The sequence below is a fragment of the Antedon mediterranea genome, chromosome 10, assembly GCF_964355755.1.
Source record: "Antedon mediterranea chromosome 10, ecAntMedi1.1, whole genome shotgun sequence".
Lineage (NCBI taxonomy): Eukaryota > Metazoa > Echinodermata > Crinoidea > Comatulida > Antedonidae > Antedon > Antedon mediterranea.
Genome location: NC_092679.1, coordinates 22936367 through 23170841, shown reverse-complemented (window position 1 = coordinate 23170841; position 234475 = coordinate 22936367). Strand labels below are relative to the sequence as shown.

At 32.7% G+C, this 234475-nt stretch overlaps 11 protein-coding genes, 3 long non-coding RNA genes and 1 pseudogene across 22 annotated transcripts; 7 read left to right on the top strand and 8 right to left on the bottom strand.

Moving 5' to 3' along the window:
• Window positions 1-9759: 9759 nt before the first annotated feature.
• Window positions 9760-9877, bottom strand: LOC140061393 (5S ribosomal RNA; annotated as a pseudogene).
• A 12280-nt stretch (window positions 9878-22157) lies between these two features.
• Window positions 22158-51924, top strand: LOC140060763 (uncharacterized). 2 transcript variants are annotated; one of them, XR_011847364.1, is made up of 3 exons: window positions 22158-22308; window positions 31518-31648; window positions 51245-51924. It is a non-coding gene; the product is annotated as an uncharacterized lncRNA (long non-coding RNA). The 2 variants fall into 2 exon arrangements; XR_011847365.1 differs by lacking the exon at window positions 22158-22308 and adding an exon at window positions 31229-31288.
• On the bottom strand, window positions 42493-58593 carry LOC140060764 (uncharacterized). The gene is made up of 3 exons (XR_011847366.1): window positions 58390-58593; window positions 55737-55869; window positions 42493-43155 (listed from the first exon to the last, which is right to left on the bottom strand). It is a non-coding gene; the product is annotated as an uncharacterized lncRNA (long non-coding RNA).
• LOC140060761 (thrombospondin-1-like) lies at window positions 56987-94435 on the top strand. 3 transcript variants are annotated; one of them, XM_072107103.1, is made up of 25 exons: window positions 56987-57062; window positions 74423-74493; window positions 75035-75606; window positions 77406-77559; window positions 77869-78242; window positions 78398-78493; window positions 79389-79479; window positions 79871-80041; window positions 80745-80918; window positions 81019-81192; window positions 81373-81500; window positions 83362-83514; window positions 83759-83863; window positions 84261-84374; window positions 84581-84688; window positions 85045-85204; window positions 85419-85537; window positions 85742-85880; window positions 86238-86333; window positions 87542-87769; window positions 88325-88521; window positions 89411-89485; window positions 90210-90307; window positions 91803-91945; window positions 93036-94435. In XM_072107103.1, the coding sequence occupies exons 2-24, from the start codon at window positions 74442-74444 to the stop codon at window positions 91942-91944; spliced, it is 3720 nt and encodes a 1239-aa protein (XP_071963204.1). In that variant the 5' UTR covers window positions 56987-57062; window positions 74423-74441; the 3' UTR covers window position 91945; window positions 93036-94435. The 3 variants fall into 3 exon arrangements, with proteins under 3 accessions (XP_071963204.1, XP_071963205.1, XP_071963203.1); XM_072107104.1 differs by lacking the exons at window positions 56987-57062; window positions 93036-94435 and adding exons at window positions 69984-70314; window positions 92580-92705; XM_072107102.1 differs by lacking the exon at window positions 56987-57062 and adding an exon at window positions 69985-70314.
• Window positions 94436-104322: 9887 nt separating this feature from the next.
• On the bottom strand, window positions 104323-108924 carry LOC140060315 (uncharacterized). 2 transcript variants are annotated; one of them, XM_072106465.1, is made up of 5 exons: window positions 108706-108924; window positions 106597-106690; window positions 106255-106408; window positions 105136-105294; window positions 104323-104819 (listed from the first exon to the last, which is right to left on the bottom strand). In XM_072106465.1, exons 1-5 carry the CDS (start codon window positions 108774-108776, stop codon window positions 104752-104754), a joined length of 546 nt encoding a protein of 181 aa, XP_071962566.1. In that variant the 5' UTR covers window positions 108777-108924; the 3' UTR covers window positions 104323-104751. The 2 variants fall into 2 exon arrangements, with proteins under 2 accessions (XP_071962566.1, XP_071962567.1); XM_072106466.1 differs by having other exon boundaries at window positions 105136-105267.
• A 586-nt stretch (window positions 108925-109510) lies between these two features.
• On the bottom strand, window positions 109511-117692 carry LOC140059811 (proteasome subunit alpha type-6-like). Its single transcript, XM_072105740.1, has 7 exons — window positions 117529-117692; window positions 114854-114948; window positions 114494-114575; window positions 114071-114226; window positions 110969-111147; window positions 110481-110575; window positions 109511-109958 (listed from the first exon to the last, which is right to left on the bottom strand). The coding sequence occupies exons 1-7, from the start codon at window positions 117602-117604 to the stop codon at window positions 109901-109903; spliced, it is 741 nt and encodes a 246-aa protein (XP_071961841.1). The 5' UTR covers window positions 117605-117692; the 3' UTR covers window positions 109511-109900.
• A 7673-nt stretch (window positions 117693-125365) lies between these two features.
• LOC140061015 (uncharacterized) lies at window positions 125366-127152 on the bottom strand. The gene is made up of 5 exons (XM_072107414.1): window positions 126831-127152; window positions 126576-126675; window positions 126158-126444; window positions 125853-125990; window positions 125366-125744 (listed from the first exon to the last, which is right to left on the bottom strand). Exons 1-5 carry the CDS (start codon window positions 126981-126983, stop codon window positions 125442-125444), a joined length of 981 nt encoding a protein of 326 aa, XP_071963515.1. The 5' UTR covers window positions 126984-127152; the 3' UTR covers window positions 125366-125441.
• A 6618-nt stretch (window positions 127153-133770) lies between these two features.
• LOC140060487 (uncharacterized) lies at window positions 133771-141847 on the bottom strand. Its single transcript, XR_011847334.1, has 3 exons — window positions 141681-141847; window positions 135713-135892; window positions 133771-134927 (listed from the first exon to the last, which is right to left on the bottom strand). It is a non-coding gene; the product is annotated as an uncharacterized lncRNA (long non-coding RNA).
• Window positions 137176-141313, top strand: LOC140060486 (epithelial cell adhesion molecule-like). Its single transcript, XM_072106722.1, has 8 exons — window positions 137176-137391; window positions 138254-138460; window positions 138601-138616; window positions 138973-139044; window positions 139315-139378; window positions 139694-139789; window positions 140268-140456; window positions 140966-141313. Exons 1-8 carry the CDS (start codon window positions 137280-137282, stop codon window positions 141074-141076), a joined length of 867 nt encoding a protein of 288 aa, XP_071962823.1. The 5' UTR covers window positions 137176-137279; the 3' UTR covers window positions 141077-141313.
• A 559-nt stretch (window positions 141848-142406) lies between the features above and the next one.
• On the top strand, window positions 142407-145605 carry LOC140061027 (uncharacterized). Of its 2 annotated transcripts, none has more exons than XM_072107431.1 (3): window positions 142407-142537; window positions 143169-143343; window positions 143600-145605. In XM_072107431.1, exons 2-3 carry the CDS (start codon window positions 143251-143253, stop codon window positions 145520-145522), a joined length of 2016 nt encoding a protein of 671 aa, XP_071963532.1. In that variant the 5' UTR covers window positions 142407-142537; window positions 143169-143250; the 3' UTR covers window positions 145523-145605. The 2 variants fall into 2 exon arrangements, with proteins under 2 accessions (XP_071963532.1, XP_071963531.1); XM_072107430.1 differs by having other exon boundaries at window positions 142436-142541.
• Window positions 145606-145815: 210 nt separating this feature from the next.
• Window positions 145816-160126, bottom strand: LOC140061026 (exportin-5-like). 3 transcript variants are annotated; one of them, XM_072107427.1, is made up of 29 exons: window positions 159984-160126; window positions 159286-159407; window positions 158957-159029; window positions 158722-158859; window positions 157973-158155; window positions 157736-157765; window positions 157214-157399; window positions 156694-156764; window positions 156271-156370; window positions 154958-155176; window positions 154525-154615; window positions 153989-154111; window positions 153343-153500; window positions 152848-152943; window positions 152527-152568; window positions 152155-152244; window positions 151661-151860; window positions 151300-151453; window positions 150944-151059; window positions 150558-150658; window positions 150254-150347; window positions 149787-149922; window positions 149380-149525; window positions 148973-149055; window positions 148479-148633; window positions 147807-147911; window positions 147457-147594; window positions 146839-147009; window positions 145816-146378 (listed from the first exon to the last, which is right to left on the bottom strand). In XM_072107427.1, exons 1-29 carry the CDS (start codon window positions 160086-160088, stop codon window positions 146241-146243), a joined length of 3564 nt encoding a protein of 1187 aa, XP_071963528.1. In that variant the 5' UTR covers window positions 160089-160126; the 3' UTR covers window positions 145816-146240. The 3 variants fall into 3 exon arrangements, with proteins under 3 accessions (XP_071963528.1, XP_071963529.1, XP_071963530.1); XM_072107428.1 differs by having other exon boundaries at window positions 152155-152241; XM_072107429.1 differs by having other exon boundaries at window positions 154958-155173.
• A 159-nt stretch (window positions 160127-160285) lies between these two features.
• Window positions 160286-162026, top strand: LOC140060098 (D-aminoacyl-tRNA deacylase 2-like). Its single transcript, XM_072106167.1, has 3 exons — window positions 160286-160447; window positions 161040-161109; window positions 161565-162026. The coding sequence occupies exons 1-3, from the start codon at window positions 160325-160327 to the stop codon at window positions 161885-161887; spliced, it is 516 nt and encodes a 171-aa protein (XP_071962268.1). The 5' UTR covers window positions 160286-160324; the 3' UTR covers window positions 161888-162026.
• Window positions 162027-162127: 101 nt separating this feature from the next.
• Window positions 162128-168554, bottom strand: LOC140060097 (mediator of RNA polymerase II transcription subunit 17-like). The gene is made up of 13 exons (XM_072106166.1): window positions 168451-168554; window positions 168007-168165; window positions 167578-167713; window positions 167025-167193; window positions 166547-166708; window positions 166120-166247; window positions 165452-165583; window positions 164827-165023; window positions 164187-164243; window positions 163650-163787; window positions 163331-163445; window positions 163011-163159; window positions 162128-162344 (listed from the first exon to the last, which is right to left on the bottom strand). Exons 1-13 carry the CDS (start codon window positions 168540-168542, stop codon window positions 162128-162130), a joined length of 1851 nt encoding a protein of 616 aa, XP_071962267.1. The 5' UTR covers window positions 168543-168554.
• A 73-nt stretch (window positions 168555-168627) lies between these two features.
• On the top strand, window positions 168628-199007 carry LOC140061029 (transcriptional adapter 2-beta-like). The gene is made up of 16 exons (XM_072107432.1): window positions 168628-168634; window positions 168732-168835; window positions 169284-169343; window positions 172261-172355; window positions 172443-172534; window positions 173119-173175; window positions 173300-173403; window positions 173705-173777; window positions 174089-174208; window positions 174769-174894; window positions 175312-175383; window positions 175703-175811; window positions 191160-191194; window positions 193882-193955; window positions 195802-195864; window positions 196621-199007. Exons 1-16 carry the CDS (start codon window positions 168628-168630, stop codon window positions 196741-196743), a joined length of 1314 nt encoding a protein of 437 aa, XP_071963533.1. The 3' UTR covers window positions 196744-199007.
• A 6171-nt stretch (window positions 199008-205178) lies between these two features.
• LOC140060131 (uncharacterized) lies at window positions 205179-233064 on the top strand. Of its 2 annotated transcripts, XM_072106208.1 has the most exons (15): window positions 205179-205695; window positions 211045-211202; window positions 218735-218965; window positions 219584-219709; window positions 220337-220453; window positions 221443-221565; window positions 224265-224387; window positions 226433-226499; window positions 227581-227625; window positions 227935-228006; window positions 228407-228470; window positions 229008-229109; window positions 229361-229570; window positions 229881-229961; window positions 230140-233064. In XM_072106208.1, the coding sequence occupies exons 2-15, from the start codon at window positions 211127-211129 to the stop codon at window positions 230227-230229; spliced, it is 1527 nt and encodes a 508-aa protein (XP_071962309.1). In that variant the 5' UTR covers window positions 205179-205695; window positions 211045-211126; the 3' UTR covers window positions 230230-233064. The 2 variants fall into 2 exon arrangements, with proteins under 2 accessions (XP_071962309.1, XP_071962310.1); XM_072106209.1 differs by lacking the exon at window positions 221443-221565.
• The last annotated feature ends 1411 nt before the right edge of the window (window positions 233065-234475 follow it).

The following is a 234475-nucleotide window of genomic DNA, read 5'->3' as shown; positions in this document are numbered from 1 at the left end:
TAGTTTAATTACATTTCCGCGGTTCACAAACACTTTGAAATTTACAACAGGTTGTCAAGTGCACATTTGTTAATCTTAAATTGATTGAATTTTAATTGAACTGCAAAAAAAAATTTTTGTAGCATACTTTCTATGTGCGAGTGAAATGATTTATCAGGCTAAAGCTAATTCTGCCACATTTATGTTGTAAGTCCTTTGCTTGTTGGCCTCTTCACCTTCTGTAGGTTATTTGGCATGATACTGTACTTTGTTTTGTAAATCATTTTGTCTGTATTATAAAACTGGGTGCCCTGTTTATAAGGTTATAAATAGTAAACACTATTTTATTTTGTGAGTACCCCACAAAGAGCTAACAATTGGTTTGAAATTCATGTTCGTTTAAAATCTTGTCATTTCAATTTCAATTTTGATGGTCTGATATTCAACACCAGAATAATTACAAAGAATCTTGATATTTTCCTAAAATCTAGGATGAAAATTTCATTTGTTTTTTTTCAATGACATCCTTTTCACTCTTTTTTGGTGCGTGCAATAGTATACAAATAATGAATGTTTGTGCCATGGTACAAATAATGAATGTTTGTGCCATGGTACAAATAATGAATGTTTGTGCCATGGTACAAATAATGAATGTTTGTGCCATGGTACAAATAATGAATGTTTGTGCCATGGTACAAATAATGAATGTTTGTGCCATGGTACAAATAATGAATGTTTGTGCCATGGTACAAATAATGAATGTTTGTGCCATGGTACAAATAATGAATGTTTGTGCCATGGTACAAATAATGAATGTTTGTGCCATGGTACAAATAATGAATGTTTGTGCCATGGTACAAATAATGAATGTTTGTGCCATGGTACAAATAATGAATGTTTGTGCCATGGTACAAATAATGAATGTTTGTGCCATGGTACAAATAATGAATGTTTGTGCCATGGTACAAATAATGAATGTTTGTGCCATGGTACAAATAATGAATGTTTGTGCCATGGTACAAATAATGAATGTTTGTGCCATGGTACAAATAATGAATGTTTGTGCCATGGTACAAATAATGAATGTTTGTGCCATGGTACAAATAATGAATGTTTGTGCCATGGTACAAATAATGAATGTTTGTGCCATGGTACAAATAATGAATGTTTGTGCCATGGTACAAATAATGAATGTTTGTGCCATGGTACAAATAATGAATGTTTGTGCCATGGTACAAATAATGAATGTTTGTGCCATGGTACAAATAATGAATGTTTGTGCCATGGTACAAATAATGAATGTTTGTGCCATGGTACAAATAATGAATGTTTGTGCCATGGTACAAATAATGAATGTTTGTGCCATGGTACAAATAATGAATGTTTGTGCCATGGTACAAATAATGAATGTTTGTGCCATGGTACAAATAATGAATGTTTGTGCCATGGTACAAATAATGAATGTTTGTGCCATGGTACAAATAATGAATGTTTGTGCCATGGTACAAATAATGAATGTTTGTGCCATGGTACAAATAATTTCAAGAGGTGAAAGATGAAAGGTTATATTAGTTTTATGTAAATGGTCATAACAAATCAAATAGATTCTATATTTTTTACCATTGCCACTCTGTGTAAATTGTAAAGTGGGGAAAAGGAAAGAGTTTGAATGCTATTTTGCCTGCTATATTAGATACAAAATGGTGGATGATTTTGAAAATGTGTTCAGTAAAAGTTGTATGAGTAATTTTTCATCACTTTTATTTGACAACTGAATCTTTCCTCTTCTGTCATCTGTTGGGGTCTCAATAATTAATATCATATTTTAAGTTGATCATGAGTTTTATGAATCACAGTTGATGTGGTTTTCCTCATGGTTAAAAATAACTCACTGATTTCAGTAAATCTCGATCACATGATCCTTATATCCACACTTTTATTAATGTTGACAAATAGAAGACCAATGATAATTGATCATATAATATTGATAAGATACTTCAATTAAATGCAAATTATTATGCAAATGAAGGTCATAAATTTAAATATTTCTTTTCCAATCTGTAGAATATATAGTACAAATGAATCATTTGTTTATTTTATTTGGAAGCAAAAAATACTAATAAAATATAATTATATAAATAACATGTTATAAAGGGAAAAAGAGCAACATTACATTGGCTCACAAAATCAACAAATAAACTGTTCACATTGAACTTTCATCATGATTTTCTTTGCAAATGATGTGGGAAAGTGGTAAAGCACATGTTCACAAGAAAACTGTGAACATGTAATTCACAGTACATCATTAGCAAGTTGTTCATGATCAATTCTGAATATCATCACACAAAATATAGCATTTACAAGACAATGGGGGTCATGCTACTGCAGGTTCACATAAAACATCATGTGCAAGTTGATCATGATCTAAATGTGAACCTAGTGTCTTTGATTAGCTTTGGACAACATTTTAAAGACAATGGTGGTCAATACTGCTGCAGTTTCACATCATGAGCAAGTTGATCATGATCTGAATGTGAACCTAGCTTTGTTGGAACTAGACATGATATGCATTCATTGATCTATCTGAAATAGTTGATTACCTACCTAAAAAGTGTGCAACCTATGCGTAACCTAGGAAGACTAATATATTTCTCTGTCAGTCCTAGTCAGTCCCTTGTGTCCAGTCATCAATGGGCAGTGCTGGCTTGGCTCCAGTCTCTCCCTACTATTTCTCCCTTGGGTCGAGTCATACCTAGTGTTGGAGGATTTCCCCATTGGTTAGTCATCTCTGACTCTAAATGTAACTATCGCACTCATATTTTGACTGTGGAGTAGTTATAAACAGCGTGCAGTACAGGTTTGTTTTTGAAAGGCAGGTTTGTTTGTAACAATTTCAAAATTTACAAAAGGCTGAAAATGTAGTAAAACTATCTATCTTACCGTTTAGTAGAGCTAATACTGAAAGGTGATACAAATCAAGGCAATTAGCCTACACTCAGGTGTGTTTAAGTATGATTCAACAGACACATGTTATTTATTTTTTTGCAATAACACAAGGGAAATTGATAGTGCACCAACATGATGAAATACTTAATAGGAAGAAAGGTATATACACCTTTTGCGCACTCAATTCGATGTAGGTATCTCCCATGTAATAATATTTTTGATATAAAGCAAATGCACTTATAGTTAGCTAATGAGAAGCGGAAGTTTTTACCCCAGAGATGCTATACATCAGCACTAATTACTATCACTTATTTAGACATAAAATCCGCCCCAACTTTCTATATTTTAAGCATTTTTCCAAATGCAGAACATATGGTTCCACCCACATTTGGTGTCATACGTACTGTACGTTATTAAGTAATATTTAGGTTAATGTGCGGATATGAATATTACACATGTTTAACAAAATAAAGTTTGAACTGGTGAAAGTGCTAACATTAGAACTATTAAAATGATGCTGCGTAAGGATGGATCTATTTAGTCAGAAGAGGGAGGGAACCTTTTAAATGCAAAAGGGTAGTAAAAGGTTTTATTTATTTTATTTCAACAATATCTAGTTTACGAGGGTGGTCAATCCAGCCGAAGCTGATCATTAGAGGCCCTCACAAAAATACAATACAAGACATAAACATTCAAGGATGACAATTAATTAAAAAAAATAGAAATATAAAAGACACTATTTTATTTAAATTTAAATAAATTTAAGTGAAGTAAAGTATTGAATAATATTAAACTTACAAAATAAACAACAACAGTTGGTAATCTTGAATGCCCTGACAGCTTGCCACTAGGAGAAAGCATTGTCCAAGTCTTACAGGAGAAGATACAATTTTCAAGGGCAACATAAATCCCTAGTAAGTGTTATCACCTAACACATGGGCCTACAGAATCCCCTGCCACAAATTTCATATTTTCATAGATTTTATTATTGTACAAAATGATCTAACTGTATTATTTTGTTTTTTGCTTGAATGTCTGTTAATATTGAATAAAACTTTATTCAGTAATGACGCACTGAATAAAGTGTAATATTCTAATTAGTAATTTGCATAGTATCACATCTTCATTTCCTGAATAAATTATCTAAAATAAACAAGAAGGATACATTTATTATTTCCTTAGTTTTAAAATAATCATCAATCATACATTTTATAACAAACACACATTTGAATTTAGTTTTAATATTCAATTATTTGGATAATTAATGTCAAAGTACAGGTCTAGACAGACTAAGCTTCAAAATAAATAATGTAAATTTAATCTAACAATCTTAATTTTTTTAAATATATAAAGGTTACTTTTCATTTTGTTATGATACAACATTAAGAATAATATAAATTTAAAATTTATGTCAAATGACTAGACATCACATCAAAAACTTCTAATTTAGAATCCATTTAATTTAACTCTTCTGTTTTTTGAGTAGTAATATGTCGGATGTTTAATTTAGTTGTCATCGTAAATGTCAGAAATGTTATGTTTTTACTAAGCTGCACTTTGTAAACAACGCTTGTATCTTCCTAAAATGTTTGATTTTTAATTAGAATGTTTTTTTTTAAACTGATGTATACTGTGAATCATTTCATTGGTTGTCATCGATATTTGCTCATCTCTAACTCGCTGCCCTTTAAACTGAAGCTAGATTTTGGACTATCACCGCTTTGAGGTCGATTGTGTGTAACGTTCCCTGGCCTAGGATTAATTTACAAAACTTCTCAGAAAACTCCCATCAAGTTTTTAAACGGCTGTATGTCTAGATATATCAAGACTTCAGAAGTAGAATTTGCCGGATATAAAAGTTGTTTAGGACTTTTGTTACCTTTCAGATGTAAAAGATTCAAGATTCAAGAAATTTTATTTGTCCATAAAAATGGAAATTCACTTTGCTTGGTAGATTAAAACAACAATATTGCAACAATTTAAAACGTGCAGTATTATAACAGATTAAAAATACAAGATAAAAAGTTAAAAATACTGTTAAAAATGTAAAACTAATTAAAAATTGCATTAACGTCTTACATTAGAATTAAAAATATGAATGCTATTTACAACGAAGGATTTTCTAGTTCTACAAAGATTTGCTCTTGGAGGTCGTAGCCTAATACCTGATCTATTTAAGTTATAACAGTAATGTAACGGATGAGTGGGGTCTTTCATTGTTTACTTTTTTTTAAATACTCTTTTCATAGATAAATGAACAAGGCGTTGTATGAGAATTATATGGAACCCATGCTACTTTAAGCAACAATTTAAATTGATAATGCTTTGTGAATGGCTGAATAGATTTAAAGAAAAATTATTGTAAAATAATGTTATTAAATTCTATATCCCCAGTCACAAATTGCAGCTAATAGACTGTTAGAGAGTATTCTTCAATCCGTTAAACTTGTTTTACATCGGAAAAACTCTGATAATATGGTCCAAGACATTTTTACAGTTGGAAGTGAATTGCGCATGGTTTTTTTTTTACTTAACAATAATATATTGAAAATTGTTCTTGCAATCTTAAAACATATTGTGAATCAGTGCAGGCCTGTACTTTAAGCCTGTACTTTAGGCCTGGTATTCATTAGTCTGCTATGGGGATTTCCCTATGACTCAATGTCTCAATTAGCCTTTAATTCCAACAGGAGCACGAATTATGGAAAGATTACATTATGATTAGACCTGGATTTTTTTTAATGCGATGGGAATATTGATAATGTCTCTCTGTGACTATCAACATTTGAGGCTGTAATTCTTTATGAAGTATTTTGATTATGGACATATTTTTATGTGTAATTTTGAAATTTTATACAACATTAAATAACACTTAGTTTGGCAGCATTGCACTAATAATACAGCGCTGTTGAATATATAACCAACCATTTCAGATTTTATTGCATTTCAGCTACCAAATAAGTATTTCATTATAGTTTTAATAGCCTTAAAAACTGTCTTTGCCCCTGTTGACGTCGCAAGTAAAAATGGCGACTAGTTTAGAAGGAAAACCACTTTCTCCATCAATGTGAATGGGGTAAGTCATGTGATTGAACGTCATGTGACTGATGGTTATAAATACATGTGATTTAATCTAATAATAATCCTTCACTTTGGTATGGATTAAATCTAGCGACAACATCCTTTCAAAGGTTGTGACATGAATTGTAATTTATTTTCTTGCATGTAGCTGTATTTAGACAAATTTTTAGAAAAGCAACATAGAATTGTAATACCATTTTTTTTTTTTTTTTATAGCATAAAAGAGTAACATTTTAATGATAGTTGCCAGACTGCCACACTTCTGTCTCTGTACATCTTAAAAATGACCATGCCTTTCTAAAATGCATGATGTGCCTTTACACAATTTTGAAAAACCAATAATGAAGTTATTTTGGAAATAATAGTAAACTAACCTTCTTGACAGTTTCGCTGTCCTGATCGGACAGCTTCTTCAGAAATATCATAAATGTCAAGAAGGTTAGTTTACTAATTGTTGGTTTGAAAAAAAGAATATTTCCAAAATAACTTATATCTACAAACCAGATGAACATTTTCAACCATCGTAGATGTATTCTTGGCTTTATAAATGCATAATATTAAATTTTATTGTATGCGAGAGTTAATAATCTGCACGTAATACCAATCAATGATAATCTAAGGACATAATTCGCAGAAATACCGCTGCTATTGGATTCAACATCTATTGATGCTACGACAACATGTCTACATTTCTAAATTGAGGCGATTTAGCTTTTTGGCATCCGAATTGTACTCAGCTTCTAAAATCTTGTAAATATACTTTCTTTGATTTCAGTTCAATGTATCATTGTATTGGTATAGGGTCAGGGCTTTGGGGTGTATGGTTTGAATGTGAACACATTTATTTAGTTATCGTTAATTTAATTAAACCAAATATCTACAATGTAAGTAAAATTAACTTGAAATTGGGAAAGAATGTATCAATTAGAACGTAATTTTATTGGGAGTTTAGAAAAGATACCTTTATTATAATAGCTTTTTACTGTACTCCTAAATCATTATGCTGTTCACACTGGGGTACTTTCTCACTTCTCCAAAGTTTTTAAGACTGATTTTCCATAGGATATGTTTTTCATTATTTTTAAACGACCAAACGTGCATTTAGCAATTCACAGCCATCTTTCCTTGACGCACATTCAGGTCGCAGAGAGGTAATAATCAGCTAATATTTTTTAAATAATATATTACAAAACAGAGAATTTTGCTTCAGAAAAACTTTAAATTATGATTGTTTTCCATACTTCCAAAAAAGGATTTTAAAATGTTATATACAGTATTCTGCTTGTTTTAATGTCATGGCTGCAATCTATGATCTGTGATGTGTGTATGACACTTTTAATTCACACAAAATAATATTTAATAATTCAATTTAAAATTTATTATATTTAAATGCATTATATTAAGCTCAAGTGCCGAAAAATTGGCATTATCGCAATTTAATCTCTGAATCTGAAATATTAAAGCATTTTGATCAAATACAGATCATCATATTTGATCATAGTTATTACTCAATTATAATCTTGCATATTTCTGTCTAGCAAATATTAATATGGATAATAGATAAAAACACACATGTTTATACAACTGTTTATGCTTCAGCAGCAGGAATGTCTGAGATACACTTTCTGGAAATGTTAAATAGAATGATAAGCAAAGAACATGATTATTGTCTACAATAAGAAACAAGTGTGTTTTGTGATATTGTTGAAAAGCAATATAATAAATTAAATTATTTAAAAATGTGAAGTACAATGTTTGTGAAGGGGCCTTTTTCTACTGTATAATGTTAGATAATAATAAACTGGATAATAATAGGGAGTATAAACCTTGAACTAATTATTACTATTAGTTTAGTATTAATTTGTTACATATAATGTAATAATAAAAAATAATGTGCAGAATAAGAGTTTTACTTTCCCATTTAAAGCAGAGTTATGAGAAATGTAACTTAAGAAAAGTTGGAAATATGAAAGACCCCACTAAAATTACTATTACTGTTTTAACTGGACCAATAAAAATGTCTTGAATCTTGGTACAGGTAGAATAACAATTATCATTTCTGAGAAAGAAACCACTATTTAAATCTAAATTTTAGCAACCAGTTACGGAATTCATTTGATTCCATGCTTACTCCACGTCTTTTTGTTATTCTTTATTTTCTTGAATGATTTAAATTTATTAGACAAAAGAAACAATGGCAGGTTAAGAAAGAATATTGAGTGATAGGAATGAAGGTTTTGTCAGATAAAAAACACAAATAGTTCTGTTTGATGTGGAACTGTTATCGCAACAATTCACATGCAAACTCACTTTCATGGTTGGATAGTTAATTGACACTTTTGCATTTAATTTCTTTAACTTCGTAGCATTTAACAACTTTTATTCTAAAGTAGCTCATACCAAATCTCTAGATTATTCCAATTTTTTTTTTAAAGTTTTATCTGATGGACTTTTAAATGTCATATTTCTGCCTCGTCATTTAGATTGATTATATAAGTATCTCCCAAGAGGAATAGATTGATTTCCCATTTTTGACCAAAACTTCAACTGTCCTAGGAATTTATTGTCATGTTTAACCTCGCCCATCAACTCTGCTAAAGGTGATTAGGATAAAACTAAGATTAAGATTCTTGTTAAATTTTCAACGGAACTTGAATAAAAACCTAAAATTGTAAAGTGTCAATTTAAGATGTTGTAATTGATATAAAAAAAAGGTGGAGCATTGACGTTTGGCAAGCAGCCAGATATTTTTTGATATGTTGAAAGACCACCGATTTTACCAGTGTTTAATTTGCTTGATTAAAATAGTTAATTTTTATCAATATTTTCCATATACAGTACAGTAAAAAAGGCTGATATGTGTAGTCTAAAAATTGGTTTTTAGTACAAATTATACATTTTATAGATACATTCTTATGTTCATTGACTACCCCTTTGTTGAAATATTTTAATATATTTTGATCGTCTTATATAGGATATTGGTAAAGACATGAAGCTAATTTTAAATTTTATAAAAAAATAATTTTTATGCTCACAATTTTGCTATTTTTTTTATAATACATGTTTTCCTTTTAGGAAATTGAATGACATGATTTTTCATCTGCTTGTAATTTAAATAATTTTAAAATTAGTTTATCTCTAAAACAAATTCCTGATTCCAGCGGAGAATGTAATTTTTTAATGGTTTTTAAGTTGAATTGAGGACGTAATTGTCAAACTGACATTGGTGGATTATGTTTGACTACTCTAGTGAAGGGGAACCCCTTAGTGTTTGACTACTCCAGTGAAGGGGAACCCCTCAGTGTTTTTCTGCTATCATGATGTGAAACCACTTGAAGAAAAACCTGATATTTATCAAAAAAATGTATTTGAACTTTAAAATGTTATATTTGTAGTAGAATTTATTGACTGCGGATGATCTACAATTTACAAAGCATTTTGATACAATTTTCACTGTTTAATCAATTCTTAGTGTTTTTGTGTTATATTTTTCATATCAAGGGAGCATTGGGTATTTTTATTTTTATTTTTATTATATTTAATCGAAACCAACAGCGATAATTACCGCCACTAACAGGTTTGATACAAACAAAGCCAGGACTGTTTAAAGCACATTGATTGGTCCTAACATTGATCGAGGGCTTCTCTCGTCCAGTGCCCACCTTGACCAGAGGTCTGAGGCAGATACTAGATGCAGGGGCTGCCATAAGAATCAGCAGTGCTGATTTCAAATGCCTAACGGGACCCCAGCTCCGTATACAGCACCCGTTATTCCCAGATGGTCTCCCATCCAAGCTCTAACTAGGCCCAACGTCGCTTAACTTCGGTGATCTGACGAGAACCGGTGTTTCAACGTGGTAAAGCCGTATTATATAATGTTACATTTCACATTAAAAAATATCCTTGAATAACACCCATGCGGTCTTTCACATGTATATGAATTTTGTTAATTATGATGTAAAGTAATTTAATGCCAATCAGGGATTACATTACATCTATTTCAAAAATATTTTATCTTTAAGAATAATAATAACAGTAAAAACCCTTTTTTTTTTAAAATATTATTTTTCCTCCATTATTGAATCATGCAGAGGTGTTTTTCATCAAGGCCATACAATTTTAAAATGACTATTTTTCAAAAATGTTGTTAAGTTTTCTTTTATACATGGTTTTTAAATGTTGCCAAGTAAAAGTCTACTGAGACAAACAAATATATTGGATTTATTAAACCGTTCTTGAATTCTCATTTAAAGATGATAAAAATCATGTAATATGTCTGTCATTCTAGTTAATATTATCGGGGGATTTAACATCTCAGCCAAGTTTCCCCACCTACTGTACTGCTTCTGGTATTGATGATGACCAAGATACCTGAAGCAAAATCAATTTACACTTATTATTTTTTATGTTTCAGTGTCACGAACTCCTCTCACGTATGTTTCCGAGCGGTTGAAAATACTTTAGGAACTCCCTTGTGACATAAAAGTATACACACAAAATCCACAAAGTTGTAAAATAACTCAAAAACAAAGCTTTAATTTCAATCAACTTCAACTTTTAACAATCCAGTAAGCACTTTAAACAACAGCTTCACAATAACTTTGCAATATAACATTCAACCTCTAATCCAACAACCTTCTTCAAAATAAATGCTTCAATCAAAAATCCTTCTCCCTCTTACAATTGTCATACTTCCCCTTATATACAATATGTTCCTATTGTTCTAGATCATTCTTTATACTTCTCATTATTACATGATTACAGTTTCTATTAATAGCATACTGGAATGTTCCTGAATGGTCTTATTAATTATACATGGTTTCTTAAATCAAAACATCTTATTCTAGAATGTTACATTCAGACATATTTTGAAAATTTCTCTTCCCCTTGTGTCAGTATGTATCCTGGAATTAAATAAGTAATTGTTTAAATGGTTTGTCCATAGAGAGAATATAGCTGGGGAGATCAGACTTTCAATACTGTTGGAGCTATAAGCTCTGGAACACTTAGCCATTGCACATTAGAAACTCGACATCATTCTTTTTGACGGTGCCATGAACAATGATTGTTGGAATGGTGCTTTAAAAATTGATTGATTGATTTGAAATAAAATAACAATTGAACTTTAGAAAACATTTAGAGAGAGTTTTTGTTCTATACAACGATTTGGCTTAATATTAGTATTTTGGCACAAATGGCATTTCATATAAAAGAAAACTTGGTTCAAGTCTAATCGAGAAAGTGTGTGCAATGGGAGAAAAGGTTGAGGTACGCTTGGTCTAATTAAAATATTTTATTGATGGTGCCCTTTATTGTATATGTGGTGGTGAATTCAATTCTAACAATTGTAATTTATTTTCATTTAATATATGCTATCTAAAATGTTATTGTATTGGCAATTAAATTAGCTGTCATCGTCATTCATTTTGAAGTAAGCCTGTTGCCCCATCCCCACAAACATGGATATATTTGACAACCAATGCATCAAAGCAGATTAGGAATAGTAACTGCTTTCATTTAAAGATATTTTTGTCCCCCTGAATGTTTTTTGTATTTATGTCGATATTTATATTGTCAAAAATTGGATAGAAAAAAAAATATTTACATGAAAAAACTAATTTAAAGCAACTAAAATTTTAGTTAAATATAACATTATATTTTATCGCTTTATGAGTCCAATCAATTTCGTTTTATAATCTTCTTTTTTCTTTTACTGAACTGAATAACTTGATTAAAATTGCAAAATGGCCTATTCAAAGTCCGATTTTACTAATCTTCATTCTTCATCTATAATTTCTATATCTGTAGCAGTGTGTCTAGGTATTGATGCCAGCAGTCGGCAACATAAGATTTCAATTCATTATCTACAACCAGCCTTCTTCATGAAACATTTAGTTTATGATTGACTCTTGGCAAGGGTTACGAATGTATGTCATTCCCTAACGAGTTAAAATGTTGTCTGCACGGTTTGCTGCAGATGTCATTCCTGGTTGTTATAGCTCTTTTAACATTCATTTTGGCACACACATTAGACAGGTGTGTATAGACATTGTTCTGTTAGAAACGATGATTCTGGATGTTTTTTTGCTCTACATTGTCCATTTTAATTTGTAAAGATAATTAACGATTGGGTTTTTTTCTGTCAAATTACCAGTGGACATATTGGAGGACATTTTGTTTAGACCTTTCATAATAATGTGAGATTTAGATTTATAAGTTTTAGCATTTTTTTACTATTAACCTAACATTTGTTTAGTAAAATCTTCACTTTCTAGTGAGATTATGAAAGTTTTCCCTTACATTGACACATACACAGCAGTGTGTTATACTCAGTATATTACAAACACAATGCAGATCAATGTTTCGTGAACTTCCCTAAAAATATGTTCATTTTTCCTTTTCAGAGACTTTATTTCAAAAATATTTTCTATTAATACATTATATTTGAAATGCTTACAGTACATCACACAACATCCATTAAATAGTTTAAAAAACAGTTTTGTTATATTATTAAAACAAATTGCTTAGTCCAGACCACTTTCTATAAAATTCTTCATGATTTCCCTGAAAAATGGCAAACTTCTATATTATGCTTTTGAGTGTCCGTTTACATATTTTTGCTTTATAAAATTTAACAAAAATATGTTCATAATTCTGAATTAATTTTTTTACATACTTCTTGTGGAGTTTGCAAATATTTTCATAAAATTTGTTCTTCTGATATCTTTATCCCATCTCATAGTTTGTAAACTAATAAATCTTTGACAAGAAGGTAGACAGAGGAGATATTCTATAACTGTCTCATTCTGTTAAATTGTCATCACCTCTGTCTACATTTCTAAAAACTCACTATTGTCGGTGGTAGTTGCACAAGTTCCAAAAAATATCTGAGCTAAAGTATTTATCTTTCATTTTTTCCTACAAAATTTAAACAGCCCACGCTATGTAATAAATATTTTTTTGTTTCTTTGTTTGTCTGGTTCAAACAAAGCGGGTCTCCATTGGGAAAGAAGTTTTAATAATACAGCGGGGATGTATTTATTATTCATAATTATTATTTCTCTTAAGTTTATTCGAATGTGTTAAATCACATTATGTAATATTGCATTTATAAAAAAAAAATGATGTTGATAGTTTGTGACAGACATGCTTCTTATCTCCACTCACAACAACCGTGTGTTTATTCAAATTGATTAGTTTGTGTAATGTGTAAGGTTATTATGACCAATTCTTTCAACTGTTCACATTTGTCTGCTACCTGTGGGACTCGTTTTATTTAATTATTCAGCTGTAATGCGACCTTATATTGCACTTTGACCTTTATGAGGAAGGGGGAAAAAAGGAGTATGTCTGTTAGTGTTCTAACTGTCAAATGTAGGGGGTTTGTTTGTGCTTTCTCATGTATGTTGACAGGTTCTGCTAAAACCCTTTCCTACTATAGATCCCTCTAATTTTAACTGTAGATGTTTTTCTAAAATCTTGCTAACGTTAACTTTTCTATAGAATTTCTCCAAAAATTATTTTTTGTATCTTCCCTTATGATAACTTTTTCAATAGAATTCTTCCTACTATACTTTTACTCTTGTACAATACTCCTCCTGATTTTACTGAGTTTCTAAAAAGTGTCAAAACTGATGTTTATATTTAATATAGATAGATAGATTTCTATAAATCTTGACACAGAATATTGCACTAAACAATGTTTATATAATTTGTGACTGTATAGAAGAATTTGTTAAATTTGTTTTTGGACTTATCTTTGAGAACTTATCCTTGCTCATGTGTCCTTTCTGCTCATTCTTTAGAACTCTTCATTTGTATATGGGCTAAATTTTTTTTTATCAGACCAGTTGTTGTTTAAACTAGATTTTAATCTATGGAAGGAGCTTGCAAACAAAAACTTTTCAGAAGTGAGTTCCAATCCTCAACTACTCTTGATACAAATAAAGTATCTTTTTATTTCTAATCTTAGTGTAGACCTTGACAACTTTAAAGTTGTTGTTGTTGTAACATCTGTTGTATTCTTTACTGTGATATAATATTTTGTATGATTCATATAAAAATGTATTTGATGTGGTGTTTATACAGGTTACCAGTACTATAAGCCCAAAGGAATTTAAAAAATATAACTTTAACATGTACAAACAAATATGATATCATCAAGACAGGGTCAGGTGAAGTACTAGAGTTATGTGATTTTCTAGGGAATTCAATGATGTCTAGAAAACGTCATACATTTTTTCTGTATCTTTCATTTGTAGATTTAAGAGGTTAGTTTACTAAAAATGAAATTCATTTTAAGGGAAAATGTATACATTTTTTTGTTTGGTACATGGTCAACTTGAGAAACCGTCATAATACCCTCTCTGGTGAGTTTAGCATTACGGTAGTATCAGGAATTGTAGATGCTGTGATGTTCCTTCATATTACAGTACTAAGGATTACCCCGTTGTGATGGTCCATCTCAACCCCTGTCTTTGTGGATTGATACTAATTAGCCTTTTTGTTGTCTGCTCAAGCCATTGAGCTGGAGCCATTTAATAAGCTTTAAACTATAAATTAGTCTATAAATAAAGTTTTTATGTTGGTTGTTGCTTATGTTTCTATGACGTTTGTCCATTTAATTTGCTGTACAAAATAGGTATATTTTTACACAAAACAAATATAGTTATTTTCAGCTGTTATGAATAACCTTGAATAAACGCAAAGTTCCACGTGGATATACGTGTCATCACATAACGCAGGGCAAGAGGAAATGTTAAATTTAGATTGGTTTACTTATTTATTGAACGCAGACACATATATCAATCAAAGAGTAACAGTTAAACAATGATAAAACATTATTGAATTATAATCAAATGTATCATACTTTAAACTAACTGTTTGAAAGGGATGCTATAATTTAATAACCTTTATTTGGAAACAGTATGTCTTGCATTTAGCATGTCGGTCTGTACTGCTTATAACAGGTAAAAGTTGTTTATTTGGGGGAGTGGGTTGTCCCACCAGCACGTAACAATCGACCACTAAAATAGAACTTTCGCAAACTTAATGGTTAAAACAGATATATCATACTTTTGGTCCCCTTTTCATATTCATAAAGCGCATTGAAATATCAGCAGTCATGTACCGCAGGAAAAATGCTGCAAATTCTATCAAATTTGACAAAATTAAAAGCAGTTTTAAAAGTTCTTGCTCTATTTCATGCTAGATCTCGGCCCGCTGCCTACCAGCCTAGCCTAGCCTAGCCTACAGTGGGTTCGAATTTCCCGCCTTCATATTTGAACTGCATCCTAATTCGTTTCCGTGTGAAACAGATTTCACTACAAAAACGAAAACATATTTGTGACATATTTCGTTATTGTAAAGATACAAATCCTTCCGTAATGCAACATTAACCGGAACAAAGGGTCTGTTTCTGCTGAAAAAAGGAAAATAATCGATTTTTTCCAGTCACCGCAAACCACAAAAATAGTCGCGTTGCAATTGAAAATTGCTACGACTTTAATCGGTTATTCAGGTAATCGGTTTTTAAAATCACGTCATCATTCTCCCACAGCGCAGTTCAAGTTATGAAAGGCCGATGAGAGTTGGTTTGTTTACATCCTATCGCTGCCTAAAACTCTCACATGTAGGATTAAAAATTACTCTTACATAAAGCTATATTATTTGTAAAATAAACATCTAGGCCTACTACCGTACCACATACAACAGAATAATGATGTTATATTAATAAGGACACGTCGGCGAAAAAAGTTCGTTTCGCCGTTCGTTGGTTCTACCTTCGGCCTGCTAGGCATATGCTATATATTTCTACCGAAACAAGTCAACAGACAACAGGCCTAAAAAATGACATGTAAAACATCGTTAGCCTGGACTGGTGATGGTATGTAACGGGTGTACTTGTAACACAGAATCCTGGGATCATCCTGGAGTCTCTCGGTATAATTCTTCCCCACAAAATAATAAAAATCAAATGTTTAACATTTGATTGTTATTCGGTCTACATCGCGATCATGGTTTTGCTGATCGTCGTCGATATCGCGCAAATAAACAGCATGCTTTGTGACGTGAATAAGTTTGTCATACTCTAGAGGTCAAAGTGAGGTCAATAATCGCTATTTGTGTTGCAGCTCAAAACTGCTCCGCAATAATCGGTTAAAACAAGAAATAATCGATTAAAACACGCAATGGATTGAGTGTTTTTAATCGGTTATTTTTAATTGGTTATTTTATTTTGCGCTGTTTCTGTTGCCCAAAAATAATCGATTAAAAAAATAAACGGTTAATAATCGATTATTTCTGCTCAGCAGAAACAGGCCCAAAATCAACCACTTATGTTACATTAGTGGTTACACATTCAGTGGTTGTTTGTTGTTATAGTGGTTAATGTTACATTAGTGGTTGATTTTACTTTAGTGGGCGATACAGGTGTGTGACTGTTTTACAGGTTTATTTTTTGCCGCACTTTTAAAAGTTTGTTCACTATAAAATAATGGACACTGCCCTAAAAATTTCTGACAAAAAATTTGAATATAAAATTCAATAAATTTATGTCCATCTAATGAACTTTCACTGCCTGGGTTCACCTCCGTCCTGGCTTTATGGTATTTTACTTTATGGTTACAGATGTAAATTGTGTCTTATCGTAAAGGGATATGCTTATAATTGGCGCCTAAAGGAAGGAATTAAGTTGTCAACATGGCAATTTTTTTTTTATAAAACCAAATGAAATTAGAGATCTGCAAAATGCCCATTTTAACTGGTAACCCATGGAGGGTTTAATGAAAAGAAAATTACAATTGGGGTCTATAAAAATGCACAATTTAACTGATAACCCTGTAGCTGGTGTTTAATGAAAGAGAATTAAAATGAAAAACCTGAAAAAATCATACTATAATAGTAGTGAATTGGAAAGGAGAATGTTGTATTCAGTAGAACTCCTATTAAGAGGACACCTTCGGGATCTAAAAATGTGTCCCCTTAGTGTCCCCTAAATAACGGTTTGCTGATGCGTTAAAAACATAACTTTCATCTCGATCATTTCATGGAAAAGTGTCCCCTCATCTCGATCATTTCATGGAAAAGTGTCCCCTTAATAGGAGTCATGTCACCTGAATACTAATAATAATTACCGAATACTAATATATAAACCATAAAAAAGTAAATTTATGTACTATTATTAAAATAAGATAAAGAAAAATAGAAAATAAGGAGATATTATGATATCAATTTAAATATTTTTTTTTACACATACAGTGTAAACACACTTGAAAAGTACAGTAAAAGTAAATAAACCATTTAGCCTACTTAAATATAGCTTTTCTAAACTACTGTCATTTTATAAGTCGTTTTAAAAACTACTTAATCGTTACCTAATCAACTGATTGAATTGACATTTTCACTTGTCATCACAGTCACGATCAAAAACATTTTTAGTAATAGACAACTTTACATTGCGGAATTCATCGTTAAGCTTGTAAAATGTATTCGATCTGTCATTGTGGTACGCAGGGGGTAACAAGACCTACTTAATACTGTATAGGGGCATGGGTGATATGACAATTTTTGCAATGCAAGTCTGTGAGTAATAGACAGGGTCTTCCTTTTCTTTGTAAATTGCTGGAAGGGACGTAGGCTTTCCTAGACGCTCAGTGGATACTCAATGCTACAGATTAATACACAGTCTAAGATACTTTAGAAAGCCCTGTAGAGGCTTTCCTAGCCATCTCAGTGGTAGGCCTTTTGCTGCTTCAGAGCCTTTTTAATTCACTGTGCAATCATACTTTACAAGGCACTGCAAGGCTTTCCTAGCCACTCAGTGGTAGGCCTCTTGATACTTCAGACCCTTCCTAATTCAGTACGTAAAGATGTTCTGATCCTATGTATATTTAAAGACTATTCCTTTATTCATCGATGACATTCGTTTATCAATCAAATTGTTTAGTCTGAAATTCTCTAATCTTCAGGGGTTCCATTCAGAAAATAAAAACCAATTAAAATCTAATTCTAGCAACGTTTAATTTAATTTATGAATGATTGCATCCAATAGTGTAGATGTTTGACTGACTGATCACACATAGGTAGCATCAATGGGTAACTATGTCTTAATGCTGCTACACACTAGGATGATGACGATTGGCAATAACTAGATAAACATACACTTTTCTTACAATAAACAAAGAAATTTTTAAAAAAATTCTTTCTAGAAATAAAGGATAACCATTTATGTTGTCATTGATAAGAATGATTTTTTTTAAATCCAATCAAATGACGTTATAATCGATTAAAATAATATAATCGTTGTATCATCACGATATTATTGCTCTTAGTATCATAGTATTAGATTGCATTAGTTATCGTTGATTGTGGCAAACAAATTGAAATCGATTTTTACAGAGCTGGATGAATGATGTAGTGCATAATTTCACCAAATCAAAAGCTTCTTAATAGTTGTCACATGACTATTGAAACTTTGTAAACTTCTTTCATCTGAGCCAAAATGTCCATCATTAAACTGAATCTGGCTCTATTTCACCATCATTCTCTTCAGTGATTCATTAGTGTCAACGCCTTTTGGTTTAATAACCTTCCATATTAATTTCCTTTACACTATCTTATATGGCTTCTTCTTTCACTTTATTTGCTAATTTAATTCCATTTTAATTTAATTTACAAATTAATTACATATTTATATGCAATACTAGGTCATTATCGCCTTTCTGGAAGAAACATTAGAGATAATTTGTCTGTTAGTTTAGGGTGAATGACATATTTTTCATAGCATGTGGTTGGATGATGTCAGATTCAGTGTTCTGGTACTAAAGTGTGATTTGTTTACAGAATACAAATGGAAACGAACTTAAATAATTGCAAAATACACTTTCATGAACAAGACTTTGATATTAAAGATTATTTTTTTTTTAAATCTCAAAATGGATAGTTAAGACCAGTTTACACAGACGAGCAGTAACAGTAAGTAGAAAACCACATAGCTTGTCCCACGTAGAATCTGTATCTATGCTAAGCTAAAACCACCCGTCCGCACTGCACTTTGGGGTTATCATGTGATGCCATTTGACCAATCACATTCTTGTATTTATTACAGTGTTACTGACCATAAGAGCATAAAGAGACATCCCACTTTTAATCTTCCAATATACCTTTCACTTTGAATTCTTTGAATCCAGTAAAACAATTTTGTAACCAACCTACTAACCTATTAATTATCTGATTGCTATCTTTGTGTGGTGGTTTTAAGATATCCTTATCTGATCAATCTTGTGGCATATTATATTAATTGATAACATTTCTGCTATCCACATTTGTAACATGAATGAATGACATAATCATGTCAACCTAATTAAAATTGTTTAATGGTCTGGAATAGATTATTAATAATTATAGCACAACCTAACCCTAATTTCGTACCATGTACATTTTTTCACGTTTAAACTAATAATATTTACTTAAATTGAACATGAAAAGCTTATTTGCATAAACCATGTATTATAGCATATATTTGCATAAACATTATTAAGCTTATTTGCATCAACAACATATATTTAGCTTTAATTTGAGCAAGCGTTGTATTTAGCCTATTTCCAATTTGCATGAAACATGTGTGTATAGCTTATTTGCATAACACAAGATTAAATAAGCCTATTTACATTAAAAACATATCTAGTCTGATATTTGCATAAATCATGATTAAGCTTATTTGCATAAAACAGGACGTTTAAGGATATCCTCAGATAAGTCATTGGTTTTTTTTATTTCTTCCATTTTTTTAAACCAGGTCAATTTTAAAGTTATTTATAATTTTGTATGCCTACAGTTCATTGTTTTACATCTGCTGCCCTCAAACAACGGTCAGTGCTGGCAAAGCTCTTTAAAATTAAGACGGTGCACTCCATATAGTACTTAATTCAACAAAAAATATTGTAATATCATATGTACCCAGGGAATGGTCTATTTAATTGAACATTGAATATTTTTTATTTTCGTTTCATATTGCCATTAGAAAAAAAAATGTTTAAAAAAGTATTAAATAAATTTAGGGCCTAATATAAATTTAAAATAATTAATTTTTTTCTAAAAAAATAAAAAACATTTTCTTAATGAGTGGTATAGCAGGTCTATGGATGTTTTCCATCAAATTGTGAAACCCTTAAAATCATAAAAGTATAAATATTTGCCTTAGACTCTACTGTTTACATTTAATTAAATAAACATTGTTTTAATCTCTCAAGATAAATCCTTTTAAGCTATCTATTTTGATGTCTTTATTAGGATCATTGATGGGTACTTTTATACCCTCAAAGAGTCGCTAAGACACAAATTTACATAACATAACTCTTTAGGCTTAGGATTTACATGGGTGGTGACAGATTTCAGTGCATTCAATGTCATCTTTTACTGGATGTTTTTTAGGATGGAGTCACTAGGTCAGGGCTAAGAGGATGTGCAGAAGGAAGGGTTTTTTTCTGCAACACCATCAAACTAATTTAGTAATTAAATGTAAATTAACTTTAAGCTTGGACTCTTTTAATTTATACCTGGTACAGTTGGTACGAAAATAGTGTTTTGATAAGTTTTTTTAGTCGTAACTTGAAGAGAACGAAATTTGTCTTGATGACGTGTTTATAATTTGGCTACTAAAAAATACCCTGGACTATTAAATGCATGGTAGTACATACGCTATCAATGCTTTGTATTCAAAAACTTATTAAATAAAATTTTTTGCAGACCAGTATTTTTGCAGAAAATTGTTGGTTTTTCCATTTTCTCCCTTCGCAATGCAAATCACCAAAGCCAAACAAAAATATCAATTTGTTTGCGATACCTGTCCGTTAGCAGGTTATTTTGATTTTTCACATTTTTAACCGAAACGAAAATTGTTATATTCAATTTGTTAATAATAGATATTATTTTAACAGAATTAATTGTCTGCTAAATGTTGTGTTCTCTACTTAGTTGGTTCTGGTTAAATTCCTACATGCAAATGGATGTTTTTAAACTGGTTAAACCAGGGAAGAGGTAATTTAACTCTTCCCTGGTTAAACTAGTTACAAATATTTGGAACTCTTTAATCACACACTATAATCAGTATTATCTCGCATCAGAAACAGTTCTGTGAAAAATCAAGTTTTGTATCAAGATGATCTTAATAAACTCTGTACATTAGCAGATAATAAATGACTGTAGAAAATAGTCAGTTATGGTCAATATCTTTGAGGGACAAATTAATAATTTTTAAGTGACTTTGAGTAGAAAATCCTGACATTGAATAGCTTTCAATCAACCTTAATTTCCTGTATTTTATAGGGCTAGGATTATAAGCAGACTTACTCTAATTTGGTTAAAATTTAATTTGGCTTTAACAGTAATTTGTAAGTAATTAGTGTTTATAGTAATTGGAATTTGTTTATGACTTTATGGTACAAATTTGATTTCATTTTTTCCAGAGATTTCTGTAGTCAGTTTTCCATTTAAGATTGAACGTTTCAGTCAGTATGTTTAATTCATAGAATTTTTAATTGGGAATACAGTATAATAATTGACTCTTTAGTTGCTGTGAATTTGTTCCTTAGTTAATTTTTGTCCAGATCTAGGATAGTTGTGTTTTGGTATTACAACAATATAACATAGTGTATGAAATGTTTGGTCTAAATCTCAGTGAACTGAACATTCAGTACAATTACGTCTGAATAGAGTAAACCAATGGCTGTAACCATCAGTGAGGTTGGTACTAAAGTTTCAACCTGACCACGCTTTGACAGAGGCATTTGACAACCATGAACCCCACACAGGTAGATTGTTCCCTCTTTTTGCAAACACCACTGTAAATTAAAAAAAAAAAAAATATGGCGCTGATCTGACTATCAATGAAGTGTGTAAAGAGAATAATAAAAGGCAAGTCATCAGATGTCATCTGGACATCCACTCGCTTCATCAAGTAGCAATAATATACCTGCTCTCATTAGTTGCAATTTGTAACTTCTTAACTTGCAACTTCTTTGAGCTACTGTTTACTATTATTCCAAAATTTGTTTTTAATATTAAAAGTTGCAGTAATTCTTAAAGAAGATGGAAATAACAGCATCAATCAAATAATTAGGAAAAATAGCAACATGGCACTTTTTGAGATGTGATTAAAAATCTACTCATTTATTTTGTCAGGAAAGTGTGTAGACATTCTGTCGAGATTCATATTTACTCCTAGACCACGCCAAGATCTATTAATAACTATTTTGATGACCTTGTAATGAGATGGACAGGTCGAAGAAAAATTAATTTATAGTAAGATGAAAACATTTTAATTTGAATTATGGGTCATTCCTCTTATAGCATATTCTATTTCTAGACATTTAGCTTATCAAATTATCTGAAATTCTCTAATCATTTCTTTTATTCTCTGTTCTTGACTACTCTCACTCCCTCAAGATTCTAAATTCTTTTCATATCTATGGATGCTCAATACAGTGTTCTCAACATACAATAGTTGTGAAAAACAATTGAATTAAATAGAAAATGTTGGTTGACTCCTCAACTGCAGGTGCACAGTGTCCACCTGCAATCAAGTGAAAGTTGTTAGAAAACCAAAGTATTCTGCACTTTACATGGTTGCAGAAACCCAGGGCATTTTGTTAAGTGGGTAATTGGTTTGACCATAGTTATCAAGTTTTAGCTGTTTTTTTGTATAACTATGCTGAATTCTGCATACTTTTTGCATTTTTTCATAATATCGGTCATTCCAATTAGGCTAAATTTCTTGGATAATTTTCTTGGATAATTGTAAACATTACATAGTAATTTTTTACGAGTGACCATGTTTTATTGTTGACATATCTCAAACATATAGATACATATTTTATAGGATGTTGTACAGTAGGCCTAAAATAGATTTGTGTTGCTCTTATCTGCCAGGGGAACTCCCACTTTCCAAACTAAATTATTTTCCCTGTGTGCCACCTTGCCAAAAAAATGTATTGGATTTTTCTTTACCATGATTCTAGATGTTAAACTTTGTCTTTGGTTTGCTCTGATGGATAGGTCTTTAGATTCATAACTTTACATCATGCCTGGAATGTGTTTTGATGTATTGAATATCCAGGACTTATTACCTATTATAAATCAAGAATTTGCTTCTGTGCAGTTCAGAAAAAGTGCATTTTTTTTTCATGCTTTAATGGTGAATCTTTGAATAAAGGTTTTCTATTTTTGGAGTCAACTGCCGTCAATTTGCAATGATAACATTTAGAATAAAGAATACGAAAATCAAATATGTAATAGTACGATACACTATGATGGTAAACCCATAAAATGATTGGCATTTTGGTCTTGTTATGACCTGGTGAGATTGTTCGTGCAAACTTGCTTAGCAGAGATTACATGTCGTTTTTATGTAACTGGACACAACTATACGTCTCATTTTAATTGACAAATATGATCGGATTCTTTCCACATCTGTTATCAAATGTGATTTGCAATTATACAATATATAAACGAGAAATTAAACTGAAGTGGGTGCTAAGTACATGCCATAAGTCACAAGAGGGGTGCGAATAACAAGCGCAGGTGGTGTACGAGATCCCGAACAGATGAGAGTCTTTGTTATTAAAGATATTCACTACATATCTCTGTACAGTAGAACACCTTTTTTGAGACACCCCTATTCAGAGAACAATTTATTTATTACACCTTATTTGTAGAGGGTGACCCTAAACAGCGTATGCTGACAATCAAACTGTCTTGATGAGTAACAGTGGATGTGTGTATACTAGTACACCGGGGCAACCCCCTACTTGTCTCGAAAGATGTACTTAGGTTCTTTAAAGTGCACATGAGCCAGATGTGTACACTGGACCTATGGTTTATAGTCCTTATCCGAGAAAACTCGTTCTACCACCAGAACTATGGAGTGAGTGAGGCTCAAACCCTTGGCGATGTTAATATGGCAAGGTATTGCGGTTCCACTGTAAACCGCTTGGCCACTCACAATCTTGTCCTTTCATGCATTCAGCTTGAGTTTGGAATCATTGAGTGATAAGGTATTTATCTTGCGGTAAACCTCAAAACCTCATGTCTACAATGTCATTTTCAGAGTCAATCTAAACTTTTTGCCATTCAAATGGCCAGTGTATATAGTTGTTGTGAGGGAATTTTTTTTTTCCTGGTGGCAGAGGTGATCAAGATGTCAGTCAATCAGCACAATCCTTACATTTTCCTCCAGACATCTCAAGCCCAAGTATTTCTTTGAAGCCCACCAGCTCTTTCCATTTTCCATAATTTTGTTCTTCAGTTACAAAACTCTGAAATGTTGTGTACTTTGGGAAAGGTTAGCGAATAAAAGATGATAACGATCTCTTTTTGTCTGTCATTTCCAATTTGGTAGTTAAATCCAAACCTGTGATGCCACAGTTACTGATTCTTCATCTGTTTCTATTTTAATGCATATCATAGATTAGAATCATTATAAATCTCATATTGAAATTAAACATAAAACAAAACAAACAAAATTTATATTTGATATATATATTCTTTTATTGTTTGTGTTTAATATTTAAAGATGTATTGTCCTCCAAAACATGAAACATTAATAAAATCGGACTTTTAATTAACTATTTTACAGTTTTAATAATGTTATTCACGTCTGTAGAAAAAAAACCAAACATTATTATTTCACTTATAAAAAGACAAAAGAACCAGTTAATTTTAACCAAAAAATGATTTTTTGCTTTAAATTACATTTTTTTTTTTTATTTAGTTTGTTTTTAAAAAAAAAATAATAATAACTTTGTTTAGTGTGACAATGATTATATAACATTTTTTTTTGGTTCAAAAACCATATAGGCCTACCATACCGATAATACTGTGTCACTGTGGTTCTTGCATGTTTCCTATTACAAAAATGTCAACTGACAGGCTCAGGTGTTCAACTTAGACATTTTTATATCTAATTTAAAATCATTATAAAATAATTTCCAACCATCTTTAGATTTAACCCTAGCACAGCAGGAACAGATATAAATATAATTCAGTTTTATTGCAATCCGTTGTGTTAGCGCTGACCAACTAGATCTCTCTAAGTGTGTCCTCACCGTGAATAACTTTATTTCACAGTTATGAATTGGTGTTTACAGTTTTAATATCCTTCTGGTCATAATTCGATGATATTTGAGCGGTTTTTGATTTATTTCAAGTTGATATAATAATTTGTTGTTTGGAAAAAGAAATGTTAGGTGGATGTAGATAAAAGTATTCTTTTTCTCAGCTGTATGTCTCGGTTTCTATAACGTTTCAATTTACTTTTGTACAATAAATAGAAAAAGATGAGTAAAGATGAGTAAAGTCGAATTAGTTTTCATAATATTTATATTTGTATTATTAAGTAATATTGTAATGTTAGTAATATTAAATAATATATATAACATCATTTGGCTGTTGCAAATAAAGAAAACAGATTTTTCCGCAAATATTTGCCGTTCTAACAGTACATAAGGTTAATGGATATTGGAGAATTAAAAGGTGCTCTACCCCGAACGGCATTATTAAATCGATCTCATGGTTTAGGATGAAAGAGAGAGTAAACATTTTCCGGTTAGGTATTATAATATATTCCTAGATATTGCAACATCTTTTTGACAACCTCGCTTAACTATAAACTTATCTTGTGATTGCCAAAACTTTGCCATAAATAACCACACAATTCTACAGAAACTCTCATCAGTTGAATAAACTCTCTCCGAATACCAAATAAATATATTGCGGACATATCTTGGTCAGTATCATTGGTACAAGTCTGTCAGCGGCTCATATAAGTTGCTTTTATGATGTTAGGAAATCTGTTTTGATGATGTCTAAATGCGGATGAACTGTGTAGTATGCAGCCAATGTTTATGCCTCATTACTGTAGTTTATCGGCCTGTGATGAACTGTATCATTTTAGACTAACTCTAAATGCTGGGGGGACCGCAACTATTTTGATAACAATGTCATCTGTCTTTTGCGTCATGTTCTACCTCAAGTGATTGATATCATTTTTTTGTTAAAAGTGCAGTATAAAATGGAGAGATTTATTGTACAGTTAAGTCCTCAATTTCATTAATTATTACTGTAATTATCTTCTTTTTTAACTGTCTGCTTTCTTTTCTCATATCGCTTTGAAATATAATATTTTAAGACATTTGAAATTTGTGTGTGTAGGTCTATAGTATGACATAATCCTGTATGATGTGTCTTTATGTTTGGAAGTGTATTCTCGCACGTTTTTTTAAACATTCTGTTTGCTTCGTGCACAGCGGTGTGTGCGTTCATTTTTAATAGATAAACTTGTGATAAAATGTTACTCCTAGGTGTATATCTTTATTCTGTATTAATGATGGGTCATACCCCAACATTCCTTTCAGTAAATATCTAGAATATCATGTGTAACCATCCTCCACTATTATAACATTACACTAACATCGTTTGACCAACCCTCAAGTAAAAAAAGCAATTTAATTTTACCGAATCACGTTTCAGACCCCCTAACGTGATAAGGACGTGTGCACCACTGTTAACAGGTCATCCTCTGTTTAACAGGCACCTGGTTGAACATCCTATACTGTAACCTTAATGTTTTTACATCCGATTTTAAAAAGTTATCTTGTCAACACCCCTAAGGGAGTTTAATGGATCTGTTGACCCTAAAAGGGTGGTAAAAACAATTGATTTCTGGCGATAAAACTTTTAGTACATTTTTTAAATTATAATATTCAAGTTAGCTACTTTGTTCATACAAGATTTTGTTTCTTTCGGCAAAATACGATACAATATTATGAACACATATAGTTTTACATCTTTAATATTGTTCTATCAACTTTATAGTTTTTTGTTTGTTTTGATGTGTTAATAAAAAATTGAACACAAAACATAAGCAGGAACAAAAACAAGTGCCTTAATTTAGGTTTTGTTTTTCAGAAAAATTAAATTCAGTTTCTTAATACGATATTGCTAAATCAACTCAACAAAATGTTGTCACGATATATTTTGCTTATACAAAGAGATATCAACCAGACCATGTACTTCTGGTTTCGTTAAATTATCGTTTTCATCATATAATTTTTGGAATAACTATTATATGAAATTAAAATGACTGTTTTAATTTGTAAGTATTGTTTATGTTCTATGGATCAGAGATTTCTGAATAAAAAATTAAATTGAATTTAATATTGTGTTGAGTTGAGATACATGTTGTGTGTTTGTATATTATAATTTAAAACATAATGTAATAAGACATTCTTTAAATGTTAAATGTGACCTGAAAACATCATGTTGAGAGTACAATTTAGAAATGTACTTTACAATTAAATGTTAATCTCTATTAAAACACATGCAGTAATTCATATAGACCTGACTAGTATATTCGCAGATATAATTTAATATATTTATCGTGGCGTTTGTTAACCCTCCACCTCACACCTGTTCAGGTAATTGACTAACTCAATTTATTTTGTAAATCAAAGAATGATTATGTGAATAATTTTTGATCAACAACAGTATGACAGAAATGTCGTATTTAGGTCAACGAGAGGTCAATTTTAAAGGAGCGTTGTACATTTGAATGTGTACAGCATTATAATAGAATCAAGATGTTATGTTTAAAGGAGCATTCATGTACATTTTTGTGTTTAAATGAGCAATATACATTAAATATCTGTGCATTTATAGCATGATTGATATAAAAGCATGTTTTCCACTAGGCAAATTCGGAGAAAATTAGTAGTTCAAATACCTTTTGTTAAGTGGGAAAAAAAAGAAAGAAACAACAAATCATAACTAATGCAAATTGTATAAAATAAAAAGATCACTCTCGAAAGTGAACTCTGACCTGAACTAAATTCAGGTGGAAAACCATTAAAATCTTGTTTAGGAATGATTAATGTTGTCTCCTCAAGTTTCGTAAACTTACTCTTATTTTTTAAAGGGGACCTCTATGCAATGTTTTTTTTTAAAAGGGCAACATTTTGTCAACATTATCTAAAGCCATAGCGAGATGTAAGTGGTACATTGAATGTACAATCATATCAAGTTTAAAGGGGCAATGTATGTACAATTTGTTAATGTTTGACAAATAACAGAAACAAAACATTTAAGTTTAAAGGGATGCTATTCAATTTTAAGTTATAATGACAATTACTGAAAATAAGTTTTAAATGAGCAATGTACACAGTTGAATGTCTAACAGACATCTACCATCATATTACTTTATGCTGTGTTTGTGTTGCATCATCAGTACAAGTTTAAAGCGTGCATGATCTTCAAGGGTTTAAGTACGGGGCAGAGTTCAATGCACATTTTGTTTTTATGCTTTGTGTAATATGATATATGTATGTTAATGGTATAGTTGAAATGAGTAATGAACATTATTATGTCATATACATGGTTATGACATAGGTATGTGTTATGTAGGTCAAAAAAAGGTTGAATTTGCGTGAAAAGGAAGGTTGCATACGGAGCATTGCAAATTTAATTTTTAATGTATTTACCATATGGGGATTTTGAAGTGAATGTTACTTAAAGGGCAACTTGAATGTTTATGAGTTGAATTGGAAAATCTGTTTTTATAAGGCAGAAGCTTTAACTTTACCTCAACAAATGAAAATATCCTTCCCATTCAACATAACTTTAATTTATCATCCCACTAAACAAAACTCCAACACCTTAACAAACTGAATGTAGTGTGTTGTGCACCAATATCATTTTTGGATGTTACTCCACAAAAGTGAATGGAAGAAAAAAAAATGTAGCCACACAGTAAGCCTAAAAATGTAGCCACACAGTAAGCCTAAAAATGTACCCACACAGTAGGCCTAACAATGTAGCCACACAGTAGGCCTAAAAATGTAGCCACACAGTAGGCCTAAAAATGTACAAGAGTAGCTCTGCAATTTATTATTTTAGAAGTATTTAGGCATTGCTGGTGTCTGACTGTGAGACATAATGTGAATATTGCACGGGTCACTAATCACCCACCCATATGTAATAATTTCATAAGTAAGTGTTTTCTTTGCTAATGAGTCGAACGGAGGTTAAAAAGTTGCAGCCGACATTATTCTATTATCAATGCCGACATATGTAATGATATGTGCGATATACAACCGTGCAAATCCACAAGAAGACGTGTTTATGTTAGAATATATTTAGATTACCGAAGATAAAATGATTTACTTCTGGTAATAGTAACTAGAATGTACATAGTTGTTTTAAAGTATTATCAGAAATATCATAGACAAAAACGTGATTAAAAAACTAAATGTGCCACTCATAAATAATTGTTGGAGGGTCTGTTAAAAAGAGAAAGTTTTGGTGTTCCACCTCTGCCCCACAATGTTAGGAAGAAATATTAACATTCTATGCATGAGTCAAACAAACTTGTTAGATATTTTTTAATGCCAAAATCTAACTTACCCTCTGGTTGCACCCACACTGCATTTCTCATGGTTCTTATTATGATTTAGGCAGGATTTGAACCCAAGACCCTGGGATAAAGAGGCAAACATACAAACAACCCCATTAAAGTGCCACTGTACCTGTAATTAAACCATTACTCCATGACTAAAACTAGACGTTTCTTAATGTACATTACAATACTATAGACGTTACTTGTCTAGTTTAGGTTTGTTCAAATCTTTACACGTGACTGCCTGTCATGTTAAGTCATGCATTAATTATGATATTCAACTTGACTTGTAGGGTCGAAAAATCAGATTGAGTGTATGATCACAAATTAAATTTCATGGTATAAATTCACCTCATCAATCCGTTGAATTCTATTGCTGTATTTGATTACACTAATACTGTTAGTTTATTTCCGTAACTTATTTAATCAAATAAATATTACGATCTCTATCAATCGTGAACAAGAACATCTATATAACCTTCTATCATCGTTACGCAGCAGAAACTTGTAGGCATACATAAATAGCATTATGAAATTGAGGCCTACGCAGCTATATTTTTATTAAAACATATTATGTTTGTTACCCATCAGGAAATGATCTGGTTTGTGGCGAGATTTATGACTTTTGACAGAAAAATGTGAAGGAACTAACCTTAGATTTCTTAATTTCACTTTACGATTCTAAAATTTTAGAAAGTAATTAAATTTTATCACTTTCCTGAAGACTATGCACCATTAAATTTAATTTTATAAGATAATTTGAGATTTGTTAATAATTGAAATAGAAATTTTGATTGATTGTTTTGTTTGCTCATCAATTAATTGATTTATAAACACTAATTTTATATAAATCATTTAATTTGATTGCCTTAATAACAAATGAAAGAAATTGTCTTCAATCAACAAGTGTCTGAGATTGTAGACAGCTTCACACTAAGAAGTCTCAAACTTCTTTTACACAAATCTAATAGAGGTTTAGATAAAAGTGCAGGGTTTACATGCAGTAAACCTCGCAGAATCATTCTCCGATATTTGGATTTCTTCACAATTTCTGGTGGCCGAAAGATATAGCAGCAGAAATGATCAAACATCAGATTGAGATTGCGCTGTGCTGTTGTATTCCAATAATGAAAACAATTTTTGTAATCTTTTCTTTTTTAACTTGCTTGCAAATCAGGACTAACAAGTTTATTTGTTTGTGTTGCCCTACATAAATTAGATGTTGCCCCAGGACCCAGTGAAACTGATTCAACAAGCCCAGAACAACTGCATAGTGCATATACTGTACGTGTTCACCCAAAACATAAATACAGATTTAGGTAAAGTACATAACCTTAATGTACCAATACTAGGCAAGCACTGCATTCTAATTTTGTACACAAAATACACACAAAAGGTAAAAAGTAAGCATCATATATTCATAATCATAACGATTTTATTTACATATCTTTTCATTCATTCATATAAAAAAAAAGAAATCCCTTTGTACCTCAAGGATATTGGAGTCTTTCCCGAGATTTTAGAAACACAGACAGTGGATTCCCTAATGATAATTGTATTGCCTATTTCCCATTTCGTAAGCTAAGTGCTGGTCATTTCCAGCTTATTTCCCATGCTTATAAGGCAATGGAGCAACCAGTAATTGTTACTTTGTTTGCAGGGATTTTCCATGGGCAAATTTGATTTCATCCACAATTTTTTTTGGTATCATAAACGTGGAAAATATTCTAAATACTGTATTGTGCAGCAGTGATCATAAATTTGTTTGAATTCTGAAAATGCCATTCACATGTTACGCCAACTTTGGTATCATGCCACTTTAGAAATATTATTACGGTATTTACAGATAATAAGTTTATGTTTTTTTGTTTATTAAAGAGTAAACATAACAACAGTAGAAAATATAAATACTTATTTTTTATGAACGATAACAATAATGAATTTAATTCACAAAATGCATCACACCCTAAAGAAATGTTACCACTGGCAATTTCTACTGTTGTGCTAAAACTACATTGCATTATTATTTTTTAAATATTTAGTTTATCTTTAACATTTTTTACAGATTTAGTGATTTGTTGAGTGGAAATTTATTGAAATTGTTGTTTTCGCATCATGATTTGACGTGCCTATGTATGAAAGTGAAAGTGTTATCAGCATGCTGTACTACAAGAGGACTGGTGTCATCATTATTAGGTAATTTTAAACTTTATTGAGAATTGCTGCTAATTTATTATATAATTTGTGATATACTTCCCCCTTATTTCGCAATCACGTCGTAATTTGAGAACTAAGACTTTTTTTAATACCCACATTGTGTAAATTCATTGGAAACACTCCACAATCCCTACCATTATTGAGAGAATTATTGAATCTTCTAAAACATAGCTATCTATTATTGTTTGATCCTGGTTCCTTGCTTTTTTGTACCGTCTATAACTTAGAGAAGTTACTTTTGAATCAGTTTTTGCACAGTTTATCATTAACTAGAGAATTTTACTTCTGAAAATTTTAATTTTGAGAAGGAGAGATTAATCCAGTTTTTGTACATTTATAACTTACAGAATTAAATTCTGAACCATGAGTCTCTGTACATTTTAATTTTAGGAAAAGAACTTGACTTTTGATCCAGTTTCTGTAAAGTTTAAACTTCAACCAATCAACTTTCTTCTGATCCACATTGTACCTTTTATAACTAACTTTTATTAGTAGCACCTTGCTTCTGATTTTGACTTTTCTCGTTTTGCCGCAGATGCCCGATCAGATACCCCTTATCTACGTATCTGCATTCATACCCTGAAGCATTTACAAACCCCAAGTTAAAGATTTACATGTTTAGATCAAATTGAGCAGTAAATTCTATCAATCATACCAAACTGAAAAGTAGTGGTTGAAAGATGTTTGATGAATGATTCATGGTTAGAAAATGTGAGTTTCAATAAGTTACACTTCTTTTAAAAGTCAAGGTTTATTACCGATGATTAAGTTTTTAAAAAGAAGGATATTTGATTTATTTATTTGCTATAACTCTTTCTCTTTCAAGTCAATTACTGACCATTTTCAGGAAAAGGCAAAACTGTGTCAGAAAGAAATGGGCAAACAGAAAAATAAAACTTTACTATAATAATTTTGATGATCATTTCCATATTTCTCTTTAATATCAATAAAGAAAATTTATAAAAAACACAATTAATACACATATTTGATTTAAAAATCCATTTAAAATTGAAAAAGCAGTATAAATCATTAATTTTAATATTTACCTTTGGAATAATAAAATCTACTATTAAATATTAATATATAAATACTACTTTCATATTTTTAAACTTTTTATTTGGGTCAACAATATTAGTACTCCCAATTAATCGCCTTTCTAAGGTTAACTCTTCTGTTTACTTTATAATTCTTGCAGTCAAGTGTATTAGGTTTCTAGCTATCCTAAATTATGAATATTTTTTAGCTATGTTAAATATATTTCATTATTTATTAGTAACACTTTAATAAGATCACATAATGACCCTATGGGTCAGTTTTTACACAAGTTTTGATTGTTTGTGTTCGTGAGTATTTGAAGACAATTTGTTAGCACCTTACCCCCAAAATGACAGGGTCATTTGTTGTGACTGAGGCTGGTTACAAAACAAAGTAAATCATAGCCAATCTTTTGACTTTATAAGTATAAATCATTTTTAACTTTATTTTTTAAAATAAGAATTTACTAACTTCCTTGTTAAACATTCATTCAATGGTAGTAAACTGAATAGGTAGAGAGGAGCAGGGCAAAATGTTTCTACATGTTGACCATCAGGAAGTAATAATTATGGGAAAATAATTTTTTTTTTTCGGGCGTTAAAGTAATTTATTATTTACTACTCAAAAACTGTATAAAATAAAGCCAAGACTTCCTTACATGATTTTTTTCAATAATTTATATTTATTTTATTTTTAATAACTGATTTCATAATTATTTATATCTTTATTTGAATTTTTATAGCCTACAAATAAGATCCCCAATATTAAAATCGGCTATATCTTGCAAATACAGTAGTTCAAATAGTAGTCTATTGGCAATATGGCAGAAGTCCAGTAACTACTGTTTATGGCTGTATGCTATACACTCTTTTATTTCTCAAGGGTAAAATAATTTCTGGATATAGAATTATGAAATAGAGAAGTTGCTTTTCATGTATTAGATTAGATTACATGATCCATCGTTCAGTAGTTTTGACGTACAGACAGAAAAATATACCAGAGTTAGTTCATACCAACATTTTGTTTCAGATTCCTTTTTTGTTCTTGCTTATATTGTACACTGTATAAAAGCTGCATACTTCTGGAAACTTTAGCCCCCTCAATCGATCTCCAACCAAACTCTGCTCCACTCAAGATATCAAGTTATCAACAACCCTTGTACCTACATTCTTGTTTTCCTGGTATTTTGTATGTGTTTGTTGTTGTTCATTTGCTACAAGTGACTTGTCATATTATACATCCTATGTTTTCTTGCCAAGTAGGACGTATTTCTTTTAACATGAATACAAAAAAAGAAGATCCTGAGTGATATCTCTTATGTGGTCACGCATGATTAGAAACCTCTTTATTTATTATGTATGGTCAACATCCCAAAATAAAAGTTGATTGATAAGCTTCAATTGAGATTTCTCATCATTAACGAAGCAAACCTAATCGAAATTCCGTCCTTCCACATTCTTGACTTAGATATTATACAAGAATCCTATTAAAAAGATTTAAAACAAATGATATATAAATCTATATCAATCTATATCTCCATGATAGTACTGTTGCAGTATTTTGAAAATGTCAAATCTGGCATTGAGATTAGAGAGCTCATCATTATGATTAAAGTTACTAGTACATCATCTTTCAGATGAGATATAAAGCTGTTGGTTCTATGTTGAGATGTTCTCTGTGCATTTCTTAAGCGTGGTTCCCACTAGCGACGCAACACAAGGACGTAACGCAATGCAAGTGAATTGACCAATCACAAGCGATGGCTTATTCGCTTGTGATTGCTAACCGTCTATAACTTCGCTTGTCATTGGTTAAAACGCTTGCGTTGCGTTTACGTCCTTGCGTTACGTTCTAGTGGGAACCAAGCTGTAATGATGCTGGTCTTAAAAATGAAGTGCTGACATAGCATAAAGTTATTTACATAGTAGAATCCACCATGGACCAAGCAAACTAGGTCTCCCTAATATGAGTGTCCGTAATAGAAACAGATTCTTCTGTATTTTATTGAATTTTTCTGTATTTTATTGAATTTTCTGAAATTTAGAAACTACCTACAGTATGTTGTCTGTGTGGAGTATGCATTAAGATATTAATGTTAGTATAACCCCTTATACACTTTAAAAGGATCTAAGATCAAAAAGATAGAGTTTCACTGCTTCTGTGTCCCTCTTTAAACAGACTTAATTTTTCAGCGTCTGTGGCTTGCACTGGACATAAAACATTGAAAATAGTTTTGTATCGTAGCTTTAAACTTAACTTTAATTTTGTTTTCTATGCATTGAATAAAGTTGATGGATTCATGGTAAAAGTAGGAAAAGATCCGTTTGAGTTTAAACCTGAATCATATCTATTTTAAGTCGACCTACTTCGAATCAAATCAAGACAAGAATGTGTTACAAAGGTTAAAAATTGAAGCAAAAAAAATTAAAGTAAAATTAAATTTCTTGTCTGAGCCACATATCATAGATGGCCTATTCCTCAGATTCTATAGCCTGTAGCAAGTAGGTTGGAGTGAAGCCCCTAGGATAATATGGATCAAACTGATCCCAGCATATTTCAGTAATTTATCAACTTACTATGCGTGCATAAATATGCAAGTCCATGGCCAGGATTATTTTTTACAAAAGGGACAAAATTCGTTTAGCTGGTAGGCAAGTCATCACCTTCACTTTTTATGCTCTGGCATCCCTGTTTTAAAACTGCTCTAAATCTCTGTCTACACTATCAAACTAGTTTGACAAAAAAAAGTGTGATGTGCCTAAATATGGTAATGATTATGCAATGACAACACATTAGTTTGATAGTGTAGTGTGATCTTATTAATAGTTTATGAATAACTTTTGCATTATCTTTTTGTTATTAAATTGCTTTAAAAAAATTAAAATTAAATGAAAACTGAAATGGTAATTATTTGAATAGATGAAATTATTTCAGGATTTTTGTTTTTTTAACATCTGAATCAAATAAAAATGGAAGTTCTCAGATTTAACTTTGACACTAATTTCATGTTTCTTGATGTACAGGACGTCTTAAGCTGGATGTAAAGAATTTCCAATTATTAACAGTACTTAAAAACAAATACTGCTTTGGGAATTCACATTGATGGTCTAATTGCAGATAATTTCGTTACAGTTCACTTATAATTTATGATAGTAGAAGCAATTCCATTGGGGAGTTTTTCATGAGTTGAGGTTCTCTATTGGTCAGGTCCTTTCGTAGATTGAGAGCTGAATAGAAAAAATTAAATAGGGTATCGTACGACCTCATACCGTCATTTTATTAAAAGATAAAATTATTTGAATATTTAAGTAAGTTTTTCAAATTATTATTTCTATTACCGGTAATATTTAATTATAGTTAAATGTTCACAAGCCAAAGGAGTTTGTAACTTTATAAAACTATACCAGTAAAAGTGCTAGGTACAGCAAGCAAATATTATAGGTTCATAGTACCAACATGACAGATTTGAAATATGTGTCAGACTCCCCCATTAGGTTGGGGTGGGGGTGTCTAGACCCCATGTACGGTCAGCACAACTTTTTATTTCATGGACAAAATCCGTCAAGTCAATGTCTAACTACGTGGCAACAAATGTTGATGCAACCAGGCAGGGACAATTGCACAATTATTGAAAGGGCATTGTGTTAGTTGCATTGCATTGCTTTATGCCTGGAATTATCTGTTTTTACTCTAGTCAAATGTCTATGTGAAAAGGACCTATGATTCCAAAGTACATTTTGTTTTTCCTTTTATGAAACAATGAATATTTCATCTTTCATTCAATATAAATATCTTATCATGTCTGTCACCTGTTTAGTAAGAAACGATAAATGCATTTGGATGTCCTCAATTATTGCTTAAGGTTATATATGAATACAGTATTTTCTTTGTACTGTGTTAGTATGGCCTTCAGGTGTTATAATTATGACATCATTTTGTTTGAAGTTGTCAAAAGTAAATGTCTTAATTTGCTATAATTTCCTGACATTGTGTAAAGGTGATTTTTAATTTGATTACTGTGTATTGTGTAACTATTTAATACTAATTGCATCGGATCAAACACTGACCCTAGACGACATTCTTTTACCAAGGTGGATTTGTTTTTAAACGGTTGATTAAAAATTAAATACAATATATAAAATAGGAGTTTATAGCACATAATGTTTAGCTAAATTAGTCAATAATTTGTACATTAATTTTTTTTGTGGCCAGCTGACTAGTAGTGTGGAGGTAAATGCACTATCAGCATTAGTTTTGTATATCAACAAAAATGTACACCAATGATAAACTGTTCGGTTATGCCATATAAATGAACGATTACCAGTGGCAGATCCAGGATTTTGAAATTAGGCCAGGGCCCAAAAATTATCCAATTTTATGTCCTATCTTTTGCAGTTACAATTTTTCAGATTTTTATGTCAAAATCTGTTTACATTGATGTGACAAATTCCATTATATCTATTCCATATTTTTATACATCATTGATTACAAGTAATTTGAGAACAATTACCTACTTTTGTTGAACACCCCTCATTAAGCAGCAGTTAAATCTACCAGAATACTATATCATTTAATTATTTATAGTTAGTTAGTATGAACAAATAAAATTTAGCTTTGATCACTATGGTATGTACCATGCTGAAAATTGTTTTTAAAATGTATATATTATTGTTTGACATAACGTTTGAGACTTCTAAAGAGTCAATGATGATGTTTTATGGCTCAACAGAAGTCCCAGAGAAAATGATAATGTAAAAAATATATTATTAACTCAAGCATTTGCCGTCTAGCGATTGGTTGAATATTGAGTGTGTTGGTACAAAAGTGAATTTAGACTAGAATATTATTTCTATTCACTAACTACCGCAACCCCTTTATTGTGTGATTGTGAGACCCATGGTCGGTGTAATTAGCAGTCCCATTTGTGAAAAAAAAAGAGTGAGCCATCTATACGCTGCTCTACCATTCAGACAGTACATACAATAGTTTTAACCAGAAGAAACTCTCAAGTCAAGTAAGTTTGTGTATCATGGTCTTCCCCCTTCCTTCCACCAACAAATATTATGATAAAGTTAATAATTTTAGTCTGCCCATTGAAACCCATATAGGCCTAAAGCCAATTTGAATTAAAATGTGTACCCCAACAAATTGTGACCCCCTTAAATTGTAGAAGACCATATAGAACATTCCAGCCCTTTCCTATTCCCATTATGTACCCCATTTCCTCTACCCTAAAAATCCCTGATAACCTCTACTTAAAAATCCCTCATCTTTGGCTAAATTTTTAAATGATAAAAAATATATTAATATAGAATTCTAAAGTATTTTAATTTTTTTTTTTAAAGTAAATTTTCATTATTGTTGGTATATATAAAGCTGTATAATATAATATTACAAATTTAAAAACACATTGAATTGATGGAAATTCTTTGATGTTGTTGTACTGTGTATGTCAGTCAACCGTAAATGATTTTTTTTCTTTTTATGTGAATAATACCACCATATTTTCAGACTAAAGCCGGCCAGTTCATGCCCTCTACCATTCACAGTTGAGAAAACCCAATAAACAAATAAAAGTTGCTTAAGATTAAGTATAAAAATGTATTGTATATGGAAAAGTTATTCGCATTGATGAAAGATTATAGGGTGTAAAATAAATATTCTGTCACATTGGATTGTGAATCGGACACCTCAATATTTTGGGAGAGTGTTAAGTCTGAAAGGGACTTGCTTTGTTGAATGAAATCAAATAATTGGTTTACTGTAATCAGCCTATGAGGTAAAGAAATGCGTATTTAACCTATGAAAAAGTCAAAGGCTTTAAGGTATCTAAAATTATGTATAGTTTCTTCTATAGCACCATTATATTTACCGTATTTATTCGAATAAATTTCCCCGGCTTTGAATAAATTCCCCCCTTAAATAAACCGTGGTGGTGCAAATTTTTTTTTTCCTGTCCCACAAAAAATAAGTCATATTTTATTTTAACAACAAAATAATAATTTCTTATAACTATAAGTATACATCTTTCATTTTGAAAGTAAATTATTTTATTGCATCTGAGAAAGTAATAATCTTAAACTGACTAATAACATTATAATATTAGTACTATGGTACGTGTTTCCAACAGGGAGAACTAGGGATGCTGAGATAAACCAGTTTATTTTCTTGCATTTTAAAATAAATATTCGCTTGAATATCTTGCAATGTACTGAACTAAATACTGTAACAAAATTATAGAGATTTGGAAGTCAGCTAGAAAATCATAAATTTAGAAATCAAATTCTGTGGTTATGTCAAAGTGAGCGGCAATTAGGCAATTCTTGTCACACATCTATGTTGTTTTTGGATGTAAACATTTCACTAGCTAAACCCAGGGCTTAGGGGCCCTAGAACATAAGTAACCCCAATGCATCTACTCAGCGTTGGCGGGCCTGTTAATATTAATAAACCAGAGGCCCTTGTCCACGGGTGTCACGAAAGCTCAGACCACGAAAGCTCAGACCCCCTAAGACCTAAGATCACGAAAGCTAAGACCCAACACCTAAGATTACAAATACTAAGATATACTACAGCTTAAAAACAATACTTGTTTATCCATACATAATTTTAAACACAGTAGGTTTCATTTATTACCATAAATATAATTTAATACTACCGCAAAACATAGATAAACTCACATTATTTTGGCCCGTTGAGTAAATGTATATTTTTTCTTTACAACAAACAAACTTGACGGGTTGTTTGTTGGTATATATTTACTCCATTGTGTTGCTTCAGAGGATGTTTTTCTTACGCACCTGCCTTTCTTGTATTTTGACTCCAAATTTGTTGACTAACTTTATCCTGAACACCACACTTTAAAATTAGGACTTATAAGTACTTTCAGAAGGAGAAACACATAATAACAAATAAATAAATCCTTTAAATTGATGATTTTACAGATGTGTTTCTTTGTATACTGTAATGACAATGTAACTCCTCGAGCTCCCCATGCTCAATGTTTTTGTTTCTATGGAGCGCCAAAAGAGCAACAATAATATAGTACAAGTATAAAAACAGAAAGAAAACGAAACAAAAAAACTTATCATGATTTTTAAATTAAAATTTATTTGCCAGTATTTATTTCTTCGTACTTGCATGATTATACTATTATCATTACAATTTTAATTTTACATTGTTCCATCCACACTGTAGATGGACTCCACAGAGTTTTCAGCCCTCTATATAATTTTTGCTCTTTTGACGTTCCATAGAAACAAAAACATTGAACATGGCCCATGGGGTAGGCCTAACTGTAGGCTAGTCATTTTGTGTGCGAGAAAAACGTCTGTAAAATCATCAATTTAAAAATGTATTTGTTACTTTTTATGTGATTCTTTTTCATGAAAGTGCCAATTCTAAGGTGTGGTATTCAGAATAAATGTTGGGAGTTAAAATACAAGGCAGGTGCGAAAGATAAATATTTGTAATCTTAGGTGTTGGGTCTTAGCTTTCGTGATCTTAGGTCTTAGGGGGTCTGAGCTTTCGTGGTCTGAGCTTTCGTGACACCCCCTTGTCCACTGTGTTACCCCACTGGAGATGGGATTCTAGAGCATAGGATTATACTCGGTCAGGGTAAAAAACGTGCTGAGGAACATTTTAATTCTCCAAAAGTGTCGTGGCTATGTAATTGATTGTTATGTATGGCCATACAGCGTATCACCAAAAACAGTTGCATTCGTATATAGTTATAGGTTCGTGCCTGTCATACTGATTTAGTTCCAAATTAAAAAGTAAAACCTGTTCGCCAATTTTTTTGCTATCATTACATGTGAAACATTTAGTTCACTGAGAGGTCAAAGACATTAATCGGTAGGACAGGTATCCGACTGGTAATAATTGTGTGTCAATATTTGAATAAATATGTACAATGGTCTTCTTCAGGGAATGTTAAGGAATTATTTTTCTCTGATCTGAATGTTTACCTAACTAGCATTAAGCTAGTATAAGTAGGGCTTGGTTTGAACCTTATTATTAGAAAAGCAAATCTTAGAACAGATGATTGTTCAATACGCACCAACCTGAGATCATTTGCAATGACATACCAAGCTCTTGGGGACAGGTTTTCCTGTACTAATAGTTGAGGTTCAGAGATAGCTGTAAAATCAGTTGTAGGAGAGTTAGAAAGAGTGAATACAATGTTCTTCATATCTTCACATTAAATTTGTTTATAATGCATGATAAATATCATAGGATGTGCAACCCCTTCACACAAATAAATTGTTTGTTTGTATTTTCTTGTTTGAGTCTTCTCGAATAAGGAAACCATAGAGGTACAGCAGAAATTATATTTTATTTAAATATTTTTCATTTCATTATTTATTTATTTTTATTATGAATTCAAGAAACCCGAGTATTGAATGATAAATTCAATTTTTTTAAAATAAAAACACCATAAAAAAAAATCGTAAAAAAAGAGGTAAAATACTAACAAATGACATATTGTAGAAATACAATTATATAATATTTAATATTAATTTTCATAAAAAGGCTAAAACATAGAGGTAAATTAGTGACACAGAAAGTGGGTAAAATAGACTCATCTTAAAAAAGTTTACAAACCGATTAAAGAAAAGAATAATATTGTTGATCAATTATTATTATTACGATTAAACCAAGTAGATTTAGAACAAGTACACAAACAAAATACGCACAAACAATGGTTTAATAGTTTTAAATTTGTATAGCGCGAAATACAATTATTTTTAAAACAGCTGAAATTTTATCCATAATGTTCCTAACTAAATCCTTTTAACATTTTCTTGTTTCTTTCTTTAAATTCTGAAATGAATAAATGATATATTTCTATTTGTGACGAATATACATTAATGAAATCAACTCAATATGACAACATCTTTCATTACATTTTGACACATGCATTATCGAGTATCATTATACAACCTATCCTGTGTTACGAACGAAGGAAAGGAATCTAAAAAAATTTGCCGAGTCATAAAATTCTACTGGGCATTTTAAAGCGTCTGTGAATTATGTAACCACTTACGTTTGATTCCCACAGACAACCTAAACGGCCGGCGCAGGATAGACCGAAACGTCTTTATCATTCGTAGCAATGTTTCCTCTGAAAGATTGGATCAGCGACACTCTGGATGAACCTACCTCTCATAATTTTAACGATTGATGATGTAACTGTTACAGTGGTGTTTTTCTTATAATAGTTAGAGTATGTAATGACTAAGATCTTGGCGCTATCACGAAGTAGGACGTTGCTGAGGTGTGTTTTTTTCTGCTCCTATAACTTTTATTAGTAGCCTGGCATTATCACAAACTACTGTAGGACATTGGTGAGGTGTGTTCTTTTCTGCACCTATAACTTTATGAAGAGATTTACAAAATACTGTAGGATGCTGGTGAGGTGCGTTTTTCTGTGCACCTAAAGCAAATTCTCAAAAAATTTAAGTAAGCATGTTATTTTCATAAATGAAGCAATAAATGTGATTGGTAATTTTTATTGGAAACCTTTTTATAAAATTATATTTAACTCATTTAAAATGTTTTGTTCGGATCCTTAAAACATACCTTTTAAGGTAGGTGCCACACTGTGGGTGTCGAGGTTCAATGGAGGACTTGATCCCAATTTCCTCAATTGAGGATGAAATCATCAAACAAAATAAAACAAAAACACCAAAATATTTCATGTTTTTTTTATTGGTTTACTGTACTAATATTTTGACATTTCTAAATAACACTTTACTTCATTTTTTTTTCATTTTCAAGTGGACAATGTGTGCGTTAGTGATAGTACAATTTATCAACAGAGTTTATCCTTCGTCTCTGTGGCAACAAAGTGACAGACTAAACTGCTTATATAACACGTTTTTCGCAAGCATTATTTCTTTATTGTCAAGAAAATGAAATTTGCTCTCAATGGCATTAGAAGAGCTTTTTATTTTCGTTTTATGTACGATTATGTCTGGTATTTACGATTTCATATTAACAAATCAATAAATTATTGATTAATTGAGGATAGGTTTCTATAAGAAGCAGTATTTACTAGTGTTTTATAGATTCAACTTTTTTTAGTGTACCTTTGTAGCCTCTCTTAAACTAATGGTCGGGTTTTTGATTAGATTCAAGAAATTGTATTGTTCTACTTAAGCTCTATCTACACCATCAAACTTTATGTGACAAAAAATGGACATGATGATAGTCATATCCCTACCCTATTTGGGCATATTACTACTATATTTGGGCACATCATACTTTTTTATTTTATCAAACTAGTTTGATAGTGTAGACAGAGCTTTAAAATTGAAATTCACAATAAAACTACAAAGAAAAATACTGTATATCAAATATATTGATGGCCTGGTAATGTTGTGACAGTTGTTCAGTAGAGCAATAATGTTCATCTTCATTCACCAACCTTTACTTTAGACACGTCATATCTATTCAAAGGAAATTCATGTAAAATATAAACATGATCAGAAAAGACTTGCAATAAGTTATAATAAATACTAGATTATAATATATGTCACAAATCATAGCCTAAATTGATAAAATTTCAAAACATAATATTAAATCATTCTAAATATAATTAAATATTATTTGTCAATGTAGTATTGAAGTGTTCAATATTTTCTCGTTTATTAAATGTATTAATCTACTTTGAATGGGAATCATAATTCTATAAATCAATTTCTTAAAATAATACATTTGCCTGTATCTGCTCACCATCTCGGATGCCTTGAGCATATTTTAAAGTTGATATGTTGGCTGTAATAACATTGAGTTAATATTTCAAATTGAATTTCTGTTCTCTCAAGTTTATGATTTATAATTTAATTTTTTATGTTCTAAATCTGTTTTAAAAGTGGAAAGAAATTGTAGGTCGTGAGGTGGTTTCCCGATTAATGGGGCAATCATAATAAAGGAGAATGGAGTATGTTCCCATCTACTGCCTATAATACTCTTAAATATTCCAGCATGGAACAATATTCACAGAAATAATTTGTTTTCAATCCAATTTTTGAATAAACTATTGTGAATAAACTATTATGCAACATTAAAATGGAAAGGAAAACAAATTTCGGGTGGACTTTTTAAAAAATGAAAACAGAAGGGTGTGTATGTCTTTGCTATAATTTTTATAGACAATATTCATCAACCGATGATCAATAAAAAAAAAGTTCAAATATCTAGGTAATCATTATGTTGATCGATGAAAGTCACTAATTTGATTTTTTTTGTGATATTTTTAACTGGCATAGTCAAATTCAATTTTGTAGGATATGATGGAATCAAAGATTTCCTCAAGTGGTCAGTGTTTATAGGTCATTTGATATCATAATCAGGCCAATATTGGGAAAAATTAACAACACACAAAACAGTCAAAGGTTTCCAAATATAGGGAAGATCATGATAATGAGATTAGCAAACAATATGACATCCAATCATAATAGAGATATCAGTATTCCATATATTTTACTGTGTTTGTGTACGTAACTTGGTTCTGCTAAGTGGTTTGGGAATACATTTTTTTATTAATATAATTTTTTGAATTTCCTCCTTTATCCAGCATATTCTGACCCTTCATGACTAATGATAAAAATATAGGAGAAAAATATTATGCTACAATTATTATTTTTTGTCCGGAGTGAACAAAATGCATGGGCGCCACAACCATTAGCCATAAAATTGGCACAGATTCAAGGCTCTCTTTGATCATAGTTTTCGTGGTAGAACAAGTCTTCTCTGAGAAGGACTTAAAACTAGAGGTCCAGTACACATCTGGCTTGTGTGTATTTCAAAGAACCCAGTGCACCGTTGGTTATACAGTTAGTCTTTGTGGACAGACAAAACGAGCACTGTTAGGTGGTAGCTATTTGACACAAAAGGGACACTTAAGAAAATGAAAAGTGTTTATATGTGGCATTTAGTCCACTGCGATTAAAATGATGTAATCATATAAGGCTATGTCCTTAACCTAACCAACTATACTGGTAGGAAGGCCCTGAACTAACTTTTCATTAAAAATTATTGATTTTAAAAGAAGATTTGATCCATGACTGAGTAACACATTTTATTCATCGAGTCCTACACTGTATTCTTGAGTATAATCCCATTCCAAATCCCACTCATAATTTAGGCTAGAAACAAGACAAGAGTATGGTAAATCCCATTGTTACTGCAATCCCAGTATAATCCCAGCCCTTAATTACCCCCCAAATTTCATACTCTTGCCCCCTAAGGACTGTACTTTGTCGTATACACTCCATTTAGGTTACCGGTATACGGTATTCCATTTCATCCCAACCAATTCCGTTTTGGATTTAAGGAAGTTGGTAATCTCTAAAAATGTACAAACTCTTAATCTATTTGATGCAGCAGACAGATATCATCATAATATATTTTGACAGTTCTTTTCACCTTGAACCTCACAATTGAAATATTATATCTGTCATATTGATATTATTATTGGTTCTCTTCATATTCCTCACTCCCTCCGTTTGCAATATGTTGGAGCAAATCAGTTCTTATGTATAAATTTGTTTATTCTCGCAAGTTAGTTGGTTAAGAAACAAACCATTTTTGTCCAATGTTAAAAACATATTTTTTACGGTTTTATTCCTTTTGGATCATCCAAAAGAAAAAAATATTTGAATACTATACAGAGATCTAGATGAACCTTTTTACCTGGTTAAGAAACATTATCTCGGTTTATAAACAGCTTGCTTTATTGCTAAATATGTTGTATTTTATCAGTTTACTCCATGATTTTATTTATAAATTTGTAAACTTTATAAATCCATTGCTAATTTTACTGTATAACTACTTTTCAATATTACTTGATAGATAACTTTATTTTGGTAACATCAGGTTTTCAGGTCTCACTCTCTCTCCCTCATGTGTTTCAAATGCTAGAAACATTGTAAAATTCATTATTTGTCTTTCATAAATGTATTTATTCACTGTACTTATAGTAGGTCTGTATAACTTGTTTTTTGACTTTGGTAACATCAGATATTCAATTTCAAAGTCTCACTCCCTCTGCTACATCATGCTGTTTAAATAGTAGAAGCATGTCGTCTGTTTGTGGTTACCTCCAGCCATGAAGGGTCAATAGATCACGCACTATGTCAACAAATATAGACACATCGTAATTTGTTTGTTGCATCATTGTGTGTTTGCAGTAATAACATCTTAGACGCATGCTGGGATTGATATTGAAATATAATTATTCTATCAAAACATGACCTTTTCATCTTTATATTTAAACTATTTATTTAGCATTCATATTATTTGTAACATAGCTTGGTAGTTTTAACCTGTGTGACTTCCAGTAACATGTTCCTAGGTTCCTGGCCTTATTTCTGTTGTCCAGTACAGAATGTTATACTAAGTTCATGTTAATACAAATTCATAACAAGTCGAGTTTCTTCTTTTACTTTACACCTGCACCGGTCCGGCTCCAGTTCATGTTTGCATCAGCAATAGCGACTTTTTTTTCAAGTAAAATTGTTGCCGCATAAAGTCGCATGGTGCATGCAAACGAAACATTAAAATGTGATTTTATTTGCTGGAGCTAGAAGCGCAGCAGGTGCTGAATTTTTACGATGGTTTCTCATGGTGTATTGGTAAAAGTCTAGCAGTAAACATTTAACAAAATATAGGAGAAATCGGTAAATCAATCCATTTCAGTTGCTGTTTAAGAAATTGTCTTTTGCGGAAATTACTAGGCCAAATAAAAATAACAAGCCAAACAAATCCCCAGATGAGAAGAAGAATATTACCATTATACAGTTTTTTTTGCGTAAACCAATTATCTAAATATTTTCCTATTATTACTACTACTTTATTAATCGGAACGATTCATTTTCCTAAATACCAGTGTTCCAAAGGTGAATAAGTAAAAAGTCATCGTTAATGTGACTCTTAAAGGCTAGAGTCCTAGTTTCTGTGCTACTCATGAGCCCACCTCTGAACTAAGTCAGAGGCATTGTCAGTATTCATACAGAAATTGACCTAATTCACACTAACTAATGCTTTGTCTACACTATCAAACTAGTGACAAAAAGTGTGATGTGCCCAAATATGGTAGTGATACACCCAAACATCATGTCCATATATGGGCACATCACACTTTTTTCACATAAGGTTTGATAGTGTAGATAAGATTAATTTGCAAATGGTATAGGCGGATCCAAGAGGGAGCCCTGCAACCTCACACCCACCTCAAGTTCAGCACTTTATTTCACTTTACGTACTATTGAATGATATGTGCCAACATTTCATAAATAAAATAAAAAGTGGTGAAAATGTTTTTTTTTTCGAAAAAGTTACATAACTAAAACTAAGCTAATCAACATCATTACCCCTCCAATCGTTTCCAAATTCTTCAGCATCTGTTTCATTAGCTGACGTTTAACCCCAATAAAGTATGAAAGCGTCTACAATGATACCCCTCAGTTAGATTAATTACGGGTCATCACATCACTGGAGTCGCATTCTATAAAGGTTTTAACCTCCATTTGCCGGATATAATGCGATGTAGCCAGAACGAATGAATTCTTGAGCCCAGAAGGTCGGCCTCACACATTTCTTTCGCAATATGTGGTTCACCAAAGCATTTTAACAATGTCTCTTATTTCCTTGTTAATGTGGTTATAAGTATGTTTTCTTTTTTCGGTCTGAACCTAAGTTCACATTTTAGATAGAAAGCTATTTGTGATTTTGAGGTAGAGTGGGTACTACACACGAAAGCATTAGCAGAATTTATTTTGTGTTGCTGTATTCAACATTCACACTTTGAGAAAAACTTTTAAAATCTAAAAGTCTTTTAGTTATCCTTATATATTTATTGACTTAAGTGAATTAATTGAAATATATCACTTACGTGTTATTGGTAAATTATGGTGAATCAACAAAAAATGTAACTTAGTTTATATTTGAAAACATAAAAAAAGGGTTAGTTGTTTGCCTGTTGATCAACTTAATGGCAGTCTCATCAAGTTCAACATCTAGTGTTATATATTATTTTGTTATGTATTTTAAAAGAACTTGTTGTCTCCAAATTGTCATTAAAAAGCTGTTAGAATCTCTGCTTCCGGGAGTGGGTGGACTTTTCAACCTCAATAGGGGGTTCTAAGTGTGGTCTAGTTCTGTCTCCCATTTTTTTCTTTTGTCTATATCATTGCTAAAGTTTCCTCTTTAATAATAGTAACTTAGAATAATGCTTTTGCAGCAGGAGCGCAAACCAATCGGTATAGTGTATTATCCTAATAATAAAAATCATAAAATATAAATAACTAAAATACAATATAGAACAATACAATTTAAACTAAAATTAACAAGAGAAAGTTCCAAATAGTGCAAAGTTGAGATGAATTTTGTTGCTTTCAGTAAAAATAAGTACAATACATTGAAACTGAAATAATTTATTTGAAATATTTAATTTGTTTATTTTTACATTGACAAAACAAAATATGATGTATTGCTTAATTTCATACAATGTAAAAGTGGCAAAAATACTTTAATAACAGAATGAAAATAAACCTAAAAATTAAATTAAATTTAGGTTGAAAGTAGTGCAATTCAACCTAAAGGTCAAGATATTTGCAACACCTTTTGTTAAAATGACTGAAACATGTGTTAAATGCCATCAAATAAATTTAATTTAAATTACGGACTAAGAAATCCATCCCTTATAAGTATTACAAAGCACTTTTATTTTATTAAATTTATGATTAAATTATATATTTTTTGGCTTTATATTGCATTAATTAAAATGTATACTATTTTTGGAATATATACAATATATATATATATATATAAATCCAAAGGCAAATTACTGAGAAAAATGACAATGCTGTGGGTATCAGTGGCTGGATCTCAATGGAGATACAAAAATAAAAAGCGAAAAGCTATATCAAAACGATAAAGTAACAGCCAGAAAAGTTAGCAGAGCTTTCGGGCAACACTAGCCCTTCATCAGTGCAAGTTGAGATGAATTTTGTTGCTTTATATATATACTATAATATATATATTATAGTCTCCTGATGAGTGAGTTTCACGACTCACGAAACAAGCCTGTTGAGACCAAACTGTAGTTTTGACTTCTTTTCCAGACTTAACGTATATATATATATATTTTAACTTAAAATTTTATCTTTATTATTTTATATATGATGGTACATATTTTATATATATTTTAGTTTCTTTTAAACTTTATTTATTTATTATTTATTGAATTTTTGTCAAATCATATTTTCAAATAAAACTTTAATTGCTTCATTTATGTATAATGTTAATCTCAGTTCTCAGTTGTGGGCGGATTTTCTTCATTGCTATCGTCTTTTATTAATTAATAATCAACGGCGATTTGTTCTGTTCCTGTTAATTTATATAAAGTCTCTTGATTTATGTTTATAATTTGAGATTAAATAACAAACAGCTATATACAATATTATTTTTTCACTATTATATAATATAACAATTCAAGTTATTTAAAAATTACATCATATTTTGTGGTAATTATTGATAGATTATATCAATAATAAATCCTTCTTAATCCTTATTAATCCCATACATCCGCAATCAATCCCCAATAGTAAACATCAAACAATTGCAACCAAGTTCATTACTTGGTAGATTAAGGCGTTGAGAGACATGATGTCTTTAAAAGATGGCAGAATGGTACAAATGGTCACCACAAAATAAAACCACATACACAATCCTTACTATTAGTAATTATCACTATACAGATATAAATGAGTAATTGAATAGAACTTATGTGTATTCTCGTCCCAAATGTCTTCATTCAAACCACGACGATATTAAATTTGTTTTGACAGACTCCTAATTTAGAATCAATCAATCAAAACACAATAGGTTGTACATCTCTTTAGCAACATTGTCTGCCTGTACCCTAGGGAGCCTAGCCATCACAACCGTGGCCGCTTGAAGGTGTTATTCCTGCCGCTACATCTGTCGTATGACAGCCTAGAGACCAAATTGGCTTTGCAGAAAAGCAATTCCTACATATGTTTCTAATCTCTGAAATTCCAAGACCTTAGTTATATTGTTCACATAGCAATTATATGTTTTATTTTTTTAATTTATGAAGGTCAGCTTTAATGTTCAATTATCATGTAAAAGTCATGTAAATGTCATGATTTTCGCAGTTTACCCACCCTGTAAATGAAAGAACGCAGGTTCTAATCTTGCAAAAGGACAACATGGGAATGTATATTTTATTTTTTGCTATAGTGTTCCTAAAAATTGTTTATATATTTTCTTAATTCCTTTGTTCCTATAACATAATAGAATTACATTTCTTTGTATGAAAACTAATGATTTTATTCTTTTATCAATTTTAACATGATGTAATGAAAATGTTTCAAAAGAATTGTAATAGCAACTTAAGGAGGTTAACAATGATGTATTAATTTAATTATTCGACTATTAACCCTTAATAAACTCAATTTTTATTTTCACATTACACTAAAGAATAACAAATTTTTATTAAAAGTAATGTTATTGATTTTAAATACTATTTAAATGATGCCGACGCTTTGTTAGCTTTCATCAAACCCAAAGTTAACATCTTTATACTTTTTCATCATACAATAGTCTTAAAATTCAATGAGTTTTGTCTGCTAGAAATGAAAATTATGCTGATGCTTTGTTAAATTTCGTCAAACCCAAAGTTCAAACCCAAAGATCTTTTCATTATGTCATTATTATACTGTTATCATCATATAAAAAATATATAAAATCTTTAAATATCAATAATTTTTGTCTGCTAGAAATGTGAATGTCTGCAAACAATGTTAAATTATTGATTTTTATGAACTTTTTCAATAACTGTTTATTTCGTAGACTAATGAACTCATTTGATAATTTGTATGTGTTTTTATAGTACAACAATACACACAAAAATTATTAAATGAGTTCATTAATTCAAAAAGTTAACATTTTTTTTATTAAATAATATGAAATTCAATTGTTAGATGCAATTAATTTTCTAAAGTGGTACTTAACACTGTGTAATGCCTTAACTAATTAATTTATCAACAGTTTATTAAAAGTAGCCTACATACAATAAATTAGGCCCAGATGAATATATTTTAAACTCTAAACTGGTGCTTATATAGATGTTTGTAAACCTTTGTTCAAATCCCATTGTTGCTCTCCTTGTGTTTCATAGAGGAATGTATATATAATGAAGATGAAGGGCTAGTGTTGCCCGAAAGCTCTGCTAACTTTTCTGGCTGTTTTACTTGATGTTTTGATTTAGCTTTTCGATTTTTTTTGGTATCTCTATTGAGATCCAGCCACTGATACCCACAGGATTGGATTTTTTCAGTATTTTGCCTTTGGATTTATATAAACACATCAGGAAAAGAACATTATTTTAAACCACCCGGTGATATTATTATTCTTTAAACTATAGTTTAATCATCCTTATTTTCTTTGAAAAGTGAATAAATGACTAATTCAATGTTTAATTTGTCATTTTTGTTTTTTCTTTGGTAGACAATAAATCAAGTTTTGTATATTTTTGGAACCAACCTACTGTATCAGATCAAAGACAAAATGATGATTTATTGGATGAATAACTCATAAGCAGATAAGGATAAACTTTAAGCTAATTAAATATGTATTGTCCCCCACAAACATGAAAGATGAAGATTAATATAAATAGGTCATTTTGCAGTTTTAATCAAGTTACTCACTTCTGTAAAAAAAACGTTAGGCCTATGTATCAAAGAAAAAAATAAATGTTTTCTTGAAATAGTTAGAATAAGTAATTTAAATAAAATACTAAAGTTAATGATGACAAATCTAAACATCTTGAATTTACTATATAATAAATGCAATTAAAATAAGAGAAATTAACTTAAATTTAATCCATTTTAAAACAATCCATTATTAAAGATTGTTACAGATCCGGCCGCTCACCTCAAAAAGTAAAGTACTAGGCCTATAAGAAATTCATTCACTCACTCTTAACTAGTATATTTATAAAGTTAACTTTGATGAATGATTCCTTGTGCAATCAATACCTACTTAGTTTTGTATGCTTTTACTATCTGCATGTTTTACTTTTGTATTTCCAAAAGTGACAATAAATATATCTTGTAATAATATATATTTATTTTTTTGGTACTAAGTAAGTACTAAGTAAGTACTAAGTACCAAGCATATAAATGTAACATGACAATAAATCTATGTAAAGAAATGAAGAAGTATTTGTGTATGTTTTGTAATTGAAATATAGGAGTAAATAATTCCAAAGGCAAATTACTGAAAAAAATGACAATGGAGATACAAAATAAAATAATCAAAAAGCTAAATATGAACGATAATATAATATATCTTATATACCACCAACTGATGTATACCAACACTATTTTCAACAACATTTCCAATTCAATATCGGTATTTTTTTTGCTGTTTTTCTTTTTTCAATACACGCATCTGATCACCCTGTAAACCATTCACGAAACATCTTGAAATGCATTGCAAGTTTTTTGATAAGTTTTAACAACGTTTTATCCCACGTACTACTTATTATTAGTGTAACTAACCGTATAAAAGGAAGTATTAATATCTGTTTTAACTTCATCTACAATATTGATAGTCTCTAATGCCTGACTGATTCTAATGGGATGCACGGTTCCTGGACATCTGGCCATTGAGTGGATCACAAGCACCTGTTGATAGGATAAGTTTAACATACAACGACACTCATAGAAACATCACTATTGGTCGGTATACACCATGTGACTTTATGGAGAGCTACGTATATTAAAACACATTTTGCAAAAAGTCGGAAACAAGTTGACAGATGTGGACATTTTCAAATGTTCTCGAAACATTTGTCAAATGGAAAACATCGTTTCAGACTTTATTACATACTAAATACTTTACCCGTAATTGATTATGTAGTTGGTAGTAGTAGGGTGGAGAGGGTAAGAATGGAACATGGCGCTATAAAATAGTACCGACCCACCTCTCTAGATGGGCCCTTCCTTCCATTTCAAATGTTTGTGATTATTACTCAAGAAAACGTAATAGACGAGTTGCGAAAATTGCGCCATCAAAAGATGGAATATCCATGCGTTTTAGGCCTGTGGACACTCTTCTGAAGTTCACTTTTGTGTACCCCTAGTTCTGATATCAGACCCGTCGGTTGCACGGTATCATTCGGAGATTTTCTATTTATTTTGCAATTGACGAATTCTTACCTTTGTTTTTCTTTTTATGGGACGAATTTTACAATCTTTGTATATGTATGTTATTGGTTTTCGTGGAAAATATTAGTAATTTTCATGATTTGATGGTAAATAATCTTAAGTATTAATGTTACACAGACAAAGTCCCTTCACAATTCCATCTAAATAAAAACTCCCCTCAGACATCTTTTTCCATGTGTAATCGACATATTTTATGTGTGTATATTGTATATAATAAAAACAAATTAATATAAAAACTCGCTCTATAAATCATAAAATCTCATCACCTGGGGTAGAAAATGATACCGTATAGCTATAAAACAAATGTTAAATGATTGAATTGAGCCTTTCTCATGGTATTTAAAAGCTCTTTCTCCCGTGAGCTTCGCGTATATACGTGAAAACTATTTTATTTTAATTAAAATTACCCATAATAATTCGAAACTAATCTATCAAATCCCCAGTTTCTAACAATTGACCCAATAAAAGGAATAATATAGTTCAGAACCAAAAAAAAAACGCTGGTCATGCTCTCTGCACATGCGTCAACATTTACCAGGCTACATAAGCAAAACTCGGGATTTTAATTTGTTTTTTTAAATACACAAACTTCGAAAGTTGGTTGGTTTTAAAATATCCATTACTGTATATATTTTGGTTCGTTGTTGGAACATGAAGGTATCAATACCACAGACCATCTTAAATAATATTACGTAATATGACGCAGGCTTCTCAAACTGTAGATACTTTTATATGAATCAAATTGTAGGCCTATTCTATATATTATTAGAAAGTAAAATCATCACCATCATTAGCTGATGTTGTCTCTTCACAAGTTCTACGCAAGTAAGTAACATTATTAAAATATTTAATAATTAGTGTGACTTTAAAATGGCATATTCAGCAAAACATTTTTTTTTTAATTTTCAGGTGAAAATATATCTTGAATAACTAATAAATACAGAATGAAACGATCGTTTGATTGACTGTTCTTGTCAATTACATTTCTATATATAATATTGACACTTAGTTACAAGGACAATTAAATCGAAAACTTTCGCATTATTTACCTCAATATCAAGTTGATGAGTTTAAATGTCCAGAAATGTAGAAAGACTTCAAGAAACTTGGCACAGATATATTTGAAACCAAAATATAAGGGCGATTTAAAAATTCATCAATCTGAATGATTCATTTATAATATCATGTGACTTTGACCCGATTTGCGTTTTCACGTACCCATTTACACACATGGTTTGAGATATAGTGAAAGAGGTAAACGTAGGTAAATTGTCTTGCCTCTAAACGACGAGCGTTGGATTCGAACCCATGCAGAATAACTGTTGAAACCCGTCACACCAAGAATAATGTTCACAAAAATACATAGAAAGAAGCTAAGTACTGTAGTACAACATTATTCTTTTAAAAATGTTATTTATTAATGTTGATACCAGCAAGTAACAAATTAGATCTAACAGAAACAAACACAAAATGTTTGCTAAAGTTTTCTAAACCCATATTTCTAGACTCACTCACGATAATGAGTTAAAATTGGAAGAAGGAGAACCTATTCAGGATACTTTATCGCCCGCCCCATAACTCTGATATGGTCAGTTATTATAGTTGTTTAAATAATCTCCACTTTGCAACTGATATCTACATGATTTAAAACCAGGCTTGGTCTCTCCATCTGCTTAACAGACTTTACCGGAGGTAATCGCAACATTTCTATTAAGCCAATCCCAAAGCTCAACACGTGGGTATTATGAGCAAGCCTATGAATTTAAAAATGTTCGTTTTGTCTGGATCATAACGAGGGATGGGAATACGTTCTTATCTGGTACAACTACTTAGGCCTATGCTTCATGTGAAGTCTGAAGATATGGACATGTTGATAGAAAACTGACCCATGGTGGTGGAGCTGTATAGCATGGTGGAACGTGCTTGCCTACCAATCCTTAATGTCCAGGGTTCAATCCTGACCTAGTGCCAGGGTTGTAGCTCACGACTCTTTCAACTCCACTCCCTAAACCTCAGATGAGACTTTGTTTAAAGCAAGATAAATTATGAAATAGTTTATCCATCCATTGATCTTGATTAAGATTATGAGATGTATGTGACTACAATGTAATGTTTCAGTTTAAGGACATGACCATGCCAATATTCTATATTCTACTCCAATTTCTGCAGTAACTAGGCCTACACTACTACAGTCACTTCATAAATACACTTGAAGATTACCCCAAAATAATTGCATGCATATGAAAACTAGCATAAACAATTTTAGGCCTACTGCAGCAACCTGCAGTAAAATTGTTTATCATTGTCAACGGAGTTTTCATATTAGCAAGATGTATTCTGATGTTGTCAATTTTTTTTTAAATAATCACGGTTTTTCAGGTAAATTATTTTTTTTTATCCAATTTTTGGTAAAAGTAAACAAATATATTTATTTGACTATTTTATCCAAACAATTGTAACGCTTTTTTGAGTCTTTTTTATTACATGATTACAATCGGGATTTTAAAAAACACCTACCATAATCGACTCTACTTTTTTTTAATAATCCTGTACGTACGGGGCGCAGTTTGGGACATTACATACTCTCCGAATATAATTATTTTATCCCATAAATGTATTATGTTCCAAACTTTTCCCCGTATGTGTAGGCCTGCTAAATTAGAATTAATTGCGCACGAGAGCAATGTATGTAATGTTATGTTCTGTCACAGACGAGGATAGAAATGACACTAAATCATGTTTTACATACTTGACAAACTTCAACCTACCTCTCTTTTTACCAAGAACAGTACTACCAAATATGTACAAATAACATTTTTTTTTGGCACAATACCACTTCTTGACCCGTCATTGCCCAGGTGTGCAACAATATACCCATTCATCATTTACGTGACTGTAGGCCTACAAGTAAAAAATGTACCAGTGTGTTGATTTAGTACGATACATGACATTTAGGACGTGATGCTATTTGGCACGAACATTGTACATTGATGGCGAAGAGGGACAAGTCCCCATTAAATTGCTAGTGTTTTATGTTTCTCATGACGTCAGGAACCCTAATATCAGTGAACCCTGAAGATTTATTTTTCTTTATTATTCCTGATCAAAGTTAGAAGAACAGTGGCATGGAATAAATGATACAAGTGGTTTTCAAGTATAAATACTGTAATAAGATAAACATTGACTGATTATGCCGGTGTGTTCACGTAAGCGTGGTTCCAACTAGAACGTAACGCAAGGACGTAAACGCAACGCAAGCGTTTTAACCAATGACAAGCGAAGTTAGGTTTACGTACTTGCGTTACGTTCTAGTGGGAACCAAGCTTTACGTAATAAAATACCAAAATACTTGTAGACCCATATGAAAGGATATTACTATTGATTTGTAGCGAACTTCTAAAGCTTGTTTAAACTAGGACGTAACGCAAGGACGTAACGCAGGGACCGACGTACTTCTTGGTTCCCACTTGCGACGCAACGTAACGCAATCTACGCAACGTAAGAAAATACCCTTCCAATCATTGTGTTTGCCCCCGCCTGCGTGAAATCAAACCTACGATGTTTGCAGCACTAATTGCGTCGTCCGTCCGATGCGTCGCTGCGTTAGGTTGCAGTGGTTCCCACTAGAACGCAACGCAAGGACGTAAACGTTGCGTGGTTCCCACTAGCGACGCAACGCAAGGACGTAACGCAACGCAAGTGAATTGACCAATCACCAAGCTTTAAGCACGAGAGCAAGTTCTCACTACAGAACACACAAGGACGTAACGCAACTTAAATTATTGTTTTGTTTTTACCCTGTATAAAATTATAAATGTCATTGTTATCAACATAATTATACAAAATGAATTTACAAGTAAACTTATAATCTTTTATTACTTTTTTAATAATTTATTTTGGACCAATGCGATTGGTTGTCGCGAGGTCACCATAGTAACGGATATCTGCTAACCCTGGACATTTTCTCTTTCAGGGACGACGTGCGACATCTGAACAGACTGCCTCCGCATAATCGCACAGGATACTCTAAACTTATAAGCTCCTCAGTACGAATGTAAATGGTTACATTTCTGGATAAATTTATTATTAATGTGGTAAGTACACACTTATACGTTTGGCCCTAGTTTAGCAACATATTTAAGAATAAAATGAATATAGTCTACAAAACTAAGTCATGTGGGCGTTCCACGTCATTTAGAGTACGGAGTTTAATAATAATACATTTTTAATGTAAATTATTGTATTACAAATTTGAAACTATAATAACAATGTTTTAATCATCGGTCCTATACAGTATTGCTAGGCCCATTCATTAAAGTAGTAAGCAAGGACAAACGACGTAAGTAGGCCTACAAGCTAAGAATGAGGTAGAGTAGACTACAGACTAAGACATATCGTAATTATTTTTAATAAAAAATGAATAATGCGCGCAGTACCGTATAGTTTTAAAAGTGCATTATATCCTCGATATCCACCGTGAGTGTATTGTGGCAGCTGTAACATTTAACATATGTTTTGTATACTTATCCAGAAAACATAGGAATATAAATATGTAACTGAATGGTACTAGTTAAATTTCGTTTGTTGCACGCAATTAGTAACTTCCTATCCGTGTGTATTAATCAGAAATCACTGGAAACATCGATTAACTTTCCGACTGGCTTGGCATGGTATGTGAGAGCACCTTAAGTATCGATAGATAGACACGACACCTCCGAAGAGACAGAGAGAACCCCACTTACGCGTCGTTGCTTTATCTAAAAAGGATTAAGTACGTCAAAAAATTCTCATAAATTAAAGGTGTCATTTTTTTTATTCAATAAAATAGTTTCGTTTTAAACAATTGTTACGTGCGACCAAAATCTTTCATGTAAAACTGAAGAGAAATTTCAGATATTTTAGGTGTGATTTAGACTATGAGTCATAATGTGGAAAACAATGGGATAAATCCTCTTTGGTAGACCTGTCTAGGTTTGAGGTGTTTTTGTTTTTTGCTAAAATATTTCTCGAAGGCTAGGCCTAAAAGGTTTATGCCACTTTTGCTATGAACAACTATAAAAACCTGGTTCCGAACTCTGATAGCAAGTTTCACTAGTTATAATATACTACGAATGGATTAAATTATTTGATCCATCAACGCGCCTGAAAGACAGGAAATTAATATACAATATTGCAACTTATTATAAAGCACCCGATTCTGCAGTTGTCACTAGATAGATTATAACTGACTATCGCACGTCATCTAGAAATTATTCTAGGTTAATGTACAATATCGCAACTTATAATAGAGCACCCAGTTGTCACTAGATAGATTCTAACTGACTACCGCGTCATCTAGAAATTATTCTAGGTTAATGTACAATATTGCAACTTATCAAGAGCACCCAGTTGTCACTAGATATATTTTAACTGACTACCTACCGTAAGTCATCTTTGAAATGAGTCTAGGAAATCAATGTGAAATATTGCAACTTATTATAAAGCACCCGATTCTGCAGTTGTCACTAGACAGTTTCTAACTGACTATCGCTCGTCATCTAGAAATGAGTCTAGGAAATTAATGTACAATATCGCAACTTATAACTTGAGCACCCAGTTGTCACTAGATATATTCTAACTGATTGCCGCAAGTCATCTAGAAATGATTCTAGGAAATTAATCTGTTTTAGTTGTGGTTACTTATTTAACCATAACAGTAGAATTTACACATTTAACTATGGTACGCATGAGCGCATAAAATAGTTAGAATCACCATTTGATATCCGTGTATTGATCTGTAATTTATAATCCTTGCTTGTGTCGAGCACAAATCTGGTTTATGTATTTAAGTCTCTTCAACTTGTCGGACAAATCTCATATGAACGTAATCTTGTTCGTCTGCACTGTTCATCCACCTGCTAAATTTGCGCCAAAAACACTCGAAATAAAACAAAATATGTGTTAGTGATATTGAATCATCAGCATTCTCTTTATTTCATAAATGACAGTTTGGTGTCATCCGGAACCAAGAGATGATATCATCGAGCTATAAGCTTGGATTTGGGTAGATCTCTAGGCCTATGGATTATCGGATTACTAAGCATTTAAACCTGTTTAACGGGACAGAAGCCTTCTTGGCTGTATTACTTTGATAAGCTATGTTATACATACTATCATTATTGGCGGTAATGCCTAATAAAACTTGACAGACAACCAGTTAGCATTCCGGATGTGTCTCAAGTACGCTTAGTTCTAAAGTTCTGTCCACACTGGATTTGACATTTTATTTTAAGAACGTCATTGTTTGAAGTTTTACTTCTTTTCCTGCTATTTCACATGTACTGTATAGTAAAGAACTTGCAAGAGGATAAAAGAGCGCGATAGCAAAACTCGGGAAACCCATCGACGGGGTCATCATATTTTGTGCAGATTTTCGGCATTTTACATATTTTGTTGTTAAAATGTCCATTTTAAAAATACACATTTAAAAATCTAACTGGCTTATGTTATGTTTTTTAAGTAAATCAGTGCGAAGTAATAAAGAGGCATGTATTATAAATGCGTTATTGTTTTATTATGTACAACGATTTCTGGTTAATAGGGAAGGTTTGATTGATGTTTCTGTTAGTTTCTTTGTTGTTTTAAAATGTTGTATTTGTTATCTGAGGCGTCTTGAAGCTAAATGTTAAATTTATTATTCTGGTCCTCAAGTTTAACTGGAAACTGAAGAAATTCGAATTAGGCCCTCCATGGATCCACGGCATCCAGCAGTGTAGCGCCTACCAGATCATCACACCGCCTCACAAAGTGGTTCCACCTCTGTGTGAATGCTGAATTATAAATATACATTTTTATGTAAATGATTCGTATCCTGTTGGCTAAATATAGATATTTATTTAACAGCAAGTTGGGTTATTTTGTACACACGTTTACGTTAGGTCGTGACGCATAACATTCATTTCACGGATGATCCAACTTTAGATATTCGCGTACCCAGTCTTATCCGTCAAAAATAATTATGCTTTTGAACTAATGCCTTTGGTTCAGCAGTTTAGTATAATTTGGAACAATTGTTGATGCGCTATAAAATGTAAATGAGTTTATTTAAATACTGGGATTGCAGAAAAATGAGTAATAGCTGTAGTACCGTAGTGATATCATATTAGAAGTTGCAGTAAGCAATCGTAGTAGCAGTAGCATTACCTTCACTGCAGATAATAGTTGTTAGTTGTAGTAAATTGCCGCAGAAATCGTAACTAAAAGAAAGTAAACAAGAAATATTTCTTACAAAAAACGCTGCTCGCTTATTGAAAAATATTTTTTATTTCAAATGTTTTTGAATGTGTCATTTTATTGTCACATAATAGATAGTTATTTTACCTGAAAAAATGTAATTTAAAGCAACAAATACTTAAATTGTCTGTCAGACAATGGTTTTTGGGTTTCTTTTCATTTTTTATATGTGAATAAATATTAATTTTTTGTTACAGAAGTGAATACTCAATTTCTGTCACTTTAGTTAATTTTATTGCTAAGGTCAAATCTGGGGGTCACTTCATCACCCTAGATATTTCAATTGTGAAGTATCCTATTACAAACACAAACTTTAATTAACTGTTTCGATAATAATTCAATGAATATCTGACACTGACAGTGAATATAGGGATTTGTAATTTTAGCATGACATGTCCTAATAGACTCTTTCCCAGCCGTTTTTTTGGGTCCACTGTAGCAGCTGGAATTAATAAATCATAGTGGAGTTTCCATTTTCACAAAACTGTCTGTCCTTAGAACTATAACTGCTGCTTGCTTTAGCTTCTGATTGAGTAGTCCTAATGGGACGTAGCGGGCTAGAGCAGCAGCGTGAAAATGACACGCACTGTAGTGATATGTTGGTAGTTGTAGTAGCAGCAATAACAGTACCAGAGCATGCAATAGATAGTGGTTGACGTTGTAGGAGTAGTAACAGAAGTAGTATGAACAATGATGGATAGGAGTTGCTATTGTTGGGACAGCAGTAACACAACTAATACAGTAGTGCCAGTATCGTGATGCTAGGCCTATATAGCTGTGGTAGTAGCAGCACCAGTGCCGTAGTACATACCAGCAGCAGCGCTGTTGCAGTATGCTATCGTAGCAACAATAATAATTTATCATTGATAATTACAATACCGTATAGGCAAACTAATGTGTATGGATAAAGTTATGTAAAAGATGACTTATGCTAAATCATTGATAATGACTCATTGGTAGATGACATGTCATCATAAGACTACCTAATTATAGTTTAACCTGCCAGCTTACCAAACTATTGAGTCACTTATCGTAGGTCTTCTGGGAGAACGGCAAATATTTATATTTTCTCGAGATGACAGACATTGACGATCGTTCAGTAGGCTATTATGATATCGATGATTCGTCTGATCATTTTAATAATTGTAAGGTCATAGAGATTTGTACTTGTACTTCTGTTGTTACGTTTTCATTAAATCAATGATCATCGTGATTTTTCCTATTAATTTCTTCTGAAATAACCGTGCCGTTAAAGCTTGGTTCCCACTAGAGACGAAACTCAAGGACGTAAAGAGATGATCAATGACACGCCTTAACATACTTTGTTGGTCTTTGTCAACAATCGCGTGCCATAAACATTTTACTGTATTGGTAGACCTCCTAAACCGATAATGTGTTATTATTTATAAGCTTTCGGAGTTTTTTTTATGTGTACAGAATACGTATACAGTACCTCCATATCCTAAGCATATGCTTATATACTTATGCTCATCTTCATATTATAATGACGCATTATACCGTAAAATTAATTCTTAAATACTAAAAATACACTTCTCCATTAAAAGGCACTAAGAAAGGAAACAGTAGTGAAAAACATCAGGTATTTTTACAAGCAAGATGGCACAAACCTTACACGCAATGCATCGTTGGACTCTTACCAGGCTAAGCGACCGGGGGAGTTAATTAGCCGTGTAATAGTTTAATTTGAAAATGAATTTTATGTCTTCCGTTCCACTCTTGCGCGCCTCTCTCATATAATTTAGTGGGTTTAAATTGCCTTACTTTTCACTTAAACCTAGAAAAACCTGGTACTTTTAATTCACTAAAAATACCACGCGTCTGGGGGGAAAGAGCGTGGGTGTTTCAATTCTCTCGGTACATTTTGGTCACCAATTTTCTTAATACCCCTTTCACATCGCATAAGTGATGCCGTTCATTCAGTATTAGAATAGAGGAATTGGTTCTACTGAACGGAAAAGTGATATTTCGGTGTAAAAATCCGCTTTCGAAAATCAAACTTTAAGTTTGCGCTGTCTATAACTGTATGATTTGTAATGTAAAACCAATAATATATGTTGTGTATTCGTTGAATGGAGAGAATATTGAATTTGTAGAAATGTGACTATTTTAACTATAACAGTAACGTCCTGGCTCGTCAAACTATTTCAACTCATCGTGCAATATTCTCACTATTCAACTCATAACGATTAGAAGTTAGATACATTGAGGAGCTATGGTATGCTTTGTAACTTGCCGATGACTAACACTGTACCAAAAGGATGTGTTTTTTTAATACATTGAATGTTAAAATCTGTTCAGTTTGTTCCATTTTTGGCTCAATGTCAAATCCTAATGTTTCCATTATTATTGCATCAAAATCATCAGCCCGTAGAGTTTAGAGTGGTTTCAACATGTCTTAGGCCTAATTATTATTATTTTAGTATCAATTTTATATTATGATTCCAAGTTAAAATCGAGTAAAGTTTGTTTTGATTACCATAATTCGTGTTCAATGTTGGTAGGGAATAACATAGATTCTATATTGGTATTGGTTACCGCTCGTCTGTGTAAATTGGGCTTATATGCCATGCTGATGTAGACATTTAGTGAGTGACGTTGTGAAATTGGTAATTGCAATTGTCACATAAGAAGAAACATGAAAGTTGAAGTCCTGTACTCCTCAAGAGACCTACCTCATTTCTAAATTGATTGAAAACAATACATATAATGACTTTACAAAAGAAACAAAAGATGAATACATTTGTAAAGAGTTTGATAACACGCTCGGACAAGTCGAACTAAGGCAATCCATTGAGTTTCCTCCAAAGGCAATCTAACAACAGAACGCCTTGCCAAAATATGAACTCGTAACAGTCTCGTATGTATGGCTGCACAAATACCAACGATATATTCTCTGTCCGGTGTCTGTTAAGGGGCGTAGCCACAGGCAAACCCTTTGATCTCCGTAGCTTAGAATCATGTTGTTAAGAGGAAGGTGCGCCTGTTTTTTTTTTCTTCATCAACAATTTTGTCTAACCGGCAGATTGATGTCAACAATTTTGTTTAATCGTCATGATATCAACAACCGGACGGAACCCCAACAATGTTGTCTATTGCATTCTTCTCGGAGACAAAAAATCAAATAATGTCATCAAAGTTCATCAATTCACAAGGGCGTATTAATATTATTACCTTCTTAGGAAAGTGTACCCGTTGCTATGTTGCGAAAGGTCTCCCTTCCCTTTACCTATATGACAAGAATATCCACCCTTGTCAAGGGAATCAAACAGCTGAATAACAGATTATGAAAAATAGTTTTATTTTCCACATTTGAAATATGAACTTATCAATAGGGGTGTCTGTGTTCATTTGTTGGTTGTTTAGAGAGTACGTTGTACTTTCTTCTTTCTAGGTACATTTCTGACCACAAACATATCTGTATTACCGTACGGTCACGTTTCTAAGATTGTGTGAATGAGTGAATTCCCTTATACTCATCGTTATGTATTGCATGATATACAAAATAACAGTTAATAGTTAAAATAAACATCATCGTTATCTAAGTTTTAAACGACTTTTAGGTTCAGTAATTTTCAATTAAATGAAATTTTGAAAATAAACTCGGCACAGAATAAAAATCTGATAATCATAATTATCTTTAATGCATACTTATCAATAGGGGTGTCTGTGTTCATTTGTTGCACCCTGGCCAGCATTATCTTTGGGGTGCCTCTGTCTTGGTTGTTGTCTCTGAGCACCCGGTCGTCTGTGGCAAGGCAAATGTGTATCCTGCTCCTTTGTTTGGTCACCTAGGTAGGGGTCCGGGACCGCGACAGAACGACAACGGATGGGGACCCTCCAAAGAAATTGCATTTTATTTGTCAGGAATTTGTATGATTTATTTCTTTTTTATTTTTAAATGCGCCTTGAGCACTCTGGAGTGGTGTGTGCGCTATAAAAATCTTATTATTATTATTATTATTATACTTATACAAATATTTCGCTACACAAAAGAATGCAGCATTATATTTAAGTTTCTTTTTTGATATAAAATGTCTAAAGCCTGGTCCAAGTAAGTTGACACAATGCGTTCGGGCGATCCATCGCGTCGTACTATTATATATCCACGTGGAAACCAAGCTTTAGTTAAAACGTGACTTATCAACCTAATGAAAAATAATAATGTAGGCCTATATTATATTTTATACCAGTTTTATGTTAATTATTAAATCAAGTATCTTAATATTGTTGTTAAGTGTTTTTGTTTTTCTACCTTCATCCAGTTTTCCCTCGACTTTGTTTACAGAAATTCGTGTGCTGCTGCTAATGGAAATTATAGTTTGAATATTACCAGCACATGTCTAATGACATTTAGGAGCTGCTGTATGAAATTTATTGTCATTTAGTACATAACTATACCGGGACCTTCAACTGTATAACCCGGTTAGGTTAGCGTCAATTTGGTGGCCTGGTGGTCTAGCCTAGGCCTATAACTAACCCCTGAAACCTACATTTATTACTGTTGATTTACGGCGTTGAATTCCGTAATAAGAGTGTATTCAACAACCCTACATTTTGTTGCCGAAACAGTATATGGGTGCCTATTTGATTTGCCGATTGAAATAAGTACTCTACTATGGTGTCAGTTTCACTAGAAACCTATAAAGTACAATTAGCTCCACACGCAATAGTCAAGTTCAAACGTTCTGTGTGATTTAAGTGGTCACTTTATGTACTCGAACGCTAAATTAACGAGTAATAACGTCAGCAAATTGCAGAAAACTATTTTGCAGAAATTCGTGCACCTTTTTGAAAAACTAATTTACTAAAGTTTGCAAACTATAGGGAATAGTTGTTGTCCTTTGCAGTCATCCAGATAGACAAAATCATGCTGACTGAATGAAAGAAATGAATTTTACACAAACTTCTTCAAACAGTGGTAGAGTTTGCAGCAAACAAAAATCCGGTAAAGTTTGTTAATTTAGAATAGATAGATATATTTAAGACGGTGAAAATATCCAAACAACAGGGTGCTTGCGACTACCTGGAAATGAACTAAGTACTGTCATCCGGGATAGTACATTGACACAGGTGTGCCACGTGACATTGCAACCACTGATTATCGAGGTGACATGATTGTAAGACACAAGACCACGCAATACGCAGAATTCCAGCTTAATCGCATCCTTTGTGAATGTCACAATATAATTCAATTCGATTTTAATTGGTGAAATTTGTATTACATAAATGTTGACCTCGCGGGGGGTCATCATATACACCGTTTATTGCAGTGGCTGCTTCATACTTTCACATTGTAACAAACTAAAACTATACATTATTGTAGTAAAAAATGTGCTTACCGTAGAATAATTTTTGAGATTTTCATTTAATCGTATCATTAACAAAAAATTGTGTTAGCCTATACATTTATATTTGTTTTCTTATATGCTGCTATTGATTTTGTAACTATAGACAAGAAGGTCAAATTTAATTAGCAAATCGTCATCACAACTATTATCACCGCTGTCATTATTTGCCTCAAATTAAGAGCTGAAGCATATTATACTTTGTATTAGTATCACAACCATCATAATCCTCAGATTCATTCCAACAATCATTACCGTATTATTTTTAAATATTTTAATTTTGTCCGGTCATTAACCCGAAGTTCAATGTTCTCATAATTTTAATGCAATACCGCATTATGTCCGAAACAGATCAATATCCATTGCCAATGTCAGACCGTAGCCAAAATATACTAAATTGCCTATATACCAGCCGTGAGCTTTTATTTCGAAGAGTTTAATTGGACGGAAGTTATTCTCTGACGTCACACACGATGTCAACATATTGCTTCCGGTTAGTGCTACGTTTTTATACACCGAGTGCCGCTTTAAATTGAAGTATACACTGCCTTTTTTGATGATGATTGACTGGAACAATATTGTGTGACTGGGGTAAGATAATTAACTTTGAAGTGCGGTTTTCTAGATTAATTTTGATTAATTTTAAAGTAGTAAGCCTAGGTAATTTGCTATGGTTAACTTAGGCGAGAATTTCTATGATGGGAAATGTTTATTTGCGGCGGATAGGTCACTTCCATTATATCTGTTTTATTTCAGGTTTGGGTTGATATTTATTGTGATAAAACAAAATATATTTCAGAGATTTAATTCAGGAAGGAAGTTTTGTAACTAAATTTGGTTTACAAACATACAATAGCAGGTGCTCCAAAAGTATTTTGCCGAATTAATTTTTAAATTATCGTCTACTTTATGTATAACCTATAAGTCCAAGTTCAAATTGAAAATATAAAGCTCTGTCTACACTATCAAATTAGTTTGACAAACAAACTGTGATATGCCCAAATATGGTAGTGATATGCCCAAAATAGGGTTGTGATATGACGTCATCATGTTCATGTGCACATCACATTATGACACATAAAGTATGATAGTGTAGACAGAGCTTACGTCTCTAGTGGGAACCAAGCTTTAGACTCATGTAATGTTGTTGATTCACGCTTAATTCCATATTACATTTCCGATATTTACTTTGAAATGAGTTTGATAGTATATACTTTAGATGAGAATGTCACACATAGGAGGAAGTTATTGGAATACTTTTGAGACTCCTCAATCCCTTTCCGATCATTAGCTGAAAAATATTTAATTAATTAATCACATTTTGTGTCAAAACAGATATTTTGGTTAAAAAAAATACATTTGGCATTTTTGTTTTGTATTTAGTTCCAGCTGTTGAGATCATGTATGTGTAATACTCTCTTAACGTAAATGAGTGAAAAAACCACTCTTTTAGAGTGACTGTTCACACTTTTTTACTCCTGAAAGAGTGAAAACCACTCTTTGAAAAAGTAAATTGCTTCATTCTTTTTAACGAGTGGTTTTCACTCTTTGAAAAGAGTGAATTGCTCCACTTTTTTTAAAGTGTGGTTTCACTCTTTTAGTACCTTCATTCTTAAGAGTGAGTTTTGCTTCTTTGGCCTTTACATGACACAAATTCCGATTATTCAATGAAAGTAATACGTACAAGTACGTGTCGTGTAATACGTACATGTAGCCATACACCATTACTGAAGTACGTGTCGTGTAATACATACATGTAGCCATACACCATTACTGAAGTACGTGTCGTGTAATACATAAAAAATACCCTTAAGCAATAATTAAAATAGGCGACACAAATTATTATATTCGTAATATTTGTAGTAATGTTGCCAGCCTGGCGGTAACAATTTTAAACTGACCCAAATGATGATCTTCAACAATTTCTGGACAGTTCAATCTAAATATATCCTTTTCTGGTAATAGGGACAACTATTGACTTTTAGAAATGTGTTGATTTTAATTCAGTAGAACCGATGCTTTGGGACACCTATATTCAGAGGAGATCATTGTTTAAGGAACATTTTCTTCTGAAACGAACGAGGAGAAATTATGGTCAAAGCCATAATTATAATAATAATAATAATAATAAAGAAACTTTGTGTTACAAATTTGTCCCTTTAATAGAGGTTCTATTGTATTTGATTTGTTAATAATAATAGCTTAATATTTAGTGATAGTTTACTTTTCAATCACCAGTCTGAAAAGGCTCTAGGCCTAATAATGCAAATGCTTTGTTTTTCTATTTACATTTTTCTATTCAATATACATTAAAAAAATTGTATATTATGTTTTTTATTACAATTGTTTAACTTAGTAGGGCGCTTTAAGTGCAATTATCAGTGTTATTTTTTATGTCTGAGGACCCCAATGGAAATAAGTTTTCTTTTAAACTTTCTTGGGTTATTTCTCGTTTCATTCTATTAATACTGCTATCTTGTGCTTTTTTTCTGTTATGTTTGTCTTTGTATTTTTTAGTGAACCGAATAAAACTGAACTGAAATGTTCCATAAGGAGTGTCCCCTGAGTAGGGGTGTCACAAATAAAGGGGGTTTACTGTAATAAAATCTGCCATATGTAGGCCCTATGAACACGTCATAAATTTAAAATAAACCCACACATGACAGTCAGTAATCTAGACGTTCTCCCGTGGTAGAAGTTCGTGTGTTAGGACAAAAGGCATCGATTAACTAAGATATCTAATATGGTTGTCATTACAAGTAACCATGGGCCTATAATAAGTAACCATGGGCCTATAATAATATACTGTGAAAACCGATTTCGCTGCTGGGGTGCATGTTTCTATATTCGTTTGACTGATTACGCGAGCGTGTCGTAAATATAAACATGATTTATTTTAGTTCCCCGCATTTCAAATTAGATTCTTGTGAAGTAAAGTTAGTAAGGTTGGATTCTCACCTCTAGAGTAAGGAGTATAATTTATACATTATCATTATTATGTTATAAATAATCCGATGTTGTAAAAACATTATATTGTAGTATATAGTAGAACTCCGCTTTTGGACACCCTTAACCCCCCCCCCCCCCCCTGCACACTTTGTGAAATGAACGAGAGACAATGTGTTTTGTACAGCAAAACCTATAGGCCTATAACACACAATTAAGGGGAACTTTGTTTGTTCCAAAGGTGTCTATCTAATGTGTTCTACTGCACTAAGATAAATACAGATTCAAATTCAATGCGTACATGGTATGTATTATCAACATAAATAAAGACAAATGTTTTCATCTGGTTTGATATTAACTATCTGTATATAATTGCTTGCCTTAAACCATTCATGTCATGACCAGATGAAGATTTGTTAGAAACAAGTCGAAACGTCGCACACGTACGTATTTATGAATGGTTTAACGTAAAGAATTCTATACAGATATAAAGACTTTTCCCTCAGCGTGCATAGACCTGCTGGTACCGAATTATGGTTGTCTGTCGTCGGTCACAGGGTTGGGTCCAGCTCACGTAATGGTCCGGTCCTCCTGGTAAAATGGGCATAATATGTAGCGTGCTTTAAATAATTATGTATAAAATAACATTTACGATACGTTTGTGCAAGTTCCCTCAGTTTTTGTGTTGTCAGATGAGGGCGTTAGGCATATTATTATTTTGAAATGAAGCCGGTATCTGTCAGTTAGGATTTCAGTTACATACATAAAACATTAGAAATTAAAGACAAACATTGTATATTAGGGAATAACACATTTATTCTACATTTTTATTACCGTTACCGCTCCTAAATTGGCCTTTACGTGACCCTCTATTAGTTTATAATCATAGTATAGGCCTCCTGTATTTATGTATGTATTCCTCTGACTGTGTTTATGTTCGATTGAACATAGTATCTCTAGTTTAACGATTGTTTCTCATGGAGCTTATTCCAAATATTTGATCCGTGGATACAAATATAACTGAATGTGAATTTCGAAAGATGGGTGGTATACACATTGTGTATTTCTAAGCGTTTAGATTACAACTTTGATTAGATTAGATCGATTATATTAGCCACCAAAATGTGTTCGAATGTTAATGTTTGTCGATGCGCTAAACAGTTTAATTTAATATGATTAAATATGAACTTGTATACCTAATATTATTGAAATTAAACTTTTACAATTCCACCACAAATGCGACGACTCGACTGCATCCAAAGTTGTTACTTAACTGGCTTCATACGCCAACCTCTCCACCTGATTGGTGAACTCTTTTCAATTTGAAAAGCTCCGCCCACAAGGGGCGTATTTTAGAGTATAGTCACGGTATTTTGTCAACAGTGAATCAGTGAAGGTAAAAAATGAACTTGTACAAGCAAATACCAATCAGTCGAATAGGGAGTCAGACGAACGAACTTTTGTGTCTCTGCCAAATACAGGAGGGAGAAAGAGAGAGAGAGAAAAAGGTTGAAACTCCCCTTTCCTGCAGATAATACCACGTGATTTATAATTAACATCTTGCGCAAGGAATTAATACGAGGATATTTAGAGAGCGTCTGAACGTGTCATTTAAGAATTGCATTGATCGAAGAAAGGACAATATTTTGAAGGAATATATAAGGTTTTACATAGGATTGTATTTCCTTTTTCAACTTCTTGTCTGCAAGACCATCTATACATATATATTGATAATATTTATAAATTCGTTGACGTAACCACGGTAAGGTGTCCTTTTCTGAATCTGATCTGTATTTAAAGTTTTGGGATAAATTATTTGGTGTACTTGGAATTTTAACTGTAGTGGAGCAGTGCTGGATTAGTAAGAGTAGTTGTGAAAGGCATCCTAAACTTTAATGGATGTATTTTATTGCAATGTGTTTCGCTATTAGAACTCAATTCATGCCCGTTTCGTAAACATTTTAGTTTTTGTTTGTGAAGGCACATTGTTTATGTTATAGATTTAATAGGTCTTCTGGCACACAGACCTTAAATACTTGGATAATACAGTATAGTTTGTATAATGCAGTTGGATGTTAAGTGAGTTCCTGGAAAACTTTTGAGGTTTGAGCAGACGTTCCAATGGTGTTTCAGAAAGAGATGGACATCACATGTCAAAATGATTCTACCGCCGTTACTGCAGTAGCGTACATTTTTTCCAATTTACTGCAGTTACTTGAATTTGGACACTCCAGAAGAATATAATTTTTTTCAACTTCAATTCGTTTAGTCAGTAAATATGAATAATGGAAATGTACCAAATCGGCGTTGACGTCACAAGAAGACACACGCGCGCGCGCATTCAAACATCGGCAGACCAGTATAATAGCGGTTCACTTTTCGGCTCAATGTAAAATGATGACTTATTATACAATAATATAATTACTTCACTTACTGCAGTAGAATCATTTTGACATGGTCTACAGAAAAAGAAAAGCGTATTCAGTCGTGCGTATTATTAAATTAGCGTATTGGTGTAAAATTGTTTAAATTTCATGCCAATTATATATATTATATGCTTGTGTTTTCAATGGTATTTTGCGAGTGATTATGTCAAGTGTTTATTTATGTTGTGAAGTGACTTAGCAAAGAACCTATAAAGAGCTTGCAATTTTAGTCAGGGATAGTAATGTAGATAGCGTACTGCTATGTCATTATCCTGTAGAATTGTCCAGACATGGTACCATGAGACTATAGGATTAACATTGTCATTGATTAATACTAGTATAGTACTACCGATAAATTAACAAGCGTTGTTTCGATTATCAGTATTTCACTTGAACTTTTGAAATATCTCATGCTGGTTTCAAAGCTTTACCATTCATTGTGTTTCTATTATATTATGCTTAATCGTAAGATGTTTTCAAAATTTAGGTTTATAAAGGTTCCTGAAGTTAACAAAAGATAAAATAGTTTATATAATGTGTGCCGTATCTAAAGTTTAGATTTGATTTGAAATATCTTTTTCAATTTAATAGTAGAACAAATCTTTGCGACACTATTAGGGGACACTTTCCCGGAATTCCACCAGCCAACTGTAGGCAATCTTCTATATAAGGGAAACTTTGTCAGAAAGTATCCCTTAATAAACAATTCATTTATTTAACAACATCTTTATACAGATTAAACAATCAGGTAAAAGAAAACATGAATTGCATTGTGGTCCTGTACAAAAACAAATCAGGGGAAAAAAATGTTTAGTTTTGTAAAACAAAAATTGTGTTTGTTTCGTTTAAATAAATTAGGTAAATTGATTTATCTGATTTAACAAATTAATGGACAAATATTTTCTGGAAAAAGTTGTGATTAGGATAATGATATTTGTATTATAAATTAAAAAATCTAATTGAATTATAACATTTCTTTCGTCATAATATTGTACAGATTTCCTCAAATATATTCAATTAGATTATTCCAACCGCACTGAGTAACGATCGTTATATAATTTCTTTATTATTAAGATGCAGTAAATTATGTCAATTAATCTTATTTTTGTATATCTGTTCTAAATCCGGACGAATATAATTCAATCGAAGACTGATTTTTGTATCAATCTAAATCGATTGAAACCTTAGTACAAATAAAATTAATTTGTCTGTCTGACTTAGCATGTTGATTAGAATTTCACTCTTTTATAGAGAATCTTGTGTTTGAACTTTTTCATTTTCTCACCCTCCACTTGGGAATGTTATGCTATCCTGTTATTTTGTTATAATCTAAAAATTTAAACATAACATAACATAACCATATATCTGGGGAATTATGTAATTCAGTGAGTAGGCCACGGATTAAATTAAATATCACTCCATGTCACGAATAGTTGTTGTACTCTTATAAGAGTTGAAATGTATGTTAGAGTTTCGTTGTAACCTGTCTGTAGCCTAATATTTTATTTAAAGCTCTGTCAACATTATCAAACTTTATGTGACAAAAAATTGTGATGTGCTTATATATGGATATGCTGATGTCATACCACATCCATATTTAAGCAAATCACTACCATATTTGGGCGCATCACATTTATTTTGTCAATCTAGTTTGATAGTGTAGACAGAGCTTATGGGGTGTTTTTCTGTGTAATGGTTTTTTAATGCGTGGGAAATGAATTGAAATGGTTTCCGTGTGTAAAAAACGAACATTCCTTTTATGTACGTGTTGATATTTGATACTGATAATACAAAAATGTTCACAAAATACAAAGGATATTGTCTTCCCTTAGGGAATGCAGTTTACTGTTTACTATGCCTTATTTAGGAACCCTCTTTTGGGAAACCTCGATTATGGGGATAATTTCCCGTAACCAGTGGGTATGAACCACTATTTAAGGGGCCACCTTCGGAACCCAACGAAGTATCCCCTTAAGAGGGGTGTCCCCTTAGTAAAGGTTTGCTGTAGTGATATACATAATATAGTTGTTCAACTAGTGTAAATATGTCTACTGGATAAAGATGTCCCGAAGAAGTGGTCCTATGTTAACACTATACCGACGAAGGTGTCCCATTGATATAGGAATTTACGGTGTACTGTATGGTAATTTGTCAGTTAAGTGTGTAACTTCTTGTTCATTTACAGAATATTGTTCAGTTTTGTGTTGTATTTCAATAGAAATATGGTAAGATAGAGAAAATATGTTTGCACTCGGGAGTGAATGAGCACAAGGGATGTAATTAAATTAAATAATGCCTGTTTAATTAATGTGTGTGCCTAATCATGATTACATTGAGAAAAGATACAGGCCTAATATAGTGGTAGAGACACTGTTGTAAATCAAGATCCGCATAGGCAGAGTAAATAAATTAAATAAAAATCAGGTGGGCCGAAATATGCCCCTATCATTTTATAAAGGAGACGACGTACCGTAAATCACTTTAAAATCAAATAGTGTTTTGTGTTCATTAATTTGATTGAATACAATCATAATTATTATTATTACATGCGTAGTGTACACATAGCTAATTTACGTTTTGTTAGTATTAATATTTTTTATTAAATTTAATTAACTGAAATTCAAATTATGCTAAATTGTAAGCGGTAAAATTAATAGGATAAGTGTATTCATAAGATTTTGGTAGTTTGGCAAATAATATATCATTACTGTATTATCATTGTGTATTATCTCTACAATAGGTCTACTCGCTCTTTAAGTTTAGATTAGAGAACGGTTGTACGAATCTGTACATCAGAGAGATATTTGTTATATATAACTCTTCTCGATATGATGAGATTATGTTCAAAATACAACGCTGGTTTTATATTTGAATGTTTTTGAACGTGTCATTTGCATATTATTAATATTATTCACATGAAATGTATATTATTCTAACAGTCGTAAACACTCAAAACATGAAATGATGTTAGTTTTAATTTAATTAGACAGTAAGTTGCTAATTGAGATTGAATGATTTATTTTTGAATGACCCAATGTGTCCGTAACACTTACTGTCCTTACTGTAGGCCCTACCCATGCGTTAATGTGTCTCAAAATTATAACAATAAAGTTTGGTTCCGAATAAAACGAACGAATTCATTTGACCAATCACGTGGATTATTAGAATTGTTGCTTGTGATTGGTTTAATTACTTGCGCTGCTCGTGCTGGGACCTAAAGCTTGTCTACACTATCAAACTTTATGTGACAAAAAGTGTGATGTCCCCATATATGGACATGATGATGTCATATCACTACCATATTTGGGCACATCACTACTATATTTGGGCACATTACACTCTAGTTTGATAGTGTAGACAGAGATTTAGCATACATTTGGTTAGGTTGTCAGGCCTACTTTACAGGATGATACTAACACTTTGACTGTTTTATTTTTGTTACAGACAATAACAGAATAGCAGTATGTATCGGGTATTGGTGTTACTCGCCTTAGTGGCCTTAAGTGCCTGTATTGGTAAGTGTAGAAATTAATAAAATAATTCACGTTGAAAAGTCCAATTTTAAAACGAATCCTCTCTCCTCCTTCTGATCAGTTTTGATTAATTGATTAATTTAGAAACAAAAATTGAGCTTGTTTTGATTTAAATGAAAAATTAATTAAAATTACTTATTTTTTTACTAAAAATAATGTATTATTAAATGTTTAAGTATATCTTTATTGTTGACCTACTTTCAGATATTTAAATTACAAAATCACATTATATTTCGTTAGTAATAAATCCATGCTTTCCTGTAAAAAAAGTTGTTTTATCAAGGTTAACCGGGATAACATTTTTGAACTAAACACTGAACTGTTTTAAGCCATTGTTTCTGGAGTTTTAAGTTAACTGACTAAACTCTCTATAATAAATAATATATATAAATAATCTATTTCAATGGTGTGGTTATTTTAATGTTTATATATATTATATTTATTAATAATTTTAATTGAAAATAGGTAAAAATATATCTGTTTACTATTGGTATATTAATGTTGTTTGTTTTTCTATTCACAGAAGAAACAATTAATGTGCTCAGTGCGGTAAAATTAAGTTCTCGTATGCCAGTTGTAGGTATCAAAAAAGTAAAAGGACCTAATGGGGGAGATCAAGTTGCTTATAAATTTAAGGGTACATCGGCAAATGTTGCCGCTCCTCCTTACATCTTAAAGAACTTTATGAACAATATGAAAGCGGAAGAAGCAGTCCAGTTAGTTGCAACTATAAAACCAGACAGAAACAATAAAGGAACAATTGTGTCCATCGATTCATTGAAAGGCAAAAAACGAATCTTTGGTTTAGTAATTAATCGAAAACAAGATAAAATTCTACTTCAGTACGGAGTTACCAACAGAAACGGTGTAACATCGGAACATACGGTGAATTTGGGCAAGTTAAATATACCAGATAAAGATGCTAACTGGCACAACGTAACGCTAAACATTGAAGGGACGCTTGCAGTCCTTTACATCGATTGTGAACAAGTTGCTTTGGAGTCGCTCGAGACTTTTTATGTCAACGTAAACCCGTCGAAATATGAACTTCGACTCGCAAAAGGACTTGATCGTCGTGATATGTACGACTATAAGGTAAGAAAAAACATGATAGGTGTATCCAAGATAATCGAACAACAGGACACTGAGCTTGCCTTTCCAAGATAGGATCTCATAACACTCCTTTGATCTTATGTCTGGCTACGACACTGGTTTGTACATATTCTCTGTTAAGAGGCGTACAAGTGATCGTGTCGCAGCAACAGATACACCAAATTTTGATCTCCGGATCTCCTTGTTGTATCTAATATTAACCGTAGCTTTGATAAAGTTTACCAGAAAGAGACAAATTATATTTTTTTATTTGACCGAATGAGGGCAATGTAACTCATCTCATAAATACATCATCAGTCACTTTCGTTTTCGATGACTAACAACGTAATTCTATACAATATCAAATGATTGTTGACAATATATAACTACTTTGATTGATGTATAATGACGTTAAAATCCAAACATGTTTATTATTATATGTTTAATCTGTCTTTAACTCCATGATGGTACTATCAAAGAATTTACCGTGTGCCCTAATTGGAGGCATTTTTTTAGAAAAAGAATTTCCTTAACAAAAGGTTACTGAACCGTAAGTTTTTCCATAAGTAACTAAAATGTGTTTATTATAAAATGTGTGCTAGGGGTTAATTTTACACCAGGAACTCTAAACTAAAAGTTCTGTAGCGTTTTGATAACAAGCAAACAGCGTTATAAATGATGTTGGGGGTCACGACATGTCATATAGCTCCAAAACGAACAAAACTTTCGATCCGCGACGGTGTAATAGACAACAAAATATCTATAATGCTGTCAATACAATGTAATCAATGATATATGTCTATTATATAAAACAAATATAAATAATAATATATATTTGGTCGGAGCATTTTCTATTTTGTTAAATGTTGATATTCTTATGTGTTCTTATATGTATGTAGACCAACGTTCTTTTGTTTGGGTGTTTTTCCGATTTCTTAACTATGTTGCTTTTCTGAATCCTTGACTGCAATTATCCATGAATTAGTGCTGGTGATCGAGTGCAGTTCCGTCGCTAGCTAGATAGTGAAATTAAAATACACTGGATCTTTGCGATTAGTAAATTTTGTGAAACATGTGTCAGAAATTTAGATAAGAAAAAGAACAACTTCCCGATTTTTTTTTATTCACAATCATGGTGAATTTGATTGTTTTTCTCAATCATATAGAAGGTACCGTAAAGCTGTATAGAATATGCTGTAGATAGGCCTTTATATAAAAAAATTAAATTTCGGTAATAATGAAACATGAAGAAAATATATAAATAAATATATATATAACAACCAAAATCCAATAATTAATGATCCGTTTTGCTATGTCGTAAATCGCTGTAAAGATAAGATACGGCAAGTTACTGCATCTATGTAGGCTCCTTAAATCATTGTACAGTATTTCTAAATGTTGTGTTCATTTTGATGAAAAGAATAAGATGTAAGAATTTAGAAGAACATCGGCGGCAACATCAAAGAACAATCTAATCTGCTGTCAAACTTGCTTATTGAACACTAAAAATATCAACATCGAAACGTACCCATGTATAAATCATGTGCGCAGTCTGATTGTTCTATTGACATGTGTATGCGTGAAGGATTAATTGACAAAAATAATGTGATGCGAAATCGGACCACGGAAAGTTTATTTTCTTACGAACGTAGTTTTAAGTGTTTTTAGAAATAGGCCTGACGTTAATATATAGATTACTAGATAATGTTTTTGAGTATGCATCAACTACTTCTATATGATCGTTTTTTCAGATTGACGACAAATTTTTCATCAACGATTGATTTTTTGCTTTCTTAAAACAGGGAATGATTTCAGATGCAAAATTCATATTTAACACAAGGTTATCAAAAGTATTGAGAGACCAGGGATGTTTTACAACCGGCAGTGACTACGAACTGTCGTCATCTTTCTCATCTCTAAGTGAAAGCATTTCAGCAGATATTCAGGGTCGATCAGGTATGTTTTTTTATTGGAAATGTTGTTAGAAGATTTTACATTTAATGATCATAAAAAAGAAAATATTGAGTCGTGATTGTCTGCTCTGTTCCAAAAATCTTGATTTAAAAGTTTGGAAATGCAGAAATTATACTGTATTCCTGTAGTAATACTGTATGGCGACCTTATAAAGTAATTTAGATACAGAGTGTCGTCGATTAAGTGTTGCTGCAAACAGCTAAAACAGCACCTCACCTCATAGCAACTCATTGCTACTGTAGAAGAAAAACTAAGTAACAAATATGTATATTTCTTATATTTCTGTTGTAGAAATATCACCAGTCGATCCAGAGGTAGTAGATGGGCCCGCCTTCCCAGAAATAGACCCAGAACTAACAGAGATCGTGTCTCCAGAACCTACCAGAAAAATCAACCCAAGTCCGACGAGACATCCGATCAACAGTGCACATTCTGCATTCGCGTTAAACCCGACCTCAGAAGCAGAACATATTGAAGAACTTGTTAGTAATTATGAGGGCGCTAGAACAACTTGTGGATTCGTCTGCGAGGACTTCTATCGTCTGAATAACAAATTACGTGAGATTGATACGATAAAGGAGGACTTTATGCAATATAAAGACCAAATGAACGGAGTTTTATCAAATATTGTTGACTTAACAGTAGATGGAGAACAGAACAGAATTGTAAGTAAACAATGCAGTTGAAATTATAAGTAATCTTTCTGTTTTTTCTTCAATATTGTTTAAATTGTTAATACGACAGTTTTATTAAAATAGGAAAAAATGTTAGATATTGATCTAAATTTGTAATTTAGTATAATTATTGTTTTAATTTCTAGCTTGCCAAAAATCAGGGTAATTGTTGGCATTATGGGTCTGAGCACGTGAACATGTCGATGTGGAAGGCAGGCGACTGTACGGAATGCAAATGCAATGTAAGTACTCTAGCAAATAGTTGTATTCCTTGTTTGATTAGAGAATTCTAGATTCTCACGTCACATCTTATGATTATGACTAATGAATATTCATGTGTATTTTGTGACGTTTCGTGAGAGGTCCCCACAACTTATGTACGAAAAGAGATATCGCTAGCGTGTACCTGGAAAAATTGTATAACGATTTTATAGTTATTTATATAACTATTGATAGTAATTGGTTAATTTCTAGATAAAACACTAATACATGTTCCAATTTCTGTCCCGTACATATGACAAAAAAAAAAGCATAGTGAATGCAAAATAATTAATTATGATTACAGTAGTAATCATAATTCAATCGAGGAATATCCTGTGTATTATATAACTTTGCTTCAATTGGCGTCCTGTACGTCTTCATGTATATAGACAAATTTGTTTCAAGTTGATTTGAAATGATTATATTAAAGCTATACCATATTGGGTATCCCGTTAAGTGAAAGTTCCGGAAACATCTTTCCTATCTAACAATATACAAGTGACAACCTCCAATGAATTAAGCACGACAAGCATATAGAAAGTCGCCTAATCTTCTGTCAGTATATTAATCCGAATTACTAGGGGACAGGCGGTGACAATTCCTAGGCACCAATAATTCATTTACATCATTAGTAGAGGAAGATCAACGTTAATGCGTCCCTGTATTTTTACATTGTTCTGAGAGAGATGTAAAAAATGTAGGCCTACACATCTCTCCACACCCCCTCCTCTCGGAAAAGTTTAATTAAAATTAATGTTCTTTTCGTCTACAGACTATATAGCACGTTTTGAGCGCCAAAAATGTTTTTTTATTATCATGTAACACGTGCATGTCCATATGTTACTAAAGTACTACGTTTTTTAAACATTATTTTAGGCAGGAACTATTGAATGTATGACTACTGAATGTCTGCCAACATCGTGCACAGACCCAATTCAGATTCAAGGAGAATGTTGTCCCGTTTGCAGTAAGTACTTTTTGAAACTTAATTTCTTGCACACATCTTCAAAGAATGTTTGCCTTACAAGGCAAACTCGGCGAAGTTTGATAGCTTCCTAGTGAAGATTTTACTTAAGAAAATTGGTTAACAATTTGCTTGCAAACTGTGATTTTGTTTCGTGTCAATATTTTATTCTTGGCTACAATATTGGAGAATTGTATGTATTATGTAATTTATTAGTAAAATGAATTTAGCAAAAGAGATTTTACGACTATCTTTCTATCATTTCAAGAGGAAGGCTATCAGCATAGAACTGCGGTCTAAACTCGTATTTTAGCTTGTGGAATTAGTTTATTTAGCAAATGAATGAACTAAACTGAAGAGAAAACTAACCAAATTATATAATTAATATCTTTAGAAGGGGATAGTAAAGACGACGGATGGAGTGAGTGGTCAGCTTGGACACAGTGCTCAACCTCATGTGGGCGTGGTCATCAACAGCGAGGACGTTCATGTGATGCCAGCATTCACAAGTGCAATGGTAGTGATATACAAACAAGGGTGTGCATTGGAAACCCACCATGCATCAGTGAGTATGAAGGCCCGTTCACACTAGAACAATTGCGCATGAATCAAATGAGCATAACGCGCGCGTGTAAATGTGTGGAAACCTCTATTGTTGGGGAGGGGGTGGAAGATCAACGCTTTATTAGGTAAAACATTGTTACATAAAGAAATCGGGGTTTGGTTGTTATTTTTGTCTTATTCTACTTTAACTTCGGCGCACACTAGAGCAAACGTGTCAAATTCTAGTGTGCACCGGCCCTCATATTTCATAAACAATATTAAATACTGGTTGACACTGAATGACAAGAGTGAGACATTCGAACTTTGAAGAACTTGTAACAAGAAAGTTTGTCAAATTTCATACTTTCACAAAAACATTTTTAAAACTTGGTTTCCACTAGAAAAAAAAAATCTGCCACAACGCAACGTAACTTTCGCAACACAACGTAAGAACGTACGCAAAGTTAAAACCACTCTGTTGCGACGTACCCTTTATCAGAAAAATGTGTTGAATATACGTCTATTGCACTGTGCGTACGTCATTGTCGTCGCTTCTCAATGACACGCAAGGTTATGTTCTTACGTCATTGCGTCTGCGTCCTTATGTTGCATCGTAGTGGAAACCAAGCTTTACATTATAACAACTACGAACAGGTTTGAGACTAAAATAAAATTTTAATACGATTGTTAATAAGTTTCTCATTGGCTTAAAAATATTTTTTCAGGTAAAATTGATGGAGGGTGGAGTCCGTGGTCTCCCTGGATCTGTACCGTAACATGTGGTAGCGGAACCGAAACACGTGTTCGTGCTTGCAACGTACCAAAACCACAAAACGGAGGTCTATACTGCCCCGGAGACAAGAGAGAAAATAAAATATGTGTACGAGATCCTTGCCCAGGTAAGCTGATTTGCTGTACTTTATATTCACATGGCATTTCCTATATTCTAAACAATATTTTACTGACCTGAATGTCTATATTTTCTTCTTCTTTTCATAGTCAATGGAGGATGGGGTGAGTGGTCAATTTGGTCGGGATGTACTAAAACATGTGATGGTGGTTGGCAAGAAAGAAAACGTTTCTGTGACGCACCTCTACCGCAACATGGTGGAGATTCGTGTTCAGGACATTTCAACCAGATTCGCCTGTGTAACGTAAAGACATGTCCAGTGGGTAAGTAAAACATTGCAAATACTTAAAAGTAACGCTAATTAATTGTGTATCAGTGCATGCATAAATTATATGGGGGAGTAGTATTGTCTTTGATAACAAAGATTTGAATATATTTACCGGTACTACGCCTGGACGCGTTTTTAGTAAAATTTTAAAATATAACTGTGTATTCTTTTCAAGATGCTTGTCTGTCTGGCCCCTGTTTCTACGGTGCAGAATGTATAAGCTACAAGAATGGTACATATGACTGTGGTCCTTGCCCTGTCGGTTATCGTGGAGATGGCCACCACTGTACAGATATCAATGAGGTAGGCATAGGTCAGCTGTTTTGACGTAATTTTACTAAATTATCAGTACATGAGAATACGAAAAATATCAATAGCAATTCTCAGGTGAGACCCTAACCTACGACCTCCAGGTCACTAGCTTCGCGACCTTTAGGTCACTAGCCCCATGACCTCTAGTCACTAGCCTCACGACATCCAGGTCGCTAGCCTCATCACGACCTCCAGGTCACTAGCCTCACCATCTCCAAGTCACTAGCCTCACCATCTTCAGATCGCTAGTCTAGAGATATGTTTTCGATGTTCTCAATGTACTGGACATCCAGTACAATAAGTCAGAGTAGAGCAAAACATCTGACTTAATAGCTCCCTCTGACGCCAAGTTACTTTGTAATAGTTAAATAATTAGACCTATATTATTGACCGAATGATGAATTCAATTAAAATTTTAAAAACGTTTCAAGTTATATTCAGATTCAATGTATCTATGCATATCGTCGAGATTGTGTCGTTTTCCTTATACCCCTTAGAGCCTAGTAATTGGAACACGGGTAGTCTGGTTTTTATGGTTGAGTTGGTTTTATCTTGGCATTGACATATCCTAGATGGAGTGGGAGGCAACGCGTCATTTGAGGACAAAGGAACCCTAATTACAACCAATTTCCATATTAATATGTTAGTTTAAGTTTATGAAGTTAATAAACCTGAATCATGCTTAACAGCTGGGGCGCAGCTCTCAGCTAAGTCTCAGAGAGAAATTAGAAATTTTGGAAATATATTGTTGCCGTCCGAAACGGATAATCTGCATCGGACCGTAGAAAGCAGATAATGAAGAGATCAAATCAAATTGTACCCTCATTACAATAGATATTATGATATAATAACACGTGACAGGCATAAGTACAGACACAAGGTCCCAAAATAAATGACAACATAAAAATTATAAATTACCTTAACATTTGGAGTTCAGTTTACAATGTATACCTTGTTGTTTTTACAAATGTTTAAGTCAAAAGAACTATTGTACAAGTTACATTTTTAATTTAATTTTTCTAATTCTTTCAATTAGGCCTACTTTTTTACTCCTCTTTTCTTATCTACCTTTTTGAAATATTATTATGTTGCTTGGATACTACAATTAAAGCTTTGCTTTACTCAATCCTGAGAAAAGATTGAGTAAACCTAATTTTGTTCATATTGTACTAACTGTTCAAGTGTGTGACGGATGTTCTAAACCCACGCTCTACAATAGAATAACGTTAAATAATTGGAAAATAAAACAAATCTAAGTGGCCCTGCCACAACAAGAGTTGATTAATGTCATAGATTAATTTGTCACATTAATGCCAACCCAATAGGTTTGCGAACTTTGATGAGTAAGCTTGTCTAAATTGAACCCTTTGAGTTGGGTTCGTTGGCCTTTTCCGATGCGCTCTAAGAAACAAGCAGCTGGACCGCCAAAACCAGTCATTACCAATTCACAATGGGTAATGATGAATAGCCTATATATTTATACCCATGTGTGTTGGTTCCTAGATTCAACTATTATTATAATTATAATATATATTATAGAGATTATACAGACTTATATATAACCATATCATAATTCTTTATTTAATTTCTACTCTTTTACACGAATCTCTGATGCTGGACACTTTCTAAACAAAAAGGACCAAAGTTAGAAATGAATATTCTAAAGCTGATTTTCAGGATAGGTTTCCTAATGTTGTCTGGAATAACATACTAAAGCTTAGCATATTCATTTCTACTGTACCTCAAAGCCTAACACTCCTGGACTATTACACCAATCTCTCTCTCTCTCTCTCTGGTGACTTTTTATCGTTTTGCAAGAAACTTAACGAAGTTTTACTGTCTTCTGTTGTAGTGTATCGAAGCCCCAGAGGCCTGTTTCAACTTTATGGGTCAGCATATGTGCACCAACACTGTCCCAGGATATTCCTGCAAACAGTGCCCTCTCGGCTTCCGTGGAAACCAACCAAACGGCGTCGGCCTCTATCATGCATACAGACACAAGCAGGTAAACATTTGTAATTTTTTGACGCAATACACTTTTGACGTAATATAGTTTGTGACGTCATTTACTTGTGATGTAATCTTCAATGTGTTTATTTTCCACGGAAACCAACCAAAGGCACACATGCACTAACATTATATTGACGTCATATACAGTAGCTTGTGACGTAAAGTATTTGTAGGCCTAATGTAATATTTTACTGTTTGACGTAACGTTTTTTTTTTTATTTTAAAAATGTCTATTTCAGCAATGTATTCCAATTGACCCTTGTGCAGAAGACTCGCATGATTGCCATACCAACGGGAAGTGCATTTTCTTCGGGCCATACAGTCAGCCCAAATTTGGATGCAAGGTAAAATTAGTAGACTTAATTATTCTAATTTTCTCATGACATCTCTTGATTGAGAAGGTCAAGTTTAACATGGATATTTCTGCTGTAATTATTCAATTTTAAATGTTGATAATTCAAAGGCCGGGTGACTCAAATGTTGGATCCGTAGGCTATAGGCCTTACTTTTCTGTTCCAATTTGGTTTCAGAAATATTAAATAGAAAAAGTACGTGTGTGTATGATTGATCAAATAACTTGAATAACAAATCAGAAATGACTCGCGTTTCTATTCTATTTTTTTTTCCACGACTTGAAATCAGGCCTCCATTGTGAACATTGCTTTGACAATTCTAACTCGAAGGAAAGTGTATATCATAGTATACAATAATAATAAAAAATCACGTTTAATCTTTTTACAGTGTAAAACTGGTTATGCTGGTGATGGCAGGATATGTGGAAGCGACAGTGATTTGGATGGATGGCCAGATGAGGATCTTAATTGTGAAGATGCATATGGCCAACATTGCACAGCCGTAAGTTTACGCTCAGGAATTTACGGGGCGCCCAGAAATTTACGGGGCATAATTTGGGGCATTTTTATTTATACATGTAAAAATGTAAATCAAACAAAATCAAGGCTTTTTTCAGATATCTTTATATACCTCAATGAATAAATTTACTTCGTTTGTATGTTTATGGTGGAGAAATGATATTGATAAATATAACCTTTTTCGTTTAGGATAACTGTCCAAGAATTCCTAACAGTGGACAAGAAGATCAGGATAGTGACGGTCAAGGAGATGCTTGCGACACTGATGATGACAATGATGGCAGGCACGATTCATCTGTAAGTTAGTAGTTAGTGTGAACACACCATTATGTACAGTGCGAACACTAAAGTTCAAATCGGAATCGGATATAGCATGCCCTCTATTGACCAGTATTAAACCAAAATACACCTTCTACAGTAGTATTTACTGCGGTTCTGTTGTATCGTTCACAGACAAATTTAAATATTAACTGAACGGGCGGTGGTTTTAAACAAAAGAATAGCAACGTAGTCCTAATTGTTTTCCAAAAAAAATAAAAACAGACGCCATTTTATGTATAGGCCTACTGAATCGATTTAGGTTTGTGTATTTCGCTTAAAATGGAAAATGCTACCTTTGTATGAAATGTCACCTTATTGTATCTTTATAAAAGGATAATTGCCCGCTCATCTCCAACTCGAATCAGAATGATTTTGATGACGATGGCGTCGGCGATGTTTGTGACAACTGTATATATGAATCGAACTTCAGGCAGGAGGATACTGATAAAGACAAGGTTGGAGATGTGTGTGATAGTGATATTGATGACGATGGTAAGTGATCTAGATATATCTTATTTGTTTTGTGGTTGGATGCAGCAGTGGATCATCCGAACTGTCGCTTGAGATTGGTCAACTCACTTGCGTTGTGCCTACTTCGTTGTGTTATGTACAAGTGTGACATGCCTAACGAAAATTGTTAAACGTCAATTATTCTGATATACCGATGACGTCAATTGTTTTGATATACCTATGTGTTCTATCACAGGTCTTGAAAACTGGGAAGACAACTGCCCCTACATCGCCAATGCGAACCAGATTGATACCGATGATGATGGGTATGGAGATCTTTGTGACAATTGTCCATTTGATGCCAATCCAGAACAGGTAGGCTAGAAGGAATACAATATCTAAAACGACTCTAAATGCTTTAAATAGTTTAGGCTTTATCTTCGTGTTTCTAAGCGTACGCAGAATAACTTTTTACTAGACTAGTTACGGGGCGCCGTTCGGGCTAATATATATTTGTTTTGCCTTGTGTGAGTTGGTCTAAAATTTTTCTATAAATAATGTTTTTGTTGTAAATTTCAGACTGATAGTGATGTTGACACCGTTGGTGATCTCTGTGACACGAACATGGATCGTGATGATGATGGCATTCAAGATGATCTCGATAATTGCCCAGACACACCGAATGCAAGTCAGAAAGATCACGACAATGATGGATTCGGTAAGTTATTACGGGGCGCCATTCGGGACACGTTTATTTTATTTAAAGATAGAATACTAATGGGTATGAAAGGCAATCGACGCAGAAGAAAGTAGTTAAATTAAAATTAAATAAAATGAATGAACAACGCATGTTTAGAAAGAGTTCAGTGCTACCACCATATATCTGCTGAATTTGTTTTAGAATTCATAAAATAATAAGTTTGGAGTAGAGCAGAATCATTTAGCCGATGTTCCGATCACAATAATATGAGCAATAGACATCGTCAGTACAGAACATAAACCAATATTTTTTAAAAGAAGGTGTTCTAAAAAGTTATATCAGTAATTGAATATACTATTTTGTATAATATTTTAGGTGATAGTTGTGATGATGACGATGATAATGATGGACATTATGATTATGTTGACAACTGCCGACTTGTATACAATCCAACACAAAACGATACAAACGGTAAGATAATGTGTGTGCTTATATATTTTATTATCTTTGCTATATAATGATATAATTGTTCCTTGATTCGTTCCATCTCATCGCCGTCGCTCCTCTGACAAAATCATTGCTATCCGTTCCCGGTTCCCGGGCTAAGACCTACGGTGGACGCTCGCTTTTTCTTTTGTTGCATCCTCTCTTTGGAACGTTTTGTTGATTGATTGATGAAGTGCTTTGAAATCGATATACAGAGGACACATGGTGAAATGAACGATGGATAATCCCTATTCAGAGGACATTCCTAATTATAATAATACATGTGTAAAACTACGTCCAACAACTATTGATAGAAAACCTCTATTGAGGGGACACTTTCCCCGTGAAACAAAAGAAAAAAAATGTGTAACGCTACGTTCGACAACTATACAGGGAACAAAGGTGACACGTTCCCGTGAAATTAAAAAGAGAAATATGTAAACAATACTCATATTAAGAGGACATTCATATTAATAAGACATTTTGTTATATTTCGAAGTTATCCTTTTATAACGTCTAATGTACATGTATATTATTTTCCCTTTTCATTTTGCTGCTTACCGTAGTGTTTGTAGATGTTCTTAATTCAGAAACCTTCAACCTATAATAATAATTATGTAATCTAGACCTATGTAATCCAAAGAAATACTTATATTAAATCCTAGGTAACTTGTCTATGCACCCATTTAATCACAATGGGACATTTTAATACTAATATGCGATATTATAATTCTAAACAATTTAATTTTGCTTTTAGTTTTATTTACATTTTTAAATCTATTAACGTATACTGGTAAATTGTCTGTAGTCTGTAGTGACATTGACTTAACTTGTTAAATTGTCTGTAGTCTGTAGTGACATTGACTGAAATTGTTAAATTGTCTGTCAGACGATCGATTGCTAAACTAATTAGATCTACAAATACAAATTTGTATCAACATCTATTAAACTAATAATGTTCTAATACGAACGGAAAAATAACTATCATACATACTACATACTACAGCATATTGTGTATGATTACGTTCAACGACTGTATATGTAATTTAACTCGACACTATTTTTGTATGCATTAAATGTGGTATATGCATCATATGTACTATATTCATTGATTTATGAACATTGTAAATAATTATTATTATGATATATTTTATAATTCAACATTTTAATGTTATTATTGTTTGTATTTATAGAAAATGGGCGTGGAGATGCCTGCGAGGAAGACTTTGACGGCGACGGCGTGGTAGACCGCCTTGATGCTTGCCCAGAAAACGCTAACATCCAACGAACAGATCTGTCTGCCTTCGAGATGGTTAGATTGGATCCTTATGGATCAGTACAGAATGATCCGTTCTGGATGGTCCGCAATCACGGCAAAGAACTCGTACAGACCATTAACTCTGATCCAGGATTAGCAGTCGGTAGGTTAATATTAGAACTTATTAAGCTGTAACTAATCTGCAACTAATCTGTTGTATTCTGCAGATAACTTGTTGTAATCTGCAAATAACTTATTGTAATCTGCAGATAACCTGTTGTAATCTGCAGATAACTTATTGTAATCTGCAGATAACTTATTGTAATCTTCAGATAACCTGTTGTAATCTGCAGATAACCTTTTGTAATCTGCAGATAACTTATTGTAATCTGCAGATAACTTATTGTAATCTGCAGATTACCTGTTGAAATCTGCAGATTACCTGTTGTAATCTGCAGATTACCTGTTGTAATCTGCAGATTACCTGTTGTAATCTGCAGATTACCTGTAGTAATCTGCAGATTACCTGTTTTAATCTGCTGATTACACATTTTATTTATTTTAATTCATTTTAAGTTATTAATTTTATTTATTCTTGTATGCCTTATGTGGTGTATTACGCACTACATTTTATTATTATTTACATTTATTTTGATTCATTTTAAGTTAAATAAAATAAATAAATAAGAAAAATAAATGTATATAAATTCTCTCTCAGGTTACGATTCGTTTGAGGCCGTAAGATTTAGTGGAACATTTTATGTAAACATCCAAAGAGACGATGATTATGCAGGGTTTATTTTCGGTTACCAATCCAGTCATAGATTCTATGTCGTCATGTGGAAACAAGTTAAGCAGTCGTATTGGAAGAACACACCCTTCAAAGCAATAGCAACAACAGGACTTCAAATTAAGGTACGTCAAAAAACGTAAAGCTTACCGAACAAACAGTACAGAATGATCCGTTCTGGATGGTCCGTAATCACGGCAAAGAACTCGTACAGACCATTAACTCTGATCCAGGATTAGCAGTCGGTAGGTTAATATTAGAACTTATTAAGCTGTTGCTGTTGTATTCTGCAGATAACTTGTTGTAATCTGCAAATAACCTATTGTAATCTGCTTACCGAACAAACGAAAAAGGAAGAAACAAAAACATCAACAAACTAATCGGGGTTGGGATAGCGTCAACGATGACTCGCATTCCGAAACAATTGATAGAAACTAATGATTGAAATGTTTGAAACGAACAAAATGATAAAATGTCGATAGGAAAGAGACAGTCACATTATTCGCTATAATTATAGGAAATTAAACAATTATGTTCTGGCAGCTAAGTTATAAAAGCAATATTAAGGTTGACTGGTTTATCATGTTCAGCCTAGTTTAGAAATTATCGCCACGGTTTGGATGGCGTTCTCAGTACTATTGATAGAAAATGCAGCAAACTGAACTGATTTGTCTAAGATTGTTTGTTATAATGTCGTTTGATTTGCATAATGTAGGAGCTGAATTGAAAATAAGTATCATTTACAATAGTACTTCCAATAGTCAGGCTTCTAGATAAACAATAAACAATTCGTACTGATAATTTTGTTGGTAATAGAAAATTAACTACCTTATAAGGTCAAAGTTAAACGACAATAAATAGATAAGATATTAATTGTATTTGTTCATATCATGGGGCATTTATTTGATTATAGATGTTATAATATTACACCCAACAAAATAAACGCCTTCCTTGAATAAGACAAATACAACAAACAAACAATAAATAAAATGCCATGTTTAACTTTCATTGCAGTTGGTAAATTCAACAACAGGACCTGGAGAAGCCTTAAGAAATGCTCTATGGCATACTGGCACGACAGAAAACCAGGTAAATTATCATAGTTTTATGTCAAGCATATCTCATATGGACATGTAGATCCTTTTATATCGTCGATCGTGCAACAGGCAATAACCTGCATTTCGCAATTTCACGGAACGAAAAACATTTTGGAAACAATGGAAAATCATATACAGAATTGAACGGCACCGTCTTTCGTTCCGATACGTGTGAATGTAGTAGCTTAAACCCAATGTAAACATTTTGGGATTTTTTCCAGCTTAGCGAAAGTTGTTTCGTCGTTAGGTTAAAACAGTCCATTTTTTTTGTAAATATACACAGTATTAAATAACATACTGTACTCTATCTTTACGTGACAGTTTTCCTGAGATTATTTTTTTTATTTCCAATTTAAAGAGAGGAGGAACCATTTCCCTATTAACTAATGTAGACTTAATCATATCTATCCATAACAGTCGATGTCTCATACAGTAACAGAGGGATTTACCTGTAATGAATGACGCTTATGATGCCATGGAATATTTTATAATTAAAATTTAGTTGGATTAATGCCATAAACCACATTTGTGTTCTAGCCAAAACTTACTTTGTTGCTGTCTAGAATATTCTCTTTCTATCAACAATCAAATTGCTTACGTCATCACATAAACTTGTGTAATGCTAGGCCTACAGAGTGTACCTTTTTCAAGGCCCTAATACTTTGAATATAACTTGTGATTGGTCTATCATTCAACGGTTTTCAATCTATTTCCAGGTCAAGCTTATCTGGACTGATCCAAATGAAATTGGTTGGAAGGACTTTACAGCCTACCGATTTAGCATAACGCATAAACCCGTAGATGGATATATAAGGTAAATTATGTACATGTGTGTATTTTATTATATAAGTTTGTGCCTAATGAACTGTAGAAGTTTGTTCCTAACTGTAGAAGTTTGTTCCTAACTGTATTAAGTGTTTATGCAAACTGAAGAAGTTGGTCCTAATAGTACCATAGTTTCCCTAACTGTATAATTTTAAAAACTAGATATTTGTCTTTAACTATGGAGGTTTGTTCCTAATTGAAAGAGTTTTTCCTAACAGTAGATTTTCGTAAATGTAGATGTTTGTTCCTAATTGAAGTTCGCCCCTTAACTTTAAAAGTTCCTCCTTTTTTCCAAAGTTTAGAAGTTTTTCCCAAACTTTAGAAGTTTTTTCTTAATGTCGAAATTTTTCCCTAACTGTAGAAGTATTTTCCTAACTGTAGAAGTTTTTTTTCTTAACTGTAGAAGTATTTTATTAACTTTAGAAGTTTGTTCCTAACTGAAGAGGTTGGCCCCTAGCTGTAATAGTTGGTCCGTAATTGTAGAAGTTGGTCCTGAACTGTAGAGTTTTGTCCATAGGGCCTAACAATAATATGTTTTTCGTCTGATGTGGAGATTAATCCTTATCTATAATATAGAATTTTCTCTTACTGTAACAGTGCGTCCATAACTACAGGTCCGTCGCTTACTGGGTACATCACAAAATACATTTCCTCTCTCAAATTTGCGCATGGGAGGAAATACGCCTGATATATTACGCTAAACAATTATAGTGCAATCTTGTTATTTGGTTGTCACAGCTTGTGTAACGGACGATCACTTTCATAAAGACTGCGTGACATCTTCCGGGGCGTGAATAAGATTAATATCTTGGATTAAACTATTTAAATACTCAATTAAGCTTCTGTCTGCTTGAAAGTTCTATTTGGCCATTGCACGCAACATTTTATTGAAAGGAAATGGCCGCTTTCTGTTTAAATATACAGTTAAACACCAACTTATATTATAATGTTCTGTTCTCATATTGTTGCTAGGTGGAAAACAAGTAAATTAAAATGAACTAATCAAACTAATCTCAGAGTTGAGTTCTCCCAAATTCGGCACCTCATTCATTCATTTTAAAGAAACATACTCAAAATAATCCCGTAAATGAGTTAGGTCAACATATATATTTACAAGTGAGCCTGGCAGATAATGTTGGGTTCCGGATTATAATTTCGCACATGAAAATGTTCATTCATTGATTTGGTAAAAGTATTTTGGGTTCTGCTATGTTTAAGCATATATAAGGACAAATAAAAAAAAAGCGTCTACTTCTTTTGAAAGAAGAAATAATTATCTTCAGTTATAGTCAACTATGTTTTATATTAGGGCCAAACTTGTAATGAATTAATTATCTCCATATTAAGAAAGATCCACAAACATCTGTGCAAGATGTTTTGGAGAAATGTAGATACCAATTATTATCTAGAGATTTTAATTGGGTTAAACTTACTTCTTGTAACTGACATTTTAAATAATAAAACCAATATCTCTTATTTTCTAGAGTTAGCATGCATGAAGGTAGCAAACTACTGGCCGATTCAGGCGACCTCTATGACACTACGCTTCGAGGAGGTAGAATTGGTCTTTACTGCTTCTCACAGGCTATGGTCTTCTTCTCCGATCTTGAATACAAATGTGCATAAGGTAAGGAAACTGATCATTATTGTGTTCTGTCAGTCAATACTCTTACGACAAGTACAAAACAACTACAATCAGTTAAATTATTTATTCGTACTTTATTAACAAATCTCTGGCTTGTTGCAAAACATGAAGCATACCGGACTCCTTAACCCATTACTCATAATGTACACTCGCGTAGAAATCCTTATTCCTATGCATGCCGGTTTATTCATTACGTCATTTAAAAAGACTAATCAAGCATAAGGTTGTAAGTAACGCCATCACAATTATATCATTGAAAATGAATGTGTATTTCTTAAGCCGATTTTCCACTAGGCGAATTTGTTCGCGCGAATCGAACGCGCCAGCTTGTACGCATGTGTATTCATGTTTACGTCTTCCAAATCCTTCTCTACGCATGCGTATTAGCTGACGCCTTCGATTCGCGCGAACAAATTCGCCTAGTACCGGTATTCTACGCGCGAAAACGCAAGCGATGGTTCTTTCTCGGTAAAATAGTCGTTTGTTACTGTCACAAATCTTTTGTGAACAGTCATACTATTTGAACAACAGGTAATAGATAATACTTTTAAATAAATACATTTTACAAAAACAACAACTTTAATATGTAGATTTTGTTATTTATATTATCGTTTAGAGTGTGATCGTTTGACTTCTCTCAATTTAACAATTTCGTCTAACACCGATTTCGTCTAACACCGATTTCGTCTAACACCGATTTCGTCTAACACAGATTTCGTCTAACACAGATTTCGTCTAACACCGATTTCGTCTAACACCGATTTCGTCTAACACCGATTTCGTCTAAAATTACTAATACAAACTACTGTACTTCTGTTTGCTACTCCGAAATATTAGTTTTCGTGATTTACCTTTAAAATCGTTCATTATCAATTATCGTCAACTTATTTGATTTCACATAAACGTTATTCGTAAAATAACAATACTACTATTTATTAGATTTCAAAATAAACATGATGTATTATATAGAATATGATATATTGATATGAATATTTATAATATAATAATATAATATTTTATTAAAAAATTATGATAACATAATTATTAGGTAATTTGTTGTTTGTTCTTTCAGTTAGCTGACGTGTTATTTCCATATTAAGACATCTGTTGACCATATTTAGACATCTGTTGGAAATCATTGAATTGAACGTGATTGCGTATGCACCAAAATATATGATGTTATTTATAAAAAAAAAATCCTTTAGGCCAGTGTGAACTAAAAAGAAATCGCACCCAGCTAGGTAATATAGATGTTTAATTTACTAGGATTTGGTCATTTATCATAAATTAATTCGCCTAGACGTGTACACCATTTGACCGATTGTGTCGAAGCCCACAATAGAGCTATTGACGTGTACACCATTTGACCGATTGTGTCGAAGCCCACAATAGAGCTATTGTATTTATAAAAGTTTATTGTAAAAAAATGTATATTTTTTCTATATTTTACCAAATGCTCGTAACTAAAAAAATTGAAAAGTATAGTGAGCATATTAGATGACATCATTAACGTGACGTCACTTATGCATATTAATCGTCTCCTAAGTTGCGCTTAAAAGATGGCCTAGGTTTATTTCAGATAGTTGAACGTACGATTATTTTTATAATAAATAGCGTCAATTTTATTAAATGCTAGGCTAGCTATATTGCAATGAGCTTGTAACGTACAGTAGTAAAAACTGTTCTTCTATAAATAGTTAAAACTTTTTAAAATAGTATTGTAATCTAGGCTTATTTAATTAATTATTTCGTTTAGTTTATTTAAAGTAATTATTTTAAATTTATTGTGCATATTATTCTAAGGACTATTATATAAAATTGCAATTTTGTTAATATTTTTAGTTTAATTGTAAAAATATTTTAATACAAATAAAATTCTAATTAAATATTAAATGTAATGCAGAGTTTAGATCGAGGCCTAGTTACGTTGGTCTTGGTCGTTTGTAAGCGAATATCAGCGGTCGTAGAAATTGAATCATGAAGCTAAAACTAGGCGTCCTACAGTAAATCTGGTAAGTTAATGTAAATATAACTTGAATAAGAACTTTACATATTCAGATTTTAATCAATTGACTGAATCACGATTTTTTGCTTCATTTTATAGATTTTTAAAAATAAATTGTTAATGGATTTTATTTGTATTTATAATTAGGATTGTTTAACTGAAAGGCATTTTAAAGCATTATTTGGAAAAATTTTTTCGTTGGCAGCGGGGTTGAATTTTTGTTTTGTACAGACATTATATTCCAGTTGGTATAAAGACTTTATACTCTAGTAGTATAAACTTAAAACGAATGCAATTCCAGTCTGTAACATAGATAGTCTGCGTACGATAGTCTACTGCGCAAGATTGTATTGATTGTGCGCCATTTTGTTATTACGTTATTCCCAAAAACGTGTAAAGTATTATTATTTTGTCACTTGTAAGTACGTATTTTGAGGGTTTTATTAAAATATAGAAAATAAGAAAAATGGCGGAGTTTATCTATGTAAGTTCGATAATTAGTATCATAGGTAACGTCTAAATACAGTGTCATGTGTGATGAACAATACCGTTTAGCATATGACGAACATGTGTCACTGTATCACGGAACTGAACAAAATACTTTTCTGATCCCTCGTCGGCTACTAATAATTCATGTCTCATCTTCTCTATGCATCGGAAGAACCATAGAAACCTACGGCTAAATAGCTCCTACGTATTGGAATGTACGTATTACACGACCGGTCGTTGTATATCTGTTCCAGTCGCTGCTCTAAAATTTCAAAGCATGGCCTTTGACGTGGCGACTTACTCCAGCAGTTTTGCATTACTTCCCACCTAAATTCAGATAAAATAATAAAATATGGCATAAAAATTGATTTAAAAAAAATTCTAATTTTAGGTTATTTTGGAAAAATCCCTATAACGGGATTTTGTCGAAAAATCCCGATTTTTCGACCTTTTTATTTTTTGAAATAAAGTTGTCCTGACACCCTTAGGGTGATAATATGGTGATATACGGGTACATATAGCAATATTATGGCATAAAAATTGATTTTTAAAAAGTTCATATTTTGGGTGATTTTAGAAAAAATCCCTGTACTATAGTAAAGGGATTTTGTCGAAAAATGCCGATTTTTCAACCTTTTTATTGTTTTAAATAAAGTTGTCCTAACTCCCTTAGGGTGACAATATGGTAATATATGTGTACATATAGCAATATTATGGCATAAAAATTGATTTTTAAAAAGTTCATATTTTGGGTGATTTTTGAAAAAATCCCTGTACTATAGTAAAGAGATTTTGTCGAAAAATGCCGATTTTTCGACCTTTTTATTTTTTGAAATAAAGTTGTCCTAACACCCTTAGGGTGATAATATTGTGATATACGGGTACATATAGCAATATTATGGCATAAAAATTGATTTTTAAAAAGTTCATATTTTGGGTGATTTTGGAAAAAATCCCTGTACTATAGTAAAGGGATTTTGTCGAAAAATGCCGATTTTTCGACCTTTTTATTTTTCGAAATAAAGTTGTCCTAACACCCTTAGGGTGATAATATGGTGATATACGTGTACATATAGCAATATTATGGCATAAAAATTGATTTTTAAAAAGTTCATATTGTGGGTGATTTTGGAAAAAATTCCTGTACTATAGTACAGGGATTTTGTCGAAAAATTCCGATTTTTCGACCTTTTTATTTTTCGAAATAAAGTTGTCCTAACACCCTTAGGGTGATAATATAGTGATATACGTGTACATATAGCAATATTATTGAAAAAAAATTGATTTTTAAAAAGTTCATATTTTGGGTGATTTTGGAAAAAATCCCTGTACTATAGTAAAGAGATTTTGTCGAAAAATGCCGATTTTTCGACCTTTTTATTTTTTGAAATAAAGTTGTCCTAACACCCTTAGGGTGATAATATGGTGATATACGTGTACATATAGCAATATTATGGCATAAAAATTGATTTTAAAAAGTTCATATTTTGGGTGATTTTGGAAAAAATCCCTGTACTATAGTACAGGGATTTTGTCGAAAAATGCCGATTTTTCGACCTTTTTATTTTTCGAAATAAAGTTGTCCTAACACCCTTAGGGTGATAATATGGTGATATACGTGTACATATAGCAATATTATGGCATAAAATTGATTTTTTAAAAGTTAATATTTTGGGTGATTTTGGAAAAAATCCCTGTACTATAGTATAGGGATTTTGTCGAAAAATGCCAATTTTTCGACCTTTTCATTTTTTGAAATAAAGTTGTCCTAACACCCTTAGGGTGATAATATGGCGATATACGTGTACATATAGCAATATTATGGAATAAAAATTGATTTTTAAAAAGTTCATATTTTGGGTGATTTTGGAAAAAATCCCTGTACTATAGTAAAGAGATTTTGTCGAAAAATGCCGATTTTTCGACCTTTTTATTTTTTGAAATAAAGTTGTCCTAACACCCTTAGGGTGATAATATGGTGATATACGTGTACATATATCAATATTATGGCATAAAAATTGATTTTTAAAAAGTTTATATTTTGGGTGATTTTTGGAAAAAAATCCCTGTACTATAGTAAAGGGATTTTGTCGAAAAATGCCGATTTTTCGACCTTTTTATTTTTCAAAATAAAGTTGTCCTAACACCCTTAGGGTGATAATATGGCGATATACGGGTACATATAGCAATATTATGGCACAAAAATTGATTTGTTAAAAGTTCATATTTTGGGTGATTTTGGAAAAAATCCCTGTACTATAGTACAGGGATTTTGTCGAAAAATGCCGATTTTTCGACCTTTTTATTTTTCGAAATAAAGTTGTCCTAACACCCTTAGGGTGGTAATACGGTAATATACGTGTATATATAGCAATATTATGGCATAAAAAGCGATTTTTAAAAAGTTCATATTTAGGGTGATTTTGGAAAAAATCACTGTACTATAGTACAGGGATTTTGTCGAAAAATGCCGATTTTTCGACCTTTTTATTTTTCGAAATAAAGTTGTCCTGACACCCTTAGGGTGATAATACGGTAATATACGTGTATATATAGCAATATTATGGCATAAAAATTGATTTTTAAAAAGTTCATATTTTGGGTGATTTTGAAAAAAATCCCTGTACTATAGTACAGGGATTTTGTCGAAAAATGCCGATTTTCCGACCTTTTTATTTTTTTTAATAAAGTTGTCCTGACACCCTTAGGGTGATAATATGGTGATATACGTGTACATATAGCAATATTATGGCATAAAATTGATTTTTTAAAAGTTAATATTTTGGGTGATTTTGGAAAAAATCCCTGTACTATAGTAAAGGGATTTTGTCGAAAAATGCCAATTTTTCGACCTTTTTATTTTTTGAAATAAAGTTGTCCTAACACCCTTAGGGTGATAATATGGTGATATACGTGTACATATATCAATATTATGGCATAAAAATTGATTTTTAAAAAGTTTATATTTTGGGTGATTTTTTGAAAAAATCCCTGTAATATAGTACAGGGATTTTGTCGAAAAATGCCGATTTTTCGACCTTTTTATTTTTTGAAATAAAGTTGTCCTAACACCCTTAGGGTGATAATATGGCGATATACGGGTACATATAGCAATATTATGGCATAAAAATTGATTTGTTAAAAGTTCATATTTTGGGTGATTTTGGAAAAAATCCCTGTACTATAGTAAAGAGATTTTGTCGAAAAATGCCGATTTTCGACCTTTTTATTTTTCGAAATAAAGTTGTCCTGACACCCTTAGGGTGATAATATGGCGATATACGTGTACATATAGCAATATTATGGCATAAAAATTGATTTTTAAAAAGTTCATATTTTGGGTGATTTTGGAAAAAATCCCGGTACTATAGTACAGGGATTTTGTCGAAAAATTCCGATTTTTCGACCTTTTTATTTTTCGAAATAAAGTTGTCCTAACACCCTTAGGGTGATAATATGGTGATATATGTGTACATATAGCAATATTATGGCATAAAAATTGATTTTTAAAAAGTTCATATGTTGGGTGATTTTGGAAAAAAATCCCTGTACTATATATAGTACCGGGATTTTGTCGAAAAATGCCGATTTTTCGACATTTTTATTTTTTGAAATAAAGTTGTCCTAACACCTTTAGGGTAATAATACGGTAATATACGTGTACATATAGCAATATTATGGCATAAAAATTGATTTTTTAAAAGTTTATATTTTGGGTGATTTTGTACAGAGATTTTGTCGAAAAATGTTGATTTTTCGACCTTTTTATTTTTCGAAATAAAGTTGTCCTAACACCCTTACCTGATACCCTGATAATACGGTGATATACGGGTACATATAGCAATATTATGGAATAAAAATTTAAATTTTGAGTGATTTTGACATTCACATTTATTTACTTACATTTCATCCGGACATCCATTCGGTCTTCGCAAACGGCCGCCGTTTGTGAGATACTTTAACAGTTCACTATTCGCTACTCCAGGATATGGCGTTTCTCCAAAGCAAAAAATTTCCCACATCGTAACACCGAATGCCCACTGTGAATATACAGATGTTAAGCTCTGTCTACACTATCAAACTAGTTTTACAATAAATGTGTGATGTGCCCAAATATGGTAGTGATATGCCGAAGTTTTTCTAGAATGAAAATGGTATTCGAATCCCATACATAAAAAATGTCCACAGTCTAATCCACTCGACAACACAGAGGGCTCGACAGAAAGCGTTTGCATTAGCAAATTGTAGTTAGCTCAATTACGTCACACCTTATGGATATGGATAATGAATATTCATGTTTGTTTTGTAACTTATATACGAAAAGAATATCGCAAACGAGCCAAGCTACCATTTGCAAAGACGTCATGAGTATCAAACCACATAGTGGACGTGAAAATCGATGTAAAGCGATGTTAACGTCAAGGATGATACAATGGGTAAAAAAAAAATAAAATAAAAAAATAAACAATAACTTATCTTACCACGTCTGTTTTCTCTGTAAACGAAAAATATCTTAGTGCCTCTGGTGCTAGCCATTTGAATGGCAATTTGGTTAGTTTCTTCATTTTATAATTAGAACTATAAATTTTACGAGCTAATCCAAAATCGGCAATCTTTACTGTGTATCTGTCTTTCTCTCCATCCAGCCTAAAAAAGAATTATTAATAGTATAATTAGTATGGTTATTGATTATTTACTAATTATTTCTAGTTATTATTAGTCATTACTAGTTATTAGGCTGATTAATTATTACTATTTATTACTAGACCGTTGTCTAACGTACCTATAGAACATTTTAAACTACACGCAATGTTGACCGTGCCGATAGCCTCGTCCGTTTTTCAAATTGATTCCTGTGCAAATTGGCGCAAACAAATATCGTTAACATTACTTACATGCAGTTTCTGGCAGCCAAGTCCCTGTGAATATATTTATTTTTACTCAAAAAAGACATCCCTCGTGCAATTTGTAACGTAAATTCGTTTAGTTGACCAACTGAGTAACTCTAAACATATCAATAAATATCGATTATAATACAGTAAACTTTAGAAATTTCTTATCCCGAAATACCTCATTAAGAGAACACATTCCATTGGAATTAAAAAGAAAGGAAATACAGTCAACTCTCCCAATATCGGACTCTCTAAAAACCGGAAACTCTTTCAAAGCCAGACTTTTTTTGAGGTCCAAAGTCCAGCCCAAAGGTGTCTAGTATTGGAAGACTGTATACATTTTTACACTACTGCCAACCATCACTACTCAGAAGACATCCTTAAGTGGAAAGCAAATGATAGGTACATATTTGATCAAGTAACTTACCTTTCTTCCATTCCATCTCTTCGACTTGAGTAAATATTTTCGAAGATCACCAAACTTCATAAACGGCATAACGATTATGGGTTTGACGTAGTCAGAGTCAGGTGAACTAGCGATAGCGACTCCTGAACACACAAAAAAAAACCATAAAACTGATAAACTGTAGTGAAAAACAGCGGTTTTGTTGGAGCATTCTTCAAAATAAATATAGCATAATATTTTTGCATACATGTGGTTGTGTAAACCTTTTGGTGAAACTGCTTTTATTTTAAGCTGCTTTTTCTCAAAAAGTCCTATTGAAACGAATTTCTTAAACTTTACCAATAACTTGAAGAATATTGTCATGCTTGAGTGCGCTTGACATGGCTCCTTCTCGTAAGAAATCCTCAAGCTCATGCATTCTGTACTTATCTAAATAAAGTAATGAGACACAGGTATTTTATTTTTTTTCTATTAGTAAAGCTCTGTCTACACTATTTTGACAAAAAAGACATCATCATGTCCATATGGGCACATCACATTTTTTTTTGTCCCATAAAGTTTTATAGTGTAAACAGAGCTTTAGACATTTTCTTTTTCATTGGGTTGGGTAATAATAATAGTACAGTAGTTGTTATAATAGGTAGTAATAACATATAAAGTAGTAATAACTATTAGTAATAGAGCATAATATCAGAGAGATGCAATAAGCTATATAAAATATCATTGACAATATCACGCTATTAATATACAAATACCTTTGATTGTTTTTACAGCAACTTGCCTGATAGATTCAGATTTTGTTGACAACTTGGCATTCCTAACACAACCAAATTCACCTAAAACGTTTTAAAAGGTGTTGTTCATTCAATGCCTTCTATAGTAGTATTCTTGCTAATGAGCATCTTTATATATTCGGAAATTGTGCTCATTAACTTCGGCAAATTAAGTTAGTTAACTGTACAAATGTACAAGTATGAGGAAGAAGACATTACCATCACTCCACTAAAATTTAACAAACAGCATGTATAATTTATATGACATACGTGGGAAACATATTTCGGTTTCTTGTCTATAGAGCTGGAACATGACGTAGTAAACCCATAATTTCTAGAAATAAAAGTACAGTTTTTGGCCTACCTCGTCCAATTATATCACCGATATCAAGGCGGTCTCTATCAATCAAAATGCTCTTGAGTTCATCTTTGAGGTGAGAATTAATTAATAGGTTTTCTACTGAAAGTTTAAAAATGAATGTTTTATTGTTAAAGTTATGGGTTTTAGTCTGTAACATTGCTATGATTCTAATAGTACTGGGCAGCTTTGAGTTTTTCCTTTATGTCAGTAAATGAATTGTGGCTGCGTCGTCACAGTTATTCAATATTCTACACAGCAATTTGACTTTTTTTATTCTATTCTATTCTATTCATTCTGCTTTTATTCAATATTTCTCTTTGCAGTATATATAAAATAAAACTGAATTGCGAGAGATTTACATATAAAATTGGTACATCCGAAAGTTCATTGTTTGACTACAAAACATTTGTCAAGACGACTTACTGCTTTCGGTTTCTGCGGGCGAAGATTGCATAGTATTTAGTTCCTCGTGCCTTAATTTTGTTTTTTTGTTTTTTTGTATTATCTTTATACTGGGTGACCTCTTCAGTCAAAGACTGATCTCCCAGAGGGCCCAGTTGGTGATCAGTGGCTGTGATGTACTAATACACCGGGGTAACCCCTTACTCGTCTCGAAAGATGTACTAGGTTCTTTAAAGTGCACACGAGCAAGTTGTGTACACTGGACCTACGGTTTATAGTCCTTATCCGAGAAGACTCGTTCTACCACCAGAACCATGGAGTGAGTGAGCCTCGAACCCCTGCCGATGTTATGGCTACGTGATTACGGTTCCACTGTCTTAACCGCTCGGCCACTCACTCACTAATAACAGTTGCTTTATGTTATTATCATAAACTCTCGAAAGGTTTACATTATCCCTTTAAACAAATACTTACATACAATTGTGGTTTCCGGAGATATGGGTACTGATGAGGATGCCGATGGAGGACGCGGCATAGAAGTACTTGAAGACCGAACTGCTCCTGTCAGCCAGAAATCGTCTGCTTGTAAATGCATCTTGGCACACTTTCTTCTTCTTATTGTTCTAGATAAGAATTTGAAGATTGTATGACTGGGATTAGTTCGTTTTCAAGTGCAGTATGTATTGATAATTGTTTATAAATTGTTTATTTAGAAGATGTTTGTTATAAAACTGTCACACATTGTAATACAATTTGTCACAATAATCACACTTATAACTGCCATATCGTATTTTGTTTTGAAATTCATACTTTGTAATACAAATTCATACTTTTGTAGTGCCTGTAACACTTTATTATTTTTCAGTTCTAATATCAACTTTATGATGAATCTGTTATTTATTTCAATCAATAGTGTACCAACCTTTTTATCAGTAAACAACAGATAGTCAACATGACGATAAGAACAACGCCGCCACCCATTGACGCAGCCATCACCCACATTACTTCATTCCCTAAATAAAGAACGAAAATGGATTTTTTTTTCACATCAGAAAGATGATAAATTCGTATTTGAAGAGATTGAAATAATATATATAGGTAATGTTCGTCATACCTGAATTGTTTTCATCTTCGTCTATCGTCGTGTTAATTTCTGTATACAATTCTGTTCTGTTCATCATGTTAAGAAATATCTATCTACGGTGTACAATAAAAAGCAATAGATATTTGTTACTGCACAATCTGAAGAAAATTGAAAAAAAAAATGTTGAAATCGTAGAAATTACTGATAGTATACGGTTATTTTAAAAATACTAATTTCAGATGATTAGACCTTAGATTAGACCTGAAATTATTTTCAATTTGTTTATTAAAGTAAAGAACATTATATTCAAGTTGAAACAAATATCCTGCTTTGACCAAAAATCTGCATCTTACGTCTTTAAATTTCCATAACCTATATTCAGTAACTGTATGATAATATGGGCCTAAATTAATTCGTAGCATTTCTAGTAAACGTCGTTTTAGAATTAAAAAGGAAAGTGAGCATAACATTAAACATTCTTTTCAAATTAACAAATCTAAACGTTACTGGTTAATAATAGCACATATACGTATTATAAAACATTTATATCACGCTGTTTTTTAAGCTCAAAAATTGATAAAAATGGCATTATTGATTATAGTCTAAAACGCTTAGTTTTTTTTTATTAAACGGTTTTCAACATATATCAGTCATTGTGTAAAAACAAAATGAATATACAGTAATACAACAAACATATAGGCTGAGAATAAATTGAAAACAACACTAAAACACATCTATTTAAAACAGTTCTAATAAAATGGTCTTTAATTGCAGTAGTTCCTAATATAAGTCATCAGATATTGTAGAATAAATGAGAAAACAGTACTTACGGTCATTCAGCAGACCTTACGGACATGGACTGGAATGGAACCAGCACGTCAGCACATCAATTTAGAAACAGTTTTAATAGAATGGTCTTTAATGGGGTAGTTTCTAATAAAAATCATCAAATATCATGGTAGAAATGAGAAAAACACTCGGAAAACAGTACCTACGTTCATTGAGCAGACATAATGTAAAAAGAAAAACACGAACAAACAATCCCAACGTACAAACAAAGCACTTCCGCCCTTTAAGTCTTGTAAATATATCCAGTTTTAGATTAGATCCACAATCTTATTTTTTTTTAAATATTTTCATCCAATCCAATATTGCTAGGCCTAACAAATATTCACATATTGTTGGATTGAACGCCTATGAGATGTAACAATTTAGTCCCCGAAACAGCCTTGCGTGTGAATACATAGGAATGAATTTTCCATTTAGTTAGTTTCCATTTGTTTGTATAGCCGGGTTTCAATTTCATTTTCGGTAACTTATTTGAACATGAGTTTCAACCATGTTTCAACTAATGACATGAAACTACTGAAAAATAAGCCGGAAATTGTTTATTAAACGTTTTCTTATCCATTAAAAATTTAGATAAATTCTTATAACATTATTGTCTTTAAAAGGAAACAAGGGTTTTATACTTGAAATAGTATGTTATAGTAACTCACAGCTGAGTAAAAGTCTTGTCATAATTGATTGGAGGATTGTGGTTCAAATAATATTCAATAACAATTCCGTTGAAAGCGTTAAAAAGCAACCTTAGTTTCTCGTTAAAATTAGGTGTTATAAAACAAATAATCAAGAATGCTAGTCGTGCAATGTTAAAACGACAAAAGTATTCACAAACATTACAGAACAAGAAGACATCGGTACAATGTGGGTTCCATGTGTCTATGTGAAGTCAACCATCCATCTTTAGATACGTTACATTAAATACCACTAGAAGATGGATCATAACTCATTGGACAATTTATCTGGAAATTGTAATAGTGTTTTGACTACTAAATACTTGGTACAAAAAGAGGTCTGGGGGTACCGTACTCGATACAATTCGTTTTAGCACAAAGGTCAAAGGACATAATGTACACGTCACAACCGAAATTGAAATAGACACTTTATTAATAACACAAACAATGTAATATTATTGCGAGACAATGTACAATCAACACTTATAACATACTAAAGAAAGCCTATTCTTCCATTGGTTCATTTCGTTTCCAAACATTTGAATGGCCTAGACGTACATTCGATTCAAGATAAACGGCGTCCGTATCAATAGAACTTGACATAACAGTAAATGCGAAAAAAATAATATATAATTTGTATTTTATTCGAGATCAATCATTTAATCACACTTTTATTTATTCTTCAACGACAATACTTATATACATAGAGACTACTTTTCAACCCATCTCCATACCCGCTTCACTGCTTGGTACACAAAACATTTTTTTTGTGCGATAATTTAAAGAATGCAATACTTGGCGCCAAGACGGCAACACGGTAATAATGTCAACGTTATTTTTGGTAGCCGTAGTGCTTTACTCAATTTCTTGGGGCATTTCCGAGTCCAAGAAACGTCTTAGCAGATCCAAATGTGTATTTTTGTGATCCTAAAAAACACAATCAAACAAACAAAAAAATTAAGTTTAGGCCTAAATTGTCTTCTTATATAATACCATGGATCAACATCCGAGTCCTGTTTGTGGACATGAGATCAAAATACGCAGATTTTTCCTACAAAATACATCAATTTTAAACAAGTTATTAGTAAAGTGAAATAAATGAAACTTGAGGGCGCTAAAAAATAGCGCCTTCAAGTTGACGTATTGCGTTAGATTAGCGCCCTCTAGTTTTTTTTGTAGAGAAAATGACTATGATTGAGTCACAGTATTCGCAGTACTGCATCATGTCTCCATTTCTACTTACTATTTACTGGCTGTTTCTCCTCAACCCAAAACTTGAATCCACTCTTGGCGTGCTGATTATAAACATTAAATTTCCATGATCTATTTGGTTGTTTACCTAGGTGTGACGTAGCATATGCGTACGGTGAATCCACTAATTGCACATTCATTTTATTAGGCATTAAAAATGAAAACAATATATTATATATAGTGGTTATTGTTAAATTCATTTAACAGATTTCAAATATTGGTAGCAAGAACGAAAGATTTATGGGGAACTCTTAGAACTTCGGAATGCGAAAAAGAAAAAAAAACATTCTGCGCATGTTCAGAAATATATCAACATGTGCAAATAACTGTTGTAGTAGCTTTGCGCGTCGTGTGTAAAACCAAAGATCCATAATATAACGTATCTTTGTTTACTTTGAAAGTGAGTCGTATATGGGCGGCCAAGCCATGGCAAGCATTTAGCGAATAAACGAATTTTAATAACCTCACAATAATAACCAATAGGCCTATCACTTAATAAACAAGAAATATTTCTTACAAAAAACGCTGCTCGCTTATTGAAAAATATTTCTTATTTCAAATGTTTTTGAATGTGTCATTTTATTGTCACATAATAGTTATTTTACCTGAAATAAAATGTAATTTAAAGCAACAAATACTTAAATTGTCTGTCAGACAATGGTTTTTGGGTTTCTTTTCTTTTTTTATATGTGAATAAATATTATTTTTTTGTTACAGAAGTGAATACTCAATTTCTGTCACTTTAGTTAATTTTATTGCTAAGGTCAAATCTGGGGGTCACTTCATCACCCTAGATATTTCAATTGTGAAGTATCCTATTACAAACACAAACTTTAATGGACTGTTTCGAAAATAATTCAATGAATATCTGACAGTGAATATACCAGAAATGCTTAGGGATTTGTAATTTTAGCATGACATGTCCTAATAGACTCTTTTCCAGACGTTTTTTGGGTCTACTGTATCAGCTGGAATCAATAAATCATAGTGGAGTTTCCATTTTCACAAAACTGTCTGTCCTTAGAACTATAACTGCTGCTTGCTTTAGCTTCCGATTGAGTAGTCCTAATGGGACGTAGCGGGCTAAAGCAGCAGCGTGAAAAATACTTACAATATGTTGACATCTCATCACCCTTTGCCCACGGTAAGTCACGTGTCTTGATTGAGAATGCTTTAACCATTTTACGGGGATCCGGTTGGCGCGGGGTTCGAACGTCACTCATCTGTATGATTCCTGTTTTATTACCAGCGTAGAGAGGCGGAAGCTAAAGCAATGGAAAAACGACATTATTTTAAAAACACAATTGAAAATAAAACAGTAACCATATGATATGTCTTTCTTTTATATTATTAGTGACGAAATCTTGTCACGAAGGTTCGTACAACAATTAACCACACTAGAAAACAAAAAAACCTGATGATTAAATCTGATAAAGATCACACTTTTACTTACCATTGTCTGTTTTTGAAAGTTTGAATTCGGATCGTAAAGATTCGGTATATCAATTCCTTGTACAATCCATTTGGGTATATTTCCATAAGCAATTCTATAAAGCAAATGATTTAAACATGTGAATAATAAATATTAATGGTAAACGTTTAACTACATCATAAGACCTATTTATATTTCGCTTTATATACAGCACATACTATAAAAGCGCTGGACTATGGTGTTGGAAAGAAATCGTCAAATTGTCTAAAAAAACTGTTTCAAAATCATAAATTCATAATATATAAAGTCAACTTAATCTTCCTTAACGTATTTCTTAAAACCATTTCTCTCAAATGGCCAATTAATTGTACTATTAGGCCTATATTTTTTAGATATTTCTTTTTATTATATTGTGTTGTTCTCATGGTCTCTAATGATCAGTTAAATACATTAGCAACATGGAATGTGCTTCCCAATAATCCCATGTACAATTCCCCACGCAGTTTCTACTACGTAATTACACTATAAACCTGGAAATTATTTATTTTTTGGCGTATTTATTTCCTCTTCAGATCAACACACAAGATAGCCGATTACCCAGGTGTACGTCTAAACTATTTCAACTATTGTATAATTTATATTCTAGGCCTATTAACAATAGACGTTCTTGCAAAGCTAATTCCCTTTTCAACTCACATGCTGTTGTTGCTAGACAACAGGACGCGGTCTAGCGAGTCTTAACACAATAGACTTAAGCCTTAAGTTTGTTCATTGTTTGCATCTTTTGTATAGTTGTATCTCGATAACAAACTTGTTTTTGTTTGTAAACAGCGTGTGTGTCTTACTTAATAATAGAATTACATAAGGGTGAAGAAATAATATACAATTAATTAGAAGAAAAAAACAAGTTGGTTCCCGTCAGGAAAACCAAGTAGTCCTATGCATTTTATGAAGTTAAGAATTGTTTTTTTAAGTGGACAATTCCGACTACTGTAGAGACTGGCAGGCATAACACAATGGATCACAAACCTTCTTAACTTGACCAACAACTCTACAAATTGTGTTCAAAATATGTTTGACACTAGAGTGCCTGAATTTACTGGGTTTATTTTATAACATTCTCTTCAATGGTTATTAAATACTTTTGTATTTACATAAAGACTACTGAGCTTTTTGTTTTTAAGCTGTCGTGTTTTAGTTGTGTTTTTACAAATCAAACGTGAAGAGCAAAAGGGCAATAAATACCTGCTTGCCTCCCGCAAAGGATATCAATCGTTAAACCTACTCAAACCAATAAAGTGAGAAATGATATATGTATCAAATTATAATTTATGTATGTGAATCTTTTTAAAACCATTTATGTATATATACTCTATCATTAATTTTGAGATCTTTATCACGATTCTTAATTCTTTTTTCACTCCTGGAGGAGGATGCAACTCTCTGATTGCTCTTATATATTATTATGTATAATGTTTTACAATGTTTGTGAATTAAAGTATATTGTGAATCTTTTTCAAATAAATATTTTTTTAAATATATCGTAGGCCTACACATTACCTAAAGGTGCTTTCAAAAGAACGCATGGGTCATAAGAATGTTTGTGCATTTGGATGGTACGATTTAACGAAAATGATAATAAAGTGTATTTAAGTTATGTTTATTTAAGATATGGTTGACACAAGAGTTTGTTATCAAATTTGAAAACTGACAACGGAGGTATGTTGAAGGGTTAATGACTACAGATTTGTTCAATCAGCAATTGCAAAGACCATTTACCTATAATATTGTTTTTGTCCTAATTTATGAGACTAGGCCTCTTATGTAGTGGTTCGGGAGTTGGATTTGTCTGAATAGAGGTTGGTCGTTGGATACTGTATTCGCATATTTGTCCATTAGTTTAATTAATAACTACAAGTAATCGAAATTGATTCAAATAAATATGTACAAACTGGTTACCATCTGCAACAAATTGTGCCTAATAATAGTCTATGAAAACGCATGTCTTATAAATTTCCACACACCGTAACAGAACTCAACCAGTCAGGGTTTTCTAAAATCAAGAGTAAATTAACGCCGTTAAATAATAAAAGTAAAAATCATTTAAGAAGATAACATTTTTTTACTCACCTATCATCGAGGGCTATAGGATTGTATTCCGTACCCCATCTTTGCATGGGTATAGACATTCGGGTAGTCATTTTTTCTTTCGTTGCTATGTCTAGTAAACTATATTTAAATGCTTCATTACTGTATGCAAGATACGCTAATCTTCTATTCCGTTCGCTTCTTTTGTCGAGTGTTTTTTCTCTATACGTTGTCAATAGTTATTATAATAATGTATTGTATTTGCAGGCTCGCAGCAGTGTGTAGCTAAGTAAACGACGCGAAGGTCTTGCGTGACCTACATATAGAGGGCGATAAATAGTTTTACACACGGCGGATGAAAGCGCGCGTAATGTTTTATGCACTTCTATATATGAGCATATCACATTTTTTGGGGGGGATCCACTTTGCAAAAAGATAAATATTTTGGTACACATGGCGTTTCATACGTATAAAAGTTGCGCTCGAATCCAGAAATAAACGACCGTGTGTTGGACTAAATAAAATAATTGATTATTAGTGCATTTTTGTGTGGGGACAATCATCATTGAACAGAACCATTTGTCGTCGTTATTAATACTCATAGAAAGTAAATGAGTTTGCAATTCCTAATTTCGCCCAAAAAAAAAATCGCTTTAGTAGTGGCAAACGGATTTAGAGAAGAAATGTTTCTTAAGCTCTGTCTGCACTATCAAACTAGTGTGATGTGACCAAATATGGTAGTGATATGACATCATCATATCCATGTATTATGTCCAACATGTCATGTGAATTGATTTCATTCGTGAGTTTCAAATAAAAAGGAGTTCAATCTTACACAAGTTTGTACTAAACATGTATCCTTTATTTTCAGTTACTTAGTAATCAGTAAGTGGGCTGTGGATGGTTACAGACATTAATATGAATTAAGAACTTACCTCAAATATTTATTGGAATTTTTATGAATTTTCAATAAGTTTTTATGAATTAAGCAGTGTTCCATGGTTTATAAATGTATACAAAATACACCTTATGAATATTTATAAATAATCTAATTTTAGTTTATCAATATTCTTAAACTTGGTTAAATAATATTGTTTCAGAGATATATTACTATATGTCTCTGATTATATTATGAAATTCAAATATGAAATTTCAATTTAATATTATTATTCCAAACGGTGTAAATTGACATGTTCAAAAGAACACTATAATAATGTTGTTTGAATGTGATGTGATTTTAGTCCTTCTCTGCTAGAGAAACTAAACGTTCATCAATTTCTGCTTCTGTTAAAACCCTAGGAAAAAAAAATAATAAAGTTAAAATAATTAATATATATTAAATAAGTATAAAACTAATGTGTATTTTTAGGGGCATAAAAATATTATATGGCCTTTGGGTAAATAGTTTTTAATTTATTTATTAATCGTCTGAGAATACAATTACTTAATTTTTTTCCTATCTGTTTGACAAAAAAATGTGATGTGCCCAAATATGGTACTTATACTAATAAGTAGTGATGTGGCCAAATATAGTAGTGATGTGCCCTGCATCTAGTATCTGCCTCAGACCTCTGGTCAAGGTTGGCACTGGACGAGAGAAGCCCTTGATCATTGTTAGGACCAATCAAGGTGCTTTAAACAGTCCTGGCTTTGTTTGTATCAAACCTGTTAGTGGCGGTAATTATCGCTGTTGGTTTCGATTGAATAAAAAAATAAATAAATAAATATGGTCCATATATGGGCACATCACATTTTTGTGTCACATTAAGTTTGATAGTGTAGACAGAACTTGTGTCAGACAAATTCTAAATATTTACCTAAATTTAGGATTTTCTTTAGTTACGACCGCCACTTCAATATCTGATGGTTTAAAATCTGCTGATAATATGGTGCTTAAACATTTAATAGCAGTCTAAAAAAACAAAAAAAAATAATTTTAAAACACAGTTATTAATCTTGCCAACATTGTGCATTTTTTTTCTGCATTGGAAGAATAGAAAATAGAAAAAATCTATAATTTTCCCACCCTTCTCCGGATATTCCCACCATTCTCCATATATTCCCACCATTCTCTGTATATTCCCACACTTCTCAATATATTCCCACCCATCCCGATATTCCCACCTTTCCACGGATATTCCCACCCTTCCACAGATATTCCCACCCTTCCACAGATATTCCCACCCTTCCACGGATATTCCCACCCTTCCACGGATATTCCCACCCTTCCACGGATATTCCCACCCTTCCACGGATATTCCCACCCTCCTACAGATATTCCAACCCTCCTGGATTTTAAATTTACCTCAACTGTTTGTTCATATGACCAATCTTGTTTCTTTTTTAGTTTCTTCTCCAGAAAGCTGTTGGCTTCAGTTTGTTTAACTCCTACACTAGTAGCTTTGTAGCCACAGAAATAACCAGCAGGGTCAGTCTTGAATACCTGAGGCCCTTTCTCTTCATCATAGCCAATTAATATCATACCTATAAAACGTTAATGGTGACATATCTGTTTTCGTTATCATTCGTAAGATTGCAAAACCTCTAAATTACTGTAATTATTTAAATTATGTAAAAACAAATATACGTGAGATGTCAATAAAGTAGCAATGGGTATATGTATACTTACTGCAACCAAGTGGCCGCATGCTGGTATTCTGTGTGTATACTTGTGAGATGTCAATAAAGTAGCAATGGATATGTGTATACTTACTGCAACCAAGTGGCCGCATGCTGCCATTCTGTGTGTATACTTGTGAGATGTCAATAAAGTAGCAATGGGTATGTGTATACTTACTGCAACCAAGTGGCCGCATACTGGCATTCTGTGTGTATACTTGTGAGATGTCAATAAAGTAGCAATGGGTATATGTATACTTACTGCAACCAAGTGGCCGCATGCTGGCGTTCTGTGTGTATACTTGTGAGATGTCAATAAAGTAGCAATGGGTATATGTATACTTACTGCAACCAAGTGGCCGCATGCTGGTATTCTGTGTGTATACTTGTGAGATGTCAATAAAGTAGCAATGGGTATGTGTGTACTTACTGCAACCAAGTGGCCACATACTGGCATTCTGTGTGTATACTTGTGAGATGTCAATAAAGTAGCAATGTGTATATGTATACTTACTGCAACCAAGTGGCCGCATGCTGGTATTCTGTGTGTATACTTGTGAGATGTCAATAAAGTAGCAATGGATATGTGTATACTTACTGCAACCAAGTGGCCGCATGCTGGCATTCTGTGTGTATACTTGTGAGATGTCAATAAAGTAGCAATGGGTATCAGGGCTGCAAATTAACTTTTTTACTTTATTTTTGGTAGCACCACCAATTTTTTTAGTAGCACCTTTTCATCGACAACAACCCCCTTCCCTCAAACCCCAAACCCCATCCGCACAGATCCGTTTTTAGTTTAGTTGGGGGGGGGGGGGGGGGGGGGGGGGGGGAGGTATAAAAATAAAAGCCCCCCCCCCCCCAAGGGGGGGGGGGGATTTTTAAGTAATTATAGGTTGTTTCAATCGATTTCTGAGCACATAAATTGAGTTATGCACATTTTAGGCACTGGTACTGATGCGCCACTTATATTCACGCAAGATTTATTCTTTTTACGGTACGGAAAGAAATTACTGCTTTGTATATACGCGTAACCTTTCGTAGCCTACGCGTAAATAGACCGTAGGTCATTGTTCTCTAAACGTATCCTGCAATTTACAAAGTATTGTTCGTTGCCTACGATGTATTGTTTATGATAATATCTACGCGTCGATACACCAATGCCATCGCCTTTAGGAGCATGAACAATGGAAACAAACATGTATTTGTTGGCTAATTAAAATCCTAGTAGAAGACGTTAATTTTTGTAGCCGCCCTACACATCGGTTGTCCTAATTTGGCAGGACATCCGCCGACAAGACGACATCGGGCCCGAGGCCCTCAACTCACGCAGAGAGAGTTTCGGCGGCCTACATGATTCAATCCGGCCATTCAATCCTACCTTGGTTTAGCGAATTATAAAAACAACAACACCTTGGCTAGGACGCAAACAAAATATATGCAAAATAAATATATATTCCATGTTAAGATTTAACATAGGCCTTTGTAAATTATTATTACGATAAAAGGCCCGACCAGAATTTGGAGGGAAAAAACGTGCGAATCGTGGGAACAGTTTATAGAGCTGTATTACGTTTCATGTGACGCAAAATTCAGGTACAAGTACTCTGTTTTGTAGCCACGTGGTAAAACAGAGTATCGCGTTTCATGACATGTGACCAGAAAACTAGGTCTGTATTAATTATGGTCTTCTGTCGGCAGTCTTTTTGAGCGACCGATTGAACGTTCTGATACTATATTTAGAATGAATTGTTTACGATCTTTTTGTTTGCATGTTTTTGGATCGACTGGACGTTCGCTATATTATTTTTATTAGTTGGCATAGTTCATTGTGTTGGATCGTGTCTCGTATACGTTTACATTGTAGGAAATTTATATTCACCGTTGTTGAGAGTAAACAAACACACACGAATGAAACATTACGAATAAAAAATATTATATTATATATTTCTTAGTAATGTACAAATTGGTCCTCCTCCGCCAGTCAAAATTAACACATTAAATAATAATTTTCACACCTTGTTACTTACTATAGAACATCGTAACCTACAAAGCCAACAACGTAGCCTGTTTTATCTACGAAGCTACTTCGTAGGAAAAGCTGCGGTATTTTCTCTGATATATAATTTTCGATAATCAGAATCTGGAATAAAGTATTAAATCTACTGATAAACAATACTGCTGTTTAATCTATATAATGAATAGATATTATTATATATATCATTAATTACATTATTTAGTAATCATGATATAACCATTATACTGCCTAAAAAATGCTGATGGCTGCGCGGCGACAATCCTTAGTATCTGCCGCGCCCGCCCTGGCTAACTTCTGTGTACGGCGGTACAATTGTTTTTTTATATTCCTTCTTTAAAACGGAGGTGATTTTCCACGAGGTTTGTGTCGTCCGCGCGTCACACTGTGCTGTGTATTTGGTGTCCTTTTGTGTGATTGGGTAAGGCAGCATACAATAAATGGACGAACTTCCAATCACAACAAGTGTAAAATGTTTAGGGGCTTTGTACGCTTGAATGAACCTGACTCCTTTGCGGCGGCGGTGACTAGTGGAAACTCCTGAGCCTTCCGTAGAGTAGAGAGAGATTAAATTACAACACAGTTAAATAGGGAAAACACACCTGACTTCAATTTGAAACAACTCGCACAAGCAGACGATCTTGTCGCGCTATGCGCGACCTATTCTGTTGCTTTAGTCGCAAACAGAAAAATTAGGTCGCAAATGCGACCAAATACCCCTTAATTTGCAGCCCTGGGTATATGTATACTTACTGCAACCAAGTGGCCGCATGCTGGCGTTCTGTGTGTATACTTGTGAGATGTCTGCTATTCTTCTGCATAACATATCTACAGGTACTTCATAACCATACTTATATTTCCATTGGGCTGCCTCTGATCTCGCTCTCTGAACAAGAGACCGACTATCAGCTGCACAAAAGAAAAATCAAAAATTTTTTTCTTTCAACAATTTATTTGCATTCAAACTCTCCTAAATTGCCTAAGGCAGCGCTCCGCAAATATTAAATTAAAATCCAAAATCAAACTATATTGTCATACTATATTACGACGCTGAAACATTATCGTCGTTCCTTTATTTTGTTTCTCAAGGCACCTTTAGGCTCTTCAAAAATGTTTCGCGGCCCAAATGGGTCTAAGGGGGCAGTGTAGTTGTGCTAAAAACATTGACAAACATACCAACAAGTCCAGTCATAACACATCCGTTGTTCTCTGTCAATTGGTACATGTGGGTAACAGTGTCAGCATCTAATAGTTTATCCTGAAAATAAAAGTAAGAGCAGGTAAAATATGCCCTGTATAATACATAAAAAACACACAGCTGCTGCAAATTATTAGACAACAAGGTACTTGGGAAAAAACAAACTAATTGACTAGTACTAATGCAATAACAACTTTGCATGAAACTTTGCTATTAATTTAATGTGATATATATACAGTAAAACCCATCTCTCGGGACATCTTATAGAAGACACTTTCCTGTTAAACTGGTCTTTTTAATTTATTTCTTTTCCGAATATTAATAATAATAATACTTACTGGCACTTTCTTTTGTGCAACTGCAACCGCACAATCAGCTCCTCGAATTGCAACTGATGTTACGCCACTTTGATTGACGGCTTTGAAAGCATATTCTAGGAATAAGTTGAAAAAGATAAGAATACTAGGCTTGTGTAAATATGCTGATACATACTGTGTATATTGTACATGCAACATTGTTGGAAGGTGTCTTGTCATGGAATGATGTTCAGTTATGCTGGCTGTTCCAAGTTACCCCCTGGATGGCACTCTGGAGTCTCTGTTCTGTATACTTAGTTTTACTTGGCTATATAGAATAGATGTATTTATATAACACCTAAATAAATTCCTGTCATTTGATTGGACGATTGTGGGTCACATGGCGTGCAATAGTACGCACTATTCAACGATCGTTAAATAGTACTTTTTGAAACATTTTTGTGTACGAAAAAAAAAACGTCTCGCGGATGAAAAAAAATCTAGTACACAAATTATCCTATGATATGGCTATGTACTGTGAAATACAACAGCGCCAACTGTCGTCTGGTCTCAGTTTCATTTGTAAACACCACCGCGAGATATGCAACAGCAGCAGATATTTGTGTACGATTTGGACATTATGTACTAATTTCATTCAAAAAGGCATTTAAATTAGCTTTAGATCGTTTTTAGGATTTTGATTAATTAATGGGGACATCCCTACAAGACGTGGAATTGTTGGAAAAACCATAATTAGCTTAGATAAGTTCCAATTGTCTGTCGAAGTTTTGCCTTTCAGCCAAGCTAGTACTAGGTCTAGCCTTAGGCCATGCTAGTATTAGGCTAGGCCTAGCCTAGGCGTTTTAGCCTTGCTAGGCCTAGGATTGTTTGGTCGTTTGTTGACATAATTAACACAAAAGTAGGTGTGTTTACGAAATCCATATAAATATAACATTTAATATAACATTATTAAAACCCAAATGTTACTGTTTTTAATCAATGTGTGTGAATGAAATGTAGTAAGCTTTGGCTTGGGCTACCTTTTATTTGATTCAAATAACTAGAATTTAATTAGATGTTATATAAAACAAATAATGAATGTTTTGTATTCGTGTAATGGTACAAATAATGGCACTTGGTGAATGATGAAAGGTTATATTTCAACTCGGCTTTGCCTCGTTGATATAACCTTTCATCATTCACCTCGTGCCATTATTTGTACCATTACACTCATAAACATTCATTATTTGTATAATATATAACTTTATTCACAATCTCAGATAATACAAAGTACATGCAAAATCAATTGAGGTTGTGAACGGGGTTAGGCTGTAAGCTAATGCTTTAGACGCAAAGCCCCTTAAAACGAGAAAAAAAAACCAAAACAAACAAAATTGAAATTGAAATTGAAATAGATAAATAATTAAATAAATAAATAAATAAAAACAGTATAATGTACCATATTAATTGTAACGATAAAAATACTAACAATGGAAATAATGCTGTGATAATAACAACGCTGTGGTTAGGATTCCGGCACCGGAACTCAACTGCCCACCGTTAGGGAATCCGACACGCTATTGCGCATGCCCAGAGCTCTGGGAAGTGAATTATAGCTTGCACTAATAATAGTGCCACACCACGGAGAGTCGGAGTGCTATAGGGATTTACTGTAGCCTAGATAGTCGTTGCGCGAGCGAGAGAGCGATGGATGAAACTTGGCCTATGCCATACATGAATTAATAATTAAAATATGACTACGCCACGCGTTAAAATAATTATAATGATATTAATAAGTATCAGTATCTATCTAAGAATCGTAATGCTGTTTTTAGCGTTGCGACCCTGACTTCCCGAACAGTTTTTTCACATCCACGCGGTGGCTGCCGTCAACAAATCAACTTGTGATTGCATGTTGTATATGTACAGTATAATGCGTTATGAAAAATCATAAAACTAGTCATGTAATTATATAATTCATAATGATATGAATTTTATATATGAATGAAGCAACCACTTTTTAATTACAAAATAAATACTATAGGCCCACTGGTCACGTAGTCTAACTGGTAGCCCTAGCCTAGAATAGTGGATCCCACATTAGAAGGCATCTAGGCTAGTTCGCCGTGTGGCGCAGCTATGAAATAATCCATCGCTGTTGATAAGTATAGAGTCGCCGATTACCTCGCTCTGGGCATGCGCAATAGCGTGTCGGAATCCCTAACGCTGGGCAGTTGGAGTTCCGGTGCCGGAATCCTAACCACGGCGTAATAACAAATCAAATGTCGAGAGAAAATGAATTAACCAGTAGCTTAAAAATAAAGATAACTGGTGACAAACATATCATGAATTTTATGTTTGAACATACCAATACTGGTTGACATTTTAATGTCATTGGGTAGTGAGTTCCACACATTAGTGAATGGAAAGTCAACTAAAATAAATCTCACTTTTCAGCTTATAAATAACTGACTTTGAGAGAATTGTTTTCTTTTTTAATATAGGCCTTGGCTACTACATAGGCCTATCAATTACATCCCTCAGTTGTATATAAAGACATTTAAATTCGAAACTCAGTCTAGCATAGCAAAAGGCCCAATCCAGTGTTCGGGCGCCGGTAAAGCACCACACCATCCAACCTGTGCCGCACAACAGATAGGCCTAGGCCTAACATTAAATGAAGAAAATACATAATAATTTGTATATAAACAACATACCAACTTGATATAACCTTCCCTCTGGTGAAAAGATTGTAATGTAATGGTCAAAACCCGCACTTGTGCCTCGAGACATTTTATAAACCTTACAAATATAACAGAAATTTGCAAAAAGTTTGCGAATTCACGGTGATTGCTATATGGGCTTAGAAATCCAGGATGCTTTAAGGTACCTGTATACAGGATTAAAGTCTCACAACTTCAAAGCGCCTGTGCACAAAAGACCAATATATGTTTTGATTGTTTGTGCACTTCAACACTTATTTTCTCTACTGTAAGAGTATTGAAGCTCTAGGTGGCCTACAGTATTACACACTATCTTTGATTACACTATAATATTACTCATTGTCATTAGTCATTTAATAAGTATAATTTTCCACTGCTAACATACTAGGAATAGGCCTAATTCCGATAAATCTAGAGATAAATCCAGCCAAAATTTTGTATTTATGACCGAATCTTAAATGCATCTGCTAGTCCGTTTGCGCATGATTGAATAATAATTGGCTACAAAAAAAAAAACAATATTTAAAAAATGTACTAGCATTTTCGACCGAATCCGACATTTATTTTGCAGTAATTCCAATCCTCTTTTGTTAGTAAGTTAAATAGATGTTTCTAAACCGCCCTCTACATTAATCATAATTTTGCATAATTCATGCAGGATATAATTATGTTTTTTTTTATGCCACTCAATGATGATCATAATTAGTCAAGCGTAATAATAGGCTATCTATAATGTTTAGGAAAATTCTGATCTTCCGATACAAAAATATGGCCAGTTAGAATTTAGAGTTTTCTTCTTTTTTTACAAGACGGAATCCAAATATACAATTATGATAATATTATATAGTGTGTGGTGACGTATGGTATTGCAATAGATAATGATAAAAGCTTATGAGGTGTGTACATATAGATATGATTGTCGTACGTAAGCCTCCAGAGCACTCAAAAGACAAAACAATCTAACTGTGCTGCTTGTTTTAATAGGCAAGTTTAGTCCTAGCTAGCTAGCCTTTGTATAGTAGACTTATTGAAGGCTGTTTTTTCCTAATTTCCATGGTATATTGTTAGCTCAGGTAAGTATCTTCTATTGGCAAGCTTTCATTTTGGTACGGACTTAATGATACTCTATTTGAGAACGTATCTCTTTTTACTGTCGGTTAGTACGGTATAGGTAGGCCTAGTAAAATATAACTACCGGCATATACTCCGGTTTGATACTAAGTATCAAAGTACCTTGATTGTTTCAACAACAATCCTAAATAGCCTACTGTAATTATGTTGGTTAAGATATTGTTGTTTTTGCTTATTGTATGGACATACCCTATTTATTTTATTCGCAATGTAGTCATACCAGGATTATACATTATGGTAAATCTGGACTTTCTACCCTTAAATTCATCATTAAGCCTATAATTATCCATGGGCCTCACGTCATAAACAATATGTGCATACTACGATTTCGTAATTACGACTGTATGTTGTTATTGTATATTTAGCCTAATTAATGTTTTAATCAGGGAAGAGTGTAATTTCACGAATAACAATAAATTCAGTATTAGAAACATCAATGTGTCATATTATTAATAGTTGTCACGTGATTGGTTTTCACACTCATGTGACATTTATTTGTATTGGCGAAATCAAATGTTGATTTAAAGTTTGCGGTACACCACATACACCACTATATTAGTTCTAAAAAGGACTGTTGAGTTCCTTGACGTTTTGATCAATATGCTTTGATCGTCCTCATGAGTGAGAATGACATTTATTTCTTTTATATTTAGAATTTTAAGAAGAAATTGAAATGGGAAATTCAAATTCAAGTGGTTCCGGCCTCCCAGAAGCCAAGAAGGTTAAAACACATTCATATTTCTTTCCTGGAAAGAAGAGCAGTGATCAGGGAAGTGGTGGTGGTGGTGGCGACAAGCCTAAACCTAAGCCAGGCATCTGAGAACATTAAACAATGAATTAAATACATAATTAAAAACAGTGTTCATAACAACTGTACAGAGTATAGCCTACGCTGAAATGGAGTGTTTATGTTGTACACTTTATATAGCGCTTTTAACATCAACGGATTGTCCCAAAAAACACTTGGAAATGATGATGGGAGAAAAACAGATTGAAATTAAAGAATAAAAAGATGGGTTTTTAAAAGGCTTTTGAAAAGTAGTGTTTGTGGCTGCTTTAAAATGAATATGTGGTTTGCTCTAGGCTTGGATAGCATTTATAATGTATTATCTAAATTGATATTGTCGGTAGAGGCAACCATTGGTAAAATGAAACCACCATTTAAAAAAATGTTTGCCTTTAAATAGAAATAGACCTAGATATTATGATGACATTGAGTAGTGACAAATTTTGGGAGCACAACCAAATTAGTATAATATAATGTAAATAAAAAATCCTAATCTCTGATTGGCTGTATATTTTGGCCGCATCACAAGCATGCGCACAAACGCAAATAAATTAAATGCACCTACAGTACATCCAATGTTTTCCATTATGAATTTTGTATTATAATGCGTCTTTCATCAATGCAATTTTTCATTAGTTGCATATTTTTGCATAAAAACATAGATAAACATGAAGGCAGCATGTGTCGTGTATTGTGTGTCTCGGTAATTAATATTCAATGTATTCAAGTGACCTAAATATTATTGTATATTCTGTAATGATATTGTTATAGCATGGAGTAAAGAATATTCTTTATTCTTATTCTTTACTCCATGGTTATAGATTTTCGGATGGGGAAGTACAGATCTCTGACGTAATGTACACAAGTGACACAAATATTAACATTTGAGAAAGTGCGATTGTCTTAATACACATCATTTGGTACAAATTACGTCACAGATAAGCAACATATCTACTTAGTATTATTTTTGTATATAGAATGCAGTAGTGAATTGATGTAGCTATCGGTTATCTTTGTAATATATAACATCTAACTACGATTGATGATTTACTTGGACCAAATCTAATTAATAACACTAAACGTAGGAGGCGCGGCCTATCTCTATAATAATGTTTAGGGTGTAGCTGTAATTACAACTCCCTGATTTGTTTATGTATATTGTACTTGTGTATTGTGAAGAAAAATATCCTATGTGTAAATGTATTTTTCAGTACAGTACCTGTAATAAAGTAATTCTCTATATTACCTATATCTTTTGGCAAAACTGAGTATTATTTTTGTATAATAGCAATCATTTTGGGTTTAGTTAAATTTAAAATGAATTCTTGGTCGATTTTATAAATAGTCTGAATCTATTTAAAAAATCCATCCAGATCAATGTTAACATCTCAAGGCCACCTTAGGCCTATATAATCTGAACTATATATTATTTATATTAATTATACAATCTCCATCTTTTTTTTCTTGAGTAATGAGCCTAAACTTAATTTATGCTGTTTTTGATAATACCACGATAAGCCGACAGCACAGTGTCGGATGTACCTACATTAAGTTAATGGTACTCAAATGCAACTATTAAATTTTCCCAAGATGATGTGGAAAGGGGATGGATCTGCCACACTTTAATAATGCATTCTAAACATGAAAAATACAGTAAACATTATTTTCCTCATGTGACACGAATCGCAGCTGACAAATCTGTTATAATACCGTTCTTAACTTAAGAGTCCTTCAGACAGCATTGTGGTAAACATCGTACTTATAACAGGTCTTACCTGGACGAACGTTATTCTGTGCCAATGTTAAGCCTTTACCCGGAATAATAATAAGCTATTATGATTCATCATCTTGCATTAATCTTCAATCAAGCAACTTATTCATTCAGTCAGTCTGTCTTTATTATCTTCATTTCTGCGGATCTGGAAAAGGTAAGAACACCGAACGACGTTATATTTCATATTTTATTTTACTTCATTTAATTATAATTTGTATCTAAGTTTCTACCAGTCTGTAGGCCTAAGTGTCGATGACTCGGTTTAGATTAAAATAAAGGTAACTTTTAGAAATAAAACTATGTTTTCTTCACTCTAATCTAATACCAAAACGTTTCTGCATATTAATAAGAACAACTTGTAAATAGATTAAAAGTTGTAACCTGTCTTTAAATGATGATGATTTAACAATCGACTCTACAGCTTCACACAAAGGGAGACGATTGCATTTTATACCAATCTCTTTACAGTAAAATAAATTTGTTTTTAAAACAGTTTTTGCTTTAAACCAAACTATGAGCAGAATACAACTTTTGTAATCGTACACAACATTGTTTTTCCAGCAGTAATGACGATGAGGTCAATATTTATTCTGTTCCTGTTTTACGTTGGCATATTCGGTATGTAATAATGTTTATGCATAGTTCCATCCAGAGACGTAAGATTTGACCAATCACAATTAAGCAATTATTCGAACTGTCGCTTGTTATTGGTCAACTCGCTTGCGTTGCCTTTCCGTTCCGTCTCTAGTAGGAACCACGCTTAAGTTTAATTATATCTGTTGATGTTAAACAGAAAAGAATAACACAAAAGGTTGAAATTGTTGGTTAAGCAATTAACAAAATTAAAAATTAATATTTTACCTACCAAATGATATAGTAGGATAGAAGTATACTCAGGTAATGAGCCAAGAAATACAATATAGATCTAGAAACTTGAACAAACAAAACTTGGTCAAGTGTATTTAAAGTACCATCAACACATTATCATAGAAATACATTGTTCGGCCTTCTGTGACTTATTACGTCAGTTTAAGACCCCGGATGTTATTATAATTTACAAAGATTATCAATTGGTTTGAATTAGTAAAAATGTTAAGTTACTGTACCTTGATTGATTAATAGCTATAATTGGGAATCTAATGGCAACATAACGATTTATGAAAACTTTCCGGTAACGCATTCTTTCAGTTATACTGTTGACATTAATATTGACACACCTACTTTTAAAAAAGTTTGGTTTTACGGACCACTTATATGCAACATTAAAAAGTTCAGATAGCAAAGATTTTAAATAATTTAAAACATTACGGTTATAACCTACTACTTAAATACAAAGAAAAAATATAAAGATATTATGCTATTTAGCATGTTTATGAGAATGGTACAATGTATCCAGTTAAACCCATTACATCAATGTGGATCTAAAAAGGGGGTGGAGTTTGGGACATCATTCAAAATACCGTATTTCCATTTTCTATGATATACAAAGCAAGCGTATTCTTATTTTCAGTGTCATAAGAATAATGAATTATAGGCTACGAATAAATGAAAATAGATTAGTTTTATGCAATTTACTTTTTGCAGGTGAACATTTAGAGTGCCCTTTACCAAAAAATGCAAGTGAAGCCAGTTGTGAATTGGATTGTTCATTTGATAACGACTGCAAAGAAGAGTTTAAGTGTTGTTTTAACGGGTGTGGAAGAAGTTGTACAGCACCATACGTAGACGGTGAGAAATGATAATTATTAGATGCTTAAGTCAAAACAATTTTTAGGTATTCTAGGTCTGCCGTTTTGACTGGAAACCCAGATTGAGTTTTATCCCGTAATTTAGGGCCTAGTCTTACTAGTTATACCACTTTCAATTATCTGCCGTATTGGTCATACTAATTTCGCTTATTATTGGAAAATGTAAATCGAGCGGCTCTCAAAAACTAAGAGAAATACTTGGCGAATTGCAACGCGACAAAATACTTTTTGACGACAGAGGCGCGCTATTTCATCTTTTAGCTTGTTGAAGGGTTCGAGGCCGACTCGCTCCTAGTTCTGGTGGTGGAACAAGTCTTCTCGGATAAGGACTATAAACCGTAGGTCCAGTGTACACAGTTATAACCTGTGTGTACTTTAAAGAAACCCAGTTCATTATTCGAAAAAGAGTAGGGGGTTACCCCGGTGAACTGGTTCACACAATAGCCCCTGTATCAGGGGGAATACCACCTATCTGATAGGACAGTGATTAATTCACTATTGGTAATCCTTGGCCACATTGCCTAAAGACATAAAATAAATAAATAAATACGGATAACTCGAGCTTTATATTATTATTATACATATTTGCAATATATCCGTTAATTTAAATACAAATGGTCTGTTGCTATAAACTACATAAAAAAACAACTGCAATGTTTTGGATGTTATTCGTGCAAGCAATAATTAGTTACTTGGCATTTTACCAAATTCACATAAAAACTAAATAAGTTTAAATAAGCCTATACAATTATTGATTCAATTGTTGTTTGGATTTATAATATCCTATACGAGATTATAGATAATAATTATTGAATTTATAAGATATTAGTAAACAATAGTTGTACTGAACAATAAGGAAAGCAGTAAAGTGTTGATTAAAGTGTTATAATACAAAAAAGCTTTCCACTTAACTTGTCGATGAGGAAATCTACAAGCTAAAAAGGAAATAATTACTACACAGCAATAAGCATATCAATTGTAATAATATTGCTCAGGATTTGTATTAGCTTATATTCAGTGACGTAATAATATTCAACATACATGTGTCATTGCCTTGGTGAGAAAATAATAATAATATTGCTAATATATAATATAATTAGGTGATCCGGACTAGTGTTTAATTTTGAAACTTATAGTTATTTTTCAATCTTCTTACAATAAAACAAACAAGTACAAAAGTAGGTCGTTGACTTTATTCGGTGGTCAATGAAAAATATAATACTTTTGTTGACCTGTATTTGAAGTGACCTACTTATTATTGGATCCTTGGGCAGTCTAAGCTCATCCATGACATGTTTTTGATGTAAGGATTTTTTCTCACCGATAAATGAGATTCATATTTAAAAAGTAAATTAAGATATTAATTATTTAGTACGCTTTTACACTTTCAGTATTACTGTAAGATATTTTATACAATTGTTTCCATCTACGTTTACGTGAAAATGTACTGTACTGAAAAGTCTTACTCTTACTGTACGTATAGAAATCTTTCGCGAGTTATAAGGTGTATTCTAATGACTGTTACAGACACTATTATTTTTGTACACTTTTCTTCCAGTCCCCGACCTAAAATCATGCAGAATCATACGTCATCTTATCAGTAGTGTTGAGTTTGCGTATGAAGATCAACTTCACGTGACGTCAGGATTCTACGTGCCATATTGTGACCAGGACGGGAATTTCCTCGAGTTACGGTACCGTGATGACGACAAGGACGACATATGGTGTTTTGACGAAGACGGAACATTGATGATCCCGAACATTTGGTCGTATTATACCAGTAGCTACCAATGCCAGAGTAAGATTACTTTATATTACGTCATCATTCCATTTCATCATCATTCTTGGACCTGATTATTGATTTGATTTTGTTCGGTTTCAACATAAGATTACAAGACAATATGAATACAAACAATTTACAAGCAAATACATTATATTAGAAACCAAGGATAGCCCATAAAGTCACGAAAAGAAAATTCCAATGGGGTTCTTTAAAACAGCAAAGACAATCACAACAAACAGCATAAATATACAAATCAAACACGCATGACAATACAATATGGCAGAAGATAAACAATTTAAACATTTTGAAATATGATTATAATACAAGCTTGTTCAAATTTCCAAACTAGGGACACCAGGTAAAATCAAAGTTAACCTAATCATTGTCGTCAAATAGCTTTTTTTTACAATGAATAGAAAAATAATTGATTTACTTGGCCATTGAATATGTTGTTTCAATGATTTTCAACTTTAAATATTGTTTGACAGGCCTAGATATTTCACAAACACTACAATTTTCACCTTGTTTTAAAACCTATCAATAGAAATAAAAAGACAATAACACACAGGATATAAAAAAGAAAATCTCTATGATTTATTCCTCACAAGAAAAAATATATATAACATCGTATTGAGTAAAACATTGTCTGATGAGTGTAAGCTGTGTAAATTTCAAATGGTAAATTTAAAGATCATAATGTTCTTCCGATGCGAAGTAAGTGTTGTCTTTTTCCACTTCAACTTCCAAATCCACCTTATGTTGTTCCAGTCTATCATGTTTCCTGTACCTGACAGCCCTCTGATGCTGGTTTGTGGCCATACAAGTAATTATCTGCCTGTGCTCTTTCTTCATCATCACTAGTCTACAAGCTTCATCTTTTTTCTTTAGTACTTTCTGTGCATTTTCTCTTATTTGATTGTCAATGCGATCAAATCTTTTTCTGACATCCTCAATATTCACTTTCTTTGTCTTTTGAAGAAGTTGGTTCTTTAATAAAAATTACACACAAATTGATTAAACTTATATAGAAATTGTATTACATAATTAAAAGAATAAGGAAACGTTTGGTAAATTTATGAAACCGAATTTGCATACCTGTCTTCTCTCTTCGGCTGCGATTTGTTTCGCTTGTCTTTGCATTTCCTGAAACTCACGTTTTTCGGAAATTTGTCGTTGGAATGCTTCTTTGGACTTTCGTGCATTAAGTGATTGCTTTCTTTTAAGAAGGAATTCCTAAAATTAAAAGTAACAATTTGTCTTTAAAACATGGAATAGTTATTAGTTATTAATTAAAATGTTGGTGATGATCCATAATGCCCTGTCGATGATACAGATTAGGTGAAGACAATGATAATGAAGAGTATGTTTTATGATAAATAATGCTGCAAATATATTCTTACTTTACGTCTTTCTTCGGCTGCTGTTAGCTTCCGTGTAAGCTTAGTTTCTTTTCCATTGCTCTCATCGTCTGTTTGTCGTTCGAGTCTGGACAATGACCGTGGCATCTCTAATACAGGTGTGGCTCTATCCACAATGTCAAATGAGCATCCATTTTGTCCAGGTCTAGGGTTAACGATGACACCAGACATTCTTAACTCCTCTAAGATCTGGAAGGTGCTCTTGTCTCTAAGAGTCGGCATACTTTGGTTACCAATAGGTGGAAGCCGACGAGTTGGAACAATGTTTGCTACAGTTTGAACAAATAGTAATTTGATTGTTTCAATTATTTTGTTTAGCCATTGTTTGATATAAATTATTTTATCATCAACGTATTAAGTTTCTCACTATCCATCATTATCTTTATTTTGTATACCTTACCAGTTGAGTTCCCATTCTTTAATCTTAATAGTTCTTCGTTCACTCTTTCGTCATGGCTCATCAAGGATGCATGATCAGATAGGTTGGTTTCCGAATCACTCTGTAGAGAATCAATTGGAAAAGAACAATGAATATTTGAGACCTTCTAGTCTTAGACACTGTATGCCTACATAAAGACTTTAATTTGAAATTATTGTACAGGCCTAACATTAATATAGTAGTATGTAAATGCACATTTATGAAAAAACAACCCACATCTGGCATGGGACCGACTTTGCTTGATCTTTGCCGCCAAAATCTAACAAATCTGTTAAACTTTCTGCCTTCTTTGACTTGCTTTCTTGACAAATGGGTTGGACCATCTTCCGCGCCAGGTTCAACTTTAATTTTAGACAAACATAACCCCATAATGGCTAGTAATTTCGTAGATACGTTAAAATAATGACCGAGATATCTGTAAAGGTACTTGTCTCAGCAAAAGCAAAAGACACAATGTTTATTGTTGGCAAGATACTGTGGCAACTCGTTGTTACGCAACAACAGTACGCGCTCGAAATACCACGACAGCGGCACACGTGGAAATTACGCGACGCGCATGCAACGATCTATTATAAAGTACACGACAAAATCCGCACACCACGCGGAGTAAAATTAGGAACTAAGTTTTTTGGGCGGCTTCTCTCAACTCGACCTATGACAAATGAACTTAAATATCTAGGCTTTGCGGTTCACAATGGATTGTGGCGTTCCATACATGGAAACCGACATTGCCATATAACTGAAACTTAAAATGAAGGTCTAAAGAGATAAATATTTAAAACTTAACGAAAAAAGTTTTTATTTTGAAGGATGGTTGAAGCCATTATGCAGGACGTTTCGGTGCAACCTTGAGTGTAAGTACGGATATGCAAGAGATTACAGTGGCTGTAAGCTATGCCAGTGTATGGATCCATGTGAGGTCAGTGCCCCTAGGAATAATTCAAACTAATTCACTATCATACAATAATATAGACGAGGGAACTTTTTACATTCATTCAATAAACGACAGCAGAACCCGAAAAAAGACAACATATTCCTATTATTATTACATGTCATGTTTCTGTATGTTTTAGGTGGTCCAGTCTATGTGTCCGACTGGACATGAATGTGTGCCGGTAAGAATTGTATGTGAATCCCCACCATGTCCAGCCATACCACAGTGCGTAGATTCCGAATCGCTTCTGACCAGGGTGTGTCCAGATGGTCAGAAACCACACACGTGTCCTTTTAACCCATGTCTTCACAACCATTGCAGCAGCCGTTCAGACGTACAGTGTAGTGTAGACTACTGCAAGGGCTGTTCGCCAGAATTCTACGATAGCAACGGGAACGTTACCGAATGCAATACAACAGGTAAGAACAGTAAACAGTGCCAATGGATGAAAAGGGGGAACAAACGTTTATGATTTAAATAGCGCTTAAGGGGCGCTAATTGTATACGTTGTGTCTTATCATTGTTTCAAAATTTATTCTACTTATTAACAATTATTAATTGTAGATTGAACGTTGAGAAAATTAAATGACTATGCCCAAAGTGTTTGAGATATTATAGAAATTTGCTTACAACAAATAAAAAAGAAACGAACAAGGTTATGGTTGTATGCAATCACTCTAAAGAAAAAGAAGATATAAAACATAAGATATGTTATACATCGTGATCAATTTTGACAGTACATAACGGAAATCGAATACAGTGTCAGATTTATACAAGAGAGGTCAGTTTTTGGACACTTCATTGGCTTTTTAGGTGATTCTTATCTATCCCGGGTGACTAGGCCTTTCGCTAGGCCCGGTATATTAGGTATTTTACCTTCTCAACAAAGGGGAACGATACGCTACCCGATCACCTTTCGGATTTCTATTGTTCTATCCTCTCTCTTTTGTTCTTACAAATCGATTGGTTACGTAAGACCTGCTGAAACTGTAAACAAATCTGCTATGCCTAGTACCGGGAAAATAAAGAAGCCTGACCAACCAGATAAAATCTGCACCTCAGGCTGCCCACTAAAAGGGAAACCGCAAGGCGACTCTATAAGGTGTTGTATATGTGGACACTGGTTTCATACAAAATGTTTAAAATTAAGCGATGATGAAGTAACAGGAGTATGGCCATGTTATAACTGTAGATCTATGCCAACTGAAGTCACACGAATTTTGGAGATCGTTGAATCTATGGCTAAAGTAAATGAAAACCAAGTGCAAAAAATAATTGAGTTAGAAAAAAAGATTGACCACTTAACCCAAATAGTGAAAGACTTAAAATATGAAAATACTGAAAATGATCTGAATGCTGAAGAACAGAAACAAAATGTCGGTAAACTATTAATTGGCGATTCTCTTATTAAGAATATCGTCACTACAAGTGATTTTATGGAAATTAAATCCATAAGTGGAGCTGATCTACAAAAAATAAAAGAGTGCCTAACAACCAAAGAAGCAGTCGAAGAAATAAATATAGTGTGTGGAACGAACGACATAGCATCGGACAAGTCCATCGATGAAATAACTGAGCTCCTTACCGATGTCATAAAAGTTGCCAAGGAAAAGGCAAATAAAGTGAAGATAGCCAGTATACCACCACGTTTGGACAGAAATCATGACCCTATGAAGCTTGAAACAGTTAATAACATAATGAAGACGGTAACGGAAGATAGTAACGTAATCTTCGTTAATAATGACGACAATTTCAAATATAGAGACAACACTTTTGAGAGCACTCTTTTATCTTCGGATGGACTTCACTTGTCTGAAACTGGAGTAAAACGACTCTTGAGCAATCTCCAACTTGAGAACTGGACAGAATGCGATACATTCTTTCGTAGGCAAAATGGAATCGGAAGAGGAAACGAAAGAGGAAACGGAAGAGGATACAGACAAGGATACAGACAAGGAAACAATAGAAGATGCTACAATTGCGGCCAATCCGGACACATATCGAAGTTCTGTAGAAACAGTTATTGGGCTTAAAAATCTGATTGATAAATTATCAAATTGTAAGGGTTTGAAATTAGCTCATCTTAATGCCAGAAGTATTATAAATAAGATTGATGAGTTTCGTATAATAGCACTAAAAGCAAAAATTGATGTTTTATGTGTATCTGAAACATGGCTACATGAGGGCATCAGTGATGGGTTTGTAGATATAGATGGATACAATATGATCCGTAAAGATCGTTCTGGAAAAAAAGGTGGTGGTGTTAGCATCTATATTAAGAATACCATATCTTATAAAGAAAGATCTGATTTATATGTAAATGATCTGGAGGCTGTATGGCTGGAGCTATTAGGACAAAAAAGTCAAAATATTTTAATATGCTGTTTATACCGCCCTCCAAATGCAAATTATGAATATTTTAACTTAATTATTGATTTACTTGAAAAAGTTAGTATGGAAAACACTGAAATTGTACTACTCGGCGATTTTAATATTGATTATGTCTTAAATGAGAACCTCTCGAAAAATCCTATCAATATGATCGAAAACATGTTTGTTATGACCCAGTTGATTCATGATAAAACAAGAGTTACGTCACACTCATCAAGTTGTATTGATTTGATACTAACAACAATTCCAGATCAGCACTATTTAAGTGGTGTTGCTAAAATAGCTTTAAGCGACCATTTTATGGTTTACAGCTGTTTAAAATTTAAGGAAAAAGAAGCTAAACATAAAACAATATATTATAGAGATTATAAGAACTTTGATGAAGGGGCATTCTTGCATGATATTTCCCATTCTCAGAAATTACAAAATATTCACAATATTAATAACGTTGACAATGCATGGGGTACGTTTAAAAATTGCTTTCTAAATTTAAGTAATAAGCATGGGCCTATAAAAAATTCAAGAATAAAAAATAGATTCTCTCCCTGGATAACTCCTGAAATTATAAAGTTAATGTACAAAAGAGATTATACTAAAAGCAAAGTAAATGTTAATAATCCAGGATTAAAAACTGAGTATAGAAGACTTAGAAATCTGGTTAACACTAACATTAAGAAAGCAAAGTATAACTATTTTAATAATGTAAATATAAAATATAAAAATAATCCAAAAAAAATGTGGAACGAGCTAAATAAACTAACTGGTAAAACGAAATCTAACATTAGTAAAACTATTGATTGCGAACATTTTAATGAATACTTTACCAACATAGGAGTTAAGATGGCGCAGCCATTTGACGATACGCTGCCAAGTTGGAATAATCCACCTAGTGAATATTCCTTTAATTTTATAAATGTTGATGTAAATACCATTAAAAGGAAGCTTTATAATTTGCCAGAAAAAAAATTAGATGTTCTTGATTTTGATAGTAAATTGTTAAGGTTAGCAGCTCCGTACATTGCTTATCCATTGTGTCATATTGTGAATCTCTCTCTCATGTCTGGTCTTGTCCCAGCTGATTGGAAAGTAGCAAGGACAACTCCTATATATAAAGGAAAGGGTAGTAAAGACAGTATGAGCAACTACAGACCAATATCTGTCGTTGCTCATATCGCAAAGATTATAGAGAGAGTGGTTCAGGAACAAATCATTTCTTTTCTTAGTTTGTTTGATTTGATTAACATTGATCAATTTGCCTTTTTGAAAAACCATTCTACTGTAACATGCTTGCACAGAGTAGTTGATGATTGGTTAGAAAGTTTTAATGACTCAGAGGTCGTCGGCGCTTGTTTCTTAGATATATCCAAGTGCTTTGACACGATAGATCACTCAATTTTGTTATTTAAGCTTTACAAATATGGTTTCCATAAAAATGTTGTTTACTGGTTTAGTAATTACTTAAAAAACAGAAAACAGTTTGTATACTGTAACAATAACAAATCTACACTTAAAGAAATCAATATTGGTGTTCCACAAGGAAGTGTCCTGGGACCCATCTTGTTTCTCATTTTCATAAATGATATTTCGCAGTCTATAGTAAATGGAACTTGCAGCGTTTTTGCTGATGATGTTGTGGTTTACACCTCAGGTGATACTGCTAAGATAGTAAATGATTCATTACAAATAATTATTGATAACATTGGTAAATGGTATGATGACAACCACCTCTCTATAAATACTGAAAAAACAAAGGTTATGTTACTAAGAAACAATCATACAGCTGACAGTAATGATTTAAATATACAAATTGGAACCAGTAAATTAGAACAAGTTGATAGTATAAGGTATCTGGGAGTCGTAATTGATGAAATGTTAACTTGGAAACAAAATACTCAATGTATTAGTAAAAATATTGGATATAAAATAACAATGCTAGGTAAAATGGCTAGTAGTTTAAGTAAACCGTTACTTGAAACTCTATATATAAGTACAATTCAGCCTTGTAGTGATTATGCTATAACAGTCTGGGGAAATACGACAGAGTTAAACAAAAATATTTTAAAGCGACATCAAAAAAGAGCTGCTCGAATTGTAACTAACAACTTCGATTATATTAATGTAAGGGGTGACAACATCATCCAGAACTTATCGTGGCAAACTCTTGAAGAGAAACGAGATTTCTCCCTAGCATGTCTAATGTATAAATGTGTTTACGGCCTTGCACCAATTAGATTAGTAAATGAAATTGAATTGATTCGCGATATTCACACCCACTTAACACGTGGAGTAGAAAATTTGAATGTAACAATACCTAAATACACCCTTAGTAAAATGAATTCGTCCTTTAAAGTTGCAGGCGCAAAAATATGGAACAATTTACCAATTAATATTAAATCGGCACCAACAATTACGTCCTTTAAGGCTAGATACAAATCTCATTTCTTTTCATAAAAAACTGACATGTATTATATTTAATTAAGTTTCTCTTTTGTATATTTTGATTAAGACAGGACCACAATGTAAAACAGATACACTGTTATCTGATTGTTTTATCCTGTATAAATATATTATTTATTATTATTATTATTATTATAATAAATTGTTGTAATTTATATGCACATATTAAATTAATACCCGATTTCTTATTAGTAATTTGTTTTTCTAAAATGGTCTGAACATTCTGTTTATTTGAAATTAATCATATCAAACTTTCTAGTTCCAAGTTTTACCTGCCCACCATCTTCTGGAATAATAGGCGCATGCGTACAGTTATGCAGAGATGATACCGACTGTCGGCCTGGCTTACAGTGCTGTAGCAACGGATGTGGAACTCAATGTGTACAGCCACAGAAAGGTATGCTTTAGGATGTAAGCTTGGGACGTACTCGCAATTAAAAATAAAGTTTATGGCCAATAATCACTTTTTTTTAATCGTCACTGAAACAACCAGGACCTTTATACAGCTTTTGAAATTTTATTTTAACTACGGGGTGTGCCGTCCGACACATTATTTGTTCGTATTAAACTAATGTTACACAATTTTCTTTACTCCAGATGGACAAACTGTTTGTACGTCTTGGCAATATATACCGTATCCGTACAGTCTGTTCCAGTCTTTTTATCCTCGGTAAAGAGAAAACATTTATTGTTGTTGAAACATAGTACTTATGAGGTGCAATAAGCAGCAAAGTGTATGTGTGTTAGTTGAAATGGGCGTAAACTAAATTGATGCTTATGGCGCCCTATAAAATCTCACTACTAGTTGGTATTAAGTAATTAACGTAATATTTTTTAAAATATTAGTTGTTCACATAATGGTGACTGGTTGACAACCCAATGTTGGCGAGAAGCTGGTCTGTGCTGGTGCGTAGACGGAAGAGGAAGGAAAATCCATGGCAGCATTGTGCTGGGAAATCCAGACTGTTCAAGATATTACAGTAGGACTGTTTGTTTTATAAATGTTTTAATTAATACTGTTGTGGACATAAATCAAATAATATTTTATGGATATGGATATGGATAATTATGTACTTAATTTTTCTTTTTTCTATAGATGGAGGCCTGCCACCATCCAGAAATGGTAAGATATTTGTTTAGTGTCTTTAAATTTAGATGTCATGAGACAGTCCTGTAGACAAAATCAAACAGTTTGTGTGGAATAATGATGATGGTCACCTAAACAGAGAATCACTTAAACAGAAGGGATATTATGTTATTATATTTTTTTGGCGTTTCTGGGAAAAACATATTGGTTTTTTGTTTATATTTTTAGATGATAATGACGAGAACACAAGGAATGGTGAGTTGGCTTACTTGTGTTTTAATGTTCGTGATGGTAATACATAGGCAAATGCGTAATACATATCCCATAAAAGTACAGACAAGAGTAGTTGATTTATATTCAAAATTGTTAACCACATATGTCTTTCTTAAGTGTTCAAAATGTTCTTATGACTTGAGAAAAACCTAGTATGAAACATTCATGATCATATTTATATTATTGCATCTAATATTCACTTTGCTGCTATTGCAGTGTGTCGCGACAATACTCCGTATCTCGATTGTCCCCGGGATCTTTGCGATTCCAAAGTCTGTCTGGGAGACCACACTGCCGTCTGTAGAATGGACTCATGTGGAAGTTGTTCGTACGCATTCTATGATCGACTCAATAGACAAGTAGATTGTTCAAAAGGTAAGTTACTTATCATGTCTGGTGGTGATTTTTAGTGAGAAAGCACCTAGCTGAACCCAGTAAGCGTGTTTCATATATCAAACCTTACTCGCTACGGTAACATAATCATATCCAGTTGAATATACGATTTTACAATAATACACAAACATAACTTGCTGCCGTTATTCGAAAAGAGCAACATGTTTACTGGAATTCGTTCGCTGTAGCCGCACCTGCAAAGTATGCAGATAACCTAACTAAAAGTTTATGTTGTCTTTCTACTAATTTTGTTTAATTTAAAACAATTCTATAACGGTATTGCTTTTTCAATAATTCTAAAATGTCTAAATACAATAGAAACGTCTAACTCTGGTGTACCATTTTCTTTTAAGGTTTATCAATATGTGAGGTCCAGAGACAAACCAGTCTGAACTCTTTACATCCAAGTTTTGCCATTTCTTCAAAAAGCCAACTAAATCATCGACTAGCCAGTATTTGTAAAACGGTGGAAGAAAAACAAGAAAACATAAAACCAAACGATGACGTCATAACCATGTTCAAAGCACTCCTGTCTTTCGCACGCAAACGAGCGTTCACTGTAGATCCGAATTATGACTTTATAAACGTAATTGGTGGTCCTGGTGGACAGGGCTTAAGTGTGCAAGAGTTTCAAGCCCTACTGTCACTGGTTTCAACAGACGGACAAGTAAATCTGCCAACACTGACCACAACAGATCACGAAGGGCCTACATATGATCTCCGAGATCTTTTAAAAGAGCTAGGATTTGATCAGCCCATAGAAACAGATTCAGGTAATCTAAAAATGGGAAAAAATCATCATAAAATTAGAAAAATTAATAAATAAATATAAGCAAAAAAAGGTAAATCAAAGCGAACTCAGCTACAGGAATGAAAATTAGAGAAAGCAGTATTTTATTGAAAGCAGGCCTAAATTGAATTGAATTGTATATGAATGATTTTCATGTTCATAATTACATGAAAAACATAGATAAAAGAATTTATTTAAAAATTATTTATGAACTGTAGATGAGGATATTACTCCTACAGAAGGTAATGAAGACGGCGGACGTGGCGGTAATGGTGGCAACGGTGGAAATGGCGGTAGTGGTGGCAACGGCGGAAATGGCGGAAACGGCGGAAATGGTGGTCATGGTGGTAACGGCGGGAATGGCGGACATGGTGGTGGTGGTGGTGGTGGTGGTGGTGGTGGTGGTGATGGTAGTTATGTACCACCAGGGCCTACTGGACCCGAGAGACCTTATGGAACGAGACAACCAGGAAGTGATGGCATTCCTGGGAGTCCTGGGCAACCAGGCAAACCAGGGCAACCGGGAACACCAGGGGTTCCAGGATCCGATGGAAGACGGAGAAGAGCAACAAAAGAGAACAGTGAGTAAATATGTGATACTGTCTTGAAGTTCTTTATACTATATCTCATGTAAATTCAAAAGGAATTGACGAAAAATTGACCATGCTGTAGGAATCGTAAGATGGATCCCAATAGAGATACACATTTACACATGTAAACATGCAAAGATAGAGCATAAAGCAATCTGTTTAAACTTTCAGATAGCCACATACCATTACTGCTTCCGCATGTTCCTCTTTGTACTACTGACGGACAATTTGAGTGGAAGCAATGTCGTACAGATGTTGATTGGTGTTGGTGTGTTGATGAAGACGGAAGCATGTTGGTGAATACGTTGGTGATTGGAATGGATACTTCTGAGCTTAGATGTTACCAAGATGGTGAAATCAATGCTGAAACAAGTAGGACAAATTATGTTTTTTTCTTTCTAATAACACGAATACTCTAGTAACCCTAAATGATCCACTATTTACTAAAATAACTATAACTAAAGATTATCGTATATATATATTTTACACGAGAAAAATAACATCGTGTAACCAAGATTATTTACAACCATGTTACATTACTAAAAATTTAGATGAATTTTTGGGCCTACAATATCTTGTTCTAAATAGAGTACATGGCCAGTAGACGATACGAAAAGAAGTCAAGTAATACAAACTTTTCCTCCTTTAGTTTGATTAATATCATAATTTTCAATTTTGCTTAGTAATAACAGACACGTTATGCGATGACGGAAGTACCCCGGACGTTTGCTCAGTGGACCGTTGTTCTGGTGAGGTTTGCCACTCTGATGAAGACGACGTCTTCTGTGTGATGGATCCATGTGATAGGTGCAGGCCAATATGGAGAACGTGTACGAAGCCATCTGAGAACATCGTTTGCCAAGGTGAAACCGGTAGTCATAGGGTTGGTAAACGAGGTAGGAGCACGCATGCTCCATGACACTTGTTGATAAACTGCTCGTTTATGCTATTGGACAACAACTACTCTTACTCATCTATTAATATTATTATTAACAGCTTGACTGATTTTACCAAGCTGACATTTTAATTTTCGCGAGTATTCTTTTAACAGTTAATACTGTATTGCCTCCTATATATTTCATTTTATTAATATTATTCATTCTACAATAACGCAATAAAGTATTATTTCTTGAGATTAAATGATTGTTCTTTTTTAACAATTTTCTTCAGATGCATATATTTTCATTCATGTTAGTATTGTTGCTCTTTAGTTTACACTATGTAATAAGTATTAAAGGTTGGCCACACTACAAGACATGAATATACAGACTTATACAGGCCTAAATCACAATCGATTTATAAGTTAATTTGCATAATAATAGTGTAATGTCAACATTAGTGCTGTCAAACATCACTAAGGTTTGTACGAAACACAATGTGACTGGATAATGACGGTGAAACTACAGGATCACAGTATCTAGAAATCTACAATCTACAAATAATTGCCGCAGTCAAGTACGCGCAGAAAAGTAATGTGTACGCACTATGCTATGTTTATATAGTGCACTTTAGGATGTGCATCTTGTTATAGTTACAGCACGCAATTATTATTTAGAAGTTCTTATATAGAAATCCGATACTTATTGAAGAAGAACAACAATAGAACTAAAAGTGCATCTGGCTACAATTCACTGGTTTTAAACAAAATAATATTACTCTCACAGAACCAGAAGAAGCAGCAGTCGACGAGGTGTCGATAGTATGCCCACCAGACCGACCAGCTCAAATATGCACCCAAGACTTATGTGCTATGGAGTACTGTCGTTGGAACCAATACGCACATTGTGTTATCGACATCTGCGGCCAGTGTAAAGTGAAGTTTGTTAACAATAATGATGGAGAAGATGTTGATTGCAATCAAGGTAACTAGTTTCACCAATGCTCTTTCACATCAAAATACCGGGGCGTCAACTCCGGAGTGTCTCCGGAGTCTTGCTTTTGGTGACGTGTGAAAGCGGTATTAGGGAGCGAATTCCGACGCCTCGATGTTGTGGTTTGGTGAAAACCTTTGCAAGTTTTCTTTACTTTTACACAATGTGCAAACTATGATTATTTTTTAATTTTTTTTAAATTTTTATTTTATGTCTTTAGGTAATGTGGCCAAGGATTACCAATAGTGAATTAATCACTGTCCTATCAGATAGGTGGTAATCCCCCCTGATACAGGGGCTATTTTGTGAACCAGTTCACCGGGCTAACCCCCTACTCTTTTCGAATAATGAACTGGGTTCTTTAAAGTGCACACAGGTTATAACTGTGTACACTGAACCTACGGTTTATAGTCCTTATCCGAGAAGACTTGTTCCACCACGAGAACTAGGAGCGAGTCGGCCTCGAACCCTTGCCGATGTTGTTGGCTTTTTAGGTACGGTAAACGGCGCCCCTGCCTTAACCGCTCGGCCATTTGACTCAGATTATATATACAAATGGATTGCAAATGGAAGAGGTCTTGTAATTTAGCAACTTTAGTCCCATTACAGTACTTGTTACCTGCTGATGCCCTCCGCTAGAAGCAGATTGACTTTCATGAATTTGCATTCTTTCCTCTGTTGATCCATCCTCACGCATTTCTGATAACTCATTCATGTCCAGTCCATTCTTATATGTTGTTATTCGCAGCCTACCTCTGTCTTTTCCCATTAATTCTCCCTGCCAAAATCTCCCTCTGTTATGCTTCTTTCCTTACAAGATGGCAAAAAATATTCTAACTTTCTTTATACGCAGTTCCAAGTCGATGTATGTTTGAAAGACAACGAGGAGAATATCGAAAAATGTCTGGAGTTGAAGACGTTGCCGTTCCAGACTGCGACGAAGACGGCAGATACTCGGCAGTTCAGTGCGATTATCTGTTAAACGAATGTTGGTGTGTTGATGAATTAGGAATTAGAATCGAAGGTGATGTTGGAACGATTGATAGAAAACCACAATGCCGTGAGTAACAACAACCGATATATTTCGATATCATATAAAATATACAGTACAATGATTATAATTACTTTTGTTTTCTGTTATTAATAATAAATACGTGTTACATCACCATTTACAATAAATTTATTCTTTTTACTTTTCAGAAAACATGCGGGTAAAGTAAGTATCATTATCTGATACTTATGTGTATGTGACAGGTAGACAATTATTTTACTATTTGGCCATATTTGGACATCGGAAGGTCGAGACATTAATCCATCTCTGGGCTAAGTCAATTTGAGCCGATGACAGAAAACTGAACGAAATTCTGAATTCGGTTGAGATTATCATTCCCATGAACGCTTAGACCTGTATTATTTTCTCCAGTGTCTAATTAAGGGCATAAAATATGAATCTTTTTTATTCATGCACAACTCATCAACTCAGTATTTTAGAATCCGTAAAAAAAATGATTGAAAGCAGCGATGGACTAACAAATCACCTACCTAATCTTTAAACTTCTTTGATTAATCTAGGGGAATTGACGTGGCTTTAAAATTTGAAAATGATTACTCAATTGTTGTCAACAAAACACAGTTGTTTCAAAGGTGAGTGTGGTATTTGTTTTCAGATTTCTTTCGGAATAGGTTTTCTTTTACATTAAAAAAAATATCCTGGTATATATAAAGAAACAAACATTCCTAAGTCATAAGGAGTTTGAACTTATTGTAGGTAAAAAGTCAACAACAAAAATAGAATTGTATACAAAATGTTACAAAGTTAAAACAGTAGTTGAATTATTGAATTACTTATTACAAAATTATTACCACTATTATATGAATGAATGAACGAACGAATAAATATTTTCTTATTCTCAGAGAATTTGCTTTATTTATGAATTCTGAGTATGGGGTTGATGCTAGAAATGTAAAGAATATCATGGTAGGTGTAAACAATTACCGTATTGTCACAAAAGCGTTAAATCATAAAAAGATAACAAAACAACGGAAATAACTAGATGAGAAACATTCGACGGAAAATGTTTGCTTAATATTGACCATGTTTCGTTTTTAACATTAAGAGTAATTTCCAGAAATGTAGGTGTTTTTCTTTTAAATATTTTGTCACCATTAGTTACTCGTTGGTGCATAGTTTACAAAACTGAATCTAAATAGAACATGCACATACGTAAGAAGTGTTCAGGTTAGATAAAATACGGTTATATTACATTTTGCAACATTTTATCTTGGACAATAGATAACTCGAGGAAGCATCAAAGTGGATTTCCAATTAATTGAAGATGAATCTGAAACTCTATCAGTAACAGATCTTGTCGTATTTATGGAAGAACAGGTAGGTGCTTGGTTCCCACTAGAGACGTAGTACAACGACGTACGTAAAGGATTTGACCAATCACAAGCGATTGATTGACTGTAGCTTGTCATTGGTCAACTCGTTTGCGTTGCATCTACGTCCTTGCGTTGCATCACAGTGAGAACCAAGCTTAATGTAATTCGCTTGCGTTGCGGCTTACGTCCTTGCGTTACGTCGTCCTAGTGTGAACCAAGCTTAATGTAATTCTCTTGCGTTGCGGCTTACGTCCTTGCGTTACGTCGTCCTAGTGTGAACCAAGCTTTAACTAGATATTTCTGCGGCGTTCAAGAATTGAAACGCATTTGAAACGTAGTAATGAACCAATAAATGTTCATATTCAAAAATGTGTTTTCATTTCTTCTCAAAAAATAACAGAAGAAAAATAATTACGATGAGTAGCGAGGATAAAATATTACATAAAAAAAAAATATGTTTAAATTTAACGTTTTGTTTATAGGTAAATGAAGGGAATTTCCAGTTCGAATTCGAAGGTTCACAGTTGGTAGCCTACCGGGATTCCATTACGTTCAGAACACTGTATCAGGACCAACAAAACATATCAACGAATAACCAGTCAGGAACCGTCGGAGTTGTATGCGCTGTCATCGGCGTCTTAATAGCTTTAATAATCTTTCTATTAGTTCTGGTAAGTTGGCACTAAATTGCAAAATGACCAGTTCTTAATTTTGGTGATGAATTACTGCGAGACGTCTATAATATGGGGATTTCCCTAATAGGCCCAACTTGTAAAATTCATGAAAACAATAGAGGGCGCTATAAATAACCATCGGATAGAGGGCGGTATATTTATTAAAAAAAATATTCGGGTAACATCTTCATCAAGTGGCAGGTCTACTAGAAGCCTTTAATAAGGAAATACGTTGAATTACTAATAACAGAAGAAAATGTTTGCTTAGCATAAAATGGATGCAATCAATAGGCCTACTATACTCCGAACGACGTCAAAGTCCTAATACTGTGACCTAATATAACTTATATAACACTTATTAATAAGCATAATACAAATCAAATTAATAAATACAAAATTTAAAAAAATACCAGAAGATAGCAATTTTAGCAATTGTTCGCCTTTCTCTACGATTTTACATTTAAAAGAAAAACATTATCTGACTGTCTCTTCATTTAATTTTGCAGGTGTACAAGAAGAAACAGAAATGTCAACACAATAAAAAAACAATGCAAGAACAGACATATATTGAGAACATGTATAGTACTATTGATGAAAAATCAACAATGAACATGTAGCTCATCATTGGAATGCTACCAACTCAATCGCACTTCATTTAAATTCTGGTTTTCATAGAAATGACACTATACTCAGAACCTGTTGGTCATTTGACCTTCGACATGCACTTTTATAATTGTTTTTTTTTATAAGAGTAAAAACTCAGCAAGCACAGTACATTTAACAATACTGAAGGCTGTATTTATTTTATCTAAAAAAAATGAAATACTCGTGTTAATGACAGCATAAAACGAGTTAATAGGCGTATAATTCCTGAAACATTAAAAATATAGACACGTCTAAGCACCTTTATGAATAGGGAATAGGCCCTATTGAATAAAATACTATTAACTATAACTTAGTCTTTTTTTGTAATGGTCCATTAATTTGTAAACAGAATAATCAACGAAAGAAGTTTATAACGATGATAGTCAAGTTTCTATGGTTGGCGCGCCCGGGCCAACTAGAATTACACTCAACCAATTTGACGAAATTCTATGGAGAACGCATAGTAAAGTAGGCCTACACAGCATGTTTAAAATTAAAATTAGCCTACCCAAAATACACCACTCTAGTAAAGCTTATAACAGCAACATTAATTATAAAGGAAGAAAACACGCTTACCAAATTTATCAGTATGTTCTTCTTGAATATAGGTAAACAGGTCTCTTCTAAGGAGTGTTTTCACAGCTATAGCCAGTATTTATTCTTACAGTAAAGATTCACATGGCTGGCAAAATGCAAATGAGCTTACTGAAGTGAATACAACACAATGGTGACAGAAAACTAACTAGTAGGCAGAATAAAATAGTGGAACACTATCATGACTAAATGTAAATAGTAATCACTCTTTTTTCATAAATATAAATTTCAATTCGTATATATATTTAAGTCTGTACTTACCGTGTGCCTATAATCGGAAAATAAAATGTTGTAAAGTAGTAGTAGTAGTACGGTACTTTCTTTGTAGGGTAGCGTCCACAATTATCCACAAAGGTTATTGGCGTTAATAGCGATAAATAGGAAATAATTATCTGAGAATGAGAAAAAGCCGCCCAAACCGGTGAGATTCGAATCCGTAACCTTCTGCTTGATATGCAAACCGTTAACCATTAGACCATAAATACAATGGCTTTATGGAATTTTCATTTTCATCACCGACGTCATTCATTATAAATAATCTTTTGTCTTTTTTATTTTAAAATGATTACATTATTGTAAAATTATTAAATGAAAAAACCTGAGTCGTCATTAAATAACTATTAAAACACACCACGATGGCACACTTGGCGCTCCATACAAACGTGACCATTGTGTCGACATCGGAAATCGTTCATTGTGTTCATTGTATCGCAGTACATTGTCTGAACACTGTTTCATTGTCTTCATTATTGGCATAATTTTGCTTAATTGGTTTCGAATTATCCATGTTGCCTTCACTCTGTTCATTTTCGTGATACTGAAGAAAACGGACTTTTTATGTACGTAAGTACTGTACCGTATATAATATTTATTCTTTTATATTGTAAAATGATATTCTTTAGCTTTAGACCACGTAGCCTACGTCTTCCATTATGATTCTAGTTTAATTAGGGAATAATAATAGTTTTAGGGACTAACTTAGTATAACACAATCAGTATAAGAACCCATATTGGTATGAAACACTCCTGCCAAATGCCCGGGTCATCCATTTCATAATTAAAAACGGGTTATTTTAACTCATCTGAATTATAAATAAATTTCATTTCTAAAGAGGTCAGCAAAATATTTTCAATTCAAGTACAGGTATGACACGCCATGTGTGCCAAAATGTTTTTCTTTATTACGAATATTAAACTGTCTCTAACCTACAGAAGTGTTTTACATCATTTTAATCTTGTTGTTAATGTTGTTATTACTATGCAATGCAGCTATTAGCAATACAGGAGAAAATTTAAATTAAGGTCTATTGGTAGGTCAGGTGTCAAATTGAATGTTTCTCCTGGGGATAGGAGGTTTACCTAGTCTACAACTCAGACAATACCTCTTTTATGATTAAATCATATGAGCAAGAGTGGGACAGTTTATTTCATTATTTTTAGTAACCTTACTGTTATTTGTTAATTTAATAGATTGACATCTCAGTGATGTGGACTTTGGCTAAATAATATTGCTGTAGAGAATTTGTTAATTTTCGTAGAGGACGAAGAGGTAATGGCAGTCAGCAGAGCAACTATGAATGATCCAAAACATGATTCCCAAATGGCGTGGCAGTCTCTTGAAAGTCACCAAACATCGCTTCCTGAGGTATTATACACGAAACTTGCATACTTTTCTATAGTATTTACCACCTCCTGGATTATTGGAAATATTTCATTGGCTAGTTGTCCAAGGGGAGTAGTTGTTTGGGTGGTAAATTTCCAGGGGGTAGTTTTCCATCTATAACTGTTACTTGAAAAGTATGGACCATTCTTTTACCATTAACTATTGTGGCAACATTATTAGCACACAATTAACTTTTTTGTTTTTCCACCATACAGAAATTTGATATTTTTATTTGCAGATGGTGTCGCTATCGGGAGAACAGTCGGAAGTGATGACATCTATGTCTTGTTTATCAAAGATACACACGACAGGATCATTTTTGCCCGTTACAGAAACGTATAAACATTTAACATCAAAAGACTTGTTCATTCATCTTCACATCCCATGTGGCCCCAAGAACAGTGTTTACCTTGTAGATAACACATGCAATGCAGGAAAGAAACACTTCTGTCAACGACAATTTTTCCCAGATGACTGTGGAGTTTGGGACTCTAAAAGGGAAAAAGCAGTTACAAATTATTTCATTGTGAACTCAAATGGCAAACTAAGTTCTGTTTATTTGAAGGACAATCTTTATTGTATTGAAAGCAGAATCAAGAAAGTGTCACTGTGGCATCCTTTAGTACCGCAACCAGAGAAAGTTATCAAAATGAGAAGATACTACACACATCTCAAAGCCCCTGACACGAACTATAGAAAACGTGTAACGACGTTGTACGAAAACAACAAACTAACAGATGTAGCCCTCATAGAATATCGCGGATTTTATAGTAATAACCGCATTGCTCATGGTAATTCGAAAAACGTAGAAACAAAACAACCAAAAAGTTTAGAAACGGTAGAAATTGAAACACTGGAACACATTGATCAAGATATAGGTATATCATACGTACAAACCGAACAAAACGGTCAAATCGTAGTAAGTAAAGCACCAAAACGAAGTTATCAAGATGTAGTGGAACACAATGAAATTGATACACTAAAACGAAGTTATCAAGATGTAGTGGAACACAATGAAATTGATACACTAAAACGAAGTTATCAAGATGTAGTGGAACACAATGAAATTGATACACTAAAACGAAGTTATCAAGATGTAGTGGAACACAATGAAATTGAAACACCAACACGAAGTTACCAAGATATGGCAGAACAAAATGAAATTGAAACAACAACACGAAGTTATCAAGGTCTGGCAGAACAGAATAAAATTGAAACACCAACACGAAGTTATCAAGATGTAGTGGAACAAAATGAAATTGAAACACCAACACGAAGTTATCAAGGTCTGGCAGAACAGAATAAAATTGAAACACCAACACGAAGTTATCAAGATGTAGTGGAACAAAATGAAATTGAAACACCAACACGAAGTTATCAAGATGTAGTGGAACAAAATGAAATTGATACACCAACACGCAGTTACCAAGATGTAGTGGAACAGAATGAAATTAAAACACCAAACCGAAGTTATCAATGTATGGCAGAACACATTGAAATTGAAACACCAAAACGAAGTTACCAAAGTATGGCAGAACGGAATGACATTCAAACACCAATACAAAGTTACCAAGGTATGGCAGAACAGAATGAAATAGCTACACCAAGAAATTTCCCACAAGTTTACAATATTATAAAAGAATATAACATGGTGCGGAAGAATAAAGTAGTTCCAATGAAGGTTTTGATAATGCTGGAAAATGAAGAATTAGTGCAAGGGATCATTCAGAGAAAAAGGAAACATCCGATTGTAATACTACACAGTGACACACAGTTGGTTAATTTTAAACAGAAATTTAGCGTAAAAACAGATTATGGATTTGACATTGTAGTGGTCGATAGGCCATTTGATATTGGGCCAAGTTACGTAACAGCTACTGTGTATAAGAATTACACTTCTGTAACTGGTGAACATAGTTTAGTATTGGGACCTATGTTTTTGCATTGGGATTTTGACTATGCAACTTTCCACACTCTGTTTTCCCATCTCAGCGGAATATTAATGGAAGATCAAGAAGATATACAGAGTTTGGATTTTAAAATTGGAAGCAATCAAGATCCAGACCTGACGAAGGCACTAACCCAGTGTTTCCCGTATTCGACGTCTGTTTTGTGCAATGAACATATAAAACAAAATGTATGTAAACACTTAATAACATAGGTTGTATGTATAGTCTGATAGCATCATTTGATTACAAAGAATTATACCGACAAAATGAATACAACATTTATGAAACCAAGTAGCTAGTGTTTTATTTCCATAAGGAAGTCTTTGATGAGACAAGTTAGAATTTAGCAGACGATTCACATATTGTTATATTTTAACATGTTATAAACAAAACATTACATTTCTGGTTTAAAACAGTTTTAAAGTTTATACACAAACAAAAATAATTTAAAAATATCCAACTTATTGTTCTTGTTCCTAAATTCTTGTTGAATTGATTAAAGATATTTTGCACGAAACTTTTTTGTTTATTTTACTTCAGACTTTAGTACCTGTTATGGTTACGATGATATCTCTTTTATTTTCAGGTCATGTCAAAGGTCATGATTATACAAATGAATCGAACCTATAATCATGATTTGAGTGGCTGTTTATTTTAATGAACATAGTTCACCAGTGTAAAGCTCAGCGAAATATTTGCCTAAACATGATCAATCATGTCAAAGGTCGCTTGTATATGTCACCTAATCCTTGACTTTACTATGTTTTTACGCCAATATAAAGTTCAATGAAATATTTTCCTAAGCATGGCCAATCATGTCAAAGGTCGCTTTATTTTGTGGCTATACATCCCCTGTTTCTTGACCAACTTATTATGGTTACGCCAATGTAAAGATCAATTAAAACATCTGCCTAAAAATGTAGAGGTCACTCAGTCCTTAAATAGCTGTATCAATCCATACTCTTGACTGGTTTCGTCAACTGTGGGTGCTTTAGGCTTAGGAGGGCGGTAGAGACGAGGCATCTTTCCAAACATGACCTCCTTTTTGTATTTATTACTGACAACTACCTAAAATCATAATTGCATATTTAAATGATTTTTTCTTCAAAATAGTAAAAATACCTGTTAAATTACACTTTCAGATTTTGAGAAAAAACTTTTACCAAGACTACTATGACTAGGAGCCACTTTGCATGTACCTAATGTTTAACAATTTAGAACACATACATGTTAAACAAAGAACAAAATATAAAGTTAGGAGCAGTGAAAACAATTAATTCCGCTTAATTTGAGTGGAATTTAGTAGGGCTAGGAATATTTTTAAGCTCTGTCTACACTATCAAACTAGTTTTACAAAATACAAAATTGTGTGATATTCCCAAATATTGTAGTGATATGACATCATCATGTCCATAAATGGGCACATCACATTTTTTTGTCACATGAAAGTTTGATAGTGTAGGCAAAGCTTTAGGTCTTAAACGTCTGTTTCAAGCATCGTATACCCATTACAATAAAATAGACTTACCCTAATAAGAGGTTGAACAAGTTTCTTAAAGTGATCTTTTTTCTTTTTATCTGGTATTGGTTTGCCTATAGACCATGTGGTGAGCACCTTGCTGTCGTAGGCCTGCACCGCTTCAGCATCGCAGCCTGGCACGTGCAAGAGCACATCAATAATCTTTGGGTATTTTGGCCTCTGCAAATACAGAAATAATTGCACAAAGTGGTGATATATACATGTCATCAAAGAAAACTAAGCGCTGAGAGTTTAACTATAGGGTATCTGAGCATACTCTGTTCTGTATATCCACATATTATTTTATTCTTTAGGCACATGTGATCAATGATTACAAAAAAGCAAAATATTCACTGTCTTAATATCTGATACAGTAGGTGATAATCCCCCTGATACAGGGGCTATTTTGTTAACCAGTTCACCGGGGTAACTCTTTACTTGTCTTGAATGATGACCTGGGTTCTTTAAAGTAGACAGGTTATCACTGTACAATGGATCTATGGTTTGTAGTCCTTATCCAAAAAGACTTCCACCACCAGAACTAGGATTCACTTATAAGCATTCAATATTATTTGTATATTATTGCTATTATAAAATGAATATGCTAATATAAAATAAAAGGCTTACAAATACGTCATAATGGTAGATTGCGTTGTTTAGAATGGTTGAAACGTGAGAATCGTGGTGTCCGTGCACTTGCAAAGGGCGTAATACAGCAACAAACAAGTGGTTCACAGCCTCAGGTAATAGGTTACAATTCGGTAACTGTGTAAAGTAAAAAATTATTCAATAAATCATTTAAAGATTGTTTAAAGGTTTGCATGGCGAATAACAATAGTTAGTTTGCGGTTTGAGTCAACTATCCAGATTGCACCAGTAGTGACAGCTTAGTGATAATACCGAAACCGGATTATCTTTTTAGATGCGTCATCAGTATTTTTTATTGATATGTCTTTCCCAGTATTTTAATATCTTACCTCTTGCAGCAGAAGGTGGGCGACGCCTATAGCCTTGAAGTAGACATTAGAATCATCAAATGACAAAGCGGAATATACAAACAATGTAATGTTCTGCATCAGGTCCTGTTAATACAAGAAATATTCAGAATTGTGAAAATAATACAGTAAAAAATTAAGGGGACATTTTCAGGACCAAATAAAGTAGGGGTGTATCCTAAATAGGATTGACTGTAGTGGTAAAACCAGTGGCATAACAGCTATGAGTGATCACTGGCTAAACCCAGGGGCCCCGGAGCATATGAGCGGAGGAAAAAACAGTCATTTAAACGGCCAATAGCTCCAGCGTTGGAGGGCCAGTTAGGGTTCCTAAACCAGGGGCCATAGGTCTCTATGTTACGCCACTGGGTAGAACATACATTTCTTCTAGTTCATTTTATGGAAAAGCACCCCGATAATAGGAGTGTCCCGTAATTAGGGGTAGGCTGTAGTGGTAAAAAGAGTAGGGATCATTTATGGGTCTGCATTTTATGGAAAAGCACCCTCTTAATAGGAGTGTCCCGTAATTAGGGGTAGGCTGTAGTGGTAAAAAGAGTAGGGGATCATTTATGGGTCTGCAGTGGGCGTAATCTGAATTTCAAGATTAGCTTAAGTACAATTATAACTACATTAATATTTTACAATCTGAAATACCTCAGTTTTAACTATGGCTTTTCCTAGGTCACTAAGTGAAAAAAATTCTGAAGTCTTTTCACCAGGTTCTAACTTTTCTGGTTTCGCTTCTGTTTCCATCTCATCATTACCACTATTTTTCTTTAAAGCTTGATCTCGTATTCGAAACACATTTCCTGTATATACAAAACAAGAACAAAAGTTAACTGGAAAATTATTACTTTTTTGTTGAAACAAATAATAGACAAATGGTATAAATACATTTTGTTGACAGAATTTATTTAATAAGAACAAAAGTTTATCTTTTTGTGCATGATAATGAGCTAAAGAACAAATGAGATTTTGGTTTGTACCATTGCACAAGCACCATTGGTTCCAAACCAATGTTTGTGCAATGGTACAAAAACAGGACAGTAAAATAGACACCAACTTGAATCGGTTTGGTTCATATCAACCATTTAATTCAGAAAAAGTGTTTTAAAGAAAATTAAATAATTATATTGTGTCAAACGTACGCAAGAAGTCAAGATAATCTTTGGTTACATGTTTCACAACTTGATCCTCTAAAACCTCCTTCTCTGGTTCATCACTATCAGAACTGAAATAATTAATATGAAATTAACTTTAGTTTTTAGTAACTATCTTGAATAGTGAGTTTAATTCAATGATATAAACCAGTGATTTTAACTAATTTTCAACTAGACAAGAGCAAGCATTAATATTTCCTAACACTATATATACATTTACATTGCATTTGGCTAAATAATAATTAACCAAATGTTCATTTCTAAAATAATGAAACTTTTATTCCTAAAATTTCAATGACCTCCATTTGATTTTTAGTATTAGTTTATTTATTTTATAGTATTGTTCAAAACAGATAGTAAACTATAATATTAAAACAAATTTTTAAAATACAAACTTAGTAGCAGTCTTCTCATGCACTTCTTCCCAACACTGACCAAGTCGTATCAGCATATATTCGCAAAACCCTCTAAAGATCGGAATCAAGAGAGAGAAATAGAATTCCAGCGGGCAATAAAGGACAAACAATTTCAGAAAAACACGTAAATAATTGTTAAGAAAATATAATATTTTTGTGGTAGATTAATTTTTAAAAATATAACAACAATAATCAGTGATAAAATGGCTACGAGCATTCACTGGCCCCATAGCTTAAAGGGACCTGAGAGCATGAGCAGCCTCAGTCCAATTGCCTAGCATTGGAGGGCCCCTTAGGAGTTCTAAGCCAAGCGCAGTCCCCTGTGCGCGGCCAGTCTGTGGGAAGTTGGGTAGTGTTAAATTGTGAAAATCTATACAAAGGATATGAATGATTGGCCTAAGCTTGTGGTTAGGTAATAGATGAAGGCTTGTGAATGTAGTTGACAGGAGTTGTTTTGCAAGGTTTGGTGTTGCATAAAATTCATAACCAAGGCAAGTACTGGCGCCAGCTAATGTGTGATAACTAGAAAATAATAAAAACAAAACATACTATTATTTTATTTAGTACATCATTTGCATAAAATAGTAAGATTATGGTTTGATAGGGGCGGGTTTCCCGCTGTTGAATGAGTATGAATAAAATAAAATAAAAATAAAATATGAGGAAAAAACTGATAATGCCCCAAGTAACCACTTTTTTCCTGAAGGGGGAAGATCGAAGGCTCATAAAATGCATTGTTCAATGACAAATACTAAGTAAAAGATTTAAACCTTGACCTTGAAACATTTCCCAACTCAGTGTACTCTATTATAAATATAGTCTTTAGTTCCTAGACACTTTAGCCTTTACTTACCAGAGGTCATGAAGCATAGTTAGAAAGCTCTGTAGCTTATCAGGTAATGTTTTTAGTGTTTGTGAATCACAAGAGCTTATCATTGAAAATGAACCTGAAAGTAGAAATAAACCAATAGAATTCAACTGTAGCTGTAGCTTGGTGTTAGCCAAAGAGTTTATAAGATTGGCTAGAGGGTGGACTCCTCAATGGGAAGTGATTTCAACAAGATGAGAACCATTAATAATCGACTATATAAATAATTACGATCATGGTAGAAACGCAAAAACAAAATGCTGAAAAATAAAGTCTATAAATAGATTACCAAGTAGTGCTAGCCGGTCACATTCCATCATCTCATAGGCTTGTTTAAAGGCTGGGTCTACCTTGGACTGTACATCCCTTGACCATATTGCATTCATTGTCCTAAATATATACAAATGCACATTAATAACACAACATTCTGTAAGGCACCGTCTTGTTGCTGTGTAGCAGCTATTCATTTAACCTCCCATTATGCTTCATTGCCTGTAAGATCATTGTTTGTCTGCAAAACAATAGCCTAAGACAACCTAGGCACAGTTTGCTCTCCACGAGTGAAATCAAATATTTGGAAGCAATTATTAGTTGATTTTGTCATGAGAAAAAATTCTGACATGGTGGAATTTGAACCACGAAAACCAGAAAGCTAATAATAAATTTAAAATTTACCTTGTTAAAATTAAAACATTGTTTAGCAGTTGTGCAATGAGAGGAGCACAAGCGCTTCTATAGATTGGTTTCCCATTCTCCATCGTACCCTGGATAAAACCTCCCGCCATGGCCTCCTACAAAAAAAACAAAATATTTGAAAAAAAAAAAAAACAACAAGTAAAAATAGGTTCTGTAAGTCTAAATACCACTTATGCATATAACAAGGGTATGCACTCCACTCGACAATCGCAGTATATTGATTGAGAAACTCAAAAATTCATAAATAATGTGGTGTTCTGCAAACTTTATTTAAACATAACAATATCATCATTTTCTTGTGTTAATGTATTGCTTTAAATTACAATATACAGTACCTCTTCATTTTCAGGCCAGGTGCATCGTTTAGTTACTGCAACAATTGTCTGCACAGACCCAATGATGTTGGCCCTGTTCACTCCCTTTGGGTCCTGTTCGTCATATTTAGTGAGGCCTACAAATTCAACGAAATTTTCTGGAGTTGAAATTCCCCTAAAAAATAATAATAACCATCAAATTAAATGCATGTGGTTTTAGAAGATGATATCTAATATGGTATTATGTGTTTTCTATTTGAATGATTTTCTGCTGAGCACAATCCATTTAAAATTTACTATTCGAATACAAAAAGTAGTCAACGAATCTATATGCTGACTACGAAAGTTCTTAAGCAAATACAACAAATGTAATTGTCCTTACAATGTAACTTCTTGAGAATTCCATACAGTAGCAACTGGTTCTAAGATGGTTGCGAGGAAATCTCTCTGCTTTCTGTAATCGTTGAACTGGTTGCTAAGAAGTATCAAAGCCTCATAGAGGGCGACTTTCTCAAGTTGGGTCAACTGGTTCGGGTCAGCACTCAACCTTTTCGTGGCAGTATATATCTTGTTAAATTCAGGCTAAAGTTTAAAAAATCACACAAAACATATTATAATGCATAGTTCTTAAATTTCTGCACAAGAGGCTTTGAACTGTGTAATGTATTTTTTCATTTTTTCTTTTAGTTTATTCATATTGGTTTATAAAGTAAAGTTGGTCACTTTTTGCCTTCCATACATCCATAGTGTTCGATTCCTAATAACTAGGTGTAAGAAGTCATTAATAGTATGTACTGCAAATGGTTCTTTTAGTGCCAAGGGTCAGAGTTCATCCTGTAAACAGCATACTCGTAAGTTAAACCTGATTCATCTTACCATGACGAGCTCAGGATTATCGCGACACATCTTTATCAACGCAGAACAAGCATGCCTCCGTACATTCTGGACTGAACGTGTTCTAGTCTTCTGAGAGAAAAATATGCAGCATATCAAAATTATTATTAAATATATAGATAGGTCAAAGGTGAAATTGTATATTATTAACAGAAAGGTTAGTAAAACCATAACCTGTTTATCACACAGTTCATTTTGTTTTGGTAAATTTGTTTGTTTTGAAGGCTTTTTTTTAATATTCAGTTTCCTTAAAAATCATTCAACCAGATATGTCAAAGGTTATATGATTTATCAAGACCTAGGTTTGTCACATGATTTTTTGATTAAATAAAACTAGGTTTTTCACAAACATACCTTAGACTGGCCGGGTACAGAGAAAGTTACTCCTGCAAATAACTGTAAGAAAAATGTAACATTGTTATGTCAAATCATACTCTACAAAACTAAGCATAAAAAGACTAGGCCTAAGCCCCGTCGACAAGAGGGCATTCGACATAAACTACGTAGGTAGTCCATTGTTTTTCTCTATCTATCATATAATTAACCATAAAACGTACAAAGGAATGACCTGGTTTAGTGTTTTTAAAGTAATATATATATGTGTATCCTTTTTACAAAACACAAAAATTGCATGGAAAGTGTCTTTAAAAACTTGAATCAAGTTCTCCAACTTACCTTGTCAAGAATAGGTCCAAGAAAATGTGGAGAATATCTTATGGTTGGGAACAGAGTAGACACACAGCTTAGGACACACGATGCTATCATTGGATCCTATAAGAAGAATTAAAATGAGTGTATATGAGCATTTGAATAGAAATTGTTAAGCTCTGTCTACACTATCAAACTAGTTTAACAAAAAAAGTGTGATGTGAGCATTTGAATAGAAATTGTTAAGCTCTGTCTACACTATCAAACTAGTTTGATAAACAAAACAAGTGTTATATGCCCAAATATGGTAGTGATATGACATCATCGTGTTCACATCACATTTTTTTGGTCACAAAAAGTTTGATGGTGTAGACAGAGCTTAAGTTCAATTATTTTGAATGGTACCAAATTGTCATGGCTGAGTGTTTAAGGCACCTGCAAGCTATATCCACAAAATTGACACAGATTCAAGGCTCTTCACAGTAGAAAAAGTTTTTTAAATCTAATAAACTTTCCACTTACTGTAGTCTGATAAATAATAACTTGTTTCAGTAGCTCTTCGCCCTCTTGAATCGGAGGATTCACGCCTCTTAGAGTACGTGGAACAGCACTCTCCATGAACGTTGTTAACGCATCCCATTGTAACAACGATGGACTGTTGTTAGTAATGACAGTTTTCCCTAAAGTGTAGATATTTAACAAAATAATGATATAGTCGCTGTATTATATTTCGAGAGGGATCCAATGTCCCCCCGAGTACAGGTGTTCCAAAAGAGGGATTCTACGTCTGTATGTCCATCTTAAGCTCTGTCTACGCTATATAAACTTTGTGACAACAAAATGTCTTATCACTACCATATTTGGGCACATCACACTTTTTTTGTCAAACTAGTTTGATAGTGTAGACAGAGCTTAAAGGAAATGTTTAAAGTATAGTTGCTATATTATGTGTTGATCCAATTGTGTCCTATTTAATAGAGGGTGTGGCTGTTACAGTGTTAATTGTAGGACTTGGGAAAACAAGTTTTAAAGAGAACATTAATGTAGATAAATTTACAGTACAGTATATACAAACATTTTAGGATTTAACCTAGTATTTAACCAAAATCCTTGGAATGTGATTCAAATCATGATGTAAACGTTCAAGAATGTGTTCAGTTTGACCTACCTGGTTCATATCTGAGTGGTTCAGCCAGTGTCTGCTTAAGCCATGCCTCCGCAACTTGGAACGTAAGCAGTGGCTGCAGACCATTAACATACCTAACCAACTCCAAGAACAGTGAACGATATGCTGAAGTAAACACAATAAAATAATGATTTGATCAATTAAAACTAACTTTTTCACTTATGGAGATAAGTATTTTGAGCATTAGTATTATGCATATGAACAACACTCTACAGGACTGACACAGGTTTACTATACAAATGTTGAGTAGGTCAGGTGTAGGCTGGGGCAAAAATTGTAAATGTGGAAAAATAGAAACAAAATGTATAAGCACCCATGACCATGTCTTACCATGGTTGGGGCTGAGCTAAGAAAATGTTTTAAAATAGAGCTGGTTAGGTCCTCATTAATTGCATTATACTTTGATAAACTAGCCCTAAACAAGTACACCTTTTGTGTGGTGTGGATGCATAACAACCAATCAAAATCAAAAGTTTGAAGTTTAGTTTTGGCAAGACCTATTGTAATACAGTACTTACTTGCAAAAAATGAAATGAACTCATCCTCTGAATCAAAATCCATTTGGAAGTATTCTGCTTTAGGAGATGGCAACAATGATGGGTCTCCCACCTTGTATTAACAAATACATCAATTATACATGAATATATACATTTTGTAAATTAATTATAATAAACATAAAGCCACTCCAAATATGCTATCCTACTTTCACTATCCATCCATAATGTCTTAATTATTTATTAGGGGATGGTTACTTTCACTTTTTTTTGGCAAATACACACTCGCAACTTATTACACTGTCTGTAACTCCTCAATTAAATGAATATTTACTAAATAAAAACATGATGGGTGATAGGCTTACTAGCATCCTTTAAGACCCCATATAAGATAACCCCTACCCCTAAGGTGAATTTTAGGGCTCTGTAGGGGCTCAAGACGCAGACTTTTGCCTACCTTCTGAGCCTGAACAGTAACGACCTTCAGAAAAATTGGCAGGACCTCAACTAGACCTGGATCCTCCGCAATGATCGGAGTACGGAAGAACAAAGACCACGTGGCCAGAGTCATCTGACTCAGATGTACACTAGCGTGGCTAGTGAATGCCATCAGAGCTCTCAGATACTCCGTGAAGTTTTCGGGTTTTTTGGGCTCCCCTTCAGCTTCACTCGTCTCCTAGTCAAATTAGAATCGCAAAAAAAAAATTTAATATCACTGAAAAAATGATTATCTGATCACTTATAAAGCTCAGAGGTTTTGCAAATAAACCAAAATTATAATTTAGTACATGAGAGAAGTCCTACTTGGCAAGTTTGATGCAACATGACGTAGGCGCAATGCAATTGAGTTGACCAATCACAAGCACCAATTCAGATGATCCATCACTTTTTGTAATTGGCAAAATTACTTGCAGTGCACAATACCCCATTGCATTGCGTCAAAGTGATATTCAGGCTTTAACACAAAAATAATTTTTAATATTGTATATTTTGTACATTTCTTTTTATCTGGAAAACTACTGCATGAATGTTAACAACCAGACAATAATCCCTGCTCACATCCTAGAATATTTCATTATATATTGTGTGTTGTTTATTTCCCAAAAACTCTGAGTTTATAAGTATTCATATTTTTTTGTACCTATTATAAAAGCAGCAACTGAGTCCAAATTAAAACAAGATCTCATAGTAAGCAACCTGTAATTGAATTGCAAGACTTAACAAGCTAGCACTCATTAAAAGTATTATTCAAATTCAAAAAATATATTATAAATATTGATATAATAATAATAAAAGTATTATTTAATTATTAAAAATATGATGGCTTTTTGTTAAAATATTTAGAGTCAAAAATTATTCTACTTCAGTTAATGCAGTAACTACATTATCTTTACTTCATAACCTGATGAAATTATTTAGAAAGTTTTAATACACACTGTTTATTGCAATGACTGTCCCATAAACCTTTACATTCAATGCATTATTACAGAAAATTCAGTTACTGCAGTAACTACAGTAGAATAATTGTAACATGAACCAAAGTTATTCAAGTATATTGAAGTTACAGTATACATAGAGTATGTTAACTTTGTATTATTTGACTGTTTATTAAACATAATTTCATATTTTAAGAAGGAAAATACTACAGTTGGTCCGTCCTTAGACACACTCCTATTCCAATGGAAACAAATTAATGAAATGATATTTACAAATGTAAACAGCAAAGTTATTTAATTTATTCCATTTTAAATTTCAATGAAGATTGTTTACCCATAAAGAAGTCATCTGAAACCCCATGCCTGTCACACATCGACAAATCTTTTTCAGGAAAATGTAATTTTGTTCGTTAACTGGCTCTGCACTTGCCATCCTGTAAGATTAAAACATTTTTTTAAATAAAATGTTGGTCAAATAATTTTTTTAGAAGTAAATGTACAAATACAATAGATTCTTATTGAATATTTTCCATTCAAGATTTATTGTAAAAAATATTATCATAATTAATATAATAATAATCTCTCTATACATCCGCTTGTATGAGGGCGTTTATCCATGCTATATTAAAAGCGTTTCAAATCTTCAATCCATAAATCGATATTAAATCAATAGGCATATTATGGTATTATGTATATTTATTTATTTAAAAAAATTTTCCAACAAGTAATAAAAGAATGAAGAAGTTGTTGCACTTACTGGGCTGCACTTAGTATAGCAATCATAGCAGCTTTACTGAACATAAAATCTAAAGGCTGTTTGTCTCGATCCTAAGAAAATAAAGAATTCAAACTGTCTGCATTAATTGCTGTATGTTCCAAAAACTTGCCCTATAGCCTTCAATATTTGAAAAATTATATTTAAATTGATGGATTATTAACATGTTTTTAATTAATTTTTAATATATCTACAAAAGCTGCCCAATTAACCATCACAATACCAAAATATCATGAAAAGCAGTTTTGTAACCTTTTCAAGACCATGTCAAAACTATTCTACTGAAGATACTGCAGTAAATAAATTTTCTTTACTCTTTAACGGTTTATAAGTTCTGACTTGAATGAATGAAGTGTGATGCTGTGCAAAATATGAATAGCTGCAGTGGTTGCACAATTACTGCAGTAGAATTATTTTGTCATGGTCCCTTTAATTATTACAAATACCAAATATAATTGTAATTATAAATCACAATAATTTAATAAATTTAATTATTACTCACCTTCCTATTAAAAATAATACTTAAAATTTCAGCTGCATTATTTCTCAACTCCTTTTCCATTACCAGTTCATACAAAGTCTGCGAGAGATAGCCATCGTTCAAGAAAACCATTGGAAGCGTGACCCATTCCGCAAACGCAGCGATAGTTTCTAGAGTTGCATTTGTGAGCTTGCATGCTACTTTCATCTGAAAGGTTAAAGGTTAAGTGGTGAGCTATATTCGGATGATATGAATGAAAACAGGAGTTTGCTAATTTTTAAAAGATGCTTTAAACACTAAGCCTAACACAATACCGTAAAACCTCAAATAGAAGACCATTGCTTGATTTTGAGATGGGCTTCTTTTCAAGATTACTTTTTCAAACCACAGAGGAAGGCTTCTTTTCGAAAAAAGGAAGCCCAGTTTTCAAGGTTTTACTGCATATATGGTATAAACTATGCATAAATAAGATGATTTTAATCAGTGATGGACAATTTTAGAAACAGCAGTAGTTCAATCTATTCCTTTTTCATGGCAACTTACCTCAGGGCTGTTCGCACTGGTATTTGCTTTCTGAAACAACAATTATATATACTGTATAATTATTCATTAAACTTTATTTCAGGGTGAACGGAGAGTTTTAACAGCTGCACTACAGCAGGAAAGGTGATTTGAAGGGTTCCTCTACAGAAAATAATGCACAAATATACAATACTATTAACAAAGACTATTTCAAAGTTGGAAGCTCTAATATAGAAAGATAATTATATGACTACTTACAGCTTGTTTATACATCTCCCAGTGTACTTTAAGCATTCCATAAATAAACTCTAACAATTCCTTCATATTTTGGTTTAATCCGGTCACAATGTCCTTACGACGTTTTTGGTCGAAATTTTGAAAAGCAACAACATCTTCGACTAAACGCAACAAAATTAGAAGCACCAGTTCACACTGTGTTCCCTAAAAAATAACAAATGATGGCATATTCAGGCTTGGGAATGTACACATACATTATTATAACAACATTATTTTATAACATTTTTTGTTCAACAATGAATGTTTTGTATACATTGAATAGATACAATATTGACTATTCTACAAGGTGGAGCCAAGGTAAATAGAACAGACACTCCTCGAGCATTGTTCAGGTGGTAGAACAAATCTTCTCGGACTATAAACCGTAGGTCCAGTGTACACATCTGGCTTATATGCTTTAAAGAACCCAGTACATCTTTCAGAAGATTATGGGGTTACACAGGTGTACTGGTCCATTTAGCCCCTGTCGTTGTGGACAGACGAACAAGTGCCGTTTTTTGGCAGCACTCGACACGAAGGGACCCTTAGGGGAGTAGAAATTGTGGTATGTGTCGTCCACACCTTTGCTCAATTCAGTCCAGACACAGGTTAATATTCCTTCATTCAAATTTATTTACAGCAGTTAATCTTTCAATTCATTAAATTATTTGTATTTTTTTAATTTGCATAAAATTATTTATTGGATCTTCTGGTAAGTGTACGGTACTTACTCCACTTTTTGCAAGAGGATCAAGTTCAGTTAGCATGCTTTCCCATCGCTGTGGCCATTCCTTCTTTATCATTTCAACCATGATCCTTGAAAGACCATCTTTAATGAATATCTCTTCCGATAAAATGTCTTTAACACCCTAAAAAAAACACAAAACATACAATAGTATCAGCTAGTATGGTTAAATTGACATATTTTAAATGTAATTGGTAAAAAAGAAAAGATTTTAAACTTACAGTTTGAATGAGAGAAATTGTAGCTTCTTTGAAAATTCCCTTCTGTTGTGGGTTCATATCTAACCATCGAAATCTATAAAAAAAATAATCAAAATTTTGGTGTGGTACTTTAACTGCCTTGTCTATACGATATCTACTGTAGGTAGTGTATTATAACTCCCCTCTCTTCCCCTTATAAACATTCATTGTATAACATTCATTGTATAACATTCATTGTATAACATTCATTGTATAACATTACATAAAGTACTATGGAGACAGTGTGTTTATTATTTTTGTTGAAACATTTTGTGAACGGTATAAAACATGACCATGAAAGGACAACTTACTTGGCACAATGTTCTAGAATTTGCAGTCCAAAATGTCTTATGATTGGAGGGTAGACCGTCTTGGCAAGTACCATACCACACTCAACACACAACGGAGAACTTTCTTTAAATTCCTCACAAAACTGAAAGAAAAACCATATATTATTTGTCAAAAGTTAATTAAACCAAAGCTAAATACATTTTCGCAAATATCTATTTAAAAAAATTTAATAACATGTGTGAAAATGTATTTGCGAGTAGGCTAGCCCTCTAGAGCCAAATTATTATGTGCAAAAGAATATATTTATCTGACCAATCAGAACCTGGCTCTAGGTAGGAGGCCTAGTAGGGCCTATTTTTAGGCCTAGTAGGCCTACCTACCTAGTACTAGGCCTCTCTACTACATTTATATTTATTTTAAAACAAACATTTAGGCCTAGCCTAGCTAGGCCTAGCTAGTTAGGCCTAGCTAGCCTATACCTAGGACGTACACTCATACTGCATCTGCATTTATTTATGAGAATCACCCAACTTATTATAAATATAATATAAGTTGAAACCTATTTATAAAAAAAAACCACACAAACTGGGAAATCCCACACGCTCTAGGCCTACAAATAATACGTGATATCTCTCTCAAACCAGCTTCCTATACGCGGGATTTTTAGCTACCGACCCTGGAGTGGCATATGAATAGTTTAGGCCTACACAAAACTTACATGATAAGCTTCTGTACGCTGCTGGTGTGAAGCAGATGGATCCATTGTAATGTTTACACTATGTATGAGCTTCTGGACAGTACTATCCAGATGTAAAGCGCACATTTTTGGTGTTTTTCTCTCCAATTTTAGGCCTAAATCAAAACATTACATGCACCGCCGTGCGGCGGGTAGATCATCGCACCCTAATTTTTCACTTACTCACACTAGTACGACACTTCGAGGAGTACGAAGATGTGATGTACATTAACAAAAATTATCTCGCCTTAACGTGTGTTCGCCCTTCTGGATTTTACCGTATTCAATGAAGCGGAAAAAATAACCTCCAATCTTTATCAACGATGACATCCAGTAGTGATAGCAGTAATTTAACGCCAAATTCCAGAATTATAATACAAAGATGTTTATCAGCAAGACTACAAATAAAACCACCAACCGATGAAAATGATGCGGAATGGGTTGAAGTTAGTATAGCACAAAATGAATACCAGTCCAATTAAATAATTGTTTACCAAAATTTAGGGCGTTTCTAAGGTGTGGTACTCGCGATAAAGTTACTTAACCAATTTTGAGTCGAAATAAACGACAGGTGCGAAACGGAACTAGCGCCAAATTAGTCTTTTTTTTTAACGTATTGCAGTGTATTGTTAATAGGTCTGGACTAAAATTCTCCACTTGGAAAACTCTATGCATGCGCAACCTCTGTGGTCACCACCATTAAGATGGCAGGATGATCTGGTGCGAAGATGCAAAGCAAGCATATAGTACAGAACACATATGATTTGACCATAAACATCACAGTTTTTAGATGTTGTTGCTTGTTATTGGTCAAATTAAATACTCGAACATGTACATCTCTTTGTTGCTTCCTCTGCTTTTTCTTTTTATCTATTTTTTATGGGCTAAGTTCATATACATTTTATCTGTCAAGGAGGCAAAAAGCACCCTAGTGCTCAACCGTAGATCTAACATATCAACACAATTGATTTTAATTACTTTTTTTGGTGCAAGCAACTCTTAACTTGAATTAATTCTATGATACAATTTTTTCAACAGATTGGTGAAGGATGTGTCGTCTATGTTTGCTTTTTAAAAGGAGCAACTAGTGAAACAGTCAAAAAGATGGGTAAGTTTTTAACAAAAATACATAAAAAACATTGCAAAAATTTAAACCAATAATGCAATATGTATTTGGTGTAGAAAACCTGGTGCTGAAGAGGTGTAGTATAATTAGTATAATATAACAGTAGAACATCTATATGACATCTTCGGTACCAAATGAAGTGCCCTCTGAATAGTGGATGACCTACCCTAGTAAAAACCTACGTTTCCTCTTGTTCCACGGAAAAGTGTTCCCCTGAATAGGTGTCCAAGGTTCTACGGTAGCTTTTCATTTTCATGATGCGGCCGGCCGCATGCGAGAGTAAAACGCAAGTGCAACCTTAGAAATATATGAGCAAGCATAGACAAATCTTTTTGCTTGCATGTAGTCAAGACGAGCATTGTAAAACAAAAAATTGCTATTTAATGGCAGGACAACCAAGTTGTATTTATATATAGTTTGTATTTATTTTCTTTTAGCATTAATGGTGATGAATGTAAAGCTAAGTGAAACGAAAGAAAAAAATGTCTCTATTCTCGATTTGCCGGGAAGTGTTCTCATAATCCCACAAGCAACTTTAGGGGGAAAGGTGAAAGGTAAAATGATGCAATATCATTGTAACATAGAAAAAGGCATTGGACGTGAACTTTATACAGAATTTGTACAAATGTGTAATGAGTTAATGGAGAAGAGTACAAAATATACCGAAGCTAGTTGTGTGGTTAGAAATGGGACTTATGGAAATCGGCAAGTATTTTCTACTGTAACTAATGGACCATATACGCATTACTTTGAATTTTGAAATACGTTACCAAACTAGTTTTTGAAATTGGTTTACATAAATACATCCACAAAAAAATCAAGCTTTGTAAATGAAACATTGAAATATCTTTGACGTTTTCTTTTTATTATTGACATAAATATACATTTTTACAATACTTCTGAAGACTGATTTCTCACTGATTTTTCTTGTACAAAGACAATTACAGTATCTTAAAATTCGGAATAAAATTACCAAAATTCCAAACTGTGCACCATTTTACTACATCAGAGAACTCATCAACAATTCCATAGAGTGTATAAAATTTCTCCCTGGTATCCTCTTCCAATCTACCTCTCTGAAGGACGTTGAAAAGTGTTCATATTTGGGATCGGTGATGATGTTTTTATTGCTCTCAATACTGGAAAAAACAGGCTTTGTTGTACCTTGAACAAACACTTTAATTCCGTGTAGTGGATCCGATCGAACAGAAATTGTACTAAAATTAAAAAATAATTAAAGATAATAAATCCTAAAATGGCAAAGAATTAATACAGTTTTGTTGTTTACTAACTGTGGAGTGACCATTGACTGAGTAAGAGATATGCACTATATTTTCTTATAAAAACACAAGCTAATTGGACCTTGCCGAATTGGACCTTGCCAAATTCCCAGCAAATAAGTACAGCAACCAATCTCATTTCATTTATTTATTTAGCCATAAAAATATACAACAACAAAATATATACAGAAATAGTGGAGCTGTAGCTTGGTGGTTAACTTGCTTGCCTTCCAATCCCAAGGTCCCGGGTTCAATCCTGACCTAGTGCAGGGTTGTAACTCATGAATCTTTCAACTCCACTCCCTAAGCCTCAAATGAGACTTAGTTTATAAGCACGATAAATTATTAAATAGTTTATCCATCCTGTAATTGGCGAGTTACTCGCTGTTGGATGAGTATGAATAAAAAAATTAAAAAAATAAAAAGATAAATTTCGTCGTTGGCTATGGGCGCCAAAAGTAAACTCAATTACTATAGCCTAAGAAATTCAAATATAATATTATATAAAAAGGTATAAAAATACATCATGCATAAAAAGACCTTCCTAAGCTCCTAGTCAATAGCCATTAACAGCCTCATAAGATATTACATGTTATAACTCACTATTTTCCATTCGGTGTCGACAGCAGGAGAGAAGAAGCATTTCCAAGTTTTGCCATATCACCCACGCCGACTTGCATGTTGTGTTGAAGAATATTCATACGTGTAAGCTTAGCAAGAAATGACAATGTGTTCATTTGATGGAAAGACACCTGTAAAAAAATTTAAAATATTGAACCACCTGTAAATATTAAAATTTGTACATGAAAATGACCACAGTATTAAAAACAATTGCAAGGGTTGAATTTTAATGATTAGGCCCTGGAAAACAATCCTCTTTAGAGCAACATCTACCCCTAGAATAACTATCCCCATTAATATACCTGTGTTAGAAGGAGATCATATAGATCTTCTTCTTCATGTGACAGCTGTGTAACTCGTCCATCTCGTAAAACGGCTCTGACATGGTCACACTCAACAAACAGTTGCAACAGGGTTCTATAAATAAAAAAAAGTATTTTGGCTCAAATATTCAAATATGAAAAGATATATTCTATTAATATAATAATAATAAACTTATTCCCAGTTAAATCGGAAAATGGGAAATATTTAAAAGCTGCAAGCTAAAATTACCCTGACCAGTTAATACACATAAAAGTATGACATCATGAAGTTCAGTGAAAAAGCAGAAAATAAACTTACTTTTGTATTTGGTCGTATCTCTGGGATACAATATCTAGTATAACAGTAGACTGCAGAGGTTGAGTGAACGATCCCCAATGCGCAATTAACGTTGGATCACTGTGCTCTTTTGTAAATTCATCTATCACTTTTGCAACCCTTCAAATAAAGTAAAAAATTTTAAATATTATTACCTCCGACAAGGAGGTTATGTTTTAATTTGTGTTTGTTTCTTTCATTCTATATTTAATTGTTAGGATTACTCAAAAAGTTATGGCCCGATTTTTATAAGATTTTATAGGATGGTTTCATAGCTGTATGGGAACACATCATTAAATTTTCATATACATAGGGAGAGGTTTTAGCTCTCTGAGTGCCCTTCTAGTTTTCCATTGTGATTTTCAAAAACTTATAATAAAACAAAACTGTTTCACATGATTTACAATTAATGGTTTGCGCCCATGTCTCCATATTGACCGTTTGAACCTTTAACACATGAACTTCTGTGTTATTAGTTAACCGCTATGCTATAGAACAGCAAACCTCTTTTTTACCTACCTCTTTCTAAGAACTATATGTTTAGCTTGCTTTATTATTCTTTCAAGAATGCATTCCCTGAAAAATAATGAATAAATGTTTTAAATATAATAATATATGGTAAAAGTATTATTATTATTATTTATAAGCTTATCTGGAAACAGAGGAAATTCGGATTAGGCTCTTTACAGACCCACGACAGGTAGAAGTGCAGCGTCCACTAGATCAGCACACTGGGAGACGATCCCTCTTTCGAATAGTGTACCTATTGTTCTTTAACATGCATATTATACACAGGACCAACGGCTTTACGTCCCGTACGAAGGATGTGGCAATGATAGTAAAGCACTTTGCCTAAATGATACAATCAGTATGGAACAGATAGGCTCGAACCCATGCCTATCCCATGCTAGTCCGTTGTTATCATTACACAATCACTTTCTGGTATATACAGCACCCAACGCAATATTTCCAGATGGCCTCGCATCCAGAACGCAACTGAACCCAACGTTGCATAACTTCAGTGATTTGACGAGTGTTTCAACGTAATGTGGCCGTTTGTTTTTTATGGTTAACAATGGCGAAATTAGATCACATTGATTCTTGGATTTGTCGCACCCTGTTTTTATTTTTAAATCATGGATATGCCTCTACTGCTTACCCTGGTTGCTTGTCCATAACTTCTTTCTTGGTAGACGCAGTAGGTCCAGCTAGCCTACGTTTCTTACTAACAACGTGAGACATGGTGACTGGATGAGGGGTTGCTGTGTACTGGTTACTTATGTGCAAAGCTTTCAGCATTTGATGCAGTGAATGCTCCAATGATGTGTTCTGGTCACTTGCCTGCATGGCTGGGATCTGGGTGGATGAATCGAAGAATAGCCGACAAGTTAGATTTACAGACTAAATAAAGCAATTCCAGGAAATTTACAGCGTGGTTAAAGAAATAAGCACACCTGTTCTAGTTATAGTTGTCCCAGAGGATCAGATGAGATATAGGGGGATTAGTAGTTGTACTCATCATGATACAATACACAGGCTTAAGCCATATCTCCCAGTGGTGCCTATCTCCTCTCCGGAACCACCCCTGCACATGGTACAAATTAAAATTGTCAACATTGCTCTACTGCAGTTATTGCAGCAACTACATTTTATTTACTCTGTAAGCTTTTTTCTGGGTTGTATTAATCATACACATTGTTTATTGCAGTGACTGCCTCACAAACTTCTACAACAAAACAAACTAAATTTCTACTCTGAATTTATATTATAACCTTTTGACCTACCCCATCGTCAGCTTGTGAATCATGACATAGTGTAATCCTGAGTTGTACTCGTGGGAACAATGAGCATATTATTTGGTTACCGATGACAAGATGTGGTATAGGGGACTTCAACTGGACAGCTTCCCTTGCAATCTAAAAATAAAATACAACATTATCGCCTTTCATACCTTACTTAGCTTATCTGAAACATGGTATACAGTATTTCTATAAATAACAAAATGTGGCAACGGCAGGTGGATAAAAAATATTGAGAGAGAAAAATTCCCCTGCCCTCTGAAACTGTTAATATTGTGCTATTTGTGCACTGTACTGTTGGTGGTTCTTGTTTAGAATTTTTAATTAGCGATGCTATAATGAATGTTTTATGAGTGCGGTACAAATAATTTCATGAGGTCAAAGATGAAATTCTATTTTTACAAGGCGACTGTTAAATAGTACGTACTATTGCATTACCCAAAATCGTCCAATCAAATGACAGGAATTAATTTATAATTAAGAATATGCAACACAAATTACAAGCTAGATAACAAGAAGGGGTAAGTATAGAAAGTACTGATGGGCTCAAACAAACATGAGATGTTTTAGCGCACACAGCTTAGTGGCTACCATCACCTCATCTGTCAAAATACTTAATACTGTGATATATGTAATCAAATGACTTTACATACCTGAGAGAAAAGCTCTTTACAGAATAGCACATTTTGAGCTGCTTCCAGTCTCTCCTGCCAATGAGCATTAGCTGATACTTTGGTACGACTCATCTGAGAGACAACTGTTGAGGCTATGTCTGCATCACCTACAATCAATAACAAATATGAAATACAGTGGAGAATAAGGGACATTGTTGAGTCAAAATGTATTGTCCTCCAAAACATGCAACATTTTGTAGTTTTAAAAGGTTACTTACTTCTGCAGAAAAAAAAACACACAATTTTGTATTTTATTATATGAAATTAAAATGTTTTTACACATGTTTTCAATAATTTTTTTCAGGAGGACAAAATATCTTTAAGAGATAACTGATGTGTAAAAACAGAAATGTTAAAATGTAGCAGCCGTATGTTTGGTTTACTCTAAGTTATCTAAATAACAAACCTGATTGTATAATAACTTGTATATAACTAGTTCCCTCAAGATCAGTAGGTACCACAACTTGGAGTGGTCGTTTATTTATACCAACTGCAGTAGGATCTTGCGTGTCAATATCTGATGTTTTAATTACTTCAAATACACCACTATGCCAAAATCTTGAACCAGCTACAAAAAATAAAAGAAAATAAAAAACAAATCCAGGTGAAACATCATCTAAACATGTTTAAAATAACTTGGAGAGAGATGATTTAAAGGCCTAAAAATAAATTTGTTATGTTGGCCAAACCCAAATTTGTTTTTTATATTTTTATATTTTCTATAGGACCCTTTATTTTATATTTAGGCCCAGTAGTATTAGTAAGATATTAAACACAACATCAGCTAAAAAATCTCAACCCGATTTAATTGATTCTTTAGCAACATAGATTTCTTTCAAAGTTATTTAAGGAATATTTATTATGCCAATCTAAGGGTTTCTCACCGGACTTGAAGCTAAGATCACCCAGTATACTGTTTCCAACTTTTTTTAACCGCCAGTGCTGACAGAGTTTCAGGAGTTCCGCATGGAAATCTGGTACATTTGCTTCTGATGGAGGCTTACTTAGCATTTTAGCACCCTTCAGCAAAATATCGGCCACAGTTGCTAAACTCTACAAAGAGGTAAACTTATTTAATTCATTCCGTTTCTCTTGTACAATGAGTGAATATATGGACAAGTAACCATTCAGGATTGATGGGTTAAAGACTTCACGGTCACTCGCCACCACCGCTGTGCAACAGGTGAATGTTTTTTTAATTGGGTTAAGAACAAGGTTTGCTGTGGTTCATTATAGTAATTTGTGGGACCCTGGTTCATTAGGGTTCACTGTGGTTTATTATTGTTGTTTGCTGTGGTTCATTGGAGTAATTTGTCGTACCCTGTGGTTCATTATAATATTGTGGTTTGTTGTTATGGTTCATTGGGGTCCACCAAGGTTTAATTGGAGTACAATAATTTGTGATGCTCTATCAAGCACAAATCCATCTATTCTTACTTTTTTCTTTGTAACTAATTTAAGAACTTGTCTATGAGGAGGCGCCTCTTGGTTGACTGGATCAAATACTAGATACTTCTTTTCTTGGCCAATGTGAAGTATATCAGACAATACACAAATCTCTGTGAATGCAGTCCTAAGTGAAAAACAGTAAAATAGTATTATTTCTTTTCATTATTCTCAATATAAAATGTGACATACAAAATATTGCTCAAAAGACAAATTGCATGCAATTAACAACGTATAAAAATAATATAAATAGTTTATCATAATGCTGTATTATGAGATTAGGATTTCTACAAAGAGTGTGCTAAAAATCAATTAGGCTTATAAATTAAACAAGTTAACAATTAACATAAAAATCTCTAATTAATAACATTATTAGATAATTTGTATTTACTGTAAAATCGATAATTCAATTAACCTTACCTAAGTTTATTTCTAACACTCTCCCATGGCCACTGAGGATGTTGAAAAGATGTGGTTCCATCAGCATTATCTGCCTCCTCTTTTTTCTCTTCTTCTTCAACTTTATCAAAGTCAATTTTCTGTGCTAACTTTGCCAAGTTTTCAGACATAGACAAAGGCCTGCAAAAAAAAAGTGAGCTTTTATTTATGACAGCTGGTAGTGCTAGCATTATTCATAAACAAATATATTCCTAAACCAACGTAGGCCTATGCCATATGTATCATTAACCGAATCTTGCATATGCAGCAGATCCAGCCAGGGGGAGGGCGGTGGTGGTTGGTTGATGCATGAACAAGAAGTATGGCTAGCGCCGGGCCTAGCCTCTTTCTTACTTATCTATTAGCTAGCTAAACTTAGCAGACAATTGTATTAAACATTTTTTTATTCATTGAAAATATTCCTACTTGTTATACGTCTCTTGTCCATCTAGAGCAACTTCTTGAACTTGATTTTCTAACAAAGATTCAACACTCACTTGCACCGAGTGGGCCGCCATGTTTGTTGATCGCAATGACTGATGCATTGTGGGATCTCATGACATCATCACTAATGCCAAGGGTCATCTTCGACGGACGGCGAAAATGGCCGGTAGGTTGTCTTTGTACCTTTGTATTTAAATCCATTTTTCTGTGTTTCTAGCTAACGTACAATAACTGTGAATAAATGTATGTTTACTTTATTTCAGAACCTTCGACCAAGTTTTACTGTAATTATTGTCAAGAGGAGCTGAAAGGCGTGAGAGTGAAATGCATCGAATGTTCCGAAGCTGATTTCGATCTTTGTTTACAGGCAAGTTGTAACCTTCATTTACATAGAAGGAAGTGCAGTACGTACGTGTAGATAGGTCAGGAATCCCCTTCTGTTATCTTTTGTTCAGGCCTGCAAAAAACCAATCTGTGCTTTTGTGAGGATAATAGCCTGATCGGATTTAATATAATGAATGCGATAGGTAGTACTGTAGACTTTAGTACAGTATTTATATTTTTGGATGCACATCTTTTTTTTATATAATTGGGAGTGACCCTGGTGTGCCAGTGATTTGTTATGGGTCAGTGAGTTTGCTCAGGTCTTTAAATAATTGTTTACTGTTGAATGAATTTGTTTTGTGTTCTGTGTACCCTCTGCATAAATAATAACATTTTACCTAGCATTTAGTAAAGCATAGCTTTAGATTTTTTTCATTTTATTTTTATGCCGATGTTTTGTAATAATTCTTTTTCTAAAAATTGTTTTACAGTGCTTTTCTGCTGGTGCGGAAATTGGAACACACCTCAAGTCTCATGACTATGAAGTCTTGGTAAGTATATACAAATAATAAATGTTTATAAGTGCGATGGTGCAAATAATTTCATGAGGTGAAAGATGAAATTCTATTTTCACTGACCTTGTTGTTACAGTATGAAGGAGAGGTCGTGTTGTGTGCATTGCCGTTTCCGTTCGCAGATCAACAGACCGTACTGCTATTGAATTTCATTTTTTCGTACACAAGAAGATATTTTTTCATACAACAAAAGGGGGAGGGAGGTAGTACTATTAAAGAGTACGTACTATTGCATGCCATGTAACCAACAATCGTCCAATCAAATGGCTGGAATCTATATAGGTGTTAATATATAAAATACTACAATGTGTACTGTATTTGCATTTTTACAAACTTAGTACAATTTCAGATATATTAGCTAATCCCATCAGATATATTAGCTAATCCCATCAGATATATTAGCTAATCCCATCAGATATATTAGCTAATCCCATCATCAAAGTAATTAAGTGTACACTCAATTTTCAACCAATAAATTAACAATTAAAATACAGTATCAAGCAAAAAAATCAGTTTAGTTATTAATTATTATTTGTAAGGGTTGGACCTTGACAAAAATTGTAATATATTATATACAAAATAATATGATATATTTAAGGTATTAATGACAAAGTCACATCCATGACCTAATATGGATGCAAATGCATAACAATTTTAAAAGCTAGATTAATATTCCAATAATATAAAAATTGGATAAAAGATAATATTAAAATTGTGTTCAAGCTTTGAAGATGATTAAACTACTTTTTCATGTGTGCAACCATTGAAAAATAATTCTGTGTGTGGTATAATAACATGCAACAAATTCAAACCTCCAAGGGGAGCATTCTTGGTCATGCATGATTAAGCATAGATTAAAATATTGAGAGATTATTATAGTATTTACATAGAACGTAAATGGTTGTCGTGGAACATATAATAGAAATGCTTCGTGTTATCGTGGAGGAAAAAATAAATATTTTTTTCTCTATGGTGTTATAAAGTATACCTAGTAATTTGTATTTCAGTTTTACCTCCAATTTAAGATCACTTTTAGGACCAAATTTTAATTTTCTTTAAAATATATCACTTAAAAAATATTCTTTAAACAAATCAGGCAAAGTAAATTAATTCTAAACCGCTCGGTGAAATACTGAAATTTAATTAAATAATTTGAAACATTCTTTGTGATTTCTCTGTAAGTACATTTTAATGTAAATGAAAATAGATATTTATTATAAATGTAATTTTTATTCATGGCTATAGTTTATTAGAAATATATTTTGACGTACAAAATGGGATTTAGGTCACTGATTGGAGTTAGTAATTAATCAAATTATAAAATAATATTAATTTCAATAATTCAAATTATTTACTCGAATATAGTCCCATGCTGGAGAATAATCTCACTCCTTAAGTTACTTTAGGCTAAATTTTCTACCCAGGGAATATACTTAGTCATATGGTAATCAGTTTAATAATATTATAGTGTTATTCTCATTATTTTATTTTATTTTATTTTATTCAATCAAAACCAACAGCGATAAATACCGCCACTAACAGGTTTGAAACAACAATCTTAAAAAGATCCATAATTTATAGATATAACAAACTAAATTTATGGATAAAATTCCAGATGGAAAAGGAAGGAAATTCCAACATCCTGATTATAATTATGTTATTGTTATTATAGGAAGTTCAGTATTATTAAAAAACCTCAAAATATAATACATTAATAATTCAAAATAGCAAAGCAATTTGCGTTATGATAATTATAATTTGTAATGCTTGCCTGCATCATCATAAGACATACAACAATAATGTTAATTAGTACATCCATACATGATTCATATGCAAATGAGGGCAGCAGATGCAAAGGGGGTCTTCCATGTTCATTGAAGCGTGAAATAGCTGTGTGTGCGATTTGTAAATGGTATTACTGTAGTTAACAAAAGCCTTATGTTTGAAGATTGGCATACATTGATACTGTAGCCATGTATTGTAACAGTGTTATTAATTGAGGCAAATGATATGATTATGAATGTGAATAATACCATGTGCAATATATTCCATATCTACTTAAATATGTAAACACTGTACATCATAGTACCATGTGCAATATATTCCATATCTACTTAAATATGTAAACACTGTACATCATAATACCATGTGCAATATATTCCATATCTACTTAAATATGTAAACACTGTACATCATAATACCATGTGCAATATATTCCATATCTACTTAAATATGTAAACACTGTACATCATAGTACCATGTGCAATATATTCCATATCTCCTTAAATATGTAAACACTGTACATCATAGTACATATGTTATTATACAAATAATGAATGTTTATGAGTGCAATGGTACAAATAATGGCACGAGGTGAATGATGAAAGGTTATATCAACGAGGCAAAGCCGAGTTGATATAACCTTTCATCATTCACCAAGTGCCATTATTTGTACCATTACACGAATACAAAACATTCATTATTTGTTTTATATAACATCTAGACGTTTTTTTTTCGTACACAAAAATGTTTCAAAAAGTACTATTTAACGATCGTTGAATAGTGCGTACTATTGCACGCCATGTGACCCACATTCGTCCAATCAAATGACAGGAATTTATATAGGTGTTATATAATATAAAATATTCTCGGACCTAATGTGATTCAATATAATAATAGAATTAAAATTTTTTAGTAAATTTTCAGTTTGATATTAAACTTTATTTTGAAACATGCAAATATTTTACTCCTTTTAATTTGTTTAAGGATGAAGTTTAAAAATTAAATTTTTTAAATTTTTAGCAGCCCTCCCTCCCCCTTATTTTAAAATTCTGGATCTGTCACTTTGAATGTGTTATTCATTTTAATGTTTATTTTGTTGTTTTTAATTTAGGATAATGGTGCGATACCGTTAATGTACGAGGACTGGTCAAGCCAAGAGGAGATGAAACTCTTAGACGCCATTGAGAGCTATGGCTTTGGCAATTGGTAAGGCCACCTTAATATTGTAAAGTATTTTAACACACCTGATTGGTTAATTACGCATCACAAAAAATAACGTTGTTTGATTTACAGGGAGGGAATTGCTAGTAATATTGGCACCAAAACAGCCAAGCAAGCCATGGAACACTATACAGAATTTCTTGTGCATAGTAACATAGGAAAAGGTATTTATGATTTATATTGGGTATAGTATAAGGGTAAGGTTGAGTCCCGTGTTCTCTGAACGTAGGGGAATGAGCTGTTAGGAGCTCATTGTACTAAGCCTCAGCATTATGTGGTAGAACGTAGGGGAATGAGCTGTTAGGAGCTCATTGTACTAAGCCTCAGCATTATGTGGTAGAACGTAGGGGAATGAGCTGTTAGGAGCTCATTGTACTAAGCCTCGGCATTATGTGGTAGGGTGGCCAGTTTCTTTCCACGCGGCCTTTTTTCTCCCTAGTATTTTTAACCAGGTACTAATTTACAGCTGAGTGGACAGGGAGTTGACGGGAATTGAACCCGGGTCTATCTGTATGACAGTTAAGTGTCCTAACCAGTCGGCTATCCAACTCCGGATATAGTATACAATTCAGAAAAAAATAGTCTTACATTACATATAAAGTTGTATAAATACAGAATTAATTGAAATATGTTAAAACAGAAAATCAAACCAGATTATACACAGATTAAGTACAAGTACTCATAAATAAAGATTATTACTATTATTATTACTTTAAATTGATAATACTGTATATATTGTTGTTTACAGTAACCATACCAACGTCATTTGACATTAAAGTACAAGACCACACAGGACCAATTGATGGTAAGTATTAAAGTATATGTTTTTCCAAACTGTAAACTATAAAAAAATAACTTATTATATTGCTACATTTCGGCTACTTGCATTGGTAGCCCCATGTATGATATTTTCATATTTTGTTTTTCAGGTCCCTTATCTCCTAGTTTAAGGTCAACATTAAAACCTATAGAAATTTTATTAGAAGAGCAACAGCAACTAGGTTTCATGCCGTTAAGGGATGACTTTGAAAGGGTAAGATAAACATACATAGGATGCTGAGCTCGCCTTGCCAATATAGAAACTCGTAACAGTCCTTTGATCGTACAGTACTGTACTATGTACATATTCTCTGCGGCGCGTTAACCAAACATTTGGGAAGCCAATTGGTGAATCGAAAATCAGTCAAAAAGTTTAGGAGGCGTGGAACTGATTGTGTCGCATCCACAGATAAACCCTTTTTGTTTTGCAAAGACCACAGATCTTTGCTTATATCACTTCATTTGTGAGTTTGCTTTTTTAATAATTGCTGACAATCTAATTTTCTACTTTTCAGGAATTTGACAATGATTCAGAAAAAATAGTTAGTCAATTACAAATCAATTTAGAAGATGATGAATTAGATGCAGGTAAGAAATGCATAATATCCTTGTCTATGTGATTAGCTGAAACTGATTATTTTGGCTGATTGTGTTTAGATTAAGGTAATTAATTTATTGTTATGACCATAAACATAGATGATCATGAATATTTAAATTCTTAAAAAACACCACTGATGTATAAAACTGTTGTATGAACTGAGTGGTCACTACTATATTGTGTAACTTTGTTGTCATAATTGTGCTATACTGATGTTATTGAATGTGTTGTTCTCTTTGTTGTCTTTGTTGTCATAATTGTGCTATACTGATGTTATTGAATGTGTTGTTCTCTTTTCCAGCTCTTAGGTTTGCCCATGTAGATATGTACACTAAACTCTTAAAAGAAAGACAAAGAAGAAAACAAATATCAAGAGAATATTCTTTAGTTCCTAGTTTTTTTAATAGCACAAAACCACAAGGTAAATACATTTTTGTAAACATTTTCTACTGTTATCAAAGTGTGGGGTAACCATTAAGAAAGCTAGTAAAAGATTATCACTTAATGTCTTGTGAAATAGATGACATAGTTCCCATCTCACCCCTCCCTTTTATTTGCCAAGTTTGACCCTACATGGTAGTGGTTGTTATTCGTTTTCAGGCCAACTCAGAGGGCACCGATGGCACTGTAAAAATGACGGTAACATTTGAGCTCTAATGTGATGAATAAATGTTGAAATAGATGACATAGTTCCCATCTCACCCCTCCACTTTATTTGCCAAGTTTGACCCTGCATGGTAGGGGTTGTTATTCGTTTTCAGGCCAACTCAGAGGGCACTGATGGCACTGTAAAAATGGCGGTAACATTTGAGCTCTAATGTGATGAATAAATATTGAAATTACTGTAGTACCTTCCAAGCCGCCACAAACATCTTTGTGAATATTTTGTGTTTATATGAAACGCAATTGGATTGAAAAATAAAAATGTTTTGTTATACAATAAATCCTTAATATCATAATTTTATTTATTTTTTATTGTAGTTCTTTCTTCAAACCCCCCAAAGAGAAAGATCTCAGAAGAGGAATCAGAGTTGCGTGAGAGGATGCGAGAATTTTGCCAATTTCAAAAAAGTAAAGAGCACGAAGAGTTATTTGAAAATATGCAACGTAAGTTTTTTTTTTATTACAACACATATCCAAAAGAAATTAAATTGCAGATACAGTAAACAAAGTTGACCAATCAGAATCTATTATCTGGATCAGTAAGAGTTAGGGATTTGATGCCTGTTTCTAATAGAAAATAACTATGTATGTAGGAAAATGACTACAATAATTTTTGTAATCTAGATCACTATTGTGCATGTGAACAGGCAGCTAACTTTAGAAACATACTTAACATCGCAGTAATGCTAAATGCTAGCTGTGTGTGAACGTAGCTTTATTAACTTCTAAAATGACTATAATTCCAATCGACCAGTGCAAATTTCTCTTATAATTCCACTCAGTTAACTTTGTAGCTTTGTAGAGCAAAATTAGTTACTTGGTTTTCATTCTCCGTCATTTTTTTTAAACATTTTTTCTTAGGTGAAAAAGAACTAAAGGTTAGAATAAAAGAATTAATACGATATAGGCGAAATGGAATAACAAAAATAGAAGGTATGTCATTATAAATGTCTCTTTTGTCTTTGAAAATAAATGTTAATTTGTGTTACTTATTTTAATTACTTTTAATTTGAAAGACACACATCCAAATAAATAACAATAGAAATAATCTATGTATATCATATGCATACAAAATAATTTTCCATCTAATATACAGTTTAGAGTCTGTAGGAGTATACATTTACAGACACACATAATGTACTCGTAAAATGATGGGATGCTATGTTCGACAAAACATACTAGCATTGGTTTTGGTATAACAATTTCTTAACATTTATAATTAGGTTAGTGATATATTTTTTTTCTTCTCCAGAATGTAAAGAGTTTGATGCAGCCAGATTTAAGCGCGATAAAAGGAAAGAATACAAAAAGAAATTAGCTGAGAAGAATAGTAGCAAACGAACGCCAACAACAAGAAAAGAGTAAGTTGAAAATCTTATTGTTTAAAAGTTTGCATGGAAAATAAATTAGGTTAATTGTTTCTAAAAAGGTCATCTCCACATTTCATAACTTCAGAAACAATTTATATTGATTAGAACTAAACATTTTCATGCCAAATAAATGTTTTTAGAGTACACCTTGTGTTTTCGTAAAAGTTTGGCTCGCTATTTCAATACTCCAGAAGAAGTAAACAAAATTGTTTACAAGTTTGCAGGACAAATAACGCTAGTAAAGCAAGGTTTGCAGTATACCATGCGTTTGCATAAAAAATAAAAAAATCATAAATGTCTCAATGTTTATTATTTTAGAAGATATTTGTAGCATAACAACCAACGAATTGAGACATTATTTTTTGACAATCTTTGTCGAAACTTTTTTTTTTTTATTTCAAAACTTTAATATTTTTGTTACAGTTTTTAAATAATAAGAACAATATTTGGCAATTAATATTTATGCAGGGAGTGGCTCAAGTTTTACTTGAGACTAGTAGTATGAATCAAGTCATTTAAATATATTACTGTATATAGCTAATTTACATTTATCAGATTGTTTTAAGTGAAGTTGGAATTGTGGAATGTCGCCCTCTGTTTACATATTTGTGTCATTTTAATTGTAGAAACAAAAATAGCAAAATGATAACTAATATTAATTCAAATTTGAGATTAGTGATAAGAATTTAAAAAATCATTGACTTGCTGAGAATGAGAATGAACTGAGTAAAGAAGACATATCAAAGTTATTCTTTCATATCCAATCCAAGTTTGTATAACACAATAATTGTTATTGACTTTGATTAAAAAGTTGTTATTTAAACATATTTTAAAAATACCATATGTTTTTATGACTAACAATTCAAAAATTTGTTTTTTACATACAAACAATTAATGGATTGATTATCCTTTTATTTCTTAGACTTTTTAACTTTTGAAGTTTCGGCACTTCAAATTTAATTCCTGAAACATAGTAATTTGTCTGATAATTCATCCAATTATTAACTTTTCACACAGGTATCGCGTAATTAAATAAATTTCTTTGTAGTTTCTGTCATCCTGTATTCTGCCACTTTTAGAATTGAATAATATAATTTCTTTTGTGGTGTCCTCCATTGTAGAAATATCCTTTTACTCTGTCTAATTAACTTGCATATAAGTGGCACTAAAGAATAACTCTCCTTCAAACAAAGTCAGACTTCACTAATTTACAATTAATTTTTTTCTGAAGAGCAGTTGTTGACAGGATCTCTTGATTTGATAAAGACACTTTACCTGTAATTGTTGACGTTTTGTGAAAATAATGCATTATATATAACTCTAAAAACATTATAAAGTCATTCTTTGTCTTAAATATATGTTCTATGGTTAATTATGATAAAACAATGCACTACCTACAGTAAGTAGCTTCTGTCGAATGTTCTCTTGTAGACGTTCTTAGGCCTAACTTAACTAGGCTTAGTTTTGTAGGCCTAGCTGGAATTTTGAAAATAGGTCCATTGTTATAATATAAACTTTTCTTATTTAAAGTAAACAGAAATGAAACAGTTATGTGACACTACAACCTGTCTGGTCAAAAATTGAAACAAAATAACTCTTGAACCTTCAATGGAATTTTGATTACTTTTGGGAAATTTATTGTTGCTCAAGTGTTCAGGATACTAAATTCAAGAATTTCTATTAAAGAATAATAAAACATTCAGTAATTAAATAATGATACTGTTGCACTGACTGTGTGCAAAGTTTATGTTTTAAGTCCAAACTAAATATTAATGTCAGGAAAGCAAACCACCATTTAATGATGTTCAATGGAGAGGTTTTCTGAAAACTCTGTTTCCATCTATTCTTTGTTGGCTAATTAGACTCAGAAACTTGAAATATTCAGGTCTGGTAAAGAATGTTATTCTACCAAAACCTGAAAACTGTCTTGTTTTTGCCAAGTGGGTCTGACTCTGACCATTAAAGTAGAAATAGAATCCCTCCTTTGTTACAGTAATACTGACACACCTAATACTGTAGGCCCACTGAGACACCCTATTAAGCAGACACTGTCACATAAATCAAACAAGGGGAAGTATACAATACTACAACCATCCAACCCCTATTTTTTAGGGGATTTTTTGTTGCAGTATTCCACTGGCAAAGGACAAAAATAAATAAATAAATAAAAAATAATTGTACTACTTTATTTATAATAAAAGTCTATTCTAGGAAGTACATTAATGATTGTAATTGTCTATAGTAACACATTAGCTAGTATTTGACATTTGTCTTTTGCGTGGGCTGAACGTCTCTTGTGTATTTTAAATACGTTTTATCTGTCGTGTAATTCTAAAATAACTTTTCATATAAAATGCTGAATTGTTTTTAATTAGGTTGAAGTTCTACTTTTTGTTTCAATGATGTCATTGGGTCTGTTTCAATTGGCAATTGTACAATATAACCAATTATTTCTTTAGTACCCTTAAAGGAAAGGAACACCCTGGGCTAAATGTGCCACTGTGCTTATAGATAAATGTAATAAAAACATGATTACAATGGTTCAAGGTACAATAGTAAGCAATTTAGTTAAAAAATAGACTTTTAAACGACAACATATCGGAAATTGAACAGCGCCATTTTGACAGGTTAAGAGCAAATATGTGATGTCAGATTAGGTGGACGCATTCAAGCAAATCCAAGCGTCCATCGTCTTAGTACAGTATTTCAATATGGAAGTGCGGGATATAACCATAAATAAAATCAATTAAATAGCCTAACATACCTAATAATTCGGAATATGGCTTGGAGTTTTTATAATTCAGAAAATTTGGAACCAGAATATACAGAAAGAGAGTTAGTTTTGCGTTGTGCAGATGAGGAAAAAAGAAGAGAAGAAGAACATTCTCGAGCATAACAAGCCGTCGAAGAATGGTGTACTTTCGGCCAGTGTATCTGTACTGTATGCCTTACTAGGCCTAGAACTCGTGTTGAACGAAAATAAAGTAGACACTGCATCGTCAACCAACAGCCTTCGTTTGGAAGGTTTGCCAGTTAATTCCCCTACCAAATCCCGTTTGAAACAGCTAGGCAATAAAAGTAACAATAGATTAATAATAGCTGAAAGATTTACGAATTGGCTTGCAGAAGAAAAGATCGAGCGAAGGTTTGTTTACCAAGCCAGCGCATGCTCATACCGCGTCATCGCCGTCCTGCATGACCGCATGTCGCGTTATTAGCCAATCATATTAGCGGATTCGCTTATCCAATAGAAGCGCCGAATGCAACCGCGAATCTTAAAATTTTCGTCGGCCGTATCTGACGTCACAAACAGGCTGCCATGAGCACAAGATGGCGATTTTCAAATGTCTTGAAAACAGCTTTAAAATCCTGTTTACTAGAAAACTACAAATCCGATTTAAACATAAATTGTTCTGAATATTAAGTTGGTAGGGTTACTTTTATAATAGTTAGGTAAAATATTAGGTTGTTCCTTTCCTTTAACCACTAATTTGTCTGTGTTGTACAGTATGCAATCACCTTACCCACAATGCATTTCAAGCTTTGTCCAAAATTAGGTCAAAAAAATTGTTTATTTATTGCAAATTACAGTAAATTAAATGTTGACTATTTATGAATAGTTTATATTATAATTTTTGCCCAGTTTTAAATTAAAATTTAAAAAAAAAAAATTTCCAAAAAATATTACTATAATAATAGACTCAATAAAGTCAATATTAGCTGTCTTTACAATTTTTTGACTGACCAATACAACTTTTTTCCTTCCCCGGACCATGTTTTGGTTGCCCCTCTCAACTCCTTAGTGGTCGAAACTGATGCCCCCTGGACCGACCATTTAATTTTTAGTTTCCCTACATACATTTCTGTCTGTCTATCTGTCCATATGTCAAATACTTAATAGTACTTCTGGAAAGTATTGGTAATTTATGATTCATGTTCCAAATTTTATAATTCGTTAAATGTTTCTACATCATTGGAACAAAGGCAGTCATCACCTTGTTAAGTGTCATTTTAACAGCTTCTAAAATGTGGCGATCATTATTACACAATATCCGTTTAAAAAGAGTGAGATTGAGATGATAGTTGATCAATCGAACCCCAGAAATCTATGCACAAGAATATCAAATTACTCTGACCAATTTGAGGAGACACGCCTTTGGAGAGACATACCTTTGGGGATACATGCCTTTTGGTAAATGACATCTTTGTGTCTTCCTTGTGTTTCGTTCTTTCTTTCTTTCTTTATGTTTTACTGAAAAAAGGAATAGAATAGAAAAAAAGTAACCGGACAATTAAAATGGTTATTATTCTAATTTATTTTACAACCAAAACCATTTTATTTTTCAACCAACCATTTTATTTGTCAACCAACCATTTTATTTTTCATCCTTGATGTTTCCTTATTAAGTGAATAAATTGGTTGTTTTTAAATTCCAACATTCCAAAACAATGCTGTCATTATTTAATTCTAAGAAAGCTTTTGTTTTTCTCCAGCTAATATTATAATAGGTAAGTGTACTATTGTAACTGTCAGTGCTTGGATTTGGAAAACCTATTAATTGCTTTGAGATTAGTGTGGGCCGGCAGTTGATTTCCACTTATCATGTAGCTACTGGACACTCATGCAGACAGAATGCTACTTAGGTGGTCGTATAAGATTCTTGAACTTCTGTTTGTTTTGAAATAAGTTTGTCTATAAATGATTTAATTTTAAAATAATTGGCTGTTTTACTTGCCCCTGTAAAAAATATAATAAAAATGTTGTTTTTTTTTTCTATAGGCCATTTTACAAAAAATTATTTACAGATAAAACATTTTTTTTTGTAAAGTCAATACCATAAATAACAACATTCTCTCCATGTTGTAAATCATGTTTCTATTTGATAATATAAAACAATATGATATCAATTTCATCATTGTTCTAAATTACTAAAGTATATCAATGAAAATGATGTTGTCCAAAAGCAGGGCTGAAGTCACAGAACGCCAATAATCTTAACATCTGTTCTTGATGGAGCAATTTGGCTACAATCAAAAGCCATAGCTAATTGTGTTGCTCTCACATTTGCCCTGTTTTTAACAATTGTTTGACCCATCAATGTCTGTCTGTATTAGCTTATTATCTATACTTACTATAGTCAATTCCTTTGATTTATATATTTTGAAGAGACTAAACAAAGGGGACAGAAAGATTCCTGTAAAAAAAATCTGCGAAATATGGTGCGATAAGTATAAAAAAATTGTTGTGGTTGCACAAATTATTCCAAAATTATTAAAATGATGTGTCTACAATATTCCGAGTATACTAGACTATTAAGAATATCAAAACTACAATTGTGTGTATTTTCAGTCATATCAAGTTTTAAAATTTGTTGCTATATGTTTTTGCACTACTCCTTTAGGCTTCTAACAACAGGGAAATCTTATTATATTGATTGATGTTTGGTCTATTATTTCAGTGTTTCATAACCATCATAAGTTTACTACAAACATAAAATGTTCTAACATTACCACAAACTCCTATTTAGGGGAGGCATCTATTTTAAAGGAGGCACTTAATAGGGCTTCTACTAATGCTATACAGTATTTTAAGTTCAACCATATAAATATAATATTTTTTTGTAGTATTACCATTCCTATACAGGTATGACAGACTCCCAAGCTGCATACAGTATTTCATGATTTATTACCCACAATACCATCAATAGGACACATACTTTGTACCTATGCACCTTGGGGAGGAACATAATAGTTGTTACATCAACACATTGGCATTCAATCCTCCGAGGTACCTACTTATACTCCTGGGTGAAGGGAAGCAATGTTGCTAAAGTACAAGCTTCAAAGTCAAGGGCATTTCTGATAAAATATTATTAATTTTTTAAATTATTAAAACATTGTTTATATTAATATTTTATTCTCTTGGGTGTTATAATGATTTCATTTTTCAAGGATGATCTCCCTTGGGCTCTGGGTACAGTATAAATAAATTTACTTTTAATTTAATTCCAAAAAACAAGCACATTTAAATATTAATGTACCTATTCTAAGTGTATTCATTTTATTAGTTGATTTTAAACATTATTTATACATATTCATTTGATCATAGAAATAGTTACAGTTTTAAAAGTGTTTTTTTTTGTTCTGTAAAATTAAAATAAGATAAAAATCATTAGTTTTCCTAAAAAATATAGGCCTATCTTCAATTTAACAGAATTTGTTGCTGTCTGTTTTACTTTTTTTGGATTTCGGTCAACCATGAAAATCTCTAAAGATATTTGCCTCCCAAAGGCCAAATAGTATCTTTGAATTTCTAGACTATCATTTGCTTTACATGGATTTGTAGGTTTTGAAATGTGCCTAGACTCCCTGTTAATGTCATTGATCAAAGATCTGTTGGTTGTCTATCATCTTTGCTGGACTTCTGTTTGTGATCTTGAGAATGGCTTTGAATATACAGTATAACCATTTAATAAGTGGTAGTAGAATGTTACCATCATTGTATCATACATTTATAGAAAGTTTATGATCTGACATCAAAGAATACAAAGAAACAGATCATAACAATTCAATCTTACTATAACTACCTCTAATTCCAAATGTTATGCTCACTTATTTTTAAAACGTAATTCACCAAAAAAGGAAATTCTGGTATTCTAAATGGGTTTTTATAAATAATAATTTTGGACAACAAGAAAAGTCTGGTATACTGTAAGACTGTTTCCAGTTTACAGAGAGAGTAGTAGAGCATTGGTAGAGTCCGGTAATGGTAGAGTCTGGTATTTGTAGAGTCCGGTATTTGTAGAGTCTAGTATTGGTACTGTAGTGTTTGGTATTGGTATTGAGTCCGGTATTGGTAGAAGTTGGTATTGGTAGATTCGACTGTTTTGGATAAAAATAAATTTCAAAAATTTTACCCTTGAATGAATCCGACAAAGATTTACTTTTTAGACAACCCATTAATTAGTTTTAGAAGTGGTCCTTTCCTGAAGGTCACATGATTATTCCTAAATACATGTAATACTTTATGTATATTCTAAAGGTCGATTTTTATCTTGTTTTTCCTATTTTTAATGTTGAATATTAAAATACATGGATTAGAAATTGTCATGATGATTTATCAATGTAAACATTCTGATGTATACTGGTTTTATTGGCTTATTAGATGACATTCCTCGCTCATTACTGACCATGGTCTTGATCTCCGTCTGTCAATCAAATTTGTTTTTCTTCTGTCAATATTTTCTTCTAAAAAATTAAATGTTTGACAAATGACAACATCTTGATAAATATTTTAAGCTTGAGCAAAAATAGAATTAATGGAAATGGAAAAGTAACAACTGATGTGTTTTTCTTGATACATTTCAAGGAATGGAAATGTAGCTCTGTCTGCACTATAAACCTTTATGATGTGCCCATATATGGACATGATGACATCCTATCACTACCATATTTGGGGATATCACTACCTATACTGTAGTTGACTCAAGGTCAGCAGTTGTCAGTCAAATAAGTTGCACAGAAATAACTGGTTAAATAGCGTTCTAACTAACACCGAATCGATCAGGTATTTTTACCATTATTTTCAGGCTGCCATTTAAGCGGTTATTGAAAATTTGTACTGTTTTTGCTCCCGAGAATATGTGGTTAATTTATTCACACAGTTATTAACCAGTTATTTTTTTGCAGCATGAAACAGGACCTTAATGTTAGGTCTACTATTCAGTAGAAACACATTCCTCGTTATTCTACTTTTTTTATCAAACTTATTATGTTGTGGTAAAAGTTTTCCTGAGTAAATGTTGGTATGTGACTAGCATTTAATTCTATCCCATATTTCAATTTATTTAGACTGACTGGAATTTAAATTGGCAATTCAAATTCTTTAATTCAATACTACTAAAAAGGTAAAATTATTTACAACTTAATAAATTATATACTTGACATAAGTATACAGTTATTGATATTAATTATTGTAATTGTTTTAGAAATTAGGAAAATATAAATGTGGAAACTACTGTAGCATGCTTGCTTCTTAAAATTCTGGGTTCAAATCCGGAGATTTTCTCATTATTCTAACAACTCATCATTTTATTAGAAAGGTAGCTTAGTGGTTAATGTGCTACAGTAGCCTTCCAATCTAAATATCTAAGTTCAATTCTGATCTCAGTGGCAAGGTTGCAACTTACAACTGTTTTTACATCACCTCAATTGAAACTTACCATAGTTTTAAACCATCATAGCTGTGTTTATACATCCTGTAATTGGCAATCACTTGCTGTATTTGGATGTGTATGAAATGGGTTTTTAATTGGATGGCGAGTGGAATTTTAAGAAAACTAAATAAATTATTTGAAAGTTAGCTTCTAGTTTAATAGTGTTTGAACGAGTACAGTATGTAAGTTCTTAAACATTAGCCCAGTTTGCTGAAATGATCGTACACACGGAGGTATAAAATTGTATGAATGAAATGCCTGTTTACAAATCAGAAACACATTCAGAAACAAACATTTCAACCTCATTAAAAACAATTTTACCACAAATTGAGAGGTATGAAAGTTAACTAGCAATGTTTTATAGGTAGGCAAGCACAGGTCACTTGTGGACGTAATTTGATATATCTTCTTTGATTTCCCTTGTTATAAAGTCATTTCAACAAGTTAAATGCCTCCCATATACAGTATCTTCAAATTTAAAATAGAACACTTTTTGTTTTATCTTTTGGAATTGAAATTGTGAAATATTGATTCGTTCAATAAACAAAACCTATATCTTTTCTAGTTCTAATTGTACATTTTTTGTCTATATATTTTCAAAGACCACATAAAATCAACTTTTAGTTTCACATCCTCCTATTTCAAATGTTGGAGCCATATGAGTTATTTATTAACTACAATTTGTATTAAATGGTCATTAAAATAAGTTTTAATCATTCGTTTTTCCATCAAAGTTCTTGATCAATTGCAAAAATCATTCTAGCGTTGATACCTAACAATTCATTAAAGCCGCTCATCCCCTACATGAAACTAACTGTTTTTGTTTAACCTTTCACTTTATACTTTTTACTGTTACATCAGCGTTTTTTGTAAGAAATATTTTTTGTTTTATTCAACAGAGACAGACCCAACCAAGCTTATGTAACATAAACAACTTTTTCAGTGATTTATGTTTTTTAAACCTGAAACTTCCAATAAAACTATATAATTTATTACACAAGGGGTTACCAAGATGGTTCATTTTCTTCTAATCAGGGGTTGTACTTCACCTTGGGATTCAATATCCTATTATTACTCATAAATATTTCAATATTTTTTTAGATTTTGTTTACACTCTTGAGTTGATTGTTTCATTTTCAAGGAAATAACTGGATAAATAGTGTGCAAATAATTTACCTGGGAAGCAGCAGAAACTAAACCCATTTCAAATAACTGGTTTAAGTTGTGTTAAAGGTTAACAATGCCTAATTAAGTGGAACCCAGTTTACCGGTTTTTATTAGCGCTTAAATTACCTACAAAGCATACATAACAAAGCTGTTATGAATCGTTTTTAGAGTTATGATGTGTAGTACTCAACTTGTGTGATCAATTAACATCAGACGTACATTAATGCACCGTTTGAACACATATTTATTACTCTGATAAAGAAAAGAATGTTAAAACATGTCTACCTGATCGATGACAGTCACCTCAGTTGGTAACAATTTTTAGGGCCTACAGTAGGTAAGACAAGCCTGTACGCCAGTGATCTTAACTGACATGATTTTGTCCTCATTTCGTGAACCTGATTCAATCAATTTTTACATTTACTTTAGAATAAGTCAAAATGCAATATATCTTCAATAAAGAAGATGACCTTTTTTTCTATAAGTTTATTTTTAGGAGATATTTTGAAAGAAACCAATAAATGATTTGTGAAGATTTCTAAATCAGATGTTAGTAGTTATAAATCAAAGTTGTAGCACTTTCCAGACCTCTCAGGAAAACACATGTTTTGGTCTGTAGAATGACTTGAACTTGTCAAAAGAAAGAAAGAACAGAATGAAATGACATTTAACCTGGATTCATCAAGTTTGTTTCCTCTTTTGATAAGTTTAATTGTCTTCTCTAGGTGCTTTATTGGCAAAACTTCTATAAAAAGTACATTAAACTGATGATATTGGTAATCTTATATTATAAACCTGTAGAAAATGGAAGTGAAATTTAAGAGATGCACACAAACATGTTGTCACAGGTATGCACCTCTACCTGGTGTATGTCAACTGAAAATACATAACAGTAACATCTTCAATTACATACCCTTCTGTACAAACAGAGTTTTTAATTAAATTAACAAAGTTACAAATTTACAGCATTTGTTTTTAATGTTCATGTCGTGGGAAGTCACAGAGTCATGTCTTATTAAATATAACATTATTGTCGGTCCTGTTGTTTACTATATTTTGCCCTCAAGGCTTATTTTTTTGCAAAATTGATACCAAAATACAACAGATGTTTTTAAATTGAGCATTTGTAAGTGGTTACCAATACCACAGTACTTGAATCTCAATACGGACTATCTAAAACCGGAAAACTCTCCAAAAATTGGAAACTTCTTGATGGCCGAAAGGCCAAAAATGTGTTTGTACCATAAAAAATAAACACATTTGGAATCCCAAAATTTCTGAAAAACCAGACATATTAGCCTAGCCTAAGAATGTCCAGTATTAAGAGAGTTCGCTACAATACAGTACATTCTCATCTGAAGTACAAATGTTGAAGTCATAAAGCTAGAAAACCTTCATTATTGTTCATCAGGATAAGGGTAAACCTCTTCATCAGGATAAGGGTAAACCTGTTCATCAGGATAAGGGTAAACCTGTTTATCAGGATAAGGGTAAACCTGTTCAACAACACTTCCATTTTTTTGACGAATATTTCAGTTATACCCCTAACCATCCTCAGCATTCTAATTAACCCTGTTGTGGTTTTTTTTAGTAAATTCCTGGAAATTAAACTTGATTAAAGGAAATAAATTAAATGTTATTGACTTTAGTGACTTTGTGTCTAACTATGTTTTACATACTGTAGGAGTTGAACCATTAACAACTTTAGAAGTGAAAGTATTAGTCATAACATGGTCATACACAAGTTAATTATAATTTGCACATGAACCCTGACCAACCCTGTCCTATATTACGGCCAACCCATCTGTTAAGAACATAAACTTACCACCATCATTTTTTCACATTATTTGCTTGAAAAGTCTACAAATAATATCCTTGGGGTACTCATCAAAACATTTCCAAAAGAAAGAAAGAAATGGAGAAAATTACATACAATTTAAGAAAGCTCTCAAATTTTAACTCTGTATACATTTTTTTTCTGTACAAGTTTTGTAATTCTCTATCTTGTTCTATCTTCTCCCTCCTGGCCAGTTAATTAATATTATGGAACAGTCCTAATTAATATTCATGTACTGGGAGGGGATTATTAGGAAAAGGGAACATTCCATGATGATGGAAAAACAGTGTGGGCTATAGGAAAGTGAATAAAGGGTACTGTAGCTAGGGACAGGAATTAACCACTTGGAAATGTACTGAAGTAGGGAGAAATAGTAAGAAAGGGTTGTTGACACTATTGATAGATGAACCCTCAATAATCTTTCCCAAATGCCCAGAACTGCCCAGGCCATCTGAGCCTCTTAATCTTATTCTCTGACACCCTAGAAGTTGCCCTCACACAGGACTACACATGTTTTATGTGCTGAGCCTCTTAATCTTACCCTCTGACACCCTAGAAGTTGCCCTCACACAGGACTACACATGTTTTATGTGCTGAGCCTCTTAATACCCTCTGACACCTAGAAGTTGCCCTCACATAGGCCTACACATGTTTTATGTGCTGAGCCTCTTAATCTTACCCTCTGACACCTAGAAGTTGCCCTCACATAGGCCTACACATGTTTTATGTGCTGAGCCTCTTAATCTTACCCTCTGACACCCTAGAAGTTGCCCTCACATAGGCCTACACATGTTTTATGTGCTGAGCCTCTTAATCTTACCCTCTAACACCTAGAAGTTGCCCTCACATAGGTCTACACATGTTTTATGTGCTATACAAAATAAACTAACCAACACATTAAGAAAGAACTCCCACTTCGCAGGAAACAATACAGAAGCAATTGATTAAGATTCATGTAATTTTAAATGGAACAAGCAGGCCACTGACATTGGCTACTTGATTGGTATAAATTAATAGGTCTGGGCTTCCTGGAGTAATCATTACCATTTCCAATTACTCAACCATTATCTGTTTGATTTGTAGCCTGTCAAGTTTCCCATCCCAGTTGACATCACAGAAAATACATTACTTGAATTAACCATGTCTCTTTAATTGATGGAAGAAATATAGGAATGATCTTGAAAAGAGAACATAGTTTTAAGTAGTTTTAAATCTCTATTTTGTATTAATTCACACATTTTATGTTCACAAATAAAAGTTCATGGCACAGGGTTAATCCTCCACACAGTCGCCATTCAATTCATTCAGCAAACTACGAGATGGTTCTCTTTTTTTAGATAGTGTACATTAATAATACTGTACCACATTTTAATATAGCGCCTTTTTCATCAATCATGTATTTACATAATTACTGGACATACGTGGACACTACATGCTTCTCCCATACATGCAGGCTTCTTCCATACATGCAGGCTTCTCCCATATGCTTCTCCCATACATGCTTCTCCCATACATGCTTCTTCTCCCCTAAGGGTCACATGTCAGTGTAGCCAACTATGGTGCTCTCCCATCTATCCACAACAGACGCTCTGACTAGGTTCTTTAAAGTGACACAACCATTTTGTGAACACTGGGCCTACCGTTTATTGTCGTAATATATAAGACTTGTTCTACCACCAGAACCATAAAGCGAGTGAAACCTTGCCAATGAATGGCATAAATTACAGTTCCACTGTTTTAACCACTCGGCAACTCACCCTACTTTTTCTTTGTCTGAGGCAATGGGGGTAAAACCATGTTAAAGCACAAAACAGGTGCCACTATATTGTAGCATATGGCAAGTTACAAGCATGACATTTTAACAGATAATTGGGTGGGGATTGATAACTTCCCTTCCTCTTATCAAAAGGCTAGGTCACATACAGTATTCTGCAGAAACCTTAATTATTTTCTTGTTTGTACCAGTTTTTTTATTTATTAATAAATAAAAATAAAAATTAGGCCATAACTCCAATCATATTTAAACTCTTTTTGAACTTCTCCATTAAAAAAAAAATCATATCCTGGGTGTATCCAATGGTGGATTGGGTGTAGGCCTACAATTTGCACGTACCACATTGTGTGTGAACTATCAATGTACAATTTGAACTTTGTTCAATAAATTTGTGGAAAAACAGTGGTTTTTTGTATCTTTATTGGCCATACCTAATTCTCCTAGTCGTTAAATGTTACAAATTTGTTTACTTATGGTATTAAATTGCAAAAGGAAATGTTTGCTACTTCTTTGAATATTTTAATAGCTTATTACTGAATGACATCATAGAGCAAAGAAAGCATAGCACTTGGATTAACAAGGGTCTCTTATTTAATGTGGTCAGTCCATCTGTATTAGATATTTCACAGACTTGACTATAAAATTTAACAATAGTCTTAACTGTTGTCTGATACCATATTGTTATCAAGGCCTTTCATAATAATGTGATTGTGATTTAGTAGCATTAAATTAATTTTAAATCATTACTAAAGTATGAGTGAAGATCAGACTCCCTCTGAGTTGCCGTGTGAAAGAGCCAATACAGAGTTCCCAACATTGATAAATTTAGTAGTTTTTTAATGAAAAAGTTTAGTAGTGAAATAGAACGTTTCTGTGTAGGCTTAGAAATATGTGCAAAATTACTTTTTGACTTGATAGCTACATAGTGACTTCTCTTGAAAACGAAAGTCTGTACAATTCAATTCAATTTTATTCAAGCACATAAATAACAATACAATAACGGACAGTTGTAATATCAGATGTACAGTTTTGAAAACATAGATGTTTTGTGGCTTTTGTTGATTATCATGTTTTATCAAGACAATAGGCTGGTTTACATGTACCTGTATGTCCGTAGTCATTTCCATATTTCTGTAATTATCCATTTTCTATATTAATTACGTTCCATATTACAGCATCCGCCTTACCCTCACCTAGAACAATAACATCTTTGTTTAATATAAAAAACCCATGAAAAACTTTTTAAAATCGCAATATACAAACCCCAAATTTACAACATACAAAAAAAAAGAGAAATAAAAACAGGAAAGAAGAATCCATCCCCCTCTTCCCCTCATCTTCTACCCCAATTATATCCTATGGTACTTGTTACCAAAGGGGTAGTACATGACATTGAAGAACAGTAGGCCCCTGGGACTGCCAAGTGTGGGAAAGAGACAGTGGTCATAAAACACATTACATTTTATTTCACAGATTGAAGAGTGATAAGAGATGATGGTGATTAAACATAATTTAATTAATTGTATTGAAGTTTTATTGACATCTATAGGAGGCTTCTTCTTGTTGTTTAGTATGGAAATTGTTTTAACACTGATTTAGCAATGGAGGTGATAAATGATAATTTAATTACTTTTATTGATTGTGTACAGTAGACTTGATTAATGTTTGCTTTGAAGAAGATCAGAAACGACAATTGTTTTACAACTTATTAACTCAATTTAGGTAAGAGAGGCAACAGGCAAGCCCTTGTGAGGTGCTGATTAAGATATTACCATCACACAGAAACAAACTCATGTACAGTAGTAGACAGTGTTGACGTTAGTTGTAAGACTGATGACAATTATATGTGGCTTCTGTTCTTGTTTGTGTACACTTTTGTTTTATAGGAATCAGTAAATCTTTCCCCAGGATCTGATGTTCCTTTTTTTAATGTTTTTTTGCAGTCTTTAAATCTTATTATTCGTGCAGTTTGGGTATTGTAGACTTATTCATAAATGAAATATGCTTTGTACTCTAGTAACTAAGTAACTAGCTGTATTTATAGCTATGTGTACAACAATAAAACAAAATTGTTCATGATCTGCAATCAATTTTCTTTCTATTTTTTCAACTATAAAATATAGTAAAACCCTATTAATGGGATCTGGCACAGTCTCCTTATTATTAGTGGGTGCTCTATGAATAAGAGTGTTCCAAATGAGGAGTATTCATTTTAAAATTTAACCAATGTCATTGTCAATAACAACCTGTGTTGTTATTAACTTTGCTTAAATAAATAAATTATTATGTATTATTATATTAACCATCTTAATTATAACTTTTTTAATTTAATTTTTTCCTTTTAGAGTCAAAGAGGAAAGAACTCCAAAAAATGGAAGAGGTAAGAATTTTATTTTCATATTCCCTCTGTCATCAAATTTTGTAGAAAAATACTTTTATATTTGTGTGTAAATATTTAGGGGTTATTGAAAGAATCTTTTGAAAAACAATGACTGTCACAATAGCTAATAGTTCAATTAAATTTCAAATCCTTAACATAAAACTATATTTCCCTAGCTGTATGGTTGCTAAAGCCTTAAAAGTACTTCCTTATTGAACTCAAGATTAGAGTATGCATGAACCAGGTATCCATCTATCAACGTTGGACAGCTAGAGCAACTCACCTTAACCAGATTTGACTATTGTACATTACCCTATACTGACCAATATCATTGATTACTTTTTGAGTCCAAGTTCTATTTATGTACAAGATGTTTATTTGCTTTTAAAACATATAGTTATCTGTCAATTAAAGAAGCATTTTTGGACTTTTGAAATTGAAAGGTAGCCTACCAAATGAAAAGTCTTTAATGTACTGAAACAGAAATTAAAGACATAAAAAAATTAAACAAAATTTGACTATTCTCTGTGGAAAAAAATTTACGTTTCGTTTTTACATTGTGGAATGTGGCTACATGCATACGCATACTCATATGTTTCTGAGCATGCTCAGACTTAATCTCTTTATTCAATATTCAATAAGCTGTGCGGTACGTCGTGACGACAAAAAATGCTAATTATAATAACGATCACAAGATGAGGAAGAAAATAGTTTTTGGTAGAAATAGGCCCTAATTTCCAATCCGAAAAACAGAAATAGGCCCTAAACAGGTACAAGTAAAAAACATCTTTACTTAATGAATGGCAAAAAGATACCATTTTTAGACCACACACTCATGCATGCATACAAGTCTGGCGCTGATTATCGTGATTAAATTGCGACAAACAAAAAGAAATGCCTGTCAATCATATCTAAATTTAACGACATTAAGTGTACCGTCATAAATGACATTCTCAATATCAATATTCGTCAAAGTTTAAATTGATTTCAATTGTGTAATTTGACATAGAAAGATACAAGATCATTGAATTGGAAGAATCAGCGTCTCATAACAGGATACGGCGAGTGTTACGCTAAGGAAATGATTACACAACCCTGTCATGCTAATGTACTTTGTATTAGTTTTTGCGGACAGATTAAAACAACTTGTCTGGTTGGTATCAAAACAAGAAATCCTCAATAATTTTCCGGAAGGTTTAGCCATCTTTGAACCCACTTCCTTTCGTTGGGTATTATCAAACCACGTGGATGTTCTTAAAATAAATTGGAAATCGTATTGATCGGATTCTATGCATCATTGACTCGACTTTATAACCTCCAGTTATTATTTTACGGTAATCAAGCGTTAGATGGAATATGACAAAGTTTCCTTTGTCAGTTTAAGCTATGGATTAACGTGTAGATGATATAAATGTTGGTTTGTGGTCACTCAACTTAAAAACATCTGTCTTAGGTTTATGACTGAATATTAGATGGTTTTAATTCTGCTGCTACTGAATTTTGATAAATGAAAAAATAAAAATAACTTGGTCTTACGATACTTTCTAAATTTGAAACATTAAGTAGTAGGTCTACTGTTGAGCTCTGTCGATCTACACTATCAAACTAGTTAATAGTGATATTCCCAAATATGGTTGTGATATGACATCATCATGTCCATATATGGAATATACATTTTTTGTCACATAAAGTTTGATAGTGTAGACAGAGCTTTAAAATGTCTCTATTGAAAAATCAGGGTCTCTGAAACATTTAATATATGTTCAGCTTTTGTGGTGTTTTTTTTTTACAAAATTGTTATCAAATACATTAGTTTTCATCATTTGTATTTATATATAGACCTAATTTTCATGAGTCATAATCCAGTGCAAAGTGTCAAAATATTTTCTAAGTTTATTAATTCTTCTTTGCTAATGTTGTTAGAAATCATTACAGCAATGCAAAATATATATTTATATTCAACTATATATTTTTAATTGTGAAAATTACTTGTTTTTATCAATCATTTCTATTATTTTGAGTCAATCCACCCAAAATATGTATATTTATTTTGAACAAAAGAGGGGAAATGAACGATTAAATTTTAGAATGGATACGACAACATGAATATGGAAAGGAAATTATACTTGCATGATGAGCTTAGCTTCATCCTTGGGATTAGACCTGAATCATGAGGATTAAAGGATAAGTGTGCTACCCATCCTGTAGTAAAGTATCACACTAGGTGGCTAAAGTGCCTACTGTTGTCATTTATGTCTCATCGACAATTTTCAGTTTAGTTCACTAAATAACATTAGAAAAAGCAATTTACTAGTATTTACTCACATCCCTAAATTTACAATCGTGTATTCTGTAATTTCACTGATATTATCCTATTGTTTATGTCCATCGCAGAGGCGAAATGCATTCCCCAAATTGGCGAACATGACCAAAATGTTTGTTGATAAAATCAAATCTCGAAAATAAAAGATCGCAAATTCCTTGGAATCGCAAACATTTATAGGTGCAAAAATATTTGGCTTTACAGTATACAAATTCACCATGAAGGCCCATGCTGAAATTATGTAAAAAATAGTTTTTAGTTTCAAATTTAGTTTCAAATTAGTTTTAATTATGATATTATTTGTTGTTTATATTAATTTCATATTTTCTTCAATTTTCATCATTTCTAACTTCTCCTCCATCAGAAATCGCTGAAGACGAATTTCAAGCTATCAAGTCAACGCACGGGTTTAACTATTTATCCGAACGAGAGAAGAAGGTAAGCCGCGAGGGCGCTGCTACGGGAGTCTACTATCAATTAAGACACCGAGTGTAAGATAAATCCATGGAGGTTCCTTATTTTTGATGTTTTGTATATTCTGTCTGCTCGTACAGAAAAAAAACTGCTGCATGAAACCTGCTAATATTGCCGCACTCTTTATTTTACGCATCCAAAACAAAATGTTATTGAGGAAAATCAGTGTTAAAATAAGAAAGATATATTTTTAACGAAACTTCAAATATAGTAGAACCCCTATTAGCGAATACCTTTTACCAAAGAGTCCCCTTAATAGGGTTGTCCCTTAATAGATGTTGGCTGTATTGTTAAAACATATATAACTGTTGTCTGTTCCATGGACATATTTACGGTGGCCTATAAGTGTCACGGCAACTTTCAAAAAATATCACGGCAATTTTTTCAAAAAAAGCCACGGCAATTTGAAAAAAGCCACGGCAAATTAAAAATAAAACATCACGGCAAATTAAAAATAAAACATCACGGCAAATTAAAAATAAAACATCGCGGCAATTTAACAAAAATACCAGGGCAACTTATAAATGAAACACCACGGCAAATTAGTATTGAAACACCACGGCAATTAATAGTGTAAACACCACGGCAAATTACAGAATGCCACGGCGGAAGTGAGTTACCACGGCGGAAGTGAAACCTTTGGAATCTTCGATTTTTTTCTGAGGTAAGTAATTATATTTGTGCATTGATGTAAATATTATATTAATTTATTTAACTGCAGCAGTTTACGTGTTTATTGCACTCTTCTTGAACTTTCTAGGCCGGGCTAGACCAGGCCTTATTACAAGGTAGGCCTAGGCCCTATAACATTCTACAATGTTTTAATATATTTACAGTAGGCCTAATCTGTTTTTTATATAACAAGTTGTTTTTACAGTAGACCTGGCTATTACTGTAGGCCTAAGGCCTAGGGCTAGTAGTAGGCATAGCTAGGCCTAGTGCAATAAAAACGTAAATGCTGCAGTTAAATATAATAAATTAATATAATAATATTTACTTCAATGCACAAATAATTACTTACCTCAGAAAAAATCGAAGATTCCAAAGGTTTCACTTCCGCCGTGGTAACTCACTTCCGCCGTGGCATTCTGTAATTTGCTGTGGTGTTTCATTACTAATTTGCCGTGGTGTTTCAATACTAATTTGCCGTGGCGTTTCATTTTTAAGTTGCCGTGGTATTTTTGTTAAATTGCCGCGATGTTTTATTTTTAATTTGCCGTGATGTTTTTTTAAAAATTTGCCGTGGCTTTTTTCAAATTGCCGTGGCTTTTTTCAAATTGCCGTGGCTTTTTTCAAATTGCCGTGGCTTTTTTTTAAAGTTGCCGTGATATTTTTTGAAAGTTGCCGTGACACTTATAGGCCACCGTACATATTTTCTCTTAATACTAGCAGAGGTTAATTAACTACAGTATGCTATACATTTGCATGTCAATTTATTCTATATTTTTGAAATATTAATTTATATTTTGAATAATGATAATAGCATGCTTACTAATAAGATTGTTATGGTAATCAGTCTGTTTTTTTATCTTTTCATTTGATGATTAATAAATATTAGTTAAATCAGAGGGTTTAATTAAATGTCACATTAATACTTGTATGGTCACATTAAAGGGACACATTCAGGACCCAACAAAGTGTCCCTTTAATAGAGGTATCCTCTGAATTGAGATTCGCTGTAGTATTATATTTTTACCCTCGTTTTTTTACCCGGTTTAGTTAAGTGTCCCAAAGGCATGGTTCTGCTATATTTTGTAAGTATGGTATGATAATGTGCGTTCTCTGTTTTTAAATCGTCTTTTATTTTTAGTTGTGCAGCTCAATGAGAATGAAGGCTAGCAGGTACATTATGCTGAAGACAATCATCGTTAAGGTGAGTTTGATTAATAATTTAATCAACCAATCAATAAAAAAGGAAGGGGAAAAACGAAGGGAAGGGGCAAAACGAAGGGAAGGGGCCAAGTGAAGGGGAGGGGCAAAGCAAAGTGGAGGAGCAAAGAGTAGGAAGACAACAAGCCTCTAACCTTAAACTTCTATTTCAAACTAAGTTGTGTATCCATCGCTTATTCACATTATGTCATACATTTTTTTTTAAATAAATAAATTTGACTTCAATAAATATTACATTTTACTAAAATAATTCTTTCTGATAATTGAACTTATCTTAAACCTAATTGTAAATATGTATACAATGAAGCCTTTGTATACAGCCTGCAGGGTTCATTCTAAGGACATCATATCATATAGATTCTACCATATATCAACCTACTGTACATTCACCCCAGGTTGTTTCTCACTTTATAACTGGGGCAGATGTGTAAGAAAACTAAAAAACAGATAAAATATTAATTTATTTTTATATTATTGCGCTGAATATCGGTTCTTCAGAAGGAAAATTAATTCTGGAGAGTTATTAGGTATTTAAATAGATACCCTTGTAGTTAATGTTTTGAATACATTTCTATGGTAATTACAATAAATGTAATAGCCAAAAGTTGTTACGTTAATGATTTCTTCTTACACAGTAATCCTAGATCACTTCGAATCTTGTGACTGATGTTTTTTTAAAACTATTTTAAAATCTCATGTTGATATTGAAGATGATTTTGTGTGATGAATTATCTTTTAGGATTACTTGCTCAGAAGACAAGGTATCTCAACGAGGCCGCGTTTTCCGGGCAATCTGAACTTAACGCATCGGAAACGTATCGTGAACTACTTGACAAGAAGCGGATGGATTAAGTCGAATTAAGGGGAACGATAGCCTAGAGGATAAAATCCTGAAGGGTATGTTATTTTGATATGGTATGATAGGATGAATTGGTAGCTAGGGGTTTCTTACCCTGATGTGATGAAGGCAAAACAATGAAAATCGATTGAGAAGGTTACTGACTTTGAAAGCAGCAATAACTAGATTTTATTCCCTTGATGCTTGAATGGTGATGAGTTGAGAAGTAGAATAAAATCAGCCCTCGATGATAGAAAAGAAATAAACTTCCACGGAGACATTGAACTCAGAATGATACAACGCAAATTGAAGAATACACTCTTATGGTGCTAATACTCATTTATATACCTACTGCCAAATTAAGGAACCTAAGGAACACATTATTTTACTGCAGTTACTGCAGTAATTACCTGTTTTTCATTACTTGAATTAAGTAGTATTTTCATAGCAATATACTTCTTCTGCAGCACATAGGCCAGTGGCCCAAAGTACATATAACTGGTACTTCAGTTTAATACAATAGTAAACTACAATTGAACTGCTGTAACTTGGTTAGTAGGTTACTGCAGTAATCCTATGAATAAATTGCAGTAAAATAATGTTTAAACCTTACTTTTGACTTTTACGTTTAAACCTATATAATGGTTTTAAGTACAGTAATATAAAAATACAACTTTAACAAATGCTGCAAATTAGGTCATATCATTAGTAGAATATATTTCCCACAATGCCTTGCCTTCCAAATATGACCTATGACCTTACTGTATAAAGCCAAACATGAACTCCTTCAATTTAAATGAACTTTGAAGTTCCTAGTGTATATATTGTTAACAAGATATTGAATCTTAATGCTATTTATTAAATATAATATAAAAAAACAATTAATTTGTGACTGGAAACTTGATTGTAAAATGAAACTCAAATTAAAAATTAATAATTGAAAAGTGTGTGATAATAATATAATATTAGCCTATCATCGCATAATTTTAATACTTTTTTAAGTTTGGATTCTAGGCATTCAATTTGATTTTTATGCTATACTGTTTTAGTTGGAAAATATGGGATGGGTTTGTCTGACACTGGTTGTCATCCATCCCATGTAACCAACCTAAAGCCTTGTCTACACTATCAAACTTTATGTGACAAAAAAATGTGATGTGCCCATATATGGACACGATAACATCATATCACCACCATATTTGGGCACATTACACTTTTTTTTGTCAAGCTTATTTGATTTGATTTATTTCGATACTATACACAAAGACAACAAACAATCAATCATTTATATGGTACAATACAAGGGATACCCCTCTCCCCAACAAATATAATAATGTACTTATTCTAGCTACGTTTTGTATTTTACCAGTTGTGCTATTTTGAAAGATAAATAATTTACATAAGGGTGCTATAACACATTGTTATACTTTTGGAATACCCTGTCAATATCCTCTTCCTAAATATTAAATTTTCCTGTAATTAATACAGAGTGTGAACCTCTTTAAACTATTCTACATTATTTTCTAGAAATAAGAGACAGTCAATTGTACAGGGTGAGATGTTTCTGTCGTTTTTTTTAACATCAAAATGTTCTTAATTGTGTGTTTTTTAGTTCGCACAATTTTTTATTTTACAAACTTGGAACCGACTTTTTCTAACAGCAAGTCAGATGGGTTGCCCTACTCTGACATAATTGTACTGGATGTGGGATTTGAACCCTGACCTCCATATACAATACATACCTTGTAAAGATACCGTGTACGATGTATGTGCTATATGTATTTTTTACATTTATTTAAAGTATAACTTTACAAATTTAGTACTATCCACAAAGTATTATCGAAAAGAAAATAATTGAGTGTGCAAACCAATAATTATAAAATTTTATTTATTGAAAGAAATTACATTGTAGAGACACTGCATATTGAACTTTGCTTTGTTTTTTTTTAAACGGTAAATTTAAAACTACTTTTAATGGAAACAATTGTTTGATATTTCATAATTGATTTCACTTCTATTGTTTTAATTTTCGGGAACTTGTTAAAATAACTGTAACATGTAAAAGCGTAGGAGTTAAGTCCAGACGTCACGATGTTACGTCCAGACGTTGTTTGTTTATTGTAAAACAGAAAGTATTGAAATGGTGTAATTTTTATTGTAAATAGTAAAGATGTGGTTAAATAGCGAAGAGGGTATTGAATTGAAGACTAATATTAATATTATATCTAATTGGTTTTTTTTGTAGATTCTATTGTTTGGTGAATGTCATTGTGAAATATGTTTATTATTTTGTGGGTCTAGAACGGGGGTGTAGAAGAGTGTTATATTGCATGGTATATGATTCAGTGATTCACTCTAGAATTAAAAATACTTGTAACCGCCAATTTTAGGATAAATATTTATGCTTTGAAGCAATTTTAATAACATTAAGAATGTTCTCGAAATCCGTGATAAAGGCTACTGGTTACCGTACGTCACAGATTCTTTATAATGGATTTCCATTATTTAAAGATGTTGTCCCTTTGTCAAATTTCAAAAAAATAAAAATAAAAAGATTTCGAAAAAAAGTGGGTCATTTTGAAGTATTATGATAGTTATTAACTTTCACCAAAAATTAGTTGAAACAAAAATAATATAACTGAAATACAGACGTTTTTTGGTTCAAAAAATAAGTTTTCGATCAAAACATATCTTATATTTTATAATGCAATGCGCTTATTTGGCTACTCTGTATACATAATCATAAAACTTCCTCGTGATCTGTGTGAAACACCCTCTCTCAACCGTGACGAGTTGTAAACAATAATAATAATAATAATAATAATAATATTTATTTGGAACAACACTTTTTTTAACAGTGACACACATGCGTAGATGGTGCGTCCATACCAATTACAAAATTCAATACAAAAACAATGAAAAATAAAAACTGAAACGAAAATAAATCATATTTGAGATAATGACATAAAATTTGACTCGACGCTATTACAAAACTTATTTAGAAACTAAAACTACGCTAATACAACTACTAATTTTGCAACATCAATGGAAAAGAACACACTTTTTTTTAATAAAACAGTTCAAAGTTGTAATACAATTGCACTTCTTAATTTCCAAGCACGGCTTGTGTACATTTTACAATAACTGTCAAATACAGCATAAATGTCGTGAGAGTTATTTTTATGGAATAACGTGCTTCATAAGACATTGAACCTTAATAGATAGATCACCAGAAATAAAATTTATCCTAATTAGCATCATGCATAATGTATACTCATGGTTTGAAATCTTTGTTTACTTTCGCTCGCGACTATTTTCCAGACGAAATGTAATCAAATTAATTTAGCTGTTAATTACGTAAAAGTGTTGTTTTTGGCTCGAATTCTCGACTTAAAGTGAATAACTTTAATATTACTTTTGATATGGCCAATTAAAATTTAGTATATTTTGACCTTCATTTTTTTGTGTTTCAAGGGACAATACATCTTTAAGCGTGGTTCCCACTAGAGACGCAACGCGACGCCGTACGCGCAACGCATGCGAGTTGACCAATGACAAGCCACTGTTCGAATAATCCATCGCTTGCGATTGGTCAAATCACTTACGTTGCGTCGCTAGTGGGAACCAAGCTTTTAAAAACGGCTTCACGGAATATAGTAGTATGTAAATTTATCGATAGTAAAGATCAACTTGTGGTAACGATAACTTTTATTGAAGTGCAAATGCTTTTAAGCTATACTATATTAATTGTACAATTTTAAGTAAGTAGGCCTACGGTTGAAGAGATTTCAAATTTTAGAGTGTAAACTGTAATTTGGTTTTGTTTTTTTTTTGCTATTTTTTTAATTGTCATTTGGGTGTTTTTTTCCCTTGATTATTGTAGTAAGAGAAAGTAGCGTACAAGAAAGGATTTTTTGATAATGTCTACTCGCAAATTTAAATTTCTACATATTCTAAAACTATGGCAATTTATACGGCACGCATATTAAACGCAGTTTTAAAACAGTTTACCCTTCTTTCTTATTGCTTGCAAAACAACTCGCAAAAAATCGCACAAATTTATCTACGCGTTACTTTCAATTTTTTAAACAATTCCTTTTAAAACTTTTTTAGAACAAATAAAATATCTAAAAATATATATAGGCCTGGGTCTACTATACATATTGTGCAAAACATTTCAAAGCTGAAGTCTTAAAAAATAAAATATAAAAGTATGGACATCGATTCTAGTATCGGTGTAATTGGCCTTTATTTGTTGATAGGCATAGAACCCAATATCCCAAATTAAATATGTATTTTCTCCTGGTATTTACCCAACGGTATTCGTTTCTGTATAATTTGTAATGCAAATACACGCACAAAAACTACGTACAGGTAATGTCTATTGATAAAGTTCAATCCGGGTTTAGGCACAACTCGTTGTATTATTTCGATTCCACTTTGTTTAGGTACCGTAGGCTCTACCTACTTTAATATGTAAACCTTATTCCCCAATCTTTTGCTTCCTATTTGGACAGTGTTCGTTTCATTTGAAGAATGCTATGTTGAAAAGGAATTGTATGATTCATGAATGATATATATTTATACAGTGTAGGCCCAACCCCTATAAAGGACTCCAAAAAAAGTTTATTTTGAATAGGGGTGTCTCCTGAGGAGTTAACCGATTTGTTTAAATGGATACCATTCTTTCGTTTCACAGGAAAGTGTCCCCTGGGGTGTCCACTGCATAAGGGTTAGCCGTCGTGTTCAAACATATATTTTCCCTTGTTCTTTTCGCGGGAAAGATATAAGAATAGTGAGTGAACCCTGAATGTGATTGTGAACCCTGAATGTGATTGTGAACCCTGAATGTGATTGTGAAGAACCCTGAATGTGATAGTGAACCCTGAATGTGATTGTGAACCCTGAATGTGATTGTGAACCCTGAATGTGATTGTGAACCCTGAATGTGATTGTGAACCCTGAATGTGATTGTGAACCCTGAATGTGATTGTGAACCCTGAATGTGATTGTGAACCCTGAATGTGATTGTGAACCCTGAATGTGATTGTGAACCCTGAATGTGATTGTGAACCCTGAATGTGATTGTGAACCCTGAATGTGATTGTGAACCCTGAATGTGATTGTGAACCCTGAATGTGATTGTGAACCCTGAATGTGATTGTGAACCCTGAATGTGATTGTGAACCCTGAATGTGATTGTGAACCCTGAATGTGATTGTGAACCCTGAATGTGATTGTGAACCCTGAATGTGATAGTGAACCCTGAATGTGATAGTGAACCCTGAATGTGATTGTGAACCCTGAATGTGATTGTGAACCCTGAATGTGATTGTGAACCCTGAATGTGATAGTGAACCCTGAATGTGATAGTGAACCCTGAATTTGATAGTGAACCCTGAATTTGATAGTGAACCCTGAATGTGATTGTGAACCCTGAATGTGATTGTGAACCCTGAATGTGATTGTGAACCCTGAATGTGATTGTGAACCCTGAATGTGATTGTGAACCCTGAATGTGATTGTGAACCCTGAATGTGATTGTGAACCCTGAATGTGATTGTGAACCCTGAATGTGATTGTGAACCCTGAATGTGATTGTGAACCCTGAATGTGATTGTGAACCCTGAATGTGATTGTGAACCCTGAATGTGATTGTGAACCCTGAATGTGATTGTGAACCCTGAATGTGATTGTGAACCCTGAATGTGATTGTGAACCCTGAATGTGATTGTGAACCCTGAATGTGATTGTGTTCCAAAAGGGGTGTTCTATTGTATTACAAAGACAATTTCCGATCTTTATAACGTTTTGTTTATTTTGTTGTCATTTAAAAATAACTCGATTTTTTTTCTAAATTTCAAAATGTCAAGGCTATTCCTATTTGATTAATATATGAATATCTTATATATGTGATATATTATGTTATATTATTATGATAAATGCCAATACATTGGCAGCTCATGAATGTCAAACAAATCGGTATTTTGATCACGCTTTTTAGTAAGCCATATAAAAATATAAACCGCATAGTACAGAACTGAGAAAGAGTTTAATTAAAATTCATTCATTCAAACTTTACTCTTTTACAATTTCCCGCTACAATGTCTAAATTTAACATTAAGCCAAATAAATGCTCAAATTTAACGTTATCACTTTATTTACACAAATATTTATTATCAATTTTAACTCAATACTGTATTATGTTTTATCAATGCTATTATTGTATTTGTGTTTTAAAAAGTTTATTACATTTGTATAGAAATATTATGATTTGAAAGTTGCAATTACTTTTATAAATTTTGTTTATTTTAATGTTAGAATTTCGTAAAGCGTAATTTAAGTTTACTGTAGTAGTGAAGTGTGATGATATTATTACCGTTGGTGTGTTAATAATAAAAATGAGAAAAAGCTTTAAAATGTTTTATTTTATCTCCAAGTGCTCACTGTTCTCATAAAAGTTGCGCCCAAAGACTTGTAAACCATGGGGTGGATTTTAATGTTTAAATTTATAAAGTACCGGTGTACTCTATTTTATACTTGCTAAATATTATTTATTTGATAAGCTAATTAGGCCTATACATTTTAAACTACTGTATACCATTACGGCCTACGTTAAATGACAGTGATAACACGCATATAAGTGTATCCTTGCCATGTTGATTCTGTAACACGTGTATTAATTTCTCCCATTTCAACGATTGAAGGTATAGGCCTATCGGTACTATTCTATGCTCATCATTTAGTAAAGAAGATAGAGGTTTGTAATAAAACAAAGAAAGAATTATATCGTGGAGAAAAAATATATATTTTTCGTTGAATGGGATACAATTCGATGAACATCTAACCTTAATTCAACAGCTCATCTTCGCCTCGATATAAATATTAAATAATAAATATTAATCAAATAGCTGGCTATTTTTTTTTTCTGTCTAGCAAACATCATCACTTTGTTTAACTAGGAAAGAGTGAATTACAATTTCACTCTTCCAGGGTTTAACCCATTGCCGTATATAATCATGGAGTAAATCTATATTCCATGTTATATAATCAATACTTCTTCTCCAAATAGGCCTACCAATGGAAGTAAAGATATACTCTACATGGCAAAAAGTGAAATTAATTCGATGATGTGTCCTTCAAACATGAATCAACCTAATATAAAGTGCAACCACATTACCTTTTAAACTATACCAAATTAAGTGTATTATAAGGTGCTTTTAAATTGTTTCTTAGTTAATTAAGCTTTAATTAATTTTAGCTGATGGACTCCGGGCATGATTGAAGGTCAGGTGATGTATTCGTAACTTTTGACGACGAAGTTCCGTTACCAGGAGGAGAAGAATAATATAATATAATTGTTACGAATGACCTCTTTGTTTAATTAAGAAGAAAATCGTTTTATCTTTTGCATGAATGACGCTTTTAATAATTATTGTGATCCAGTGTTTCGTTTCATTCATTCATAACCTGCAGCAGAATACCCAATAAGTCCTACATAAGTAGGTCCTAAGGTCAACACATTACAACTATTTCATACGGCCTAAGGTGGGGTAACCAACCTATGATAAAATCTAGAAATTGACTCTGGTTGGTAGTCAAATCATGGCCCGAATCATGGATCCAACTAATGTATAGGTCCATGGTGTAACGTGTAACTATGGTAAAAATATCCCTCTTTCAATTCGGGTAGAAATATTGTATTTACCGAAGGAAGATATGGGATACACGCATCAACAATTACTTCTGCTAATGTTGTTGGAACTTCTCTTTAAGTTCCGTTAACGGCAATTTTCTAGCTGAATCGAAACTTTAAAAAAAATAGAATGAGCTTTTTGTTTTTTAGTTAACTATTGCTTAGGTTGTTAAGTAACTTTTGTTTATTCTGTACTGTTTATTTGCTGTTTTTTCTTCCATTGTAATTTACAGCATAGACTGCACAAAAGTAGGCCTATATTGTACCGTACCTAACGTAGTGTACATAGCGTAATAAGAATAAGTGCTCATAGCGTAGCGTACATGATGTATTTGCGATGTATGTATGAACGATTGTAAAAATGTTCGGTGTCATTGAATTTACTGTTTTAGTATACAGCGGGAAAAGTGCTTTAGTATTATGACGCTTACAGCGTTTAACCCTCAAATATAAAAGCATAGACCTACTGAATGTCAACAAAATATAAACGATTCTGGCTCTCTTCTCTTACGTCAACTAAATCAATTGAACTCTCATTGAATAAAACTACAAAAGAGACCTTTCGTACCAAGCTCGGTTGCACTTCTACCGTTCAAGCCTTCTTATTCTGCTTTTGTACAAATTCACCCAACCTTTCATAACGTTCCCCTATTAGCATATCAATAGATATAAATAATACCGTTGAGAAAACACCTTATATTAAAAACCTATATATTCTGAGTCACCGGGCTGAGCCCGGGTTTAATATACTATTCTCGTACAGTATGAATGTGTATTTCTGACAGTCGTTAAATATGAACATAAGTGCGGCTTCTCGTCGTCATCTCTGCCCGCATCTCTGCTATTAAACATTGTATCCACTATTTGTCTTATTAGAAGGACTACTGTACAGACAGATCGTAGTAATTATCATTGTGGTAGGTTAAATAAAAGTGTTTTCTTCGGACCTCTATTGAGAATAGTTCACGGACTTGAGGAAGTACATGCGGTTAATATTGTCAATTGATGATTTGTTACAAGTGCCTGTATTAGCTCCGGTTGCTTGTGGGTACTCGAGCATTTCCAACGTCACACTTTTATCGTCTGCTATTTTGATTGCTGTTGTGATCTACAGTACTCTGCCAACTTCAAACGAAGATCGACGCACTTCCAATCAGACAGTTCGTGGAGTTCGGATCGGAAGGATCGGATTGGGAAGTTCTGACAACTGGTTGGATTTAAAACGTTTACTAGGATTTCAAGTTTGACATTTATGGAATATACTTTTAGTTATATAAAAGGTAGGATATATTTTCCAGTTTTATATTATTGGATTACGTCCTTATATTTTAAAAAGTTTTGGAGTTTGAGATTGAGGGTTGTTAAACTCATTAGTGACTCACTGCTGATGATGATGAGTTGTATTACTATTTAGAATCAATCAATGACAGTAAACAAAACTGTATGCCTATTTCAAAATCGGAACATGTTGATATTATTACGGTATATAGATAGATAGACCTAATCTAATTGCATTCTTTCCAAAATATGGTATATTGTTATCTTCTTTATTTTCTCTGCTGTTGTTGGTAGTTACGATAAAACCAAGGTAAGTCTGTGACCTAAATGATAATGAATGTATTATGCCTAACGCTTGCGTAATTGTTTGGGGTCCATAATGATGTTAATGGACCACCCTGACAACATTTTTATATCTCTATAAATATGCTAAGCAAAACAAAAATTTTTGCAATGTGATTTTATTGAGATTTTACATTTTGTAATTATTTGGTAACGATAGTGATAATAAAACCTGTTTACTGAATTACTTGAAACGAGTTATATGGTACAGTATTGAGACTACAGTCCTTGTTATTATTATTTTTGGTTAATAATGGTTTTGTTATCAACATATAATGATATTACTTTCGGTTGGTGTCGTAAGTTAAATTATCTTCGTAGATATCTTCAAAACCACCAATACATATGTCATCATCATCGTCGTTGTTCATCCTTTAGTAAAGCTTATAATATTATCCTCTCATCTTTTTCACATCTTCAACAAGATTCATAATACATTTTTACCAATGATTTACACAACTCTATACTCATTGTAACCTTCACTTGTAAAAGGATGCACTCACTGTGTTTTAATTCAAAACAACGAATAAAAGACATCGCCTTGACAATTAAAACTAATAATAGGTACAATAAACTGTAATTAAAACAGACTCATTATTAATGGCATATTTATACTGAGCTTCTTTACCATAGACCTATCGATTACGATACGTTAACCGTGTTTGAATAAGCAATTGTATGCATAGTCATATTGTTTTCTTTTTACTGCATGTAAATTTACTTTTCAATTTAAATCTACATACTCGGGTCACAAACTCAATGTTCTGTTTCTAAAATTATCATCTTATATCCTTGCTTTGGTAGTTCAGCAAGAATGAACTTGACCTTAAAACTTTAGATGACCCCTTGGACATCGAAATCTGGGTTCGCGAAAGTATTATGTCCTAACTTGCTAAAATTATAAATTGTTTACAGGAGAACAAAAAAGTTCAGAGAAGAAAACATAATTTCAACTTACTGAAAAAAATGAAATGTTATGTAAAGTAAAATGTTAATGAAAAGTAGATGAAAATGATAAAAGAGTTTAGTTAAAGTAGACACTATAGCCTAATGGATTTTGTTGCATGAAGGCCTACTAACTGTACATAATAGGCCTACATTATGTAAACATGAATGACGAATAGAATGTGTGACACACCCAATTCTATAGAGTAAAAAGAAACACTGGACATACGGTTAGTAATGGGTTCAAATCTATTTTATGACCTGGAAATCGGTAACCACGTTTGAACATATAGGCCTACACAGTACAGTTCTGCACAAGTTACAAACGCCACGTGTGTTTTTATGTTGATATATAGTCTGTACTCAGAATATAATGCTTGACCCTCTCACATAAAAGAAGGGCCGAAATTCACAAATCCGATGCTCAAATCTCTCGAGAAGAGTGTGAACTTTCTCAATAGACTCGTACAATTAAACCTAAAACCACAAATATTAATTCTCTGTTTTGTTTCGTGTTATTTATAAGTTACTTAAACTACTTGATAGTACAGTGTAACCTCTCTCTAGTTATTTGTTTCTACCTTACATTCCTTGTTATTAATTTAGCAATAAATCATGGTGAATTAGTTCCATACTTTTGAGTTCAAGATGTTTGTATTGAGCCAAATAATGTATATGCATTGTGGACATTTTGTGAGTTATTTTCCTGTGAATGTAGGTACAGAAAGTTTGTTTAAATTCTTCAACATTTTAACGTAATATATATTAATATATCTGCACTACATTCAACATACGAACATACTTCACTGTATATATACAATGCTATAAAAGTTAGCATAGTAGCACATGATTAATATTGGAACAGATAATTGAGGACAGGATGACAGTCAGACTGACTGAAAAATATTCTGCTGTTTTTTTTTAAATCATCAGATGAGTTTTTCCATAGATGTACATCATTGCATAACTGACCTGATGTAGTCCTTATCTGAACTTGAGCAGAATCATTGAAGTATCAGATTCATTTTCGGTGTTTTGTAATTTCGTCATATGTTGTATAAAGTGATCACAATTAGTTATCACCTTTTTCATTTAATGATTGATATGGTTTTCAGATTTACCGCATGTCGTTTAACCCCGAGGTAATTGAATGACCCCGCAAATCGAACTGTCAACGATGAAAAATATTAGAAGCAGCGGCGCGAAGAATAGCGTCCTGATGAGTGCATTGGATGTGCCCTGGAGACGACCAGACACGGCTAGGTCACTACAGAATTTGGACCCGATTCCTAGCTAAATATAGGTTGTTATCCCTTGTGAATTAGGCCTAAATGGACTTTTGTTGACAATCAATTTAATATTTCGAACAAATAGAAACTCGATTTGTATAGCCCTACAAAACAGTCCAGCTAAATTGATAAATAAGCAGCAAAAATAAGCCTAAATCAAGAATAAATAAATATATATACTTTTTAGTAGGTTTATTTTGTGTTCGAAAGATCTGGAAAACTCAGATATCTGAGTTTTTAAAATTCTTTTCTAGTTCCTATAAATAGGCATACCGGTACTGTATCTGAGATCTGAGTTGTAGCCTGCGAACAATCGAAAAAAAATGAACGTCCCGTGTCTACAGTCATGTGCACATACTGAATGGTAAAATAGTCCTTTGCCGCTTTTCTGATGTCCATTGAGTACAACTCTTTCATTCTTAGCGTACTGTAAAAACAAAAATTCAATTTATATAACATGTTAACCTAATAATACCGGTGATAATTGCTACCTTACCGTGAAAATGCGAACGAATAAAAACGAAGAAATAAATTAATTTGAATTGATTCCGGATTACATTTGATTGGGTAATTAATTTCTAATCTCAAGACGGAAATGGTGTACGAACATATTGCAGGAACAATTTGCATTGAAGAATACAATTGTTTTTTAATAGCATAATTGACACATCACATCATCATCTTATTTATTGTGTTTTTAACATTTACGTTCAGATAGGCTCTACACATTTGAATGAGATTCCCTTATCCGTTTGACAGGAAAGTGTGAAATATTTCCCCATGCCTTAATACTGTTTGTCCCCAGATAGAGGTGTTTCAAAGGAGAGGTTCTACTGTATTTGAAAAATATTTATAGTCCAGCCTCCGTTTCTTATCCTCGTATACTGGCCACACCCATTCTCTATTACTAATCACTGGCCTACAGCAATGGATGAGAAATAAATGACCATAACTCGTCCTTTATCCAGCTAGATTACAGATGGCACCATAGGATTATGGTTAATGTTTAGGTTCTAATCCAGGTATTAAGATTGTTTACACCCAGGAGTATAAATGGATCCATATTTAATAACAAATGATGTGTAGGCCCTACAGTAAAACATCGTAGCATTGTACAGTACACACAGCTGTAGGATGAGTTCTACGATACGAGTTATTTTCAAGTCAGTTAAAGTTAATATTATGATATCAGATATAATATTAAGATTGTTTACACCCAGGAGTATAAATCGATCCATAATTGTTTCTATAGCAAATGATGTGTACATCAGTACGCCCTATAATAAAACATCGTAACTGGAAACACAATACACACAGCTGTAGACTGGGTTCTTTAAAATAGAAGCGAGTTATTATCGAGTCACCCTCGATTACTAAACTTAATATAATGGTATCGTACTATTTGTTTTGGCTTTATTTTTCATATAAAGATGATCTGGACCCGCGTGTGTTAATTAGTGTGTACCGTGTAGCGACTATCTCAACAGATGATTTGATTTCGATGTGAAATAGACCGTATTTTATTATTCTCGTTCGAATAGTCAAACAATAGTAGATCGATAGCGTACCACGCTGTACTGGTTGCCCGGCGAACAAATGATGAAAGAACAATCAAACGAAATACTGAGAGTTCCTTGTTTATTTTGTTTATTTTTCGTATTTTATTAATGTTCAGTTTTTACCATGGAGGATATATAAGCCTGTATGGTGTTATTGTATTATGCCGGCAAAGCCAAAGGAACTGGTCCCCGGGTACAGCATAATAATGTTTTCTTACAACGAATAGTTGTAATATTTGATTGAAAATGGTGATGGGTAGAGACAGATCAAGATGACACTGATAGTCAATGCTAAAGAAAGCCATTCTTTTGTTACTGTTTGTCAAAAGAGATGTTGAAAATGAGTGATTGTTATCCAGGGGTTTCAAAAGGAGGACGGAATTTTGGGGCGCTGGTTGATGACCACGCCCCTCAACGTAACAGTTTGGAGGTTGTGGTTCAGTTTGGTTATCAAACATGATGTATATTAATGAGATTGGGATAGTATATTGTAATGGTGATGAAACAAAGAAAATGAAACCAATGATAACGATGATGATAAAGACGATGATATGATTTATGATAAATATGACAATGTTGATCATAATCATCATGAGAATTATTAAATCATGTTATATTGAAGAAAGAAGATCCCCGTAGAAGCCGGTAGCTTCAACGGTATTGTATTTGTGTTGAGAATATGCCATCAATTTTCTATCACCTGGTGTATGTATATAGTGTAAATTTAAATAAACAGCTACACGCTACGAACAGAAGTACTTTGATATAACAACATAATTAGATACATCCTTTACTTTGCCGTATGAACGTTTACAAACAGCCAATATTGTGAAAGTTTGTTGTGTGAGTTCATTAGTAAATTAACCAACAGTTTACATTTGTGTAATTGTCACCTTATCATTTCTGTTTTTAATTGTCATGCCTGTCATCAATTACTGGATTGAGTCCTTACAATGTTGAATGACGAAATTAAGTTGATTTAGTTTATAAATGATATTCATTGGGATGGCTAAGTGAAGGTAGCAGAATTATCTGTTGCGTCTGTCGTTTCGCCGAAATCCTCTCGAGAGTAGTGAAGTGCTGTAAACTTTCAAAATGAGGCTGGGGCGATTCTACTTGTTGGTGGGGTTGGATATTTAACATTATCTGTATTTATTATAACTATATTAATTAGTATAATTTAAAATAATTAAAAATGCTTTTTTGTTTCTTAAAGTGGTGAACCGAGATTGAGTATTGCAACTAACCAACTTGACCAGGCCAAAAGTCTTCCAGTAAATATAAGGCCTTACCTTGCTATGAGATCTGTAATGAAGTGGATTGTGCTAATCGTCCTGGTGAGCGCTACTCGGCCAAGGGAAGTTCTAAGCACAGGTAATTCGAACTTATTAAAATAAATAATTATATTTTTACCGTCATTTAAAACATTTAGAGCTAGTCTATAGGATAATGTTAAGCATTTGTTTTAGAAAAATGATACAAAAAAGGGAGACGGTGTACCGTTTGGGCTAAGTAAGCGGCTAGGCCCCCTAAAACGTGAAGAAAGCTTAGGCTACCCCATCCATTTTCTGTGAGGATAAGAACTCACGGCTCCGTCCCATTTCAGTTTAATCTAGGGCTAAGCCTACCTTAATTTTATTTTTGACTACTGTACATAATTCTTATTAAGTCTCACATATAATATTTCTTCTACTGAGAATAGAAATGCATTTTAAAATCATTTTAAAACATGACATCATAATGCAATGTTTAGCATTTACTTAAATTAAAATTAATTATTAATGCTTATGTTATGCGCGATTTGAACGATTTGCGCAATTTGAAATTGCGCAAAAAAATCCTTGCGCAATTTGAAATTGCGCAAAGAATTCTTGCGCAATTTTAAATTGCGCAAGGATTTTTTTGCGCAATTTCAAATTGCGCAATCAACTTGCGCAATTTCAAATTGCGCAAGAAAATCTTTGCGCAATTTTAAATTGCGCTGCACAATTTGTAAATTGCGCAAGATAGTTCTTGCGCAATATGACACCTTTGCGCAATTTGAAAACGAACTGTAAATTTTCTCATACATGGCTAGGCTAGGCCTAGGCAGAGGAGTTTAAAATTTAGTATTTTATTATATAAATAAGACCATTTCAATGAAGATAATGTTTAATACTCACTTTTTAAGTTTTTAATATTAGTTTAAGCTAGGCCATGTAACCTAGTCAGTATCAGTAGTCCAGACCCTAGCTAGGCTAGAGTAGTATAGCCGGCCGCCCGCGCCGCGCCCGCCTGGTGGAACACCACCGCTTCGTTTTCCTTCGTCGGTTCTTCGACGGTATGCTAACTTATAACAATATTTGCACTACTAAAATAAGGAAATGCGATATTTATCTTTAATTTTGAATCATTCTTAGAAATTACTATAAAAATATGGGTGTGCATGATTTCACAATCTGTCGAAAAACCTTGCGCAATTTGCAGATTACTTGCGCAATTTAATACGTTGCTTGCGCAATTTGAAACACATGTTTCAATTCAAATTGCGCAAGGATTTTTTTTGCGCAATTTCAAATTGCGCAAATCGTTCAAATCGCGCATAACACTTATAAACTTTAACAGGTTTTCAGTCCCAACCAACTACAGGAAATAATAGTACAGTCCTCTTTTACTTTTTATGTGTTCATTGATGATGTAATAAAACTCAAACATAATGTGTATTTTTTAATTAGTTACTTAATCAACCCAAGGTTTATTTCTCTTGTAAAAAAGAATTAACTCAATTTCTCCAAGGCCTGACATAAGGGTTGTTATGCTACCCAAAGAACACCAACTGACCAGCCTAGCTGGAACACCTTCTCTTGATAGCGGTTTGTTTGATCACTAAACCAGAAGATGTAGTTTTTAAAGCTTATAAAGAAATGAAAACAAACAGTGGAAACGCTATCCTTTACTACTGTAATGTGTTTTAATTATAGTCATATTATTAAAGAAATTATTCAATTAAAGTTGATTAAACATGTTTTCACACCTAAAATAACATCTCCTAAATGAAGGACTTTGTTCATTTATAACGTAACAAATAAAAAAAAGAAACGTGTATTTTCTTTTAACATGGGCCGAAATACCAAACGTGCGCTCTCTGTGGCAATATTTTTGCCAAGTGCTTCACTCAGTTTCTGAGTGCTTTCATTTATTTATCGTCGTCCATCAATTCCCTGGGAAAAGAACTTTTTCAGGAGATTGAGAGTATATCATTAACAGTAGTTCTATTTGTGTTCTATTTCTATATAGGGTATTAATATAAATCAAATTAAACAGATTGTTCTGAACATATGTCATTTATAATGCCTATTAAAAATGCACTATGTATTTATAATGTATTTCTACATCAAAAAGTAGTACAGTGCATATTGTTTGTCAGCCACAGATTTCAGCATTCGCTTTCAAGTTTCATAATATATCACATGAATGAAACCTAGGGTCATTTAAAATACATAAACATAAATTTATCATTATTATTACATCATTAATATCATTAAATGTCGATATAAATGTCATTTTAGTCAATTTGTTAAGACACTTTGCAAAGTTATCGTGTCGTTATGACAAAAATTGACTTCAATATATTTTTGAAAGTATCAAATTGGTTAATTAAACGTGGTCTGTTTTTAAATGTTTAAACATCTGTTTCTATGTAGTGAGTTCTCAAAAGCGATCTACTTTATAATTATGGATTGGGATCATTGTACTAAGCATGTTTTTTTTTCTAGTTTGTACTGCATGTAAATGTATTTATTCAGGTATTTCTTATTTATATTGTGATTTGTACCATGGGCATGTCCAGAGGTTATTCCTTTTGTACTACTTCTATTCGCAAGCAAGTGTTCTTAATGTACAGTTCTTTAAACTGGATTGAGTAAGAGACTTTTCTCTCTGAGGGCCCAATAGGGACCATTGTTTAGTACAATGATCCCCAACTCTGGAATAGTGTACCAGGTTTTTATCATGCACAATGAATGGAAACATACATGGGACCAATATCGTTGTGTCCCAACTGAAGGATGAGGTTGAATTGTCTTTCTGTCTAGTACATAATGCCTCTTACATAGTATGATAACCCTTGCAATTACAACATCCCATCTGTCATATCAAAGTTGTAGTGTACGAATTGGAGGCTCAGCCCGACCAAAGCCCCCTAAATTCTGAAAAATTACAATGCAAAATATTAGAAATTAGGTTAACTTCAGCACAACATTTTACAGGTTTTAGGCCCTCTTTCTTCCCCTAATTTCCAAATTCTAAATCCACTACTGGTCTTTCTTGAATGGAGGTATGCAAAAGAAGGAGTTCTACAGTACTGTATTGGTTTTAAATATAATGTTTAAGTACTATATGAAACATTAAGCATAATCTAAGTGGGTGGTGAGGAACTCTATCATGACTCACTTGTGCTTTTGTGGTTTCAAATTGTAAAGAATTTTAAAACAAAGAATGTACACACAGTTATAAGTGAGGCCTGCATAAATCATATTTTAATTTATAATGTTTTTCACCTTATTAAAACCATCAAATACAGTACTTGTCAAGTTTTGCAGAAATGCAGTAAATAAACTGTTTAATTTGGAGCTATGCTGCAGAAACATACTATACCCTAAAAACTGTACTGTGATAACATTAAAAGATAAGATAAGAAAAGTTGTTAAACATGTCAAATATCGGAAATTCATTTTCTGTTGATAACGATAAAATACAAGCTTTGATAACAATAATACCAACAATATAAATTAATATAATATGATTCCCTTTTTTACACAAGTTAAAGCAAGTGGTTAACGTCCTGTTATGATGAGACTGATTTTGAAATGGTGAAAAGGTTGTTAAAAGTACATTACCTTGTTATAATTGTGTTTACTTTGTACCACAAAATGCACAGTAGACTATTTGAAACCAAGAAAATAAAACTCAGTCGTAGTATTATACTCTAGTAGTTAGTTGGTTAGTATGTTTATGATTCATTAATATACAGATATTGACTGCTTAGAGGTTAAATATAAGATTTGACATCTCAGAGAGAATGAGATTATGTTCAAGTGAATATATATTTCCCGAGAACATAATATCATTCCCGAGTACTAATTATAAAGTTAATACTCATTAATCAATTGGTTAACAATATTTGTTATATTTTTATGTATTGCGGCTGCCTTATAGGATTCCAGTTAGACAAAGTAAATTACTTGTTTTTGTGCCCACACATTATCAATTATTTGACATATCTGATATCTAATAGATCCTAAATAATCCCAATATCTTAGATCCTAAATAATCCCAATATCTTAGATCCTAAATAATCCCAATATCTATTAGGTTTTTTTTAACTTTGTTTTTTTACAGAACATTGACACTTATATTTTACCTTATGTAGATCCAACTTTATCCTGTTGATAGTAAAATCTAAGTCATTAACCATAACGTGTAACTCTCTTTGATAAATACTGTACTCAATTTTAGGAGACAGCCTTATTATATTGGAATTAATTGAAGTTTCTTTGAAGTTCAGGTCTTGTTACATTGCACTTAAAATTACAATATGGATATTGGTCATATAGATTCACAACATATACAGCTTATATGTAATCTTAAAAATCCATGTGATCTATCAGGCCACAAGATGTTACTTTAGGACATGTCAGTATTATATTACATTATTGAAAAAAACTTATTTATACTGTACTTCTTATGTACAGTAAAACTCAAATATTAGTTTGCATGTACTAAGTTTGTAGAGAAGTGGCAATGGCACACCTTAACGAAGCCTCTTGGACCTCCGGTCAATTCCTCATCTGTGAAATATTTCAAAATTGTGAATTCTGATTGAAATATTTCTGGAGACAGTAAGTGGATAAAATACCATAATGGATACCCATGCAACAGCCTGTTTGTTTCTATAAAGTGCACAGAAAGTTTTCTTTTGTATGCGTGTTAAAATTCTATATTCTGTATTAAGTCTATCGTACCATATCATAAGAGAGGAAGAAACGTCACTGAATCTGTATTGTTTAACTAACTTCCCTGACAATGTAAAGAGTTCAAACATTTCACCTGCCATCTCTAATTTACAATTCTAGATTGTCACACAGCTGATTGTCAAACATCTTGGTAGCAGGCCATACACAAAATATTGATGAGCTTTTTAATGTGTTAATTAAAACCCAGATTTCTTGTCTATACTTATGTCATAAGTTGTAAATAAAGGTTTCTTTAAGAGGTGATGTGAGTTTTATTGTACAATTAGTCGATAATTAACAGATGGAATCTGCAATTTTCAAAGGGGCCGTTAAATTGTGTAAGCTTTTCACAAAGTGGTACAAAAAACTGGAAAATTTGAAGGTGGTTTAGAAGAGAGTTTAAACTCTACAAACTCCTAACATCCCCCCTTTACCTCCACCTCAGACACATACTAAATGGTAGTAGCGCTCTCCTTATGTCCAATCCCTATTAAATGCATTTAAGGGGAGGTGGGGGGGGGGGGTATATGCTTTGGCGGGTCTGAAAGGTGTCCCCTTATAACAGATTCTACTGTATTTATTTATATGCCTACATTTAACAGCAAAACAGACTGAAAGGCACAAACAATCCATTGAAATGTACAGGTTTTTATATTATCGTTGGGGAGCTTTTGATTTGGAATTTCTTTGTATACTATATACCTTTATTGTTGACTTTATTGTGTTATTAGGATTTCTTTACAATAGTTTCCTCACACCTAACATGTTAGGTATTTGGCTTTTTGTTTGCTTAGCCCAGCTAAGAAATAAATAGGTGAATTGACTTGCATATACAATAAGAAACATTTAAAAACACCTATCTACTTCCTCATACTTGATAGTAAATAAAAGTATAAAATAAACTGAAAAAAAAAAGCAAGTGAAACATCGAGAAATTAATTCTACCTTTTTGGAAACACATGTATACAGCAATCCTAAAGCTCTGTCTACACTATCAAACTAGTGTGATGTTACCAAATATGGTAGTGATATGCCAAAATATGGTAGTACTAGTATGACATCATCATCTCCATATATGGGCACATCACATTTTGTTGTCACATAACATTTGTTACTAAGACAGAGCTTTACTTTACTAGTGTATATTCCATGTAAACTGTAAAAACAATATTATTACTTTCTAATTCAGTCCATCCATAGAGTATAAAGGTCCATCTAACTTTTTTATATTTGACCATTGAGATTTACAGTAGGCCTACTGAGTACAGTAGCATGGATATAGTAAACCAGAGAGCCTAATACAACAGTAATCTACCATTACAGCATACAAGATTTTCACTAATAACCACTAAAGCCAATAGTGCGCTTAATTCTGCAATTACGCAGCGCCTATCAACCTGTCAAATCACCACTGTATAATACACTTGCTGCTAAATGAGCTCAGCAAATGATAGATAGATGGATTGGGCAGTTAGGCTTTTCCTATAAATTATTAGTATAAAATTTATATAGTTGATCCTAGCACCTTGAAAGTGGTAATTTGTTTTTTTGTTGAATGATAACTATTATTGGTTGTTCATGAGAAGTAGTACAGAAGTGCCATATAATACATTTTTAAGGGTTTATTTGTTTGAAATTGTTCAGTTTGAAGTTTTGTTCATTGTTGTTAAAATATTACTTCTACAAAAGTACTATAGTACGTGTGCTTTTAAAGGTAGTCCACACACATTACAGTACTCCTGTTACACACAGTGTAAAGGGTGTGTCGTCAATAAGGGTTGGCCATAGTGTTAAAAACATTATTTTTCATGGAAAAGTGTCCTATAAATAGGCATGTCTGCTGAAATTGTAATAATGAGATATTTGTTGACAGTTAGTTGGCAATGAAAAGCGGTGTATTTTATATACGGTAGATATTTGTTATTGTTGTTATGGCCTTCCTGGGTATTCTTTTTATTATCCCATAATTGTTAGTATTTATAGGGCTAAATTCCTAAATGAATCTAATGTAATAACTAACATTAATTGTCTATGTGGGGGAGTATTTTATTAATATACATTTTAATGAAATATTTTAAATTCTGTTGTGAATGTTAATATTGACACGAACAGCTGATTTTGTTTTCCCTTAAGCATTGTCTACACTATCAAACTTTATGTGACAAAAAAATGTGATGTTGATGATGTCATATCATTACCATATTTAAGCATGTCACCACCATATTTGGGCATATCATACTTTTTTGTCAAACTAGTTTGATAGTGTAGACAGAGCTTATGCATTTCTGTAATGTTGATTGATTTCTTTACCAACTAATAAAAATAAGAACCCAAGAAAAACCACTCTGAGACTAAGCAATTACTTGTTACAAACCATTTAGTGCGCTTAATAGTGTTACCATGTTAAACATATAATACAAAACCTGATTGGTGATGATATGTCATGAACTGCTAGCTTTGTGTTATGAGACTGATGACTTTGTCGCACTTTTATATAGAAGTTAAAATTACACTGAAGAGAAGGTACACCGCATTTTCAACAGTGTTATGTAAACAAAAAATGATAACACTCCGATAATGATATACCTTCATTAGCTCCAGTGGCATTAACACAAGGGGAAAAATTCCCCTGGTTTAGAACTCTTGACGGGCCCTCCAATGCTGGGTAGTTGCATTGAGCTGCTCATGCTCTAGGCCCCTAGGTTTAGCCAGTAAGCGCTCATAGCCATTATGCCACTGATTATCTCCATGTTAAACTAAAAATTATTAAATACATCTAAAATTGTATTTTCACTATCCGTTGTTCTTTAATATGTTCCATTTTGATACCTTCATTCCTCTGACAATTACTTCTGTTCCATGTTTGTATTAGGATTTACTTATAATTATTTTATAAATGTTTATTTTGTTTAGATGCCTGTACGGTTAATCCATGCCAAAACAATGGAATGTGTGTAAGCCATTCGAGTGACCAATACACGTGCATGTGTTTGCCGCAGTGGAAGGGAACAAATTGTGAAATAGATAAGGACGAATGTGCAGCGAATGCAGACTTGTGTAGAAATGGCGGTACATGTGTAAATGGTGTGGGCAACTATACTTGCTTCTGTACACCAGGATACAGTGGTTCAAACTGTTTAACAGGTAATTACCTTTAAGCTCTGTCTACACTATCAAACTTTATGTGACAAAAAAATGTGATGTGCCCATAATATATGGACATGATGATGTCATATCACTACCATGTTTGGGCATACCACTAACATATTTGGACACATCACACTTTTTTGTCAAACTTGTTTGATAGTGTAGACAGCTTAAGCTTGATTCTCACTTGTAAGATTTGTAACAATGTAACTGCAACAATCACAAGCAATGGATTATCCAAACTGTCACTTGTTCAACTCGCTTCAAGCATCTATTTTGGTTCTCTTTTTCGCCTGCATGCAAAAGTCTCTAATTCTGTTAAAAATTCAATGAAAAAAAGTTTAACATATGTTGTACTATTTATGTCACATTAAATGTTACATTAAATGTTACAAATAAGAAAATAATTATGTAATTCAACTTAAAACGAGAGTAAAATTAAAAGGTCAGATATATAGCCAGAGAGAATTAATAACTTGCAACATAGTGAACAGATGGCTCAGCCTACAACCATCTATTTATAAAAACAGGTTTTTGCGATCGGCTAATTAACCCAATTGTTTTAATAATTAGTCATCCTTGAACAACATTAGGACATTTTAAATCATTTTTCAGATGCGTGTCACAGCAACCCTTGCCAGAACGAGGGCGCGTGCGAACTAGATGTACGTATTGCATCTGGATATTTTTGCATGTGTGCAGATGGTTTCACTGGGAGTATCTGTGAATACGACATCGGAGGTGAGCTATTTTTTTTAATGGTTTTAATCGATCATTGATTATATATTAAACTACGGTAATGTATGGTAAAATATATAAGTATACCATTGGCTGTTGCAGTAAACGTATGAGTCACCCGTGTGAGAAGTTGAGAAGATTGAAATCACGAATAAGATACGGTGCGATAACACGTCTTATAATGCGACTTCTTTTTCACAACACACCACTAGATTAAGAGGCATATAGAGTTGGCCTCATGGTCATGTGCAGATTTGAACTCAAAAGTAAAAATGTAATGAAATTATACAAAGGTCACTAATAGTTTTTATATGGAAAATAAATGCCATAAATTTGAATTTCGAAAGTTGTATCATGACAAAATTGTAAACAGAAACAATGCATATTCATCATATCTTAATTTCTTTCTGTATATTTTCAATCAGACCCCAGTCCCCCCTCACCCTCAAAGTTGGCACATATGGATAAAATACCATTTATCTCCAGTGTTTGTTAAAATATCATTGTTATTTAATACATACTAATTAGAGAACTTTTCATGAAGGTGGTGAACAAAATAGTTTATCAATACACCGAACAAGTTTTTTGAAATAATCTGCCCAAACAAAACATACTTTTTTGACATTTTAGATTCTGCATGTGCAATAAATGTCTGTCAAAATGGAGGAACGTGTTTGGAGATTGGAATTCAAAGCGTATGTTTTTGTCAGCAAGGGTTCACAGGTCAACATTGCGAAGTTTTAAAAGGTAAACATAATAAATACTAGCTATAAGGCTTATGAGAATAGCCCCTACCGATTTATCACTTAACAACATTGGCAGGTAGCCTTTGAAATGACATAAGACCTAGGACGAAGTGCACTACATCATTAGTCCAAGTCATCATCTATGTAAAATTAAGACAACCGTGCGATGTACCAAAAATAGTTTAATAATAGAATTTAAGATAGTCACCTGTAGGCCCACTTAGAATTGACCAAATTTGGTATGACAAAAATTGACCAAATTTGGTATGACAAAAATTGACCAAATTTGACAAACCATGTTCAACATTTGCGAATAGTAGCCCCATATGACGTCAAAACTCCCAAGTCATCGCAAAATCAAAATTTCCCTGGTCAAAATGTTCTATATCAAGTTTGTATACAGCAAATCTGAAATGAATTTTGTTAAAGTGTGGATATTATCAAAAATAAGAACCCAGCTATAACCTCTAATTCCAAATAATTGTTTTCAAATGTATAAGTACCACAAAACAAGAGTTTTTGTGTCCACTTAATAAAAACCATCTTTAGTAATAACAGCTGAGATGGAATACAAATTTATGTGTTAAAGATAGTTGATAATACATTGAACTAACTACATAAACAAGGGGCTAGAAGTACAGGAAACAGGTGAAGAAACAAATGTTGCCTGTCGTTGGACAACTGAACTTGTTTGACCTCATTCCTTCAGAAACGTGGTATCATCATCTCTCACTTAGCAATTATTGATATTGGTAATCTGTCTATTGTTACAATATCAGGGTCTGATTTTATTTTAAATCTTCTCCTGACATCGTGACTGATTTGCCAAAACGTGTGTTTTAAAAATCGAAAAAAAAATTTTTAAATCAGCTAAAGCATAACCTGACAGATGGGAATAAAAGAATTAAGCATGGCATATAAATTGAGTGAAGAAAAATACTGTATTATTTTTATTTTGAGGACCATTTAATAATGCATCTTCATTCGTAGGACCATGCAATACACACCCCTGCAAAAATGGGGGTTCGTGTCGGAACCTGAATCAGGTTCTTTCAACAGTAAATTGCGTCTGCCCAGCCGGTTTTTCAGGACCAGACTGCTCTATGCTCCTAGGTAGGGATGTCGTGTTCGTGCATGGTTTACTGCTTGGCTTCCACGTTTCATGTGTTTCCATGATTGTTAAACCTTGTTGTTTGCTGGTTTACTGCATGTATAAGGCTTGATGCAGGGAGTTGTTATTAGACAACTCCCTGCTTGATGTGTTCCTAGCTTGTTTTGTGTACAACCCTTTGTAAAGCTTTGTCTACACTATCAAACTTTTTGTGACAAAAAAATGTGATGTGCCCATATATGGACATGATGATGTCATATCACTACCATATTTAAGCATATCACTACCATATTTGGGCGCATCACACATTTTTTTCACATAAAGTTTGGTAGTGTGGGCAGAGCTTGTCTTCCCGACTCAAGCATCCTACATTCACCCCTTCCCTCCATATTTTACAATCAAATGCTTATAGTTCTAACGGAAGTAATTAATTAGTGTTAAATAAACTTGTAGACTAATTTCCATGCCCTTAGGTAGTGGTAATTTTATAGTGTTTACCCTTGTCAACTATTTTGTCATGCATGGCTTAACGTCTCTGTCTTCGTTACAAATGTATTTGTCAATGGTTTTGGAAAGAAATTGCAATGTTTAGCAATGCTTATTCCTCTTTTTGGTGATTCATAATTTATGTGAGTTTACGAGTGATTGACCAAGATCAGTGAAGAATTGGAAATTTGGTCTTTCCCCCAAAAAAGCCTTATCTAGATAATTTTTTCTCCAGTTTTTGATCACCTTAAAAAAAAAGAGCAGACTTCAGCTTTTCCCTCATCCTATAAGATTCTACAGTGAATTAATTATTTATAGTGCAAAAAAAGAAAATAAATAAAAATCTTTTCTTTTATAGAAAGACTTTTTTTTTGACGAAATTTCTTTCACATTATTTCCAGTAAGTTCTTCTGAACTTTGTTTGACATTGAGGCATAGTATTGTTACCAACTTTGCACTTTGTCCGCTTTTGTGTATATCAAGTTTCAATTTAATGTTTAAAGTGGCTAATTGCATTATCCCCACCAGTTGATTTATATCCCCAATTAATTGCTTTACCCCAAATTACTTATACCCAATTAATTCTTTATGTTTTAGTTTTAAATAACATAGACGCATGATTATTCATTTATGTTACATTGAAAAATACGATAAATAAAACTTTATTTAAATAAGTTCATTTAAGAGATTAATAAAATAAAAAAATGTTACAACACTGCTAAAAAATAAAGTGGAATGAAAATTAGTATAACTCATAGGCCTATATAGTATACAAAAAAGTCAAACTAAAATAGAAAGATTGAAAAAACAAATCATATGCAGCATAACACTATAAATTAAATCAAAAACATTTTGATAGTCATACATTTTCATTATTTTTCTTCAAAGACAAAAATTCAATGAAGAATGAAATTGTGTCTGTATGAATGTAAAAACATGCTGTAGCAGCAGTAGAAACAAACACGAAAATCATTTGTCATTTTCAATTAATTTATTGATCATGTTAAATGTATGTAACAAGCAGAAAATGACCAAATGCATGCTGTGTTAAACTAAGAACTAGAAACATTCTTGCCTTGAAAATACATGTATTTTTTGTTAGGTAATATCTCAAATGTTGACAACTAAATCCAGGTAAAAATCCTCATAATTGATTTACATTGTGGTTGTTCAGCCAATTTTAAACTAAGAACTTTAAAAATGTGTGTATTAGCATGTGAATTACATTATCAACACTACATGATGATAGGTTTTTTACAGTTTTGACTGTTTGGTAATTTCACATTTCACTATTAAAATAAAAATGAAATTGTACTAGGTTTGGTAAACTTGCATTTTCCAACAACCATTAATCGACTAATGATGAAGAAATCAAAAAAGTTCCATACCGTAGATGATACTAACATACATTTTTAGCGTAATATAGTGTAGGCATCTTATAAATTGGGTATTTGTTAGAGACAATACATCTTTAACATAATTACAACCATTAACACGCTAAATATGTCTGTTTCCGCTTATACATGACAAAATGATTACATATATACTGAACTAGTTACAGTATGAAGTGACAACATCATTATGCAAATTTAGCCAAAGAACGTCGCCTGCGAAAAGACAGGTTCGACACCAATTGCCTTAAAGTTAAGTATAATAGATGTTTAATGGGACGGTTAGTCCGCCGGCCAATGATATGTGCTTGTTTCATCGCACTGGACATTAAATGCGACAAAATGTTATTATTATCGCACTTATTTAATGACTATCGACTTCCTTTTATCATTAAAGGTTTTTTTTTAAACAATGTTTTTCTTTTCTAAAATACAAATAATAATCGTTAGATTAATGGAACTTTTTCTTTTGGGTAAATAATACTTTAATAGAAACTGTATATTTTTTTGAAGGATATTTTATGAATATTTATTTGAACTGTGCCAGAATGATAGCTGTTTTTTAATTAAAAAGATACTGATTGCAATGCAATAGACCCACTACAGTCATGTAATCAGATCAAATTAGTTTGACAGAAAAAGTGTAATGTGTCCGAATATGGTAGTGATATGATGTCATCATGTCCAAATATGGGCACATCACATTTTTGTTTGTTACATAGTTTGATAGTGTAGATAGAGCTTTAAAGGGTCAATGAAAATCATACATTTCTTAATTTAAATTTCTGCATATAATAAATTTATGTTGATTTTTTTCCTATCAGGTTGTGGCAGCAATCCGTGTTTAAACGACGGCACATGCCAGACGTCTTCCACAGATATCAATGGTTACACATGTGAATGCCAGTTAGGATATACTGGCAGAATATGTCAAACAGTTCTTGAAGGTAAAACGATAGTTCTTAACGTTTACCATCACCAATTAATTTTTTAATTTAATTAATTACATTTTGTAGGCCTACTTCTCATACTGAACCATAGTCTTCTCGGATAAGGGCTATAAACCGTAGGTCCAGTGTACACAACTAGCTCGTGTGCACTTTAAAGAACCTAGTACATCTTTCGAGAAGAGTAGGGGGTTACCCTGGTGTATTAGTACATCACAGCCACTGATCACCAACTGGGCCCTCTGGGAGACCAGTCTTTGACTGAAGAGGTTACCCAGTATAAATATAAATTTCAATCATTTTTTGTTGTTTCCTACTGTATGGGTTATCGTTCAATGCAACACTTCCATTTATTAGGTAGCTGCCCTAAATAAATGTTAAATTACCCTTTTGGGGAAATCTTTTAAACCCATTCATACACTAATATTCTGTTAACATTTTTTTTCCACAATATGTACTATTTTATAAATATATATTTAATGAAATATAAATTCTAATCTTTTTTAGTGCAATATACAATTAATTAATTTTTCACTTGAATCCTTTTTGATTTACAACTTGGTTTACGCTTACGTGACTTAATTTTCGAACAATGAACCAATTCTACAACCCTACAATTTTTCTACAATAATCCATCATAATGTACAGCATTATGACAGATGTATCATATTAAAACCGACGATAACTAAAATGTAATACGGTTATTGTGCCGGGCGATCATTCAGTGACCTTTAAACAGAGATTCTCGTCGGCTACCACGCTGACAATCTTCCATCCATGCTTTTTGGACAAGTCCCTGAAGATTTTTGATTTATTAGCATCTGCAAAAAGAGCATATGTTTTTTTGTAAAATTTATTAATAGCCCAGTTTATGCCTTATGATAGAGGAAACAATTAGTACTAATTTTCCCAAGGTCGTCAGACTATCAGTATGTATATTGTTGTACAATGGTTAATAAGAGACGTTTTTGATGATTTTAGACTATGTCATGAATAGTTAGTATTACCATGTATTAGCTAAAATAACACCAATTATATAACAATTATTGCAGTACTAGTGTTTTAATAGAGTACAGGCATAAAATAGCATTAGTTCGTGCTTAATTTGATGCTAGACCAATGGTTACAGAGCTTGCATATATTTTGTTTTCGGTTGGTTATAAATATTTGTTAGTTTCTGTCTTTTTTGTCTTATCCTTTGTGGATGTTGACTGAATTTGATCGTCTGGAAGTTAGCTGTACTGAAAACAGTAATTTAGTAGATAGGTTTAGCAATATACTCAGACATAATATGGGCTGGTATAATCTAGCCTAGCGCGATGGCCTATGGAAAACACAAAATGCATTCCAAGCCTGGTATAGTAGATAAAATAGTAGTTGTGTACCAAATGTGAAACATAATGTTAATCTCATTGTAACATTTCTTTTGATATGATAATTTTATGGATGCAATAAACTTGGTTCTCCTGCTATGCACTAATGAAAATAATGGTCATCTATAATGCACAGTTATCAGCAACTTTATGCCCAAAAGAATTTCAACATACGCCCCTTTCCCTCGATACAATTGTCTGTCTATATGACAGTATAGGACCAAGTCAACTTTAGTGATTACTGTTTATATTATATTTAACTGTTATATATCAACTCTAAAATGTGTAAACCTCTTTTAATATAACCTTTGTACTTTCCCAGAATGTCTATTACCAGAAAAGAATCTGAATTTAGAACAGTTAATCAGGCTTTATATTAGGCCTGCAGGCCCTTTCAAGACCCAATACAGTTGTTTATAGAGGTGTCCCCTTAATAGAGGTGGCCCCTCAATAGTGGTGTCCCACAAAAGGGATGTAAAAATGTTTGTCTCTTAGAAAATATTCAAATTATTACAACTAATATTGTTCTACACTAATAAAACATATTTTTTTAATTTTAATCAATTTATTGTGAGAAAAATGATGTTGAGTTTGATCATTGTATAATGTTGCTAGGTTACAATTGATTTTCGTGCGTGACAGCTTTTTTTATCTATATGTAATATTTCACAGTTCAGTGCATCTTCAACGGTGAAACCTACTCAACAGAAGAAGTGAGAATCAATGATTGCAATTATTGGTATGACAAACCTATTTAATTTGAGAAAACTAATTAAATTATGGAAAACTGAATATTCATGAGTTAAACATTTATAGAATAACAAAAGAAATATAGCATCATTCATTTTATAAAAACAAAAATACATTGGAGGGATAGTGCAACTTATTAACTTCTCTGTTTTGGCAGCCTGGCCTTCCCTACCGTACATTTATTTGAATAATAATAATTAATGGGTGTTTATTCAAAACTGAAGTTTATTCGAATAAATACAGTATTTAAGTTTGTACACTAATGTTTTTAGTCGCGTTGAAGCGACTCTATAGTTCACTATGCCGGTCGGTCGGTCTGTCTGTCTGTCGGTCTGTCTGTCTGTCTGTCGGTCCGGTATCACTATGCGTTTTATCGCTTTCTGACCTTATCTTGATATCAGTTTAATCTAGCTAGGTCAATTTTTCACAGTATATTCCTTATGGCCAGGAATCAATGTGGTTATGTTTTCACGGTGCGCAATAAAAAATTACGCGGTCTACGCACGATTTAACGAAATCACGTTTGTAATCATATCTTCACAACCATGAATCACAATTAAATAAAATTTGGTACTCATAAATTTCAGGGCATAAATCATCATATGGCAATACAATTACGTACTTAACATTTTCAAAATTTATTTTCGATGAAATAAGAGTACATTTCAGACAATTTTAAGCGTTTACAAAATTGCCATGAGTGCGCTTATTTTTGCGCGTGCACTGCGCGTTAAATGTTATTGTGCACTCTTTTTGCCCGATTTCCGTTTTTTGACTTACTTTTCAACTCGAAATTACGTTATACGAGCACGTCGAAAGTGACAGGCTACGCACGTGTAAATTAAAAAAAAATAAATGTTTTTAAACATTTCAACATTTTTAAACATGTTCAGTAATTTCGGTCAGTATAGTTCACTATGTCGGTCGGTCGGTCTCTCTGTCTGTCGGTCTGTCGGTCTGTCTGTCGGTCCGGTATCACTATGCATTGTAGCACGCGACTTAATGGCTGTTGGCCTTGTTTTATATAGTCCACAGGCCTAATGCTATTATTTAATATTTTTACCTTTCAGTTGGTGTAGAAATGGTCTTTGGCTTTGCACAAAAAAATATTGCGGGTATGTACCTATGGATGTTTCAAAAACAAAAATAGTCAATTGAAATAGTGATAGTTCACAACTGACCAAGAAATGAAACTATCTACAGTATATGGAGCTGTAGCATTTTGGTTAATTTCAATCCCAGGGTTGTAACTCACTACTCTTTCAGCTCCACTCCCTAATCCTCAAATGAGATTTAGTTTATAAGCAAGATACATTTTAATTAGTTTATCCATCCTGTAATTAATGAGTTTGCACTTGCTATTTGATGCGTATGAAATTAAACAAAATGTTTACAAATCTAATCTACTTTACTTTATTTTACAGACAAATTCACATTGGATTTAACTTCAACCAAAGGTTTACATTGATAGAAAATAGAGTTCCTGAATTTGAAAGGTAAATTCTTTTATACAATTTACAATATTTGAATAAAATACGTCTGTATCCTATGAAAATGACACATTTAGGACGCGACAGTTTCCTTTGTTTAGAGGTTGGGTGTAGTGTGAAACATACATTTCCCCTTGTTCATTTTATAAGAAAGTGTCCCCTTAATAGAGGTATCCATTGAATAAGGGTTCTACCATAATTAAAAGTATTTGTAAACAATATCTAATTTTGTCATTTTTAATTTATAAACCAAAATGTATCGCAGAGGGCAGTGTTGGATTATTGTAATGCACCAGGAAGAGACTTGCCTGAGTAGTACTGCCTATGATAATGGAGGTATACATTTACATGGTATAATTATTTACACAAAATGTTTCATTAAATAATGTTTGTTCTCTTTTTCAAGGTCCTTAACGGAAGATCTATCCACTGTGTTTTCAATAGCAGAATCAATGATAACAAATTTTATAGTAAGTCGCACATTGTATCAACTATTATGCCTAATAATAGAACACATTATTTTCAACTTTGGGAGGGAGGTAAACAGAACATTAATCAATAGGCAAGCATTAAGACATTATATAATTTTGATGAATTTAAACTCAAATTTTAATGTTATTGTCATGTTTTTCGAGAGTAAATACAGCAAATATCGGTCAATTATATTTTATTATATTTCTGTCCTTGTGCGTAATTATTATCTCCCTACTATTACACGAGTGTGGTGTGCTGCTTACATATAAGTAAATATTATTATTGTCTAAGGTTGCTTGTAAGCTTAAAGATCTATGCTTCGCACAGATCTTAAAATATTCATCCTCCATGTACTAGGTTGTAGTAGTATGTGGAAAATAAATTGAAATTGAATTACAAATTGAATTGAATTAAATTGTTGAAAACAATAATATATCAGCCCAATCTGAGGTGAACATTTGATCAATTACTATAACTGGTTTTCATTAATTTTATTTATTCATAATTTTATATTCATAATTTTATCTTTTTAGATTTCTGATTCTAAGGGTAATATTCAGGTAGAGTTTAGCTTGGTGTCTGATGCTCACTCATCTTTGAATATTGAGGATGTTGCGGACACTATGATGTCACAGGTAAGCAAGCATGCAATACGTTTTGGGGTGGTGGGGTTTAACTTCTCAAGACTTACAGTATAAATGTTGTCATATTTTGTTAATTATTATAAATTTTATGAAAATCTGTTTTGTCCGTCAATGTATTTTTATTTGCTCCATACAATATAGAATAGTAGACAGATCCCCTTTTAATTAAGTTAATTTGCAATTTTTATTAAAAGACTGTTCAGACAAAATCAAACATAAATAATCATATTTTCTCATTACAGTTTGAGTCTTCAAGTTATTCTTTCATGTTTGATGGAATTATAATGAATATTGTTGAAAATAGTGCCAAGGTAACCAAGGCTTCCAATAATACAGAAAGTACAGCAGAACCAAGCAGTAGTTATATCACCATGGAAACTGTAATCATTGTGTCTATCGTTGTTGGTGTGTCATTAGTCTTTGCTGTCTTCATTGGTTCAGTTGTAATATTAGTAAGTTAATTAATATCAATTTGTTTTGAAAATATTTTCTATAAATACAGTAGATGTATTTTGATCAGTGTTAGACTTTAATAGTATGCAAATCGTCCTTGGGTTGGCTCTTCCATAATTTCTGGTGTTCCAAATGTGTTTAAAAACATTTTAGGACCTCAAGAAAAATGTGGGTTTAGTAGAGTTTTCCATTTTTCAGGGCATCCCGTATAAGAGAGTTGACTGTATTTATTTGGAACTTCAATATGTTTCTTTGATTACGTAATAATATATCAATCAAAACTTAAGAATTGACCTTTTTTTTTTCTAGGTGCATCGACAGAGGTCAGAATCAACAAATTTAGGTGTTTTTGAACCAGAAGCCCCAACTCCAAATAACACACAAACAGCAGTAAGTCTTAAGTTCTTGTATTGAATGTTCATATTCCTGTTCCCCATTGTTTTTATACCAACGAAAGACTGAAGACAACCAGAACAAACTCCCAAAATATCTTGTTGATAATTATACTATACAGTGATAAAGAAAAGTAGGACGTTGTGTTAATTATAATTTTGGTTTTGTTTTTCAGTCTCCAAAAAAAGTAAATTATCATAACAACTTATATAAAGAAGCGAAAAATGATGCAGATTCTGTTGAAGATTTTCATTTACATCAGTAGTTGGACAAATAAAAACTTTTAAAGAACTTATATTTAAAGAAAACAAAAACAGATAAAACAACAAGACTTGTTAAATTCATCGTCTTGTATGTTTTTATCCATGTTTTTATGAGCCCGCCGAATGTAGATTTCCAGACATCCAATGGGAATAGAAACATCCTGAGAAGATCCTCCAATTGGCAATCAGAATAATTTTGATGGTAAAATCATGTGATTTAAAAACACATGTGATGTCTGCTGCATATTCAGAATTTTGATGTATTTGATATTAAAAATATGTGACAGTCCCTTTAACTGTGGCAAAATGAACATGTTGATAACCTCAGGACAACTTTAACATTAAAGGGACAGCGTCATGACAACTGAAATAAATACATATTTGTTAATGTTACCATTACTGGTAAATTGTTTTATATACTGTAGATTGGTTGTACAGTAAATGAGGTGTTAAGGTGTTAGTCATTGTGTTATGTTTGTTCACAGAAATTAGTCATAATTTAGAGAATGGATTTTTTTCGTAGGCATCACTGCAATGTTGCACATGTTTGGAAAGACAGCTTATGTGGTCATGGATTGAAACTTATGATCCTGCCGATCTATGATTCTGAGTACGAATCCTATAAAACAACCCAACTTCCGAAACGTGTGTATGTTTTTTCTGTGAATTAATCATTTTTCAATGCAACCATGTAAATATTAAGATATTGATTTGAAACATATGGTGCTTTTTTTTATTATAATTATACAAAGCTAAGAAAGTTAAGCTACATTTTTTTTACTCTCGTCCAGTTGTCAACATATTCAAAACTGTAGCCTATACGAACAAAACATTGTACAAGTTTCAATATATTTTAATACGATTGTCACATATTTGTATTATATTTTATAACATGATGAAGTACTGTAAAAGAAACGAAAATAGTTTTTTTTTTTTAAATTTATTTCAAAATACAGGGTCTATTGTTGTACTGAGTAGGTCACAATTTAAAGTTACAATAGGACTCCTCCGTTCGGAGTTCTCTTTTTAATTTTTGCTGTGAAACGAAAAAAGGGTTTAATATATTTTACTTTTACAGGCAACACTATTAAATTCGGGTGACGCGTTGTTGTGTTTACACCATTTTTTCTTTTTTTATCATGTCTTTCTTTTATCAAATCTTGTCTTTCGTGAATAACTTCTTTCTCAATTGTCTTTCTTTCAAATAATTAGTTAATACTCGGACTCTTGACAAGAGGAAATACCATTACAGTATATTGTAATCCAGCAATTTCATTTTTTTGGTTGTTAATGTCTTTCTATTTTTAATTGTCTTTCTTGACCCTGAATTAAAAATAGGTAAGCCTACTATAGTAAGATTGAATGAAAGTATAATGAAACCGTAAAAGCTTTGTATGTGATATGAGTAGTAGTACATACTTTATATATTTATATTTATTAACCATGTACTATTATTTTGAGAGGTTCTAACAGATCATTTGTTTGCGTGCCAAATTTTAATTGTTAGAAACTTTTATAATTATATTTTTATTAAATTTATTTAATTATTTAACAATATGAAAAAAGGAAGAGTTATGTTTGAAAAACAGTAGAAACTTTACAGTCATTCTTAACTAAAAATAATTAGCTACTTAACTAAAAATGTAATAAAATCTGGTTAATGTTTGGCTTGGAACTCAGATTAATAATACTAAGAACCAGTGATTGTATTCATCAATCACTGGTCCTGTAAATACTAAATATTTCACTTAAGTCAGTATCTACTTAAGGATGAAGAATTTATAAATTGTTTGTTTTCCTTAGCCAAAGTGTGAACAGTGTATACAACCACAGTGATCACATTAACCAGTCAAATTAAAGTGGTATATTTTTCTTTAATATTAAGTATTTCACTTAAGTCAATTAATAAATACTTAGATGTTCCTTAAGTGGGGTTTACTTAGAGAAAAAGTGTGATTGGAGAAAACGGCCACTCAGTTATGTCTGTTGGCTTAAAAAAGTATAAAAGTTTCTTGATTGTATTTGTTGTAAATATTCTTTATTCTGTCAAGTACAAGTGAAAATTATGTTTAAGAAAAATTCACAGTGGTTTAAAACATGCTGTATAAAAACGCTATATAAAATTACAGGAAAACCATGTTATGTTATTGTAAAAAATGTGCAAAATGCTAATTAATTAGATAAATTATATAAAATTATTGTATAGTTATCATACAGTTATAGATTTAAATAATAATTACCTTGATTTTTATTGTTTATTCATTTCTTCTGTAATTTATCATTGTATAGAAAAAATGTAGTGCAGAGTAAAGGGATCATGTCAAAATTATTTTACTGCAGATACTGCAGTAAATACAATTTGTTTAGTTTTTAAACTGCTTATGAAATTCATTAGTTTGTTAGGTTAATCATACACATTGTTTTAAAAAAACTAAAAAATGTTACCTTAAAATTGTTGACTTTCTCGACATAAACCGACTTCTACGTTGAAACAAACTAAAATCATGCGTTACTGCAGTAAACAAAATGTAGTTACTGCAGTAGAATAATTCTGACATGATCCCTAAGTGTGATTGGATAAACTATTTAATTTTTCGCTGTCTAATCCGATCATAGATCAAAACATGATGGTATCTAAATATAATATATATTACTATTATTTAGTTTTTTTAAGGTCACCCCCATTTTATTTATTAAGGATGGATATAGTATTATCATACTACATGTATAAACGTTTAGTACTACAAACACTATACTGATTTCAATATGGTACTATAAAAGAATTATAAAATATGCTTTCTAATTTTCCTTTCGGTAATAAAAAAAAAGTGAATAGATTGATGGTGTTCATGTTTGCCTCTTATATATACAAATATATTTTATACAAACCCGAGACAATCCACTTTACATCACGGCCTACTAACAAGACCAGGTCGTAATATTGCCACAATAATAGATAGGCCTATTATAAGATCTGGTTTTTTCTGAACCTTCATCAGAAGGATTTAAAAAATACTTTAACTTTAATCTTTATATTCGATTGTAAACGGTATTTGTAATATGATACATTCATTTTGTAAATGTGTTCCGTCATATTAATTGGTCTGGTTTTATTAAATGTTAACCCACCAGATTATATTATGTTTTTTATGCACTCATTGTGTACAATGACTAGCCAAATGATTGATTTCATTGATTTTATTCGATATTTATAAAAATAGTAAAAATATACAATGTACATATTAAAAAGGAATACTAGGATAACCCATTATATCGACAAATAAAAAGTAAACTTATTTCCAATGGGGTCCAATCCGTATTAGGCGGTCATTATAATGTGTGCGCATTGGCCGCGTTCGTTTCAAAGGTACGGACATTAACTATGTAGGCCAATAGACTGTGAATAGCCGTAAGTTGATTGGTGGAATGTTTGTGAATATATGAAGACGTTTTATTTTCTTATTTATTTTATTTATTTATGTACGGACATTGAATGTGTAGGCCGATAATATTGGTGGAATGTTTGTGAATATTTTACTGCGTTTGTAAAGCGTGGTTCCCACTAGCGACGCAACACAAGGACGTAACGCAACGCAAGTGAATTGACCAATCACAAGCGATGGCTTATTCGCTTGTGATTGCTAAAGCGTGGTTCCCACTAGCGACGCAACGCAAGGACGTAACGCAACGCAAGTGAATTGACCAATCACAAGCGATGTCTTATTCGCTTGTGATTGGTAACTGTCTATAACTTCGCTTGTCATTGGTTAAAACGCTTGCGTTGCGTTTACGTCCTTGCGTTACGTTCTAGTGGGAACCAAGCTTAACTGTCTATAACTTCACTTGTCATTGGTTAAAACGCTTGCGTTGCGTTTACGTCCTTGCGTTACGTTCTAGTGGGAACCAAGCTTAACGTCTTCATAACGTCATCATAACGAGGCTGTCGTCATAATGTGTACGCAATGACATGCACGTGAGAATGTGTGTGTATACGCTTAAACATACTACATACAGAAATTGTGTAATATTTTATATTATACAATTATTACAGGTTTCAGATAATGTTTTATTTCTTAGAATGACTTCCAAGGAATTGTAATAAAAGTTTTTACGGGATAATAAAAGATGAGAATTGATGAATTTATTTTAAAAGTATTTTTACATCGATTAAGCATAGGCCTATTTGAATACCTACCGGTATGGTACTAGACATGTTCGACAATTATAGTGTCACATATCTCTCTTTAA

Bases quoted from the DNA above. Each gene is read 5' to 3' on its own strand.
- LOC140060761 (XM_072107103.1), top strand. From the start codon at position 74,442: ATGTATCGGGTATTGGTGTTACTCGCCTTAGTGGCCTTAAGTGCCTGT. The intron at 78,243-78,397 runs GTAAGTAAACAA...TTTAATTTCTAG, and splicing joins ATGGAGAACAGAACAGAATT to CTTGCCAAAAATCAGGGTAA. The intron at 81,501-83,361 runs GTAGGCATAGGT...CTTCTGTTGTAG, and splicing joins ACTGTACAGATATCAATGAG to TGTATCGAAGCCCCAGAGGC.
- LOC140060315 (XM_072106465.1), bottom strand. From the start codon at position 108,776: ATGACTACCCGAATGTCTATACCCATGCAAAGATGGGGTACGGAATAC. The intron at 106,691-108,705 runs GTGAGTAAAAAA...TTTGCTTTATAG, and splicing joins CCTATAGCCCTCGATGATAG to AATTGCTTATGGAAATATAC. The intron at 106,409-106,596 runs GTAAGTAAAAGT...CCATTGCTTTAG, and splicing joins ACTTTCAAAAACAGACAATG to CTTCCGCCTCTCTACGCTGG.
- LOC140059811 (XM_072105740.1), bottom strand. From the start codon at position 117,604: ATGTCTCGAGGCACAAGTGCGGGTTTTGACCATTACATTACAATCTTT. The intron at 114,227-114,493 runs GTATGTTTGTCA...TCTTTTGTGCAG, and splicing joins TGTTATGACTGGACTTGTTG to CTGATAGTCGGTCTCTTGTT. The intron at 111,148-114,070 runs GTAAGTATACAT...AACGTTTTATAG, and splicing joins CATGCGGCCACTTGGTTGCA to GTATGATATTAATTGGCTAT.
- LOC140061015 (XM_072107414.1), bottom strand. From the start codon at position 126,983: ATGGGGTTATGTTTGTCTAAAATTAAAGTTGAACCTGGCGCGGAAGAT. The intron at 126,676-126,830 runs GTGGGTTGTTTT...GATTCTCTACAG, and splicing joins AAGTCGGTCCCATGCCAGAT to AGTGATTCGGAAACCAACCT. The intron at 125,745-125,852 runs GTATGCAAATTC...TTTTTATTAAAG, and splicing joins CAGCCGAAGAGAGAAGACAG to AACCAACTTCTTCAAAAGAC.
- LOC140060486 (XM_072106722.1), top strand. From the start codon at position 137,280: ATGGAGTACTGTCGTTGGAACCAATACGCACATTGTGTTATCGACATC. The intron at 137,392-138,253 runs GTAACTAGTTTC...CTTTATACGCAG, and splicing joins AGATGTTGATTGCAATCAAG to TTCCAAGTCGATGTATGTTT. The intron at 139,045-139,314 runs GTGAGTGTGGTA...TCTTATTCTCAG, and splicing joins AAAACACAGTTGTTTCAAAG to AGAATTTGCTTTATTTATGA.
- LOC140061027 (XM_072107431.1), top strand. From the start codon at position 143,251: ATGGCAGTCAGCAGAGCAACTATGAATGATCCAAAACATGATTCCCAA. The intron at 143,344-143,599 runs GTATTATACACG...TTTTATTTGCAG, and splicing joins ACCAAACATCGCTTCCTGAG to ATGGTGTCGCTATCGGGAGA.
- LOC140061026 (XM_072107427.1), bottom strand. From the start codon at position 160,088: ATGTGCGCTTTACATCTGGATAGTACTGTCCAGAAGCTCATACATAGT. The intron at 156,371-156,693 runs GTAAGTGCAACA...TTAATCTTACAG, and splicing joins GCTATACTAAGTGCAGCCCA to GATGGCAAGTGCAGAGCCAG. The intron at 150,659-150,943 runs GTAAATTTTAAA...GTATATATTTAG, and splicing joins AATGTTTTAATTTTAACAAG to GACAATGAATGCAATATGGT.
- LOC140060098 (XM_072106167.1), top strand. From the start codon at position 160,325: ATGACATCCAGTAGTGATAGCAGTAATTTAACGCCAAATTCCAGAATT. The intron at 160,448-161,039 runs GTTAGTATAGCA...TTTTTTCAACAG, and splicing joins ATGATGCGGAATGGGTTGAA to ATTGGTGAAGGATGTGTCGT. The intron at 161,110-161,564 runs GTAAGTTTTTAA...ATTTTCTTTTAG, and splicing joins TGAAACAGTCAAAAAGATGG to CATTAATGGTGATGAATGTA.
- LOC140060097 (XM_072106166.1), bottom strand. From the start codon at position 168,542: ATGGCGGCCCACTCGGTGCAAGTGAGTGTTGAATCTTTGTTAGAAAAT. The intron at 164,244-164,826 runs GTAAGCAGTAGA...ATTATTTTTCAG, and splicing joins GTTATGGACAAGCAACCAGG to GGAATGCATTCTTGAAAGAA. The intron at 163,446-163,649 runs GTAAGTTTATTT...TTTTATTTATAG, and splicing joins AGATACGACCAAATACAAAA to AACCCTGTTGCAACTGTTTG.
- LOC140061029 (XM_072107432.1), top strand. The intron at 169,344-172,260 runs GTAAGTATATAC...TTTTTAATTTAG, and splicing joins CTCATGACTATGAAGTCTTG to GATAATGGTGCGATACCGTT. The intron at 191,195-193,881 runs GTAAGAATTTTA...CTCCTCCATCAG, and splicing joins AACTCCAAAAAATGGAAGAG to AAATCGCTGAAGACGAATTT.
- LOC140060131 (XM_072106208.1), top strand. From the start codon at position 211,127: ATGAGATCTGTAATGAAGTGGATTGTGCTAATCGTCCTGGTGAGCGCT. The intron at 218,966-219,583 runs GTAATTACCTTT...ATCATTTTTCAG, and splicing joins TGGTTCAAACTGTTTAACAG to ATGCGTGTCACAGCAACCCT. The intron at 226,500-227,580 runs GTATGACAAACC...TTTACCTTTCAG, and splicing joins ATCAATGATTGCAATTATTG to TTGGTGTAGAAATGGTCTTT.